We start from the raw sequence: 263,234 nt of genomic DNA, 5'->3' as shown, positions 1-263,234 counted from the left end.
GGCCAAGGCTCCTAGACACGAGCAAGGGGGATTTTGTTGTGAACAGGAGGACACTCCCTATTTTCGCATGATATCTGACTTCAATTTAGACCAACAGACTATCTGGGCAACTACATTTTTGGGCACCCAAAAGTAAGTGCCATCCTCTGGACTATTTTGGGACAGCAGTCCTACTGCATTTTGTTACTACCGTGTTTCCCCGATAGTAAGACACCCCCGATAGTAAGACGTAGTGGGGGTTTTAGCGGGGTCGGCTAATGTAAGACGCACCCCGAAAGTAAGACATAGTAAACTGTACGTTGGAAAAATATAAGCCATAGTACCGGTACCTTTTGCTGCATTACTATTTTTCCGCTGCCCGGAATCAGAGCTGGGAAACCATGTGGTCCCGATGATTAAGTGCAGTGAATATTCATTAGCGGCTCCCAACCCACCGACCAGCTGAGCGGGAGCAGCAAATGAATGCTGCACTTAAGCAGGGACACGCATGGCTTCCTCAGCTGCTGATTCCTGCAGCAGCTGGGGAGATTTGTGTGTCCGGGGGAGGAGGCAGCAGCAGGGGCCAGGAGATCGCTGCATACCTACCTGCCATGCTCCGACGCCGAGTGTTGTGCACACACAGGACCTGTGATGATGTAAGAAGTGGGCGGGCTGGAGCGTCACATGGCAGCTCAGAGCCCTCCCTCTTCTTGACATCATCACAGGTCCTTCAGGCTCCCCACTAGAATCTGCAGCTTCCTCAACCTGTGCTGTGGAAAGGCAACAAGAGGGAGGTCCAGGGGCCGCCGGAGGGGTGAGTATACCCATATTTTTTATTTTAATTCTTTATTTTTTACATGAATATGGATCCCAGGGCCTGAAGGAGAGTTTCCTCTCCTTCAGACCCTGGGAACCATCCAGGATACCTTCCGATACTTGTGTCCCATTGACTTGCATTGGTATCGGGTATCGGCGATATCCGATACTTTTTGGATATCGGCCGATACCATCCGATACCTTTGAGTATCGGAAGGTATCGCTCAACACTACTTACGGCGCAATCGCAATATACGGCGCAATTTTCCAATATAAGACATACCCCGAAAGTAAGACATAGTGGGACTTTTGAGTGGTAAAAGAATGTAGGACACTGTCTTACTTTCGGGGAAACACGGTAGCGCAATAGCCTAATTTATTATTTATATGATTACGTAACTCATTTCTTAACATTACTGTATACAATCCTTGCATAGGGCAGCACTTAAAGCTTACATATCAACTATAAGAGAGACTTCCATTAACCAATATAGATCACCCCACTAAAACAGTAAAATTAAGTGGATGTGACACTCAAGAAAATGCTTTAAACTCTTTGCTTACACAGGCATGGTGCCATCCATACAGTTTGGGTTGTATACAGCACTGCTGCCAAAGCCCATTGATTTGGCCAGTAATCAAAGCAGGACCACTGAGGCCAATGATTGGCTGTATTCTGTAAATGTGATGTCACCACAGCAGCGTCAATAAAGAATTTCCAGGGAGCACAGGACAGATGATGCTAGAGAGGCATGGGCTGCTGCAGGTATGTTTTTTTTTTTTTTTTTTTTTTTTAAAGTATTACTTACCAGAACTCAAGTAATGCTTCTAATAAAAAAAAAAAAAAATTGTAAATGTTTGCATACGGTTTATCTGCAGACTGCACTTTCCTAGGGGGTCACATACATACATGTCTCTGCTCCCATAGGGGTGGAGCGCATATTCACCACCTTAATGAGCGGTACCATGTGACTGATGAGCACAGGAAGAACTACAGGCAGGCACCCGGAACGAGATGCAGTGCCAGCACCCAGGGCGTGCAGGTAGGAGTATCATGTTTTGCTTTTCTTTTTTTACAATGACGGGAGCAGGGGGAGGCATGCATACAGGGATGAAACGGGGGGAGGCATACATACAGGGCCGGGGGGGGGGGGGGGGGCATACATACAATGATAGGAACCAGGATCTTTTCAGATCCGACCCAAGGAATTTTTTACGTGCAGGTCACGGAATATTGTATACGCAATTTTCTGTGGTTGCCCCAAAATTTACGTCGGCCAGACCACCCAGGAACTTCGCAGGAGGATGCAACAGCATCTTTCCAATATCACCACAGCATGTAAAGATCGTGAGAAAAATAAAATACTCTCTTCAGTGGCATCGCATTTTCTGGATGTACATGGTGGAAAAGTGGACTCTTTCAAGGTGATGGGCCTGGAATCTGTCTACACAAACATAAGGGGCGGAAACACGGTACAAGCCCTCCTCCGTTGTGAATCCAAATGGATTTTTGATCTCCAAAGCCAGTTTCCTCGTGGTTTGAACGAGGACCTATTATTTACAGGCTTCTATAAACAACTTTAGTCGCTTGTTGATGTACAGTTAATAATATGTGCTTTATTCATGCTATTATATAGGATTCTAGTGCATGATCTGGTTTTGTGCTGTGATGGCTTGGTATGCTCTTTTTTTTTTTTTTTCTTTCTTATATTACTCATGAGTAATGCCCTCTACATGTATATATTTCTAATACACCACATGTTAGCAAACCGTGAATTACTGGTTTTCGAGCATAAGGGTGTTGGGCCATTTACGCCTGGATGTGATGTACTTTTGTATTTGCCATGGTTGTTATATTTTCCACATGGGATATCTTGGATGGATGTACTTTGTGTGTGGGGGGGTTGGGTTATTATTGTTATTATTATTTTGCCTGTTCTCCTTTTTCCATCTGGATCTATAAATATATTATGTGAGTTCTTTTACGTGGCCTCTACGTGGTGGCACCCGGATCAGCCCCAGTTTCATGTCTATTGATATCTGCCCACCGCTTATACGGTGTTTTTTTCACTGACACTTCTATATTATATTAGTGTACATCTATAGTGCCTGGTACATTTTTTGATGTTGGATTCCTATCATGTACATTTATACATCTTTGAGTGCTTTCCTTGGGGTGTCTATATACAGGACAATCATCCTCTCTATGTTTGACCTCTATATTATGTGGTCCTCCTTTAGCGCATAAGCACTGATTTTCTCTAGGTTTGGCATTTGCGCACTGTGTCCTATTTTGCGTCTGCGCGTTCTGACAAGTCCTTTTGTCAGCTCCATGATCTTCCAACTGACTGTTTCTGCGCAGTCGCTTATTTCTCATTGCACCAGCCTTCTTAACGTGAGCGCGGTGGTGCCGACCGTTCCAGCATTTGGCATCTGCGCACTACATCTTCATGATGTGCACTTCACTTTCATGACGCGCTTGGCGCCTGCTACTTCCGGTTGTCTCCGTTCCTGCACAGCTGATGCGTCCGCAGCTGACTTAGGTTTGTAATTAGATTTATGTATATGTAGATGTTCTTAGTGCTCTTCAGACGTACCTACTCTGCTCCTGACGAAGCCACCTTTGTGTGGCGACACGCGTTGGGCTTCTTGCCCCCCCCCGACCTTACCTGTGTCATCTATTGCATGTTCCAGCCATGACTTTCGGGACCACGTGACCATCTGCAACTTTCGGCCGCACAGAGTAATGTATTTCCACATTGTCTTTTTTTCCAACTATCTGGTTGTGTTTTGGTCATGTTCAATGTTTACTCGCGGTAGCTGGACCAATTTGCTTGAATGCTTTACATACTTATGCAGAAATAGATTTCTCTTTATCCAGCTAGTGTGACACCCTTTATTGTATAGGTGCCATTTGTATTGGTTGCACTCGTGGTACGGGCATGTTACCTCCTTATCTGGAATTTATGTTCACTCCACAGCCAATATTTATTACCTGACATTTTGGGTAAGGGGGGAGGGGCTATTTACATCTCACAGAGTATATTGTGTAATTCTGCTTTTAAATGTTTTTATAAAATTTTGTAGGTCTGTGTGCACTTTATAATAAAGTTTATTGGTTTTTATATATATATATATATATATATATATTGGGGTGGTCTCCCTTTTCTTTAGCGTACGCTTTTTTCTTTAGTTTATTTATTACTGTGTTTTTGTACGCTTTGGGATTGATCCCCTTACATGGGACTGTTAGTCCATTAGATGGTGCCCTCCATTTGTTGTTTATTCCTGAACCAGGGGGGAGGCACGCATACCAGGACAGGGAATAGGGAGGCATTCATACTAGGACAGGGTAGGCATTCATACCAGGACAGGAATGGGGGAATTGGGAAGCTCAGGAAAAAAACGCGAAAAATCTGCACAAAAAACGAGTGCGGATTTTATGCGGAAAATGTCCGGTTTTGCTCAGGAAATTTCAACATAAAATCCTGACGTGTGCACATAGCCTTACAAAAAACTATTTGATACATACATGCATACATACATACATATAACGGTGTTTATGTGGCAGGTGAGCCAATTGTGGAAGTTTCACAAGTACATGTGTACAAAGAAAGCAAAATCGTAGATGATCAAAAATATATTTTTACCTACTACTATCGGATTAGTGCCTATAGCATGTACATGAAATGTTTAATAGAATTATTTAGCTAATAAAGTTAAATCTACAAATATCCCAAAGGTATGTAGTAGTAGAGTAATATTTACATATAACCAAGTGAAAAAAGGTAGTACTGCATGACAGTGATCAGCTCACCTATCAAGACCAGACATGTATTTCACTGATGAAAAAAAGGTGACTGAATAGACGCCGTCCCCGTGACAAACCGAAACACTGCAAGGAGAAAGTTCATATCTGCTGGTTTATAGCGTTTTTCTGGCGACAGGTCCCCTTTTTAAGTGAGCTGGATTTTGGGCTTCAGCCAGCTTTAGATCAGTGCTTACAACCTCTATTAACACAGTGGTGGAAGGCAACCTAAAAAGGAGCTGTAAACAAAATTAATAATCCCTTTAATAAGATTAAAGAAGTTGCAGCACTTACAATTTTAGCCATTGCTGATGTTAAGACAATTGCTGAACAGCATGTCACACCCAGTTTAGAATGATTTCTCAAATTATATATACAATACCGTATATTTCCCAATGTAAAAAATGCACTAATTCGCAACAGAGGCTTAAGGCCCCGTCTCACTAAGCGATTTACAAACGATCACGACCAGCGATACGACCTGGCCGTGATCGTTGGTAAGTCGTTGTGTGGTCGCTGGGGAGCTGTCACACAGACAGCTCTCTCCAGCGACCAACGATCAGGGGAACGACTTCGGCATCGTTGAAACTGTCTTCAACGATGCCGAAGTCCCCCTGCAGCACCCGGGTAACCAGGGTAAACATCGGGTTACTAAGCGCAGGGCCGCGCTTAGTAACCCGATATTTACCCTGGTTACCAAAAAAACAAACAGTACATACTCACTATCTGATGTCCGTCAGGTCCCTTGCCATCTGCTTCCCGCTCTGACTGAGCCGCCGTACAGCGAGAGCAGAGCGCAGCGGTGACGTCACTGCTGTGCTCTCACTTCTCACTGTACGGCCGACAGTCAGTGAGAGCAGGAAGCAGACGGCAAGGGACCTGACGGACATCAGATAGTGAGTATGTAGTGTTTTTTTTTTTTTTTACATTTACGCTGGTAACCAGGGTAAACATCGGGTTACTAAGCGCGGCCCTGCGCTTAGTAACCCGATGTTTACCCTGGTTACCAGTGAAGACATCGCTGGATCGGTGTCACACACACCGATTCAGCGATGTCAGCGGGACCTCAACGACCGAAAAAAGGTCCAGGCCATTCCGACACGACCAGCGATCTCGCAGCAGGGGTCTGATCGCTGGTACGTGTCACACATAGCGAGATCGCTATGGAGGTCGCTGTTGCGTCACAAAACTTGTGACTCAGCAGCGATCTCGCTATGTGAGACGGGGCCTTAAGACACTGTTGGGTAAATGGAGCCATACAGCTAAAGTTGTTACGATACACCAATAACCCTTCATACAAATATGCCAAACATAGGCTTGAAATGTTATGAGAACAGAGTCTAAACTAGCATAAAGAAAAAAAAAATGAACAATTTGTTAAGAAAATATTTTATTTTTATTTGTAGATAGTGATACCAAGTGCTGTTTTTGCCAAATTCTAGTCAGTAGAAGAAAATATTGTATGATGGGGATAGCTGCCAGTGCATTGTACATAATGTGCCACACAGCAAAGTGCTGTGTAGATGCCCATCATATCCTATAAGCAATTCAGGAAGGCAGATCAGTGCACGTCACCAGCTAAATGGCTATAAAGAACTGGAGAAAACACAAGACTGTCTCGAATGACGGAACACATGAGAAGCCCTCGGCTATTGTCTCCACCTGCGGCTCATCCCCAGCACTGGCAAGGCAGTAGCTTGCGCAGTTATCTCCACAGCGGGCAGTGTCACAACCCGACCAACAGCACAAACTACTACCTCAGCCAGGACTGGAGCACATGACAACCATACACCCGGGCTCTCCATAGACAACTAATGTGTGACTCTTCAGGAGGATGTGCTGCTGCCCCTCCTTCCCATTGTGTGACCTGCACTTGGCATCCTGCACACATCATGTCTGCGGCTGTTACATTACCTTCAGCCAGGAGATCAGAGCATTGCACAGAATCGGTAACTTCAAGTTGTCAGGAACTGCTGCAGCATCTCCTACTGGAAGACCATGACAACACCATGCAACCCCTAGAAGAACAACTCTGCTCAGGTGGTATCCAAGTATCTTTGGCCTGCTCGAGTAATGTTAGACTCCCCATGGCTGCAGGATTTGTCACAGCGGCAATTTCCGCATGTGTTGCAACTGTATAACAGCAAAACATACAGCTGCCGGTACTAGAACATATTATCCGAGCACGCCACAGATACTAGAACAACAGCTGAGCATGCTCGCATAACACACCAATATATTTTGTAGCACTGTACAGAGAATACATCTCCACTAGTCACTGTCCCCAGTGGGGCTCACAATGTAATATACTGTACACACAAACTGGGACCAATTTTATAGGAAGCTAAACTATACCATGAATGGATGAGATATGATCTGTGCTGTACAGAGACTTGCTGTCTGACCCCATCAGCTTTCTCCTTACTATACCACTAGTGCCCCCAGCCTCCCCCTCACCGCCTATACCACCACTAGTGCCCCCAGCCTCCCCCTCACCGCCTATACCAGCACTAGTGCCCCCAGCCTCCCCCTCACCGCCTATACCAGCACTAGTGCCCCCAGCCTCCCCCTCACCGCCTATACCACCACTAGTGCCCCCAGCCTCCCCCTCACCGCCTATACCAGCACTAGTGCCCCCAGCCTCCCCCTCACCGCCTATACCACCACTAGTGCCCCGAGCCTCCCCCTCACCGCCTATACCACCACTGGTGCCCCCAGCCTCCCCCTCACCACCTATACCACCACTAGTGCCCTCAGCCTCCCCCTCACCGCCTATACCACCACTAGTGTCCCCAGCCTCCCCCTCACCGCCTATACCACCACTAGTGTCCCCAGCCTCCCCCTCACCGCCTATACCACCACTAGTGCCCCCAGCCTCCCCCTCACCGCCTATACCACCACTAGTGCCCTCAGCCTCCCCCTCACCGCCTATACCACCACTAGTGTCCCCAGCCTCCCCCTCACCGCCTATACCACCACTAGTGCCCCCAGCCTCCCCCTCACCACCTATACCACCACTAGTGCCCCCAGCCTCCCCCTCACCACCTATACCACCACTAGTGCCCTCAGCCTCCCCCTCACCGCCTATACCACCACTAGTGTCCCCAGCCTCCCCCTCACCGCCTATACCACCACTGGTGCCCCCAGCCTCCCCCTCACCACCTATACCACCACTAGTGCCCTCAGCCTCCCCCTCACCGCCTATACCACCACTAGTGTCCCCAGCCTCCCCCTCACCGCCTATACCACCACTGGTGCCCCCAGCCTCCCCCTCACCACCTATACCACCACTAGTGCCCTCAGCCTCCCCCCTCACCGCCTATACCACCACTAGTGCCCTCAGCCTCCCCCCTCACCGCCTATACCACCACTGGTGCCCCCAGCCTCCCCCTCACCGCCTATACCAGCACTAGTGCCCCGAGCCTCCCCCTCACCGCCTATACCACCACTGGTGCCCCGAGCCACCGCCTATACCACCACTGGTGCCCCCAGCCTCCCCGCCTATACCACCACTAGTGCCCCCAGCCTCCCCCTCACCGCCTATACCACCACTGGTGCCCCCAGCCTCCCCCTCACCGCCTATACCACCACTAGTGCCCCCAGCCTCCCCCTCACCGCCTATACCACCACTAGTGCCCCCAGCCTCCACACCACTAATGCTCCCAGCCTTATAGGGTATACCCCATCACTCCACTAATTACTTATGGCATTAGTGCACCCTGCCTTAGCTGTACACCACTGGTGCCCAGTCTCCTATCACCCTCCATTTTCATTTCTAGCAGATTTCCCAATAGACCCATCAAGTTGCCCACTGCCTTCTTGCTCCAGTGGGTAGGTTTAGGTGAATGTTGGTAAGACAGCCGCTACTAAGTCTATATCACTAGAGCAGTCTTCCTTCATCTAACCGGGCCCTGTGCCCCCATCACTCACCTAATCCCCCAACACAGAAGGCCGTGCACCTCCGCTGTATACACTATACCCCTGCCCACCTCTAGATGCCCTGCACCCCTCATTCTGACTGCTGCTTATTCCTTCAGCCGTAGTAACACCCCCTGGCAGGATACGTGCCCCTTCTATCCCCCACCATCCTCCACATAGGGGCCACGTGCAGCAGATCGGAGCGTCCTCCACAGAAACGTATGCAGCGGTGCTGGCGCCCTCCGTCGGTGAGGTCAGGTACTGCTCCTACTTCTCAGAGCCCCGGATGGTAACTTACAATGAGAGCGCTGCCTGCAGATACCGCCCTCAGAGCCGTGAAGGAAGCGGCGTGCAGTCCATCTCCTCCGACAAGGCGAGCTGTCCGCTCTGGTCCCTGTGCTGGCGGCCTCCTCCCAGCACAGACGTGACAGACACCGCGCGCCTCCTCCGCAGCAATGTCCTCTCTCTCCTTCCCGCCGTCTGTGCACACGCGTGTTCCGTCCCAGGCACAGCCGCGCTCCCCACGTCTCTGCCTCCTATGGCTCTTGCAGTTTGCATGAAATTCGCGGGAAGCGTCAGTCTGGTGAGTCTGGGCGGGAACTGCTAGCCCTGCGCTGAAGGCTGTCGGGAAGTGTAGTCCAGTGCAGTCAGATGTCACTCACCGGTGCTGCGCAGCCTCCCCCTCCTTCCCTACACGTGGAGCTGGGCCGCTGAACAGAGGAAGGGAAGCTACTGTTCTCTGTTATCAGCAGCTCGCACTGCAGCGTGCTATTAGGAGCACAAGGCCAATAACAGCCATAGTTCTCCAAGGAATAAAAGGAGACACATCCTGGAAAGAGGGGGCGAGGTCTCTAATTTCAGAATCCCCCCCACTCGTGACCCAGTAGGGGCAGCTCCTGTGGTGGCTGTCATCACTCGCACCAGGAGCTGCTGTATTCTCCTTGTTTAGTTTACGTTCACATTTGCGGTCTGCGCCGCAGCGTCGCCGCATGCGTCATGCGCCCCTATATTTAACATGGGGGCGCATGGACATGCGTCGCACTTGCGTTTTGCGCCGCATGCGTCACAGGCGCACGCGTCCGGGCGCAGAGGACGCAGCAAGTTGCATTTTTGCTGCGTCCAAAATCAATCAAAAAAGGACGCATGCGGCGCAAAATGCAGCGTTGTGCATGCGTTTTGCTGCGTTTTTGTTTGCGTTGTGGCGCCGACGCTGCGGCGCACAACGCAAATGTGAACGGACACCTGGCAGCATGCTGGGAGCTGGTGTAAATGACATGTTCACTTTATGAGGCTTCAGCAATGCCAAAAGCTCCATGTATTTTACTCTGATACAACACTGCCCTACTACTGTTTAGGCCACGTTCACACATTCAGTATTTGGTCAGTGTATTACCTCAGTCAGAGGCGTAGCTAGGGTTTCAACTTAGGGGGGGCGAAACATCTGAGTGGGCCCCTAACCAGCTAACCCTGATTACAGCTACGGTTGCGCACTTATTGTGAATATAGGGGAACCTCAGAATATGACCCTACTGTTATTGAAAATAAATCTATATACAAAAACGAACATTGACTTTACCGCCATATTGGACCATATGCACAATAATAATGTCCCCTAAGTTCCCCCATGTACTGCTCCATTATACACAGTATCGTGAACTTAAAGCTTCCCTATACACAGTCTAAGGCTCCCACAGCTCCCTTATACACAGTATGATGGTTCTATAACTCCCCTGTACACCGTATGATGTTCCCACTGCTCCCCTCTACACAGTATGATGCTCCCACTGCTCCCCTATAGATAGTATGAGCCCAATGCTCCCCTATACACAGTATAATGCTGACAGAACTCCACTATAGAAAGTATAATGCCCCCCAGAGCTCCCCTATATACAGTGTAATGGGCCAACAGCTCCCATATGCACAATATGCATTCACAGTTCCCTATACACAGTATGAGCCTGCAGCTCCAGTCAAACAGTATGATGTCCCTCACAGTTCCCCTGTACACAGTATGATGGGCCCACAGCTTCCTTATACACAGTATGATGGGCCCACAGCTCCCTTATACACAGTATGATGGGCCCGCAGCTCCCTTATACACAGTATGATGGGCCCGCAGCTCCCTTACACAGTATAATGGGCCCGCAGCTCCCTTATACATAGTACTAGATGGTGGCCTGATTCTAACGCATCGGGTATTCTAGAATATGTATGCGTAGGTGTATAGCACAGCCCATGCAGTACATTGCACAGCCACGCAATACATTGAGCAGCCCACGCAGTACATTGCGCAGCCCACGCAGTACATTGCGCAGCCCACGCAGTACATTGCGCAGCCCACGTAGTACATTGCGCAGCCCACGTAGTACATTGCGCAGTCCACGTTGTACATTGCGCAGTCCACGCAGTAAATTGCGCAGCTCACGTTGTATGTTGCGCAGCCCACATTGTACATTGCGCAGCCCACGTTGTACATTGCGCAGTCCACGTTGTACATTGCGCAGTCCACGTAGTAAATTGCGCAGCTCACGTTTATTGCACAGCCCACGTTGTATATTGCGCAGCCCACGTTGTATACTGCGCAGCCCACGTTGTATATAGCAATGTGGGCATGATATCCCTGTTAAAAAAAAAAAGAATTAAAATAAAAATAGTTACATACTCACCTTCCGTTGGCGCCTGGATCCAGGAAGCGGTTGGGATCCACCGAAGCTCCGCCGAGCCGCTCGCGCCGGCCGCCATCTTCCATTCCCAGGATGCATTGCAAAATTACCCAGAGACCGCTAAGTCTTCTGGGTAATTTCGCAATGCATCGCCGGGAACGGAAGATGGCGGCCGGCGCGAGCGGCTTGGCGGACTACCGAGGGTGAGTATAGCAGGTTTTTTGTTTTTTTATTATTTTTAACATTACATTTTTTTACTATTGATGCCGCATAGGCAGCATGAATAGTAAAAAAATAGAATTATTCTTACCGTTAATTCGGTTTCTAGGAACCTTCCACGACGGCATATGGAGGTTGTCTCTTTGCCCTAATGGGGAACAGGAAACACAGGTTAAAAGGACCTCCCACCTCCCACTCGCCAGTGACTTACAACTGAGACCATAGCACTGGTTTACCTTCTGAATTCCAGAATTAATCGAGGAATATATAGAGGGTGGGAATTAGCGCCGTCGTGGAAGGTTCCTAGAAACCGAATTAACGGTAAGAATAATTCTATTTTCTCTAGTCACCTTTCACGACGGCATATGAAGGAATACCAACTAATTTGGCACTAGGGAGGGACAACGGCCTGAAGAACCCTTGCCGCCGAAGACTAAATCCTTATTGTATAATACATCCAATCTATAATGTTTGGAGAAGGTATGGAGTGAGGACCACGTAGCTGCCCTGCAGATCTGCTCCGGAGATGCGCCTGCTCTTTCTGCCCAGGAAACCGACGTAGATCTGGTTGAGTGGGCCTTGATCCCTATTGGAGGTAGTTTATTTTGAGCAAGGTAGGATTCTGTTATGGCTTTTTTAATCCATGTAGCAATGGTATTTTTGGCTACCTTCTTCCCCTTATTTTGCCCCAAGGAATGGACAAAAAGGTTATGATCAATTCTGAAATCTCGGGTTTGATCCAAGTAATGAAGCAGGATACGTCGAACATCCAGAGTGTTAAATTTCCTTTCCTCTGAGTTTGCAGGATTATTGCAAAAGGTAGGTAGAACGATTTCTTGAGAACGATGAAATTCAGAGACCACTTTTGGAAGGAAAGAAGGATCCAGACGGAGTACTATCGAGTCTTCTCTAACCAGTAAATAAGGTTCTCTTAGGCTACGTTCACATTTGCGTTGTGCGCCGCAGCGTCGGCGCCGCAACGCACAACGCAAACAAAAACGCAGCAAAATGCATGCACAACGCTGCGTTTTGCGCCGCATGCGTCCTTTTTTTAATTGACTTTGGACGCAGCAAAAATGCAACTTGCTGCGTCCTCTGCGCCCGGACGCGTGCGCCGCAGGGACGCATGCGGAGCAAAACGCAAGTGCGACGCATGTCCATGCGCCCCCATGTTAAATATAGGGGCGCATGACGCATGCGGCGACGCTGCGGCGCAGACCGCAAATGTGAACGTAGCCTTATTGATAAGGCCTGTAATTCACCCACTCTTCTGGCTGAAGTTATAGCTACCAAAAAAAACAGTTTTGTAAGCAAGATTTTGTGGGGAGCAGGAAGACAGAGGTTCAAAGGGTGGACCTGTAAAGGCCCCGTCTCACATAGCGAGATCGCTAGCGAGATCGCTGCTGAGTCACAAGTTTTGTGACGCAACAGCGACCTCCATAGCGATCTCGCTATGTGTGACACGTACCAGCGATCAGGCCCCTGCTGCGAGATCGCTGGTCGTGTCGGAATGGCCTGGACCTTTTTTTGGTCGTTGAGGCCCCGCTGACATCGCTGAATCGGTGTGTGTGACACCGATCCAGCGATGTCTTCACTGGTAACCAGGGTAAACATCGGGTTACTAAGCGCAGGGCCGCGCTTAGTAACCCGATGTTTACCCTGGTTACCAAAAAAAACAAACAGTACATACTCGCCTTTCGGTGTCCAGGTCCCTTGCCGTCCGCTTCCTGCTCTCACTGACTGCCGGCCGTACAGTGAGAAGTGAGAGCACAGCAGTGACGTCACCGCTGCGCTCTGCTCTCAGTGTACGGCCGGATCTCAGTCAGAGCAGGAAGCAGACGGCAAGGGACCTGGACACCGAAAGGCGAGTATGTACTGTTTGTTTTTTTTGGTAACCAGGGTAAACATCGGGTTACTAAGCGCGGCCCTGCGCTTAGTAACCCGATGTTTACCCTGGTTACCCGGGTGCTGCAGGGGGACTTCGGCATCGTTGAAGACAGTTTCAACGATGCCGAAGTCGTTCCCCTGATCGTTGGTCGCTGGAGAGAGCGGTCTGTGTGACAGCTCCCCAGCGACCACACAACGACAAAACAGCGACGCTGCAGCGATCAGCATCGTTGTCTGTATCGCTGCAGCGTCGCTGTGTGAGACGGGGCCTTAAGACCTTGAAGTACAATGTTAAGATCCCATGGAGGAACTATGATTTGTTGCCTAGGGTTTATTCTGATTGCTGAGGTCATGAACCTTTTGATCCAGCGATGGCCTGCTAGATCTTGATCGAAAATAGAACTGAGCGCAGAGACCTGGACCTTCAGAGTACTGGGTTTCAGACCAATCTCCAAGCCTTTCTGCAAGAAATCTAATATCCTAGGTATATCCGGCCTGAGAGGGTCTGGAAGGTTAGGTAGACAAAAGATGACAACTTTTTCCAGATTTTGTTGTAAATGGCGTTTGTTACTGTCTTCCTGGATTTTTGTAAGGTGGCTATGACAGGGATTGATAACCCTTTCGCTTTCAATACCTGGGCTTCAGAAACCACGCCGCTAAATTCCATTTCTGAGGGTCTGAGTGGAGAACTGACCCCTGAGAGAGGAGATTGTCTTTTATCGGTAACATTACCGGCCCGTCCACTTGTAGTTGGATGATCAAGTTGAACCAACTTCTTTTGGGCCAAAATGGAGCAACCAGAATAGTTGGGGTCCCTTCTATCCGTATCTTCCGTAGCACCTTTGCAAGGATCGGGATTGGTGGAAATGCGTAGGCCAGATGAAAATGTCAATCTTGCACTAGGGCATCCACTGCTCTGGGATTGTCTGTTGGATTCAGGGAGAAATATGTTTCGACTTTTGCATTTTGGTGAGAGGCAAAGAGGTCGACTTCCGGGAGACCCCACCTGTTTACTAGAAGATTGAATGTTTGATGATCCAGACTCCATTCGCCCGGGTGGATATCTCGCCGGCTCAGATAATCTGCCTGAATATTGGCCGTACCTTTCAGGTGAGTTGCCGTCAGGGACAGTAAGTGATTTTCGGCCCAAGCAAAAATTCGAGCAGAGACCTTCTTTAGGCTGGCGAATTTTGTACTGCCCTGGTGTTTGATATGAGCCACCGTGGTCATGTTGTCTGAGTCTATCAGAACATGTTGCCCAGAAATCTGACGATTTGCCACTAAGAGAGCTTCTTCCACCGCTTTCAGTTCCCGGAAATTCGATGATCTCCCTCTGATTGCCTGGTCCCAAAGACCCTGATAAGGAACATGATTTATCATGGCTCCCCAGCCTCTCTTGCTGGCATCCGTTTTGATTGTAGTTATTGGGAGCTGAACCCAACTCACACCCCTGAGAAGATTTTTGGATCTCATCCACCATGTTAAGGATGCTTTCACCCGACCTGGAGTGCAAACCTTTTTGGTTAGTGAGCTGGGACGACCATCCCAATTGTCTAAGACATGGGTTTGAAGAATTCTTGAGTGGGCTTGAGCCCAAGCCACCGACTGAATGCAGGCTGTCATAGAGCCTAATAGCGACATTCCCTCTCGGAGTGTAGGAGATCTCATCTCCTTGTATTTCCTGATCTTTACTACTAACGGTAGTCTGTGATCGTCTGGAAGAAAGGACATTTGTTTCGCCGAGTCCAGAACCACTCCTAAAAACTTCCTGGTTTTTGAGGGTTGAAGCTGAGATTTCTTCATATTCGGAATCCAACCCAGAGACTTCAATATCTCTAATGTAGCTGACACATGGGATATCAGGGTTGTCTCGGTGGGAGCTACTATCAGCAGATCGTCCAGATAGGGCACTATACAGACCCCTTGTCTCAGGATAAATGACACCGCCTCTGCCATTACTTTGGAGAACACCCTCGGAGCTGATGAAATGCCGAAGGGAAGGACTCCAAACTGATAGTGCTCCACTTGGTGACTTCCCTGTATCGCAAACCTGAGATATTTTCTGTGTCTCGGGTGGATAGGGATGTGAAAATATGCATCCTTTAGATCTATAGTTGCCATAAAGGAGTGTTGATTTATTAAAGGGATGGCTGATTTTACAGACTCCATCTTGAATCTTCGATATTTCACATGCTGATTCAGACCCTTTAAATTTATAATAATACGGACTTCCGCTGATGGTTTGGGTACCAGGAATAATCGGAAATAATGTCCCAGACCCTGTTCTGACTGTGGAACCGGGGAGATCACGTTTGACCTTAGGAGATCTCTGAGACCCAATGTTACCAAATTGTGATGTCTTGTTGGAAGGGTAGTAATTTTTAGACCCTGAGGGGGGGGGGGGGGAAATTAACTCAATCAAAAGGCCCTGTTTGATAACATTGAGGACCCGGTGGGAACTGGTGATGTTTTCCCACTGATCCACATATTTTGAGAGTCTTCCCCCCACCGGGTCGGAGTCATTGTTTATCTTGTTGGGATGACTGCTGCTGCTGCTGTTGTTGAGGGACAAAAATATTTTTCCCTCTCCCTTTTGCATAGCTCCACCTGCCGGTTTTGCCTTTACCTCTCGGTTGAGAGGGTTGCGACATTGGGGCACGAAAAAAAAACGTTTTTTCGGTTGTTTTTGCTCCGGGAGCGCTTTCTTCTTGTCAGTTGCTTTGTCAAGAATATCGTCTAAGGCTGGACCAAACACATAGTCTCATTTAAAGGGAATGGCGCACAATTTAGCCTTAGAGGTGATATCACCACTCCCAAGTTTGAGCCAGAGGGCCCTTCTGGCAGAGTTGGAGAGTACTAGAGATCTGGCAGCAATCCTAACGGATTCCAGGGAAGCGTCCGCCAGAAACCCAGTAGCTCTATGCAGTATAGGGAGTGAATCCAACATTTCACCTCTAGGGGTACCCTGGGATATGTGAGATTCTAATTTTTCTAGCCAGCAGGAGAGGGCCCTGGCTACACAGGTAGAGGCGATATTAGCCTTCAGGACGGACGTAGACGTTTCCCAAGACTTCTTTAAGAGACTCTCAATCTTCCTGTCCATAGGATCTTTCAATTGCAAAGAGTCCTCAAAGGGGAGAGCCGTTCTTTTGGCAACTCTGGCCACCTGCACATCAACTTTGGGAATGTCAAGTTTGACAAAATCACCTTCTAGAGGAAATCTATGCTTCATCTCTGAAGACATGCTAAGGCGTTTTTCAGGGAGTTCCCATTCCTGCTCAATCATGTTAACAACATTAGTGTTAACGGGAAACCCTGATTTTTTCTCCGATCTGAGCCCACCAAACATATGATCCTGTATGGACTGTGGTACAGGTTCCTCTTCAAGTCCCATCGTGTTACGTACAGCAGAGACTAGGTCCTCAATATACTCTGAGGAGAAGAGGTATTTCCTGATCTCAGCCTTAGGGGATGCTGGATCTTCCCAGCCAACAGATGAAGTTTGAGAGTGGTCTGAATCAGAATCAGATTCAACGACCTGGAACTTCCTTTTCTTAGCTGGGGAATGTGGTGGCGGAGGTGGGGGTGGAGGTGTGAAAGCTGCCAAGGAAGATTGTACCTCCTGTTTAACAAGAGAGCGTATTTCATCTAGCAGGGATGGTTGCTCAGCTTTTATTATCCTGTCAGTGCATGGCTGGCAGAGTTTTTTATCCCAGTTAGGAGGGAATTTAACAGCACAGACCAGGCACTTCTTCCTATAGGTAGCTTTAGGGGCAGACTTTTCTCCCTGAAATAGAAGGGAGAGAAGAGTGAGGAGCTAAACCCCCTAAGGGAACTACCTCCCGGATCCCGTCCCTGCATACTCACAGTAACAGGGGCAGCGCTGGGCTCTGCAGACGCAGGGCATAAGGAACCGTCCATACTGAAGATTTTTTAGTCTTACCTCAGTGGTGGTTCAGCAGGCTTTTATGGAGCAGCGCTCCCAGCACCTGCCTCCAGCAGCCGAATCTCCCCCTCCAGGATCCACATGTGGGACGCCATAGCTCCGACAACGCCGGCCGGCAAAACCCGGAAGTACCGGCTTCAGGGAGCATACGAAAACCGGAAGTGACGCGCGACCGCTGACGTCACTTCCGGAACGCCGAGCCGAGCCGCATGGAGGGGAAGAAGCCGGGAAGCTCAGAGAGGATCCCGGCTGGGGATCCAGGCCTGCTTTACCCTCGTGGGGGCGCAGGAAGGCCTGGAGGGGGTCCTGAGGTACCTGGAATACAGGACGACGGGAGCAGCATAAGGAGAGGCACGGAGCGACACCAGCTGCCCGGCTAAGCAGGTAAAACCTGCATAAAAACACTGCAGTTCACCGGCCACTACAGCATATGGAAAAAACCTCTCCTTGTCCCAAGGGGAACAGGAAAGACACTGGCGAGTGGGAGGTGGGAGGTCCTTTTAACTTCTCTGTGTTTCCTGTTCCCCATTAGGGCAAAGAGACAACCTCCATATGCCGTCGTGGAAGGTGACTAGAGAAATTGGGGACACGCAGGGTTAATAGCAGCGGTTACGGAGTGCGTTACCCGCGGCATAACGTGGTCCGTTACCGCCGGCATTAACCCTGTGTGAGCGCTGACCGGAGGGGAGTATGCGGGCGCCGGGCACTGAGTGCGGGGAGTAAGGAGCGGCCATTTTCTTCCGGACTGTGCGCGTCGCTGATTGGTCGTGGCAGTGGTCGTGGGCGTTTTGCCACAACCAATCAGCGACTTGGATTCCATGACAGACAGAGGCCGCGACCAATGAATATCCGTGACAGACAGACAGACAGAAAGACGGAAGTACCCCTTAGACAATTATATAGTAGATGATTGGCCCGCAGCTCCCTTACACAGTATGATGGGCCCGCAGCTCCCTTACACAGCATGATGGGCCCGCAGCTCCCTTATACACAGTATGATGGGCCCGCAGCTCCCTTATACACAGTATGATGGGCCCGCAGCTCCCTTATTCACAGTATGATGGGCTTGCAGCTCCCTTATACACAGTATGATGTGTGCACAGCTTACTTATACACAGTATGATGGGCTCGCAGCTCCCTTATACACAGTGTGCTGGGCCCGCAGCTCTCTTATACACTGTCTGATGGGCCTGCAGCTCCCTTATACACACTATGATGTGTGCACAGCTCCCTTACACACAGTATGATGGCCTCACAGCTCCCTTATATGCAGTATGATGGGCTAGCAGCTCCATTATACATAGTATGATGGGCCCGCAGCTCCCATATACACAGTATGATGGGCCCTCAGCTCCCTTATACACAGTATGATGTGTGCACAGCTCCCTTATACACAGTATGATGTGTGCACAGCTTCCTTATACACAGTATGATGGACTCCCAGCTCCCTTATACACAGTATGATGGGCCCACAGCTCCCTTATACACAGTGTGATGGGCCCGCAGCTCCCTTATACACAGTATGATTGGCCCGCAGCTTCCTTATACACAGTATGATTGGCCCGCAGCTTCCTTATACACAGTATGATTGGCCCGCAGCTCCTTTATACACAGTATGATTGGCCCGCAGCTTCCTTATACACAGTATGATTGGCCTGCAGCTCCCGTATACACAGTTTGATGGACCCGCAGCTCCCTTATACACAGTATGATTGGCCCACAGCTCCCATATACACATTATGATGTGTGCACAGCTTCCTTATACATAGTATGTTGGACTCACAGCTCCCTTATACACAGTATGATTGGCCTGCAGCTCCCTTATACACAGTATGATTGGCCTGCAGCTCCCTTATACACAGTATGATTGGCCTGCAGCTCCCTTATACACAGCATGATGGACCCGCAGCTCCCGTATACACAGTATGCTGGACCCGCAGCTCCCTTATACACAGCATGATTGGCCTGCAGCTCCCGTATACACAGTATGATGGGCCCACAGCTCCCGAATACACAGTATGATGGACTCACAGCTCCCTTATACACAGTATGATGGGCTCGCAGCTCCCTTATACACAGTATGATGGGCCCGCAGCTCCCATATACACAGTATGATGTGTGTACAGCTTCCTTATACACATTATGATGGACTCCCAGCTCCCTTATACACAGTATCATGGGCCCGCAGCTCCCTTATACACAGTATGAAGGGCCCGCAGCTCCCATATACACAGTACGATGGACCCGCAGCTCCCTTACCTTATACACAGTATGATGGGCCCGCAGCTCCCTTATACACAGTATGATGGGCCCGCAGCTCCCTTATACACAGTATGATGGGCCCGCAGCTCCCTTATACACAGTATGATGGGCCCACAGCTCCCTTACACAGTATGATTGGCCCGCAGCTCCCTTATACACAGTATGATGGGCCCACAGCTCCCTTATACACAGTGTGATGGGCCTGTAGATCCCTTATACACAGTGTGATGGGCCTGCAGATCCCTTATACACTGTCTGATGCGCCTGCAGCTCCCGTACAAACAGTATGATTGGCCCGCAGCTCCCTTATACACAGTATGATTGGCCCGCAGCTTCCTTATACACAGTATGATTGGCCCGCAGCTCCTTTATACACAGTATGATTGGCCCGCAGCTTCCTTATACACAGTATGATTGGCCCGCAGCTCCTTTATACACAGTATGATTGGCCCGCAGCTTCCTTATAGATAGTATGATTGGCCTGCAGCTCCCGTATACACAGTATGATGGACCCGCAGCTCCCTTATATACAGTATGATGGACCCGCAGCTCCCGTATACACAGTTTGATGGACCCGCAGCTCCCTTATACACAGTATGATTGGCCCACAGCTCCCATATACACAGTATGATGTGTGCACAGCTTCCTTATACATAGTATGTTGGACTCACAGCTCCCTTATACACAGTATGATTGGCCTGCGCTCCCTTATACACAGTATGATTGGCCTGCAGCTCCCTTATACACAGCATGATGGACCCGCAGCTCCCGTATACACAGTATGCTGGACCCGCAGCTCCCTTATACACAGTATGATTGGCCCGCAGCTCCTGTACACACAGTATGATGGGCCCACAGCTCTCTTATACACAGTATGATGGGCTCACAGCTCCCTTATACACAGTATGATTGGCCTGCAGCTCCCGTATACACAGTATGATGGGCCCACAGCTCCCTTATACACAGTATGATGGGCTCGCAGCTCCCTTATACACAGTATGATGGGCCCGCAGCTCCCATATACACAGTATGATGTGTGCACAGCTTCCTTATACACAGTATGATGGACTCCCAGCTCCCTCATACACAGTATGGTGGACCCGCAGCTCCCTTATACACAGTATGATTGGCCTGCAGCTCCCTTATACACAGTATGATGGGCCCGCAGCTCCCGTATACACAGTATGATGGGCCCGCAGCTCCCTTATGCACAGTATGATCGGCCCGCAGCTCCCTTATACACAGTATGACGCAGCGGCTAATCCGCACCGTGTGCACATAGCCTGAGAGTGAGAAAAAAGGCCAGAACAAGGCTCCCACAGACTCACAGTGATTAGTGACCTCTGCGCTGCTCCATGAAACACTGGAGCCTCGGACAGGTCACAAACAGACGAAAAACAGATGAAAACGCCGGAAGGTGAGTATCAGACAGGGGGCAGGGGATGTGGATTGTCAGCACCGCTCCAGCAATGAAATAAAAAATAATTGTGGAGTGGTGCTGTAAATGTGATGCACCTCTTGGTTACTGTATGCGGGCTCCTTATACTAATACTCATAAAAGACCCAGGTAGTACGCATCAAAAGCCCCCTACCCCCCCCATCTCCAGCCTCCCCAGACAGCAAATATTACCTGTGATGGAGTACATATAATATCATAACAAAACATTATAATATTCAGCCCCCAGTGCCCTGTCTCCCCTCCCCCACTTCAGCCCCAATACCCCCATCATCTCACATCCACCCCAGTGCCCTGTCCCACCTCACCCACCTTCTGCCCTCACAACACGCCCATGGTCTTACTTTCACCCCCCAGTGTCCTGTCTCCCCTCCCCCACAATACCCCCATGGTCTCACATTCACCCACCAGTACCCTGTCCCCCCTCACTCACTTTCAGCCCCCACAATACCCCAACGGTCTCACAGTGACATACCTGAATTTAATAAACCTGATAAGTCCCATCCCCACTTACTGATATAGCGTGCACTGCAGGCAGGACCAGGAAGTGTCTAGGTGAAATGCAAGGTGGGCACTAGGACCCAGCGTGCCTGAGCCAATCCCAGCGTGCACATGCACAGAGTGAAGAAAAACTGCAGCCAGGAAAAGCTTCATGAAGAGGTCAGACGGGCGAAACCATTCACTGCAGGAGGGAGACTGCAGCCGGCCATTGTGCTCGCAGCGTGCAGAGTCTCCGTCAGATGGGAGCAGACATTATACTGCTCTGCTCCTATGCGGTGTTCTGCCTCTTCACAGAAGTGGCCCTGGCTCCCGGTGGGCCCCTTCATGTGACAGGGCCCAGGGCGATGGCCCCCTCTGCCCCCCCAGTAGCTACGCTACTGACCTCAGTATGTGTAAGCCAGAACAGGAGAGGGTGAGAAAGGCAGAAGTGGTGACGTGTTCCTGTAGCGCCACGTTCACACATTCAGTATTTGGTCAGTATTTTATCTCAGTATTTATAAGTCAAAACCAGGAGTAGGTGAGAAATACAAATGATGACATGTTTATCTATGTTCCTACAAATAGTATTTCATGATGATGCTAATTTTCTGCACCTATTATGTCAACTAGGTTCAAAACTATGAATTAACACGTGGAATTATATACTTAACAAAAATCTGTGAAACAACTGACAATATGTCTTATATTGTAGGTTCTTCAAAGTAGCCACCTTTTACTTTGATGACTGCTTTGCACACTCTTGGCATTCTCTTGATGAGCTTCAAGAGGTAGTCACCGGGAATGGTTTTCACTTCACATGTGTGCCCTGTCAGGTTTAATAAGTGGGATTTCTTGCCTTATAAATGGGGTTGGGACCATCAGTTGTGTTGTGCAGAAGTCTGGTGGATACACAACTGATAGTCCTACTGAATAGACTGTTAGAATTTGTATTATGGCAAGAAAAAAGCAGCTACGTAAAGAAAAACGAGTGGCCATCATTATTTTAATAAATGAAGGTCAGTCAATCCGAAAAATTGGGAAAACTTTGAAAGTGTCCCCAAGTGCAGTGGCAAAAACCATCAAGCGCTACAAAGACACTGGCTCACATGAGGACAGCCCCAGGAAAGGAAGACCAAAAGTCACCTCTGCTTCTGATGATAAGTTTATCCGAGTCACCAGCCTCAGAAATCGCAGGTTAACAGCAGCTCAGATTAGAGGTCAATGCCACATAGAGTTCTAGCAGCAGACACATCTCTACAACAACTGTTAAGAGGAGACTTTGTGCAGCAGGCCTTCATGGTAAAATAGCTGCTTAGGAAACCACTGCTAAGGACAGGCAACCAGCAGAAGAAACTTGTTTGGGCTAAAGAACACAAAGAATGGACATTAGACCAGTGGAAATCTGTGCTTTGGTCTGATGAGTCCAAATTTGAGATCTTTGGTTCCAACCACTGTGCCTTTGTGCGACGCAGAAAAGGTGACAGATGGACTCTACATGCCTGGTTCCCACCGTGAAGCATGGAGGAGGAGGTGTGATGGTGTGGGGGTGCTTTGCTGGTGACAATGTTGGGGATTTCTTCAAAACTAAAGGCATACTGAACCAGCATGGCTACCACAGCATCTTGCAGCGGCATGCTATTCCATCCGGTTTGCGTTTAGTTGGACCATCATTTTTTTTTTAACAGGACAATGACCCCAAACACACCTCCAGGCTGTGTAAGGGCTATTTGACCAAGAAGGAGAGTGATGGGGTGCTACGCCAGGTGACCTGGCCTCCACAGTCACCAGACCTGAACCCAATCGAGATGGTTTGGGGTGAGCTGGACTGCAGAGTGAAGGCAAAAGAGCCAACAAGTGCTAAGCATCTCTGGGAACTCCTTCAAGATTGTTGGAAGACCATTCAAGGTGACTACCTCTTGAAGCTCATCAAGAGAATGCCAAGAGTGTGCAAAGCAGTCATCAAAGCAAAAGGTGGCTACTTTGAAGAACCTAGAATATAAGACATATTTTCAGTTGTTTCACACTTTTTTAAGTATATAATTCCCCATGTGTTAATTCATAGTTTTGATGCCTTCAGTGTGAATGTACAATTTTCATAGTCATGAAAATACAGAAAAATCTTTAAATGAGAAGGTGTGTCCAAACTTTTGGTCTGTACTGGATTCTGGATGGAGAGGAAGTGAGGGAGCATTCTGTCATAGGACAGAGAAGCAGACAGTTTGTCCCAGACAGCAGACAGTACAGTCTGTCAGGGGACCTAAAGAGAGCATTTGGGCAGTGAGTGCCAGAAAGTCTGAAGGGGCCGTGTAGTCCAAGGTACTACAGCTCCTGGAGGAAGAAGGAAACCGAAAGAAAGAACAGCTTGTAGAAAGAGTGCAGGAGGGAGAAAGCGCAGGAGAACAACACCAGTGGAGCAGAGCTGAGAAGTGGCTACCTCCCTGGCTAGTGCAGATTCCGGTAGCCGGAAGACCGTGGCCGTGCTGAACTCTATAGTGGCATAGCTGAAACCGGCAGGACAGCTGGATTGTACATCACCTGTCCGCATTGATACCCAGGAGACACAGTGATATCTATAGGGCCCGGGTCATGATAGGGACCCTGTAAAAAAGGTCTAGTTCACCTGTCATATGGGTTGTGTCTTAACCCTTATGGGGGACAGAGAGGAACTGTGAGGACCTTATTGGAAGCCTTAGGCAGTAAGGGACTACAACACCACCGCACTTGGAGGAAGGCTTTGATCTTCACCTGGTAAGGGGACTCTGGATTTGCTTCCAAGCCGGCCGGACCCTGCCTGTACCTGTTGTCTGTTGCCCTGGACTGCGGTTGCCTGAAGCCTAAAGTAAACCAGGTAAAGAGACTGCAAACCTGTGTCCTCCGTTTGTTACCGCACCATTCACCATCTTCACCTATACACCGGGAGCCCTGGGGACATACTTCACCTGTGGGAAGTTATACCATCTAGCTGCCATAACATCACCCCAGAGGACCCCTTTAAGCAGTGTCGGTCCCTACTGACCAAATACCACAGGTGGCGTCACAAACACGAACTTTATTCATAAAACCCCTAAAAGACTTTTCCTTTAATTGGGCGCCCAGGGCCACGGACCGGGTCGCAGCCACTGTGACATCCCCTTTAAGTACCGAGTACCCCACTGCTCAGGCGGGCGACTCAATTTCTCTGTACGAAAGGCAACGAGGAGAGCCTCCCAGAAAATGACGAAATAGAGGCCTTTTTAACCATTTTTGAAAGGGTCGCCAATAAAGAGGAACTCGCAAAAGGTCTACAATGATCTACCCTTACAGGACACCAGAGAATATGCAAAATTAAAAACAGAAATTTTGGCACGCTTGGGGGTGTCAGGGCACAACGGGTCCACCGAATATGGGAAAGGGGTGAAAAGATGGGAAAAGGATGTGTAATAAAACGTAACCTTTATTTTAATATTAAATAAAATTATTTTTTTAAAGAGAAATTAACGTACATCCATATAAAATGAATAATGGATCACAATTCTTATGTTGTAATATTGTAATCCACTAATACCCGATGAATTATAGTGCAGGATTAATATTTAAGGATTGATAATATTCCTTGACTAATGTCCCTTATTAAATTGTAAGTAAGGTTAGAAATAATTATTATCAGAGAGCCTAGAGATAATAAATTCTACTAATTACTCTATATTCCTCTAGATATTGAGGTCCTGTATGTGTAATATTTTTATTGTTAGGCCGGAGTCACACTACAGCGAGATACGGCCGAGTCTCGCAGGTTAAAAACAAGCTCTGGCACCGGCACTCCGGAGCGGAGCGTGCGGCTCCATGTATTGCTATGCGGTCGCACGCTCTGCTCTGGAGTGCTGGTGACAGAGCTTGGTTTTAACCTGTGAGACTCGGCCGTATCTCGCTGTGTGTGATCCCGGCCTTATAGGTAGATCGCTAGTGATGATTTAATCTAAGCTTATGCTGTTGCACTTGCTGCAAATAAGGTAAAACAGCCGTATTATCCTGACTGCAGACAGGGTGATTACTATTCCCATATCAGCCGATGCTCAGCCAGTGTGGATAGCGCAAATATTGTGTGGGCACAAGAGTGATCTATACAGGGCAGTCATGCTAGTACAGAATTAGTGTGCTTGTATAGAATCAGTGTGCTTGTATAAGGCCCCTTTCACACATCAGTTTTTTGCCATCAGTCACAATCTGTTGGCCCGATGGATCAACAGATCTGTCGCAGATTGTGAAAAACTGATGGGACGGATCCATTTTTTTGCCACAAAAGTCGTTACTATGTCCGTTGTCTCTGGCCAATGGACAAACAATTTCGACGGATCCGGCGAATGATGGATGAACAGTGAGAGCATCCGTCGCTAATACAAGTCTATGAAAAAAAAACCGGATCCGGCAGCATCAGTCGCCGGATCCGTTTTTTTCAAAATTCAACGGATTGTGACTGATGGCAAAAAACTGATGTGTGAAAGAGGCCCAAGTCAGGTCGTGCTGACTGATAATGCAACACACTAACACTAGCTGTCAGTCATAGCACCCCCACTTTGTGCCACGTGGCACTCTGCTGTAAGCTGCGTCTAGATATATGCAGCCCCCGCAGGTGGACACATATTACCACAGCTTGTACATGCACGGTCTCCCACTCTGATCCCATGTGTTGGTGGTGATAAGTGTGTCATGTGGGTCTGTGATCGTGCTAGGCTATCACTGTAACAGCGATCTTTTAAGTTATGGAGACAGCGATTGTCTCGACTCTGACATACCTGATGCATGTTTCTCTGGTATACCGGCTTTTTCTATTATCAATTCTTCAATATATATCCTGCACTACAATTCAGTGGGTGTTAGTGGATTAATTCCAGAATTCAATATAAACTCAGGCTCGGACTGGCCCACAGGATAACAGGGGAATCCCCCGGTGGGCCCCTGTGAAGACCTCGGCTCTCAACCTCACTATATGGGCAGTGTTTGGCATAATTCACTTGATTCACTCTGTACAGAAAAAAGCAGCATCTTCATTCATTAACCCAACTACCCAGTTTATTATTAAATAGAGAGAAGTACATTTGTGATGAGGGTAGTGTAATATTTGTATGCAGGTGAAAAGCGGGCCCCCCAAAGTCAATGTTACTGGTGGGCCCTTGGCACCTCTGTATAAACTAATCACTCTCACCCACAAATCACTCCACGGATCAGCACCACCCTACATCTCCTCCCTGGTCTCAGTCTACCACCCTACCCGTGCCCTCCATTTAGCTAGTGACCTGAGGTTAACATCCTCAATAACTAGAACCTCCCACTCCCGTCTCCAAGACTTCTCATGTGTTGCGCCAATTCTTTGGAATGCACTACCCAGGATAATTTGTTTAATCCCCAATACCCACAGTTTTAAGCGTTCCCTAAAAACTCATTTCTTCAGACTGGCCTACCGCCTCAACACATTTATTTAACCATCCCTGTGTTGCTCATTCCAAATTTGCATCATAATTAGGACTCTTGTATCATGTTCTCACACCCTTTATGCATTTAATAGCCCTCTGTGTCTGTACTTTTACATACTCTGACTAATAACCGGTTCATGCAGCATTATATGAACACCTGCTTTATTACATTATGGCTGATCAGAACAATGAAAGCCATTGTTACCATCCACCTTTCGTGTCTCCCCTATTTCCTCATAGAGTGTAAGCTTGCGAGCAGGGTCCTCATTCCTCTTGGTATCTGTTGTTTATATGATTATTGTTATTCTGTAGTGTCTTATATTGCCTGTAGAAGTCCCCTCTAAAATTATTATTTATTTATAAAGCACCATTAATTCCATGGTTCTGTATATTAGAAGGGGTTACATCAAAATACAAATATCACTTACAGTAAACAAACTAACAATGACAGAGGGAATAGGACCCTGCCCTTGCCAGCTTACATTCTACAGGATTATGGGGAAGGAGACAGCAGGTCGGGGGTTGCAGTAGCTCTGATGGTATTGAGTTGGCCACGCGGTCATTGCAGGTTGTAAGCTTTTTTGAAGAGATGGGTTTTCAGGTTCCGTCTGAAGGATCCAAATTGGTGGATAACTGGACGTGTTGGGGCACAGAATTCCAGAGGATGGGGGATATTCGGGAGAAATCTTGGAGGCGATTGGGTGAGGAGCGAATAAGTGTGGAGGAGAGAAGGAGGTCTTGGGAGGACCGGAGATTATGTGAGGGAAAATAGTGGGAAATTAGTTCGGAAATATACTGGGGAGAAAGGTTATAGATGGCTTTGCAAGTCAGTGTTAGTAGTTTAAACTGGATACGCTGGGAAATTGAGAGTCAGTGAAGGCAATTGCAAAGAGAAGCAGGAGTGTTTATGAGGAGATAGGTTACCGTATTTTTCGGACTATAAGACGCACTTTTCCCTAAAAAAATTGGGAGGAAAATGGGGGGTGCGTCTTATATTGTGAACGCAGGCTTACCAGGGGTTGCTGCAGTGGTGTAGCCGTGGAACTGGTGATGCTGCGGCACAGGCGTGGCGTTGCGGCGGTGCGGAGTACACCTGAGCAGGGTCCCTTCCTCAGGATGCTGGCGGCAGAAATGTGGTGATGCCGTGGCCCGGTGTCCACGGCGAGCAGAGCCGAGTGCATCACCTGTTTCCCTGTGGCCATCTTCCTTAAGCCGTGGGCCGCTGAAGGCTTCAGGAAAATGGCCGCCGGAGGCCGCGCATGCGCAGATAGAGATCTTGGCGGCCCACAGGTTCAGGAAGATGGCCGCAAGGAAACCAGTAATGCACTCGGTTCTGCTCGCCGTGGACACCGGGCCGAGGCATTGCAACATTTCTGCTACCGGCATCCTGAGGAAGGGGCCCTGATCCATGCTCTGCCTCACCGCTGAAACCGGACCCACAGCATCGCACCCCGGGACTGCAGCATTTCCCCACTTCTGCCGCCGTTGGCTTCCTGAGGAAGGGACCATGCCTTCTGTGACCCCGCTGTACCACCACCGATCCTCAGGTAAGATACCTTAAATTCGGACAATAAGACAGATCTTATAAAAATCTTTATTCTGCTATTTTGCACCCCAAAATTGGCGGTGCGTCTTATGGTCCGGTGCGTCTTATAGTCTGAAAAAGACGGTAATTAGTCATGCAGCAGAGTTAAGGACGGACTGCAGGGGTGGGAGAATGTTAGAAGGTAGGCCACAGAGGAGGATGTTGCAGTAGTTGAGGCAGGAGATGATTAGGGCGATTAGGGCATGCACAAGCATTTTAGTAGAGTGAGGGTTGAGGAAAGGACAGATCCTGGAAATATTTTTGAGCTGGAGGTGACAGGAGGTGGCGAGAGCTTGGATGTGTGGTTTGAAGGACAGGGCCGAGTCAAGAATTACTCCGAGGCAGCGGATTCTCGGGACAGGGGAAAGCGTGACTTCATTTATTGTGATAGATAGAATCTGGTAGGGAAGATATGCGAGATGGTGGAAAGATAATTAGTTCAGATTTGTCCACATTGAGCTTGAGGAAGCGAGAGGAGAAGAAGGAGAATATGGCTGATAGACACTCTGGGATTCTGGAGAGCAGAGAGGTGACATCTGGGCCAGAGAGGTAGATCTGAGTTTCATCAGCATATAAATGGTACTGGAAGCCATAGGAATTTAGGAGTTGTCCCAGGCCAAGGGTATAGATTGAGAAGAGAAGGGGTCCTAGGACAGAGCCTTGAGGGACACCAACAGAGAGAGAGGTCGAGATGAGGAAGTAGTGTGGGAGTAGGAAACGCTAAATGTGCAGTTGGTAAGGTATGAGGAGATCCAGGATAGGACAAGATCTTTGACACCAAAGGAAGAGAGGATCTGTAGTAGGAGGAAGTGGTCAACTGTGTCAAAGGCAGAGGAAAGGTCAAGAAGGAGTAGTATAGAGAATTGTCTGCTAGATTTAAATGTAAAGTGCTGCAGAATATGTTGGTGCTACAGAAATAAAATTATTATTGTTATTATTATTCCCAGAGAGAAGCAGGTGATATACTGAATTGAGAGGACTGAACACACCATTACAACTGCAACCAGTAGGGCCAAAAAAAAAATCCATGCATAAAACACAAGTCTAATATGGCAACATACCCATTATAACAGATGAAATAGCAAGGCACAGTAGGAGCTAACAACAGGCTAGGGTAAGCCTGATCGTGAGACAAAAGCTAGCATGGAGGGAAAGTGAGGATGTAAAGGCTATGCAACTTTGTCAGAACAAGTCGCGTCATTCTGGCAGTACAGGGACGGGACAGAGTTGGCCATGTGATGGATATCACCTGTCAAAGTTACACCGTGTCAGATTGTCCATGCGCAGTGACTGGAGGTGCAAGTAGTGGCAACAGGTCCCTGCCCTCAGCGCTGAGACCAGCTTCGGTCTCATAAGTGTGCCACGTCAGATGGCGCATGCGCTGGGGTACAATTGATGCCAGAGAATCTTTGCCCTCAGCGCAGAGACAGGCTTCAGGAGGTTAATGTAGTCAAGACCCTTGAAGAGAGGAAAATATACATTAAAAATGTATAATTAAGTACCCCAGTCATCCTAAGGGCAATGGGTACAGATGCAAGTACGCATGCGGAAAGATGCCAAGGATATAGGTGACACAAATGGATGGGGGGAGGCAAAGCTCCCAACAACATGTGAAACTGATGATAGTATATAGTTTTGTACAGAGGAATCACATAGGCAAGAACACCACCATTGAACAGTAAAAGTAAATAAAGTGCCTGTTGTACAGAGGAGGAAATAATTATTTGATCCCTTGCTGATTTTTTGAGTTTGCCCACTGACAAAGACATGAACAGTCTATAATTTTAAGGGTAGGTTAATTTTAACATTGAGCAATAGAATATCAAAAATAAAAACCAGAAAATCACATTGTATAAATTATATAAATTGATTTGCATTTTGCAGTGAGAAATCAGTATTTGATCCCTCTGGCAAACAAGACTTAATACTTGGTGGCAAAACCCTTGTTGGCAAGCACATCAGTCAGATTTTTTTGTAGTTGATGATGTTTGTTCACATGTCAGGAGGAATTTTGGTCCACTCCTCTTTGCACATCATCTCTAAATCTTTAATATTTTGAGGCTGTCACATGGCAATTCGGAGCATCAACTCCCTCAATAAGTTTTCTATGGGATTAAAGTCTGGAGACTGGTTAGGCCACTCCATGACCTTAATGTGCTTCTTTTTGAGCCACTCCTTTGTTGCCTTGGCTGTATGTTTTTGGTCATTGTCTTGCTGGAAGACCCAGCCACAACCCATTTTTAATGTCCTGGTGGTTGTCACTCAGGATTTTACAGTACATGGCTCCATCCATTCTCCCATTGATGCGGTGAAGTAGTCTTGTGCCCTTAGCAGAAAAACATCCCAAAACATAATGTTTCCACCTCCATGCTTGACAGTGGGGATGATGTTCTTTGGGTCATAGGCAGCATTTCTCTTCCTCCAAACATGGCGAGTTAAGTTAATGCCAAAGAGATACATTTTTGTCTCATCTGACCACATCACCTTCTCCCAATCACTCACATAATCATCCAGATGTTCATTGGCATATTTCAGATGGGCCTGCACATGTGCCTTCTTGAGCAGGAGAACCTTGCGGACACTGCAGGATTTTAAACCTTTACGGCGTAATGTGCTACCAATGGTTTTCTTGGTGACTGTGGTCCCAGCTGCCTTGAAATCATTAACAAGTTCCCCGTGTATTTTTAGGCTGATCTCTCACCTTCCTCATGATCAAGGATCCCCCACGATCAAGGATCCCCCACAAGGTGAAATTTAGCATGGTGTCCTAGATCGATGTCGATCGATAGTCATTTTGTATTTCTTCCACTTTCTTACTATTGCACCAACAGTTGTCTCCTTCTCACCCAGCATCTTACTTATGGTTTTGTAGCCCAATCCAGCTTTGTGCATGTCTATGATCTTGTCCCTGACATCCTTATAAAGCTCTTTGGTCTTGCCCATGTTGTAGAGGTTAGAGTCTGACTGATTAATTGAGTCTGTGTACAGGAGTCTTTTATAACGGTGACTATGTAAGACAGCTGTCTTTAATGCAGGTAACGAGTTGATTATGAGCGTCTAACTGGTCTGTAGGAGCCAGAACTCTTAATGGCTGGTAGGGGATCAAATACTTATTTCTCATTGCAAAATGCAAATACATTTATATAATTTATACAATATAATTTTCTGGATTTTATTTTTGATATTCTATCTCTCAATGTTAAAATTAACCTACTCTTAAAATTATCCTCTGTACAATAGTAACATCAGTTTCCCATGTTGTTAGGAGCTTTGCCTCCCCTCTTCCATATGTGTCACCCATATCCTTGTCATCTTTCCTCATGCGTACTTGCATCTGCATCCACTGCCCCTAAGGCTGGCTGGGATGCTTAACTATTTATTTTTAATGTATATGTTCCCTTCTTCTAGAGGTCCTGACTACATTAATCTCTGAAGCCTGTCTCTGAGCTGAGGAAAAGTCTTTCTGACATCAATTGTATCCCAGCACATGCACCATATGACGTGCAGTGACGTGACAGAAGCTGGCCTCCACGCTGAGGGCAGAGACTTGTTGTCACTGCTTGCACCTCCGGTCACTGCGCATGCGCCGTATGACGCGGTGCACCCATGTGACTTTGTCAATTGATATCACATGACCAACTCTGTCCTGCCCCCATACTGCCGGAATGTCACAACTTGCACACTAGTAATTGGTTTCTTCTAAATACTTATCATATAAGTATGTAAATTGATGCTCTGTGGCCTCACTTGCCCTGACAAAGCTGCATAGAAGCGATACTTATGGGCATGTCCCTGCACCCCTGTCCCTCCTAACTTTCCCTCCGTGCTAGCTTTTGTCTCACGATCAGGCTTACCCTAGCCTCATGTTAGCTCCTACTGTGCCTTGCTATTCTATCTGCTCTCACGGGTATGTTACCATATTAGACTTTGGTGTTTTATGGTTTTTACTTGGCCTTACAGGTTGCACCTTGTAATGGGGTTCCAATAAGAGAAAGCACGCAGGTGCCGCCATTTTTATTAAGTGACATGCTTTTTTTTCAAATATACACATTAGTATATTCATTATGCAAACTACGGGGCAGGTGTTATGATCTGGTGGCCCAGGAGTGGCATTGGACGTACTCTGGAGAAGGTGGTATCTATACTGACCACGGACCCTGAACTTAACACCGCAACTAGAAGTAGCCGTGGGATGTACCTACTGATCCTAGACACCTCGACACAGCCGGAGGACTAATTAACCCTATAGATAGAAAAGGGAAAACTATGTCGCCTCAGAGAAAATTCCCAAAGGATAGGCAGCCACCCACAAATATTGACTGTGAGAGGAGAGGAAAAAACATACACAGGCTGAAAACAGGATTTAGCAAAGGAGGCCAATCTAGCTAAATAGGAAAGATAGGACAGAGAACTATGCGGTCAGTATTAACATACTAGGAAATATCCACCACAGAAAATACAAAAAACTCCACATCTAACTAAAGATATGGAGGGTATATCTGCCTCTCCAGAGATTCCAGCTTTAAATCCTTACACAGATTAAGCTGGACAAGAAAAAACATGAAATGCACTGAACAATGAGGCCCACAACATGTGGGCTGCAAAACAAGCAGAACTTATCTTGGTGAAAAGATCAGGAAGCAGGAGAAACCATGAAGGAATGTGAATCCTCCAGAATACAATGGACAACTGGCACTGACTAAAGGGTGAGGCCAGACTAAATAGCCCAGTCCAGAGTGGACACACCTGATAACTGCTGTGAAGGACAGACAGCAGCGCTACCACTTATAACCACCGGAGGGAGCCCAAGAACAGAATTCACAACAGTACCCCCCCCCCCCTTGAGGAGGGGTCACCGAACCCTCACCAGAGCCCCCAGGCCGATCAGGACGAGCCAAATGGAAGGCACAAACCAAATCGTCAGCATGAACATCAGAGGCAACAACCCAAGAATTATCCTCCTGGCCATAACCCTTCCACTTGACAAGATACTGAAGCTTCCGCCTTGAAAAACGAGAATCCAAGATCTTCTCAACAACATACTCCAACTCCCCATCAATCAACACCGGGGCAGGAGGATCAACAGAGGGAACGACGGGTACCACATATTTCCGCAACAAAGATCTATGAAAAACATTGTGGATGGAAAAAGAGGCTGGAAGGGCCAAACGAAAAGACACTGGATTGATAATCTCAGAAATCCTATAAGGACCAATAAACCGAGGCTTGAACTTAGGGGAAGAAACCTTCATAGGAACATGACGGGAAGACAACCAGACCAAATCCCCAACCCGAAGCCGGGAACCCACACGCCGCCGACGGTTAGCAAAACGCTGAGCCTCCTTCTGAGACAAGACCAAATTGTCCACAACATGAGCCCAAATTTGCTGCAACCTGTCAACCACAGAGTCCACCCCAGGACAATCAGAAGGCTCAACCTGCCCCGAAGAAAAATGAGGATGAAACCCAGAATTACAAAAAAAAGGTGAAACCAAGGTAGCAGAACTAGCCCGATTATTAAGGGCAAAGGCAAGAAAGCCACCCAATCATCCTGATCGGCAGACACAAAGCATCTCAAATAAGTTTCCAAAGTCTGGTTAGTTTGCTCGGTTTGGCCATTTGTCTGAGGATGAAATGCGGAAGAAAAAGACAAATCAATGCCCAGGCTAGCACAAAAGGCCCGCCAAAACCTGGAAACAAACTGGGAACCTCTATCGGACACAATATTCTCCGGAATGCCATGCAAACGAACCACATGCTGAAAAAACAATGGAACCAACTCAGAAGAGGAAGGTAATTTAGGCAAAGGTACCAAATGAACCATCTTAGAAAACCGGTCACAAACCACCCAGATAACCGACATCCTCTGGGAAACCGGAAGATCTGAAATAAAATCCATAGAAATATGCGTCCAAGGCCTCTCAGGGACCGGCAAAAGCAACCCACTGGCTCGTGAGCAGCAAGGTTTGGCCCGCGCACAAGTCCCACAGGACTGCACAAAGGAGCGCACATCCTGTGACAAAGAAGGCCACCAAAATGACCTACTAACCAAATCTCTGGTACCAAAAATCCCAGGATGGCCAGCCAACACAGAACAGTGAACCTCAGAAATCACTTTGCTAGTCCATCTATCAGGAACAAACAGTTTCCCCACTGGACAGCGGTCAGGTTTATCAGCCTGAAATTCCTGAAGAACCCGTCGTAAATCAGGGGAGATGGCAGAAAGAATCACCCCCTCCTTCAGAATGCCGACCGGCTCAAGGACCCCAGGGGAATCAGGCAAAAAACTCCTAGAGAGGGCATCAGCCTTAACATTCTTAGAACCCGGAAGATACGAGACAACAAAATCAAAACGGGAGAAAAACAGGGACCATCGGGCCTGTCTAGGATTCAGCCGTTTAGCAGACTCGAGGTAAATCAAATTATTATGATCGGTCAAGACCACAATAAGATGTTTAGCCCCCTCAAGCCAATGTCGCCACTCCTCAAATGCCCACTTCATAGCACTTCATGCTTCACTCACGATCACCGACATCATAATTGCGTTCCGCAGGCGAAAATTTTCGAGAGAGGAAGGCACACGGTTTCATCAAGGAACCATCAGAATTCCTCTGAGACAAAATGGCCCCTGCCCCAATCTCAGAAGCGTCAACCTCAACCTGAAAAGGAAGAGAAACATCCGGCTGACGCAACACAGGGGCAGAAGTAAATTGGCGTTTAAGCTCCTGAAAGGCAGAAACGGCCGCAGAGGACCAATTCGTCACATCAACGCCTTTCTTCGTCAAATCGGTCAGGGGTTTGACCACACTGGAGAAGTTGGCAATGAAACGGCGATAAAAATTAGCAAAGCCCAAAAATTTCTGAAGGCTCTTCATGGATGTGGGCTGGATCCAATCATGAATGGCCTGAACCTTAACCGGATCCATTTCTATAGATGAGGGAGAAAAAATGAAGCCCAAAAAAAAAACCTTCTGTACTCCAAAGAGGCACTTAGACCCCTTCACAAACAAGGCATTATCACGAAGGATCTGAAATACCATCCTGACTTGTTTCACATGAGACTCCCAATCATCTGAAAAAATCAAAATATCATCCAAATATACAATCATGAATTTATCAAGATAATTCCGAAATATATCATGCATGAAGGACTGAAACACAGATGGAGCATTAGAGAGTCCGAATGGCATCACAAGATATTCAAAATGGCCCTCGGGCGTATTGAACGCAGTTTTCCATTCGTTGCCCTGCTTAATACGAACAAGATTATATGCCCCTCGAAGGTCAATCTTAGTAAACCAACTAGCACCCTTAATCCTGGCAAACAAATCAGAGAGCAAAGGCAAAGGGTATTGGAATTTGACCGTGATCTTATTCAAGAGGCGATAATCAATACAGGGTCTCAAGGAGCCATCCTTCTTGGCAACAAAAAAGAAACCTGCTCCCAATGGAGAAGAAGATGGCCGAATATGCCCCTTCTCCAAAGACTCCTTAACATAACTCCGCATGGCGGCATGTTCTGGCACAGACAGGTTGAAAAGTCGGCCCTTAGGGAACTTACAGCCTGGAATCAAGTCAATAGCACAATCACAGTCCCTATGCGGTGGAAGGGAACTGGACTTGGGCTCATCAAAAACATCCTGGAAATCTGACAAAAACTCAGGAACTTCAGAAGAGGGGGAGGAGGAAATTGACATCAAAGAAACGTCTTCATGAACCCCCTGACAACCCCAACTAATCACAGACATAGATTTCCAATCCAACACCGGATTATGCACCTGTAACCATGGAAACCCCAGCACAATAACATCATGCAGATTATGCAACACCAGAAAACGACAATCTTCCTGATGGGCTGGCGCCATGCACATGGTTAACTGTATCCAAAACTGAGGTTTATTTTTAGCCAATGGTGTAGCATCAATGCCACTCAAAGGGATAGGACTCTGCAAAGGTTGTAAGGGAAACCCACAACGTCTGGCAAATTCTAAGTCCATTAAATTTAAAGCGGCGCCTGAATCCACAAATGCCATGACCGAAAATGACGATAATGAGCAGATCAGGGTCACAGATAACAGAAATTTAGGTTGTACAGTACTGATGGTAACAGAACTAGCAATTCTCTTGACACGCTTAGGGCAATCAGAAATAACATGAGCAGAATCGCCGCAGTAAAAACACAACCCATTCTGATGTCTGAATCCTTGTCGTTCAGCTCTAGACACAATCCTATCACATTGCATAGGCTCAGGACTCCGCTCGGAAGACAACGCCATAGTGTGCACAACTCTGCGCTCACGCAAGCGCCGATCAATTTGAATGGCCAGAGACATAGAATCACTCAAACCAGCAGGCGTGGGGAACCCCACCATAACATCTTTAAAGGATTCGGAAAGACCCTTTCTGAAAATTGCCGCCAAAGCATCCTCATTCCATTTAGTCAACACAGACCATTTTCTAAATTTTTGGCAATATGATTCTGCCGCTTCTTGACCCTGACACAGGGCCGGCAAGGTTTTCTCAGCATGCTCTACAGAGTTAGGTTCATCATACAATAACCCAAGTGCCTGAAAAAAGGTGTCTACATTAAACAACGCTGGATTCCCAGGTTCCAGGGCAAATGCCCAATCCTGGGGGTCGCCACGCAACAGAGATATGACAATTTTAACCTGCTGGATGGAATCACCAGAGGAACGGGGCTTCAGAGCAAAAAACAGTTTACAGTTATTTTTAAAGTTTAGAAATTTAGACCTGTCCCCAAAAAACAGATCAGGAGTTGGAATTCTAGGCTCCAAAGCTGGAGTCTGAACGATATAATCAGAAATACCCTGTACTCTTGCAGCAAGTTGATCCACACGAGAAGCAAGTCCCTGAACATCCATGTCAGCGCCAAACTCCTGAACCACCCAGAGGTAAAGAGGGAAAAAAAACACAACAGAGTACAGAAAAAAAATGGCTCAGCACTTTCTTTCCCTTCTTCTGAGATGCGGTTAACTCATTGTTGGCCAGTTGTACTGTTATGATCTGGTGGCCCAGGAGTAGCATTGGACGTACTCTGGAGAAGGTGGTATCTATACTGACCGCGGACCCTGAACTTAACACCGCAACTAGAAGTAGCCGTGGGATGTACCTACTGATCCTAGACACCTCGACACAGCCGGAGGACTAATTAACCCTATAGATAGAAAAGGGAAAACTATGTCGCCTCAGAGAAAATTCCCAAAGGATAGGCAGCCACCCACAAATATTGACTGTGAGAGGAGAGGAAAAAACATACACAGGCTGAAAACAGGATTTAGCAAAGGAGGCCAATCTAGATAAATAGGAAAGATAGGACAGAGAACTATGCGGTCAGTATTAAAATACTAGGAAATATCCACCACAGAAAATACAAAAAACTCCACATCTAACTAAAGATATGGAGGGTATATCTGCCTCTCCAGAGATTCCAGCTTGACTGCATAAATCCTTACACAGATTAAGCTGGACAAGAAAAAACATGAAAAGCACTGAACAATGAGGCCCACAACATGTGGGCTGCAAAACAAGCAGAACTTATCTTGGTGAAAAGACCAGGAAGCAGGAGAAACCATGTAGGAATGTGAATCCTCCAGAATACAATGGACAACTGGCACTGACTAAAGGGTGAGGCCAGACTAAATAGCCCAGTCCAGAGTGGACACACCTGATAACTGCTGTGAAGGACAGACAGCAGCGCTACCACTTATAACCACCGGAGGGAGCCCAAGAACAGAATTCACAACAGGCAGGGTAGTGAGGGATCAGTGACCTGTCAGCAGTCTGCATTATGAATATCTTATCAGAGCACCACATACCCCAGCCCCGCCTTAGGGCACGAGAATCTCATTAACACAAAACTGAAAATAAAGATTAAGAAATTACCACAAGACGGATTTCATCAACCAAGGTATCATTTTATTCAGTATAACGGCGACGACCTGACACTGTGTGTAGGTTACTCTGCACAATCCTGCTGACAGGTTCCCTTTAATGAGGCATGGCAATACGGGGACCCCGCTGAAACTCCATGTATGCTGCATGCTGCACAAGCCAGAAGGGTACATTGAAGGTGTCATGGTAACAGAGACGCTATCGAAGGTCCAAAAACAGCAGGGTCTGGAATTGCTGCAGCAGAACCAGGTTCTCAGGATTGCCGTTGTGTACAAATGTCATAGATCATGAGGTTCTGACAGAACCCCATGTGTGAGTGAACTTGAAGACCAACTGAATTTCTGAGGTCCACTGAGAACTGACTTCCGAGGAAGTAAAGCATATGCTGAATCTCGGAGTCATTGAGGAATCTAAGAGCGGGTGGTTTAGTCCTATTGTCCTTGTTCCAAAAAAAGATGGCGAATGGAAATTCTGTTATGATTATTGAAAGCTTAATGAAGTCTCCAAGTTCAACTAATATCCATTGCCGCATGTTGATGAGCTAATCGAGAAACTTGGGCCGGCAAGGTACATAACCACCTTGGATCTAACAAAGGGATATTGGAAAATCCCATGTCACAAGAAGCCAAAGAGAAGACAGCTTTCTCTACACCTGACGGATGCTTCCAGTACGTCCGGATGCCGTTTGGACTGCAGGGAGCTCCGGTCATCTTCCAGAGTGCCATGGACCGGATCCTCGCACCCCATAAAAACTACACTGCAGCATACCTGGACAATATTGTAATCTTCAGCCCAGATTGGTAAAGAAACCTGGAAAAGATCCAGGCAGTGTTTGATACTCTCAGGAAGGCAGGTTTTTTATAAATCCCCAAAAATGTCCAGTGAGGGAAGAAGAGGTCAAATACCTATGATATGTGGTAGGTAAATGTGGTGCCCCAGGGTCCTGGTCGTCACAGTGGCATTGCTTTCCTCCCAGGGAGGGTGATGCTACGTTCGGAGGCAAGAAAGGATAACTGTTGCCAGGTACCACAAGCATGCAACATATTCACACTCCAGGCCACCAGGGGAAGCTTTTGATCCTATTTACTAGGTGACTCCCCATATATATATAACTGGTAGTCTGTAGGGACAGTGAGAAAGTTCCAGACAGCCGTGTAAGGAGGATAGGGGTTTCACGGAGCTGTGCATGCCCTAAGAGCTGCAGCTCCCAGAAAGAGACACATAGAAGGCCGAATACATTGCAGTGAGCATGCAGGAAAGCAAAGCACAGGAGAGGATACCAAAAGGGGACCAGCCCCGAGCAGGCTGCCTCCTTCTGAGCCTCAGAACACAGGTAGCCGGAATACCGAGGTTGTAAGGACCTCCATGCCTTACATCAGAGACTGGCAGGACAGCTAATTTCACGTTACCTGTCCGCAACCACACCCAGGAGGCTTGGTGACACCCCGCAGAGCCGGATCATCTAAGAGATACTATAAACAGGCTCAAGTCAGCAGTCATACAGGTTTTGTCCTATCCTAGACGGGGGACAGAGAGAGAGAGGTAACATCTGTGAGGACCTTATGGGAGGCTTAGCAGTAAGGGACTACACCTCTACAGCGCAAGGGAAGGCTATTGATTTCCACCTGGACAAGGGGACTCTGGATTTGCCTCCGAACCAGCCGGACTCTACTTGCCCTGTGATCCAGTTCCCTGGACTGTGGCTGCTGAAACCAACAGTAAACAAGGTAAAGAGACTGCAATCCTGTGTCCTCGTTCTTCCCTGCACCTCTCACCATACCACCATCTATATACTTGGAATCCCTGGGGACATACTTCACCTGTGGGAAGGTATACCATCTAGCTGCCAAAACATCACCCCAGCTGACCCCTTAAAGCAGCGTCGGTCACCCTGACCGAATACCACAGGTGGTGTCACGAACAAACTCTATCCCTTTAAAGACCTTTCCCTTTTACATGGGCACCCAGGGCCACGGACCGGGTCACAGCCACCATGACATCCCCCTGTGAAACAGGACCCGGTACTGAGTAACCCCTAGCCCGCGGGGGTGACTCATAAACCCAAGATCAGTAAAGTGGATGCAATCCAGAACTGACCATAATCTCTCTCAAAGAAGCAAGTTAGGGCCTTTCTGAGAATCGTAGTGTACTACAGGTTCCTTCTAAACTTTGCCATTATGGCCATACCCCTGACCAACCTCCATAAGGGTGGAAAATCAATTATGGCCAAATGAACTTCAAAGGCAGAGACGGCCTTTCAAGACCTGAAAGTAGCTCTCTGTATGTCCCAACATTAAAAAGGATATTGTACTCCGTACGGATGCCTCAGAAGTCGTACTAGGAGCGGTTCTTTCTCAGGAGATACAGAGAGGAGCACCCTGTCTCTCCCGGAGTAGGAAACTGTAAGCATGTAAGAAAAATTATTCCATTGTAGAAAAGGAATGCTTAGTCATAAAGTGGTTAGCGGACACATTGCAATACTATCTGTAATGCCGGAGTTACATTTGCGTATCATATCCGATGCAAGAGCATCGGATGTGATATGCTAATGACGCTCGGCTCTAGCTCTGCTGCAAGTGAGAGCCAAGTGTCAGTGCTCTGTGCTCTGATCCACTCGCATGAGAGGATCGCAGCACAGCGGAGTGGATCCGCTGCAGGCATCAGCAGGAATCGCACTGCACTCCAAAATTAAATTTATGTTGCCTCTGCAAAATTGCAATAAAATGCAACTAGAAGTGATAAAAAAGTTATATCTACCACAAAATGGTATCAGTTAAAACGGGTGGGGAACCTCAGGCCCCAGGGCCATTTACTGCCCTCGATTACCTCTTTCAGGCCCCCGAGCAGATTCTCAGGGACCGCATTCTTGGCAGGGAGGTGTATTTTGATTACAATCAGCTCATTAATTTCTTCTTGCTCTGTTAGCACACACACGTAGTGTTCACTACTGAACATTGAAGGGCATGCAATGAAAGATTATATCCTGAAACCAGTGTCAGAGTCAGGATGCACTTTGTGGGCAGAGTTTGTGCGGCCCCCGAAGGATGGAATAAATATCCATATGGCCCTTGGCAGAAAAAAGATTCCCCACCCCTGAGTTAAAACATCAGCTTAGGGTGCAAAAAATAAGCCCATACCCAGCCCAATGTCCCGAAAATTGAAAGCATTACGGGTTTTGGTTAATAGTGACACAAGCAAAAGGTTGTTTTAACAAATTTTTTTGTACCACTTAAAAAATATCTGCATAATCGTACTGACCTGAAGAATCATACTAACAGGCAATATTATTATCGTTTAGTAAACATCATAAATAAAAACAAAAGCAATTGTGAGATTGTACTTTTTTTTTTTTTTTAATTCAACACACTTCAATTTTTTTTCCTGCTTTCCTGTGCATCATATGATAAAATGAATGATATCATTCAAAAGTAGAACTTGTTGCTCAAACAATAAGCCCTCATGTGGCTATATTGAAGGAAAAATAAAAAAAATTATGGCTTTGGAAGACGAGGAGGAAAAGCTGAAAGAGAGCAAAGGAAAATTGACAAGGGGTAAAGAGGTTAAAAGGAACCTGTCCTCTCCAAAAACACTATTTACCAACAGAAATAGTGGTAATGTGCAGGTAAATAGCATTTAAATCATGCCTGGCAGGCTCACTGGAACAGCACTACAAGGAGGCAAGGCATTATATTCTACCTACAGCCCCTGACTTCCTGTCATTGTGGCCATGCAGGGGGCTGAAAAAGTCATCACTCCCTCAAGGGAGTATACTGTTATCACTCCCTTGCATATTACAGTCACCTCAGGCCCCAAGGTAGACAAAACATACATTTAAGACAGGTCAAAGCATTAAATCAATACAAGATAACCGTGAGCTCTTTTACTCCTTTAGGCTAGGTTCACATCGCATTAGTGCATTCCGTTTAATGGATCCATTTCTATGCGACACTAACGCATGTCAAAATCGGCATGCATTAGCGATGGTCCGTTACTTTGTGATGCACCTTCGAACGCGGACTACCGTGTTTTTGGGTACGTTAATCATAGACCGGTGACAGGGACAAGGGGGCATCCTCTACGTCTGGAGGAAAAAAGGTTTAAGCATAATAACAGACGCGGATTCTTTACTGTAAGAGCAGTGAGACTATGGAACTCTCTGCCGTATGATGTTGTAATGAGTGACTCATTGCTTCAATTTAAGAGGGGACTGGATACCTTTCTGGAAAAGTATAATATTACAGGGTATATATATTAGATTCCCTGATAAGGCGTTGATCCAGGGAACTAGTCTGATTGCCGTATGTGGGGTCGGGAAGGAATTTTTTTCCCCATGATGGAGCTTACTCTTACCACATGGGTTTTTTTTGCCTTCCCCTGGATCAACATGTTAGGGCATGCTAGGCTATGGGTTGAACTAGATGGACTTAAAGTCTTCCTTCAACCTTAATAACTATGTAACTATGTAACTATGTTACGGAGAACGCACAGCGAACGGAAGCATTCGCTGTGCATTGAACTCTTGCTAAAGCATGCCGATGCAATGCAACAATGCGTTAACGCATGCGTTAGCATGATCGCAAAAAATAAGACAATTTGGGTCACATCGTTAGCCCATCCGTTTAACAGATCCATTAAACGGAATGCCCTAACACGATGTGAACCTAGCCTTACACTGTTGTCAATTCCTTGCACATTGACAGGCTCCTCTGCAGTGTACAGTGGAAAGTACTCATACCCCTTTACATTTATCATTCTTTGTTTCATTGCAGCCATTTGGTAAATTCAGAAAAGTTCATTATTTTCTCATTAACCCCTTTACCCCCAAGGGTGGTTTGCACGTTATGGACCGGGCCAATTTTTACAATTCTGACCACTGTCCCTTTATGAGGTTATAACTCTGGAACGCTTCAACGGATCCCAGTGATTCTGACACTGTTTTCTCGTGACATATTGTACTTCATGATAGTGGTAAAAGTTCTTTGATATTACCTGCGTTTATTTGTGAAAAAACGGAAATTTGGCGAAAATTTTGAAAATTTCGCAATTTTCCAACTTTGAATTTTTATGCAATTAAATCACAGAGATATGTCACACAAAATACTTAATAAGTAACATTTCCCACATGTCTACTTTACATCAGCACAATTTTGTAACCAAAATTTTTTTTTTTAAGGAGTTATAAGGGTTAAAAGTTGACCAGCAATTTCTCATTTTTTCAACACCATTTTTTTTTAGGGACCACATCTCATTTGAAGTCATTTTGAGAGGTCTATATGATAGAAAATACCCAAGTATGACACCATTCTAAAAACTGCACCCCTCAAGGTGCTCAAAACCACATTCAAGAAGTTTATTAACCCTTCAGGTGTTTCACAGGAATTTTTGGAATGTTTAAATAAAAATGAACATTTAACTTTTTTTCACAAAAAATTTACTTCAGCTCCAATTTGTTTTATTTTACCAAGGGTAACAGGAGAAAATAGACCCCAAACGTTGTTGTACAATTTGTCCTGAGTATGCTGATACCCCATATGTGGGGGTAAACCACTGTTTGGGCGCATGGCAGAGCTCGGAAGGGAAGGAGCGCCGTTTGACTTTTCAATGCAAAATTGACAGGAATTGAGATGGGACGCCATGTTGCGTTTGGAGAGCCACTGATGTGCCTAAACATTGAAACCCCCCACAAGTGACACCATTTTGGAAAGTAGACCCCCTAAGGAACTTATCTAGAGGTGTGGTGAGCACTTTGACCCACCAAGTGCTTCACAGAAGTTTATAATGCAGAACCGTAAAAATAAAAAATCATTTTTTTTCACAAAAAATATCTTTTCGCCCCCAATTTTTTATTTTCCCAAGGGTAAGAGAAGAAATTGGACCCCAAAAGTTGTTGTCCAATTTGTCCTGAGTACGCTGATACCCCAAATGTGGGGGTAAACCACTGTTTGGGCGCATGGGAGAGCTCGGAAGGGAAGGAGCGCCGTTTGACTTTTCAATGCAAAATTGACAGGAATTGAGATGGGACGCCATGTTGCGTTTGGAGAGCCACTGATGTGCCTAAACATTGAAACCCCCCACAAGTGACACAATGTTGGAAAGTAGACCCCCTAAGGAACTTATCTAGATGTGTGGTGAGCACTTTGACCCACCAAGGGCTTCACAGAAGTTTATAATGCAGAGCCATAAAAATAAAACAAAAATTTTTTCCCACAAAAATTATTTTTTAGCCCCCAGTTTTGTATTTTTCCGAGGGTAACAGGAGAAATTGGACCCCCAAGGTTGTTGTCCAATTTGTCCTGAGTGCGCTGATACCCCATATGTGGGGGGAACCACCGTTTGGGCGCATGGGAGGGCTCGGAAGGGAAGGAGCGCCATTTGGAATGCAGACTTAAGGCCCCGTCACACTTAGCGACGCTGCAGCGATACAGACAACGATGCCGATCGCTGCAGCGTAGCTGTTTAGTCGCTGTGTGGTCACTGGGGAGCTGTCACACAGACAGCTCTCCAGCGACCAACGATGCCGAGGTCCCCGGGTAACCAGGGTAAACATCGGGTTGCTAAGCGCAGGGCCGTGCTTAGTAACCCGATGTTTACCCTGGTTACCAGTGTAAAATGTAAAAAAACAAACAGTACATACTCACCTTCGCGTCCCCCGGCGTCCGCTTCCTGCACTGACTGAGCGCCGGCCCTAACAGCAGAGTGGTGACGTCACCGCTGTGCTGTGCTTTCACTTTACGGCCGGCAGTCAGTCAGTGCGGGAAGCAGACGGCAAGGGACCTGACGGACACCGGAATGTGAGTATGTAGTGTTTGTTTTTTTTTACATTTACGATGGTAACCAGGGTAAACATCGGGTTACTAAGCGCGACCCTGCGCTTAGTAACCCAATGTTTACCCTGGTTACCAGTGAAGACATCGCTGAATCCGTGTCACACACCGATTCAGCGATGTCAGCGGGACCTCAACGATCAAAAAAAGGTCCAGGCCATTCCGACACGACCAGCGATCTCACAGCAGGGGCCTGGTCGCTGCTACGTGTCAAACATAGCGAGATCGCTACTGAGGTCGCTGTTGCGTCACAAAACTTGTGACTCAGCAGCGATCTCGCTAGCGACCTCGCTTAGTGTAACGGGGGCTTTAGATGGAATGGTCTGCAGGCGTCACATTGCATTTGCAGAGCCCCTAATGTACCTAAACAGTAGAAACCCCCCACAAGTGACACCATTTTGGAAAGTAGACCCCCTAAGGAACTCATCTAGATGTGTTGTGAGAGCTTTAAACCCCCAAGTGTTTCACTACAGTTTATAACGCAGAGCCGTGCAAATAAAAAAAAAAAAAATTTCCACAAAAATTATTTTTTAGCCCTCAGTTTTGTATTTTTCCAAGGGTAACAGGAGAAATTGGACCCTAAATATTGTTGTCCAATTTGTCCTGAGTACGCTGATACCTGACATGTGGGGGGGAACCACCGTTTGAGCGCATGGCAGAGCTCGGAAGGGAAAGAGCATCATTTGAAATGCAGACTTAGATGGATTGGTCTGCAGGCGTCACATTGCATTTGTAGAGCCCCTGATGTACCCAAACAGTAGAATCCCCCCACAAATGACCCCATATTGGAAACTAGACCTCCCAAGGAACTTATCTAGATATGTTGTGAGAACTTTGAACCCCCAAGTGTTTCACTACAGTTTATAACGCAGAGCCGTGAAAATAAAAAATCCTTTTTTTTTCCCACAAAAATGATTTTTAGCCCCCCAAATTTTTATTTTCCCAAGGATAACAAGAGAACTTGGACCCCAAAAGTTGTTGTCCAATTTGTCCCGAGTACGCTGATACCCCATATGTTGGGGTAAACCCCTGTTTGGGTGCACGGGAGAGCTCGGAAGGGAAGGAGCACTGTTTTACTTTTTCAACGCAGAATTGGTTGGAATTGAGATCGGATGCCATGTCGCATTTGGAGAGCCCCTGATGTGCCTGAACAGTGGAAACTCCCCAATTCTACCTGAAACCCTAATCCAAACACACCCCTAACCCTAATCCCAACGGTAACCCTAACCACACCCCTAACCCTGACACACCCCTAACCCTAATCCCAACCGTAAATGTAATCCAAACCCTAACCCTAACTTTAGCCCCAACCCTAACCCTAACTTTAGCTGCAACCCTAACCCTAACCTTAGCCCCAACCCTAACCCTAACTTTAGCTCCAACCCAAGTCCCAACCCTAACCCTAGCCCTAACCTTAGCCCTAACCCTAACCGTAGCCCTAACCCTAGCCCTAACCCTAGCCCTAATCCTAATGGGAAAATGGAAATAAATACAATTTTTTAATTTTATTATTTTTCTCTAACTAAGGGGGTGATGAAGGGGGGTTTGATTTACTTTTATAGCGTTTTTTTATATCGGATTTTTATGATTGGCAGCTGTCACACACTAAAAGACGCTTTTTATAGCAAAAAAGTTTTTGCGTATCCACATTTTGAGACCTATAATTTTTCCATAGTTTGGTCCACAGTGTCATGTGAGGTCTTGTTTTTTGCGGGACGAGTTGACGTTTTTATTGGTAACATTTTCGGGCACATATTTTTTGATCGCTTTTTATTCCGATTTTTGTGAGGCAGAATGACCAAAAACCAGCTATTCATGAATTTCTTTTGGGGGAGGCGTTTATACCGTTCCACGTTTGATAATATTGATAAAGCAATTTTATTCGCCGGGTCAGTACGATTACAGCGATATCTCATTTATATCATTTTTTTATGTTTTGGCGCTTTTATACGATAAAAGCTATTTTATAGAAAAAATAATTATTTTGGCATCGCTTTATTCTGAGGACTATAAGGGTATGGCTCCACGGTCCGGAGGGGCGGCGGTATCGCCGCAGCGGCGAAGCCGCTCGGCGCTAAGCCCCGCCCCCTTTCTGGGACGCGATGGTGCCGGATGTGTACTGTACACATCCGGGATCATCGCACCCCTCGCCATAGGGCCCTGTGATATGCCTTGCGGCGACGCTGCGTCCCCGCAAGGTGTACGGACATGCTGCGATCTGAAAAGACGCGCAGCATGTCCGGAGTCGCAGGGCCGCCGCGTGCGGGTTTCCACGCATAGTGGAGACGGGATTTCATAAAATCCCCTCCACTATGCTGGAACATCTGGACGCTGCTTTTTTGACGCTGCAGCTCTGCGCAGCGTCAAAAAAGCAGCGTTTCCTGACCGTGGAAACATACCCTAACTTTTTTATTTTTTTGCTTATGATGCTGTATGGCGGCTTGTTTTTTTGCGGGACAAGATGAAGTTTTCAGCGGTACCATGGTTATTTATATCCATCTTTTTGATCGCGTGTTATTCCACTTTTTGTTCAGTGGTATGATAATAAAGCGTTGTTTTTTGGCTCGTTTTTTTTTTTTTTCTTACGGTGTTCACTGAAGGGGTTAACTAGTGGGACAGTTTTATAGGTTGGGTCGTTACGGACGCGGCGATACTAAATATGTGTACTTTTATTGTTTGTTTTTTTTATTTAGATAAAGAAATGTATTTATGGGAATAATATATACCGTATTTTCCGGCGTATAAGACGACTTTTTAACCCCTCAAAATCTTCTTAAAAGTCGGGGGTCGTCTTATACGCCGGGTACAGACAAATGTGCATATGGTGGGTGGGGGGGGGAGTGGTCCCGATGACGAAGAGAGGGGGCACCTCACAGGAAAGTGTGAGTGGAGTAGCCCCGTTACCTCATTGCGGCAGCGTGGGGGTCTCTGTGCTGGGGAGCGGCGGCTCCTCATTGCGGTAGCATAGGGTTTCTGTGATGGGAGCGGCAGCTCCTCTTCGTGCCGTGGGGGCTCTGTGCTGTGGGGCGGTGCATCTTCTTGCAGCGTCGGGGCTCCTCCGGCATCTCCTCAAGGCCCGGAGGCACCGGCAGCTCCATTGCTGCGATGCGGTGGCCACCGGGAAAATGGCCGCTGGGGGCGGCACATGCTCAGATTCAGATCTCGTCCCGAGATCACGGGAGACGAGATCTGAATCTGAGCATGCGCCGCCCCCAGCGGCCATTTTCCCGGAGGCCACCGCATCACAGCAATGGAGCTGCCGGTGCCTCTGGGCCTTGAGGAGATGCCGGAGGAGTCCCGACGCTGCAAGAAGATGCACCGCCCCACGGCACGAAGAGGAGCTGCCGCTCCCAGCACAGAAACCCTATGCTACCGCAACGAGGAGCCGCCGCTCCCCAGCACAGAGACCCCCACGCTGCCGCAATGAGGTAATAGGGGGCTACTCCACTCACACTTTCCTGTGAGACGCCCCCTCTTCATCATCGGGACCACTCCCCACCCCAAAAGGCACATTAGTCACCGGCCCAATAAGACGACATACGGCATATAAGAAGACCCCCGACTTTTAAGAAGATTTCATATTTTAACTGGAAAAGTTGGGGGGTCGTCTTATACGCCCAGTCGTCTTATATGCCGGAAAATATGGTATATATTTTTTTCTTTATTTAGGAATTTATTTTTTTTTATTTTTTTTTTTACACATGTGGATTTTTTTTTTTTTACTTTTTTACTTTGTCCCAGGGGGGGGACATCACAGATCGCTGATCTGACAGTTTGCACAGCACTCTGTCAGATCAGCGATCTGACTGACAGCGCTGCAGGCTTACCAGCGCCTGCACTGGACCCGGAAGTAATCCCTGCAGGACCCGGATGCAGCCCCGCGGCCATTTTGGATCCGGGCCTGGAGGGATAGGAGGTAAAAGACACTCGGAGCAACGCGATCACATCGCGTTGCTCTGGGGGTATCCGGGAAGCCCGCAGGGAGCCCCCTCCCTGCGCGATGCTTCCCTATACCGCCGGAACACTGCGATCATGTTTGATCGCAATGTGCCGGGGGGCGGTCCGGGGGCTGCGATAGTCAGCTGATACCTGGCAGCGATCGGCCGCGCTCCCCCCGTGAGCGCGACCGATCGCATATGACTTACTATCCCGTCGGTGGGAATTAAGGCCCACCCCACCTCGTCGGGATAGTACGTCATATGGGATTAAGGGGTTAAGTTTTTCTTTTTTATTACATTTGCAAAAATTAATACACTTCTGTTGTTTTCAGTCAAGATGGGGTGCAGAGTGTACATTAATGAGAAAAAAAATGAACTTTTTTGAATTTACCAAATGGCTCCAATGAAACAAAGAGTGAAACATTTAAAGGGGTCTGAATACTTTCCGTACCCACTGTATGTGTGCAGCCTGTGTGCATGCAGATCAGGCTGTGAATCAATGTGCAGGAGTGCGCTATGTAGTGAGTGGTGACCTTCACAGCCCCTTACACTGCCTCCATGACTGGAAACAATCAGCTGCAGGGGCCATATTCATTGTCTCCCTGTACCCACTGCTCTAGTGAGCCTGCCAGGCACTGTTTAAATGCTATTTACCTACAATTTACCACTATATCTATAGGTATTTAGCATTTTGAAGGTGCCAGGTTAATCTTTAAAGGGAACCTGTTACCAGGAACGCTGTTAACCTGTAGATATGGGATTAATCTGCAGGTTAACAGCTCTATGATGCTGACTGGTGATTGCACACAGCCGAATGCTAGCTGGGAGAAAATTATCTTTATTCTCCCCACCAGCATTCGATATTCAGTCATGGGGGGGTGACGCCAGCACAGTCACCGCTCTGAGTATACAGAGCGGCCGCTGTAACTATGACCCCGGCCCCGACTGAAAGCCGCCTGCAGTGTAGAGTGAGTGTCAGTCAGGACCGGAGGCACGATTACAGCGGCCACTCTGTATTCTCAGAGAGGTGACTGAACCGGCGCTGCCCTTATGACTGAATACCGAATGCTGCCATGGAGAATAAAGATAATTTTCTCCCCGCTGCATTTGGCTATGTGCAGGCACCGGACAGCATCATAACACTGTTAACCTTCATTATTTCTGGTGACAAGTTCCCTTTAAGTGCATTATTCAAGCATTTTGAGGATAAAAAAATGCATTAATAAATATACTGCTTAAAATTGGTATCGCCTTTTTAAGCTAGGAACCATTAGTGCTCAGGTAGACGCAGTATAAATTAAAAAAATAATAATTGCATTGTTCAATGGTATTTTTTATGTATGTAAAAAACTTTTAAAAAAAAAGAAAGCTGCATTGGTCACAGAAAAAAAAAACCACTGCAAAAATCATGTCAGTTGTCCAAAACTGAAATAAATTACATCTAAACTAAGATGCGCTAAATACGACCAAAATGTCAATAGTCCTCATGGGTCAAGATACCCCTGACATTCAGTTTTTATTATTGTATATTTACCGGACGGTTGGTCTGAAAAATATAAAACTCTGGTTGCAAACAGAGAAGAATAACCTTGGTGTTGCAGCAACACATTGAATAAATGATTACAACCGAGAAACAATATTGTCAGTACTGGTAAATACAATAAATATAAATAATATATTCACATTAGTCTTTACTATAACTCTGAAATGTAAATACCACCGACACAATGTTTTTTATGAATCTACAATCAGCTGAAATTGTCAGTATTACATTTTATGGGAAACAGATGTGTCTATCAGTTTATACAAGATAATAGCCACATTATGTGATATCAATTAATGTATTGTAATAAAAGCTATAAGATACAGTGGGGCAAAAAAGTATTTAGTCATTCAGCAATAGTGCAAGTTCCACCACTTAAAAAGATGAGAGGCGTCTGTAATTTACATCATAGGTAGACCTCAACTATGGGAGACAAACTGAGAAAAAAAAATCCAGAAAATCACATTGTCTGTTTTTTTATCATTTTATTTGCATATTATGGTGGAAAATAAGTATTTGGTCAGAAACAAAATTTCATCTCAATACTTTGTAATATATCCTTTGTTGGCAATGACAGAGGTCAAACGTTTTCTGTAAGTCTTCACAAGGTTGCCACACACTGTTGTTGGTATGTTGGCCCATTCCTCCATGCAGATCTCCTCTAGAGCAGTGATGTTTTTGGCTTTTCGCTTGGCAACACGGACTTTCAACTCCCTCCAAAGGTTTTCTATAGGGTTGAGATCTGGAGACTGGCTAGGCCACTCCAGGACCTTGAAATGCTTCTTACAAAGCCACTCCTTCGTTGCCCTGGCGGTGTGCTTTGGATCATTGTCATGTTGAAAGACCCAGCCATGTTTCATCTTCAATGCCCTTGCTGATGGAAGGAGGTTTGCACTCAAAATCTCACGATACATGGCCCCATTCATTCTTTCATGTACCCGGATCAGTCGTCCTGGCCCCTTTGCAGAGAAACAGCCCCAAAGCATGATGTTTCCACCACCATGCTTTACAGTAGGTATGGTGTTTGATGGATGCAACTCAGTATTCTTTTTCCTCCAAACATGACAAGTTGTGTTTCTACCAAACAGTTCCAGTTTGGTTTCATCAGACCATAGGACATTCTCCCAAAACTCCTCTGGATCATCCAAATGCTCTCTAGCAAACTTCAGACGGGCCCGGACATGTACTGGCTTAAGCAGTGGGACACGTCTGGCACTGCAGGATCTGAGTCCATGGTGGCATAGTGTGTTACTTATGGTAGGCCTTGTTACATTGGTCCCAGCTCTCTGCAGTTCATTCACTAAGTCCCCCCGTGTGGTTCTGGGATTTTTGCTCACCGTTCTTGTGATCATTCTGACCCCACGGGGTGGGATTTTGCGTGGAGCCCCAGATCGAGGGAGATTATCAGTGGTCTTGAATGTCTTCCATTTTCTAATTATTGCTCCCACTGTTGATTTCTTCACTCCAAGCTGGTTGGCTATTGCAGATTCAGTCTTCCCAGCCTGGTGCAGGGCTACAATTTTGTTTCTGGTGTCCTTTGACAGCGCTTTGGTCTTCACCATAGTGGAGTTTGGTGTCAGACTGTTTGAGGGTGTGCACAGGTGTCTTTTTATACTGATAACAAGTTTAAACAGGTGCCATTACTACAGGTAATGAGTGGAGGAAAGAGGAGACTCTTAAAGAAGAAGTTACAGGTCTGTGAGAGCCAGAAATCTTGATTGTTTGTTTCTGACCAAATACTTATTTTCCACCATAATATGCAAATAAAATGATAAAAAAACAGACAATGTGATTTTCTGGATTTTTATTTCTCAGTTTGTCTCCCATAGTTGAGGTCTACCTATGATGTAAATTACAGACGCCTCTCATCTTTTTAAGTGGTGGAACTTGCACTATTGCTGACTGACTAAATACTTTTTTGCCCCACTGTATCTGTTGTGATTCACATGATTAAAGATTAGATTAATGGTGCTATGACGGGCACGTGCACAATGTGGCAGGCTAATATACTTTATACTTGGGGGTTATGTGGGGGGCCATTATGCTGTATGCGAGCAATTACGGTATATATGAAGTGACCAGGAACCCATTATCCGACATTGCTATCATATTTCAGAGCTGCAACATCCCCAAAATGCACAAATGTACAAAGTGTTCAGTCGTCAGAGACATGGCCAAGGTAAGGATGGCTGAAACCCAACCACCACTGAACAAGACACAGAAGTTGAAATTTCAAGCATCGGCATAAAAATATCTGAAGAGATTTTTTTTAAAGGTTTTATAGACTGATGAGATGAGACAAGAGTGACTCTTGATCAGGGCCAGCATCAGCACCTGGTGCACCCAACAAATATGGTGCCCATCATAAATAATATTTGGTGCCCATTATATATGGAGCATCATATATGGGGCCCATTATACAGTATATAGAGCATCATATGAGGCCCATTATATATGGAGCATTATATGGGGCCTATTAAATATGGAGCATTATATGGGGCCCATTATGTATGGAGCAGTATATGGAGCCCATCATATACTGTATGGAACATTACATGGGACCCATTATGTATGGAGCAATATATGGGGCTCATTATTCATTATGGAGCATTATATGGGGCCCATTATACAGTAGGGAGCAATATATGGGGCCTATTATATACTGTGTGGAGCAATATATGGTTCTCATTATACTGTATGGAGCCTTATATAGGGTTCATTCTGTGTGGAGCAATATATGGGTCTCATTATACTGTATGGAGCCTTATATAGGGTTCATTATTCTGTATGGAGCAATATATGGGGCTCATTATTCTGTATGGAGCACTCTGTGGTGCCCATAATACCGTATGGAGGACTATACTGTCTGGTTTCTGACCTGTTGTACAGGAAAGATAAATATCTTGGTACCGTGTTATCCAGTAGATAGAAAAATATTTAGAATTGAGAGTCCTCAGTGGTTGATACCTTTTAATGGCTAACTGAAAATATGGCAACAAATTGCAAGCTTTCGAGACTATTCAGGTCTCTTCATCAGGCACAGACTAAAGCAAATTCTGAAGAATCACATATTTATACACAACACAGCACAGAACTGTCACTATGGGAGAGTGATAAGTGATAAACAGTTGTGTCCATAAATATTGGAAAGTTCCTAGATTAGGAGTGAATGTTTTGTTGTCCTCTGATTGGTGTCTGGTTCTGATGACCCCACATGGTCTGAAGTGCAAATTCCTTAATTAATGTAAAAAGACATAAATCCATGTGACACATTCATTCCTGCACTAAGTGTGTCAAAGGTCGTCATAAGTTTATACTCCCAGATTCTCCTATCTCTCTGAGATTTGAAGCTACCTTTCAATACAAGTAATTTCAGGTCCATGGTGTTATGATCAGGCATATAAAAATATTTGGCCACAGGTAGATCCATTCTTTTTTCTTTTATTGTATGGCGGTGAGAATTTATCCTTGTTCTCAGTTTTTGCCCTGTCTCCCAACATACAGACCCCCAGTTGGACATTTAGTACAAATAATTAAGTAGACCACATTAGATGTGATGCAGCTGAAGGTACCTGGGATCTTGTAGTCCTGATATGAATTGGGGATCTTTATCTTGTCCGTGATCATTATAAATGGACAGGTTTTACATTTTTTCTGGTTGCAAGGAAAGGTTCCTGCAGCTGTTGGGAGAGGACAGGGAGCTTATGACAATGATGCTTCTTAGATTTGGGGGCTGCCTAAAACACAGTAGTGGGGGGTCTGGAAAAATGGATTGTAAGCGGGCATCTTTTTGTTGTAAAGGTTGTAATTTCCGTGCAGCTCCCCTTAGCACTAGCCCCTCAGGGCTACCATCCAAGAACAATTGAAAACCAGATCACAAGAGCCACCAGAATATCAAGGAATCACCTGCTACATTACAAAGCTAAAGAAGAAAATAACTGGGTACCTCTAGTAGTTACCTACAATCCAAATCTGGAGGTGCTAAGGGGAGCTGTGTTGAGAACAATAAAACCTAAAAATTATCAACGTAAATCACAATGAATATCCCACGGAGGTCTGGAGTTGGAATGATGCTCAAAATCAAAGTGGAGAATGAAGTTACAGGCTGATCCAACTTCAGTGGAAAAGCCTCAAGACAAGGAAATAATGCTCAGTAGTGTGTGTGGCCTCCACGTGCCTGTATGATCTCCCTACAATGCCTGGACATGCTCCTGGTGAGGCGGCGGATGGTCTCCTGAGGGATCTCCTCCCAGACCTGGACTGCCAACTCCTGGACAGTCTGTGATGCAACGTGACCTTGGTGGATGGTGTGAGACATGATGTCCCAGATGTGTTCAATCAATCGGATTCAGGTCTGGGGAACGGGCAGCCAGTCCATAGCTTCAATGCCTTCATCTTGCAGGAACTGCTGACACACTCCAACCACATGAGGTCTGGCATGGTCCTGCATTAGGAGGAAACCAGGGCAAACCACACCAGCATATGGTCTCACAAGGGGTCTGAGAATGTCATCTTGGTACCTAATGGCAGACAGGCTACCTCTGGCGAGCACATGGAGGGCTGTGCGGCCCTCCAAAGAAATGCCACCCCACACCATTACTGACCCACTGCCAAAACCGGTCATGTAGAAGGATGTTGCAGGCAGCAGATCGCTCTCCACGGTGTCTCCAGACTTTGTCACGTCTGTCACATGTGCTCAGTGTGAACCTGCTTTCATCTGTGAAGAGCACAGGGCACCAGTGGTGAATTTGCCAATCCTGGTGTCCTGTGGCGAATGCCAAGCGTCCTGCACGGTGTTGGGTGTTGTGCTCACCGCCCATCTGTGGACGTCAGGCACTCAGACCATCATCATGGAGTCGGTTTCTAACCGTTTGTGCAGACATGCACATTTGTGGCCTGCTGGAGGTCATTTTGCAGGGTTCTGGCAGTGCTCCTCCTGTTCCTCCTTGCACAAAGGCTGAGGTAGCGATCCTGCTGCTGGGTTGTTGCCCTCCTACGGCCCCCTCCACATCTCCTGGTGTAGTCGCCTGTCTCCTGGTAGTGCCTCCAGTCTGGACACTACGCTGACAGACACAGCAAACCTTCTTGCCACAGCCCGCATTGATGTGCCATCCTGGATGAGCTGCACTACCTGAGCCACTTGTGTGGGTTGTAGAGTCCGTCTCATGCTACCACGAGTGTGAAATCACAACCAACATTCAAAAGTGACCAAATCATCAGCCAGAAAGCATTGGTACTGAGATGTGGTCTGTGGTCCCCACCTGCAGAACCACTCCTTTATTGAGTGCTTCTTGATAATTGCCACTAATTTCCATCTGTTGTCTATTCCATTTGCACAACAGCGTGTGAAATTGAATGTCAAACAGTGTTGCTTCCTAAGTGGACAGTTTGATTTCACAGAAGTTTGATTTACTTGGAGTTATATTCTGTTGTTTAAGTGTTCCCTTTATTTTTTTGAGCAGTATATATGGAGGACATTATATAGAAGTACTGAGACGTAAAGAATGTAGAAGTATGTGAATTCTTGTATGTACAGACGTGGTAAAAATTGTTGGTACCCCTCATTTAATGACAGAAAAACCCACAATGGTAACAGAAATAACTTGAATCTGACAAAAGTAATAATACGAGTATATAAAAAATCTATGAAAATGAACAAATGAAAGTCAGACATTGCTTTTCTACCATGTTTCCACAGAATAAAAAAGAATAAATAAAAATCATGAAATAGGCCTAGACAGAAATGATGGTACCCTTAACTTAATATTTTGTTGCACAACCTTTTGAAGCAATCACTGCAATCAAATTATTCCTGTAACTGTCAATGAGACTTCTGCACCTCTTGACATGTATTTTGCCCTACTCCTCAAGAGCAATCTGCTCCAGTTGTCTCGTGTTAGGTTGCCTTTTCCAGACGGCATGTTTTAGCTCTTTCCAAAGATGATCAATAGGATTTAGGTCAGGGCTCATAAAAGGCCACTTCAGTATAACCCAATGTTTTCCTCTTAGCCATTCTTGGGTCTTTTTAGCTGTGTTTTGGGTCATTATCCTGTTACAAGACCCATGACCTGCGACTGAGACCAAGCTTTCTGACACTAAGCAGCACATTTCTCTATAGAATCCCTTTATAGTCTTGAGATTTAATTGTACCTTGCATAGATTCTAGACACCCTGTGCCTGATGCAGCAAAGCAGCCCTGGAACATAACAGAGCCTCCCTCCATGTTTCACAGTAGGGACAGTGTTCTTTTCTTGATATGCTTCATTTTTCCGTCTGTGAACATAGAGCTGATGTGCCTTGCCAAAAAGTTCAATTTTTGTGTCATCTGTCCATAGGACATTCTCCCAGAAGCTTTGTGGCTTGTCATCATGTAGTTTGGCAAATTCCATTCTGGCTTTTTTATGATTTTTTTTCCATGATGGTGTCCTCCTTGGTCGTCTCCCATGAAGTCCACTTTGGCTCATACAACAATGGATGGTGCGATCTGACACTGATGTTCCTTGAGCTTGAAGTTCACCTTAAGGCTGCGTGTCCACGTTCAGGATGGCCGGCGGTATCGCCGGAGCGGCAAAGCCGCTCGGCGCTAAGCCCCGCCCCCTTTTTGGACGCGATGATGCCGGATGTGTTAACTGTACACATCCGGGATCATCGCCCCCCTCCCATAGGGCCCTGTGTTATGCCTTGCGGGGACGCTGCGTCCCCGCAAGGTGTACGGACATGCTGCGATCTGAAAAGACGCGCAGCATGTCCGGAGTCGCAGGCCCGCCGTGTGCGGGTTTCCACGCTTAGTGGACACGGGATTTCAAAAAATCCCCTCCACTATGCTGGAACATCTGGACGCTGCGTGTTTGACGCTGCAGCTCTGCGCAGCGTCAAACAAGCAGCGTTTACTGACCGTGGACACACACCCTTAGGGTATGTGCACACGTCAGGATTTCTTGCAGAAATTTTCCTGACAAAAACCGGACATTTCTGCCAGAAATCCGCATGCGTTTTTTTCATGTTTTTCATGCGTTTTTGATGCGTTTTTCCCAATGCATAGAATAGCGGGAAAAACGCGGAAAATCCGCAAAATTAATGAACATGCTGCTTTTTTTACCGCGATGCATTTTTTTCGCGGAAAAAAAAACGCATCATGTGCACAAAAATTGCAGAATGCATTCTAAATGATAGGATGCATAATGTATGCGTTTTAATGAGTCTTTATAGCATTTTTATAGCTAAAAAATGCGAAAAAAACCACGAAAAAAACTGAACGCGTGCACATACCCTTAATCTGTTCAGAAGTTTTTCTGGGCTCTTTTGTTACCATTCGTATTATCTGTCTCTTTGATTTGTCATCAATTTTCCTCCTGCGGCCACGTCCAGGGAGGTTGGCTACAGTCCCATGGATCTTCAATTTCTGAATATGTGCAACTGTAGTCACAGGAACATCAAGCTGCTTGGAGATGGTCTTTTAAATTTTACCTTTAACGTGCTTGTCTATAATTTTCCTTCTAATCTCCTCAGACAACTCTTTCCTTTGCTTCCTCTGGTCCATGTTGAGTGTGATACACACCATGTCACTAAACAGCACAGTGAGTATCTGTAGCCTTAGGGTACGTTTCCACATTCAGGAAACGCTGCGTGTTTGACGCTGCGTAGAGCCACAGCGTCAAACACGCAACATCCAGATGTTACAGTATAGTGGAGGGGATTTCATGAAATCCCGTCTCCACTATGCGGTAAAACACGGAGGCGGCAAACGGGCGTAAATGGACATGTGGTGCGTCTTTTCAGAACGCAGCATATTTGTTTACAAAGCGGCGACGCTCCATCGCCGCGCCGTATATTTACCATAGACTATCCTTAGATACGATAAAATCGCATCTAATGATTAGTCACATGCGTAGAAACTGCGTACAAGCAGCTTACTACGCATGTCTGCCGGCTCACCTGTCCCGCCGCCGGAAGTCCCTTGTCCACTGCAGTTCTCGCAATAACTTATGTTATCGCGAGAACTGCCATGCACGTGACCGGGACTTATCTCCGGTCACTAGTCTGGTTCTCGCAAACAGCTGAACAGCGGCTGGCGGCGGCTGTGGGCTGGTATTTGTAGTCGGGGGGGGGGGGCAATATCCATGGCCCCTCTCTAGGCTATGAATATCAGCCCGCAGCTGTCTGCATAGCCTTTCTGGCTATAAATTATAGGGGGACCCCACGTCAATTTTTTTTTGGGGGTCCCCCTATTTTAATAGCCGGTAAAGGCTACGAAGACAGCTGCGAGCTGATATTCATAGCCTGGGGGGGGCCATGGGTATTACCCCCTTCCCAGGCTACAAATATTGGCCGTCGGCTTTCCCCCTCTGGCGCAGAGAATTGCGCGGGAGCCCACGCCATTTTTTTTTTTTAAATTAAACGTTCATTCATAAACATCGGCCTTGCTATTATATATCTAGTAGATGGTGGCCCGATTCTAACACATCGGGTATTCTAGAATATGTATGTACTTTATTTACGAAGTGGTGTTTAAATCCCGCTGCAATATCGCTGATTGATAGCGCCCGGCCGGCCGCGACCAATCAGCGAAGCGTGGTTTAAATCCCGCACCAATTCACGGCCTGACTGCACCTGTCGCTGATTGGTAGCGCCAGCCGCCCGCGACCAATCAGCGACGCGGAATTTCTGTTACAGACAAACAGACCCTTAGACGATTATATATATATACTAGATGGTGTCTCGATTCTAACGCATTGGGTATTCTAGAATATGGTTGTATGTATGTACGTCGCGCTGTGAGTGGGGGTTAAATTTCGCGCCAATATCGCTGATTGGTCGCGGCCGGCCACGTAGTATATAACACAGCCACGTAGTATATAGCACAGCGAGGTAGTATATAACAGCCCACGTAGTATATAGCACAGCCCACGCAGTAGATAGCACAGCCACGTAGTATATAGCAGCCACATAGTATATAACACAGCCACGTAGTATATAGCTGTCATGTCGGACGCTATTCACACTAGGGCGTCAGACAGACAGCGGTAATTCCACATTCGTCCACTATGCGCTCAGTGGCGTTGGCTAGACTTTATCCAGGTTGTCCAGGGTTAATCTAGCTGGTAATCGGGTTGGAGGCTGGGTCACGCCCATGGCCTTTAAATAGTGATTCTGGACTTTGGGCGTCGCCGATTATAGCTTGTGTCTTGTGCCTGGTGATCTCGGTCTGGAGTGGTGATCTAGGAGAAGAAATATCGTATCTGGTGGTGTATTATCCTTTGTCATATTTCTCCTTCTTATATTTGTATTTGTTTTGCCCTGTGCACATTATAGTGTTTTCCTGTGTGTCTGCGGCGTGGTGCGTTTTTAGTTTTCCCTGTCTGTGCTTTCTGCAGGGGTTGGTGTGTGGTCTTATCACTGGGTGGCGGGAAGAGGTTTCAGCATAGGACTGAAACAGGAGTCAGGGTCAGGCCTGGCGGCCCAGACAAGCACACCATCAGTGTAAATTCTGGGAGAGGGACAGACAGGGTTTTCCCTAGTCTGAGGGATATCGAAGGGGCCCGGGTAATCAGCTGTAGTCTACCCAGTACCCCCGTGACATTATAATCGGCCTAAATAAATTTTGGATGCCATGGATCCCATGACTTCCATAACCAGCCAGTTGGAGGCGCTGTCCTTACAGGTCACTGAGTTGAAGGGGGCAGTTCAGCAACAGGGTCTTGTAGTATCTAATGTGCAAGCTGAAACTGCAGGTAGAGTTGCAGAGCCAAAGATTCCTTTACCTGAGAGGTTTGCTGGGGAACGCAGTAAATTTGTTGTTTTTCGTGAAGCTTGCAAATTATATTTTCGTATGTGCCCGGTTTCCTCAGGTAATAAGGCTCAGCGTGTGGGCCTGGTATTGTCATTACTTAACGGAGACCCCCAAGCATGGGCATTTTCATTACCATCTGATTCAGCTGCATTTAACTCAGTGGAGATTTTTTTTTTTCTGCTCTTGGGCTCATATATGATGATCCTGACAGATTGGCTCTAGCAGAATCTAAAATACGCACTCTCCGCCAGGGGGAGCGAATGGCGGAGGATTACTGTTCTGAATTTTGCCGCTGGGCGGTGGACACACAATGGAATGACCCGGCGCTGCGGAGTCAGTTTGTACATGGGGTTTCGAGAAGGGTTAAACAAGCCCTCCTGATGTATGAGACTCCTACTTCTCTAGAGTCTGCCATGAGTCTTGTTGTCAGCATTGATCGCCGTTTGCGTCAGGGGGTGCAAGAGACACCGCTTATGGGGGAGGGCATAGGTGCACGTGAGGTTGCTGCAGGTGAGCCCACAGAGCCTATGCAAATCGTAAGGGTGTCACATCATCGAGCCCCCTCACTCAGGAGGCAGGGAAGCCTGTTTTTGCTGTGGTAAAAAAGGGCATTATGTTAATGCTTGTCCTCTGTTTTCTAAGAAAACTACTAAGCTCAGAGGGTGTGGAGGAGGCCAATCTGAGCTTATGCATATCCTTCATGGTGGTCTCTCAATGTATGCTTCCTGCCAGAGTTATGGTCGCTGGCAGAGAGCTGCCAATCACTGTTTTCGTGGCTAGTGGGTCGGCCACTAATCTCATTGATGGGGAGTTTGCGCTCACGGCCGGGTTCACGGTCGAAAAACTGCCTCATCCTATCCGGGTGGTCACCATCAATGCTACTCCACTCCCACACGGGGAGATTACTGAGTTTGTGGCTGAGGTTAAACTCCACATTGGGGTCCTACATTCTTAGCAAGTTACATGTAGGGTGCTCAGTAATCTTCCTGCACAAATGGTTCTGGGTTTTCCATGGTTGTCTATGCACAACCCGGTGATTGACTGGAAAACTCAGGACATAATTCAGTGGAGCGGATTCTGCCTGGAAAATTGCCTGGCCACATGTGTTTCTGCTGTGACTCCTAGCATTCCTGAGTCACTGCTGGATTTCGCAGATGTGTTCTCTGAGAAGGGTTGCTCAGAATTGCCACCACATCGATCCTATGACTGAACTATTAGGTTTAAACCAGGGGCCAAATTGCCGAAAGCTAGGATGTTTAACATTTCTGGTCCTGAGAGGCAAGCTTTAAAAGACTACATTGCTGAGAGTTTGAGCAAAGGGCACATCAGGCCTTCATCCTCGCCGGTGGCAGCGGGGTTCTTCGTTAAGAAGAAAGATGGCGGACTACGCCCGTGTCTGGATTTCAGGGAGTTAAACCAGATTACGGTCCGAGATCCATGCCCTGTGCCACTGATACCTGATTTGTTCAACCAGGTGGCTGGTGCTAAGTGGTTTTCCAAGCTTGACCTCAGGGGGGCGTACAACCTCATAAGAGTCCGTCAAGGTGATGAGTGGAAGACGGCTTTTAATACTCCTGAGGGTCATTTTGAAAATTTGGTGTTGCCATTTGGGTTGACAAACGCGCCTGCTGTATTTCAACATTTCATAAATGATGTGTTCTCGCATGTACTGGGGAAATTCATTATTGTGTACCTAGATTACATTCTCATTTATTCATGCGACCGTGATACTCATTTAGAGCATGTGAGGCAGGTGTTACAGCTACTCAGAGAAAATAAGCTCTATGCAAAACTGGAGAAATGTGTTTTTTTCGGTTCAGGAGTTGCCTTTCTTGGGTTATATTGTGTCTGCTTCAGGGTTTAAAATGGACGCCGCTAAGGTGCAAGCGGTGCTGCATTGGGAACGGCCTGATAACCTAAAAGCACTCCAGCGGTTTCTTGGATTTTCTAATTATTATAGAAAATTTATCAAAGATTTTTCTACCATTGCTAAACCGCTTACTGACATGACGAAAAAGGGTACCAATTTCTCTGCCTGGCCTGAGGCTGCTGTGCGCGCGTTCAAATTTCTGAAGAATAGTTTTGCTTCGGCTCCCATTCTGGTGCAACCGGACGTATCAAAACCATTTACCGTGGAAGTCGAAGCGTCTGAGGTTGGAGTGGGGGCGGTGCTGTCTCAAGGCTCATCCTTGGGCGAGTTGCGACCATGCGCCTACTTTTCCAAGAAGCTGTTGCCCGCCGAACGTAACTACGATATCGGCAACAGGGAGTTGTTGGCTAGCAAGTTGGCTTTTGAGGAATGGCGACACTTCTTGGAGGGGTCGGTCCACCAGGTTACCGTTATCACCGACCATAAAAATCTGCTTTATTTAGAGTCAGCCAAGCGTCTGTCCCCCAGGCAGGCTCGCTGGGCATTGTTTTTCACGCAATTCAACTTTTTTGTTACGTACCGACCGGGGTCTAAGAACACTAAGGCAGATGCTTTATCTAGGTGTTTTCCGGGGAAAGAACCTTGGGAAGATCAGGTACCCATCCTCCAAAAGGGTGTAGTGGTCTCGGCTCTCACGACAGAGGTTGAGGCTGAGATTGCCGAGGCTCAGGAGGAAGTACCACCAGAGCTTCCCATTAACAAATCATTTGTACCGCTTCATCTTCACCTAAAGGTGTTGAGTGAGCATCATGATGCTGTTCTGGCTGGCCATCCAGGGGTTAGGGGTACCTTGGAATTGGTGTCGCGTCGGTTTTGGTGGCCCAAAATCCGACAGGACGTGGTCTCGTATGTATCAGCATGTACCACGTGTGCTAGGGCTAAGATGCCTCGCTCCCGTCCTGCTGGCACATTACATCCTCTAGGGGTACCCAGTAGGCCATGGACAGAGATCTCCATGGATTTTATTACAGACCTGCCCTCCTCAGCTGGGAACACGGTCATCTTGGTGGTTGTTGATCGGTTCTCAAAGATGTCGCACTTTGTGTCCTTGCCTTCGTTGCCTAAGGCGAAGACTTTGGCTCAGGTTTTTGTGCAGGAGGTGGTCAGACTTCACGGGGTCCCGTCTGACATAGTGTCGGATAGGGGTACTCAGTTTGTGGCAAAGTTTTGGAAAGCTTTTTGCTCACGGCTGGGGATCAAGTTGTCGCATTCTTCGGCGTTGTAGACACCTGTGATGCTATTTAGTGGACACCCCTTGATTTGTCTCTTTTGTCACATCAGGTGTACCATCATTTCTGTCCAGGCCTATTTCATGAGTTTTATTTTTTTTTTTAATTCTGAGGAAGCATGGTTGAAAAGCAATGTCTGACTTTCATTAGTTCATTTTCATTGATCTTTTATTTATTACTACTTTTGTCAGATTCAAGTTATTTCTGTGACCATTGTAGGTTTTTCTGTCATTAAACAAGGGATACCAACAATTTTGACCATATGTGTATGTGAGCTCTGGGGTAAGATCTATTGAAAACTTGCTTAAATTTGCTTCCATTATTGATTCATGCAAAATATGTTGCCACCCCAGTAATCATTTTTGCATTGGTGCCTCTGTCATTAATGTATAGATGATGTCTGGCACAAGAACAGATTGGCTCAATGTGATGAGACTTAGGGCACATTCACATGTTGGTCTTTTCAACAGAGAGAACATAGACACAAATATGTTATATGGTATGTTTGAATGTCTATTTTATGGAACACCATAGATCAGCAAAAAGAGACTGTCATGTCCTATTCTGAGCCCATACACAACACAAAGTTGCCCATTCAAGTGTATGATTGTGAGAAAATATAATTAGTTGAAACTTTTTTAACAAGACAAATGTTTGATATTCGAATTGTAAAAGCTGACAGATGGAGCAAAACTGGATCATGTATGAAGGAAAAAAAACGAACCTGTTAATGAGGCCGTATGAAAATTTTCTTAATTCGGAATTGGCTTTGTGTTTTATAATGTATCATAACAGCTGTTTAACCCCTTCATGACCTTGGGATTTTCCGTGTTCGTTTTTCGCTCCCCTCTTTCCCAGAGCCATAACTTTTTTATTTTTCCGTCAATTTGGCCATGTGAGGGCTTATTTTTTGCGGGACGAGTTGTACTTTTGAACCAAATCATTGCTTTTACCATGTCGTGTACTAGAAAACGGGAAAAAAATTCCAAGTGCAGTGAAATTGCAAAAAAAAGTGCAGTCCCACACTTGTTTTTTGGTTGGCTTTTTTGCTAGGTTCACTAAATGCTAAAACTGACTTGCCATTATGATTCTCCAGGTCAGTACGAGTTCATAGACACCTAGCATGTCTAGGTTATTTTTCATCTAAGTGGTGAAAAAAATTTCCAAACTTTGCTAAAAACAAAATAAAAAAAAAAAAAATTGCGCCATTTTCCGATACCCGTAGCGTTTCCATTTTTCATGATCTGGGGTTGGTTGAGGGCTTATTTTTTGTGTGCTGAGCCGGCGTTTTTAATGATACCATTTCGGTGCAGATACGTTCTTTTGATTGCCCATTATTGCATTTTCATACAATGTCGCAGCGACCAAAAAAACGTAATTCTGGCGTTTCAAATTTTTTTCTCATTACGCCGTTTAGCGATCAGGTTAATGCTTTTTTTATTGATAGATCGGGCGATTCTGAACGCGGCGATACCAAATATGTGTAGGTTTGATTATTTTTTTATTGATTTATTTTGATTGGGGCGAAAAGGGGGGTGATTTAAACTTTTATATTTTTTTTATTTTTTTCACATTTTTTTTTTAACTTTTGCCATGCTTCAATAGCCTCCATGGGAGGCTAGAAGCTGGCACAACACGATCGTCTCTGCTACATAGCAGCGATCTGATGTTCGCTGCTATGTAGCAGAAATGCAGGTGTGCTGTGAGCGTTGACCACAGGGTGGCGCTCACAGCTGCCGAGGATCAGTAACCATAGAGGTCTCAAGGACCTCTATGGTTACTATTCTGAAGCATCGCCGACCTCCGATCATGTGACGGGGGTCGGCGATGCGCTTATTTCCGGCCGCCCGGCTGGAAGCGCCGGTTAAATGCCGCTGTCTGCGTTTGACAGCGGCATTTAACTAGTTAATAGCGGCGGGTGAATCGCGATTTCAATCGCCGCTATTGCGGGCACATGTCAGCTGTTCAAAACAGCTGACATGTCCCGGCTTTGATGCGGGCTCACCGCGGAGCCCGCATCAAAGCGCGGTATCTGACCTCAGACGTACTATCCCGTCCGAGGTCAGAAAGGGGTTAAAGAGGGTATATGGTAGTGTTTATCTATAAGGTGCCCTCCCTATGGGCTGGCTCAGAGAAGAATCATACTTCAAACTAAACCCAATGCAGGAGTATACGCAAAACAGATCATGGCTCCTTCACATTATGGTGACACAAATTAGGAACCAAGCCATCTTAATTTGTGTACAATTTCTGCCCGTATTCCTAGACAAATGGCTTTGTTGCCGGCTAACACAGTTTGATCAAAATGGACGAAGTACCTTAGTTTTATATTATAATTACAGTCTATATAGCAATAATGAAAAATTAACATATTTAATGTTCACATATGCCTATTGCGCAAAGCGTTTGGCTGCTCTTGTTTATGTTAGTAGTATGCAGGAAAAGCAACCTGGACCTGTACATTTATTTCATTTTGCTAGCACATACTTAATTTAGTTTAACAATTACTTTTGGGTGTTAGTGACTGCCTCCATATTAGTTTAGCGCTCCTCGCAGCAGTCTAAGGGCTGTCCCACACGTCCAGATAATTCCGGTACCGGAATAAATCGGTACCGGAGTTATCCGTGTCCGTGTGCCTGGGAACTCACGGAGGCCATACCTGCGGCACACGTGTGCCGCCCGTATGGCGAGTGGGTACCACACGGAGCGTGTGGTACCCACTCTGCATGGTGCTGAAGCTGCGATTCATATCCTCTCTGCAGTAACGTTTGCTGCAGAGAAAATATGAAGAATAGTGTTAAAAATAAAGATTTAGGTGTCCGCCGCCCCCCCACCCCCTGTGCGCCCCCCCGCTGGTCAGAAAATACTTACCCGCCTCCCTCGCTGCTTCCTGGTCTGGCCGCGGCTTCTCCTGCATGCGGTCACGTGTGCCCGATCATTTACAGTCATGAATATGTGGCTCCACCTCCCATAGGGGCGGAGCCGACTATTCATGATTGTAATTGATCGGCCCCACGTGACCGCATACAGTAGGAGGCGCGGCCAGACCAGGAAGGAGGGAGCGGGTAAGTATTTTCTGACCAGCGGGGGGGCGCACAGGGGGTGGGGGGGCGGCGGACACCTAAATCTTTATTTTTAACACTATTCTTCATATTTTCTCTATAGCAAACGCTGCTACAGGGAAGATATGAATACCGGCTTCAGCACCATGTGGGGGGGACAGCGCTTACTGTAGCGCTGTCTCCGGCACGCCACACGGACCCCAGACGGAGAATGTCCGTGTGAGGTGCGTCACTGGCGTAGCTAGAGCTTTTGCCGCCCGGGGCTGTTTCCGAGTTTGGCGCCCCCCCCCCCATTGCCATCACTCAACGCCGAGCACCGCCCCCTCAGCACTGTTTACCCATGAAATCCGGTGCCTGCGCTGTGTATCGCTGTTTGGTGCAGGCGCAGAGAGCTCTGGCCGTCTGATGTCACAGCCAGGCTTGCAGACTGCGCCTGTGCGGCCACCCACCTTGGTAATCCCAGCCCCGCAGTGTGTTATGCATTATGCAGAGTTCGGGGCTGGGATTCACAAGTAGGGCGGCCGCACAGGCGCAGTGTCCAGCATTGCCCCAGTGTGACCAGCAATCTGCCCCAGTGTCCAGCATTGCCCCCAGTGTGTCCAGCAATCTGCCCCAGTGTCCAGCATTGCCCCCAGTGTGTCCAGCAATCTGCCCCAGTGTCCAGCATTGCCCCCAGTGTGTCCAGCAATCTGCCCCAGTGTCCAGCATTGCCCCCAGTGTGTCCAGCAATCTGCCCCAGTGTCCAGCATTGCCCCCAGTGTCCAGCAATCTGCCCCCAGTCTGTCTCCAGCAATCTGCCCCCAGTCTGCCTCCAGCATATTGCCCCCAGTCTGCCTCCAGCATATTGCCCCTAGTCTGTCTCCAGCATATTGCCCCTAGTCTGTCTCCAGCATATTGCCCCCAGTGTGTCTGCAGCATATTGCCCCCAGTCTGTCTCCAGCATATTGCCCCCAGTCTGTCTCCAGCATATTGCCCCTAGTCTGTCTCCAGCATATTGCCCCCCAGTCTGTCTCCAGCATATTGCCCCTAGTCTGTCTCCAGCATATTGCCCCTAGTCTGTCTCCAGCGTATTGCCCCTAGTCTGTCTCCAGCGTATTGCCCCCAGTCTGTCTCCAGCGTATTGCCCCCAGTCTGTCTCCAGCGTATTGCCCCTAGTCTGTCTCCAGCGTATTGCCCCCAGTCTGTCTCCAGCGTATTGCCCCCAGTCTGTCTCCAGCGTATTGCCCCCAGTCTGTCTCCAGCGTATTGCCCCAGTCTGTCTCCAGCGTATTGCCCCTAGTCTGTCTCCAGCGTATTGCCCCCAGTGTGTCTGCAGCATATTGCCCCCAGTCTGTCTCCAGCATATTGCCCCCAGTGTGTCTGCAGCATATTGCCCCCAGTGTGTCTGCAGCATATTGCCCCGTCTGTCTCCGGCATATTGCCCCTAGTCTGTCTCCAGCATATTGCCCCCCAGTCTGTCTCCAGCATATTGCCCCTAGTCTGTCTCCAGCGTATTGCCCCTAGTCTGTCTCCAGCGTATTGCCCCTAGTCTGTCTCCAGCGTATTGCCCCTAGTCTGTCTCCAGCGTATTGCCCCCAGTCTGTCTCCAGCGTATTGCCCCCAGTCTGTCTCCAGCGTATTGCCCCTAGTCTGTCTCCAGCGTATTGCCCCTAGTCTGTCTCCAGCGTATTGCCCCCCAGTCTGTCTCCAGCGTATTGCCCCCAGTCTGTCTCCAGCGTATTGCCCCCAGTCTGTCTCCAGCATATTGCCCCCAGTGTGTCTGCAGCATATTGCCCCCAGTCTGTCTCCAGCATATTGCCCCAGTCTGTCTCCAGCATATTGCCCCCAGTGTGTCTGCAGCATATTGCCCCCCAGTCTGTCTCCAGCATATTGCCCCCCAGTCTGTCTCCAGCATATTGCCCCCAGTCTGTCTGAGTCAGACATAAAGGAAAAAAAAAAAAAAAAAGTAAAATCCTCACCTCTCCCGTTCCCAGCGCAGGTCCCGTGCACTCAGCGTCTCTCCGGCTCTGCAACGCTCAGGACAGAGAGGCTGAGCGCGCAGTGATGACGTCATCGCACCCTCTGCCCTGAGACGTCGCAGAGTCAGAGGGCGCCGAAGACGCTGCAGCTGCCGCAGGAACCAGGAGAGGTGAGGATTAGAGCGGGGGGGCCCAATGCCAGCGCTGGTATCGGGGGCGGGGGGGGCGGCAGTGGTCAAGATTTAAAGGGCCCGCGTCTCAATTTTTTTTTTTTTTTCTTCCTCCTCCTCCTCTCTGGGTCGGAGCCGCCCCCGGCATTGTGCCGCCCGGGGCGGCCCGCCCCCCCCGCACCCCCCTTCCTACGCCACTGAGGTGCGTGTTTTACGCGGACCCATTGACTCTATTGGGTCCGTGTAAAACGTGCGCTCCCACGAACACTGACATGTCTCCGTGTTTGGCACACGGAGACACGGTCCGCACACGGTCCGCAAAAAATCAATGACATCTGAACAGATGCATTGATTTTTATGGGTCTACGTGTGTCAGTGTCTCCGGTACGTGAGGAAACTGTCACCTCACGTACCGGAGCCACTGACGTGTGAAACCGGCCTAAGGCAATTTTTAATTAGTACTGGATCTTACCTTCCCGTTAATTTTATAGACATAAAACCAAGCATTTGTGAATCTTTTAGTGGTTTCAGGTACGAACTGGGGCTGAAATTCAGCCCTGGCATTTGAAATCACACCGGCCAATGCTGTCCCCAATCCCAAGCACCAGATGGGATCTATTACTACGAATATTACCCTGGATGGAGGAAAGCAAGATGTCCTGATGGAATCAACGACTTTGTACTCCGTCACAACTCTTAACAGTATGGGAGTCTTGAGAACACCAATTCTGCTAAAAATATAGCAGACAGTACAACCCACAACTGGACAGGCCCTTCTGGCATTTGCCAGAATTGCCAGATGGTCAGTCCGGCCCCGGTAGGTTTCATCTGAAGAAGTTGCTTTGTCACTGGCAGATGGGCTCATATAATTTGCTTAAACCATGTGTTAAGTATCTTAATTTTAGAAGTCATCTATTTATCAGTAATGCAATTCAAACTTCACATTCAGTATGCAGATTGCATATATTTGCTTGTACACTATAGCAATGCAACCACAGCATTCTCCACCTGTACATTTATTTCATTTTGTGAGGTCTTGATTGTCAATTTTATTAAAAGACGTCCACACTCAATTATCACTTACGAATCAGATGAGTTTATCATCAAGCAGTCCAAAAATATAACATGATGTTTTGGCAATTTCACATCACCTTCATCAAACAGCGGATTACATACGTATATATACAGTATATATTAGTGATGATGAGCGAATATACTCATTATTCGAGATTTCCCGAGCACGCTCGGGTGTCCTCCGAGTATTTTTTAGTGCTCGTAAATGTAGTTTTTATTGCCACAGCTGAATGATTTACATCTGTTAGCCAGCATAAGTATATGTGGGGGTTGCCTGCTTGCTAGGGAATCCCCACATGTACTTATGCTGGCTAACAGATGTAAATCATTCAGCTGCGGTAATAAAATATATATTTATTAGTGTCACGGCTGAAACTGTTGGCACCTTTGAAGTTGCTCCAGAAAATGAAGTATTTGTCACCAAAAATTATTGCAATTACACGTTTTGTTATACACGTTTATTTCCCTTGTGTGTATTGGAACAACACAAAAAAGAGAAAAAAACGCAAATTGGAGACTTCAAACAAAACCTCAAAAATGACCAGGACAAAATTATTAGCACCCTCAACTTAATATTTGGTTGCACTCCCTTTGGAATAAATAGCTGCAGTCACTTCCTATAACCATCAACAAGCTTCTTCTTACACCTCTCAACTGGAATTTTGGACCACTCTTCTTTTTGAAACTGCTCCAGGTCTCTCATAATTGAATGGTGCCTTCTCGCAACAGCAATTTTAAGATGTTTCCACAGGTGTTCAATAGGAGTTAGATACGGACTCATTGTTCGCAAATTCAGAACTCTCCAGCAATTTGTTTCCTTCCATTTCTGGGTGCTTCTTAAAGTAAGACTCATGGCCTAGGACGTAAACACAATTTTCTGACATTGGGCATTACATTGCGACCACAATCCTTTTGGTAATCTTCATATTTCATGATGCCTTGCACATAGTCAAGGCACCCAGTGCCAGAGGCAGCAAAGCAACCCCAACACATCTTTAAACATCCACTATATTTGACTATAGGTACTGTGTTCTTTTCTTTGTAGGCCTCATTCTGTTTTCGGTTAACAGTAGAATGATGTTCTTTACCACAAAGTTCTATCCTGGTCTCATCTGTCCACAAGACGCCTTCCCAGAAGGATTTTGGCTTACTCATGTATATTTTGTCAAACTGCTGTCTAGCTTTTTGATGTCTCTGTGTCAGCAGAGGTCTCCTGCCAGAATTTCATTTCATTCAAATATTGACAGATAGTTTCCACTGACACTGACGCACCCTGTGTCTGCAGGACAGCTTGAATTTTCTTGGAACTTTGGAGATTAGCTACAGCGCTATGGGTTATAAATTTTTTGATTATGTTGCATGCCATAGATAAAGGAACATCAAGATCTCTGGAGATGGACTTGTGACCTTGAGATTTTTTTTTTTATAATTTTCACCAATTTTGGTTTTCAAGTTCTCAGACAGTTCTCTCCTCTTTCTGTTCTCAATGCTTGGGCTATGTTTCCACGTGGCGTATTGGCAGCACTTTGAACGCAGCGGATCCCCACTCCGTCCAAAGCGCTGCTGGCTTTTGTACACACGGTGATTCCGCATGTGTTCATTGAACCATGCGGAATCACTGCATCCTATACATAAAACAGTGCTATTTATCTTGCGGAGACTGAGTCTCCGCAAGATAAATAGACATGCTGCGGTCTATAAAGACGCGCCGCATGTGTGTAAACGCAGGTTTGCCACCTGCGTTTTTGTATGCAAAGTGAATATGGGATTTCATAAAATCCCATCCACTATGCTGTAATATCTGTACGCTGCAGATTAAACGCTGCGGCTGTACGCAGCGTCCAGTCCGCAGCAAATACACCCTTAGTGTGGCACACACAGCCACATAGAGCGAAGATTGAGTCAACATCTCCCCTTTTTATCTGGTTTAAATCTGTGATTTTCATATTGTCCACACCTGTTATTTGCCACAGGTGAGTTTGAGGATAATCACATGCTTGAAACAAAGTTGTTTACCCACAGTTTAGGAAAAGTGCCAAGAATTTTGTCCAACCCATTTTGGGGGTTTTGTGTGACATTATGTCCAATTTGTCCTATTTTCTCTTGCTTTTTCGTTGTGGTTCCAATACACAGGAAGGAAATAAACATGTGTATTACAAAACATGTGTAATTGCAATAATTTTCTGGGAGAAATATATTTTCTTCAACAATTTCAAGGGTGCAACACTTTCAGCCATGACTGTATATATACATATACACTGCTCAAAAAAATAAAGGGAACATTTAAACAACAGAATATAACTCCAAGTGAATCAAACTTCTGTGAAATCAAACAGTCCACTTAGGAAGCAACACTGTGACAAACAATTTCAGATGCTGTTGTGCAAATGGAATAGACAACAGATGGAAATTATTGGCAATTATCAAGACACTATAAAGGAGTGGTTCTGCAGGTGGGGACCACAGACCACATCTCAGTACCCATGCTTTCTGGCTGATGTGTTATGCACTTTTGAATGTTGGTAGTGCTTTCACACTCGTGGTAGCATGAGACGGACTCTGCAACCCACACAAGTGGCTCAGGTAGTGCAGCTCATCCAGAATGGCACATCAATGCGAGCTGTGGCAAGAACATTTGCTGTGTGTCAGCATAGTTTCCAGAGGCTGGAGGCGCTACCAGGAGACAGGCCAGTACACCAGGAGACAACCCAGCAGCAGGACCGCTACCTCAGCCTTTGTGCAAGAAGGAACACAAGGAGCACTGCAAAATGACCTCCAGCAGGCTACAAATGTGCATGTGTCTGTGCAAACGGTTAGAAACCAACTCCATGAGGATGGTCTGAGTGCCCGATATCCACAGATGGGGGTTGTGCTTACAGTCCAACACCACACCGTGCAGGACGCTTGGCATTTCCCACAGAACACCAGGATTGGCAAATTCACCACTGGTGCCCTGTGCTCTTCACAGATGAAAGCAGGTTCACACTGAGCACGTGACAGAGTCTGGAGATGCTGTGTAGAGTGATCTGCTGCCTTGCTGCCTGCAACATCCTTCAGCATGAGCGATTTGGCAGTGGGTCAGTAATGGTGTGGGGTGGCATTTCTTTGGAGGGCCGCACAGCCCTCCATGTGCTCGCCAGAGGTAGCGTGACTGCCATTAGGTACCGAGATGAGTTCCTCAGACCCCTTGTGAGACCATATGCTGGTGCAGTTGGCCCTGGGTTCCTCCTAGTGCAGGACAATGCCAGACCTCATGTGGCTGGAGTGTGTCAGCAGCTCCTGCAAGATGAAGGCATTAAAGCTATGGACGGGCCTGCCCATTCCCCAGACCTGAATCCGATTGAACACATCTGAGACATCATGTCTCACACCATCCACTAACGTCACGTTGCACCAGACTGTCTAGGAGTTGGATGCTTTAGTCCAGGTCTGGGAGGAGATGCCTCAGGAGCCGTGTCATCAGGAGCATGCCCAGGCGTTGTTGGGAGGTCATACAGGCATGTGGAGGCCACACACACTACTGAGCATCATTTCCTTGTCTTGAGGCATTTCCACTGAAGTTGGATCAGCCTGTAACTTCATTTTCCACTTTGATTTTGAGCATCATTCCAACTCCAGACCTCCGTGGGATATTAATTGTGATTTACGTTGATAATTTTTAGGTTTTATGGTTCTCAACACATTCCACTATGTAATGAATAAAGATTTACAACTGGAATATTTCATTCAGTGATATCTAGGATGTGGGATTTTAGTGTTCCCTTTATTTTTTTGAGCAGTGTAGATATACACTGTGTTCCAAATTATTATGCAAATAATATTTCCTCATATTTTCTCTAAATTACCTATCTGAATTGCAGTCATTGTTATTTTCCAGTCATCTACTATTCTAGTATAATTGCAATGTTTTGGAACAAACTGCCTATGAAAACCGTATCTTTAAAAAAAAAAAAAAAAAAAACTCAAAATGCATGTTCCAAATTATTATGCACAGCAGAGTTTTTAACCATTTTTTATTTTGAACAAAAAAATGGTCAATTGTGAAGTTATAAGCATTATCAGCTTATTACAAAATGAAATCAAACAGTTTTCAAGTGAAAACTTTATTTTAGGTGATGTTATATTTGCACATAGGACCCCTTGTTCGAAAGAAGCTTCTGAACTCTCTCGTCCATTGAATTTGTCAGTTTTTGGATTGTTTCTGCTTCAATTGTTTTGCATGTGGACAGAATACCCTCCCAGAGCTGTTGCTTAGATGTGAACTGCCTCCCGCCATCATAGACACTCCTTTTGATGATGCTCCAGAGGTTCTCAATGGGGTTGAGGTCAGGGGAAGATGGTGGCCACACCATATGTTTGTCCTCTTTTATGCCCATAGCAGCCAGAGATGCAGATGTGTTTTTTGAAGCATGAGATGGTGCATTATCATGCATGAAAATGATCTTGCTGCGGAAAGCACGGTTCTTCCTCTTGAACCATGGCAGAAAGTGTTGTTTTAGAAACTCCACATAGATTATGGAGTTCATCTTTACCCCTTCAGGGATCATAAAGGTGCCGACAATCTCTCTCGCCATGATTCCAGCCCAAAACATTACTCCACCTCCTCCTTGTTGGCGCCTTAGCCGTGTTTTCATGGGGTGTCCATCAACCAGCCATCCTCCACTCCATCCATCTGGACCATCGAGCGTTGCATGGCTCTCAACGGTGAACAAAACAGTTTGGAAGTCAGTCTTTATGTATCGTTTGGCCCACTGGAGACGTTTCTGCTTGTGTGCAGTGGATAGAGGTGGTCGACAGGATGGCTTACGCACAGCTGCGAACCTCTGAAGGACCCTGCATCTTGTTGTTCTGGGGACGTTGGAGGCACCAGCAGCTTCAAACACTTGTCTGCTGCTATGACAAGGCATTTTTGCAGCTGCTCTTTTAACCTTACACAATTGCCTGTTGGAAAGAGTCCTCAATTTTTCCTTATCAGCATGCACACGTGTGTGCTGGGAATCAGCTACATACTTCTTGATTGTGCGATGATCACGATGAAGTGTCTTGGCAATGTTGATTGTAGTCATGCCTTGACCTAAATACTCCACAATTTGTTGCTTCTCAGCAGCCGACACATCCTTTTTCTTTCCCATTTTGGCCAAAAATGTAGGCTGCTTAATAATGTGGAACAGCCTTCTTAAGTAGTCTTGCCTTTATTTGGACACACCTGCCAAACTAATTTGCACAGGTATCTGCAATTGCTTTCAGTGATATAAAGAGCCCTGACACACATCACCATCAATGAGTTTAAATGACAAACAAAAAAATTCTAACCTTATCACTCCTAAACTCTTTGTGCATAATAATTTGGAACACAGTGTATACACACACCTGCCATCCCACTTGCACCAACTCGAACATACCACTACTCCATCTGTAATATGATGCTTGACGAAGTTAGCGTGAGATGTCTGAAATGTTACATTATATCCTTGGAATATATAAGAATAAATTAATCTAGAGATAGTACCAATGGCTTTTGATTGTACTTGAAAAGATTGGGAACCTATTCAAGCACCAGAACGTTTTTGCCAGAGTGCCGTGCTCTATCCTCCAACATGCTTGCATATTCAGTTTTTTTTTACGTATTTCTGGAAACAAAGAACTTTATCACAACGAATTGCTTGGCATTGGACTTTTGTTATTTTTTTCTCCTGCTACTGTACATCTTATGTCCTTTTTTCTTTATTTTTGTAACTACTAAACACAGTGTATTTTGCATAATAAAGGGTTACTATCATCATTAAAAGGTATCGCTTATCGATAGAAGAGAACTTGGAGATTGATGGTAGCCCAACTGCTGGAAGCCCCAAGTGATTAGTGGGAATTTCAGTGGTCCGACCCTTATTGATCCTGTGGATAGGAGATAGCTTTTAATGATGGGAATAATGCTTGAAAGCCTAAAATTATTAGTGGAGTCTTGTTACCCAAATGAACCCAAGCTTCATAGTAGAGTATAAATTGTAGTTTGCATAGATTAGCTGTGTATTACTGGTTTGCAGCAAGTACATTTTCTGTTTGGCATCAGGACTTACTGCTTAATTTACATACTACACTTAATTGTGGTCGCAGTAGCATTCTTGGGTGTTTGGGCTGTGACCCAAGGAGATGAAATACAGAACTTAATGCAATCCTCGAGGTTTTTAATATCCATATTACAAATCACTGTATACTAAAGTCAAGCAAGATAGATTTAAGTGACTTTGTATTCACAGATACAATCAGATACCATAATGCAAGTTAAATGCAGAACCCTTCATTTTTAGAAATAGACCAGTACATCATCTCAACTAACTGTGCAGTGAGTATTGCCAGTACCAATATGGTTTTAAATAATGTGACAATGTATTACAGAACTGTGCCATTTATTTTACACACAAATATGACAGTTCTCTTGGTTTACAAAGGCTAACAAAAATATGGAATGTTATAGTATTGTTTGCATAAAATTAAGTACATGTTGTACTTTCCAAGAGTTTCATTCACCAGTCTAATGTGTTGGATCAAATGGGTTTTTGTTTTTTTTAATTAGAATTTAACACAGTCAGATCAATTCTCACCCATTCAGTCTGTGAAACAAATGATCATTACTGCACTTAATATTCAGAAGGCCCACAACTACTCACACAGGGACATTTATTGAGGTGTAAGTTTGTTTTCATGAATGGTTGAGCTCATTAGTATAGTAGTTAAAAGGTAGCCACAGGCAAGGTGGCCGCCCAGTTTAGTTCATCAAATGTGTCCTTCAGAAAAAAAATAATTTCACTTAGGAGAAAACATTCATCTGCATTACACTCTGGGTCATGTCCTTAAGAACAATCATTTCAGTCACGACTCTCCATTCTGCACTTTAGTGGCTGGTGGTTGCATGAAGTCCTTAAATGGAACCAGAGCTTCTTTCAGAGCTGAACACACTTCAGAGGAGGAACATGTGATGCATTCCACTAATGTGGGGTAAAGAGAAATGACCTGAGCCCAGGTGTTATCATCAACTGTAATAAAGAATATATATATCACATTAGAAAGCACAGCCATGTCTACATATTTAGAGTTTTTCCCATCTTTATACATGGGTATTGTCAGATTGTGCTTGTAAATGCAAATATTTTTGCCATTTACTGTTTATTTAAATTTTCAGCCATTCTTGAGATATTAACACTTTTGTGTTGACAACTCATTGTCTTGAATATGGACCGCCATTGCTAGACAGCTTGCAAGCACTGCACATGTTCGCTCTTTTCTATTGAGCACGGTTTTTAAGCTGGCCAGGATTGCTGGAGTGTACCATTGGTTTCTATTCTGTGCCGGCTTCAGCGTAGGACTTGCAAACTGGATAGCATTGGTGGTCGGTCTTCAAGGCAATGAGTTGTAAACAGAACAAACAGTTATCTCGAGAGCGACTGATGCCAATTTTAATAAGCAATAAATTGTTTTTACAAGCACTGTATGACCATAGCCATTTATTAAGATGGGAGTAATCTTGTAACATACAGGTGCTTCTCACAAAATTAGAATATCAAAAAGTTAATTTATTTCAGTTCAGTTCTACAATACAAAAAGTGAAACTCATTATTTACAGCCATTACAAACAGAGTTATCTATGTCAAGTGTTTATTTCTGTTAATGTTGATGATTATGGCTTACAGCCAATGAAAACCCAAAAGTTATCTCCATAAATTAGAATAATTAACAAAAACACCAGCAAAGGCTTCCTAAGCATTTAAAAATGTCCTTTAGTCTTGTTCAGTAGGCTCCACAATCAGGGAGAGACTGCTGACTTGACAGATGTCCAGAAGGCAGTCATAGATACACTCCACAAGGAGGGTAAGCCACAAAAGGTCATTGCTAAAGAAGCTGGCTGTTCACAGAGTGCTGTATCCAAGCATACTAATGGAAAGTGGAGTGGAAGGAAAAAGTGTGATAGAAAAAGGTGCACAAGCAACCGGGTTAACCGTAGCCTTGAAAGGATAGTTAAGAAAATGCCATTCAAAAATTTTGGGGAGATTCACAAGGAGTGGACTGCTGCTGGAGTCATTGCTTCAAGAGTCACCACACACAGACGTATCCAGAACATGGGCTACAAGTGTTGTATTCCTTGTGTCAAGCCACTCATGACCAATAGACAACGCCAGAAGCGTCTTAGGCTACTTTCACACTAGCGTCGGGAACAACCCGTCGCTGTGCGTCGGGCCGACGTTCCCGACGCTAGCGTGGTCTCCGCCGCACAACGGGGGCAGCGGATGCATTTTTCCCACGCATCCGCTGCCCCATTGTGAGGTGCGGGGAAGTGCGGGGAGGTGGGGGCGGAGTTCCGGCCGCGCATGCGCGGTCGGAAAAAGCGGACCGTCGGGAGCAAAAAACGTTACATGTAACGTTTTTTTCTCCCGACGGTCCGCTACCACACGCCCAAGCGTCGCAAAACGGACGCAACGTTTGGCAATGCGTCGCAAATGCGTCGCTAATGTTAGTCTATGACGAAAAAACGTATCCAGCAATAACTTTTGCTTGATGCGTATTTTCGGCAAAACGACGCATTTGCGACGTATTGCAGTTAACGCTAGTGTGAAAGTAGCCTTACCTAGGCCAAGGAGAAAAAGAACTGGACTGTCGCTTAGGCCAGGTTCACATTAGCGTTTCTGTGCGCAGCGTATGATCCGCACAGACCATCATGCGTACATATTAACATAGTGTACACAGGGACATGCGTTTGCATGCGGATACGTTTCACGGTGTGTGGCGGTGTCCGGCGAATGCAATGTTTTTTGAGACGTCAAATATTGCACAATCATGCGCATGTGGATGAGTGCATAAAAGAAACGCATTAGTGTCTATGGGAACGTATTGGTACGTTCGATACGTATGCGTACTTCAGACTGAACATGTCCAGGAACTGGTTTCAGACACTCCTAAAACAAAGGGGTATAAAAAGGGGTGAGGACACACAAATTTCATTACTCTCAAGACTCTGGATGCAAGCACAAGACTTTGGATGTAAGTATAGAAGCTTTGAAAATGTCTGTTTGTCTTTGCAGTCTGTACTAATTTTTTTCTGTTCCTTGTAGACTGTTTGCTGCTGTGGTCCTTGTGCTGCCTGATTGCTGTGCTGTTTGACTACTGCCTGTAATGTAAGTATTGGTGTTCATTGTTCTTTTTTGGGGGTGGGGGGCCACATTGTGTTTAAATGTAAATGTAGTTACATTTTTCTTCGCCATTCTTTTCTCTAGTGTTTCACTTGACTGCTGCCTGCTATTCCAACATATCCTCCACTGAAGCTTCCGAAAGTGGACATGACACTGATTTTGTAATCACATTTAATTTACTGATTGCTATGTATTGACTGTCAATACTAGACATGTGTTAAATCATGTATTTTCTTTACAGGTACCTTCCAGTGCGGAGGAGAAGGAGCAGTCTAGTGGAACTCATTCTTCCCAGGGTCCTCAGCCTCAAGTTGCTGAGGTGGAAAGACGGGGTGTAAGTAGCCTTTATCAGAGTAGTAACTGAATTTGCTTTCAGTTTTACTTACAAATTCTTTTTTTGTATTTCATCTATAGTTTCCACAGCGTGAGGAAGGACAACCTGACATAAACAACGCCCTACTTATTCAAGCTGTGCAAGAGCGAGCAGTGTTGTGGGACCCCCGTGATCTTAATCATTTTCGACTCAGCCTTGATCTGACGACTCGGGAAGAAGTGGCGACATTGCTGCTGGCTGATTGTGACCGTGCCACGCCACATGCCAGAAAGGATTTTCGCAAGTATTGCAATGTTGTCTGACACGGCAGTGAACCTGTTAATGTAGGTGCATTGTTTTACAATTCATTTTTTCCCCCTTCACAGTGAAGAGAATAAAAGTCTGTTGGCATTCGATGAAGGATCGCTTCAATAAGGACATGAGAGAGGAGATTAGAGTTCGAAGTGGTGCTGCTCGAAAACTCAGAAAATATAAGTACCATCATCAGCTTTCTTTTTTGAGGCCTGCGGTTGCTCAGCGAACGTATCTTTTGTGTTGTCTTACTATTATTTAAACTTTATTTTTTTTTACTAATGTTTTTCATTTATTTTCCACACAGAATCTGGAGCAGCACCTCACATGAATCGTCCTCTGTTGGAGCGGCCCCTCATCGACCAGCCAATGAATAGGCTCAATCTCGATCATCCACCAGCGATGGAGCAACCAGGCAGGCTTCACAGCCTGGGGAACAGGAAATTAGTCCATCTGGTTTTCCCCTCTCCCTCTACTTTACTTGGGTCTGCTCGCCAGCGGCAGAGGGTCTGGGTGAGGTCAGTCATGCCCGAGTTTATTCACTTAAGCTTGGTCTTCCAGGCTGGGATGAAAGCGGTTGTAGAAAGACTGGATAGTGGGTTTACTCAGGTGATCACACTTTTCCAGGTAGTCCACAGACGTCTTGACCGCCTGGAAGCCGACCTTAATAGACCAGGGCGACATTATTTTTCCGCTATAAAACGGGGCGTGACAGAAAACCTTAGTCCTGATCTCCAGCTGTATGTGATGAAGGCCTGTCGGGTTACTTACACCGAGGCCATGCAGTGGTCCCGATATCAGCAGCAGGCACAAACTTAATTCCCTACAGGGCAACAAGCTCCAGCACAGCATCAGTGGCAGAATCCGCAAGCACCATTCCCAACATCACATGGACTTAGATACCAGTCTGTTCACCAAGTGACCTATCCACCACCACCACCGCTGGACATTAGGCCTCTTTCAACAGTATCCAGCTACACCATGAAGCCGAGTGCAGCAGCCCAGCCTTCCCCTTCAACCACGCAGCTGAGTGCAGCAGCCCAGCCTTCCTCTTCAACCATGCAGCCGAGTGCAGCAGACCAGACTTCCACTCCCACCATGCAGCAACAGGAACCAAAAGGCCAAGGAAGCAGCAAAACAAAGGCCAGGAAGCGAAAAGGAAAGACATTAACGACCCCCTCCACCCTCACCTCCGAATGTGTCTTTTTTTTCAAGTCTGTCCACACCTTCCCTTGGTTCTTTCCCATCCAATGTGTCAATCCCTTCCAACATGTTTTCCACTCTTAATGTGTCCTTTGCCAATGTTTCTGACCCAATCCTCCAATTGACTGCCACTTCCCCTATAAAAACTGGACCCCAACCACTCCTAGCCTACCATCACAGCCCGACACCCCCCCAGGTCCACCATGTAACTCCTTCCCGCAGACCCCGAAAGTAAATCACATTATTTTCCTTTTTTATTTATTTGTTACATTTCAAATTGTTTTTATTTTTGTTAGTAAAAATAATTTTGTTTTGCAATACCTGTCTCCCTATGTTTTCTTCATCTCTTTATTTAACCCCTTCATGACCCAGCCTATTTTGGCCTTAATGACCTTGCCGTTTTTTGCAATTCTGACCAGTGTCCCTTTATGAGGTAATAACTCAGGAACGCTTCAACGGATCCTAGCGATTCTGAGATTGTTTTTTCGTGACATATTGGGCTTCATGTTAGTGGTAAATTTAGGTCGATAATTTCTGAGTTTATTTGTGAAAAAAACGGAAATTTGGCGAAAATTTTGAAAATTTCGCAATTTTCACATTTTGATTTTTTATTCTGTTAAACCAGAGAGTTATGTGACACAAAATAGTTAATAAATAACGTTTCCCACATGTCTACTTTACATCAGCACAATTTTGGAAACAAATTTTTTTTTTTGCTAGGAAGTTATAAGGGTTAAAATTTGACCAGTGATTTCTCATTTTTACAACAAAATTTACAAAACCATTTTTTTTTAGGGACCACCTCACATTTGAAGTCATTTTGAGGGTTCTATATGGCTGAAAAAACCCAAAAGTGACACCATTCTAAAAACTGCACCCCTCAAGGTGCTCAAAACCACATTCAAGAAGTTTATTAACCCTTCAGGTGTTTCACAGCAGCAGAAGCAACATGGAAGTTAAAAATGAACATTTAACTTTTTAGTCACAAAAATGATCTTTTAGCAACAATTTTTTTATTTTCCCAAGGGTAAAAGGAGAAACTGGACCAGGGACGTTGTTGTCCAATTTGTGCTGAGTACGCTGATACCTCATATGTGGGGGTAAGCCACTGTTTGGGCGCACGGCAGGGCTCGGAAGGGAAGGAGCGCCATTTGACTTTTTGAATGAAAAATTGGCGCCAATCTTTAGCGGACACCATGTCGCGTTTGGAGAGCCCCCGTGTGCCTAAACATTGGAGCTCCCCCACAAGTGACCACATTGTGGAAACTAGACCCCCCAAGGAACTTACCTAGAAGCATAGTGAGCACTTTAAACCCCCAGGTGCTTCACAAATTGATCCGTAAAAATGAAAAAGTACTTTTTTTTCACAAAAAAATTATTTTAGCCTCAATTTTTTCATTTTCACATGGGCAACAGGATAAAATGGATCCTAAATTTTGTTGGGCAATTTCTCCTGAGTACACCAATACCTCACATGTGGGGGTAAACCACTGTTTGGGCACATGGTAAGGCTCGGAAGGGAAGGAGCGCCATTTGACTTTTTGAATAAAAAATTATCTCCATCGTTAGCGGACACCATGTCGCGTTTGGAAAGCCCCTGTGTGCCTAAACATTGGAGCTCCTCCACAAGTGACCCCATTTTGGAAACTAGACACCCCAAGGAACTCATCTAGAGGCATAGTGAGCACTTTAAACCCCCAGGTGCTTCACAAATTGATCCGCAAAAATGAAAAAGTACTTTTTTTTCACACAAAATTTCTTTTAGCCTCAATTCTTTCATTTTCACATGGGCAACAGGATAAAATGGATCCTAAAATTTGTTGGGCAATTTCTCCTGAGTATGCCGATACCTCATATGTGGGGGTGAACCACTGTTTGGGTGCACGGCAAGGCTCGGAAGGGGAGGCGTGCCATTTGACTTTTTGAATGGAAAATTAGCTCCAATCGTTAGCGGACACCATGTCGCGTTTGGAGAACCCCTCATGTGCCTAAACATTGGAGCTCCCCTACAAGTGACCCCATTTTGGAAACTAGACCCCCCCAAGGAACTTATCTAGATGCATAGTGAGCACTTATAACCCCCAGGTGCTTCACAGAAGTTTATAACGCAGAGCCGTGAAAATAAAAAAATAATTTTTCTTTCCTCAAAAATGATTTTTAGCCCAGAATTTTTTATTTTCCCAAGGGTAATAGGAGAAATTGGACCCCAAATGTGGTTGTCCAGTTTGTCCTGAGTACGATGATACCCCATATGTGGGGGTAAACCACTGTTTGGGCGCACGGCAGGGCTCGGAAGGGAAGGCACGCCATTTGGCTTTTTGAATGGAAAATTAGCTCCAATCATTAGCGGACACCATGTCGCGTTTGGAGAGCCCCTGTGTGCCTAAACATTGGAGCTCCCGCAAAAGTGACCCCATTTTGGAAACTAGACCTCCCATGGAACTAATCTAGATGTGTGGTGAGCACTTTGAACCCCCAAGTGCTTCACAGAAGTTTATAACGCAGAGCCATGAAAATAAAAAATAATTTTTCTTTTCTCAAAAATGATTTTTTAGCCCACAATTTTTAATTTTCCCAAGGGTAACAGGAGAAATTGGACCCCAAAAGTTGTTGTCCAGTTTCTCCTGAGTACGCTGATACCCCATATGTGGGGGTAAACCACTGTTTTGGCACACGTCGGGGTTCGTAAGGGAAGTAGTGACGTTTTGAAATGCAGACTTTGATGGAATGCTCTGCGGGCGTCAGGTTGCGTTTGCAGAGCCCCTGATGTGCCTAAACAGTAGGAACTCCCCACAATTGACTCCATTTTGGAAACTAGACCCCCAAGGGAACTTATCTAGATGTGTAGTGAGCACTTTGAACCCCCAAGTGCTTCACAGAAGTTTATAACGCAGAGTCGTGAAAATAAAAAATGTGTTTCCTTTCCTCAAAAATATTTTTTTAGCCCAGAATTTTTTTATTTTTGCAAGAGTAACAGGAGAAATTAAACCCCAAAAGTTATTGTCCAGTTTCTCCTGAGTACGCTGATACCCCATATGTGGGGGGGTAAACCACTGTTTGGGCACATGCCGGGGCTCGGAAGGGAAGTAGTGACGTTTTGGAATGCAGACTTTGATGGAATGGTCTGCGGGCATCAGGTTGCGTTTGCAGAGCCCCTGATGTGCCTAAACAGTAGGAACTCCCCACAAGTGACTCCATTTTGGAAACTAGACCCCCAAGGGAACTTATCTAGATGTGTGGTGAGCACGTTCAACCCCCAAATGCTTCACAGAAGTTTACAACGCAGAGCCGTGAAAATAAAAAATCATTTTTCTTTCCTCAAAAAAGATGTTTTAGCAAGCAATTTTTTATTTTCACAAGGGTAACAGGAGAATTTGGACCCCAATATTTGTTGCCCAGTTTGTTGTGAGTACGCTGATACCCCATATGTGGGGGTAAACCACTGTTTGGGCACACGTCAGGGCTCGGAAGGGAAGTAGTGACATTTGAAATGCAGACTTTGATGGAATGGTCTGCGGGCGTCACATTGCATTTGCAGAGCCCCTGATGTGCCTAAACAGTAGAAACACCCCACAAGTGACCCCATTTTGGAAACTAGACCCCCGAAGGAACTTATCTAGATGTGTGGTGAGCACTTTCAACCCCCAAGTGCTTCACAGAAGTTTATAATGCAGAGCCGTGAAAATAAAAAATAATTGTTCTTTCCTCAAAAATTATGTTTTAGCAAGTAATTTTTTATTTTTGCAAGGGTAACAGGAGAAATTGGACCCCAACAGTTGTTGCCCAGTTTGTCCTGAGTACGCTGGTACCCCAAATGTGGGGGTAAACCACTGTTTGGGCGCACGTCGGGGCTTGGAAGGGCGGGAGCACCATTTGACTTTTTGAACGCAAGATTGGCTGGAATCAATGGTGGCGCCATGTTGCGTTTGGAGACCCCTGATGTGCCCAAACAGTGGAATCCCCTCAATTCTAACTTCAACACTAACCCCAACACACCCCTAATCCTAATCCCAACTGTAGCCATAACCCTAATCACAACCCTAACCCCAACACACCCCTAACCACAACCCTAACCGCAACACACCCGTAACCATAATTCCAACCCTAACCCTAATCCTAACCCTAATCCCAACCGTAACCCTAATCCCAACCCTAACCACAACTGTAACCCCAGCACACCCCTAACCCTATCCGTAACCCTAACCACAAGCCTAATCTTAACCCTATTTCAAACCCTAGCCCTAATTCCAACCCTAACTCTAATTCCAACCCTAACCCTAAGGCTATGTGCCCACGTTGCGGATTCGTGTGAGATTTTTCCGCACAATTTTTGAAAAATCTGCAGGTAAAAGGCACTGCGTTTTACCTGCGGATTTACAGCAGATTTCCAGTGTTTTTTTGTGCGGATTTCACCTGCGGATTCCTATTGAGGAACAGGTGTAAAACGCTGCGGAATCCGCACAAAGAATTGACATGCTGCGGAAAATACAACGCAGCGTTTCTGCACGGAATTTTCCGCACCATGGGCACAGCGGATTTGGTTTTCCTTAGGTGTACATGGTACTGTAAACCTGATGGAAAACTGCTTCGAATTCGCAACGGCCAATCCGCTGCGGATCCGCGGCCAATCCGCGACCGATCCGCTACGGATCCGCGGCCAATCCGCTGCCGATCCGCTGCGGATCCGCGGCCGATCCGCTGCGGATCCGCGACCGATCCGCTGCGGATCCGCCGCCGATCCGCGGCCGATCCGCTGCGGATCCGCGGCCGATCCGCTGCGGATCCGCGGCTGATCCGCTGCGGATCCGCGGCCGATCTGCTCTGTGTGCACATGCCATAACCCTACCCCTAACCGTAACCCTAGCCCTACCCCTAACCCTACCCCTAGTTCTAACCCTAGTTCTAACCCTAACCCTAGTGGAAAAAGAAAAAAAAATATTTTCTTTATTTTATTATTGTCCCTACCTATGGGGGTGATAAAGGGGGGGGGGGGGTGTTATTTATTATTTTTTTATTTTGATCGCTGTGATAGAACCTACCACAGCGATCAAAATGTACTTGTAATGAATCTGCCGGCTGGCAGATTCGGCGGGCGCACTGCGCATGCGCCCGCCATTTTCCAAGATGGCGGCGCCCATGGAGAAGACGGCCGGACACCGGGAGGGACATGGAAGCTAGGTAAGTATGGGGGGGTGGGATCGGAACACGGGGGGGGGGGATCGGAGGACCGGGGGAGCGGACAAGAGGACCGGGGGAGCGGACAGGAGGGAGGAGGGGAGCGGACAGGAGATCGGGGCAGAAAGGACGACTGGGGGGGGCGATCGGTGGGGTGGGGGGGGCAGATCGGGGTCTCCAGCCATGGCAGATGCTATTGCAGCATCGGCCATGGCTGGATTGTAATATTTCACCATTTTCACAGGTGAAATATTACAAATCGCTCTGATTGGCTGTTTCACTTTCAACAGCCAATCAGAGCGATCGTAGCCACGGGGGGGGGGGGTGAAGCCACCCCCCCTGGGCTGAAGTACAACTCCCCCTCTCCCTGCAGATCGGGTAAAATAGGAGTTAACCCTTTCACCCGATCTGCAGGGATGCGATCTTTCCATGACGCCACATAGGCGTCATAGGTCGGATTGGCACGGGTTTTCATGACGCCTACGTGGCGTCAAAGGTCGGGAAGGGGTTAAACGTGTGTATTGTTGAGTGAAGTATTAACGGGTGTTACAGTCAAGGTGTTTATTATTCAAGTTACAGTCAAGGTGTTAGTATTACTGTCAGAAAACAGTACAGGTACATTTGACTTACAGCTTAAACCATTTCATCTTGTCATGACACACGTTCAATATCAGAAACAAAGTAGGCAGCCAATTTATCCCTCGTTTGGGCAACTTCCACGTAGTCCTCAGAGGGTGAGCATGGTAATCCTGCAATGTGGTATTAACAGGTTCCTCAAGTTCGAAGTGGGGTCGCTCTTTTGACAGGATGTAATTATGCAGAACACCACACTCTTTCACAACCTCATCAATTGTCTCAATTTTAAGATTGATGGCTGTGCCCAAAATGCACCATTTTGCTTCCAGCAAACGAAAGGCACACTCACTCCACAATTCTTCGTGCCCTTGTCAGTCGGTAGTTGAAAATCCTTTTTGTGTGAATCAAGTCCCGACTCGAGTATGGTTTTATAAGGTTGGCACACATTTGAAATGCCTCATCTCCAACAACAAATGGCATTGGCGGTTCTTCAGTGTTCGGAAGAGGTTGTGGCGGTGGAAAATTAATAATACCATACAAACGTTGGCCCATGTCAGTTTTTGAAAGTCAGACATTTCCTCGTCCAAATGAGCCAATGTCAAGGGAGACAAATCGACACTCAGCATCTGCAATCGCCATGAGAACAATGGAAAAGTATTTTTTATAAATGAAGTACTCGGATCCACTTCCAGCAGGTTTCAGTATCCGAATGTGTTTGCCATCCACAGCCCCCAGTTTGGAAAATTACAAATTTCCTTGAATTTTTTGGCATTTTTCAGACACGAGTTCAGTTGTGGGTTGGAGTAGGAATTCTGCACGCAGAATATCACACAATGCACGGTAGGTGTCTCCAATCCCAAAAAGGGTGGACACTCCAATCCGAAATTGAAAATGTAGAGATCTTAAGGTCTCTCCGGTAGCCAGGAATCTATGGAAAAGAAAATAGGAAAAAAAAAAAAATCAGTACATGGCTTTCAGAACAATAATATTAATGACAGGTGTTTCTTTTTCAAAATTACGTGCCTTAGGGTCACCAACAGACGTTCCTCAGCAGGAATAGCTCTATGTAGCTGTGTGTCCTGCCTGGTGATGGATCCTCCGACACGTAGCAGCAATTCTTGGAAGCTCTGTTCAGACATTCTTGTGTACTCTAAAAACTTTTGCTGGTTTTCACAAAGCTCGGTGTACAACAAGTGGTAGGCTCCACAGCTCTCGGACTTCAATAATTGGGTGTTGCCAATAGCGACGACGACATCTTCTCCGTGTCTCTTCCTCACAAGCCACAGCAAAAGCAAAAGCCAATTTCAATGATAAATTCAGATTCAGATTGAAGCTCTCCACGCTAAGATCTATCTTGCAGCAGGATACAGCATCAAAAGAAGAGGATTTCATCTGTGCAGTGTGTCTATATATAGAAATTCCATAAGCCACGCCCATTGGGAAATACCGTACGCATACACATAAACAACGCAAATGCATGCAAAAACTCATACAAATGCAGCGTTTTTTTGCCGTCATGCGTAAGATCATGCGGATAAAAAATGCTGGGCAAACATGCGTTTGCATGCATTTTGGCATGTGTTTGTGAATGCAGATGATACGCTGCGCACAGAAACGCTAATGTGAACCAGCCTTAGTGGTCCAAAGTGTTGTTTTCAGATGAAAGTAAATTTTGCATTTCATTTGGAAATCAAGGTCCCAGAGTCTGGAAGAAGAGTGGAGAGACACACAATCCAAGCTGCTTGACGTCTAGTGTGAAGTTTCCACAATCGGTGATGGTTTGGGGAGCCAAGTCATCTGCTGGTGTAGGTCCACTCTGTTTTACCAAGACCAAAGTCAGTGCAGCTGTCTACCAGGAAATTTTAGAGCACTTCATGCTTCCCCCTGCCGACATGTTTTTTGGAGATGGAAATTTCATTCTCCAGCAGGACTTGGCACCTGTCCACACTGCCAAAAGTACCAATACCTGGTTTAAAAACAACAGTATCATTGTGCTTGATTGGCCAGAAAACTTGCCTGACCTTAACCCCATAGAGAATCTATATGGTATTGTCAAGAGGAAGATGAAAGACACCAGACCCAGCAATGCAGACAAGCTGAAGGCTGCTATCAAAGCAACCTGGGCTTCCATAACACCTCAGCAGTGCCACAGGCTGATCGCCTCCATGCCACGCTGCATTGATGCAGAAATTACTGCAAAAGGAGCCCTGACCAAGTACTGAGTGCATTTACTGAACATACATATCAGTAGGCCAACCTTTCAGACTTTAAAATCATTTTTCAAGCTGGTGTTATAAGGTATTCTAAGTTACTGAGATAATGACTTCTGGGTTTTAATTGGCTGTAAGCCACAATCATCAACATTAACAGAAATAAACACTTGAAATTATCACTTTGTTTGTAATGACTATATAATATACGAGTTTCACTTTTTGTATTGAAGAACTGAAATTAACTTTTTGATATTCTGATTTTGTGAGAAGCACTTGTATGAGGTATTGTAAAAAGCTGCATCACACCTTTCAATGTGAATGCCTTAGGAATAAATTAACAGTCCTTTTTACTTTAATTAGGTCTCATACTCAAAACAGTGATGAAAACAATCCAGATGCATAAATTGTTATTTATATTTAAGAAAAAAAAAAAGATGTCTAATGAGACTACCTTCAAGAAACAATATCTTATGAGACTAGCATTACAGACAACTAGTGATGAGCGAATGTGCTTGGATAAGGTGTCATCCAAGCATGCTCGGGTGCTAGCAGAGTGACTTTGGCGTTTGAGTCCCCGCTGCTGCATGTCTCGGGACTGTTTGCCAGCAGTAACACATGCAGGGATTCCCTAACACTCAATCCCTGCAAGTGTTCAGGTTGTCGAACAGCTGTGAGACATGCAGCCACGGGGACTCATTTTTGAGCACCCCGAAGTCACTCTGTTAGCAGCTGAGCATGCTTGGATGACACCTTGTCTGATAGTCCATGAGCCGGGCCAGATATCGGTACCACCCGGAGTGACTAATTTTCTTTGGTATTTTTAGGTAGATGCATGTCTGTAGTTTATTTTTTGATATGATAGCCCTTACATATACGTAGCTTATTAACCCCTTCAGCCCTAGGCCTATTTGTACCCAAGTGCCTAAGCCAATCTGACCTGTGCCACTTCATGGGCTAATAACTTTGGAACGCTTTCACCTATCCAAGCCATTCTGAGATTGTTTTCTCGTGACATATTGTACTTCACGTCAGTGCTAAATGGGAGTCAATATATTTTACCTTTCTATATAAAAAAATGCTAAATATTCGGAAATTTTGGAAAAATCGGCAATTTTTTAACTTTGAAATTCTCTGCTTTTTACAAAAATACTGATACCCCCCATAATAGTTATTAATTTACACTCCCCACATGTTTACTTCATATTGGCATCATTTTGAAAATGAAACCTTATTGTTTTACGACGTAATAGGGCTTATAGTTTTATGCGCAATTTTTCACATTTACAGCAAAACCCACTTTTCAAAGGACCAAGTCACTTCTGAAGTCACTTTAAGGGGCTTACATAACAGAAACCACCCATAAATTACCCCATTTTGCAAACTACACCCCTCAAGCTGTTCAAAACTCATTTTTAAAAACTGTTAACCCTTTAGGTGTTCCACAGGAATTTTAGCAGAATGAAGGCGAAATTTCAAAATTTCATTTTTTTTCCAGATATTACATTGTAATCCAATTTTACCTGCAACCTAGCAAGGGTTAACGGCAAACCCAAACTTGGTTACCCTAATTCTGCAGTTTATAGAAACACCCCACATGTACTCGTAAACTAAAGTATGGGCACACAGCACAGCTCAACACGGAAGGAGCGCTATGTGGTTTTTGGGTGGCGGATTCACTGGAAGAAATCTAGGGGGCCATGTCACATTTGAAGGCTGCCTGAGGTACCCCCACAGTGGAAACCCCAAAAAGTGACCCTATTTTGGAAACTACACCCCCAAGGAATCTTTTAGGGGGTATAGTGACCACTTTGACCCAACCAGTGTTTCACAGTAGTTGGAAACACTTGGTTGAGAAAATGGAAAAAGTGCATTTTTTACATGAAGGTGTCATTTTAGGCTTCCACACAATCTGTAATCTCCTCTCTATCATAGGGAACAGATTTCAGGATGCAGGCCTTAGAGATCTGTGTGTTGAATCCGGTGTAATCGCTGAAGGATCAGTGTCTGGAGTGATGGACGGCCGGAGGTACAACAGAGCAGTGAGACTACACAAGCTGGTCTATGAAGCACTTATGAGGCTTGCATGGAAAAACTTCCTTCCATGGCTAGAAGAAAACCATGCAAGGGACCTTCACCATCTGGATGAAACACTGAAGAACATCACAAACTTTCGCATCAGTGTGTCGCAGGGATCCTTCGAAAAGCTCTTGGATAATGAATCTTGCACACTTACCCTGAAGCTCTTTCAAGTTTATCTTGAGACCCTCAGAAATGAACAACTCTCAGCATTCTGGATGTCATACTTGGACATGGTCGAGACCATGCTGGCCCTGGTTCGAGCTTCAAGAGAAGGCAACTGGATGCTTCACCTAGGAGCAATCCGACAGATGATACCATGGTGTTTTGCCTATGACAAGGTCAACTATGCCCGATACCTAACCTATTACTATGCCACAATGTCTCGGCTGCCCATAGAACACCCAGAGGTCCATGAATACTTCATGCAAGGTGGCTTTTCGGTCCAGATCGGTAGCAAGAATCCTTTTGGACGAATTCCTGTGGACCAGACCATTGAAGAGACAATCAACAAAGACACCCAGACACCAGGGGGCACAAAAGGCTTCAGCCTCAAAGTTGGAGCTGTTTCCAGGTTCTACCTGACATCAGAGTACCGCAGTATGTACTTGAGGCAGCTGAGGGCCCTGGTAGGCCAACAATATACTGACTTCAGCCATTCAGACCTACAGGTGTCTAGGATTAGAAGAGATGAAGCCGATGTCCAATCTTTCGTTCAACTGCTGGAGACAGGTTGGGTGAACCCCTTCAACAAAGAGCATAATGGTGAACTTATCAGTTTGTCAACAGCGACTGTAGCACCACCAGATGTAGCCAAAGACCTTCAAGGGGCATACAGTATAGGAGAGGATGCATATCAAACATTCAAGGATGAGCGTTTGGGTACCGATAAGCCAACTACATTGTTTCATGACAAGATGACGAAGAACAAACTTAAAACGTTCTCTAACATCCAAATGAAGACACGCAGACAAGGTCTTGGCAAGGAGGTAATTTTGAAGGCTGACAGAAACCTATTTGGCCAGATGATACTTGTAGCTGAGAACAGAAAGCTACAAATGAGTGATGTCTTGACTCATCCCCTGGGTCCATTGCCATGGGCACTTGCCAATGGTGATGGGTCTATCCGCAAGACCAACAAGGCTGCCCTCGCAAGGGAGTTGGAGAGGAATGCTCGTCCTGCAGAAGTGATCCCCGAGCCCTCTGCAACCATCATTGATGGGATGAGCCTGGTTCAGAAACTGAAGGGAAACAATGCAACATTTGGCCAGCTAGCAGGCACAGCAATGAGTCGCGCTATCCATGAGGGTGCTAAGAGCAAGCGCATTGATATTGTCTTTGACGTCTACAAGGAGACATCCATCAAAGATACAGAAAGAGTCAACAGATATGAAGGCACAGGGATCCATTTCAAGAACATTCAACATGGGCACAACATCCAGCAGTGGAAAAAGCTTCTAAGTAGTTCCTCCAACAAGGCAAGTCTCATAAAGTTTCTGGTAGAAGAATGGAAGGCGAAACACCACAGGGAGAAGCTTGAGGAGAAGGAGCTGTATGTCACATGTGAGCAGCTCTGCTTTAAGATCACCAAAGAACAGTGGGAAGAGGCTGCTGACCTTAAGTCAAATCAAGAAGAAGCAGACACACGCCTCCTTCTCCATGCTCTTCATGCAGCAGAATCTGGTTACAAGTCGGTCATCATCACTTCGGAGGATACTGATGTCATGGTCCTGTGTCTGGGCATGTGCCACAAAATCCCATCCCACCTGTTCCAGAAATGCGGTACACAGAACCGGACAAGATTCCTGGATATCACCACTCTGAGCCGAACATTGGGAGGCAGCGTATGTGATTCATTGATTGGTATGCATGCATTTACAGGCTGTGACACCGTCAGTGCATTCGCTGGCCGTGGGAAGATGACGACACTCAAGCAGTTGAAGATGAACAAGACATACCAGGATGCCTTTCAGGAAGTTGGTCGTTCATGGGAAGTGTCTACCGAACTTTTTGAGAAGTTACAGGAAATCACCTGCCACATGTACCTGCCAACTACCCAAACAACTGAGGTAAACAGGCTCCGTTATCAGCTGTTCTGTGCCAGACGTGGAGTGGTAGAGTCAAGTCAACTCCCTCCTTGCCAGGACTGCCTTTTCATGCATGCACTGCGTGCAAACTACCAGGCTGCGATCTGGAGGAGAAGTCTGCAGAGCCAGCCATGGGTTGCAAACCCAACAGACTGCGGTTGGATGATAGATAACGACGGAAAGCTTGTTGTCAAGTGGATGCAAGGGGCACCAGCACCAGAAGCTATTATACAGCTACTGTCCTGCAAGTGTGTGCGGTCATGTGAACTTCCTCAGTGTACTTGCCTCAGCAATGGCCTGAAGTGCACAGACATGTGCAGATTACAGACATGCCAGAACAAGGGTACTGAAGACGAGCCAGTAGAACAACAGTCAGATTCAGAGTCCGATGTTGAAGATATTATGGAGTAACATATATATATATATATATATATATATATATATATATATATATATATATATATATATATATATATATATATATATATATGCACATGACATGTTCAGTGTGTATTTACATAACTTGGATTAAATTTTGTTACAAATACTACATCTAGTCACTCCGGGTGGTACCGATATCGTCATATTTGGTTCTTGGCTCATGCTAAAATTCCTGTGGAACACCTAAAGGGTTAACAGTTTTTAAAAATGAGTTTTGAACAGCTTGAGGGGTGTAGTTTGCAAAATGGGGTAATTTATGGGTGGTTTCTGTTATGTAAGCCCCTTAAAGTGACTTCAGAAGTGACTTGGTCCTTTGAAAAGTGGGTTTTGCTGTAAATGTGAAAAATTGCGCATAAAACTATAAGCCCTATTACGTCGTAAAACAATAAGGTTTCATTTTCAAAATGATGCCAATATGAAGTAAACATGTGGGGAGTGTAAATTAATAACTATTATGGGGGGTATCAGTATTTTTGTAAAAAGCAGAGAATTTCAAAGTTAAAAAATTGCCGATTTTTCCAAAATTTCCGAATATTTAGCATTTTTTTATATAGAAAGGTAAAATATATTGACTCCCATTTAGCACTGACGTGAAGTACAATATGTCACGAGAAAACAATCTCAGAATGGCTTGGATAGGTGAAAGCGTTCCAAAGTTATTAGCCCATGAAGTGGCACAGGTCAGATTGGCTTAGGCACTTGGGTACAAATAGGCCTAGGGCTGAAGGGGTTAATAAGCTACGTATATGTAAGGGCTATCATATCAAAAAATAAACTACAGACATGCATCTACCTAAAAATACCAAAGAGAATTAGTCACTCCGCTTGGTACCGATATCGTCAAATTTGGTTCTTGGCTCATGGACTATGAGCACGTTTGCTCATCACTACAGATAACATGTAGCAGTCCCTCTCATTGAATTCCCCTTCCTCTATGCAGCACAGCAGAGTGTTAATCTTTCCAAACAAATCTGGTTCCAGTGGACAGAAACATTCCTTATTTTACATGGATGGCCAATCATCTGACTGTCCGCTAAGTAATACTGCAGGAAAAAGGTTTGGATGGCTACAGCAATGGCAAAGTTAGCTGTTTGGCTTTGTTGCACCGTGTAAGCCATACAGCCACAGTCAGAAAGGGGTTACCTCTGACTCAATCCCTTTAGGGCTTAAAGTGGATCCTATCAGTTTTTGTTTATAAATATAAGGGAAATAGGAAAGAAAAAGAAACAAGTAAAGTATGAAGTAAAAAAAAAATCTCTTATTAGAATAGTAATCAAACACATACAAATTCTTTCTATCAAATTCAACAGATGGATAATAAAGTGATTTTCAACCTTGGTGGCAGAAAGTGACATCAATAGGTGGCAATGTTATATGCACATAGGAAAACTAAAAGAAGATGCAGGGACAAATTGAAGATTTAAACGAAAAAAAAATCTGACACCAAAAGGATTTGATGATTTAGTGGAATAATAAATGGCATGGTGGGGACATATTTGAAATTCTTTAATTGCAAAACTTTATTTAGGTACCTTTCTGCGATCTGCTGAACTTCCCCTAAACCGTTTATACAGGCTTATAAGGCTAAATTCTCACAATTAATTTTTGGAGACTCGGCCGTGCACTTTTTTAGGGAGTGTAAGCCTGCAGTCAACTACGTCCGCGTGTCTGCCTCCTGTGTACACTCCCCAAAAAAGTGCAAGGCAGAGTGCAAGTTTGCTCTGCCGTCACCATTAGTCTATGACCTCGTAGTCCCATGCGTCCAGACCCCATTTTGCGGGAAATTTCGGACGTATGCCCCTAAGGGGACATAGCACACAATGTGAAAGCACCCTTAAGCCAGTGGCCTTTAGCAAGGCACCTTGGTGTGCAGCACTGTGTGGGTATAGAGATGGTTACTAGTGATGAGCGAATATACTCGTTACTTGAGATTTCCCGAGCACGCTCAGGTGTCATCCAAGTATTTTTTAGTGCTCGGAGATTTAGTTTTCATCGCCGCAGCTGAATGATTTACCGTATTTTTCGGACTATTAGACGCACTTTTTCCCCCCCAAAAAAGGGGGGGAAATGGGGGGTGCGTCTAATAGTCGAAATGCAGGCTTACCCGTTCCGGCAGAGGTGCGGTGGCAGAGGTGCGGTGGCAGAGGTGCGGCGGCAGGCGTGCGGAGATGAGGAGGCGCAGTGAGAGGGGTCCCTTTCCCCGGTAAGGTGATGCAGCAGCCCGGTAATGCAGCAGAGCCGGGTGAATCCTGTTATTACCGGTGGTGGCGGCCATCTTGCGGAGGCCGCGCGTGCGCAGATGGAGCCTCTGCAGCCCGGGGCTTCAGGAAAATGGCCGCGGGATGCCGCGCGTGCGCAGATGGGGATCACGGCGGCCATTTTCCTGAAGCCCCGGGCAGCAGAGGCTCCATCTGCGCACTCGCGGCCTCCGCAAGATGGCCGCCACCACCGGTGATAACAGGATTCAGATACTCAGAATGAACACCGGCGCTAAAGTGAGACTGTGCTATCCTAAGGTGAGTTACCTTGTGGCCGTCACTGATGTGTCCCCGTAAGGCAGTGGGCTACTGTGATAACTGTGCCGGCACTATCAGCAGCGTGCGCGCAGGGGTTTCTACAGACTGGGAGGACGCTCCCTTGTCTGTGTTGTCTGAGGAACGTTGCTCTCATCAGCACGGAGAACACAGTTATTACAATAGCCCACTGCCTTACGGGGACACATCAGTGACGGCCACAAGGTAACTCACCTTAGGATTTGTTTATTGCATTATTTGTGTTGCTCTACGAAGTAGTAGCATCCCCTTGTAGCGCGGCATCTAAGTTTGATGTTATTAATAACAGGATTCACCCGGCTCTGCTGCATTACTGGGCTGCTGCATCACCTCACCGGGGAAAGGGACCCCTCTTACACTATACCTCCTCATTCCAGCGCCTCCTCATCCCAGCGCCTCCTCATCCCAGCGCCTCCTCATCCCAGGACCTCCTCATCCCAGGACCTCCTCATCCCAGCGCCTCCTCATCCCAGCACATCAGGCCATGGCGTCAGGACGGGACCCTGCTCAGGTGCACGCCGTACCGCATCACCCCACCTCTGCCGACACCATGCCTCCTGTGACCCTGCTCTGCCACCGCCAGCCCTCAGGTAAGATACTGTAAATTCGGACAATAAGACGGACCCCCATCTTATAAAAAAATCTTTTTTTCTGCAATTTTCACCCCAAATTTGGGGTGCGTCTTATGGTCCGGTGCGTCTTATAGTCCGCGAAATACGGTACATCTATTAGCCAGCATAAGTACATGTGGGGGTTGCCTGGCTGCTAGGGAATCCCCACATGTAATCAAGCTGGCTATCAGATGTAAATCATTCAGCTGCGGTGAGGAAAACTAAATCTCCGAGCACTAAAAAATACTCGGAGGTCACCCGAGCGTGCTCGGGAAATCTCGAGTAACGAGTATATTCGCTCATCACTAATGGTTACCTATTTATTGTTCAACTTTGATCTATTAAAGGGGGCTTGTTAAGCAAAAGAAACAAACAAAACATTTACCTGCATCCATAGTGGTAATCTGCAAATAAATACAATTTTATACATGTGATTTGATACATGTACTCATGTGGAATTGGAAGTGCAGTTGCAGGGAGAAAAGATCATTATATTCTCCTTACAGCTGGTCACTTCCAGCCATCAGGGTGGCACAGACTGTAACAGACAGCAGTGTGCACAGACCAGGATGTCAGTCAAGTAGCAGGGCATGACTGCAGCGCTTACTGGATTGGTGACTGGCATAGCCCTGTGCACTGCCAACTGAGAATACCATTTCATTCTCTCCCTCCAGCTGCACTTACAATGAGACACCAGCACAGATTACCACTATGGCTGCAGATAAAGCCCGATAACTAACAGGTTCCCTTTACTGCACTTTCCATGGAATTAGCTTTCCACACTAAATCTACTTTATCAAGGCTATTACCTCAAACGTAACAGATATATGAAAACTAAAGATGTTGACAAAAGTGAATTTTCATATGTTCAGTATCAGCCATGATGATAGTTGAAGATGTGAGGACTACAGAAAAAAATATGTACCCGTATTTTTTGGCATATAAGACGCACTTTTTCCCCCCCAAAAAAGGGGGGAAAATGGGGGGTGCGTCTTATATTCGCAATGCAGGCTTTCCGTGGACCGTGGCGGCAGAGGTGCGGCGGCAGAGGTGTGGCGGCAGAGGTGTGGAGATGAGGAGGCGCAGTGAGCGGGGTCCCTTTCCCCGGTGAGGTGATGCAGCAGCCCCGGTAATGCAGCAGGGCCGGGTGAATCCTGTTGTTATCGGTGCGCGCGGCCATCTTCCTGAGGCCACGCGTTCGCAGATGGAGTTCTGCTGCCCGGGGCTTCAGGAAAATGGCCGCGGGATGCCGCGCGTGCGCAGATGGGGATCACGGCGGCCATTTTCCTGAAGCCCCGGGCAGCAGAGCTCCATCTGTGAACGCGCGGCCTCAGGAAGATGGCCGCGCGCACCGATAACAACAGGATTCACCCGGCCCTGCTGCATTACCGGGGCTGCTGCATCACCTCACCGGGGAAAGGGACCCCGCTCACTGCGCCTCCTCATCTCCACACCTCTGCCACCACGGTAACAACAGGATTCACCCGGCTCTGCTGCATTACCGGGGCTGCTGCATCACCTCACCGGGGAAAGGGACCCCGCTCACTGCGCCTCCTCGTCTCCACACCTCTGCCACCGCGGTAACAACAGGATTCACCCGGCTCTGCTGCATTACCGGGCTGCTGCATCACCTCACCGGGGAAAGGGACCCCTCTAACGCCATACCTCTCACTGCCTCCTCATCCCAACACCTCTGCCGGTAACCACTGCTGCCACCCTCCCATGGACACCAGGCCGTGGCGTCGCCCACCTAAGCAGGAAGGGACCCTGCTCAGGTGCACGCCGTACCGCCTCACCCCACCTCTGCCGACACCATGCCTCCTGTGACCCTGCTCTGCCACCACCAGCCCACAGGTAAGATACTGTAAATTCGGACAATAAGACGGACCCCCATCTTATAAAAAATCTTTTTTTCTGCAATTTTCACCCCAAATTTGGGGTGCGTCTTATGGTCCGGTGCGTCTTATAGTCCGCGAAATACGGTACATGCCCAAAAAGACCTGCTTACTGCCTTTCTGGAGATCCCTCACTGGCTCCTTTTAGACCTTAGTTGAAGTCTGTACTGGAACAGAACTTTAAAAAGGTGGGTGTTTATATAGGAAATACTCCCTGTCCTCACCAGCAAGTAAACAAAATTCCCATGCACCCAAAGTGAAGATGCACAGATACATATACAACACACTAAGATTGGAAAACAACATACAATGTAGCACTAAATAAAAAGGCTCATATCTCTGGGTCTGTATGGCAGACAAACTAAAATTGGAATACTTAGGCAGGCAGTGGAAATACAGTTTGAGCAAAAACTGCCCACTTTTAACCTAGTGACAGGTTTTTAAGAGTTACCCCACTTGGAAATGTATATCATATCCACAGAATATGCGGTGTCTAAAATCTATAGTACATGTATGACTTTTATAGGGGCCAAGTCCCTTATATGAGCATATAAATAGTTCACTTTCAGTTTTGGGGTTGACAAACTTCCTTTAAATTCACTACAGTATAACTTAATTTGCTGGCCAAAACATGATCTTGGTGTCTTACAAGTTGCCTAGTGCATGTTACCTTTGGGTTTTTAGGTGGTTATTACTAGTGATGAGCGATGTTGCTCGGGTTTTCCCTAGCACGCTAGGGTGGTCTCCGGGTATTTATGACTGCTCGGAGATTAAGTTTTCATCGCCTCAGCAGCATGATTTACAGCTATTAGCCAACTTGATTACATGTGGGGATTCCCTAGCAACCAGGCAACCCCCACAAGTACTCAGCCTGGCTAATAGCTGTAAATCATTCAGCTGCCGTGATGAAAACTAAATCTCCCGAACACTAACAAATACTCGGAGGTCACCCGAGCGTGCTCGGGAAAACCCAAGCAACAAGTACACTCGCTCATCACTAGTTATTACTCATTTTCCTGAGAGAACTCCACCCCTACATATGGTCTGCTGTATAGACACTACAAAGAAGATAAAATCCTGGCCTTACTGTTTAAATTAAAGGGAGTCTGTCACCCCCTTTTAGGCCTATAAACTAAGGCCACTGCCATCAGGGGCTTATCTACAGCATTCTATAATGCTGTAGATAAGCTCCCGATGTAACCTGAAAGAAAAGAAAAACAAGTTAGATTATACTCACCCAGGGGCGGTCCCGATACGGTCTGTTCCGATGGGCTTCGCGGTCCAGCACCTCCCATGTTCATACGATGACGTCCTCTTTGTTGCTTCCTGTTGCGGCTCCTGCGCAGGCATACTTTGTCTGCCCTGTTGAGGGCAGACTAAAGTACTTCAGTGTGCAGGCGCTGGGCCTCTCTGACCTTTCCTGGCACCTGCACACTGCAGTACTTTGCTCTGACCTCATCAGGGCAGACAAAGTACGCCTACGCAGGAGCCGCGACAGGGAGCAAAGAAGAGGACGTCATCGCATGAAGATTGGAGGCGCGGGACCTGGACCGCGACGCCCATAGGACCGGATCGCACCGGGACCGCCCTTGGGTGAGTATAATCTAACTTGTTTTTCTTATCTTTCAGGTTACATCGGGGCTTATCTCCAGCATTATAGAATGCTGTAGATAAGCCTCTGATGGCGGTGGCCTTAGTTTATAGGCCTAAAAGGGGGTGACAGATTCTCTTTAAACATGCAAGTAGCCTCTTCAGCAAGGAAGACTACTACCCTGGCGCCACCTATTAGATGTAGTAATTCTAAAAGTCAATATTGACCCTTTAACGAGCTTTGCTACATGACAAGCCAAACCAGAATCTTTATTTGTAGACACATGTTTTGAAGTGTTACCTCTCCTCAGTGCAAAGCAGGAGAGCCGATTTGGCTAGGTGAGAAGCCTCTGGCTGGGGGGCAAATACATAATTTAACAAAAATCAATATAAAAACTATTGACCTAGTTGGGAAATTATTAATATGTTAATCATTATGCTATGAAAAGCACATTTTTACAATTCAGAAAGTTATATGCTTATTGGGCAAGTTTTAAATTAAAAGCAAATGGTGATGAATCCTCCGTCCATGAAATAAACATTCTGAGTCCACAGTTTGTGTGGCATTGAATACTTGAAGGAGGGTAAGAAAATAGCATAATGTAAGTCATGCACTTTGGTGACCCTGTCATCTACCTCCGGAGAAGAGGCTTGATGAATAAGATGCCTGAGGATATGTGAGTCACCAGCCCTGAAGGTCACACAGCCTCAAGATTGCTTTGGCCAATTCTTCCAATTAATTCAAGCATCTCCATTGCTATCCCATTTATTTAAGTTTTCATGGTTTTTACTTTAATAAGCAGATGCAGAAGGAGATAAACATTTTTCATAACAGGGAAAATAGGTCATTTATATTAATTCAGATGTCTGGCGGAGTGAATGCAAAGAATTACCATCATATCCCACAGCTATATGTTGTTTAAGAGAGTTTTCCAGCTTCGGTGAACAAATCCCCCAAGCTCATAACATCCCTTCGGTAAATCCAGACGAAGACTATTTACACAGTATTTTACTGGGATGGCTGCCAAATTCCAAGAGAAACCTGACACAGCTACTCTATGGCCTCCAATGTCTAGGTCTGCAGCTGTAGATATGGTCTACACGACACTTTATCCAATAAAGAAATACACAAAAGATGGATGAGAATTTGATGTTTAAGTTAGGCTAATATTAAATGGTATCCACTCAAAAAGTTGAAGAACTGCAGGGATCGGTGTCAGGTTCTGCTTTATCTAATAATTTAGTAGGAAGATCCCCTATGGTCAGCAAAATAAATACTAGATGGAGGCCCGATGCTATCGCATCTAGAGGGTGGTAATGTCATGATGGGGGCAGGCTTTGCAGCGTTGAGAATCTCTCTCCCCCATGTGCTCACCCACCTATCCACTCTCTCTTTCCCCATGTGCTGACTTCTCCCATCTGTGCTCTCTTCTTTGACCTGTCTACCCCATGTGCTATCCCCCTTGTCTGCTGTCTCTCTCCTTCCTGTGCCGTGTTCTCCCCTCATGTGCGGTCCCATTTGAGCTGTCTCCCCCATATGCTCTGTCTCTCTCAACCCTGTGCGTTTTCTCTCTCCCCCATCTGCTGTCTTCTCTTCTCATATCATCTTATATGCATTGTTTATATCCCAGCGATGCTGTTGCTCTTCAAGAGTCTCATTTGCCCGTTGTTGTGTTTGACGTTGTGCCTTTGCTGCTTTCCTTTCATTGGCGTACTTTTTAGGAGGAGCTATGTTGGCGTTGATATTTGGTCTTTAAAGGGGTTTTCTCACGAACGGAAGTTCATTTTAAAAATGGTTTGTATCTGACCGTTGTGGTGCAGTAAAAGGTGTAGTGCTGGACGGAAGATATATTTCTCCCAGCAGGATAAGTTTTGGCCTGTTATTTTCCTACGGTTGAGGACCTGCAGTGATGTCACGGTCACGTGATCAGCCCATGTGTTGGGTACCTCACCTGTGGGTGTGGCTATAGACTATGTAATGGAGTTTCTTTTGTTTGGCACATGTTATTCTGGGTGTGGAGCTAGGCTGGAATGAGCCTGAACTGTTTTCCTCTGCCACATATGCCGCATAGGACGGTGACATGACTGTTAGCAACCCTGGGAATGGCACCTGGCGGAAGCCGCTGACCTGGCAGCCGCTTAGTTAAGCCTGTCCCGTGTAAGGGTGAGTCTGAGACCAGTGGTTCTCCAAGCTGGAGTATGTTTGTTTTTTTCCTCTTACTTTCTGTCATGGACTGTTTAAAGTGACAATAAACCACTGAAGTTTGGACTCGAAGCCTGTGTGTTTCCTCATTACTGCGGCCCTACCACTGCTCACCCAAGCCAATCCCTACAGTTTGGTGGAGAATGCGAGCAATCGCAGTGAGGCCAGGCTATTTTTGCTTATTTTTACTCTGAACTCCGGCTTATGTCCTGGGTGAAAGGAGTGGCGCAGACCCAGTTGGGGAACTCTGCAGAAATGGAGGCCACAATAAAAGTGCTTGTGGATGCTATGCGACAACAGCAGCAGGCTACGCAGCAGCAGCAGGAAACCAACCAGCTGTTGATACAGCATATCACGGCATAGCAGACAAGAGGAGCTTCACGGGGAATCCATGATGTCCGGAAAGCGGTTCGTACAGCGATCCCCAAAATGGAGAAATCTGATAACGTCGAGACATACCTGGAGATGTTTGAGGGAGTGGCTGAGCGGGAGAGACTACCCCGGGACCAGTGGGCAGAAGTCATTGCTCCGTTTCTGGCTTCAGGACCTATGAAAGCCTACCAAGACCTACCCCCTGAGCAGAGGGAGGACTACGCAGTCGTCAAGGGTGAGATACTGGCACGTATTGGGGTAAATGTGTTGGTCCGGGCCCAGTGGGTACATCAGTGGGAGTTTAACCCCTCCAAGCCAGCTCACTCTCAGTACTATGGCCTGTTGCACTTATTTCAGAAATGGTTGCAGCCTGAGGTACTGTCGCCCGTGGCCATGCTGGACCGCAGAGTGACTGATAAATTTTGGAGGGGTTTGCCCCACTACCTCCAATCATGGGTCGGGCAAGCATCCCCTACTAATGCACTCCAGATGATGGACCTGATAGAGCGATATGGGGCAACCAAAGAGCTCCAGGGAGGGACTCCCCGGAAGGTGTCCAGAAGGTTCCCTCAATCTCCACCCCTGACTCGGCGAGCAGAGCCCAGGAAGGCCACTCAAGACTTTTCTGGAGGAGAAAGAGGCCCCATAGTCTGCTGGCGGTGCCAGGAGCCTGGTCATATGAGAGCTGATTGCCCCCACCTGGCTGAGCCCATGGAGACAAACTTTGGGTGTCGCCAATCCCATTATGCTGAACTGATTTGCGCTACAGGCATCCAGGAGGGATCCAATATGGGGCATTTGTGTAAGGTGGATATAGAGGGTACCCCAGCCATGGCCCTACTGGACTCAGGGAGTCTCGTGACCCTGGTACGAATCAGTCTGGTTCAGTCCAGTGAGTACACTGGTCGGAAAATTGGGGTGTTATGTATACATGGGGACTTAAAAGACTATCCTACCGCACTATTGGTGATAAACACGCCAGCGGGGAGGCGGTGCCACGAGGTGGGGGTTGTAGTTAACTTACATTATGAATTGATACTTGGTAGAGATTTTCCTTTATTTTCTGTACTTTGGCCAACAGTTGTCTCACCCAGTGGACAACTGCCGACACCGCTGACAACCAGGTTACATTCTTCAGAAGTGGGGCCTGAACCTGGTAGCCCAGAGGAAGAAGTGTTGGCGGTAGGGGTGGCCTCCCCTTCAGTGGAGGAGGGGGAAAATTCTCCCATAGAAGTGTTGGCCGGGGATGTGGAAGACTTGCCGCCAGGACCTGAATTGTTAGACTTAAATGTATTGTGCGATAATTTTGGCACAGCGCAACTCCGAGACCCTACTTTGACTCGGGCCAGGGAAAATGTACTGTTTATTAACGGGGAACCCCAACAACCTGGGGCAGCCACCGAGTTGCCTCACTTTGAGCTAAACCGAGACCTGTTGTATCGAGTTGAGAAAGTACGTGGGGAAATGGTAGAGCAATTATTGGTACCTCAGGCCTATCGTAGGCTGGTAATGGACCTAGCACATGCGCATGTACTCGGTGGGCATTTGGGCCAAAAGAAAATCCTAGACCGAATTTTGCAGCGGTTTTACTGGCTAGGGGTCCATGAAGAAGTTAAACGGTATTGTAATTCCTGTCCTGTGTGCCAGGTAACCAGTCCCCAGCCACACTTTCGGAGTCCTTCAGTTCCTTTACCTATTATAGAGGTGCCTTTCGACAGAGTGGCAATGGATCTGGTCGGACCTGTCAATAAGTCAGCAAGGGGGCACCAACACATCCTAGTAGTTCTAGATTACACCCGATATCCTGAGGCTGTTCCGCTGCGCCACACGTCAGCTAAGCTCATAGCAAAAGAACTCATGGGTATGTTTTCTAGGGTGGGGATTCCGCAAGAGATTTTAACAGACCAAGGAACCCCCTTTATGTCAAAAATTATGAAAGAGCTCTGCCGCTTGTTAAATGTCAAACAGTTGCGCACCTCAGTTTATCATCCCCAAACAGATGGGCTGGTAGAAAGATTCAATAAGATGCTAAAGAGCATGCAAAAAAAAAACGTTTCTAAAGATGGGAAGGATTAGGATCTTTTACTCCCATATTTGTTGTTTGCAGTACGGGAGGTGCCGCAGGCATCTATGGGGTTCTCGCCCTTTGAATTATTGTATGGCCGACATCCCCGGGGCTTACTTGATATAGCCAAAGAGGCTTGGGAGAACCAACCAACCCCCCACAAGAGTGTAATAGAGCATGTTGCAAAAATGTAGGAAAGGATGGAGACAGTCCTACCATTGGTCCGGGAACATATGGAAGCAGCACAACGGTCTCAGAGTCGGGTCTATAACCGGGAGGCTCGGGTAAGAACCTTTAGTCCTGGGGATCGGGTGTTGGTACTTGTGCCCACAGTGGATAGCAAATTTTTGGCAAGGTGGCAGGCGCCCTATGAGATTATGGAGAAGGTGGGACCGGTAGACTATAAGGTACACCAACCAGGTCGGAGGAAGCCAGAGCAGGTTTATCATATTAATTTGCTTAAACTGTGGAAAAACAGAGACCACCTTGGCGGGGATAGTCCGCTGCCTGCATTTCCTGTAGGGAAGGCTCCATTACCGCTGAGTGAGTAAGGAGAAGCCTTGTCTGTAGTCAAAATACCAGATACTTTGTCTCCTAAACAGGTTCAGGAGGTCTGGGAGTTTGTTAGCTGAAATATGGACGTTTTCTCTGAGCTCCCTGGATGTACCTCCATAGTCCAACATGACATTGTTACGGAGCCACAGGCCAGTCAGATTAAAGCCATATCGGGTGCCTGAGGCCCAGCGACAAGCCATATCACGGGAGGTGGAAAATATGTTACAATTAGGGGTCATAGGAGAGTCGCAAAGTGACTGGGACAGTCCAATAGTCCTAATACCTAAGCCTGATGGGACGCTAAGGTTCTGTAATGACTTCAGAAAACTTAATGAAGTTTCAAAATTTGATGCTTACCCCATGCCCCGGGTGGATGAGTTGATAGAGCGGTTTGGGCAGGCACGTTATTTTTCAACCCTTGACCTTACAAAAGGGTATTGGCAGGTGCCCCTAACAGAGGCAGCTAAGGAAAAAACGGCCTTTGTAACGCCCGAAGGGCTGTTTCAGTATAAGGTATTACCCTTTGGTTTGCATGGCGCGCCGGCGACGTTCCAACGGCTAATGGATATTGTTCTCCGTCCCCATCGCCGTTATGCCTCAGCCTATCTGGATGATATTGTTGTGTACAGTGCAGACTGGGAAAGTCACATACCCAAGGTACAGGCGGTGATAGATTCCCTCCGACAAGCAGGGCTAACAGCCAATCCAAAGAAGTGTTCCATAGGGTTGGAGGAAGCTCGGTACTTGCGTAATGTCATCGGGAGAGGGGTCCTTAAGCCCCAAATAAACAAAGTGGAGGCAATTCAGAACTGGCCCCATTCCCCTCACAACAAAGCATGTAAAAGCCTTTTTAGGCTTAGTGGGATATTACAGGCGATTTGTTCCCAACTTTGCAACGTTGTCCGCGCCTTTAACAGACTGCTTGAAAGGGAGGAAGTCTGTGATGGTTCAATGGAATGATCAGTTAGAAGAGGCCTTTGTAAAGTTAAAATCAGTAATGTGTGGTACACCCGTTCTGATTACACCCGATTTCAAAAGAGTTCATCGTGCAAACCGATGCCTCTGAGATAGGTCTTGGTGCCGTGTTGTCTCAAGAAATTAACGGAGAAGAGCATCCCGTTAGTTTCCTGTGCCGGAAGCTTACCCCAGCCGAAAGCAGGTACAGTATTGTGGAGAGAGAGTGCCTGGCCATTAAATGGGCACTTGAGTCTCTTCGCTATTATTTGCTGGGGAGAAAACTTCGCTTGGTGACAGACCACTCCCTTCTTACATGGATGAGTCAAGCTAAGGAGAGAAATGCACGAGTCACCAGGTGGTTTCTGTCCTTGCAAAATTTTAAATTTTCAGTAGAACATCGGGCAGGCAGGCTACAGGGGAATGCAGATGCCCTGTCCAGAGTCCACTGTATGTCATGTGTCCACCCCCCCATAGGGTTGAACAAAGGGGGAGGTATGTGGTGCAGTAAAAAGTGTAGTGCTGGACGGAAGATATATTTCTCCCAGCAGGATAAGTTTTGGCATGTTATTTCCCTAAGGTTGAGGACCTGCAGTGATGTCACGGTCACGTGATCAGCCCATGTGTTGGGTACCATACCTGTGGGTGTGGCTATAGACAATGTAATGGAGTTTCTTTTGTTTGGCACATGTTATTCTGGGTGTGGAGCTAGGCTGGAATGAGCCTGAACTGTTTTCCTCTGCCACATATGCCGCATAGGATGGTGACATGACTATTAGCAACCCTGGGAATGGCACCTGGCGGAAGCCGCTGACCTGGCAGCCGCTTAGTTAAGCCTGTCCCGTGTAAGGGTGAGTCTGAGACCAGTGGTTCTCCAAGCTGGAGTATGTTTGGTTTTTAACTCTTACTTTCTATCATGGACTGTTTAAAGTGACAATAAACCACTGAAGTTTGGACTGGAAGCCTGTGTGTTGTCTCATTACTGCGGCCCTACCACTGCTCACCCGAGCCAATCCCTACACCGTGTACACATATCACAGCTCCTGGGCAGGGGAGGAAGCAAAAGACAATACTGACATTACAGCAGGAGATCGCAGAGGATACATTTTGTGAGGTAAAATATTGTTTAAAAACAGTCTGTGAAATATTTTACCTGACAAAATGAATCCTCTGTGATCCCCTGCTGTAATGTCAGTATTGTCTTTTGCTTCCTCCCCTGCCAAGGAGATGTGGTATGCTCCGTACACGGTCAGACAGACAATTTTTAAAATGAACTTTCGTTCGTGGGAAAACCCTTTTAGGCTAAGTGCACACGTTGCAGAATTTCCGCGGAAATTTTGGCGGCAATTCCGCAACTCCTGCCGCGGGTATATCGCATGCAGAGTTGGCATGCGTATTCCCGCTAAACACTAGCGTTTTGCAAGCGTTTTTAGCTTGCAGAATGCTAGCGTTTTCCAAGCGATCTGTAGCATCGCTTGGAAAACTGATTGACAGGTTGGTCACACACAGTGTTTGACAAGTGTGACCAACCTTTTACTATTGATGCTGCCTATGCAGCACCAATAGTAAAAAGATCTAATGTTAAAAATAATTAAAAAAATAAAAAATCATGATATTCTCACCTTCTGGCATCCCCGGCAGTCTTCCCGCTCCTCGTGATGCTCTGGTCCCAATAATGCATTGCGCCAATGACCTCAGATGATGTAGCGGTCTACTAAGCAGTGGAGAAATCTAGAATTCTATGCTCAGTCTCGAGTAGATAACGTTATTGCTGCCTAGGTAGTAGACATATGGACCTAGAATCATTATTTGAAAGCTTTTCTAGTCATTTTTTTGTCTCCTTTGTTTGCCCTGATAGTGTGTCATCTTGATGAAAATCCATGTGTGAAGAGTTTTGTGCAAACGGAAAGTTTTTATTTTGCTCTTTTGTGCCTTTAGTGAACGCACATAATCCTTTAAAACGTTGCAAGAAAATACAACTATGCCAGGGAAGTAGTGGAGTACATCTGTGCAAAAACTGTGCCACTTTTAAAAAGTAGGGAATGATTAATTTGGGATAAACATCTGAATTGGCTAAATAAACCCACATTGATGAACAAAAAAAAGAGGAATGGCAAAGTGCTTAATAAAGGCACAAAACAGGTTTTTAATCAGGTAAAAAAAAAAAAAACAGCAAAGAAGGAGAAAATCAATAATAAAAAAGGGCAAATCTGATAAGGAATCGCCATGTGCTTCTTCCTAAATGTCTAAGTACTGTACAGCTATGTAGAAAAGTTAGGACGCCAGAAGAGTTGTATTTTCAACATACAGTATATCTTGATGCAATCGCAATCATTTTGCATGTATATAGCCAACTTGCATTAGAAGTTTGATATGTCCTCTTGAAGTTCTGCAGCCAAACTTGAAAACTCATTTATGGGACATCTGGGTCATGCAGTAAACTATGTGATGATTCTCAGTAGTAAATCTAAAGTCTATACTAGTAGTTTGGAAAAATGATTGAGCATTTACCACTGCATTTATAAAAAATAAAACAGTGTTATCTACTTTACTTACCATTTTCGGGGTGAGTTTTCTTAAGTGAATCTATGAGAGTGCTTACAGCTTTTAACACAAATATGATTTCCGTTACACGCTGCCTGAAATATGTAAGCAGAATCCTCCATTACTTGGAATAAACAACGTTAACAATGCAGTAAAATACAAGTTTGACATCTATAGATGTTTGAAGGTATACAAATTTATTAAAAGGGGGTCACTTTATTTTTAGACAAATTGGGGAATATGATTTTGGGACATTTACTATTAGTTTCTTCTCCTGTACTAGTTAGTGCTGCGTTCCTCAAAGACTACACAGATCTCAACCCCACAAAATAACTGCTGACAGATGAGCAGGAGACCAGAACTGTCCATCAGCCTCCGCCAATTATAAAACGTTTTTTTGAAGTACAGTAGATGACAAGACTAGGTGACCACTCAATGTCCTAGTCTTGCTAGAAAAGAGTCCAGTCCAGTTTATGTTTCAATCGATCAGACTTGCTGGCGATTGTAGAGGAGCTTCTACAGCCATATCCAGTGCTATGTTTTGTGTTGGTCTCACCTTCTTCTTGACCACCAGGAAACATCTTAACCCAGAACAGAACAAGTGGGTAGGGCAAAGGAGAAGCATAGCTGGAATTGGGGTGCAGTAAGGATGTGTCAGGAATGGATTATCTGGGGGGGACTGTTACATCTGAGTAAAAGTTTGCAAAATAATTTATTTCTAATTGCTTCTGCTTGAAACACGAAACCTACCAATACTTTTTTGTTTCTGGGAAGTCATCGACCACAGGTCTATGTAGAAAGGGCGATTTTGGCCTGTTGCACATTTAATGGCCTGTATACACACAACTGCTTCGAACAGAATGATTGTATTAAAAGCCTCATCGGCTGTTTACAACGGGTGTTGCGTTGCCCATAACAATTAACACAACATAACGCAAATGAGCCAATCAACCCTTGTAGGGTTATCGCTGGTACGCTTACATGGGCAGTTAATCGAGAAGTATTCATTGATTCTCGGACCACTGGATTAGCAATTGCAATTCCTTGCTTTAGAAATCTCTCAGTCATACTGTATTAGCTCACTGGTCTGAAGCCGTGAAAACTTTTTTTTTCTTGGACATGTAAGATTTTGCCGTTCAATGTTCGCACAAGGGAATACATCAAGATGAAAATTTCTGCTGCATAATTTATTTCCAGGATACATCCTGAGTACCAATAGCAGGAATGCATATTAAAACCCATACATACCTTGGCAGAGGACATTTCCCGCTCAGCCTTTCATCATCTATGTAGCGATGAAGGACATCTTGGGATCTCTTCAATAGCACAGAAAGTGCCATTCTGGAAATATAGCCTTCCTGTGGTGTTGTTACTTTATTGCTAAATGAGAATTGAAGCAATGTCTCAAAGCACACTTTTGAAAACTCTTCTCGCATCCTAATGTCTATTTCAGCTTCTGAAAAACAGACGCAAAGGATTTAGAGGCAATCAGAAAATAAAACCAACTTACGACCTACAATTATAACCAAAAATCAATTACTTTTGCACTAGGGGCTCAGAGTACTAGAAAGGAATTGCAATAGTGTTATACTGTGAGAAGAATTCAGACATGCCAGCCCTTGGCAAACAGCGACCGTGGCTGGAAATCACACAATTCCTGATCAACATTTATAAAAAGGTTTGCTGGGAAGTATCAAGAAAATACATTAATTCTTTGTACTGAGAATTGTAAAGGTAATCTACCACCAGGTTTCTGCTCTCCCATGTGAAAGCAGCATAATGCAGGGCAGAGAATGATTCCAGCGATGTATCACTTGTTTTAGTTTTTATAAAATCACCCTTACTACGAGCACCATGTATCAGTCGCTGGCTGTATGATTTCGGTTATGTGTGTGTGACTATGGCATTCCAGAGAAAAACCCAATTTAAAAGCCGCCAGGGACCAAGCGGCATGGGAAACTAGTCGGAAAGGCTGGTCCCTGGTGGCTTCTCCCTATAGAGAGAGATCGGTCAGTTATTGACAGCGAGCGGGAAGAAGCTACTGGAAACCACCCTCCCGAATAATCACCAGTGCGGCTTGGTCCACGGCGGCTTTTAAGTACGTTTTTCTCTGACACGCCGCAGTGAAACATACTTGGCTGAAATCTTACAGCCAGTGAGTGGTATGTATCAGCTGTCAGCTTTCCTTTAAAGGGACTGTCAGCACAGAATGATTGTTCAAGCAAAGTACGGGCGCTCGGTGCTTCACGCCATGGCCAATCAGTTATATACACCTTCCCAACTGCATGGTTTCCATCTATGTGTGCTCTTCTGTGGCTCTATGAAGCCAGGGCTGTCAATCAAAGCAGGTGGGGTGGAGAAAGATGGACTACAAGCAGGTGGGAAGGTGTATAGAAATAATTGGCCTCGCCATGAAGCACCGAGCCAAGGGACTTTGTCAGCACAGAATGACTGTTCAAACTAAGTCTCTTTAATGAGGACTTGTCATCAGGTCAAAAGAGGCCAGTTCTCCCCCCCAAAAAAAAATATTTAATTCTCGCCGTGTTCCCGACCATTTAGTTTTTTTCTTTTATGCCATACAATTCCAGAGATTTGGGCCTTTGGTTTAGGTTTACCAAAGCTGCTCAGAGTAATAATGGCCGAGAATTCCTTGCAATGACCTTAAAAATTATCACTAAATAAAAAGACCCATATTTCTGACACCGTATGGTGGATTTAAAAACAAAGACAGGATTACTCAGGGGAGCAGAAGGAAAAATAAAATAAAAAAAGCTAAATTTTGACCAGGCGACGGGTCCTCTTAAATTATGTGTTTGTGATTTAGTTAATATTAACAGAAGGGAAATTGCTGTCTCCATCATTCCCTCATATTTTATGTAAAGAACCTAAAAAAAGAAAACTACAAGAGAAAGAAAACAAACTATAAACAGAATCTTTACATGGAATAGGTCATCCTTATTAAATCTAGATTTTGACATTTTCCATCTTTAATAATTTGCTGAAATATGCCATGTGTCAGCACAGTTTCCATAATGCGGAACATACTAAACAAAATACCCTCAGAATTAAACTATCGTTTATGTGGCATAGAACCTTAACTCTTGAGCTGCCTCCCTTCACTGGAATAATTTTACTTAACCTTCCGTCCGGGCGATTTTTCATCTTTGCACTTTGGTTTTTTCCTCCAAGAGCCTTACGGTAACTTTACTATTTTGACCGCCATATGAAGACTTTTTTTGCTGGATAAGATGTAGTTTGGAATGATAATTCACTATACTATTTATACATAAAACCAAGAAAAAAACAACATCCAAGTGGGATGAAATGGTGATAATTCAATCAATTCCATAATTTTTTTTTTATGTTATTGGGAAAAGGAAGGATGATTTTTTAAAAACTTTTCTTTTCTTCTCCTTAAGAGACTTGAACCTGCAATCCTTTGATTGCTTGTTGTATATACTGACTATATTTGTATTGTAGTATATAGTGTAAATGATTATCTCCAACGAAGCAAAGCCTATGGCTGGGCTTCACAGGGGTACCAAGATGGCAGCCATAGGGACGTTCAGCAGACCCCCAGCTACTATGGTAACTCTGTTTCCCCACAATCTTGCCTGCTGTTAGTTACTAATGCGACTACACCATTTTTTTTACATTGTTGTATTGTATCATTATATGATAGAAATGACTCAGGAACATTATTCTCCAGGTCACTATGTTTACAGAGATATCAAATTTGCACAGATTTCTCGTTTTTTGTTTTCTAAGTGATGAAAAAAATTAGGACATTTGTAAAAAAAAAAAAAAACATTTTGGCTTGTGTCACCATTTTTTGAGACCTATAAAGTTTTTTCTATTTTTTAACTTGTAGATGGAGCTATGGAAGGGCTTATTTTTTTGCATGACCAGCTTTAATTTTTAACGATACCAATTTGGGAATTTTCCCCTCGCTTTTTGGTGTTTACCATATATGCCAATTAATGTTATACTTTGATGGACCAGACTTTTAGGGGTACAGGGGATACCAAATGTGTATTTTTTATCATATTTAATTTCTGCATTTAAGTACTATATTTTTTAATGATGGAAAAGAGGGTTATTAGAATTTTTATATTTTGGTAATTTATTGCTTTATTTTTTACGTTATTTTTTTCGTCCCCTTATGGATATTCATGGTATCTTTAAGCAACTCAGCCTGTGGCTGAGGTTCACAGGAATAACAAGAAGGAGGTAACTGGAGCCTTCATCAGGTCCCCAGCTGCTATGATTATCCATGGGTGCACCTCTATTGCTTCACAGGAGCTGAGGAAAGCTGGTTCGCAACTGCTTCATTTAAAAACCTTGATAGCAACATATAAATGATTAACAGCAGCTACCAGAATTCTGATCTGGATGCTAGTGTTAGAAACAGATGCTGGCCATGTATAATAGCAGGCCTCTGCATCCTGGGAACTGCAGGATTTTTTTTCTATTGGTTTCTGATTTTTGATCTCTGTGACAGACTCCATCAGAGTGATCAACAGCCTAATAATTAGTAAATATGGTAACACTTGGGCTGTGAATCTGCTTGGTCGTCCCCCTAGTCAGATTAAACATTTTTTATTTTATAATTTTTCTTTCATTCTTTCCTGCTTGGGTTAGGCTTAGAGTTTTTCAAAAGTGAAAAAAAAAAAAAAAAAAAGATTGATGAAACAACGACAAATTCAAAATGATGACTAGTGATGAGCGAACATGCTTGGATAAGGTGTTATCTGAGCATGCTGAGGTGCTGTTCGAGTGTCTTGGGCGTGCCAAACAATATCTTCAAGACCCTGCAGCCACTTGTTTCGCAGCAGTCAGACAGGCAATCCCGGCATGTGTTGAAGCTGTCTAACAGCCACGAGACATGCAGCTGCTGGGACTCGAACATATTATTTGAGCATGGAGAAGACACTCTGTTAGCACCCGAGCATGGTCGCATAAAACCTTTTCTCTTGGTGCATCACTAATGACGACCTAATGTTATCAAATTCTGTGTAGTACCTGTGGGTTCAAAATGCTCACTATACCCCTGGATAAAATCCTTGAGGTGCGTAGTTTCCAAAATGGGGTCAGTTGTGGGGGATTTCTGCTGTTTAGGAACCTTAGGGGCCCTGCAAATGCAACAAAGTGACCGCAATCTCTTTGCTCCAAATTCAAATATTGCTCCTTCCATTCCGAGCCCTACAGCTTGTCCAAGCAGAACCTTTTGACTACGGATGCGCTTGTAAGAAAGTGGGTAACAAACTATGGGGTCCACTTTTTGGGGTTGGCTCTTGCAAAAGTGAAAAAAATGTGGCTAAAGCAACATTTTAGAGGTAAAATTTTAATTTATATCATTCCATTAATTCCTGAGTAGCACTTGAAGGATTAAAAAGTTTCCGGACAACAGTTTTTAAGTGTTTGAAGGGTATGTTTTTAAAATGGTATGAATTTTAGGTAGTTTTCAATATATAGGCCCCTTAAAGTCCATTAAAATCTGGATAGGTCCCTAAAGAAACAGGTTTTGCAAATTTGCTGAAAAAAATTATATATTGCTGCTAAACTTTTAACCCATCTAAATGCCTAACAAAATAAAATGACGTTAGAAAAATTATGTGGATGTAAAGCAGACATACAGGAAATGTTATTTATTAATTTTGTACAGCATGACTAACTGGTTTAAGGATATAATGACTGAAAGTTTGAAAATTGCAATTTTGTTTCAAAATTTTCGCCAAAATTGAGATATTTTTACAAATAAACAAAAGTCATATTGAACAAATTTTACCACTATCATGAAGAACAATATGTCATGAAAAAAACAACTTCAGTATGAGTGGGATCAAACAGTTCAAACAGATAGATATAAATCCCAGTGGTGGAACCGCATCTATTGGATATTTAAGACATTTTATCAATGTCATAAATGTCCCATATGTGAACACCCATGTCATACTGACTGCTGACCTCAGTCTACAAAAAAAAAACAAACAAAAAAAAAAAAACAGCAGAGCGGACCCGAACCCCATTCACTTTAATGAGGGGCCCGGCAGTACAGTGATTGACACACTGTCATATGCATGACAGTGCGGCAAACACCACTTCTGATCAACGGTGAAACCATCCCCGCCGGTCAGAGAGCTGTGGTTCCCATGCTGTCAAAAGACAGCGTGAGCGCTTAGCTGTGATCGGAGGTATAAAGTTTACCTCCGGTCACTGGTGTCAGCTGATGGGACAACCACTCCCATCATTCAACACCTGTTCCTGCTAATAACAGTGAGAGCAGGAGCGGATGATGGGAATACTGATCAGCCCTTCTTGCGTTGTAAATAATTAAAAAAAAATCTGTGTGGGCTCACCCCAATTTTTGATAACCAGCCAGGCAAAACTCACAGCTGGGAGCTGCAACCCTCAACTGTCAGTGTTAGCAAGGTTGATTATCAAGAATAGAGGGGTCCCCACACTTTTTTTTTTTTTTAAGTATTTAAATAAATAATTAAAAAAAAATCGGTATGGGGTCCCCCCTTGTTTTTGACAACCAGCCTAGCTAAAGCTGACAGCTGGGACAGAATGACAGACAGGTATGGTATATTGTTGTTTTATTATTTTTGGTTTATTGCAGGAGAATGAGGGTTTCATTGGAATTAGGCGAGGAAGTAAGGTTTAATTAAGATTATTAAAGGAGTCTGTGTCTTTCTTTCAATTAAAGGACTTTTTTCTGGGTGTCTGTGTTTTCTTACAATGTGACCGAGGTTAGTAATGGGGGCATCTTATTGACACCTCTCCATTAATATCCTAGGGGCTTGATATCACCTGACCATACAAAGGTGACATCAACCCCCCCCCCCCCCAACTATCACCCACTTGCCACCAATACAGGGCAAGTGGGAAGAGAGGCCAAGTGCCAGAATTGGGGCATCTTAGAGATGCGCTTTTTCCTGTGTTAGAAGTTTACTCTTATTTTCTTCTTCCTAGCATTTTTAGAACATGTGAAGCTATTCGATATGATAAATAAGCAATAAAGATGAATCTTTGGAAGGGGCAGATTTCTTTTTACATCTGAACAAGAAAAGCATAAACAATCCAATTGTTTCAGAAAGAAAGATGTAAAATCAATATACACATTTACATAAGATGTGCCCCATAAAAAAACTGATACTACACCATATAAAGACAACTTCTGCAACTCTCACCATCACAGTACACTATTTGTCACAGAACCACCAATGGAAAAACAGACATACATTTTGTTTAATTAGCCTTTAATTAAGACCATGTTGCACATTCATCAGGAGGTATAAAAATTCAATGCTGGGAGACAATTTTATCTCATTGAATGGAATGCAGGAATGGAAGGTTTCTCTGGAGACATATGTGAATTCTCACCATTCAGACAGTTTATACCACTGCACACACAGATACATAACTCACAATAAGCACATGACACAAACATCCTCTGTGCATTCTTGGCTGGGTAACTGGAGTTGCACGAACGCAGCAGAAAGCTCAACCAAAGTAAAGCATCAACCACTTTGCAAATCTCGTGTCAATTTTAGCAATGGTTTGTTGTGCACCATTTTAAGTGAGTTGTTACAATTTTATGCAGGACTTATTTCATCCAAAGCCAAAAATGCTCCTGACCTTAGGACTGAGCAATTCTTTATATATCAACATACTCCAAAACCTATATATTTATTTTCAAGTCCATGAAGATGTTTTTTTTTTGGTTTTTTTTGGTGATAAGCGATGTTGCTAAAAGCATGCAAAAAAGCAACCTGAATTGGTCATGAAATAATGTTACAAATATCTCACTGATAATAAAGGTATAACTGTTCAATGAAATCTGTCAGCAGGTTTTTGCTACCTCATCTAAGAGCAGCCTGATGTAAGCAAAGAGAAGAGAGATGGGTGAACCCGAACAGTAAAGTTTGGCGTATGTACCGAACACCTACTGTTCGGGAATGGACACCGAACACGAACTTCACCAGGAAGTCTGTATTATTGTTCGGGTTCAGCTGCCCAAACACCTGGTGTTTGTGCATGACAGTACAGAAAACACCGCTTCTGACCGGCGATGAAATCCCTACCGGTCAGAGAGCTGCAGTTCCCAAGCTCAGCTGTGATCGGAGGTATAAAGTTTACCTCTGGTCACTAGCGTCAGCTGATGGGACTACAGCTCCCATCATCCGACGCCTGTTACCGCTAATAACAGTGAGAGCAGGAGCGGCTGATGGAAGTATTCATTAGCCGCCTCCTGTGCTATAAATAAATAATTAAAAAAAAAAATGGTGTGGGTTTCCCTGTATTTTTGATAACCAGCCAGGCAAAACTCACAGCTGAGGGCTGCAACCCTCAGCTGTCAGCTTCAACAAAGCTGGTTATCAAGAATAGAGGGGTCCCCACGCCGTATTTTTAATTATTTAAATAAATAATTTAAAAAACGGCGTGCCCCCTCCCCTATATTTTTCACAGCCAGCTTGGGGGTTGGTATTCTCAGACTGGTCAGGGGCCATGGATATTGCCACCCCCTCAGCCTAAAAATAGCAGCCCACAGCTGCCCAGAAAAGGCACATCTATTAGATGCGCCAATTCTGGCACTTTGCTCTGCTCTTTCCATTTGCCCTGTACCGGTGGCAAATGGGGTTCATATTTGTGGGGTTGATGTCACCTTTGCATTGTCAGGTGACATCAAACCCACGGCTTAGTAATGGAAAAGGGCGTCTACAAGACAACTCTCCATTATTAATCCTACAGTGATGTGGTAAATAAAGACATAGCCAGTTCTCTTGCATCTTGGCACAGTCCAGGTTGAAAACTTTTTATTCCCCAGACATGGATTACGGCATGGGACAGGATGACAGATAGATGAGAGATAGTTTTTTATTTTCTTACCGAAAACGAGGGATTCAGTGGAATTAGGAGTTAAGAGAGTATAACCGTGTTTGTCATTTTTAAATAAAAAAGTAAAACGGTGTTTTGTTTTATTTCTAATAAAAGACTTTATTCTGGTATTCTGGCTGTGTCTTTATTTACCATATAACTATAGGATTAGTAATGGATAGCTAACCCCACCCACACCAGGCTCTGCAAGTACATTGCGATAAGCAGCTCACTGCCTATAGACAGGAGGTGGAGTCCTCGGACTTACATGCACGCACTGCTGTAGCTCAGAAATGATAATCACCTGGTGATAATGTCTTCAGTATAAGTAAACAACAGCACACAGACTGACAAGTGACGCACAATTAAATTCCGTGTTTTAACGCCTACTTCCAGCTGTCCTAACATTACATAGCAAAAACTGCTGACAGATTGCCTTTAATTGAAGGCATACTAAACACAGATAACCGTATTTGGTCTTTAAGGTCCAAAATCCCTTGAGCCTGATATATACAGCAAAGGGCCAGTGGCATGCTTAGGGGGACAGGGGTCCTCCTGACCCCCAGATTGAAAAAAAAATCATGGCCAAACTTTCAAATACACATGACTGGACTATTTAATTCACAGAGAAATCGAGTGATCGCTCATTTCCTTTCTGCTTCATCCTGCAGTTTATTTATAATAGAGAGGGAATTCTAACAACCTTACACATAGGCGGTAATATCAGAAATCTCATAGTGACTCGTATAAGTCACACCTTTGCCTGGAAAGCCGCTCTTGTGAAATCTGCTTGTCCAATTCCCTTAGCAGCTTGTTATTTTTTTTCATTGAGGGAACCACATCAAGCTCACTTTATTAAAACAGGACCTGCCATAAAGTCTAAAGCAATATTCGATGTTTTACTCTATCACTTTATTAGCATGTTGGCAAGCCTCCTTACTTGGAAGTTCAAGGTAAGAATGCTAGTATCAACCCTGGCGAGCACAGAGTAAATTAAAAACAAATATATACAGTATATATGTATATATAGATATAGAACTATCAATACGGGACGTTCCAACCACATCTGCGAGCCCGTCTAAATGTCCTCCATCTCTCCCTTACATACACAACCTACAGATTTTTGTCTACATTGGGTTGTGATGTAGAAAAAGGAAAAAAACTCAGTTAATGAAAAAATATTACAAAAAGTGCTCATTTTTTAATCTAGTGACGGTGTAGTTGAAGGTGGTTAATGAGCCACAACCACCGGTGTGACTGCTATATACACTCCCGCCCCGATTCATCCTTGACGATTTGCTGAAGACACTACTTTTTTGTGTTTTGGTAATCTTCAGAATGGTGAATGCGGTTCATGAATTTGGTGAAAAGGTGAAAATGCGCTTTTTCTTACTTAAACTTTTATAGGCTTTTCAGCACTAAAAGTTGAAAATCCTTTAAAAAGGTTAAACATTTGTCTTAAAAAAAATATATATATTGGCGTAAAACATATAGACAATATTAACGGAAAAACAGCAATAATGAATCAGGGGCCAGAGGGCTTTTCTAGAGGTTTATAAGACTTACATGTTAGCTCCAAACCCTCTGGGAAGTACCCAGAACTAGGACCTATCATTCCCTAAAACTCAGCCCAGTTATGTGCGGCAGTCTGCTATACCTGCAGTAAACGGGCCACATACCCTGCAAAGAGAATACGCAAAACAGGATTTTGGAAAAAAAAACAACAACACTGTGTAAAGGAGCTGGTGTATTAAAGAGGTTATCCAAGACCATTTTATTTTTTTACTATGGGTCTAAGAACTAACATGCAGGTAGTTGCTAACTGCTTACGTGTTGTGTCAAGCTCTGATCTCTACAGGTTCAAAGCGGTCCGAAACTGCTCTAGCTGGGGATTCTGCGGCTTTCATCTATGTCACGTTGACAGCAGCAGCTTCTCTTCTGCTTTGCTCTGTTGACGGGGTGTGACTGCTGATGTCATGCTGATTGACAGCAGGATCTCCACTGCCTAACTATCAGCATGACATCAGCAGACATGCCCAGTCAACAGAGTAGCCCAGAAGAGAAAAGGCTGCTCTGTAGATGTGAAGCAGCAGAATCGCCGGCAGAAATGGTTGGTGCCCGCTCTGAGCTGGCAACGGGTAGTTCTTAGAACCATAGTAAAACAAAAAATCTCGGAAACCCCCATAAGTGTCATTTCAACAAACAAAATAGGTCCGTTCAGTTGGCACTGCTGGAAAACATTGCAGTAGTTGAGTAGGTGAACACAGCGGTAGTTCCACATGTGCATCACAATTCCATTCACACAGAAGTCAAGAAACCCCCCCTTCTCAAGATCAGTAGGGGTCTCAAGGGTTGGTCTCTGCTCTGATCATACATTTATCACATATCCCGTGAATAGGTAAGAAATGTTGTTTGTGCGATGGCAGCTATTTCCCCCTCAGGTTTTAGAAATATCATAAAGAGCAGGTTCCCAGGATTGCCACAGACATGAAAGCTGTATATTTTTAGTAAACTTACCAGTAAATGAAGACGACTGGGAGTGTATAGAACCTTTATTAAGCATGGCCATGATTTTACCAACAAAGTCCTTAGGAATGAAGTTGGCATATGGCAAGATCTCAGAACTGATCAACTGGACAACCTAAAACAAAGAGAAAAAAGCTGAAGATTAAAGTGGATGTCAAGAAAACTCAATGGCCCCGAATCATCACAGCAAATTGCCCGAATTGTATCGAAAATGACTTCGAAAAGTTGCAACATGTTTGCACAATTTGGGTTTGTTTAAAAATGTTGCATCTTTTAGCATTCTTAGTTCAGTTTCTCCAAGCTCTGCCAAAATGGAGGCAAAATCACTGGTTTTAATTAATGGGATCCAATGTTAGATACTTAAAGGGAACCTGGCACATTGTAAATGCACTTCAATCTGCAAGCAGCAGGTTATGAAGCAGAAAGAGTTGAACAGATTAATACATAGTTTTGTGATAAAAGATTCAACATGGCTTGCATTTTATTCATTTAAAGGGAACCTGTCACCCCCAAAATGACTGGTGAGGTAAGCTCACCGGCATCAGGGGCTTATCTACAGCATTCTGTAATGCTGTAGATAAGCCCCCGATGTTACCTGAAAGAGGAGAAAAAGACGTTAGATTATACTCACCCAGGGGCGGTCCCGGTGCGGTCCGGTCGGATGGGTGTCTCTGGTCTGCTCCGGCACCTCCCATCTTCATTCCATGATGTCCTCTTCGGGTCTTTACGCCGCGGCTCCAGCGCAGACGTATTTTGTCTGCCCTGTTGAGGGCAGAGCAAAGTACTGCAGTGCGCAGGCGCCGGAAAGGTCATTGAGGCCCGGCGCCTGCACACTGCAGTACTTTGCTCTGCCCTCCACAGGACAGGCAAAGTACGCCTGTGCCGGAGCCGCGGCGTAAAGACAAGAAGAGGACATCATGGAACGAAGATGGGAGGTGCCGGAGTGGACCAGAGACTCCCATCCGACCGGACCGCAGCGGGACCGCCCCTGGGTGAGTATAATCTAACGTCTTTTTCTCCTCTTTCAGGTAACATCGGGGGCTTATCTACAGCATTACAGAATGCTGTAGATAAGCCCCTGATGCCGGTGAGCTTACCTCACCAGCCATTTTGGGGGTGACAGGTTCCCTTTAAGGTTCTGCTTATTTTAGGCTTAGTAAGGGAGTTTTTATATGCAAACGCGCATACAGAAATAGCCGTCAGTCACTGATTAGGACGCCCACTGGACTGCTTGTCGGGCAAGGAGTAGAGATTTCAATGAATAAAATACAAATCCTACTAAATCTTTGCCACAAACCTATATATCAATCTGCTCAGTTCGTCCTTCTCTATAACAAGATGCCCGCAGCAATTTTAATGTAAAAGGATGAATGTAAACATTTCTGCGCAGCACAGACCCCATAAAGATAATCCCAAAATGTAAATGTAGCAGTGTTAATAACACTAATAAATAATAAAAGGCAGTTCTACAAAAACATGCTCTTCATGTCTTTAAAAGGACTTCTCCAGGAGCAAGGGGTCATGTAGGTTTTCAGCTCTTAAAAACTTAGAGGACGAGCTGTCCATTGCTACGACAACCCCGTCCCCATCTGGATGTTTGCCCCTTGTGAAAATAAAAACACTTATACTCATCTACCATGCCAGCGCTGTTCCTGTGGTGTCGGCGCTCACGGGCGGATATGACATGTGAGCCATGCGCCCAGTCAGAGCTGGCATTACTGTCCCCGCCGAAACCAAGAGAAAAGTCATGGCATGGTGTATATATATATATATATATATAGAAGGAGGAGATGAGCAGATTGATATATAGGTCTCTGAGAAAAGATTCAGTAGAACCTGTATTTTAATCATCTAAATCTCTGCTCTTTCTGGGATCTTGTGTCCCATTAGTGACTAACAGCTTTATTTGCATACAGAGGCAGCTGTCAGTGACTGATAACACCGCCCACTGGACCCAAAATCCCAGAAAGAGCAGAGGGTTAAATGATGAAAACACAAATTAGGCCGTAGTCACACTACCATAGAATACGGACAAGTGCTATGCGCTCGGGTACATTCAGCATGCTGCGATTTTACGCGTATAACGGCTGAGTCTTGTCAATGCAAATGTATGGGTGAGCGAAACTCGCACACCACACGGACCATCATTGTGACTTGCAAGAAATACGCACACATTTTCCTCACTTCAGCCCATTTAGCCATTAAATTCAATGAGGAAAAGCAGTGAGAAATGTAAAGCCATGCACATGTCATACGGATGTCACACGGATCCTTAGATGCAAGAATATTGCATCCTCGCATTGAAAACTGATTACATACGGATCACCATACGGAGAACATCTGTGCCATTCTCAGCAGACAAAATAGGACATATTTTTTATACGCTGTGTCTGACTCCGGCCTTATACTGAATCTTTACCCACAAAACCTACAATCTACTCGGCTTACCCTGCTCTATAATGGTGCCTGCAGATTGGACTTGGTTTTCATGGTTCCCTTTAAACTCTAGGTGTCACAGACAGTTTTGGCCATTATGCGAAGCTTTTTTCTTAATTTTTCTAATGCTGGGTTCTAGAAGCCATAACTTGTTGCTTATTTTTGCAGGACAAGCTGTAGATTTTATTGGTGCGATTTTGTGCTACAAGTGACTTTGATCACTAACTGTTAACCTTTATAATGGTTATGTTATCTTTATTCTGTGGGTTGACAAGATTACCCTAATACCAAAGGTTTACATTTTTTTTTTCATAATTTGATTTGCTACTTTTGCACAGGAACTTAAGTTTTGTTTGTTTTTTTCCTTTAACAGAAACCATTTTTTATTGTTAAAACTGCGATTTTACCTTTTTTTTTCAGAACCCGTAGCACCATTCTTTTTGTTTTTTCGCAGTTGTTTCTAATCCCACAAGAGGATCAAAGGTCCAAGTCCTTTTATTGCAGTGATGCACTGCAGTACCTGTGCAGTACAGTGCATTACCTTCATTGTCAGTCTTTGGCTGTCAGTTAGCTGATTAGTCCCAGCTCTGACAGGATCAGATTGGCTGAGGGATGACAGGGAGGCCACTGGCAGGCCTCTGATGCCATGGCAATCATTGACATCCAGTGAGTGAACTGCAAAGGGTGCCGATGGGCCTGCAGAGGGAGCGCCCTCCCTGCCACCACTGACAGCGGCATGTAAGGGGTTGAAGTGCAGATCGGCACTATAAGGCTATGTCTCCACGTTCAGGATGGCCGGCGGTATCGCTGCAGCGGCGAAGCCGCTCGGCGCTAAGCCCCGCCCCCTTTCTGGGACGCGATCATGCCGGATGTGTTAACTCTTCACATCCGGGATGATCACTCTGTCCCATAGGGCCCTGTGATATGCCTTGCGGGGACGCTGCGTCCCCGCAAGGTGTACGGACATGCTGCGATCTGAAAAGACGCGCAGCATGTCCGGAGTCGCAGGGCCGCCGCGTGCGGGTTTCCACGCATAGTGGAGACGGGATTTCATAAAATCCCCTCCACTATGCTGGAACATCTGGACGCTGCTTGTTTGACGCTGCAGCTCTGCGCAGCGTCAAACAAGCAGCGTTTCCTGACCGTGGAAACATACCCTAACTGGTCTTGGTACTTGCTGCAAGAGCCGGGCTGTGACAGCCGGCTCCTGCTTGTGGATAACAAGGGAACAGGAGTGCCCCTGCCATCCATCAGACTGGAAAAACTGAGCAGAGGAATTCAACAGACCACTGATAAGCAAAATGTGCTCCTGCCATCCATCAGACTGAAAAAACTGAGCAAAGAAATTCAACAGAACCCTGGTAAGCAAAATGTGCCCTTGTCATCCACAAGCAGGAGCCGGATGTTGAATTTTCTATTTCAGTCGTGCTTGGTGACAATTTTCTTAGGCTACGTTCACATTTGCGTTGTGCGCTGCAGCGTCGGCGACGCAACGCACAACGCAAACAAAAACGCAACAAAACGCACGCTAAAACGCTGCGTTTTGCGACGCATGCGTCCTTTTTTGCCGAAAGTTGGACACAAAAAAAATGCAACTTGCTGCGTTTGCTGCGCCCAACGCTTGCGGCCAAAAAAACGCATGCGTCGCAAAACGCAGCACAACGCATGTCCATGCGCCCCCATGTTAAATATAGGGGCGCATGACGCATGCGGCGACGCTGCGGCGCCCGACGCTGCGGCGCCGAACGCTAATGTGAACGTAGACTTAAAGAAATAAAATACTTTTCGTGCTCAATTTCTTAACCAAATAGAGAAAAGTATTCCATATCTTTAAGAAAATTGTCACCAAGCACGACTGAAATAGAAAATGTCCAGCGTACCTTGCAATGTCTTCAGGCAACCTCTGGTAGAACATGGCCTGCTTTTCACATACTCAGTGATCAGGTGAATAAGAATCGGCTACTGAGTTATGTAATGCAAATCATAATACAGTATGTATATGGTTATTACAGGCAGCAGCTTCACTTATTTGTCTACGACATGCTGGATGAGTTTGCTGGAGTTCCCGGCAGGAGAATATTGGCATTTTTCTCTCCCCTCCTCACACAGGTGGGATTACAAAGAGAGCTCTCTCTTCCTGCTCCACTCACCTCTACATCAATACTCTCGTTTCTTTGAAACTCTTCAATTGAAAGATTATCTGGAGGTGAGCTAGAAAAAGAAAACGAGGAAAACAGTATTACTCCAGCGGCAGTTCCAGGAAGGAAAGTGATGCTTTGTGAGGAATAACATTTCAAAGTAATGCATACATAGGAGATTCCAATCCAACCCTTTGTGTGGACATCATTTCACATGCCCTGCTTTACCGCTCATACCAGAAACCATATTAAGATACTTCTCAGCCCCCCCCCTCAAAAAAATGTTCTAAAATAACACAGCCCACCGTGCTGTAGGTTGCTGGGTACGGAAAGTATTCAGACCCCTTTAAATTCAAAAAAGTTCATTTTTTTCTCATTAATGTACACTCTGCACCCTATCTTGACTGAAAAAAAACAGAAATGTAGACATTTTTGCATATTTATTAAAAAAGAAAACCTTAAATATCACATGGTCATAAGTATTCAGACCCTTTACTCAGACACTCATATTTTAGTCACATGCTGTCCATTTCCTTGTGATCCTCCTTGAGATGGTTCTACTCCTTCATTGGAGTCCAGCTGTGTTTAATTAAACTGATAGGACTTGATTTGGAAAGGCGCACACCTGTCTATATAAGACCTCACAGCTCACAGTGCATGTCAGACCAAATGAGGATCATGAGGTCAAAGGAACTGGCCAAGTTGCTCAGAGACAGAACTGTGGCAAGGCACAGATCTGGCCAAGGTTACAAAAGAATTTCTGCAGTGCTCAAGGTTCCTAAGAGCACAGTGGCCTCCATAATCCTTAAATAGAAGAAGTTTGGGACCACCAGAGGTCTTCCTAGACCTGGCTGTCCAGTCAAACTGAGCAATCGTGGGAGAAGAGCTTTGGTGAGAGAGGTAAAGACGAACCCCCAGATCACTGTGGCTGAGCTCCAGAGATGCAATAGGGAGATGGGAGAAAGTTCCACAAAGTCAAGTATCACTGCAGCCCTCCACCAGTCAGGCCTTTATGGCAGAGTGGCCCGACGGAAGCCTCTACTCAGTGCAAGACATATGAAAGCCCGCATAGAGTTTGCTAAAGAACACAAGAAGGACTCCTAAACTATGAGAAATAAGATTCTCTGGTCTGATGAGACGAAGATAGACCTTTTTGGTGATAATTCTAAGTGGTATGTGTGGAGAAAACCAGGCACTGCTCATCACCTGCCCAATACAATCCCAACAGTGAAAAGGGGTGGTGGCAGCATCATGCTATGGGAGTGTTTTTCAGTTGTAGGGACACGGCTGATTGCCATTGAAGGAAACACGAATGCGGCCAAGTACAGAGATATCCTGGATGAAAACCTCTTCCAGAGTGCTCTGCAGGACCTCAGACTTGGCCAGAGGGTCACCTTGCAACAATGACCCTAAGCACACAGCTAAAATAACAAAGGAGTGGCTTCAGAACAACTCTGTGACCATTCTTGACTGGCCCAGCAGGAGCCCTGACCTAAACCCAATTGAGCATCTCTGGAGAAGCCTGGAAATGGCTGTCCACCAATGTTCACCATCTAACCTGATGGAACTGGAGAGGAACTGCAAGGAAGAATGGCAGAGGATCCCCAAATCCAGGTGTGAAAAACGTGTTACATCATTCCCAAGAAGACTCATGGCTGTACTAGCTCAAAAGGGTGCTTCTACTCAATACCGAGCAAAGGATCTGAATACTTATGACCATGTGATATTTCAGTTTTTCTTTTTTTAATAAATTTGCAAAAATGTCTACATTCCTGTTTTTTTTCCCCAGTCAAGATGGGGTGCAGAGTGTACATTAATAAGAAAAAAATGAACTTTTATTAACTTACCAAATGGCTGCAATGAAACAAAGAGTGAAAAATTTAAAGGGGTCTGAATACTTTCCGCAACCACTGTAACTTACATTTACCAGGTACACTTTTTTTTATTCTTTTCTAGACCGGATTAAGTAGTATAGAAAAGTTGTAATAGATAGGGAAAATGCAAAATGTAGGGTGATAAAAACATCTGCAAGCACAAAACACTGAAGAATTGCACAGATGTAGTATATGGACTATGCTGACTACTATGCATCGTCTGTTATTCTTCACGAGCTGTATACAAAATGCTGACAACTCCGAAATTACAAAAGCGATTGATTACCATTAACTGTTAAAAGGATTTTGTCAAATGTAAAAGTGACAAATATTGCAAGATTTGCCAAGACGACCTTGGGGACCAGCACAAATATGACCGACAGTTAGATGGCAAGACATCTTCATTCAGGTCAAGGGTGTAAAAAAAACCCACAAAAACATCACTAAAAAGCAACATATAGATCTGCTTGCAAAAAAATAATTTTCCCAATAATAATCACACACAAAAATCATTCTTATAGTAAAAAAAATGTGATGCAATAATGAAAAACCACATCAGAGGCATTTACCAAACCTAAATGTGCTGATAAAACCCTTGGGGCTCATGTAGTTGTCCGTGGATGGCGGCCGGTCTCGGCTGGCAATGCACGGACTGGCCGTGGGTCTCCCGACCTGGCCGCGGGTCTCCCGACCTGAGCGTCATATTTCTAGGTCACACTCGGGTCAGGAGAGCAGTGGTCGGTCTGGGTATTGCGTGACCGTGTCCTACAATCAGATGGTGGCACTCGCAGGACAAACACCTAGAACCGACTTTACCTTTTTGTAAATAAAAAGTCTTCAAAAGTATTAGCCAGTTCTGGCCACATGCTCTCAAACTTTCCAGAAGACGCATGTTGTCGTGCAACCGGTAACCCAACAGACAGCACCTTCAGTAGGGAGGACACGGCCAGCTTCCAGGTGCTTTCTGATGGGCACGCGTATTTTAGGCTCAGTGGAACCCTTAGAGTCTGGAAAAAAGGAGAAAGTAATGTAATTAGTTCATAGGTAGAATACGGAGCAATGTAACCAACAGCATTCCTTTTCCACTTCTCCTAATATTACACAGCCTGTGCTCGGGTGGGGTTTGTCTGCTGCTCTAGCACAGAGATAAGGCAGCCGTGTTTACTGACACCTAGTGGTTAAAAGAGTCCTCACATCTACTGAATTCCCGTTTATCTTAAAGGGAACCAGTCACGTTGTAGAAGCCGTCCGATCTGTGGACACCAGGATATACCTGCATTTTATTTTATTTTATTTTTTTAAATCCCTGGTAGTTGTATGCATACGAGTCCAGTGGGTGGTCTTAACAGTGATTGACAGTCTTCCCTGTATGACTGTGCATGCAGATATAGCTGTCAATCACTGATTAGGACCGCCCACTTCATATCCATATAAACAAAGGGATTTCAATAAAGAATATACAAGTTTTACAGATACTTTTCCTACAAAAATGTATATCGATTAGTGATGAGCGAATATACGCATTACTCGAGATTTCTCGAGCACGCTCGGGGGTCCGGAGCAGTGCTCGGAGTTTGTTTTCCTCACCTCAGCTGAATGATTTACATCTGATAGCCAGCATAAGTACATGTGGGGGTTGCCTGGTTGCTAGGGAATCCCCACATGTAGCTAAGCTGGCTAACAGATGTAAATCATTCAGCTGCGGCAAGAAAAACAATCTCCGAGCACTAAAAAATACTCGGAGGACACCCGAGCGTGCTCGAGAAATCTCGAGCAACGAGTATATTCGCTCATCACTAATATCGATCTGATCAGCCCCTGCTCTATAACATCCTGCCTGCACACCTGATACCCTTAAAGGGAAGGTACCGCATTTGTACAGTAGATCATTAATAAATCAATGTAATGTAGCATAACGTGCTGTTATAACCAAGTTTTGATTGCATTTGAAACATATTTCGTGTGACATCTTGTTTTCACAGCAGCATGACACTATCAGTATCATAATACCGCACCCATGGTCATAGGAGATAGCAGACAGAAGCAGACCCTAGCTATTGTAATAGAACTGTCACTGCTGTGTACTGGGCACGCTCTATGGGCTGCACAATTCATAGTAGTGGGAGTGTTCTGCTGCCATATTCATGGAGCCCTCAGATCTGCTAACATAACGAGTACTGCTTCTAGCACAACAGATCCTAGATTGACGGCTGATGGGAGTAAAATGCAGGAGAAAAGCATGTCAGAATAGCAGAGACATCAAGGAGGAACAGTGTACCATTAGCATTATAGGAGGCAGGAGTTGTGATCCATCTCTTCCTAAGATAAGATAAGGAGCTGCAGTGAATAGCCAGACATGGTGGAGGGGGGTGAGAGAATCATGTAATCTGGGTGAGAGAGACTGATGGGAGAGAGACACAGTAACTGCTGGTGATAGCAGGTCACAGGGCAGTCACTTACAAAATAGCACTGCCCTGTGATGCTACTCTTCATTCTGCCCCAGGGATACTAGACCACATAGCAAACGATCACGGTCTGTGCTTTGTTATATGCACCCAGCATGTGTCAGGAGGCAGACATACTGATTGGTACAATACACTATAGTCGGAGCCCTAATGGTGGGCTCCAGTAGGGCCCCCTCTTCACTGATGTTACGCTGCTGGCTTGTCATACAAACCGTATACTAATGAGGTAGGTGGATATAGGCTATATTCTCATTCCTGTAATAACAAGAGAATATCACATGTACTTGCTGGCTAGTGGGTATCCGACCACTGGGATTCCCGTCTATTGCTAAAATAAAGGGGCTATCCATGCATAGAAATATGATGACCTAACCACAGATCTGTGGGGATCCAACACCCGGCTCCCCCACCGATCACCTGTTTCTTGCTCCGATGCAGATGCGCATAAACACTTGATCAGAGCTGCTGAGAGCAGGTCCATTTGGAGAGTAGCAGCCGCTGCCGCACAGCTGTCCTCTTCAGGTGACAAAGTACTGCAGTACCCAGCAGCGGCTGCTACACTCTGAATGGAGCTACACTCAGCAGCTCTGGTCACATGTCTACATTGAGCCCCCGAATGGAGCTGATCGGTGGGAGTCCGGTGTCTACCACCCATCTGCTACTGAGAAACTATCATGTTCGTAGGTCAATTACTTATGCCTGAACAGCCACATTAAAGGGCCATTCCCCCCCTGCCCCAAAACACAATCGTACGTACCCGAATAATATTTTGGAGAACCTTTTCATTCACTACAGCTTTATGACATGCTGTTTTCTGGTACAGGTCAACCATGACTTCCAAGGATTTTTCAGCAAACGGTACATAATTTAAGGCGACCCACTCTGCCTGGAATAAAAGCATCATACATGAGATTTCAAGACTGTTGACAGGAAAACTATTTGCAGAGATCGGAACTGGTTATTTTCTGCATGCGTGCTGATCTGGTGATCCGAAACATTAAAAAAAAAGCAGAAACAAGCACTTTGCATGCGCAAAGAAAGTAAGAAATCTTCATACAAGGATTCAGTGTACAGTAGGAGGAATTTATGATTGTTACAAGTCTTAGTTATTTTTTTGGGTTTTGTCAGGACAGGGCAATTTTTAAGGAAATGTCACTCACCGGTGCAAAAAGTTGGATCTATTGTGATTCCATTTTGTTGCAGAATAAACAGAACGAGAGAAGTTAATTCAGATAGATTTAGACACATACATGTTAATTTTAGATGAGAGAACGATGCAATCTTATTGATGGTGCTTCATTAACATAGTGTCAATTAATTCAATTATTTTTTATTAGCTATGGAATTAACTGCAGCGACTTGAATTAACCAAATGAAGAAGCAGAATTGGCCATTTTACCTAGCCACAAATACTAAAAGGACTTTGTCAGGGGATCTAGGGTCACCAAACTAATTACATTGCTGGCTATGGCAGGAAAAGAGAAGTTGAAACCTTTCGGGACACTAAGGGGTTTTACATCCCTGAAAGAGTTAATTAAGTACATGAGTATGGGACAATTCCCAGCTAGTGCATGGATCTTCGGGAGGATTCCTGGCCTAGTACAACCCCCACGCCCTTCTCGGTTTTGGGCAACAGAGGACAGAGGAGACATCAGTCACCCATATGGAAAGACGCCAGCACTAGCCGGGAATCAGCCCATCCTAAATGCAGTTCCTGCCTCAATGACAAGAAGAATCAAAGTTGACTTTCTCAGTAAAGGAATAACGATTTGCAGACACAAGTAAGTTTGAAATTGTTCTTCACCATCCTACTCACCAATGTAATAGGTCTGCTGGCCCTAAAGCTTCATGTATTCCCTTCAATGAGCTTTGTCCAATAAAATCCCTTTCAACTCAATGTTCGACTTTTAGAGCCAACCATACAAGTCAAGAGGTCTCATCAGAATTCACAAACCAACTGCACCCTCTGACAAGCCAAACAATGGTACACTGGATTGTATGCAATGTGTAACTAGTCCAATACAGCCGCTATGACGCCAACATCTGCCGCTGGGAAAATGCAGGAGGCCATGGACTAAAATCACGTATATGGCTTTCACATGAGGTTTGCTATACCAACAAATCTGGATCTGCAAAACGCATGGGCTCGCATAGCTGAAAGTAAGATGTATTAAAATGGTGATGTATCTAGGAATACGTCTGTCAGCCGCAAACGACTGTTCAAACCAAGTGCAGGAGCTTGGTGCACCCTTGGTGTGGCCAAACATTTAAGTGCACCTTTCCACCTACTTGTCATTCCTTTATCATCCCTTCCCCCTCTTCTTGATTGACAGCTCTGGTGTACAGAGCCAGAGAAGGGCACAGATAGAAGGGAAACAAGTAGCTGGGAAGGTGTATATAACTGTTTCGCCACACCAAGGGTGCACCGAACGCCTGTACTTGATTGGATCAGCCATTCTGCGCTGACAGAGTCCCTCTAACATAGCCATTTTACCAGTAGGATAAAACTCAGTCCAAACACCCCGTTATGTTTCATACATGTGAGGGGGAACCCTTTGTAGAATAAGATAGGAAAGCCGCAAACAAGTGGCAGCTTTCCCTCTGTACTACATGTTAACATTTTTACAAATGAAAGAAGCAGAAGGCTCCATCTTGCTTCAATGACATCAGACATCACGGATACTGGATGTCTCGGGAGCAACTCTCCAATTCAAGTGGCTCTCTGCAGTGAAAAAAAAATGTAAGGCACCTGTCGACAGCATTGCAGCCAATAACTGAGATCACTGGCTGTGAGCGAGTTGAAGGCATGAGCCACTGAACACAATGATTGGCCACAGACAATAACAGACACTAGGTGCAAAGGCGGAGACTCAGCGATGGACCTGGCCAGGGTGAATAAAGCTCAGTTTATTTGTTTTTTATATAAACTGCGGCAGTAGACGATGGGTTGTACAAAACCAGAAAAGCAGTAAATGTTATAATATGTGATGGTAGTGCGGTGTAATGGAAAATACTCACTACTGCACAAGCAGGTAACAATGTCATTAGTATCAGACTGTAATCCACACAAGGGTGGCGCGATAATACACACCTGATTGTATTTGGCATTAGCAATGTGCTTGGTTTCTAGTTTGCCATACTGAGGAGGTTTACAAGAAAACTGTACAAATGCAGACAGCTGGTCAAAAATTGCTGGATACATTATCTGCATATTTTCCGGGCCTACACAGATGGCCTAAAAGGAAGGAAAGACACAAATTAGGGACAACCTCTCTGATCACATAACACAGGCTCTTATACATGTGGGTGTATTCGGATTATGGAGATCAACTGTCCTTCATGTCTGCTGGGCTATTAACGGGATCTTGTCATGGGAATAATATGGATACATGGGTGAACTTTTTTTTTTTTTTTTAATTGGACATTTTGTCACCAGGTTACTACATGCTCTTTAATATAAAAAAATAAAAATAAAACTAATTACAGTTAACCATTATATTCTACTATGTATTAGGTTAACAATGTGATTAAGAAAAAGAACACAACATCCTGTGAGAGGAAAAGTCTGACTGAGAAAATAGAAAACAGGCGTACGAGGGCGTGTTTTTTTTATGCAAGGAGTTGTGCTTTTGAATGACACCATTCATTTTGTCCTATGATCACAAGTTGGCATTCACAGGAGTACAGTCATGACAGGCAAGGGAGTCTAAAGCAGACCCCCCCAGTCATAGCAACTTGTGATGCCATCATTGGGGGAATGGGCAATTTGCACATAATATGCCCCGAGCAGTAAATGCCACAGTCAGAGATTGTCAGTGGCATTTAACAGGTTAACAGCAGCGGGTGTAGTTTCGCGTCACCAGAGGCTGAATATCACAGCCATTATCTGATAGGAAAGACGCAGGCTCAGTTCCTGAACCCGCATCAAAGTCAAGGAGCAGGTATATGATGCAACTGTACGTAATAAGTTGATAAGGGATCAAATAAGAACATAATATATTATATAGAACATGTAATGTTTCTAATTAGGTGTTTAGTTTATTAAAGATTTGATTTTATACTTGTTTTAATGTTTGCTTTCAGCATTGGATGCCATGTAAGAAAGAAAAAGCCAAAAAATGTGAAAGTGAAAATGAGACGGACAGTCACCTTTTGTAGGACATCTAACGCTGTGAGCACAGATTCCTGCAGGCTTGTCAACACTGCTTCAGTATAAGAGGGGAGGATGAAAGGAGAGGCGTCCGAGCTTATAGGCACTGACACAGCCCCATGTAATATAAGCCCAAGCTTTTGGAGGTCATCCATGTTAAAAGCAGTTTTGATGTGCTGATAAAGAGCTGGGAAAATCTGAATTAAAGCTGTGAGGAACGGCTGACTTGGGATAAAAGTCAGCTTGTCGCATGTAGTTGGAGGCTTTGTACTTTCTGAACCAATCCTATACCAGGTGTTCCAGGCGGCCCACCACAGAGCGGAGTCTTCAATCTCATCCATGGCGATGGGCTGCTCGGTGCTATTGTACCTGATAAGTCTCTCTCCAGCAGAGTCCGCTCTTATAAGTGGTCTACCTGGACCAGCAGCCGAGACCGGTCCAATGAGAGCCGGTACAGTAACTGAGATACCAGGCAGGGCCTCTGGCCTATCAATTTCTCTGGTTGGGCTAACAATCTGCAAAATTTCCTGTAAACTTTTGAGTGCGGCTAAAGAAACTTCATTGTTCTTGCTAAGTGCTGCAGACTGAATGTGATCCAGGAGAACATCCCAGGCCTTCGAAAAGTCACCTATGTTAAAAACAATGGAGATTAATGTAATCAAAATGTAAATTCCATAAACACAGATACAAAGCATTTTACTTCAATCTAATATATAAAGCTGAATGTGTGTATGTATGTCCGGGATGGCATCTGAACCGTCGCAGCTACAGCCACAAAATTTTGCACAGTCACACGTCTGGACCCTGAGAGCGTCATTGGCTATGTTGTGAGGTGAAATTTTAACCCCGCGCTTTCCAATTCACCAAACAATTTTGCCCCTATCTACATAATGGGGAAAAAATGAAAGGAAAAGTGTTGGAGGCAAATTAACAGCTGCCAGATGTGAACAAGGGGGACTTAAAGAATGAGAGCGATGGCGCCAAAGAGTATATACTGTACAACAGTTGCTAAGGTGGAGCGCCGACATGGGATAATCACCACACCGCCACGGGGATATGAACACACACACAAAATGTGCCACACACTACCACGTGCTCGAACACATATACCACCCTCAGCGCACATTTCACCACACATACACCAACCTCGCCACATAAAAGTCGAAACACAAAAGTCGCCGCTCAAAACGCGCCACGCGCAAAACTCTCCACATGCAAAACTCGCCAGACGTGCAAAACTCACCTCATGGAAAACTCGCCACACGCAAAACTTGCACACGCGGAAAAATTGCCACATGCACAAAAGTTGCAACACATGCAAAAGTTGCCTCACACAAAACTTGCACATACCGTACTCAAAAGGCACCACACATAAAACTCGCCACGCGCAAAACTCACCATGCGCAAAACTTGCTGCACACAACTTGCTACACTAACCTGTCACATGCAACTCGACACACAAAAAGTTGCTACACACGTCGCCACACAAAACTCATCTCACAAAAGTCGCTACATGCATGTCGCCACACGCAACTCAACACACACAACTTGACACACGAAACTCGCCCTAAAACACACACAAGTCTGGTATTATCCTTCAAAAATAAAAATCTGATTAATAAGCTGACAAACTACAAGAGCAACAAATGTACCATATAGGAATCTGGCAGCTGTCAGTCACATGACCAGTCTATTATGTGTATGTGTGAGCGAATATATACTGCCAGGGGGTGGGCTTACTGTTGGCTGGGGATTTATCAGGCTGCCAATTTAGCTTACAAATACGGAGGTAAAAATACTGACCAAATAACGTGTGAACGAGGTCTAATACAGGAGGAGATGACATACAGATATATACCGTATTTTCCGGCGTATAAGACGACTGGGCGTATAAGACGACCCCCCAACTTTACCAGTTAAAAAATAAAATCTTCTTAAAAGTTGGGGGTCTTCTTATACACCGTATGTCGTCTTATAGGGCCGGTGAATATGTGCCTTTTGGGGGGGGGGGGGGGGGGGGGGGGGGGGAGTGATCCTGATGAGGACGAGGGGGCGTCTCACAGGAAAGTGAGTATCCCCCATTACCTTATCATAGCGCTGCAGCGTGGGGTCTCTGTGCTGGGAGCGGCGGCTGCTGTGCTGTGGCGGCTCCTCTTCTGCAGTGTGGGGCCTCTGGTGCTGTGGGGCAGTGGCGGCGGCGTATCTTCATGCAGTCGGGGCTCCTCCGGCATCTCAGCCTGGAAGCCCCGCCGGCAACTCCATCGGTACAATGCGGTCAGGTGGCCTCCGGGAAAATGGCCGCTGCTCAGATTCAGATCTCGTCCCGAGATCTCGGGAGACGAGATCTGAATCTGAGCAGCGGCCATTTTCCCGGAGGCAGCTCAATAGGTGCGATGCGGTGGCCCGGCCGCTGGGGGCTGTGCATGCTCAGATTCAGATCTCGTCCCGAAATCTCGGGACACGAGATCTGAATCTAAGCAGCGGCCATTTTCCCGGAGGCCAGCGCATTACACCGATGGAGTTGCCGGCGGGGCTTCTAGGCTTTGAGATGCCGGAGGAGCCCCGACTGCATGAAGATACGCCACCGCCGCCACCGCCCCACAGCACCAGAGGCCCCACACTGCAGAAGAGGAGCCGCCACAGCACAGCACAGCAGCCGCCGCTCCCAGCACAGAGACCCCACGCTGCAGCGCTATGATAAGGTAATGGGGGATACTCACTTTCCTGTGAGACGCCCCCTCGTCGTCATCAGGATCACTCCCCCCCCCCACCCACCATATACACCCGGCGTACAAGGCGATTCCCGGCGTACAAGACGACCCCCGACTTTTAAGAAGATTTTCAGGGGTTAAAAAGTCGTCTTGTACGCCGGAAAATACGGTACTATATACAGGAGGAGATGACACACAGGTATATACTATTTACAGGGGAGATGACACACAGGTATATTCTATATGCAGGAGGAGATGACACACAGATATATACTCTATACAGGAGAGATGACACACAGGTATATACTATATAGAGGAGGAGATGACATACAGGTACATACTACATACAGCAGGAGATGACATACAGGTATATACTATATACAGAATAAGATGACACACAGGTATATACTATATACAGGAGCAGATTACCTACAGGTATATAGTATATACATGAGGAGATGACATACAGGTATATGCTATGTATAGGAGGAGATGACATACAGGTATATACTATATACAGGAGGAGATGACACACAGATATATACTATATATAGGTGAGATGACACACAGGTATATACTATATACAGGAGGAGATTACATACAGGTATATACTATATATAGGAGGAGATGACATACAGGTATATACTATGTACAGGGGAGATGACACACAGCAGGTATATACTATATACAGGGGAGATGACATACAGGTATATACTATATACAGGAGATGACATACAGGTGTATACTATATATAAGGGAGATGACAAACATGTATATACTGAGGTGAAAATGAGAGGTGTGAGGTGAAAATGAAAAGGTGTGAGTGCAAAATGAGAGGAGTGAGGGAAAATAGTGGAGTGATCGGAAAATGACAGATGTGAGGTCGAAATGACAAGTGTTAGGGGGGAATGAGAGGAGTGAGGGGAAAATAAGAGGAGTGATGGGGAAAATAAAAGGTGTGAGGGAGAAAATGAGAGATGTGAGGGGGAAAATGAAAGATGTGATGGGGAAAATGAGAGGCGTGATGGGAAAATAAGAGAAGTGAGGTGCTATAACTAACCACAGATATTTACTATGCCCAGGCAACGCCGGGCTCTTCAGCTAGCTTAGATTTACAATCTCCATGCTTTTCTCATGGTCAACTTTATGTGGCCTGTTCAATAGTTGGAACAGCCAAAAATCTGTTTGTCTTTGCACCTGAAGGAAAAACTAAGAATGTCGTTTATCAAAAGGCTCTCGAATAAGTAGTAGAAGATTACTTCACATTACTTGGCCAATTTAGTTAAATCTGTGTGGAATATCTCTGGTGTTGAAATATATGTTGTAAAATGCTTCTATTAGCTTAGTTTTTGCCTTTTAATAATTACATTTCTATCTATTTGTTTTGTGTTTTTTTTGTGCAGGATAAATTTTTGTTAACACATTCTATTTTGCTAACAGCAGTTATTACCCCGGGCGAAGCCGGGTAGTACAGCTAGTTCTTTATAAAAGAGAATTTTTAAAAAATACAACATGAACAAATTACTCACCAAAGTGAAATCAATCAATTTCTGCCAAGTTCTGCAATGTCACTGCATTAAGGACATGCCATCCGCAACTTGGAAACTTCCCCTTTCTCAAGCACAAATATGACAAGCGTCACCACACTGACAATGCCTCTCGTCCACCACTTCCTGTCAGTAAAGCCCTGGGAGAGGAGGCTCTCGTGTCACCACACTGACAATGCCTCCCGTCCACCACTTCCTGTCAGTAAAGCCCTGGGAGAGGAGGCTCTCGTGTCACCACACTGACAATGCCTCCCGTCCACCACTTCCTGTTAGTAAAGCCCTGGGAGAGGAGGCTCTCGTGTCATCACAACTGACAATGCCTCCCACCCAGAACTTCCTGTTAGTAAAGCGCTGGGAGAGGAGGCTCTCATGTCACCACACTGACAATGCTTCCCGCCCAGCACTTCTGGTTAGTAAAACGGTGGGAGAGGAGGCTCTCGTGTTACCACACTGACAATGCCTCCCGCCCAGCACTTCCTGTTAGTAAATCTCTGGGTGAGGAGGCTCTCGCGTCACCACACTGACAATGCTTCCCGCCCAGCACTTCCGGTTAGTAAAACGGTGGGAGAGGAGGCTCTCGTGTTACCACACTGACAATGCCTCCCGCCCAGCACTTCCTGTTAGTAAAGCCCTGGGAGAGGAGGCTCTCGTGTCACCACACTGACAATGCCTCCTGCCCAGCACTTCCTGTTAGTAAATCTCTGGGTGAGGAGGCTCTCGCGTCACCACACTGACAATGCTTCCCGCCCAGCACTTCCGGTTAGTAAAACGGTGGGAGAGGAGGCTCTCGTGTTACCACACTGACAATGCCTCCCGCCCAGCACTTCCTGTTAGTAAATCTCTGGGTGAGGAGGCTCTCGCGTCACCACACTGACAATGCTTCCCGCCCAGCACTTCCGGTTAGTAAAACGGTGGGAGAGGAGGCTCTCGTGTTACCACACTGACAATGCCTCCCGCCCAGCACTTCCTGTTAGTAAAGCCCTGGGAGAGGAGGCTCTCGTGTCACCACACTGACAATGCCTCCTGCCCAGCACTTCCTGTTAGTAAATCTCTGGGTGAGGAGGCTCTCGCGTCACCACACTGACAATGCTTCCCGCCCAGCACTTCCGGTTAGTAAAACGGTGGGAGAGGAGGCTCTCGTGTTACCACACTGACAATGCCTCCCGCCCAGCACTTCCTGTTAGCAAAGCCCTGGGAGAGGAGGCTCTCGTGTCACCACACTGACAATGCCTCCTGCCCAGCACTTCCTGTTAGTAAATCTCTGGGTGAGGAGGCTCTCGCGTCACCACACTGACAATGCTTCCCGCCCAGCACTTCCGGTTAGTAAAACGGTGGGAGAGGAGGCTCTCGCGTCACCACACTGACAATGCTTCCCGCCTAGCACTTCCGGTTAGTAAAACGGTGGGAGAGGAGGCTCTCGTGTTACCACACTGGCAATGCCTCCTGCCCAGCACTTCCGGTTAGTAAATCTCTGGGTGAGGAGGCTCTCGTGTCACCACACTGACAATGCCTCCTGCCCAGCACTTCCGGTTAGTAAATCTCTGGGTGAGGAGGCTCTCGCGTCACCACACTGACAATGCTTCCCGCCTAGCACTTCCGGTTAGTAAAACGGTGGGAGAGGAGGCTCTCGTGTTACCACACTGGCAATGCCTCCCGCCCAGCACTTCCTGTTAGTTAAGCTCTGGCAGTGGTGCTAGTCCCTGCCAGCTTTCACCCACTGAGGCTAATATTTAATTCCCACACAATGACAAAACAAAGAAAATTAAATTTTAGAATCCTCAATTAAATCATGCCAGATTCTCCAAAGGCAGGCATTCTTCGTAACCTGAGTCACTATTAGCTAATTGGTGACGACACCTAACAAGAGATTACCCCCTCTATTAACTCAAAATGGCCAGTGTGATCTCACCTAATGGCTGTAAGAGGTATCGTCTGGTGTTGAATATTCGGGCTACACCCGCTAGGGTTAATACCCAGGTTTCGGCCCACTGTTTCTCTGCTGTGTCCCTGGAGTGGTGTATGAGGATGTTCCCACCTCCTGATTCAATCTTCTCCTTATCAGCAGTGGTAGAAGATTCTCGAACTTGATCTAAAAGGTGGAACAGAACCTACAGCAGAGAAGCAGTTTTTAACTCGTTATGAAGGCACAATGGTATAATCCACACTACAAGAAATAAAATAACGTATGCAATGTAATACATTCTCTTAATATTCACCATTTTGGGCTAGCAATCTCTATAATTTTACGGAGTTGGAGGCTGATGGGAAACCCCTGCCACTGCTCAAGGTGTGCATTAGCAACGAGCACCTATGGCACTAAGAATCAAACTATCAGCAGAAAAACTGCCAACACACATGGACGGGACCCAAAAAAAACCATGGCGAAGCACTGCCCGTACCTTCCAAATCAATAGGTTAGAAGGGGTTTGTGGATAGTCTCCGTGCTGCCGACAGAATTTAAAACCTATATCCTAGTGTAGTAAAAGGATTGGTTTACTTTGACGCGTTCAAAGCACAAGTCTACTTCTTCAGGAAACCCACATGGTAGACCTGAACTTTGAAACGCGTTGAAATAAACCAATCCTTTTACTACTCTGGGATATAGGTTTTAAATCCTGTCGGCAGCGCGGAGACTATCCACAAACCCTTTCTAACCTGTTGATGTCTGATGGGCACTGGCTGACCCGTGGATCTGCTGCAGCCGATTTTGCACTATATGCTGTTGTTTCGGATTAAACAGGTGAGTTTGATCTGAGCGTAAAGCTCACTATATTGCTCGGATAAGACCCTATTTTGCGCTGATCTCTCCTACAGTTTTATTCGGATATTTTACGTACCTTCCAAATGACAGTGTGCCATGTTTGATGCTGCAGTAGAGTTCCATGAGCCCCGACGGTAGAGAATAACGTCTGGCCAGCACTCTTTCTGACAGCAGGGCGCGTGTCAACACAAAGTTCTCCCAATTTGGCATAAAGACACAGCCATAGGCAATCGAATGGGGGAGCAGGGTGGAAGGGGCGATTTAAAGCTACTCCTTTCTCTTTTGCTTGCATCTGAAGCAATTCTTCCTCTCGGTTTAGTTCCTTTTCTATAGTTTCTCCTCGTTGAAAGAAGTAATCAGAGATATTCCACTGAAAACCAAAATCATAGCATGAAGTTAACATTGTACACTAAGAGGGCACATGTTTTCCACAGACAAATATATATATTTTTTACAATCTCGAGCCCCGTGTAAGAAGTTCACATCAGTGGGTGTTCATGAGTTGTGTCCACTGCTGTAGAGAATGGGTGGATGCAGAATGGCCATAAGGTGTAATAATGCTACGTCATCCCGTCTCCGAAGGTAAGTTGATAAGAGAAGACAAACGGCCCCTTTATACTATTCCGGGAGTAAGAGCTCAATGTAAAAAGTTCTTTAACCCCTCCACGAACCCCTTGTTAAAAGGGCAATTTTTCAGTTTTTGAGCTTCTGTTTTTCCTCTTCCTCCATGAGTCATAACGTTTCTATTTCTCCATCTATACAGAAGTATAAGGGCTTTGTTTTGCTTTTGTTTTTTTTGGGGGGATGAGTTTTAGTTTTGAATGACCCCATTCATTTTACCATATAATGTACTGGAAAGCAAGAAAAATACTCCAAGTGTGGTGAAATGTTCCCTTAGTACATACTGTGTTTTATTCAATTTTCATTGCTATTTTTGGCATTTTCATGGCAATCGAAAACCATCCATTGTGAGGTTTTGAGTTTTTCCACTTTACCGCATCACTGGGAGGGGTGTTGGGGTGAAATAATGTGTGGGCCGGATCGTGGTGCTTAAATGCCGCGGTCAGTGATTGACAGCGGTATTGGAAAGCTTACCTGCAGCAATCGGCAGGTACGTGACGGCACGTGAAGTCTTCAAGGGATGGTTGGGGCAAACACCTAGCTATTACCTATGCAAGGATAAGTGGTAACTTGTTGATTGGTGGGGTCCAACCACGAAGACCCGCACTGATCATCAGAACGTGGAACTTTTATCCACAGAAGATTGGAGCAATAATGCACATGCGCAACCGCCGACCCATTCATTCCCACTGGAGAATGTAGAGGTAAGGCATCCGACCTGCTGTGGCTTCTTGTAATGGAGCTACAAACTCCCCGGCCTGCCAAATGATACAGGTCCCAGTGGTGGGGCACCAACCGATCAGCTAGTTATCACCTATCCCGTGGATAGGTGATTATTTGTTTCAACTGGACAATCCCAATAAATCCTTTGTACTCCTTCATATTCCTGGAAAAGAAGTGTGACTCACAAGTTCCACAGTACGACTGCTTTACTTAAAAGTTTCACCCCTTGTGTATAAAAGTGAGGGGTAACCTAGTAGTGTTCAGTACTATGTGCCGTAAGCCTCAAAAGGCCGTGTTAGGTGTTATGGGTGCACTCATAATCGTACAAGGCATACCATGGAGAGTCACACCAGTGTTAATAAACCCCCCAAACTAAAGGTACCGTCACATTAAGCGACGCTGCAGCGATATAGACAACGATGCCGATCGCTGCAGCGTCGCTGTGTGGTCGCTGGTGAGCTGTTACACAGACAGCTCTCCAGCGACCAACGATGCCGAAGTCCCCGGGTAACCAGGGTAAACATCGGGTTACTAAGCGCAGGGCCGCGCTTAGTAACCCGATGTTTACCCTGGTTACCAGTGTAAATGTAAAAAAACAAACACTACATACTTACATTCCGGTGTCCGCTTCCCTGCACTGTGTAAGCGCCGGTCCTAAAGCAGAGCGGTGACGTCACCGCTGTGCTCTGCTTTACAGCCGGCCGGCGCTGACACAGTGCAGGGAAGCGGACGCCGGGGGACGCGACAGACATCAGAAGGTGAGTATGTAGTGTTTGGTTTTTTTTACATTTACAATGGTAACCAGGGTAAATATCGGGTTACTAAGCGCGGCCCTGCGCTTAGTAACCCGATGTTTACCCTGGTTACCAGTGAAGACATCGCTGGATCGGTGTCACACACACACCGATCCAGCGATGTCAGCGGGTGAGCCAGCGACGAAATAAGGTGCTGGCCTTCTAGCTCCGACCAACGATATCACAGCAGGATCCAGATCGCTGCTGCATGTCAAACACAACGATATCGCTATCCAGGACACTGCAACGTCACAGATCGCTATCGTTGTTAAGTTGTTCAGTGTGAAGGTACCTTAAGTAAATGTTTGGGGGCCACCAACAACAATCATCTGGGCAAACTTACCAGCAAGCCAATAGATGTTAAACTAATATTCAACTCTTGATTCTGAAGTCCGAAGCTTCCAGCCACCTCTACAACTATTTGCAGGCACGTGCAAGGCATTGTGGGAAGGAAGTCCGTCACAACCAACTGAAGGCACTGGAAAGCAGTCCGGATTAAAGACTCCCTAAAAGGAAAAGGGTTGTATAAGAAACAGGTGGTGTGAGGTGGAAAATGCAGGATACTCCTCTATATGCTCACCCCTGATCATTTCTTATTGCTCCAATGACTCCTAAAACCAGTGGCCATCCAGGTCCGAGACTGTCTCCTTGGTTCTGCAAAATCTGTAATACACATTCCAACTGCTTGTGGCGAATATCATGGTGATTTATAGAAGAAAGCTCCTTCAAGGGGTTCAGGAGAAGCAACTGGAGCCTCTAAGGGAGAAAACAAGGCTTCAATAACACAGAGTGGACCTGTCACCAAGTTTTCACCGTACAGACTATTAAATATGTTTTAGACCAGATGAGGCTGGCATACTTACTTTGAAAATTTATGTCAGAGTGGCTGTCCAATCATTTTTTTAAGTTTTCATTCCTGATAATAAAATTAGCATTTTTAATCCAGATCTATCTGAACTCATTAAGTTCCCTTTTTGGTGTCAAGGCTATACTGACATTCTTATGTAGATTTCCACAATAAGTAAAGCAGCCTCATCAGGTCTGAGTAATCTCTTTTATAATGTATGCTGTTTAGATTGTAAATAAGGTTTAAATATATATTACTTACTATACAAAAAAAACAGATCAGACAGCAAATACATACCTGGTTTTGGAAGAGTTCAGGCTCATGCTTAAAAGCCAGCCCTGATTTTATTAGAGAGGTTAATGCTTCTGCTCCCCATTCTCTCATTCGCGAGTTTGGATGCTGGCAAACCTGTGAAAGACATACAATTAAAAATGTTTTATCAACTGGAGAAAAAAAAAAAAATATGCGTTCACTCGAATACCCCTAACAGTCAGCCCCTGGTCCTGCAGAATATTACACATTACCATGTTCTGTTATGAAGCTTCTGGACGGCAACGGGTAATGGTCATCTTGTCAAATTGTTGCAATCCAACAACTAAAATTGTGCGTACACAAACGTGCATCATTGCATTGTACCAGCTCATTTCTTCAGCATGCCATAAAATGGAGGGTCTTGACCCTGACCCCTGTGGTAGAGGACATGGCCAAGGGTCTGTGCACCAATTTGGTCTTAATTTTTACAGAAGCAAACACTAGGACATTTAAGCAACCCACATAAAAAAAACCATGCATGCAGCTTTTGCCGAACGGCCACTAGCTGATATTACCATTCTCGTGTGTGAAGCCTACACAGCCTCTATGGCGTCTGCACTGCCTGTGCACATCCCCAGTCACTAACAGCTTGCTGAGGATCACAGGCCATGCCCCAGATGACATCATTCAGTACACACAGATGTGAGCTGTGCTTAGCGGCAGGCTATACGATCTGTTCAAAGCACAGAGAGGAAATATCTCTGTACTCTGTGCTTTGAAAGTATTGTAGCAGGAGGCAAAAAGCTTCACCAGACACCTGTCATAGGAATAGAGAGAGCAGCATCACAAGATTAATTGGAACATATGCCAATTAGGCAGACCATACCTTCGCACCCTTTATATTAAAAAAAAAAAAAACACACTAGGGGGTTTTATTGATGAACGCTGACCTACAAAGTCCACCTACTTCTGCTGTCACTTATAGGAGGGAGCGATCTATCAAGGACCGCTTAGTACACAGCCATTACCAAAAAACGGTCAATTCGGGTAAGTGGTTAGAGAGAAAGGTATGCGATTTCTTGAGAAGCGGGGACTGCTGCATTTGTGAGTGAGCAAACCCTTGCAAGACGTTCCGCAGCTCCTCTTCTGGTAAAACATGTTCCAATTGTAAGACATCTGGGGTAATATATGAGGCTACCTATACCTGCCCCATGGATTACATTGGAAAAACCACTAGAGAGCCTAGAAGGCGGGTGGGGTAGCATGTGGGCGACATGTACAACGGTCAGGATATGGATATTGCACGTCATATTAACTCTGTCCACATGGAAAGAATAAGGATTTTTTTTCTGTACTATCAAAGTGGTAAAAGCAAAACCTAGAAGGGATAATTTTGATAGACAAGTTTTACAGAGAGCTGGTGAGTGGATTTTTAGGATGAATTCAGTGGTTCCGAAAGGATTAAATGAGTTACTATCCTAAGCCTGCTGTCTGTAGGGATTTTTATGGTTTTCCTCCATTTCAGCAATTTATGACTGGACCAAATTAGTTTAGACTCCATGCTTGCCATGTTGGTTCCCTGGTTTTGTATGGGACCAGTAATTCTGTCCTCCCCCACTAATTTGTGAATTTTTATCCCCCTTTTATTTTCTATATACTGTACACAGATTATTTTTCCTTATTCTAGTATTGTCTAGACAGGAGAATCTATAAGAGATGGGGCACAATTACATGTATCTGAGCTCCAATTTGCAACGCAGTGCATTCAATGCGCAGGTGAAGAAATGTCCTCGGACACGCACACTTGTGATCTGCGCTCCAACATGAGACGCATCCGGTCTCTGGAGCGCAGCCAGCGATCTCACTCTTATGGCAGCAACGGGACCAGAAGATGTAGTACATACGCCATCTGGGACACACTATGCCGGACATCTCATCTGTTCCCCTATTAAGCATTCAGCCTCCTGATGAAGCTTCATGGGGAAACACGTCGAGGCATGACAGTGAACGTTGAGTAACCATGATTTATCTAGTTCTTTTTGATTGAGGAGTATTTAGACTATATTTTGAGCCTTGATGTATCCACTATTCACCTATGTTTCCAATTGTTGGATTTCATGACTGGATCCATACCAGGGTTATTTGTAATGCAGTGGATTTTGGGGGCGATTTAGAGACAGCCATCATTGAGCGGGGGCGCCATTTCTCGTTTATCTTTTAGGGTGCAAACCTCCACAGTATGGTAGTGTCAATACATAGGATATCATTGTAGGAATATTCAGAAGTTGTGGGGAGATAGCGGAGAGGGGGGTAAGGTTGCCTGCTGATATATGGTAACAATACCACAAAAAAAGAAGCAATCAAAAGGTAATATTTATCCCAAAATGATATCAATAAAAACCATTGTCTTGCCTTGCAATAAATAAGCCCTCACACAGCTCTATCGAATGAGTCTCGGAAAATGGCGACACAAACAAAAAAGTTTGTTACATTGTTTTATTTTTTTTCACAACTTAAAAAATAAAAAATAAAAACCTGAACAAGTTTGGTATCACCATAATCATGCCGAAGAGAAGAGTTTATGGTAAAATTATTTTTACCATAAAATGTACACGGTAAAAACAATTCCCACCCCCCACCCCCCCCCAAAAAAAAAAAAAAAGTTAAAATTGTTTTTTTTTTTCCACTACACATGTTTTTTTTTTCCAGTATACTATGTGGTAATATGAATGGTGTCATTCAAAAGTATAACTCGTCCCACAAAAAAGAAGCCCCCGTACATCTATGTGGATAGAAAGAAGAATGGCTCTTGAAAGAAGGGAAAAAAAAGACAAAAAAAAGGCAATTTCAGGAAGGGGTTAATCGATACACAAAATTTAGACACTTCTAAGCATCCTTCAGTCTGTGAATCACATAGTAAGATTATCCAGAAAATACTCCAAAATGTATTACAAAAAGCCTAAAATGCAATGTTGCGTTCTGTCAAAGTTTCTTACATAAATGTCTAAGGTTGTTAATATCATTAAAGTAAATCTGTCAGCAGGTTATGCCATGTAATCCGAGAGCAATGCATTTTAGGAACAGAGACTGATTAGGGCGATGTGTCACTTACTGGGCTGTGTTTTGCTGCTTCAATACAATCAGTGTTTTATCAGCAGGAGAATAGCAGTACAGTCCAACCACTGATTACCAACTCTCTCTCACTATACAACGCACACAAAGATGTGGTGTGGGCAGAGTTATACACAGCTTAATAACTGAGCTCTGCTACATCTGCAGCAGTATTACAGTATTATTATTCATTTTGAGTGCACCATGGACTCCATGGTGCTATATGGGAGAATAGGTTGCATACAAAACACAAATATAAAATATGGTGAACTAACACACTGGTACCGAAAGGAGAGGGCTTATATTCTTATATTCAACAGGAAAATGGGAAAGAAAACAGTAGGTTAGGGGGATGTGGCAGCTTTGGTAGTGCTGAGGTGGAGGTCATTGCTGGCTGTAAGGTTTCCTGTCTGCAGCAGAGAAAACAGACTTGATCATAGGTGTAGCACCCAGTAAACTAAGTGATACATAGCTGGAATCAGGGTCTCTGTCCCTACTTCATGCTGCTGTCAGATTACATAGAAAAACCTGTTGTCGGATTCCCTTTAAAGGATTATTTCCAATTTAGTAAATTATGCAATAGGGATCATTTCAACCACCTACAGCAATCCAAGAATGTCGCTCTAGAACCTGCAAATAGGGCTCTGCATCTGCCCACCTGAAAGGAGTGGAGGTTAGCATGCTTAGCCTCTGCCATTCATGGTCTATAGGACTGCCGGAGACAGTGGAGCACAGTAACATACAGTAACGTAGCAGATTGTGCACATAAGATGCATGCAGAGCAAACGTACCTTCTGAGCAGGACAAGAGCAAGCAAAGGAAAAAGACAGATACAACATGAATACAGTGCACACTATAGCAACCCGAAAGTCTGAAATCACCGCCCCATACTCAAATAAAACAGGTGACGTTTAAAGAGTGAGCGGTGCTGCCGCTCTCAGCTCCGACCTACCGCACAATGGCAATACTTAGCTGCGCAAACTAAAAAATAATACTCCAGAAATATAGATCTCACACTGTACATCTGCATTTCTCCAGCTTCGGACAGATGATCTACCACGTGTGGCAAACGGTCACACTAACGGCATAATGTAACACTACATGGCGGCACCATATGTCACATATGTCAGCACAGAGTCCATGCAGATCAGCAGCAGAGAACAGTAGCTACTTCATGCGAGTGACGCCTTAGGGTATAGTCATCCTAGGGATGTGATGGACAATTGCTTTCCAAATATTTAAAGGGAGCGAGTCATCTAGATTTTTTTTAACTACTTAAAACATCATCATAAACAAAAAAGTTACGAAACATTTATTAAAAATCTAAAATTAATTTAAACAACATGTAATTTAACAAAAACACATCCCCTTTAAGAACAATGGCGTGAGAAATCTGTATAAAGCTCTAGGCCAGAATTTACCTCTATTAAATGTCCTGTCAATGGCCTCCACAAGATCTCAATTCTGTGCATATTCACTAATCCAGTTTCCAGTAACTTGGCAACAGCAAAGAGCGAGGGCTCCTATTAGAGAGAAATTAGAATAGATGAAATAAATGGGAGCACTGGCAATTCATCGTTAGATATAACGGCAACCACCCTCCAAGCAATACCGGCTCACGATGGCATTTACATTCCACTCTGGAATCTAAAGAAAATGGCATTTATTCACAGGCCAGCACCAATCACAACCACAGAGCGATACAGCCGAATAACCCACTGACCCCGGTCCTATGAAATACCATTCAGAAAAGAGAAATAATTGGCACTAGCAGGATGAATATTCCCCCTATAGTCTCAGAAATCATGACCATACTAAGCTATCATTTCATTTTTACCCTGCAGATCCTCGTAAGCCTCAAGGTGATCAGTTTTAGAATCTGACAGCCAAACCCCAAGAAAGTGTCAGGATTTGTCAGCAGCAAAGACAACACATCAGTTTGAATCACAAAGAAACGGAGCTTCTTTAATATCTATGACATGAAACCCTGGACTCTGGAGCAGGGAGCACTGTGTATCTCTCTGGGCTTCCTCAGGGGTTCTCAGGAGGCCATCTGAGCGCTCAGCAGATCAGTGCTGTCAGGGCCATGTATTACTCCTTGTTCCGAAGGCAAATACGCCCAATCTCTATACAAGACCAATATCCCAGCAATTGTAGGGCTGAGGATTCCAAGCCTCACTATATGCTTCAGCTTACTGCGGCCACCGCAAGGCAAATGCTGGGTTATTGCCGGCCCACAGAGCTCAGCTGATTGCCAGGCTGACTTCAATTAAGAAAGGGATCATCTTAATGAGACCACCCATTAAACACAAGGAAACAGGATGGAAACATTACAGGATCATAAGACTATGTTCCCACGATGAGCTTTTGGTATGTTTTTGACATTGTGCATTTTTGCTGCACCAAAAACGCAGCGTCTTACAGATCCAACAAAGTTGATGGGAATTATAAAAATCTCATGCCCACTGTGCTTTTTTTTTTTACTCGGAGTAAACTGGCCCTTTAGTTTCAAATCCTCAGAGAATCACTTTATCTTGCGGGTACACTGAGTTTGCTGTGCAGAATTTCCCCATAGACTTGCATTTGCAGAAAAAATGAAGTTAAAAAAACGGACATGCATTTTTAGTGAGTTTTTGCAGTGGAAATGTATCAGAAAGGTATGTAATCTGCACCTAAGAATAGCAATAAAGTTGTCAAAGAAATACCAGGAAGTATCAAAAACAAAGAATGACACACCAACAAGAGACGAAAAAAAGCAGCGTCAAAAATTCGATAAAAGTGCATATTAATAAAATGCACACAAAAGGGGCAATGAAAAAACGCAAGTGGCCTAATTTACATAATAGGTACTGAAATTCTGCAGTGTCAAAAACTCACCAAAAGCTCATCATGGGAACGTAACCTAAATCCTTAGCTGGATTATAAAACCATTCCACCCAATAGAGCAGTGTTCCCCAACTCCAGTCCTCAAGAGCCTCCAACAGGTCGTGTTTTTAGGATTTCCTTAGTATGGCCCAGGTGATGGAATTGTTGCCTGTCTAGATTATGGAGTTCTCACCTGGGCAATACTAAGGGAATCCTGAAAACATGACCCGTTGGTGGCTCTTGAGGACCGAACTTGGGGAACACTGCAATAGAGCAATGTTCCCCAACTCCGGTCCTCAAGAGCCACCAACAGGTTTTGTTTTCAGGATTTCCTTAGTATTGCCCAAGTAATAATTGCATCACCTGCACAGGCAATAATTCCATCACCTGGGCAATACTAAGGAAATCCTGAAAACATGATCTGTTGGGGACCACTGCAATAGAGAAAGCCCTTAAAGGGAACCTGTCACCTGAATTTGGCGGGACCAGTTTTGGGTCATAGGGGCGGGGTTTTCGGGTGTTTGATTCACCCTTTCCTTACCCGCTGGCTGCAATATTGGATTGAAGTTAATTCTCTGTCCTCCATAGTACACGCCTGCGTAAGGCAAGATTGCCTTGTGCAGGCATGTACTACGGAGGACAGAGAATGAACTTCAATCCAATATTGCAGCCAGCATGCAGCCAGCGGGTAAGGAAAGGGTGAATCAAACACCCGAAAACCCCGCCCCTATGGCTGAAAATTGTTCCCTCCAAATTCAGGTGACAGAGTCCCTTTAATTAATGTCTCATCGGTGAGGGAACAACTCCCACAGCCCCACCGATCAGCAATTGTGACTGCCAGCTGGAACTGCTCAGTTTTACATCTTGGCACCCCAGCCCAATCAGCTGCATAGTAGGAGCAGCTGGGTACTGATTATCCGCCTCCTATGTGAATCAATAGGTGGCGGCTGTGCGGTACCTGGCTGCAGCTGATCCCCATGGGTGCTGTGTGCTGCACCCCCACCGATCTGATATTGATGACCAATAGTGATGAGCGAATGTGCTCGGATAAGTAGTTATCTGAGCATGCTCGTGTGCTAACCGAGTGTCTTTCGCGTGCTCGAAAAATATGTTTTGAGTCCCTGTGCCGGCATGTCACAGGGATGGTCTAAGGCCCCTTTCACACATCAGTTATTTTGCTATCAGTCACAATCCATCGAATTTTGATAAAAAATAAATCTGGTGACTGACGCTGCCGGATCCGTTTTTTTTCTCACACACTTTTATTAGCGACGGATTGCCTCAAGTTTCATCCGTCGTTCGCCAGATCCGTCGTAAATAGCTGGTACGGCTGACGTAGACAACGGACAATGTAATGTTTTTTGTGTACATCGAAAAATCGAACAGTGATGGATCCGTCACCGTTCGTCATTTGCTCGAATGGAAGTCTATGGGCGCCGGATCCATCAAATGAGGGAATCTGGCGACGGATTCTGTTTTTTTAAATTATTATTATTATTTATTGTTATAGCACCATTTATTCCATGGCGTTTTACATGTGAGGAGGGGATACATAATAAAAACAAGTACAATAATCTTAAACAATACAAGTCATAACTGGTACAGGAGGCGTGAGGAGCATCATGCTCCAATTTATTTTGGAACCAATTAGCCAGATCTGTCAAAAAAATGAATCCGTCGCATCAGTTTTTCACAATCTGCGATGGATCCGTTGAGCCAACTGATTGTGACTGACAGCAAAAAACTGATGTGTGAAAGGGACTAACAAACAGGAAATCCCCGCATGTGTTGCGGCTGTCAAACAGCGCGAGAGGTGAAGGGACTATAAGGGTATGTTTCCACCTTCAGGATGGCCGGTGGTATGGATGGAGCGGCAAACCCGCTCCGCCCTAAGCCCCGCCCCCTTCTGGGACGCGATGATGCCCGATGTGTTCATTGCACACATCCAACATCATCGCACCCCACACATAGGGCCCTGTGATATACCTTGCGGCGGCGCAGCAAGGTACACAGACATGCTGCGTTCTTAAAAGACGCGCAGCATGTCCGGAATCGCAGGGCCGCCGGGTGCGTGTTACCACGCATAGTGGAGACGGGATTTGATAAAATCCCCTCCACTATGGTGTAACATCTGGACGCTGCGTGTTTGACGCTGCAGCTCTGCGCAGCGTCAAACACGCAGCGTTTCCTGCACGTGGACACATACCCTAACAGATTTTTGGAGCACACTGAAGACATTTGGTTAGTACACGAGCATGTTTGCTCATCACAAATGACCAATCCTAAGGACAGACCATCAACTTTAGAGTCCAATCAAAGAAAAATCATTTGACAGCATGTCAGTCCTAGTTTGCATGTTCAAAGTCCAATGACCCAATCGGACATCAAGTGATACAAACAATAGAAAGGAACAGCATCCAGTCCAGGTGATGAAAAAGAAAAAAAAAAGCCTTTAGGCTGTGTGCACACGTTGCAGATTTTTCGCGTTTTTTTCGCTATAAAAACGCTAAAAAAAGCATGCATTATGAATCTCATCATTTAGAATGCATTCCACAATTTTTGTGCACATGATGCGCTTTTTTCCATGAAAAAGATGCATCGCGGTAAAAAACGCAGCATGCTCATTAATTTTGCGGATTTTTTATGGATTTCCCATTATATTATTGCATTGGGAACCTCTGGAAAAATCCCCAAAAAAACACACCAAAAACGCGGTAAAAACGCATGTGGATTTCTTGCAGAAAATGTCCTGTTTTGCTCAGGAAATTTCTGCAAGAAATCCTGAATGTGTGCACATAGCCTTATTCTGCCATGATTCATGGTATCATGGCGGAATAAAGGCTTTTTTCTTTTTCATCACCTGGACTGGATGCTGTTCCTTTGTATTGTTTAGACCAGTGTTTCCCAAACTCCAGTCCTCATGGACCCCACGGGTCATGTTTTCAGGATTTCCATAGTGTTGCACAGGTGAGACAATTCCTGATGCCTTGATGATACTTCCACTACCTGCGCAATACTAAGGAAATCCTGAAAACATGACCCGTGGGGTCCGTGAGCACTGGAGTTTGGGAAACACTGGTTTAGACCATCAATGTTAGAGTCACAGACAACTACTTTAAGCTGCATTTAAAGGGAATCTGTCAGCAGGTTTTTGCTACCTCATCTGAGAGCAGTGTAATGTACAACATATACTCGAGTATAAGCCGACATGAGTATAAGCCGAGGCACCTAATTTTGCCTAAAAAACTGGGAAAACTTATTGACTCGAGTATAAGCCAGGTATGCATGGTCCCCTAATCCCTATCCTGGTATGCATGGCTCTTCATCCCTATCCTGGTATACATGGCTCCCTTATCACTATCCTGGTATGCATGGCTCTTCATCCCTATCCTGGTATACATGGCTCCCTTATCACTATCCTGGTATGCATGGCTCCTTATCCCTATCCTGGTATGCATGGCTCCTTATCCCATATCCTTGTATGCATGATTCCTATTAAAAAACAAAGAAAAAAAATACACATCCTACTTACCTTCCCTGCGTGCCCTCTCTGCATCTCGTTCCGGCGCAAGCAGCTCTTCTGGCCAAGCGATCACGTGTCTCCGCTCAATAAAGTAATGAATATTCACTCCACACCTATGGCAGTGGAGAAGGGTGAATATTCATTACCTTTATGAGCGGGGGACACGTGATCACTTAGCCAGAAGACTGGCACCGGAAGGAGATGCAGCGATGGCACGCAGGGAAGATATGTAAGCTGCGGCTGTAACTGTGCACGCTATAATAGCAATGAATATTCACTGCCAGCACAGTGTGCACAGTTACAGCCGCAGGTTCCTGCCTCTGTGACCCGCTGCTCTCCCTCCGTCTTTCTGGGACAATGACCTCGTGTATAAGCCGAGGGGGCGTTTTCAGCAGGAAAAAAAATGTGCTGTAAAACTCTGCTTATACACGAGTATATACGGTAGGTAAAAAGAAGCTGAATTCAATGATGTATCACTTAGATTATTAGGTGCAGCTGTTATGACACAATCAGAGTTTTACATTTAGAATGAAGCCGAGCTGAGAAAGCTAGCCCCGCCCACAGCAGGCTCTCCATGTACAAAGTCCATACACAGTGAGGTGCTTATCACAAGAGGAGGTGGAGTCAGACTAGACCAGCCGTGTTAATTAGTGATGAGCGAGTGAACTCATAGCTCGGGCATTCCAGAGCACGCTCGGGTGGTCTCCGAGTATTTGTTAGTGCTCGGAGATTTAGTTTTCGTCGTCGCTGCTGCATGATTTACGGCTGCTATACAGGCTGAATACACGTGAGGATTTCCTGTGTGTTAGGGAATTCCCACATGTATTCAGGCTGTCCAGTAGCCGTAAATCATGCAGCTGCGGAGATGAAAACGAAATCTCTGGGCACTAACAAATACTTGGAGGTCACCCGAGCGAGGTAGGGAGAACTCGAGCAACAAGTATACTCACTCATCACTAGTGTTAATCTCTCAATAATAAATCCTTCACAGTTAGTAAACAGCAGCCCTGTGACAAATGACCCATCCATGAATTTTGTGTTTCAGCTGCTATCTCCTGCTGTCTTCAGATTACATAGCAAAAAGCTGCTGACAGATTCCATTTAAACAGCGTGATGCTTGACACTTAATAGCCTTCATGCACAGCTCAGCCCTGCTTCAGATGCTCACTGACAGATTCTAGATCATTCCGAGCGCTTATACAGCCTCTGTTCTCAGAAGCACAGGTCCTGCTCACACAAAACAAAGCGCTGCCGAGAAGGAGAATCTTTTGAGCTGCATAAAAGGTAATTTTACCTGCCGAATGTGCTGTTTAGACAGCGTAATTATCATGAAACGAGAACTCCTAAGAACGCTTGTTCGTGATAATCGTGCAATGTAAATGGACCTTTAGACAAAGGGGTGAAATAGGCTACAAAACTGGAATCTGCCATTTCCAAGTTACAAAATTGCTGTGTAGCACACATTTTGTGCAGCTGTCCTTTCTCCAGATTTGAGCAGTAGTTAGGATAGGAGGCAATGTAGTCATTTAATTGTACCGGCTGAGACCCTCCAAGGTCACTGTACTGGGGGCATAATATGCCATAAGAATACACTAGTGTAATGTATTACCATCACATATACATGTGCGTATCTTCTGCTACACTAGATCTCCCCATCAGCTGCCCTGTATATCAGCCACCACACATCTACTCTAATATGGACTGTCGCTGTTCCCCTCACATGTACTCCATTACCTGCACCATAAGAGCTAGGACTCTCAGCCTAGTCAGTACACATCTGCACCACTTATCTATACAGCCACGCTGTCTTACCTTGCTATTCCCATATGCCATGTCCATAGCCTCCAGCGATAATGAGCACAGGGCATTTATGAGATGGTGCAAAGACACATCATCCAGGTACCTGGAACAATAAGAAAGTCTCAGACGTTTTCCCCATATTACCTTGACATAGACTCTTGCTTTACAGGCCATGTTACAGGCTACTGCAGAACTATGTCATAACGGTAAAACCACACTCATTGTGCAGAAAGTACTCGGAAATGTATGCATAGATGGACCAGAAAGGCACTAATCATGTGCAAGCTTATGAAATAATTACAGCCAGGGGATCCAATCCAAGTGCTGTACGTTCCATGGTGCTACAATGCGGAAATGTCCGGACCACCTATCAATGACCTTACAACATTATCTATGACAATTTAAGAAAGAGATGGAAGCAGACTATATAAAGGCTTCCATTAAAACAGACAATTCAACTAAATTGTACTTAACATTTTATTTTTATTTTTTACAATCCGGTTCTCTACATGTCTTAACAATTGGTGGGTTTCATGGGTCCGGAGACCTCCACCAGTTGTGTAAAAAAAAAACCCATGCTCTGCAGCGTACAGGTGAGCAGGCGGAAACGCTGAGGTCCCGCGAGAGCGGTGTATGGCCCACTTGTAAATCTATGGAGCTGTACATGGGGTGGTACAGGATAGCAGACCTTCTACTGAGCCCACACGCCACCCTATGCAAGCGCTTATACAGGAGCTCAAGGTTCAGCAGATTATATTAAGAGATCAATGGAGGTCTCCAGACCCGGACCCTCAATGATCAGCAGGACATAGCAGGGAGGGAAGACTTGAGTGACGATACATGCATTTAGACTCATAATTGGCATGTCTGAACTCCGCACACCTTAAACAGGTATTTTAGGAGAGGTTTTCCAGCTGAAGCGTTTTAGCCACAAATGTGGAACATTTTTTACATCATACATAGATACGATCTTCTATAAAGGACCCCATTGGTGTAAAGGGCTAGGTGAAAGTTCCACAACATGACGGGGGTCTTTTTCCAGACAATACATAGGCATTGGGGTAGAAAAGGACTATTTTATACTTATTTTTTTCTGTTACAGTGTGAAAAGGAAAAGTGTCCCTAAACTCCTGGCAGCTAAAGGATTAACCATCAGATCTTGATTTGGTAATAATTAAATTCTCTTACTGTGAGCTTTCAAACAGTCGTGAAAGTATTGTGGAGATAACAGGCAAGTCCGTCATAACTGCGGTGGTCAAAACCTAGAAGAACAGAATGCAGATTATACAGCTATGCCGGCAAGAATACTGTATGTAGGCAGGATTTCTATATAGGTTATGCTCACAGTGCTGGGGCCCTCAACAGCTCGCCCAGGCTTCAGTGCTCCCCCACTGCTGGGCTTTAAGCCAAGGATCCACACCAAGTGCTAAGTAAAGAGATTTCGGTTAATACACACAGGAACACATTGCAAAGTAATATGCAATTAGAGAACCAACTAGAATAATGCTAGCAAAATAGACATTACTATTACTATAAAATAGTCAAAAGGATATATCATGTGACTAGATACTGATCAATGCCCCAAAATTCATCAAAGCAATTTTGCAGAATTCTGGCATAAATTGCAAAATTTTGGAGCAACTCAGGGTTGAGCGACTTTTGGCATTTTCATGCCAGTGGGAGCTGGGGCAGGACAGGGAGGGACTCCTCTAATTCACGCTGAGCTGTGGCGCCTCCTACACCAGAGATCTCACTCCAGTCCTTACTCCACTAGAGGACGCTAGAATCCGGAGTGTCGGACTCCATCAGAACCCTCATCAAATCCAGTCCTGAGGAATCAGGGCATAAGCATTCACCACTAAAGAGAGACCCCCAGCCCTTATATAAAGCACAATTCTTTCTCGCAGGCTGGAGGCATCTAAATTACTTAGATAATGGTACAGGAAGGCAGATAAAATTACCATTATTACACCCGTTTCCTATGGGAGATTAATATGCACTATAATAAAAATGATTCATTTCATAGTGATATCCAAAAAATGTTTGCACTTACAGAAGGCTTAATTACTGTAATGTAAAGAAGTGTATGCACTTATCTTTAAGAATAAGACAACCCAAATAGTACTTGTATATTGTTTGTCAATTAAAAAAATGGATGGATAGCTCTTACTGTTTATACAGTACTACGTACCTGAAGAGTTGCAAGGACAAGTTGCCAAGAAGTCCCCAAATACCCACCATGACAGTGTGCCAAATTAAGAAGAGTCCGCATACACTGTATATTCTTAGCAGTAAGCTGGGAGAAAAAGAAAAAGGAGTACATGAGGCTAGGCTAGGTTTTTAGGTTCCCACAAAAAAAAGGGACATCGGCAAACTATGGCTTGTGTGCTACTTCCGGCCCTCTGGCTGTTCCAGTCCGGCCCGTGGGCTAAAACATTGGCCCACGGGCAGCACCATGCCATCCATCGCCCCATCCTGAGGATGAAGACAACGGTGAATACACTGGCGGAGGACAGGGCCTTCTGCTCCATCTGCCACCAATCAGGGTGAGACAGCAGACGCAATGACGTCATTTAATCGTGCTGCTATCAGGAGTCAGGATCAAAGCACCGGGGGAACGGAAGCGAGACAAGTATGTGTTGTTGTTTTTTTCCATGTGTATGGGATATTTGTATCCACATAGGGGGCTCACACTGTATATATGGAGGCTATGTGGGGGCTCACACTATATATGGAGGTGATGTGGGGGCTCATATTGCATATATATGGAGGCTATGTTGGGTCTCACGCTGTATGTAGGGAAGCTATGTGGGGCTCATGATGCTTAGAGAAGGATATGTGGGGCTCACGCTGCATACAGGAGGCTATGTGGGGGTTCAAACTATATATAGGAGGCCATGTGGGGGCTCAATACTATATGTAGGAGGCCCTTTTTGGGCTCAATACTATATGTAGGAGGCCCTTTTTGGGCTCAGTACTGTATGTAGGAGGCTATATGGGGGTTCAATACTGTATATAGGAGGCATTGTGGGGGTCACGCTGTACTGTATATAGGGGCTGTGTGTGTTCTGTATATAGGGGCAGTGTGCGAGCTCATACGGTATATAGGGGGAAGACAGCATACTTATTTCTGCTTAACATTATAGTAATTGCATCACTTAATATTTATCAATAAGTTAATATTAATATTGATCAAAATTAATTTTGGCCTATTGGATCGGCCCTCAACAACAGTCACGGTCTCGCATGTGGCCCCTCTGGAAAATTGCCTACTGCTGCTCTATCTTATGATGAACAAAACAGCGCTGATTGACCCCATTAACTATTGTAAGGTCAGTTCAGGTGGCTGTCATTTTACAGGAAAGAAATGGCACATCATGTTGCACTTTTTTTTTCTGTAAGACAGGCTGAACATGCAGCGCAGGCCCCTAATGGAGGCGCTGGCATGAGTGTGAACCTAAAATCAAATATTTTATCAAAATAAATCACAATTCAAACAAAACTGATTAATTTACAGTACCATTACTGTTCCTTGTGGCTGCAGAGCAAGAGGCTGTCCAACCGCCACTACTTGCTGGTGAGAGTCACTTGACGGGCTGATCATCTGCACATTTTGCCCCTGGATTGAATAAGCTGGAGAGAAATAATATCTTAATGCTGGAAGTTAGGCAGACTGGGGTTCTTGGTAACAGTGCTTACTTTTGGTGCTCAGAGCCGCAGAGGAACTGCTCAGCACAGTGAGGGCATAGTGTGGCGGTAAGGAGCCTTTACAAATGGCAGTAATGAAGGCGTCTCTTGGAGTGACAAGCCCCAGTCTGCCACACAGAGCTGCCATAGTCATTTCAGCTTTCAAGATATTTTCTGTTGCCGTTTCATCAGTGCTGGAAGTAAAATGACAAAAACAAATGACACTGCATTACCAGCTTTGAAACCTAGAAACTGTAACAAACTCTTCTACACGCAGTTTGAAAGGGTTTTAAAACTGAGCATGACAGCGCAATACTTGCACATTCTTACCTATAGCAGGTGCAGACAGCTGTAGATGATTGTCTCATATGACCCAATTATGAAACTCTGATCAGAATGTAATCATAGTGTGCTCGGATTCTCTGAGATGAGGAGAAGATGGCCTCCATTCTGTTAGGCAACGGAAATCAGACTGCACTCAGATGTCATCCGAGTGCAGTCCAATGTTTCCCATGAACTCAAGGACTTAGACTGCTGAGTGCGATTCTGAATATTTGATCAAATTCAGGCATGCAGAGATTAAGAAAAAAAACATCGGACATGTGCTAACATCCATAGGCTAACATTAGTCCAGGTGTGAGCTGGTGTTTAGTCGAATCACACTTGGAATCATCTGCCCAAGCTCTTAGGGTAAGAAAACTGGATGAAGAAAAAATTTAAAGGTAGCCTGTCAGCAGGATTGTGCACAGTAACCTACAGACAGCGTCAGGTTGGCGCCATTATACTGAATAAAATAATACCTGGTGATGAAATCTGTCTTGTGGTTGTTGTTTAATCTTTATTTTCAGTTTGCAGTTAAGGATATGCTCGTGCTCCGGGGTGGGTCTGGTGGCAGGGTCTTCATGTGATGCTCTGATTATATTCATAATGCAGACTGCTGACGTGGGTCAGCGACGGCTCGGCATGACAACCAGAGGTCTCCAGCAGACCTCTATGATTGTCACTGCCAGATTGCTATGCTAGCTAGTGAGCATTTCTGCTACATACAGGCAATCTGATCATCGCCTGCATGTAGCAGAGCCAATTGGGTTATGAGAGCTTCTATTCTCCTATGGAAACTATTGAAGCATGCAAAAAGTTAAAAAAAAAAAAAAAAGTTTTTTAAAAATATTTAAACAAAATTAAAAAAATAAAACTTCTAATGACCCCCATTTCTCCCCATTCAAAATAAAACAATAAAAAAAAATCAAATATGCACATATTTGGTATTGCCAAGTTCAGAATTGCCCGATCTATCAAGCTATAAAAATAATCCGATCGGTAAACAGTGTAGCAAAAAAAGTCACAACCCCAGATTTATGTTTTTTTGGTCGCTGCAACATTGCATTAAAATGCAATAACGGGCAATCAAAAGATCGTATATACACCAAAACAGTATCATTAAAAACGACAGTTCTGCATGCAAAAAATAAGCCCTCGCCCAGCCCCAGATCCTGAAAAATGGACACGTTACCAGTCTCGGAAAATGACACAATTTTTTTTCTTTTTAACAAACTTTGGATTTTTTTTCACCACTTAGATAAAAAAAAGAACCTATACATGTTTGGTGTCTATGAACTCGTAATGACCCGGAGAATCATAATGGTAGGTTAGTTTTAGCATTTAGTGAACTTGGTAAACAAAATCCAAAAAACAGTTGTGGAATTGCACTTTTTTTGCAATTTCACCCCACTTGGAAATTTTTCCCGTTTTCGAGTACACGATATCGTAAATCTAATGGAGTTGTTCAAAAGTACAACTCATTCCGAAAAATAACAAGCCTTCACATGGCCATATGGACGGAAAGATAAAAAAGTTATGGCTCTGGGAAGAACACATCCAATTGTGGAAATTATTATTATTCCAAGATGAATTGATTAAAATGTAGGTTATTGTTGGAAACCCCCTTTACGACAGTAAAGGTGGATAGAGTTGCTATATGTGAAAATACACTAATTATATGTCTTGATTTATTTATTCAGTGCCACTATTCAGAAACTACATAGGGTTAAGGTGAAAAAGTGCTTTTGCAGGTGCAAGTTATGGAATTAATTTGAGACTATATATGATTGTGCTATTATGTTTTTAATAAGCATTTGTAATAACACTAAGTATTTTTACGTGAACTTCAGTGGTTATTTACTCCATCTAGTTTGTAATATACAGTACTTATGACAAGGAATTCGTACTACATAATTATTGGAGGTCAATAGTATTTGGCAATATGTACGATGAGACATCACCTGCCCCTCTCACCTTGGCTAACCCTTTAGACCAGATTGGACAGCTACAGTAATTATGGTACCCGATGTAAGGGAAGCATATGAGACCTATAGGTCTGTAATCGCAGTGACCAAAACAATACACTTAACCAGTTAGCTATCAGGCACGCTGAAAAAACAATTGACAGCCTGATGTATTTATGGGGCGCACCGCCTCCCACCACTCTTCAGGATGGTGATTGACAGGCTGCTGTGTAATGCATGCGGTCCATCAGTTACTGTAGAGTGGGGTTCGATCATGAAAACAGTGGACTTATAACCACGAGTCTGCTGTAGTCTTCCAGTGGGCTGTTACGGACCTTCCATAGGAAGCATATGCAGCTGACATAGCCACTTTACATATTCTTCTCTGAAGAGGAGTTCAAGAACAGGGACCCCTCAACAGGTTCCCTTTCGGACACCACTGAAGATCAGTGGCCCCGACATATTACACTATGTAACAATTTTTTATTTTTTTTCATGGGTACAAAGTGTGTTTTCCTAACCCGTTATGCCTAAAACAAATAGAAAATAGTAGTTGTTCCACAAAAACTTTGCTTCTGTGATCAGGACAATTAAATTTTGAAATTTGGCTGTTTTCGGAAAAATTCTCAATTCGTATTCAATACGGAGTAGTCTTCTAATAAAAAATAATAAAATGGTACATAAAGAGATAGGCCGGGATCACACATGCGAGAAACTAGAGGGAGTCTCTCGCAACTCAATACCCGGCACTGCCGCCGGCACTCAGAACCGGCGTGTGCGGCTGCATGTATTTCTATGCAGCTGAACGCTCCGGTCTGAGTGCTGGCGGCAGTGCCAGGTACTGAGGTGCAAGACTTATGTGAGTTTCTTGCAAGTGTGATCCCGGCCTTAAATGCAATATCTGTTTAATTTAAAAAAAAATGGCGTGGGCTCCCGTGCAATTTTCTGCACCAGACAGGGAAAGCCCGCGACTGTGGGCCGATGTTTATAGCCTGGGAAGCGGGGAATACCCATGGATCTTCCCAGGCTATAAATCTCAGCCCACAGGTGTATAATTAGCCTTTACTGGCTACTAAAATAGGGTGCCCCCCCAAAAAAAAAATGACATGGGGTCCCCCTATAATTAATAGCCAGAAAAGGCTATGCAGCCAGCTGCGGGCTGATATTCATAGCCTAGGAAGGGGCCATGGATATTGGCAGCCCCCCGGCTACAAACACCAGCATGCAGCCGCCCCAGAAATGGTGCATCTCTAAGATGCGCCAATTCCAGCGCTTAGCCTCTCTCTTCCCACTGCCCTATAGCGGTGGCATATGGGGTAATCAGGGGTTAAGGTGACATTAAGCCAGCTTAGTAATGGAGAGGTGTCAATAAGATACCTATCCATTACTAATCCTCTAGTTTGTAAAGGGTTAAATAAACACACACATGCGGAATAAAGTATTTTAATGAAATTTAATGAAACACTACACATTTTTCCCATTTTATTATACTGGTAATCCATGCGACGCCCTCGATCTCCTGAAAATAATGAGAAATAATAAACAAACACAAATACTTCCTGTTCCAACGCAGTCCTTAATAACGAGTGTCCCACGACAAGTACAGCTCTGCTACATCTGGATTCCTGACATCCAAACATAGCAGAGCTTGTAGATCACCAGCGGAGATAACTCTCCGGCGATCACCTACACTCTAGCTTTCGCGGTCAGCTGTACGTGAGAACCAGCCTAGGGTGACCGGAGATAACCCCCGGTCACTTGCATGGCAGTTCTCACGGTAAGCTAAGTTATTGCGAGAACTGCAGTGGACGCGGACTTCTAGCGGTGTGACAAGGTACGACCTTATGTAACTTAGTAGACATGCGCAGTGAGCTGCATTTACACAGTTATTACGCATGTGACTAACCATTAGATGCGATTTTACTGCATCTAATGATAGTCAATGGGAAATTTACGCTGTGGGGACGGAGCGTCTCCGCATTGTAAATAGACATGCTGCGGTCTATAAAGATGCGCCGCATGTCCGTATACGCAGGTCTGCTGCCTGCGTCTCTGAACGCATAGCGGAGATGGGATTTCATGAAATCCCCTCCACTATGCTGAAACATCTGGATGCTGCGGGTTTGACGCCGCGGATGTACGCAGCGTCAAACCCGCAGCGTTTATGGACCGTGGAAACACAGCCTTAGAACTTTCTAGAATGTTCTCGGACTGTTCAATAATAGTCATACAAGTATAAAACCACAGGAGACACGAACCAACATTACGGTTTATGTTAATGCTGAGTAAGAGAATAATGTTTCGTAGTTAAAGAGCAATTATTTGTTTTAGATGGCATCAAGAGAATGTTTGCACCCAGCAGATGCATTTTGCTATGTGTGTGGACAATTTATAAAGACAAGAGCGAGAAAGTATTCCGTGAAAGTATGTCGTATGATGTGCGAGGCCTTCAAGGCGGTTTCACAAAATGTCCTTGTTTCCTTTGCCTCTGGGATAGCCGTGACACTATGGCGCACTATCACAGAAAGGACTGGCCACAGCGGACCGAGTTCTCTGTGGGGAAGAGCAACGTCAAGTGGGAGCCCCTGATAGAACCTCTGAAGGTGCTGATGCCACCACTGCACATCAAGTTAGGTCTCATCAAGCAATTTGTCACGGCTCTTGACAAGGAGTCCGCAGCTTTCAAGTACCTCCAAGATCTCTTTCCAAAGCTGTCCGAGGCAAAGGTCACGGCTGGTATCTTAGTCAGACCGCAGATCAAGAAGATCCTAGAATGTGATGAGTTCGCCAAACTGCAGAGCAGGACGGGGAAAGCGGCTTGGAACAGTTTTGTTGCAGTGGTTCATGGCTTCCTGGGTAATCACAAGGCTGAAAACTATGTGCAGTTGGTTCAGACTCTCATAAAGAATTACCCCATAATTGGATACAGAATGTCTCTCAAAGTCCATAATCCTTGAAGCTCATCTTGACAAGTTCAAGGAGAACATGGGAGCTTACTCAGAGGAGCAAGGCGAGTGCTTTCATCAAGGTATATTGGACTTTGAACATCTTTACCAAGGACATTAACTCACAAATCTAGAAAAACTACTCATTTCTGAACCTTTTTAAGTGATTTTTGACTGTCTTTGTCTATTTACCATGCAAGTGTTGTTTTTTATCACACCGCATGAACGAAAATATAATTTCCTTTTTTATGTCACAATAAATATGACATTTTTCTGGCCTGTGGTCATAAAATCAAAGTTTGTGCTGAATGTAGTCACTTTTCCATAGTCTTTAAACAAAGCAGTTGAAATATTACACTTGGAAGCCAGGAACAAAAATTGTGTTACATAGTGTTATAGGAACAGTTGAGCCAAGAAATTGTGGATAAAATGTCACTCCACAATTCCTATGGAAAAGCCCACGCAAACGCCAACAATTACTTTGCAACCTATCTTAAGAGATGGGAATACTGGAATATGTACTAAGATGTCTCTCCTTAATCTGCAGCTATTTGTAAAATGTTTCAATTCTCTTCAAAGAACAACTATGATTACTGACCGCATTCTAAGGTTTATAAACATTCCCCTTTACTTCCCATTGTATTGTTTCCCTTCCCTACCCCATCTATCCTATTTTATTGATATCATTTTCAAGAAAGTTATTTGAAAAAGGAACAGTTGCGCCCAGACAAAGGACGTATGGACTTTTACTTGGCTGCCAAGTTAGGTTCATATTACAGTTATTTGCGCCTACAGTGATTATTATCTATATAGCGCCATCAAACCAAGTAGCACTGTACATTACATGGCAGTAAGGTGCGCTAATTTAGATTCCAACACAGATCACACAGAAAAACGCAAAACACATAAAAGATGCCCAAGAAATCAAGTGAAAACCAATGGACTGAAAACATCTGAAATGTCATGTAAGAACCATTGAGGACTGTGACAACAAGCACAGACAGTCTTTCTTCTTACCTCGCATCCAAAAGCAAGGAGAGGGCCGCGAGCAGTCCACACCAACAGGCATTGATCATCTCCTCCCAAACCGTCCTACCAACTTTAAAAGGAGAAAGATTATTAAAGGGTTTGTCACTCAGTGTGACTGCAGACTTCCAAATGCCCTCAGTGCACACGCTATGTGCTGCGAGGACTCAGGACCGGAGGGTCTGTATGCATTATACATACTCCCGGCTAAAGCCCGACTAGTGGGCATGGCCTTGCTCCATACACTTGTATTGAGGGAGGCAGCACCCGGTCTAGTGATGCAGTCCAGTGGGCGTGGTCAACTAGAGGGTGTGGCCTAGCTCCATACAAGTGTATGGAAGCAAGGCTTTACCCACTGGCCGGGAGTATGTATAACTCAGACATACCCACGGATCGCAGGTCAGAAACCGGCAAATCCCCAAAGTGCGTGCGCTCGGGGGATTCATTAGTCTGCAGTCACACAGCGTGACTGCAGACTTATTGATCTGGACTGGACAATCCCTTTAAAGAAAAGTTTATTCTGAATAACGTTGGCCCAATCACTTTTATAGGAGTCCAGCACCTTAGTATATGGAGGAATCAAACATGTAGCCAAGTTTATTGCAGAAGACGCAAACATTTGAAAACCAACCAACCATAAGTCATGGTTTATGAGTCCTCTGCACAAAGTGACATTTTTATCCATATGAAAATGAGTAAAACCTGGCTCTTCCTCAGGTGGATCAGACGCAGCGCTGCCATCTTTCTGCTCAATGGTGGGTGATGGAGGTTCTTCTGCAGATATCTGGGAGTCCGTTTCAGCCTGACCAATCTCCCCTTCAATCATGGTAGTGATACCTCGCACCAGATCTAGCAAGCAGTGAAATGCCACAGACATGGCATAGCCCTCTGGGATAGTCGGAGGCTCCACTTTGTCCAGCATTTCAAGACTGCAACAGAAAGGGATTAGTCCAACTCAAGTGACTAAGAGAATGGTTCTAGAAAAAGCAAGAGTATGAGCACATGGTAATATACAATGTAAGCAATAACTGCACCACGGAGATCACACTGTGGCTCCTCTCCAAACAGTCACCACTACAAAAACACAAAAAGTGTAATGTTTCACTATGGGGCTAGAAAGTGACTGCTGATATTATTATTTAGCTTACTTGAAACCCTCAGTTTCCGTAAATGAATGACGTGCGATTATTGGAATCATTATGGGGGAATCTCAGCTCCCATTAAGTTTTTATCCTCTTGATATATTGCACTCATCATATTATATGGCTCTGTGAATCGTGATTTCGGACACTCTTTTCCCCCTGCGGTGGCAGTGGAGTCACAGGAGGAAGAAGCACAGCTCCTCCTCCAGGGGTCTCCATCAAAATAACGCTGATGGCAGTGTATGCGCAGACCTAAATCTTGGCTCATCCTAATCTGAGCATGCGCAGCACCCCGTGCCATGTTGCTAGAGACTGCCGGACATGAATGTGAGCTAGCGCTGCCCACGCAGAGCTAAAGACCCTGCCCACAGTTCCGCCCCAACAAACAAAGAGGCTATTTCACCAAAACTTCTAAAGTGAATTAAACAAGAACCAGGCTATGGATTTTTTCACTACAGGTACGCATTAAATCAGTATATCAGGGCCAGTATGGCCATACCTTTACTTTAATAGATTAAATCGTGATGACAGGTTCTCTGTAACATAGGCAAATTCCACTGCAATGCAAAACTACAACTCCCATCATGCGTGGCCAGGTAGGGATGATAGGAGCTGTAGTTTGGCAACAGCTGCAGAGTCACAGGTTGTGCGACATTGCTGTCCCCATACAACAGTGTTGCACAATCTGTTACCCTTCAGCAGCAGATTTCCACCATCACCGTGTCAGTGGACATGCTATTAAATATTTTACCATATTTTTTGCTCCAATTTTTTTCCCTATTTTCTTCCTCTAAAACCTAGTTGCATTTTATGGTCCGCTGCATCTTACAGTCCTAAAAATCCGGTTCTTACAATTGCTCATTTTGCCTTTCTACCCAGTTAATTCTTCTCTTCTCTGCTCTATGTAGTAACAGGAAGTCTCCATTCCCTGAATTTATCATTCCCCTCTTCACCTCCTGACCCAGCAGCTCCCTCCTCCCCCTGCCAGGGACATTTGCAGAGACTCATGAGTCATGCAGGGAAAACTGACTTCCTGTTTCTACATAGAGCCTAGAAGGATTCAGCTAGTCAGTTATTAATCAAGTGATGTCATAGATCTAATGGAAAGGATAAGAATTATCTGGGTAGAAAGGAAAAATGAGCAATTGTAAGTACACAGAGCTATAAAATATGATGACTGCAATATATTAAGTGGATACAAAATTTGATCATTTAGCTGCCGGGATGAAAACTAAATCTCCAAACACTAAAAAATACTCGGAGGACCCCCGAGTGTGCTCGAGAAATCTCGAGTAACGAGTATATTCACTCATCACTAATGCAGACATGTGACCTCTCGCACATTGAACACCTCGGAAGTGGCATACGCTGGATACACAGAGGTACTGGGAGGTGAGTTTGCATCAGTTTATTATTTTTAATCAATCAATGCCTTAAAAAAATGATTTTACTGCTGGACAACCTATTCAATAACAATGAATTTCTTGTGTACTTACTAGGTTGCTTTAGCGCTGCCTTGAACAGAGATGGTTAAGATTGGAATCCAGGTGCCTCGATATTCAAAAGCAGGGAGAACAGTTGTATTACCAGCTGCTGCGGCCATCCCTGGGGTAGCTGGGTTTACGGCAGGGGCACTGGAGCTCGAGCCAGCTGTAAATAAAGCAAAAGCTTTAACACACCCCAAGAACAGTCATAAAACTTTGATATGGGCAGAATGGTGGCTCAGTGGTTAGCACTGCAGCCTCGGAGCACTGGGGTCCTGGGTTCTGATCCCACCAAGGACAACATCTACGAGAAGTTTGTATGTTCTCCCCATGTTTCCGTGGGTTTCCTCCAGTTTCCTCCCACATTCCAAAGACATACTAGTAGGGAATATAGATTGTGAGCCCCAATGGGGACGGTATCCAGAATGTCAAAATGCAAAGCGGAGGTGACAAATACCAAGAGTGACAGAGTGAAAGAGAAGGTGAGACTGATAGACACAGAAAGCGAGAGTAAAAGAAATTACCAATGGGGATGGGTGCAGTGGAGGCATTTCCAGTACTCGGTATAAGGAACAGGGACTGAATAAAGGATCCCAACGCATTGACAATGTCTCGGAAAACTTTTGTGGAGTGTTGTTTCATGTCATAGGACTGGCAGAAAGATCTGAGTAGTTAAACAAGTTACGGTTAGTTAAAAAGGAAAAAACACATATGGAACGATAATGCTGTAATAATCAGCTAAAAGCCCACACAGAAATAAATAGCAATCATGGAGATGCTCATCATTCATTGAATAAGAAATCGAGACATATGTAAGAGCCATGACCTCCATTTCCAATAATAAAAAAAGGAGATTTTGGGTAATTACCATAAAATCTCTCTCGGAGCCTTCATTGGGGACACAGGTAACCATGGAGTTATACTGCTGCCGCTAGGAGGCTGACACTAGGCAGGAAACGGTTAGCTCCTCCTCAGCGGGGTACACCCACCGACTGGATCCTAGCTGATCAGTTAGCAGTTAGACATGGAACCGAGAAAAAACACAACCCTGGACTAAAACCTGGCGGGTGCTGTGTCCCCTAACCAAGGCTCAGAGAAAGATTGTACAGGGATTATGCAAAAAATCTGCTTTTCTCTATCACTTCATTGGAGAAACCATACGATGTCCCAAAACAGTCCCAAGGATGGGAGATAAAACCGTAGAAGGAAACGGAAAAAAAACAGAGGTGAAAAACTAATCTTTTGCAGACTGGAAGACGGTCATCAGGAGCCCCAGGTAGGAGAGTCGCTGAAATCGGGTCAGTCTTCCCTGCAGACACCGTTTCACTATGAAGGATGAGATGGCCGAAAATAGGTGGCAAAGACCAGCCAACCCGCCACCTAACCGCCTGGCCACCCCGCCACCTAACCGCCTGGCCACCCCGCCACCTAACCGCCTGGCCACCCCGCCACCTAACCGCCTGGCCACCCAGCCACCTAACCGCCTGGCCACCCCGCCACCTAACCGCCTGGCCACCCCGCCACCTAACCGCCTGCCCACCCCGCCTCCTAACCGCCTGCCCACCCCGCCTCCTAACCGCCTGCCCACCCCGCCACCTAACCGCCTGGCCACCCAGCCACCTAACCGCCTGGCCACCCCGCCACCTAACCGCCTGGCCACCCCGCCACCTAACCGCCTGGCCACCCAGCCACCTAACCGCCTGGCCAGCCCGCCACCTAACCGCCTGACCACCCCGCCACCTAACCGCCTGGCCACCCCGCCACCTAACCGCCTGGCCACCCAGCCACCTAACCGCCTGGCCAGCCCGCCACCTAACCGCCTGACCACCCCGCCACCTAACCGCCTGGCCACCCTAGACACGCTTCATGTGTTATAGGGTTATGGTCCTGCTGTGTAGACACGAGAGGGCACGATGTGGATCAGAGCACATTGCTTTCTCAGTCTCTAGTGTGAGCTGTAACACACAACAAGGCCCTAAGGTAACAACAGGTCTGGGAGCAAACCGGTGTCTGCCTCCTACGGACACTGAGCAAAACCTGATCTGCCTAGTGTCAGCCTCCTAGTGGAGCAGCATATCCCCATGGTGTCCTGCATCCCCCAATGAAGCGATAGAGAAACTATAGTATAAGCTTTATATGAACTGTTCATTAAAGCGAAAACCAAGAAGTGTAACCCAAAGTACCTGAGCAGCTGGGGCTGAACGCACAGCCTGTGTATAGACTCCACAGCCACAGCTCGGAGCCACTGTGGCTTATCGGCATCCAGAAATTTCACTAATAGTGATAGAAAGATCTCACACTCAGTCACCTACAAAAGAAACTGGGCTTATTCACTGCTTTCTGGACACTGCAGTGCCCCCAACTCATATGAAGCATGGATTGTGTCAGTTCACATACGTGGAATAAAGAGACTTCACACTGGATGAACAGGTCATGAAAGCGATAACGCAAATTGCACAGTGCAGATAGAGGGGTCACTAAATGTATGATGACAACAGAACTCCTCACAAAGAAAGTCACAGTCACATCAAATCTGCTTAAAGGGGAATCTGGCAGCAGGTTTTTGCTACCTCATTTGAGAGCACAACGCACAGGGCAGAGACCCTGATTCCAGGGATGTGTCACTTACTGGGCTGCATTTTATATTTTTCTTTAAATCGCTGATTTATCTGCTGTAGATCTTCCAATTCTCTGAACGCTGAGCTCTGTATAAACCACATACACCACTGATTGACAACATTCTGTTTACACTGTGCATAGGCAGAAAGCTGCCAATCATTGATGGGGTGGGGTTATACAGAGCTCATGATTATAGAGGACTACATGACAGCAGATTTACTAGTCCTCTAGTGATACAATCAATGCTTAATCAGCAGACCAGTAAGGGGTCCATTTACACAGAACGACCAGCGGCACAATACGACCATAAATCCGTAAACTTTACTGATCGGAGGTTATTTGTATGCCTGTTTACACAGGCAGACCATAGTAAACGATGCACCCTGAGCGATCTATTGTAGATGGCGCCGTTCACATAGGCTACCATAGTCCTCGGCTGTGTGAGTCCTGTTTATGCAGGACAACGCACCGCCAAGAACAATGATCTTTTATGCCATTTAAAAGATCATTTCACCTATTCAACAACTGTGTTGATCGCTCATCGGGTGATGGTCAGCCAGTTTACACGGCAAGATAATCGTGAAATGACAATTTTTTTACAACGCTCGTTCATGATTATCCTTTAGTGTAAAGGCCACTTAAGTGACACATAACTGGAATCAGGGTCTCTGTCTCTACATTATGCTGCCGCCAGATTGAATAGCAAAAATCTGGTGACAGATAGTCTTACAATGATAGAATAACTGTTGTCATAGATGTTTATCCGATTTGTGTGCCTACTGTCAGTTTTCACAGCTGTCAGTAGTGTACAACTATCTGTAACGTTTAATGTAAGTTTACTTCCAATAGGTGGCACTAGAGTTCAAGTCCTTTTCCTCTCTAAAGAGGTCATTTGCATATTTACTTTCCCAGGGCTGGCTTGTATAAGCCAGGGCTGGCACATCCCTTTCCATAAGGAGAAACCTTACCCCTTAGATCCCAGTCTCAAGCCTCCCACCCTAGCCAAATCAGATCTCATACTTTGCACTGATGAGGGGCAACACCCCAAAGCAATGTGTCTGCATATTGAGATTCTGGTTTGGCTTTTATCCTAAGCCATGTGACAAGACTCGTGTTAGGATCAATATTGACTTCTAGGATTGCTACTTCCAATAGGTGGCGCTAGAGTCCATGTCTCTGAAGAGGCAAGTGTGGTAAGCACTGAAACACCATGCAGACTGAGGGGGTCTGCTCGTCTCCATAGATTGTAGACCTTCTACGGAGCCTCGTGGGCACCGTCATACAGGAGCTGATCTGCCTCCTGAGCTCAGCACTCCTCACAATGGCACAGACTTTATACTGGCTCACTTTTTCTTAATCTACCAGAAAATTCTTCCTCTATGCTGAAACTCATATATTGAAAAAGTGATATATCCTTTGAAGAAGAAAAACTAATTCTAAGACATGCACCAAACTCCCCAGAAAATGTGAAATAAATGTATTGCCTTACCAACAGGCCATAAAATTGCTTAATAAGTACGGATACAACTCGGAGCAGTCTCATACATATAGGAAAATAGGGTTTCTCCACCGGAGCAGGAGAAGAGTTACTACTGGAGCCTTGGCGGAATTTAATATTTGGCGAAAACAGCTTAATCACAAGAGGACACACACGTTCTTTCAATAGGAAACTAAATTCTTGATGCTGTAAAATAAAAAAGAAGAGAAATTAACTAAAGCAAACATGATATGAGACTTTTCTCTAGAAACTTATCACCTACCTCTCAGTTCCAGACATGAAGCAATAGCTGTAATTACCTGCAAGAAAACTTGTGGAAAGTCATTCAGGACCGATTCCAGAAGTTCCAAGCCAAACGTCCTTGTCATTTCTGTCATTCCTACCAGCCAATAGGGAGCATCGGCATTAACCAGCTGACACAAATCCTAAGGAAGTCAGGGGAAGGCATTCATCAGATTATTAAGTATTAATAATGCAGAACCCTAGTAAACACCATTGAAAGCTGCATTCGGCATCTTTAGGGCTCGTGCAGACGACCGTATGATCGGTCAAATATTGGACTGCACTCGGACCAGTGTTAGTCTAAGGGACTGCGCACATGTCCGATTTTTTCCTTGGATAGAGCTGGACCAAGGGACAAAAATCACAGTATGCTGAGTTTTATTCAATATTGGATCGCACTCAGCCATGCAAGTCAATGAGTGTGTAGAAAACTTCAGACTGCACTCGGATGACACCAATTTTCACAGACTGAGAGAATGGGGAAGATGGAGAAATTTGTATTCCATCTTCTCCTCATCTGAGAGGCCCTCATCACACCATAGCTTACATTTACATGACTAGATGACTACATGAGACCCTGATCACCCCCTCATCACACCCTGATCACCCCCTCATCACACCATAGCCTTACATCTACATGAGTAGATGACTACATGAGACTCTGATCACACCCTGATCACCTCCTCATCACACCATAGCCTTACATCTACATGACTAGATGAATACATAAGACCCTGATCACCCCCTCATCACACCATGGCCTTACATCTACATGACTAGATGACTACATGAGACTCTGATCACACCCTGATCACCTCCTCATCACACCATAGCCTTACATCTACATGACTAGATGAATACATAAGACCCTGATCACCCCCTCATCACACCATGGCCTTACATCTACATGACTAGATGACTACATGAGACTCTGATCACACCCTGATCACCTCCTCATCACACCATAGCCTTACATCTACATGACTAGATGAATACATAAGACCCTGATCACCCCCTCATCACACCATAGCCTTACATCTACATGACTAGATGACTACATGAGACTCTGATCACACCCTGATCACCTCCTCATCACACCATAGCCTTACATCTACATGACTAGATGAAAACATGAGACCCTGATCACCCCCTCATCACACCATAGCCTTACATCTACATGACTACATGAGACCCTGATCACCCCCCTCATCACACCATAGCCTTACATCTACATGACTAGATGACTACATGAGACCCTGATCACCCCCTCATCACACCCTGATCACCCCCTGATTACACTCTCATCACCCCCTCATCACACCATAGCCTTACATCTACATGACTAAATGAGACCCTGATCACCCCCTCATCTCACCCTCGCCTTACATTTACATGACTAGAAGCATTACCTGAAAGAGCATATAGGCATCTTTAGCACATGGCTTCAAGGTGCTGACAGATCTCCGATTACTGTTTCCTGTGACAGGCACGGGCGGCTCCACAACATCTGCATATCATAATGATAGATTTTAATGTTCCAAGATACCTATTAAGCATTGGGGTTCTCCTGTAATGACCCCATTTTTAAAAAAATATTAACAGGCAAAGTAGCATCTGCATAGTATTACAGCAAACCAACTAATACATCACATGGCATATAAGAATGAACAGCCGTACAACCCTCAAATAAACTGCCATATTTTTGTAGATTAATTACTAGATAATTAACCTCGGCTTGCCCCTCAGTGAGGAAACATTCATGTATTGACTCACGTACACAGCAAGGGCTTTTCACTTCTCCTTCCTATAATTTGATTTTCATTAGGTTTCTAAATATTGAAGGGGACCTCTGATTAATCAGACAAAACATGCCAACTTTGCAATCAGAATTATATATAAAAAAAAAAAAATACCCCGTGTCTAGAAACTGCCAAGCAAATAGCTTCTTCAGAGAAGTAGAGGACTTTAACTCTAGCCCCACCTATTGGAAGTAGCAATCCTAAAAGTCAAAAAAGGCTGGCCTATAGCAAAAATTAACATGCCTTCTGTATACAAGACGATCCAATCCAAAGGGACTGATCGAGTGGCAAAATGTGTTGATGAATAATGGATACATTAGGTAGATGTTCTGACAGGGAATCAAAAGAGATCCAAGAGCACCATAACAAATATGTAACATTAATATCTAGAGATGGGCTCTTTAAAAAATAATTCTAAGCAAAAGAATTGTTGTGTACGATCTAGCAAAGAAATGTGACATGTACTTGAGGTATAATCCCTTTGAGAAAACTTTCATTGTATTGATTTACAATTTGACTACAGTATGTTAAAGAGACTCTGTCTCCAGGTTTTTGCAACATGATGAAGGGACATAAACCCTGATTCCAGTGATGTGTCACATACTGGGCTGCTTGCTGCAGTTTGATTAAATCACTGATTAATCTGCTGCTGAGCTACCAGCTCTCTGAATACTAAGCTCTGTATAACCCCGCACACCAATTGACAGGTTACTGTGTATACTTTCATAGCCAGAAAACTGCCAATCAGTACTAGAGGTCAAGGTTATACAGAGCTCACGAATATGGAGAACTATCTGGTAGCTGGTTTACTAGTCCTTTATCCTCCAACTAAGAAAACAGGAAGTTTAAAAAAAAAAAAACTACATCAAGCAGCCCAGTAAGTGCCACATCACTGGAATTCAGGTCTCTGTCTCCACATTTTGATCAGATGGCAAAAACTTGATGACACATTCTCTTTAGGTGCCACAATTTCCAGATAGGGAGGAAGAGAAATCCATTTGGGCAAGCACCAATCCAGCCCCCACCCAAAAAAAAAAATAATGGCCAATATGGTTATGAACCATTAAAGCATTTGTCCAAATCAAAAACTTTACCTTTAGATGCATTTTAAACACTAGATGGTGGCCCGATTCTAACGTATCGGGTATTCTAGAATATGTAGGTAGTATATAGCACAGGCTACGTACTATATTGCACAGTGACGTAGTATATAACAGAACCGACGTAGTATATAACATAACTACGTAGTATATAACAGAGCTACGTAGTATGTAACACAGCGTACGTAGTATATAGCAGAGCTACGTAGTATATAACACAGCCACGTAGTATATAACATAGCCACGTAGTGTATTGCACAGGTATGTAGTATATTGGTCAGCCACGTAGAATATAGCAGAGCCACGTAGTATATTGCACAGCCACGTAGTATACTGGACAGTCACGTTGTATATTGCACAGTCACGTTGTATATTGCCCAGCTACATAGTACATAGCACAGAGATGTAGTATATAACAGAGCCCAAGCAGTATGTAACACAGCCCACGTAGTATATAGCAATGTGGGCACTATATGCGTGGTTAAAAAAAAGACTTAAAATAAAAAATAAACATATACTCACCTTCCGAAGGCCCCTTGAAGTCCTGGCCCTGTGTGCGGTGCACGCGGCAGCTTCCGGTCCCAGGGTTGGTATGAGCGCAGGACCTGTGATGACGTCGTGGTCACATGATCGTGACGTCATGGCAGGTCCTTCTCGCATAGCATCCTTGACACCGGAATCTGCCGCTTGCACTGCCGAGGACAGCAGCCGACGTCGGAAGGTGAGAATAATCTTTTTTATTATTATTATTATTATTTGTAACATTAGATCTTTTTACTATTGCATACGCAGCATCAATAGTAAAAAGTTGGTCACACAGGGTTAATAGCTGCGTTAACGGAGTGCGTTACACCGCGGTCCATTAACGCTGGCATTAACCCTGTGTGAGCGCTCAGCGCTGACTGCAGGGCAGTAAAGCAGCGGCTTTTTCGTTGCCAGACTATGGCCGTCACTGATTGGTTGTGGCAATGGTCGTGGGCGTTTTGCCACGACCAATCAGCGACTTGGATTTCCATGACAGACAGAGGCCGCGACCAATGAATATCCGAGACAGACAGAAAGAAAGAAAGACGGAAGTAGACCTTAGACAATTATATAGTTGATTAATATAAGGAACTTTCTCATACAGTATTAGCTCTAAGATGTTCCAGTAGCAAAACTTTTGGTTTGTTCTGGACACAAGAAAGAGTTTTTTGTGTCAGCATATCATCAGTGCTGCGTGGGAAGGAGGATGGCTACCTGGCTCATTTAATAGCCAAGCCAGGCCCTTTCTTTATCTATGCAGCAGCTGTGAACAACAATGGGGTTGGCTTCCCTGGTATAATGAGCCAGTCAGCCAGCCCCCTTCACATACCGCATTAATGAGCTGACAAAGTAAATTCTCTTCTGTGAGATACCAGGACCCAAAAACTGACTGAAAACTAAAGATCAGGACACCATTAAAAAGAAAAATACATCTGTATGTACTATAAATTTAGAGCATAGTAATCTATGGAGCATGTACCGAATTAATATGTGTAGTCCATGTTACCTTTGTGCCTTTCATCTTCAGCTACCATCCTCTCAAACACCACGGTGACTACCTGCCGCACCGTTGCTGCAGCCGTGTTATTCGTTATGTTGTCTTTAGTGAAGTGCAGTCTGAAGCAGAGAACGATTGCCTGCAAAATATAGCAGTGAAGAAATCACATTAATTGCAAGAAAGAAGGGGGAAGTACTGAATTTAAGTACCCAAAAGAGGGATTTTTGGTACTCCCTGTAAAATCTCTTTCTTGGAGCCTTCATTGGGGTACACAGGTAACCATGGCTGTATACTGCTGTCGCTAGGAGGCCGACATTAGGCAAAAAAAAAAAAAAAAGGAAAATAGCTTCTCCTCAGCAGTATACACCCACCGACTGGCACAAAGCACATCAGTTTGTGTTAAAGTAGTAGGAGAAGCAACCAAAACTCAACATATGTACCAACCCAACAAACAAAGGCACGTAGGTCCAAAGAGGTACAAACAGTTAGGGAGGGTGCTGTGTGCCCCTCAATGAAGGCTCCAAGAAAGAGATTTTACGGCGAGTACCAAAAATCCCTCTTTCTTTGTCGCTTCATTGGGGGACACAGGTAACCATGGGATGTCCCAAAGCAGCCCCAAGGCTGGGAAACAGAAAAAATGCAAAGAAAGCAGAGTCAGGTTGGGCGGTGGGCAACCGCCGCCTTCAGCACCTTCCTTCCCAGGCCTGCATCAGACGAGGAATGGGTATGAACCCTGTAAAACCTCACAAAGATGACCAGGTCACAGCCTTACAAATCGGTAAAGAAGAGGCCCGGTGACGAACTGCCCAGGAAGCCCCCACCGCCCAGGTGGAGTGAGCCTTTACCCCTGGAGGAGGCTGTATGCCCTTAATGCGATATGCCTCCAACGACGACCTTCAGAGATGATGAATAGGGCATCACAGTGACTAAAGGAAGAAGTCCTTGAAAGGTAGACTCAGATAGCTCTGACCAGATCCAGCTTGTGGAGAGACGTCTCCAGGGAATGGACCGGAGAGGGAGGGACAGAGAGAAGGAAAGACAATTTCCTCATTAATATGAAATGAAGAGACCACCTTAGGCAAGAAGGAAGGAACGGGTCTGAGAACCACCTTGACCTGATGTAGAATCAGGAATGGAGAACGGCAGGATAGTGCCGCTAACTCAGAGACTCTCCTGATGGACGTACTGGCAACTAAAAAGGCAAACTTCCATGACAGGAGAGAAAATGTAACATCCTAAATGGTTTCAAAAGGAGGGCGCTAGAGGACACCAAGAACAAGGTTAAGATCCCATGGATCTATCGGAGGACGATAAGGAGGTGCCAGGTGGGTAACTCTTTGAAGGAAAGTCTTTACCTGGGGATGAGAAGCCAGATTTCGTTGGAAAAGAATCGACAGTGCGGAAAATTGACCCTTAAGGGTACTGAGTGATAGACTAGAGTCAAGACCTGATTGGAAAAAACCCAGGAAAGAAGGAAGGGAAAAGGACATAGGGACCAAATTGTTGTTCTCACTCCACCGAAAAAAGGCCTTCCAGTATCTGTGATAGATACGTGAGGATGCCGGTTTTCTCGCCCTAATCATGTCCTGAATCACCTGATGGGAAAAACTGGCCTTCTTCAGGACTGCGGCCCCAATGGCCATGCCGTTTTAATCAAAGACTGTGATCTCTTGAGGAAGAGGGGCCCTTGTGAGAGACAATCTGGACGGTCTGGAAGCCTCCAAGGGGCGTCCCATGAGCATGTTCACTAGCACCGAGTACCAGGCCCTTCTGGGCCAGTCTGGAGCTACCAGGATTGTGGGAATCCTTTCCGCCTTTATCTATTTCACGACTCTTGGAATAATGGTGAGAGGCAGAAAAAGATAAGGCAGCTGGAATTGGGACCACGGGATTACTAGGGCATCGCAACCGATGGCTAGTGGATCTTGGGACCTGGCTACGAACGTAGGCACCTTGTGGTTCATCCGAGACACCATGAGGTCGACGTCAGGGGTGCGCCATCTTTGGAACATCTGCTCGAAGGGGTTGAGAGACCACTCGCCCGACGAGAGGCCCTGACGAATCAGAGAATCGGCAGCCCAATTGACCACCCCCAGTATATGCACGGCTGATATGTTAGGAATATGACATGCTGCCCAAATTAGAATCCTTGCTACTTTTCCCATGACCTGTTTGCTGCGTGTCCCGCCCTGATGGTTTATATAAGCCATGGCAGTGGCATTGTCCAACTGGATGCTGACCGGATAGCAAAGAAAATTGCCCTGATCTCAAGGAGATTGAATGGGAGAGCGGCTTCTTGGGAGTTCCAGTGACCCTGTGCTGTGTGATGAAGAAAAAAAGCTCCCCATCAGAGGAGACTAGCATTGGTAGTGATGACCGGCCATCGGAGAGGAAGGAAGGATTTCCGACGTAGAATAGAGGCGGAGAGCGTCCACCATGAGCCAGGATTCTTGGCGGACGATACTGAAAGAAACGTCTTTCTAGGGGGGAATAAAAGTCGATTTTGTAGCCTGAAGTCACAATTAGTGATGAGCGAATATACTCGTTAATCGAGATTTCCTGAGCACGCTCGGGTGTCCTCCGAGTATTTTTTTAGTGCTCGGAGATTTAGTTTTCATCGCCGCAGCTGAATAATTTACATCTGTTAGCCAGCATAAGTACATGTGGGGGTTGCCTGGTTGCTAGGGAATCCCCACATGTAATCAAGCTGGCTAAGAGATGTAAATCATTCAGCTGAGGTGAGGAAAACAATCTCCGAGCACTAACAAATACTCGGAGGACACCCGAGCATGCTCGGAAAATCTTGAGTAATGAGTATATTCGCTCATCACTAATCACAATCTCTTTGACCCAGGCATCATCGACCACCAACAACCAGGAATCCCGGAAGAGAAAAAGCCGGCCTTCCACCCTGGTGAGATTCCCGGGTGGGATCATGCCAAAGAGAACCTGTTTGAACGGGACCCTGAGGGCTTGAAGGAGCGACCCTTTGGACGCCAGTGAGGAGTTGGTTTGAAGGATGGCTTATTTCTTTCCCTTTGGGTGGAAGAGTGGTCCTGCTGAGAGGAAGCATCTGAAGGGGAGAAGGGCTGAAAGGAACGAAATTGGAGCAATCTTTTTCTATTGCAAGGATGTTTAGGTTTAGACTGGGGAAGAGAAATGTTCTTCCCATCGGTAGCATCTGAAATTATTTGATCCAGCTTGGGCCCAAACATTCTAGAGCAATGGAAGGAGACGTTAGTGAGAGACTTTTAAAACTGTGGATCTGCATTCCAAGGCTTTCAACCAGAGAATGCGACATATGGCAACAATGTTGCTGGTAGTCTGGGCGGGACAACTGGCCGCATCCAAGAAAACTGTCACGAGATATTTGCCAGCATGGGCAATCTGGTCTGCCATGTTGGCCAGCTCATCCGGAGAGGCTGCCGCTAGGATACCCTGACAAATTATTCTTGCCCAGGCAGACATGGACTTTGCCACCCAGGTGTGGCAAAAATGGGACAGAGGGAGGAGCCGGCTACTTCAAAGGCTGACTAAGCCAAGGATTCAATCTGCCTATCCATAGAGTCCTAAAGAGATGTTCCGTCCGGCAGAGACAAGACTGTCTTGGAGGACAGACGAGAAACCATCAGAACAACATTAGGGGACTCTGTCTATCTACTAACAAGGTCTGGGCTAAAGGGATAAAGAATGTTTAGCTGCTTCCTTCCCGGGAAGTGCTTTTCAGGGTGTTCCTAGTGTTTAGACATGATTGCTTCAAATTCCCTGTGATTGGAAAAGGTCCGGGAAAGACGTTTCACTCGTTTGAAGGAAACGGGAGTGATCCTGGGCAGAGACCTCATCCTCCTTCAAATTAAGAGTTTGAATAATAGCGAAGATAAAGCTATTGACCATATCCTGCAATTTTGAGACCTGGTCTGTATCAGACTCCGACTGAGAATCCACATCCGACCCAAAAGCTGCCTCCAAGGAGGGGTCATGGGATAAGGAAGGCATCCTTGAGGATGCTGAAAAGCCTGGGAAACTGGAGGAGGAACTGGAAAGAGCCCGCTTCCTTGACTTTGTACCTGATCTGTCCCATTGAAGGTCGTGATCAGGTGCATGCGAACCACCGTGAGAGGCATTTGGAGCATTGGTGGCGGTGAACAAGTGTGGTAGTTGCTCTAGGACCTGGACCAGAGACTGCGATACCTTTGTCAGGTCAGAGAACAATTGGGACATAGCAATAGCCCACTCCGGATGAAGGGGTGTGCTCCCATCCAAGGGTGGTAGGGGGCTCCTGTGGGGCAGACATGGTAGAAGGGCTGCAAGACTGACAGAAAGGAGAAGGCTGACCTGAAGACCACTTCCTTTTGCAGAGTGCACAGGTGTAATGAATAATAGTAGGCTTAGAGGGGAAAAAGAAGCCTCTCTAGGGTTGGGCATAAGTCGAGCCTTGCTAATACTGCTGTGAAGGGCTACAAAGGAGAGCAGAAAAAAGAGAGGGCAGAGCCTACCCGATGTCAGTGATGACCAGCAGATGACTGTGGGGCTGGCTGTGTCCCCGTGTGCAGGTGTCTGCAGGTCAGATGCAGAGAGTGCAGGGTATGGCAGTGTATCAGACAGGTACTTAAATCTGCTGAGGCACAAGCCCTGATTGAGCATTGGCTGTGCTGTGTTACAATGTACTGCAGAGGGCGTGGCGGATCTGCTAGTGAAAACTGAAAGTACCCCTCGGATTGGCTGATATGCCAGAGGAAGCCGGGAAGAGGCGCAGCCAGAAAAAAGAAGGGGGTGTAGCCCACAAAGACTGAGACTAGCCAGGAAGAAATGGCCGCGGCTGTGCGGGATCACCCTATGCACTAACTCCACCCTGTCCCGTGCGGTGGCAGATGGAGGAACAGTAATCCTTCCCAGACCTTCCACGTGCAGCTACGGAGGGAAGGAGGGGAACATACCTGCAAGGTGACTCCCGATAGCTCTTCGCCGATGAGGATGCCTTCAGAAGCCCTCGGGTGGATGAGGGTCACTGGGATGAGAGATCCTTTTTCCCGCACCATCTCCAGATGGTGCAGAAGACGGCGCCAACCTCTTACAAGAAGGGGGAAGGCCACCACTGGTGACCACCATCTTCCTCCCAGCCGAGAAGAGGGGTGGGGTGGGGAAAAGGCTAGGACCGGCCACTGGGAATCACCCTGAAGCACCTGTGAAGGTGACAGGGGATTAGGTCCTGCCTTGTGGGTGGAGAGTTGGTGATGTGGGTGACACCACTCTGCTCTCTCGGTCGCACCGGTACGGAAAACAAGGTGAGAAAATATACCCTGTTACCCTAAGGAATAATAACCTGAAAAACAAAGGGAAAAAGATTAATAAAAATACAACAGGTGACTTGAAAAAGAAAATGCGGATCTGGGATCAGACCCAGGTCCGCCTCCTACTGTGCTTTGTGCCAGTCGGTGGGTGTATATGGCTGAAGAAGAGCTATTTTCCTTTATTTTGCCTAGTGTCAGGCTCCTAGGGACAGCAGCATACACCCATGGTTCCCCTGTATCCCCCAATGAAGTGATAAAGAAATATAAAAATCAAATGCTTTCTAAAATACTTAGTTTTTCTATTCCGGTCACTGCCACATGCTTTCAGATTTACCATATGTAATGTTGGCGCCGCGCTTAACTATCAGAATCTCTTCTACTCATAAAAGTGAACAGGGCTCATATTAAATCTCTTCTGCAACTAAATTTCCTTAATTTACTGGCATTAATAAAAACACAGAAACCTCAAAAAATTCATAGAAGGGTACAAATATATAATGAATATTCTCTTTATTAATGAATAAACCACAGATGATCCTTAATGAAGCGGTAGCGAAACAGTGAGGGGGGTTGTGGTAGGTCTTTGTTTATTGCATTGTTATAATCGCTATATATATTATCCATTATTCTCTCATAGGATTTATTAATAAATACAAAACTGAAAAAAATACATAAAACAAATGTATAAAATAGAATAAATCAATTTGTTCAGCATGGTTACCTTTGATAATGCGTCATCGTGAACCACCGTGTTAGTTGTTAAAAGCACCAAAACGGTCTGTAGAAGCTTTAATTCTTCCAGTCCATTTTCCATCAGCTGCCATAGCATATTGATTATATTACCAGCAGCAGCCTTTGAAGATAAAAGAACATAACTTTAAAAGAGCTATGTATTAAAATGCTGTCCGGAATATTAAGGGTGTGCTCAGGAGAGGAAGGTGAACCTGCACATCACTACAGCTGGATGGCACCTGCACAGTTCCCACCACTGCAGGTCCACAAGCAGGACACCACTAACGACAGGAGCTAAAGGACTGTGCTAAAGTACGTAAGTATACGGTTTGTGTGCAGTAGAGTTGTGTGTATATACTGTGTATGCAGCAGTGTTAGTTGTCACAGGAGCATTGTGTGTAGAATGTGAAGGCTGCATAGAAACACTAACAAGAGCTGACCTAAAGCGGATCTGTCACCAGGTTTGGATGATATAAGATACAGCATCACCTTTCAGGGCTGATATACAACATTCTATAATGCTACCCGACCTGTAAGAGAAGAAAAAGAACTTATTATACTCACCTGCAGGGCGGTTTGGTCAGAGGCGTGTCGAAGGTCTTGGTCTGGCAACTCCCATCTTCTTATGATCGCTGTTCTCCTTCTTACTTTGTGCGGATGACGTGTCCCCACAAAGTAAAAAAAGAGGACAGCAAAAAGATGGGAGGCGCCGGACCAAGAACATTGACACCCTGGGACCGGAACGCCCCACAGGTTGGGGGCTTTGTATACAGCATTATACAGGGTGGGCCATTTATATGGATACACCTAAATAAAATGGGAATGGTTGGTGATATCAACTTCCTGTTTGTGGCACATTAGTATATGGGAGGGGGAAACTTTTCAAGATAGGTGGTAAACATGGCTGCCATTTTGAAGTCAGCCATTTTGGAACCAACTTTATTTTTTCCAATGGGAAGAGGGTCATGTGACACATCAAACTTATTGAGTTTCACAATAAAAACAATGATGTGCTTGGTTTTAACATATCTTTATTCTTTCATGGGTTATTTACAAGTTTCTCTTTGCTTACAGCCATTGACATGTCGCAGAGTTTAACACGTGAGGAGCGGATAGAAATTGTGTTGATGTCTGGTGAATGCAGTACCCGGGTCATTGCAGCAGATTTCAGTGCAAGACACCCTACGCACGAAAACTGTCACCATTCCCATGTTATTTACGTGTATCATATAAATGGCCCACCCAAAAAAGTTTGCCTCATCACTGAATATAATGTTCTGTGTAAAGTGAGGGTCTGTTCCAATTTTTGTTTCGCCTATTCTGCAAATTCAGTGAGCCAATCTGGGTCGCCAACCATTCCCATTTCATTTAGGTGTACCCATATAAATGGCCCACTCTGTAGAATGCTGTATATCAGCCCTAGAAGGTGGTGGCCGTATCTCATATCGGTCAAACCTAGTGACAGGTTCCCTTTAACCCATTAATTCCCTATTCAGTGCCTCTGTGTAGTGCTCCTGGAGCACTTTAATGATGCTAATGATATTGGCATTACATATATAGTGTTAACACCAATGTAATTATATATCAGCCTTTTCACAAAAAGTAAAACTAAAAAGTATGAGACACACCAATAAATAGAAAAACCAACATGCTGACCAGTTCCTATACTGTATGAAAGGCGTAGACTTAGGCTATGTGCCCACGTTGCGTTTTTTAAGCTTTTTGCCGTGTCTTTCCGCTGCGGAAACGCTTAATAAAACGCTTAAAAAACGCATCCCATTATTTAATGGCATTCTGCCAATTGTTGTGCCCATGCTGCGTTTTTTTCCGCAGCGGAAACGCATCGCGGAAAAAAACGCAGCACGTTCATTAATTTTGCGGAATCGTGGCGATTTCGCCGCTATAGAATTGTATTGGGACATGCTAGAAAAACACGAGTGGATTTCCTAGCAAGGGTGCCCGGGTTTGATGAGGAAAATTCTGCTTAGATTCTGCAACGTGGGCGTAGTCTAATCCCCATACCTCTGACACCACTTCATGCGACATGAGCCTCTGGATGGCAGCAAGACAAAGCTGGGTGATTTTCGGTTCCTTTGTTCCACAGCCCATTAGGAAAGGTTGGACTACTTCTGAACTGTTCTCTTTCAATGCTTCAGGAATAATGAAAAAAAAAATAATATTGACATTTTTTGTAGCCAATGGACAAGTGATAATAGTACTAACAAAACAGTCTTTTCTCATCCTATTCAGTATTTATAATATGTTCTGTTTTTTTACCGCCTTTAAGTTAGGCTTGGCTCACAATGAGTCCCTAGCAGCAGAAATAAGAGCAAGATTTTTTTGCCCCGTGGCCCAAGACATATAATAAACACTATCCAAGGCACAAAATACAGTTTTTGGTGAAATTTACAGCTTATTGGTCATCAGATTTCTCAATACAAACTGCACAGATTACTACATATACCTCAGATATAACAAGGATGATATATTCACATTGAGAATCAATGTCAGAATGGCTTTTATAATTCTGTCTGAAAGTATTACTAATTCTTTGCCCACCTAGCCTGAATGACAGCTCCTCAGAGTCCCTCCTACTGCTGAGGTCTCACAATGCTCAGTACAAGCTGCAGCTGTCTGGCTGGGCAGGTGGAGACTGAATACACTAGGACTAATGAGAGCTCACCATTTCAGCTGACCTCATAAAATGCTCATTTCAGCATCATGATTATACAGCCATTAGGACATGGATTTTCAAACCAAATATACCAGTCTCCTCAGGTCTAATAGATCCATATACTAATGTATTCAGTTTGTAATGTGAAATCTAGGACAGAGCCACTTTAGTTCCTCAGAAGTCTAGCCATTTAGCCTACTAATCTTCCCCATTGTTACGGAATATATAGGCAGCAGGTGAAATAAGTATTAAACAAGTCACCAATTTTCTAAGTAAATACATTTCTAAAGGTGCCATTGACATTAAATTCTCCCCAGATATCGGTAACAACCCATGCAATCCTCACAGGCAAAGAAATCAAACCATAGATGTCCATAACATAAGTTATGTGTAATAATGAGAAATTACTTCGGGAAAAAATATTGATCATGCGAAGAAAGAGGTGAAAAAAGCAATAGAAAGTCATGACACCAGCTAAAATCTATCAGTAATTAGAAAACAATCCTGCCACTTAGTGACAGATAATATCAGCTTGTTCCAGTGATAGTCTATGAAAAGGTGTCTCATTACCAAGGAGCAACATAAGAAACATCTCATGATGAGTAAAACCAGTGAGCTGTATTAAGACCTTAGCAACCTTATTGTTGCAAAACATACTGATAACATTAGCTACATAACAATTTCTAAACTACGGAAGGTTCCAGTGAGCACTGCTGGGGCCATAATACAAAAGTGGAAACTGGAAAAAACATAATTTCACCATAAAATGGCCACGACCAGGTGCACCCAGCAAGAATTCAGACAAAAAAGTGAGAATTATCAGAAGAGTTGTCCAAGAGGTAGGACCCACCTGTGGAGAGCTACAGAAAGACATGGAATATGCAGGTACAATTGTTTCAGAGAGACCTATAAGAAATGCACTCGACGTCCATGGCCAGTATGCACATTCACCATGCAAGACTCCATTACTGAACAAAAGCAAGTTCAAGCAGGTTTGCTTAAAAACCTTTAGACAAGCCTGTAAAACACTAGGGGAGTATAGTCTGGTCAGATGACACCAAAATTGAACTCTGTGGATGCCATAATGCACATCATGTTTGAAAGCCAAAATGCACTGCATATCACCCAGAAACACCATACCAACAGTGAAGTTTGGAGGTGGGAACAGCATGGTGTGGGGCTGTTTTTCAGCATAAGGCACTGGCAAACTGCATATGATTGAAGGAAGAATGAATGAACAAATTATTCTTGATAAAACTCCCTGCCATCTATTAGGATGAAGAAGATGAAACAAAGGTGGACATTTCAGCAATACAATGATCCCAAACACACAGCCAAGGAATCTCTCGAATGGTTTCAGAGAAAGAAAATAAAGCTGCTAGAATGGCCCAGCCAATCACCTGACGTGAATTCATTAGAAAATTTAGAGAAGGAACTAAAGCTCATAGAAGGAACCACGAAACCTTCAGGATTTGAAGAGTTTTTGTGTGGAAGAATGGGCCAGAATCACACCTGAGCAATGCATGCGACTAGTTTCTCCATACCGAAGGTATCATCACCAACAAAGGCTTTTGTGGGAAGTATTAAAGAAGTTTTCCCACTAACAAAGCACATATTAATTAATAGATCTTGGAATAAATATAAGCTCTAATAGAATATACAGACATTACAGCGTGGGATCGCAGCTGATTCCTTTTGTGAGGGAAAACATTTCCCTGCCCAGGATAGCTCCAACGAAGTATAAATCCGATACTGCAGGCATATATACAGCAGTAAGTGCTCCGTGAGCCGGGGTGCCACTCCAAAGAATTTAAAGTATTGGAATAAAGAAGAATTTTTTTAACCGGTGAGTGCCATCCGTTTCTTTCAATTTTTATTACTCTGCCCAGGAGCTGTGGTGTGATCAGACCATGTTCCTGTACGTAAACATATAGCCCAGGCCCATTTCCTTACACTGAGGATGGGCAACACTCCAATATATATATGAACATACTGACTACAGAGCTAGTTATTAAACTACACTGAATCAAGAAGTTTCATTTTTAATAAAAAATTATGACTTTATTAACATATATACAATACACAGTTAAAATAGTGCCTCAAAACCAGAACAATTCATTAATAGAAGGTAAGCCATGGTGTAACGGGGTCTACCGTGCTGGAGTACCTCTTTAGTACCACGCCGTGTTTCAGGAGGTCCACTCTGCTTTAGCTGGAGTCTGAATGAAGGACGCTGGCTGGAATTCCTTGATTACATGGGCGCATATAAAATATCACTGCTTCTCCACGTATTTCCAGTATGACAACCCTTAACTCACAGGACACAGAATATATATCACACAGGTACAGAGGGCAGGCCTATTGAAAAGCGGCAGGCCAGACATACATTACAATAGCCGCAGGGGGCCGGAGCCTGCCGATATTTACTGTGGGAATTACAAAGGTGGGAGGAGAGGTCAGAAGGGGGATATCTTGTCCCCTCTGCCCAGGGGCGCAGCCTGTGGGCTGATGCATTAGGGACATGCCTCTCACATGGAAACTATTATACATACATATAACTGCACAACATAATCTGGGTGCTGAGGGGTTCCGTAACAGATGGCACATACAGGTATCCAGAAAAGATCAATCTAATATGTTCCCTTTCATACAGTATAGCTTGTAAACATTCCTGAGGATTTGATCACAAAATTCCCTTAAAATAATTCTCTCAAGAGTACCAAAGTGACAGTGCATGACAATAGCTAACAAAGCTTACTACACAAAGTGCAAATGCATATTAATTGCGAATAATTACCACTTAAGTCGCTTGGATACCCATCGCCATAGTGTTCAGCTCAACCAAACAGAACAGATACCCACTGTAAAATTACACATGGTGGGACCACAACGTGCTACAAACTTGTCCGCCTCATAAATACCGCATATTTATCATGAAAAAAAACTTAGAGCCCCTAGTAGGTACATATTACCTGGATCCGTAGTGCTCCAAATAACCCGCCTCGTGGCACGCTACACCTCTAATACCCCTTCTATTAATGAATTGTTCTGGTTTTGAGGCACTATTTTAACTGTGTATTGTATATATATTAATAAAGTCATAATTTTTAATTAAAAATGACACTTCTTGATTCAGTGTAGTTTAATAACTAGCTCTGTAGTCAGTATGTTCATGTCCCTGTATGGTCAGACACGGCCATTACACGGTACACAGCAGGGGCACATGTATAAGATTATCTCAGCACAGGAACATTTAACACATTCAATTGTGCAACCTATTATTATTCAAAGATCTATTGATTGACATGTTGATTAAAATTTATTTTGTTCGTGTGAAAACCTCTTTAAATAAATTTCAGCAATACCATGCATGCATGTTCAATACCATTTCCCTATACCATTTCTTATTATTTCACATAACTTATGGACATCTTTGGTCTGATTTCTTTGCCTGTGTCGATGGATGGGTTGTTCCCGACATCTCGTGAGAACTTCATGTCAATATCAGCTTTAGAAATATATTTACTTAAGTACTGACCACGTCACCAATTTTCTATTTCACCCAATGTATTTTCACATTAATAAATGAATGAGTGAAATAATGCAGTGTGTGTCTGTGTGTGTACACACACACATATACTCAGACACAGTCTTACTGTTGTAAATGTACAGATCTAGCCATTAAAGGGGTTGTCCACTACTAGGACAACCCCTTCTCATACCTCATGCTTGAACCCGATAAATTAAAAAAGCCTATACTCACCTCCCGTGCCAGCACTGTTCCTGCGGTGTCAGGTCCCGGGGCTCTCGTGCGGTTGCATGACAAGTGGTGCCCGGCACCCAATCAGCGATGGCATCACTGTCCCTGACTTAGGACAAATAGAACATGAAGAGGAGGTCAGGGCTGCAGCCTCATGTTCAGTGTGTATGAAGGCGTAGACAATGACTGGGCGCCGGGCACCGCATCTCATGCAACCGAACGAGAGCCCCGAAAACCGCAAGTGCCGACACAACGGGAACTGCGCCAGCACAGGAGGTGAGCATAGGCTTGTTTATTTTATTGGGACCAAGTGTGGGGCATGACAAAGAGCTATCCAAGTAATGGACAACTTCTTTAAGGACTAGGACGAAAAATACATTTAGATGCAGGGAAGGAGGGGGTTACAATGGTTTTCAGTTTTTTTTGTGAATAAAGATTATTCAATGCATGCAATGTTCTAACATATCAATTTCCAATAGCTATTGTTGTCAGTGAATGGTAACATTCATTCTCACACATCTGTTCATTGCACAAAGTACTAACTAGATATACAAGCCATATTTGTTAGGATCACCATACGATCCATCAGCAGCATCTCCATTGCCTGTCCAAGTAAAAGATCATTGAAAAACAATGAAAAGTGATATAGATATATTACAGGGACTGTCAGCCTATACATTTGCTCACAATACAGCGATTGTTTGTCAAAGGTGGAGTGTCCCTCTCACCGGACTATAGAGGCAAACATCACCCCAATTACCTGGCAGTACGTCACTGTTCCGGGCCGCGATGTTTTTTACCTTCACTATCCCGGATTCTGCAGCCTGGAATATAGAAAGCACAAGATCAGCGCTTAAGTTGGGGAATTACTGGCTGTCATCTACACATGCACATTGTGAACTTGAGATGAATTAGTGATGCACTATGTAACACTGCAGGGGGTTTCAAAATTAAATTACCGTATATACTAGAGTACAAGCCAACCCGAGTACAAGCCGAGACCCCTAACTTTGCCTAAAAAATCTGGAAAAACTTAATGACTCGAGAATAAGCCTAGGGTGGAAAATGCAGCAGCTACCGGTAAATTTCAAAAATAAAAAAAAGTAAAATTAATTGAGACATCAGTAGGTTGTTGTTTGAATATCCATATTGAATCAGGAGCCCCATATAATGCTCCATACAGTTTGATGGGCCCCATAAGATGCTCAATATTAAAATATCCCTCATATAATGCTGCACAAAGGTTAATAATGGCTCCATAGACACATTTTCCCCATACAGTTCTGCATAAAAGTTAAGAAGGGCCCCATAAGATGCTCCATAGAGATATTTGCCCCATATAATGCTGCACAAATGTTGATTATGGCATTATGGCCCCATAAGATGCTCCATAGAGATATTTGCCCCATATGCTGTTGCTGCGATTAAAAGAAAAAAAAATTGCATACTCACCTCTCGTCGCTCAGGCCCCCAGCACTTGCGATATTCACTTGTCCTCGTTCCACCGTCGGGCGCCGCTGTGTCTTGCGGGTCTCTGCACTGACGTTAAGGCAGAGGGCGCACACAAACCACATCATCGCACCCTCTGACCTTACGCGGAAGACGGAGCAGCGCCCGGCGGTGGAACGAGGGCAGGTGAATATAGCACAATGCTGCTCACCCTCCCCAGTTATTCTCACCTGCTCCCGGTGCGGTCCCTGGCAGCTTCCCTGATGGTCTTCTCCAGGCGCTGACAGCTTCTTCCAGCGTTGAGCGGTCACCGGTACAGCTCATTACAGTAATGAATATGCAGCTCCACCCCTATGGGAGTGGAGTCGCGTCCATATTCATTACTGTAATGAGCGGTACCATGTGACCGCTTAACGCTGGAAGAAGCTGTCAGTGCCGGAGACCATCGAAGATGCAGGGACCGCGCCAGGAGCAGGTGAGTATGTCACAGCCGCCGCTCCCCCTCCTCTGCCGACAATGACTCGAGTATAAGCCGAGAGGGGCACTTTCAGCCTAAAAAAAAATGGGCTGAAAATCTCGGCTTATACTCGAGTATATATGGCAAATACAATAAGAGCACCTGCTCTGCAGCCAAATCACTTTCGGCTATCTCCAAGATGCTACTGCGCAGGCGGCGCCATCTTGGAGGAGGAATTTTTCTTCTCCAGTAAGATGGAACCGCCGGCGCATGCGCAGTAGCATCTATCCGATCACCTATATACACCGATAGCAGCTACTGGGCAAGTTGATTTTTTTTTTTCCCCTCTAGCTCAATAACCTGAAAAAAATGTATTATTGGCACACAAAACATGCGATTTTGCTGCAGAGCAGGTGTAACGGCCAACACCTGCCTGCAGAAAGGTTTTTTTTTTAAGTATATACAGATATTCATTATGTAAACTAGGGGGCGGGGCAGTGAGGGATCAGTGACCTGTCAGCAGGCTGCATTATGAATATATAATCAGAGCACCACATACAGTACAGACTAAAAGTTTGGACACTTTCTCATTTAAAGATTTTTCTGTATTTTCATGACTATGAAAATTGTACATTCACACTGAAGGCATCAAAACTATGAATTAACACATGTAGAATTACACTATGTTCCAAATTATTATGCAAATTACATTTTTCGCAGATTTTCCTAAATGGTCGGTGCAAATAAGTCAGTCTAATAAAAGTCATCACCCATTAGATTATACATCGAATTTTATTGAAGAAACCTCCCATTGATAACAGTATAATCTCCAAAATGAATAAAAACTCAAAATGCACTGTTCCAAATTATTATGCACAGTAGAATTTCTAAACATTTGATTTGTTTTAAAGAACTGAAAATGCTCATTTGTGGAATTTGCAGCATTAGGAGGTCACATTCACTGAACAAAAAAGCTATTTAACTCCAAAACATCCCAACAGGCCAAGTTACATGTTAACATGGGACCCTTCACAATTCTTGCATCCATTGAACTTGTGAGTTTTTGGAGAGTTTCTGCTTGTATTTCTTTGCATGAAGTTGAAATAGCCTCCCAGAGCTGCTGTTTGGATGTGAACTGCCTCCCACCCTCATAGATCTTTTGCTTGATGATCCTCTAAAGGTTCTCTATAGGGTTGAGGTCAGGGGAAGATGGTGGCCACACCATGAGTTTATCTCCTTTTATGCCCATAGCAGCCAATGACTCAGAGGTATTCTTTGCAGCATGAGATGGGGCATTGTCAGCATGAAGATGATTTTGCTCCTGAAGGCACGTTTCTGCTTTTTAGACCATAGAAGAAAGTTGCCAGTCAGAAACTCTATATACTTTGCAGAGGTCATTTTCACACATTCAGGAACCTTAAAGGGCCTTACCAGCTGTTTCTCATGATTCTGGCCCAAAACATGACTCCTCCACCTCCTTGCTGACGTTGCAACCTTGTTGGGACATGGTGGCCATCCACCAACCATCCACTACTCCATCCATCTGGACAATCCAGGGTTGCTCAACACTTATCAGTAAACAAGACTGTTTGGAAATTAGTATTCATGTATGTGTGGGCCCAATACAACCATTTCTGCTTGTGAACACTGTTTAAGGGTGGCCGAATAGTAGGTTTATGCACCACAGCAAGCCTTTGAAGGAGCCTACACCTTGAGGTTCGAGGGACTCCAGAGGCACCAGCAGCTTCAAATATCTGTTTGCTGCTTTGTAATGGCTTTTTAGCAGCTGCTCTCTTAATCCGATGAACTTGCCTGGCAGAAATCTTCCTCATTATGCCTTTATCAGCACAAACACATTTGTGCTCAGATACAGCCACAAATCTCTTAACAGTACGATGATCACGCTTATGTTTTTGGAAAATTTCTAATGTTTTCATCCCTTCACCAATGCATTGCACTATTTGATGCTTTTCAGCAGCAGAGAGATCCTTTTTCTTTCCCATGTTACTTGAAAACTTTGACCTGCTTAATAATGTGGAACATCATTTTTAAGTAGTTTTCCTTTAATTAGAATCACCTGGAAAACCAATTATCACATGTGTTCAAGATTGATTTCAGTGATCCATTGAGCCCTTGAGACACAATACCATCCACGAGTTTATTTGAAAAACAAAACAATTAAATCTTTATGACACTTAAATCCAATTTGAATAATAATTTGGAATACAGTATATATACGTAACAAAAAAGTGTGAAATAACTGAAAATATGTCTTATATTCTAGGTTCTTCAAAGTAGCCACCTTTTGCTTTGATGACTGCTTTGCACACTCTTGGCATTCTCTTGATGAGCTTCAAGAGGTAGTCACTGGGAATGGTTTTCACTTCACAGGTGTGCCCTGTCAGCTTTAATAAGTGGGATTTCTTGCCTTATAAATGGGGTTGGGACTATCAGTTGTGTTGTGCAGAAGTCTGGTGGATACACAGCTGATAGTCCTACTGAATAGACTGTTAGAATTTGTATTATGGCAAGAAAAAAGCAGCTAAGTAAAGAAAAACTAGTGGCCATCATTACTTTAAGGCTGGGTTCACATTGCGTTAGACGGACTACATTACACCGCGGCATAACGCACAATGGGCGTGCGCTAGCCATGTGCCGTCATTGAGTGACGGACCCCGAGACGCGGGCTGCAGCGTTTCCGGGTCCGTCACCGCTAGCGCAGATAGAGCCAGCAGATGCTCTATCTGCGCTAGCGCGCTGCCATGTCGGCCCTTGTTAACGTATGTGTTGAACGGGCTGCTGTTAACGCAATGTGAACCCGGCCTAAGAAATGAAGGTCAGTCAGTCCGAAAAATTGTGAAAACTTTGAAAGTGTCCAAAAGTGCAGTTGCAAAAACCATCAAGCGCTACAAAGAAACTGGCTCACATGAGGACCGCCCCAGGAAAGGAAGACCAAGAGTCACCTCTGCTTCTGAGGATAAGTTTATCCGAGTCAACGGCCTCAGAAATCGCAGGTTAACAGCAGCTCAGATTACAGACCAGGTCAATGCCACACAGAGTTCTAGCAGCAGACACATCTCTACAACAACTGTTAAGAGGAGACTTTGTGCAGCAGGCCTTCATGGTAAAATAGCTGCTAGGAAACCACTGCTAAGGACAGGCAACAAGCAGAAGAGACTTGTTTGGGCTAAAGAACACAAGGAATGGACATTAGACCAGTGGAAATCTGTGCTTTGGTCTGATGAGTCCAAATTTGAGATCTTTGGTTCCAACCACCGTGTCTTTGTGCGACACAGAAAAGGAGAACGGATGGACTCTACATGCCTGATTCCCACCGTGAAGCATGGAGGAGGAGGTGTGATGGTGTGGGGGTGCTTTGCTGGTGACACTGTTGGGGATTTATTCAAAATTAAAGGCATACTGAACCAGCATGGCTACCACAGCATCTTGAAGCGGCATGCTATTCCATCCGGTTTGCGTTTAATTGGACCATCATTTATTTTTCAACAGGACAATGACCCCAAACACACCTTCAGGCTGTGTAAGGGCTATTTGACCAAGAAGGAGAGTGATGGGGTGCTACGCCAGGTGACCTGGCCTCCACAGTCACCAGACCTGAACCCAATCGAGATGGTTTGGGGTGAGCTGGATCGCAGAGTGAAGGCAAAAGAGCCAACAAGTGCTAAGCATCTCTGGGAACTCCTTCAAGATTGTTGGAAGACCATTCAAGGTGACTACCTCTTGAAGCTCATCAAGAGAATGCCAAGAGTGTGCAAAGCAGTCATCAAAGCAAAAGGTGGCTACTTTGAAGAACCTAGAATATAAGACATAACAAAAAAGTGTGAAACAACTGAAATTAAGTATATAATTCCACATGTGTTAATTCATAGTTTTGATGCCTTCAGTGTAAATTTACAATTAAATGAGAAGGTGTGTCCAAACTTTTGGTCTGTACTGTACACCAACCCCGCCTTAGGACATGAGCATATCATTAACACAAAACTGAAAATAAAGATTAAAGAATAACCATTAAGATGGATTTCATCACCAGGTATCATTTTAATCAGTATAGCGGCGCCGACCTGACACTGTCTGTAGTTTACTGTGCACAATCCTGCTGACAGGTTCCCTTTAAGTGTGGCAAACATGCAAAAGAATAGGAAATCAGGGAGGGGGCAAACACTTTTTCACACAACCGTGTGTGTATATATGTGTGTGTGTGTGTGTGTGTGTGTGTGTGTGTGTGTGTGTGTGTGTGTGTGTGTGTGTGTGTGTGTGTGTGTATGTGTGTGTGTGTGTGTATATAGTATATATATATATATATATATATATATATATATATATATATATATATATATATATATATATATATTTATTTTAGCAAAGCCAGGTAGGACTGGGTAAAATCCTAGCACTGCAGGTCGCAATTAGATGCACCTGCCTTGCTTTTTACAAGAACCAGGACCTGGCCTGTTTTCACTAGGTGTGTGTCAATGTGCTAGATGATGCAGAGTGGAGTGTGCTGAAGCTGGTGAGTGACCAGACAAAATGTGAGCTATAGCTGGGAGAGAGGCATGCCAGGGTCTCATTTAGAATGGAGACTGCACTGACGGCTAGGAAAGCTGAGCAGTATGTTTGTTGGTGCTCCTGCCGCTTGTTCAGTGTGAACTGTGCCTGGAGTTGAAGACTTCTCTTTGGCAATGGAAGCTGCTGGAGATCGGGTTAAAAGGGATGCTGAGAGTGATAGGACCGCACCTCTTCTGTGTATGTAGGTTACTCTGGGAGAAAGGACTGTAATCTGTTCAGGTGAGCCCGCACTGACATATATGTGCCTGCTGAATGACCTGTTTATTTGACGTCCTATCAGAACAGGTGATCACAAATAATTAGTTCTTTGAGGTAAATCTTTTTTTTTTTTTTTAAACCAGACAGGGAAATGCTTTATCTCACAAAGAATCAGCCGTGATCCCATACTGTCCTGTCTGTATACTCTTTACCTTCCTCCCCTGCCCAGGAGCTGTGGTGTGATCAGACCATGTCCCTGTACGGTCAGACACGGCCATTACACAGTACACAGCAGGGGCACATGTATAAGATTATCTCAGCACAGGAACATTTTTCTTTAACACATCCAATTGTGGAACTTCTTAGTATTCCAAGATCTACTGATTAAAATCAACTTTAAAATAAACTTTGTTAATCTGAGTCTCTACACTTTGAGCTTACATTAATTATATAATCAATATAACTGCATATGTGACTGCGTTTTAATAGAGAAAATACCAAACCCTGTGCCACTGTCCAAATATTTCTTGACCTACAGTAACTGTGCATGTATTTTTCAAAATTCGATTCCAATTACAATCGGCGGTGAATATCGTTTTTGCAATATTCGCCGAACCTGGCCAAACGTCATTGGAGTCAATGGGAGTAGAATTTACCGAATATGTTCGGAACAGATCATCAAACATAAATTCGGCACAAGTAGGGTACCAATATGGCAAATTCAGATTGGGCGACCGATTCCGAACTTATTTGCTCCACTCTAGTCGAGACCTGCGAGCGTTGCTGTGCTGCCTGGGAAATTGCTTTCTTTGGTTGATCAGCTTTTGGAATCTGCATGATTTTCCTGTAGATAATGTCAGAAAATCAGAGGCAGACTTTCCACTACACAATCTGCCTGACAACCCCACAGACACAGAATATCATGCCTGACAACGGTGCCCTATGATGCAAATGTCTGGGGCTTCTAGACAACGGAGTATAAAGATAGCTAAAGATTCAATCGCATATTAAAATGCGTTTTATTACTCTTAGCCATATCATCTGAATTCCACGTTGGCATGTTTTTCCCATAAATGCTATTTACATATTTGCTGTACTTTAGTGTACAAACAATGAGAAACTAATGGATCGTATCAGAAAGGCAGATAAGGCGGCACTCAGAAACCTGTGCTTGTGCATTCGTTTTCACCAGTTCTTTTACCAATCGCTTCCCAGTGTGAATTTCTGTACCTTCTGAAATCTCAAATTCGGCTAACGATTAGCCAGGCTGGCGAGACATCACCTACGCACCACACAGATGATGCCACGCCTGGCTGGCGAATCAAACACTGCGCTGGGAAACTCGGAAATATGGGAAACTGGCGCCGCTCCTGAGCACTCACCTGGACCATGGGAGCATGAAGCGATCCACTCATTTATATATTCAATAGTGATGAGGGAAGGTGTTATCCGAGCATGTTGTGTCCTGTGCAGACACATGGTCCGAAAAATGGAAGGACGTGTAAACAGCCCCAAAAAGTGTAATGGGTACTTGTTGGATACGTGAATAACACAGATCGCACATGTGTGTGTAAAATGTACGTTCAAATGAGGTCTTTGTGAGAAACGTACAGAGCTGACCCTTTCATTGCCATCATCTGTACTCCAAATGAGTGCATTCTAACAAGGCAGGTAAATAAACAGTGGGGGAATAAGCAGATTTTTATTTTTTTACGGGAGTGAAAAAAATTCCCTAATAAAACACAAAACTCCATATTGCTCCATGCTGGGCAAAATTAAAAAAAAAAAAAAAAACTTAGTTGGGAATTATAATTAATCATTATCCTCTCAAATAAAATCAAGGCATGCCTGATAAGAAAAGTTTATTGTTGGTAAAAATTGTGAAAACGTACTGCTCACACTGCCGTATACACTGTACTAAAGTCCAGTCCTAGGTGGCTGGTCTGTTGGAGCGGCATAGTTTATGTACATAAGAAGAACCATTGATCTAGAGGAGACATTTATATGCATCTCTGTACAGTGCTCTAGTTAGGTAGACGACCAGACTTTATGAAGATAAAGTTTGTGTACAGGGCAAACTGTCAACAGCTTACAACATAGCAAGAGTGGGCATTCCTTCACCTACCGCTTTAGGATCATTGGCAGCGCATCTGTGTATACACTGGGGGAGAATGTGCTGCCAACAAACCAGGGCTCTGATGTAAAGAATCTGATCAGACAGCATACACTGCCCAATCATCATCCCGTATAAAAGGTCCTTAACTCACAGAAGCCCTAACTAGGTAGGTAGGTAACAACAGCAAATAGTAACAGTACAACCGTATCAGTGCTATAGGACTTGGCCTTACTTTTAAGTTGGGCTTTACTCCTTTTTCACAAGAGCATAAGATAGCAAGGTGTCGTATTATAGCACAGATATTCCAATACTATATGCATTTTTCTTACCATAATATAAAGAAAGGAATATGTGCTGGAGGATATTATTTATGCTGTGTTAATAGGGGGCAGCCGAGATCTGGAACTACTGCAGGATACAGGGCAAAGTACAGAGTCATTTGACTGATGGCTCCTTTCCCTGAAGTCACAAAGCATAGAGGCAGAAGGAGGCATCTCTGCGCTGAGAATAGAGCTGGAGTGACAGAGGCGTCAGATCTACAGCCTCATTTGCATACTCAAATACTGATTTCTCCGTAATGGAGGAACGGACTGGCCATGTAAAGGAATGGCTGGACTTGTCTGTGGAAAAGCAACATGTGAATATAAATAGTTTTCAGGGAGAAATCCTGCTGACAGATTCCCTTCAATACAACAAGAAATTTTCCATTAAATGTTAAAATTTAACAATCTTAAAGCCGAAAAGAGATTTGGACTGTCTTCTCAAGGATCTTAATTAAGAAGTCATTGCAAGTAAGACCAATTCCTAGCTTTCCCTGACTGGCTTGTATGCTCGGGAATGACATGTCTTCTACAAGCAGAAGAACTGGGATGCTTGTTCTCTATTCAAACATACAGGCCCTAGGCCAAAAATCACAGAAATCCTGTACCAGCCTCCACAAGTACCCACACGGAGTGTCCCAAATGTTCCACAGCTGCTCATAGGGGTGATATAAAGTAACAGCATTGTTCAGCATTTCATCACTAGGATGCAAACCGCACCTCAGCCCCATAGACCCTGGTTACCATAAGTTCCGGAGGTTCTTCCATCACATAGCACAAGGTGACAGTGTTGAAGTCGGTCAGTGATATATGGGTCTGTGCACACGCTGCGGATTTTCTGCGGATCCGCAGCGTTTTTTGCAGTGCAGAAACGCTGTAGATCCGCAATTGATTTACAGTACAATGTAAATCAATGAGAAAAAAAAAAATGCTGTGCACACTTTGCGGAAAATCTGCTGCGGAAACGCTGCGGTTTAAAAGAAGTATCATGTCACTTCTTTTTTGTGAATCTGCAGCGTTTTTGTACCCATTCCATTATAGAAAACCGCAGGGGTAAAAACAGCAGCAAATCCGCAAGAAAACCGCAGCAAAAACGCACAAAAAAACGCTGCGGAACCGCACAAAAAAACGCAGGTGCGTTTTCTGCCAGGAGAGGCAGAATCTGCACCAGAAATTCCTAAGCCTAATCCGCAACGTGTGCACATAGCCTATCAGTGACAGGGAGCAGTTAAAACAAACCGATGTGCCTGAGCATACAGCCAAATCCAAGTTTTACTAGCCTTCAGGGCTCGCTCACACCAGTGTACACATCGGACGAGTGACAGACGATTTCTTATTGGATAATACTTGGACCAACAGTATTCAGTGCTGTGTGATTTTTCACTTTAAAGTCAGATGTTACTCACCCAATCACTTACCGGTAAGTCTATGGGTGCATTGAAAACATCAGATTGCACTCGGATGACATCTGACTGCAGTCAAATTTCCACAAAGTCACAGAATGTAGAAGATGGAGACATTTTGGAGGGATGGAGGGATTAAATGGGTTTCCACCATTCAAGGCAATTGTTTTTTTTCACTTAAAGGGATTAACCCCTTGCATAATTGTTTTTTCTATAGTCTCCCAACTCTTCTTCCCTTTTCACCCACCAAACACACATACTTTATTAAATGTCCCCGGGTCCAACGCTTAATCTCCACTGTTCTGTTACTGTTGGCAGCGCTGACATCACATTGACAGCAAGGCAGACAATCAGTGAGCTCAGCAGGAAACTGAGCGGGGCGTTCTGGCCACACAGGCTGAGCTGCTGAGCTCTTTACCGGCTGCAGAGCTGGCGACATGACATGAGCACTGCCAACAATAACAGACTCTGGGAAGAGAAGCAGAGCCGTAGCAGTGGACCTGGGGAGGGAGACTAACGTGTGTTTTAGTCTCTCTTTTTCTTTTATAGCCGTTAGTCAGCCCGCTATGATGGTCTGTCAGGAAAGTTTGGAACTCTTTATCAGTCTTTTTCTGCGCTCCTCTCAGCTGGTTTATTGCCCCAGACTACATTAAAGTTAAATGTGCAGGCAAGCTAAAATAATTTTTAACCCCCAATAAATGCATTTAAGTAAAAACATAAAAATGTCCCCAAAGCTTGGCAACATGGATTCCATGTTCATGCAAACTCCATGACAATTCTGTGGGGTATGCTTTAGCTGCTCTTCCACCTACACAGGTTTCAGCTGTTCTGAGGGTTAGGAATTCCTGACATACTCCCTTTAAAAAGTCTACTTTCACTGGGACACCATAAATCCCACACAATTTCCTCAAGCGATGTCCCTAGACAATGGTGCTTGAGCGATTCAACTAACTAAAAGGAAACCAATATCATATAGCACAAGGACCAGTATCACATACAGTACAGGGGAGGTTGGAACCAGTATCACATACAGTACAGGGAAGGTTGGGACCAGTATCACATACAGTAAGGGGAAGGTGGGGACCAGTATCACATACAGTACGGGGAAGGTGGGGACCAGTATCACATACAGTACGGGGAAGGTGGGGACCAGTATCACATACAGTACGGGGAAGGTTGGGACCAGTATCACATACAGTACAGGGGAGGTTGGGACCAGTATCACATACAGTACAGGGAAGGTGGGGACCAGTATCACATACAGTACGGGGAAGGTGGGGACCAGTATCACATACAGTACGGGGAAGGTGGGGACCAGTATCACATACAGTACGGGGAAGGTTGGGACAAGTATCACATACAGTACAGGGAAGGTTGGGACCAGTATCACATACAGTACAGGGAAGGTTGGGACCAGTATCACATACAGTACGGGGAAGGTGGGGACCAGTATCACATACAGTACGGGGAAGGTTGGGACCAGTATCACATACAGTACAGGGAAGGTTGGGACAAGTATCACATACAGTACGGGGAAGGTTGGGACCAGTATCACATACAGTACGGGGAAGGTTGGGACCAGTATCACATACAGTACGGGGAAGGTTGGGACCAGTATCACATACAGTACGGGGAAGGTTGGGACCAGTATCACATACAGTACGGGGAAAGTTGGGACCAGTATCACATACAGTACAGGGAAGGTTGGGACCAGTATTACATACAGTACGGGGAAGGTTGGGACCAGTATCACATACAGTACGGGGAAGGTTGGGACCAGTATCACATACAGTACAGGGAAGGTTGGGACAAGTATCACATACAGTACGGGGAAGGTTGGGTGTACGGTTACAGATTCTGCAATAGGGCCCAGTAGCTTCAGGTCACGCTTCTGGGGAAAATCGCTCTTATTGCTGTCCATATGGCCTAGCAAGACATATATAAAGGTGCTGACATAATGAGACAACCCCTTTATCTATAATAACAGTAATTAAGCCACTTTGCCCAGAGTAAGCAGGATCCCATTAAGTGTGAAAGTGATGTAGTCTCTGGAAAGAGGTACTAGCGGTGGTGGCCACAAATATGTTAGCCACCAACACTTGATGCAATGAGCAGATGACTGCAGTGTAAAGGATGGCAAAGGTCATCTTAGGAGGCGTAGTCTGTTGATAAATTCTCCCGCCCCCCCCCCTCCCCCATACAGATTAAATAAAAGTCTGCCGCACCCACCAATTTTGTCAGGATAGGCCAACCATCTAATGTGTATGAGGCCACCAGTCTCTTCTCCCGACAGATGATGCTAGGAGAAGGGAATAAGGCCTGTTGGGAAGAAACAGATACTGTCGTTCGTTGGAAACATAGGCTGTTGCCAAAGGAGTCAGACAGCAGCTGTCTCAAAAGTTGGAAGATAGCTACTGGATAAATGATGGTGCTGCCGACAGCTACCTAATGTGAATGGGGCCTCTAACTGCAAAGCTGAGATATAACAGCCAATCCTGATCTGATCCAGAGCTGTCTACCAACCCAGAGTCAGAGCAGAAACCCAATAAAGGCTATTCTTCCTATGATTACATCAGCATCATGTTTATAGAAATATACAATTTCGTAGAAGCAGCACCTAGTGTGGTGTCCAAGAGTAAATGGATACCTTCTCTTTAGGTCTCTTGGTGCTAACAAGGGTCCGCTCACTGCTGCCATTCCAGATAGAATATCAGTGCCAGGTCTCCCAGAGCTCTTGTGACATTTTTATGCCATGTGATCACTGCAGCCAATCAGTGGTTTCTATTAGGCCGCTTTCCATATACTTCCCTCAGATGAAACTCGAACATCTGAAGGAAGTATGAGGCAACGTGATAGGTGATCCACGGCAGCACGTATCAGACAATGACTGTATGATCTCAGCCGTGCGTTTCAGAGAATAAGCTGCCGAGGAGACCGAGGCGTATAGGAGACTAGTCAGACAAGCCGGTCCCTGGTAGCTTCTGCCCATCTGCTGCCCTGGATTGACAGGTCATGTACGGACAGACCTGTCACTCAACGGGAACAGGCGGTGAGAAGCCAGCCTAACTAGTCTCACATGTGGCTCGGTCCCCAGCTCATTTTAGCATTTGTGGCTGAGAACATACAGCCAATGCCTGATACATGCTGTCTGTAGATCGGGCAACATGTATCACGTATCAGGTTCAAGGCAAGCATGATGCATCAGTATGTGGAAGCCAAAACCAGAAGATGTGCAGACGTTCCATACAAATACTAATGCCAAATACTGACCATAACACTGTATTGTGAAAGTGGCCTCAAGTTGTCTAAGGCTGGTTTCACACTTGCGTTTTGATCTGCAGCGTTTTTTAAAAAAAAACGCATGCGTTTTTTTTCCTATGTTTAACATTAAAAATGCATGCGGTTTTTTTTGTACGTATTTTGCCGCGTTTAACAACGCATGCGTTTTTTTGCTGCATGCGTTCGGTCGCAGAAATGCAACATGTAGTAATTTCTAGAGGCGTTTTTTTGCGGCAAAAAAACGTATTGCTGTCTATGTAAACGCATGTGTTTTTAAGCACATGCGTTTGCTTGCGTTAAAAACGCATGCGTTTTTATAGAAAAAAACAAGAATATACACTGACAAGCCACCCCCCACCATCAAGGTGATAAAGGGATCCAAACCCTAACCCTAACCCTGACAAGCCACCCCCCACCATCAAGGTGATAAAGGGATCCAAGCCTTAACCCTACCCCTAACCCTGACAAGCCACCCCCCACCATCAAGGTGATAAAGGGATCCTAACCCTAACCCTAACCCTAAGGGTATGTGCACACGTTGCGGATTTCTTGCAGAAATTTCCTGAAGAAAACCGGAAATTTTCTGCAAGAAATCCGCATTTTTTTTTTTGCGTTTTGTTTCCGTTTTTTTCGCGTTTTTTTAGCATTCTGCAAGCGTAATTAGCTTGCAGAATGCTAAAGTTTTCCAAGCGATCTGTAGCATCGCTTGGAAAACTGACTGACAGGTTGGTCACACTTGTCAAACATAGCGTTTGACAAGTGTGACCAACTTTTTACTATAGATGCAGCTTATGCAGCATCTATAGTAAAAGATAGAATGTTTAAAAATAATAAAAAAAATAAAAAAATGCTTATACTCACCCAGACATCTCCTCAGCGGCGTCCGTTCATCTTCCTATAGCTGGCGTGTGCGCACAGGACCTTCCGTGACGTCACGGTCACGTGAGCGGTCACATGACCGCTCACGACCAATCACAGGACAGTGACGTCATCGGCAGGTCCTTCACCGCACATCAGCTACAGGAACCGAAGCGACAGCATGCAGTGGAGGCGGGAAGACATCGAGGGTGAGTATAGGACTATTTTTTATTTAAATTCTTATTTTTTGACCACTTATATGGTGCCCAGTCCGTGGAGGAGAGTCTCCTCTCCTCCACCCTGGGTACCAACCGCACATAATCTGCTTACTTCCCGCATCGTGGGCACAGCCCCGTGCGGGAAGTAAGCAGATCAATGGACCCCTAGGTGTGCGGAATCCCCTGCAATTCCGCATTTTAATGAACATGTTGCTTTTTTTTCCGCGATGCGATTTTTTTGCGGAAAAAAAGGCTACATTTGCACAAAAAATGCGGAATACACTTAAAATAATAGGAGGCATATGTAAGCGTTTTTTTCGCGTTTTTATAGCGAAAAAAACGCGGAAAAAAACGCGAAAAATACTTAATGTGTGCACATGGCCTAAGGCTATGTGCACACGTCAGGATTTCTGGCAGAAATTTTCCTGACAAAAACCGGACATTTCTGCCAGAAATCCGCATGCGTTTTTACCGCGATTTTACCGCGTTTTTACCGCGTTTTTGATGCGGTTTTTGTGCGTTTTTTCCCCAATGCATAGAATAGCAGGAAAAACGCGAAAAAAACGCAAAATTAATGAACATGCTGCTTTTTTTACCGCGATGCGTTTTTTTCGCGGAAAAAAAACGCACCATGTGCACAAAACATGCAGAATGCATTCTAAATGATAGGATGCATAATGTATGCGTTTTTAATGAGTTTTTATAGCGTTTTTATTGCGAAAAAACGCGAAAAAAACGCGAAAAAACCTGAACGTGTGCACATACCCTAACACTATGACAGTCAATACTCTACGAGTTTATATTTTTAGTACTCTATAGCAATACCGTATATCTTGGGGTGTCCACATTGAACAAAGCTTTTTATTAGAAGAATGTCCTGGTCACCAGATCAACATAATAGCCAATTCCTATGGATCCCTAGGGTTAGGGGTAGGGTTAGGGTTTGGATCCCTTTATCACCTTGATGGTGGGGGGTGGCTTGTCAGGGTTAGGGGTAGGGTTAGGATCCCTTTATCACCTTGATGGTGGGGGGTGGCTTGTCAGGGTTAGGGGTAGGGTTTGTATCCCTTTATCACCTTGATGGTGGGGGGTGGCTTGTCAGGGTTAGGGTTAGGGGTAGGGTTTGGATCCCTTTATCACCTTGATGGTGGGGGGTGGCTTATCGGTGACCAGGACATTCTTCTAATAAAAAGCTACCCCTAACCCTAACCCTAGGGATCCAAACCCTAACCCTACCCCTAACACTAACCCTAACCCTAGGGATCCTAACCCTAACCCTATCCCTAACCCTAACCCTAGCTATTTCTATTTATAGTGGGTTTTCTAGTTGATTTTGATGATTGGCAGCTGTCACACACTTCTCAGCATGCGTTTCAAAAACGCAAACGCATGAAAAAACGCATGTAAACGCGTCAAAACGCCGCTTTTTTTTACCCAATGCAAAAACGCATGCGTCAAAAAAACGCAGCGTTTAAACGTGTTTACATGCGTTTTTTCACCACCTGCGGTTTTTTTTAAAACGCTGCAGATCAAAACGCAAGTGTGAAACCAGCCTAAATACCTCATTTTTTTACCCTAGTCAGGTCCACGGACTGTCATTTTTACATTGAAGTCACCATAGAAGCTAAGTTGTCAGCCCCTAGTTACTGACATCAGTGTAGGGAGCGGTCAAAGGTGAATCAGTAGCAGGATGGCAAGAATTTGTGTCATAACTACCAGTCACTTGGTGCTAAAATATGGAACAGTGGAAAATAACAGGGACAAAGCCTTTACAGGACAAACACTACTGAGGTGATATCTTAGTGGGGTATTCTGGGCAGCGAGGGGCACACTGTTCACATGCTGGGCTTGTGATGGGACAACACCTCCAACATTAACCAAAAAGGCATAAAAATATATTATTATATATATTTGGCTTGTAGCAGAGATCAGAGAATACAGCCGACATATAGTTTATGATTACGGTGTATTTATGAGGCGAACGCTCCTCCAGGCACATCCACATCCTCCACTCCACACTCCTCATCCACAGGACAGTGACTGCGCTTTCATTAGACACCCAGAGGGCAAGGAAACCCATCAGCACCCCTCAGATGATAAGAAACACAGCATTCCCCCCTATCTAGCCTCTTAGATGGATGCTCACTACTGCCCACATCTCTGATTCCATGTGATGCAGCTGTGCCCACAACATATAGGTGCCATATATCAGATAATGGTACAGCACACACGCAGTATAGAAATGGATGATAACGCCTGTCAATTTCCAGAATATAGCCAGTGATCAACCGTACGGTATGGCAGTCTTCAGAAATCCCTGTTCTTCCACCACAATGCGCCTCCATTCACTGCTGTATTATGGTGTTTGATGAAACATGGCATGGTCAGATTCATAAAGAAAGTAGCAGATAAAGAAAAAAAAAACTATCAGTGCTGATGTCTGAAACTGGAGAAGTATCCAAACATGAAACTCGAGCCCTCGCCGAAACAGAATAGGTAGGGGCAGTAAAGCAACATGCAAAGAAATGGAGTAAAGGACACTGACAGAAAAGCCACCATTACTGCTGACATACAGACTAGTCAGGAGAATGGAGACAATGAAGGAAAATTCCATGTCTAACGGGACATTAGGGTCTAAAGATGCAGCTGGAAGAACCCAACAGTTCTGGGAGAGTGACAGGAGTGTCCTAACAGCAGCACAGCACTGCATGGAGAGAGGGATGTTGGCAGGGAAAATAAAAGGATTGTACGCTCACATTCATTGGAAATTAGGTTACAGATTTTCACAGCAGATTTCCGTTGAGATCCAAGTCCAGGAAAAAAAAAATTGCTGGTATAGATACAGCTATAACCTCCATAGTAAAACCAGCATCTGTCTGTATGTGGTGCTGTAAGGTGTCTGACATTCCGGGGTCTCCTGGCTGGGATAGGGGCCGCACCTGATCCAGCCCTGAATGGCTCCGCTTGTCCCGGGTTTAGAGCATTATTCACTTCTACTCAGATCAGTAATATTATAACGAAAGCTGCACTCTGTATAGGAGACACAGTGCATGGACATAAAGATCACATCACACATACGGACCGCATCACATCACACATACGGACTGCATCACATCACACATATGGACCACATCACATCGCACAAATGGACCACATCACATCACACATATGGACCACATCACATCCCACATACGGACCACATCACATCCCACATACGGAAAACATCACATCCCACATACGGACCACATCACATCGCACATACGGACCGCATCACATCAAACATACGGACCGCATCACATCAAACATACGGACCGCATCACATAACACATACGGACTGCATCACATCACACCGCACATACGGACCACATCACACATACAGACCACATCACATCGCACAAATGGACCACATCACATCCCACATACGGACCACATCACATCCCACATACGGACCGCATCACATCGCACATACGGACCGCATCACATCCCACATACGGAAAGCATCACATCGCACATACGGACCGCATCACATCAAACATACGGACCGCATCACATCAAACATACGGACCGCATCACATCAAACATACGGACCTCATCACATTAAACATACGGACCGCATCACATCACACATACGGACCGCATCACATCACACATACGGACTGCATCACATCACACATACGGACCACATCACATCACACATACGGACCGCATCACATCGCACATACGAACCGCATCACATCGCACATACAGACCGCATCACATCGCACATATGGATCACATCACATCACACATACGGACCGCATCACATCCCACATACGGAAAGCATCACATCGCACATACGGACCGCATCACATCAAACATACGGACCGCATCACATCAAACATACGGACCTCATCACATTAAACATACGGACCGCATCACATCACACATACGGACCGCATCACATCAAACATACGGACCGCATCACATCACACATACGGACTGCATCACATCAAACATACGGACCGCATCACATCACACATACGGACTGCATCACATCAAACATACGGACCGCATCACATCACACATACGGACCGCATCACATCAAACATACGGACCGCATCACATCACACATACGGACTGCATCACATCACACATACGGACCACATCACATCACACATACGGACCGCATCACATCGCACATACGAACCGCATCACATCGCACATACAGACCGCATCACATCGCACATATGGATCACATCACATCACACATACGGACCGCATCACATCGCACATATGGACCACATCACACATACGGACCACATCACATCACACATATGGACCACATCACATCCCACATACGGACCACATCACACATACGGACCACATCACACAAACGGACCACATCACACAAACGGACCACATCACATCGCACATACTGACCGCATCACATCGCACATACTGACCGCATCACATCGCACATACTGACCGCATCACATCGCACATACGGACCGCATCACATCGCACATACGGACCGCATCACATCGCACATACGGACCGCATCACATCGCACATACGGACCGCATCACATCGCACATACGGACCGCATCACATCGCACATACGGACCGCATCACATCGCACATACGGACTGCATCACATCGCACATACGGACCGCATCACATCGCACATACGGACTGCATCACATCGCACATACGGACCGCATCACATCGCACATACGGACCGCATCACAACACAAATACGGACTGCATCACATCACACATATGGAACACATCACACATACGGACCACATCACATTGCACAAACGGACCACATCAGATCGCACATACGGACCACATCACATCGCACATACGGACCACATCACATCACATCACACATACGGACCACATCACATCACACATACGGACCACATCACATCGCACATACAGACCGCATCACATTACACATATGAACCGCAGCATATACGTAGATCACATCTATAGATCACATCACATATACTGACCGCATTATATATGTAGATCACATCACATCACACATACGGACCGCATCATATATGTAGACCACATCCATAGATCACATTACACATACTGACCGCATCATATAAGTGGATCACATCGCAGATACGGACCACATCATATACGTAGATCACATCACACATACGAACCACATCACATCGCACATATGGATCACATCACATCGCACATACGGACCACATCACATCACACATACGGACCACATCACACATACGGATCACATCACAACGCACATACGGACCACATCACATCACATCACACATACGGACCACATCACATCGCACATATGGACCACATCACATCGCACATATGGACCACATCACATCACACATACGGACCACATCACATCACACATACGGACCACAACACACATACGGACCACAACACACATACGGATCACATCACACATACGGACCACAACACACATACGGACCACAACACACATACGGATCACATCACATCACACATACGGATCACATCGCACATACAGACCACATCACATCACACATACGGACCACATCACATCACACATACGGACCACATCACATCACACATACGGACCAAATCACATCACACATACAGACCGCATCACATCGCACATACGGACCGCATCACATCGCATATACGGACCGCATCACAACACACATACGGACTGCATCACATCACACAAATGGACCACATCACACATACGGACCACATCACATCGCACATACGGACCACATCACATCGCACATACGGACCACATCACGCATACGGACCATATCATATACGTAGATCACATCACACAAACGGACCGCATCACATCATACATACGGACCACATCACATCGCACATACGGACCACATCACATCACACATACGGACCACATCACATCCCACATACGGACCACATCACATCACACATACGGACCACATCACATCCCACATACGGACCACATCACATCCCACATACGGACCACATCACATCCCACATACGGACCACATCACATCCCACATACGGACCACATCACATCCCACATACGGACCGCATCACATCCCACATACGGACCGCATCACATCCCACATACGGACCGCATCACATCCCACATACGGACCGCATCACATCCCACATACGGACCGCATCACATCCCACATACGGACCGCATCACATCCCACATACGGACCGCATCACATCGCACATACGGACCGCATCACATCGCACATACGGACCGCATCACATCGCACATACGGACCGCATCACATCGCACATACGGACCGCATCACATCGCACATACGGACCGCATCACATCGCACATACGGACCGCATCACATCGCACATACGGACCGCATCACATCGCATATACGGACCACATCACAACACACATACGGACTGCATCACATCACACATATGGACCACATCACACATACGGACCACATCACATTGCACATAAGGACCACATCACATCACACACACGGACCACATCACACATACGGACCACATCACATCGCACATACGGACCACATCACATCGCACATACGGACTGCATCACATCACACATACGGACGGCATCATATACGTAGATCACATCACGCATACGGACCACATCATATACGTAGATCACATCACACAAACGGACCGCATCACATCATAAATACGGACCACATCACATCGCACATACGGACCGCATCACATCGCACATACGGACCGCATCACATCACACATATGAACCGCATCATATACGTAGATCACATCTATAGATCACATCACATATACTGACCGCATCATATACGTAGATCACATCACATCACACATACGGACCGCATCATATATGTAGACCACATCTATAGATCACATTACACATACTGACCGCATCATATAAGTGGATCACATCGCAGATACGGACCACATCATATACGTAGATCACATCACACATACGGACCACATCACATAGCACATATGGATCACATCACATCGCACACACGGACCACATCACATCACACATACGGACCACATCACACATACGGATCACATCACAACGCACATACGGACCACATCACATCACATCACACATACGGACCACATCACATCGCACATATGGACCACATCACATCGCACATATGGACCACATCACATCACACATACGGACCACATCACATCACACATACGGACCACAACACACATACGGACCACAACACACATACGGATCACATCACACATACGGACCACAACACACATACGGACCACAACACACATACGGATCACATCACATCACACATACGGATCACATCGCACATACAGACCACATCACATCACACATACGGACCACATCACATCACACATACGGACCACATCACATCACACATACGGACCAAATCACATCACACATACAGACCGCATCACATCGCACATACGGACCGCATCACATCGCATATACGGACCGCATCACAACACACAAATGGACCACATCACACATACGGACCACATCACATCGCACATACGGACCACATCACATCGCACATACGGACCACATCACGCATACGGACCATATCATATACGTAGATCACATCACACAAACGGACCGCATCACATCATACATACGGACCACATCACATCGCACATACGGACCACATCACATCACACATACGGACCACAACACACATACGGATCACATCACACATACGGACCACAACACACATACGGACCACAACACACATACGGATCACATCACATCACACATACGGATCACATCGCACATACAGACCACATCACATCACACATACGGACCACATCACATCACACATACGGACCACATCACATCACACATACGGACCAAATCACATCACACATACAGACCGCATCACATCGCACATACGGACCGCATCACATCGCATATACGGACCGCATCACAACACACAAATGGACCACATCACACATACGGACCACATCACATCGCACATACGGACCACATCACATCGCACATACGGACCACATCACGCATACGGACCATATCATATACGTAGATCACATCACACAAACGGACCGCATCACATCATACATACGGACCACATCACATCGCACATACGGACCACATCACATCACACATACGGACCACATCACATCCCACATACGGATCACATCCCACATACGGACCACATCACATCCCACATACGGACCACATCACATCCCACATACGGACCACATCACATCCCACATACGGACCACATCACATCCCACATACGGACCACATCACATCCCACATACGGACCGCATCACATCCCACATACGGACCGCATCACATCCCACATACGGACCGCATCACATCCCACATACGGACCGCATCACATCCCACATACGGACCGCATCACATCCCACATACGGACCGCATCACATCGCACATACGGACCGCATCACATCGCATATACGGACCACATCACAACACACATACGGACTGCATCACATCACACATATGGACCACATCACACATACGGACCACATCACATTGCACATAAGGACCACATCACATCACACACACGGACCACATCACACATACGGACCACATCACATCGCACATACGGACCACATCACATCGCACATACGGACTGCATCACATCACACATACGGACGGCATCATATACGTAGATCACATCACGCATACGGACCACATCATATACGTAGATCACATCACACAAACGGACCGCATCACATCATAAATACGGACCACATCACATCGCACATACGGACCGCATCACATCGCACATACGGACCGCATCACATCACACATATGAACCGCATCATATACGTAGATCACATCTATAGATCACATCACATATACTGACCGCATCATATACGTAGATCACATCACATCACACATACGGACCGCATCATATATGTAGACCACATCTATAGATCACATTACACATACTGACCGCATCATATAAGTGGATCACATCGCAGATACGGACCACATCATATACGTAGATCACATCACACATACGGACCACATCACATAGCACATATGGATCACATCACATCGCACACACGGACCACATCACACATACGGACCACATCACATCGCACATATACGTAGATCACATCACGCAAACAGACCACATCATACATGTACTGTATCACATCATACACATGGACCGCACTGAATACATAGAGCACACTGCACATACAACACACACAGATCTCATCACACATCACAGGACGCGGCTTTCACGCTGGCACCACAGATTCTGACTGCACAGAAACTTCTGACCAGAGGCGATGGGGGGCTTGATCAGTGGTTACCTCTTTGACAGGAGGGAACTTCTTCTTGCACTCCATGGACAGACCCCGCAGGTCGCTCTGCATGTTCTCCAGGAGCTTCTTGATGGCCTCGGGGCTGCTGGTGGAGGAGGACATGGTTCCAGCTTATGACCCGGCAGAGCAGAGGAGAAGCGGCACCAGGTGCGGAGCAGGCAGCCACCGTTCCGTTCAGGCTCCTAGAACATGTCCCCGGCCGGGCACGGAGCTGTCAGCCCTTCGGCTCGGCCATCAGCCGGACTCCCAGAATCCCTTGCTCCCCGCACTGACACGTAACAGCCGCTTCCGTAAACACAAGCTGGCAGCGCAGGCGCAGTGTGGCATTCCTACAGCCCTGTCAGCCTCTCTCGTTCCCTTCCCTCAGTTCCCCTGTGCAGTGTGTCCGTGAGTGAGTGTGGTCGTGGCCAGGAAACATGGCGGCTGCCTCCCAGCCTTCCTTCCTGCTACTCACCCTGCTATGGCCATTGTAGCATTCCTAGCCAATTCATAAAGGAAGGGATCTACAGTGCTAGATACTATATATATTTATATCTCTCAATCATCCAACGGAGTCTTTTTCACTAATTCTGTGTAATAATTGTCACAATGGTGATGAGTGTATGATCTGCGTATATTGTATGTGTGGCACTAAGCTCCACCATGATTAATGACGCATGCAGCGCTATACGCCCACCGATAGTGATAGAACCTGACAGACCCCATTTTAGTTTATGTTGGAAGGCAATGGTAGTGTGAACAGAGCCTTAAAGGGGTTACAGGCTTGTGAAAATTCACATTACGCTCTGGCCAGCGCTGTGACCTCAAGTGTGTGATTTACATGCATGCAGTCACATGCCAACTAGACGTGCACGGCTTTGCTCAATGAAAGAACACTGAGGTCGGACATGTCTAGTTGGAATGTTGCCGAAGAATGCAAATCACATACATGTGGTCACATGACCGCCCGACACTGAAAAACCTCACCACTCACATAAATAAAGGTGTGTTCAGGTAGAAGACACTATTGCCTACCCAAAAGATGGGTGCTAATTTCTAGATTGATGGTGGTCCGACCACTGAGGCTCCTGCAGATCGCACCAAGTTTGACCGTTGCTCCATTCATTGTGTAAATGATGCAGATAAATAAACGCTGCTCTCAGCTAGCTCTGGTCTCCAGTAGCCCCAATGAAGGGGGCAGCAGTTATGCTCCACCAGTTGTGCCAATCGCTGGGAGTCCCGGCAGCAAGACCCCCCACTAATCAGTCACTCTGATACGTGATGACATTTCCCGACCAGAATACCCCATAAGCGTTTTTCATATTACCATTGTGATTTTCATCTGTCGCACCATTTAGAAGCCTCCCATTGTTTCGATCTATGGGAGTCTCAGTAGTTGGACCTCCACTCATCTATAAGACTGACAGAGCGTGCTCCGCTTTCATGTAGATCCCACTTCATGGAGTCACTGGGGGTCATGGCAATCAGCAAGTTATCCCTTTTCTGAAGGACATGGAAAGAGGGAATAACTTACTATTTTGGTCATTACTCTTTAACACTTGTAAAACCCGAAAAGATTATACTAATATACTGGAAAAAAAAGGAATCCTAATGTTCAGATATTAGCTTGGGTCCTGAAGCTTCAATTACAGTGCTGTGTATGAAGGGGGCTGGCTGACCTACTCATTTTAACACATGAGACTGACCTCCTCTTTCTCATGACAATGCATAGACACTAGACAGAAATAACTTGCTCAGCTACGGAAATAAGTAGTCAGCCAGCCCCCTTCATACCCAGCACTGATGACGCAGTAAACTCTTGTGCTGAGCAGAACATGGTGAGGGTGTTGAGCATTTTTAACCCACAGGTGCTTCACAGACTTTAGATGTTGAACACAAAAAAATATTTTTTTTCCAGTAAAATGGTGTTTTAGTACCAAATTTTTAATTTCCCAGAGGGAAATGGAGAAAATAGTCCCCATAATTTGTTAAAAAATTTCTCCCAAACTCAGTAATACATTTGGGCACCTGCAAGATTCGGAAAGGGAAAAGTGCTCATTGACTTTTGGTGCACAAATTAGACGCTGTGTTGCATTTGCAGAGCCCCTGAGGAGCGCTTTTTAACGGCACTGATAAATAAGGGTATACCATCCCCAAGCGTCAAAAAATCTCCATGGTCTCAGCTACCGGGGTTAGCTGAGACCCTGAAGAACATGATCACAGCCGTTTTTTTAGGGTCCCCTGTCACATGATCACCGTTATTCACCAAATAACGGTGATCACAAAAAAAAGTTGGATTTTAAATTCATTTGTCTCTTGTCTGATATGACGTAGCGTATCAGAGGAGAAAGAAATGTGGTCCCCCTGAGCCCACCCCAGTACCTTCACCATCCCCCGACCCTCCTGCTCCATCCCCCGGCCATCCACGTCTTCTTCCAGGAAGAAAATGGCGGGTGCATGTGTAGTGCACCCACCGAGATCTGCCGGCTGGAACCCGGCAAAAATAGGACATTTTTTTTATTTGTTCATTTTGATCACTTTAATAGACCCTATCACAGTGATCAAAATAGAAAAAATACACTGTGTTCCAAATTATTATGCAAATTGGATTTAAGTGTCATAAAGATTTAATTGTTTTGTTTTTCAAATAAACTCATGGATGGTAATGTGTCTTAGGGTTCAATGGATCACTGAAATCAATCTTAAGCACATGTGATAATTAGTTTTCCAGGTGATTCTAATTAAAGGAAAACTACTTAAAAATGATGTTCCACATTATTAAGCAGGCCACATGTTTCAAGCAATATGGGAAATAAAAAGGATCTCTCTGCTGCTGAAAAGCATTAAATAGTGCAATGCCTTGGACAAGGAATTAAAAAATTAGATATTTCACGAAAACTTAAGAGTGATCATCATACTGTGAAGAGATTTGTGACTGAAACAGAGCACAGACAGAGTTCATGCAGATAAAGGCATATAATGAGGAAGGTTTCTGCCAGACAAATTAAATAGATTAAGAGAGCAGCTGCCAAAATACCATTACAAAGCAGCAAACAGTTATTTGAAGCTGCTGGTGCGTCTGGAGTCCCTTGAACCTCAAGGTGTAGGATCCTTCAAAGGCTTGCTGTGGTGTATAAACCTACTATTCGGCCACCCCTAAACAGTGTCCACAAGCAGAAATGGTTGCAGTGGGCCCAGACATACATGAAGACTAATTTTCAGTCTTGTTTACTGATGAGTGTCGAGCAACCCTGGATGGTCCAGATGGATGGAGTAGTGGATGGTTGGTGGATGGCCAGCATGTCCCAACAAGGTTGCGACATCAGCAAGGAGGTGGAGGAGTCATGTTTTGGGCCGGAATCATGGGGAAACAGCTGATAGGGCCCTTTAAGGTTCCTGAAGGTGTGAAAATGACCTCTGCAAAGTAAATAGAGTTTTTGACTGACAACTTTCTTCCATGGTCTAAAAAGCAGAAACGTGCCTTCAGGAACAAAATCATCTTCATGCTGACAATGAATACCTCTGAGTCATTGGCTGCTATGGGCATAAAAGGAGATAAACTCATCTTCCCCTGACCTCAACCCTATAGAGAACCTTTGGAGTATCATCAAGCAAAAGATCTATGACGGTGGGAGGCAGTTCACATCAAGACAGCAGCTCTGGGAGGCTATTCTGACTTCATGCAAAGAAATACAAGCAGAAACTCTCCAAAAACTCACAAGTTCAATGGATGCAAGAATTGTGAAGGTGATATCAAAGAGGGATTCCTATGTTAACATGTAACTTGGCCTGTTAGGATGTTTTGGAGTTAAATAGCTTTTTTGTTCAGTGAATGTGACCTCCTAATGCTGCAAATTCCACAAATGAGCATTGTCAGTTCTTTAAAACATATCAAAGGTTTAGAAATTCTACTGTGCCTAATAATTTGGAACAGTGCATTTTGAGTTTTTATTCATTTTGGAGATTATACTGTTATCATTGGGAGGTTTCTTCAATAAAATTCGATGTATCCTCTAACGGGGGATGACTTTTATTAGACTGACTGTCATTTGCACCCACCATTTAGGAAAATCCGAGAAAAATGTCATTTGCAAAATAATTTGGAACATGGTGCAGTAAATCAAACCCCCTTCATCACCCCCTTAGTTAGATAAAAATAATAAAATTGTAATTTTTTTTCTATTCTTTGCAGCTAGGGTTAGAGTTGGGGTAAGGGTAGGCTTAGGGTTGGGTTAGGGTTGGGATTAGGGCTGTGGTTAGGGTTGTGTTAGGGTTAAGGTTGGGGTTATGTCATGATCTCTGCAGGCAGAGATCATAGCAAGCCTATAGAGGAACAAGCTCTCGGAAGATGGAACTATACTGACCATGAACTAAGCCTGCCGCGCAACTAGAAATAGCCAGGTAGCATTTCCTATTTATCGCTAGATGCCCAGCTCTGGCCTAAGACCTAAATAGCTAGCAGAGGGAAATATAAGACCTGGCTCACCTCTAGAGAAATATTCCAAAGAAGACAGTAGCCCCCCACATATAATGACGGTGAGTTCAGATGAAACAACAAACGCAGCAGGAAAATAGTCTTAGCAAATTTGAGGTCCGCTTACTAGATAGCAGAAGACAGATAGTATACTTTCATGGTCAGCAGAAAAATACTAACAAAACACCATCCAGAGATTACCTTAAACTCTGGCATTAACTCATAACGCCAGAGTAGCAATCCCTGATCGACGAGAGCTTTCCAGACACAGTAACAAAACTTCAGCTGCGAACTGGAACAAATAGGCAAACAAAACATGGACAAAAGTCCAACTTATCAGTAGTTGTCTAGAAGCAGGAACAAGCACTGAGAGGCATCAGATAACATTGTTGACCGGCAAGAAACCACCAGAGAAATGAGCTTAAATAGCGACACCCACTACTGATGGAATCAGGTGAAACAGGAAAGAGGATGACAAGTCCAATTCCACAAGCGGCCACCGGGGGAGCCCAGAATCCAAATTCACAACAGTACCCCCCCCTCAAGGAGGGGGCACCGAACCCTCACCAGATCCACCAGGGCGACCAGGATGAGCCCTATGGAAGGCACGAACAAGATCAGAAGCATGAACATCAGATGCATTGACCCAAGAATTATCCTCCTGGCCGTAACCCTTCCAGTTGACCAGATACTGGAGTTTCCGTCTGGAAACACGAGAGTCCAAAATTTTCTCCACAACGTACTCCAACTCACCCTCAACCAACACCGGAGCAGGAGGCTCAACAGAAGGTACAACAGGTACCTCATACCTGCGCAATAACGACCGATGAAAAACGTTATGAATGGAAAAGGACGCAGGGAGGTCCAAACGGAAAGAAACAGGATTAAGAATCTCCAATATTCTATAAGGGCCGATGAACCGAGGTTTAAACTTAGGAGAAGAGACCCTCATAGGGACAAAACGAGAAGACAACCACACTAAATCTCCAACACAAAGCCGAGAACCAACACGACGATGACGGTTGGCAAAACGCTGAGTCTTCTCCTGGGACAACTTCAAACTGTCCATAACCTGCCCCCAGATGTGATGCAATCTCTCCACCACCGCATCCACTCCAGGACAATCCGAGGATTCCACCTGACCGGAGGAAAATCGAGGGTGAAACCCCGAATTACAGAAAAACGGGGACACCAAGGTGGAAGAACTGGCCCGATTATTGAGGGCGAACTCTGCCAATGGCAAAAAAGCAACCCAATCATCCTGGTCAGCAGAGACAAAACACCTCAGATATGTCTCAAGGGTCTGATTAGTCCGCTCGGTCTGGCCATTAGTCTGAGGGTGAAAAGCAGATGAAAAAGACAAATCTATGCCCATCCTAGCACAGAATGCCCGCCAAAATCTAGACACAAATTGGGTACCTCTGTCAGAAACAATATTCTCAGGAATACCGTGCAATCGGACAACATTCTGAAAAAACAGAGGAACCAACTCAGAAGAAGAAGGCAACTTGGGCAGAGGAACCAAATGGACCATTTTAGAGAAACGGTCACAGACCACCCAGATGACAGACATCTTCTGGGAAACAGGCAGATCCGAAATAAAATCCATCGAGATGTGTGTCCAAGGCCTCTTAGGAATAGGCAAGGGCAACAGCAGTCCGCTAGCCCGAGAACTACAAGACTTGGCCCGAGCACAAACGTCACATGACTGCACAAAGACTCGCACATCTCGTGACAGAGAAGGCCACCAGAAGGATCTTGCCACCAAATCCCTGGTACCAAAAATTCCGGGATGACCTGCCAATGCAGAAGAATGTACCTCAGAGATGACTCTGCTGGTCCAATCATCCGGAACAAACAGTCTATCAGGCGGACAACGATCCGGTCTATCCGCCTGAAACTCTTGCAAGGACCGCCGCAGATCAGGAGAAACGGCCGACAAAATTACTCCCTCCCTAAGGATACCTGTGGGTTCAGAATTACCAGGAGAGTCCGGGTCAAAACTCCTAGAAAGGGCATCTGCCTTAACATTCTTAGAACCCGGTAGGTATGACACCACAAAATTAAAGCGAGAAAAAAAATAAAGACCAGCGCGCCTGTCTAGGGTTCAGGCGTCTGGCAGTCTCAAGATAAATCAAATTTTTGTGGTCAGTCAATACCACCACCTGATGCCTAGCCCCCTCGAGCCAATGGCGCCACTCCTCAAACGCCCACTTCATGGCCAAAAGCTCCCGATTCCCAACATCATAATTCCGCTCTGCGGGCGAAAATTTGCGAGAAAAGAAGGCACAAGGCCTAATGACGGAGCAGTCGGAACCTTTCTGCGACAACACTGCCCCAGCTCCGATCTCCGAAGCGTCAACCCCAACCTGAAAAGGCAGATTCACATCAGGCTGACGCAACACAGGGGCAGAGGCAAAACGGCGCTTAATCTCCTGAAAGGCCTCTACAGCATGAGGGGACCAATTAGCAACATCAGCGCCTTGTCTGGTCAAATCAGTCAGTGGTTTAACGACATCCGAAAAACCAGCAATAAATCGGCGGTAAAAGTTGGCAAAGCCCAAAAATCTCTGAAGACCCTTAAGAGAGGAGGGCTGAGTCCAGTCACCAATAGCTTGCACCTTGACGGGATCCATCTCAATGGAAGAGGGAGAAAAAATATACCCCAAAAAGGAAATTTTCTGGACCCCAAAAACGCACTTAGACCCCTTCACACATAAAGAATTAGACCGCAGAACCTGAAAAACTCTCCTGACCTGCTGGACATGAGAGTCCCAGTCATCAGAAAAAATCAGAATATCATCCAGATATATTATCATAAATTTATCCAGAAAATCGCGGAAAATATCATGCATAAAAGACTGGAAAACTGAAGGGGCATTAGAAAGACCAAAAGGCATGACCAAATACTCAAAGTGGCCCTCGGGCGTATTAAATGCGGTCTTCCACTCATCCCCCTGCCTGATCCGCACCAAATTATACGCCCCACGAAGATCAATTTTAGAGAACCAAAGGTACGTCCCCATGAATACCCTTACATCCCCAGCTCAACACAGACATAGCTCTCCAGTCCAAGACTGGGTTGTGAGACTGCAACCATGGCAATCCCAGTACCAATTCGTCATGTAAATTATACAGCACCAGGAAACGAATAATCTCCTGGTGATCCGGATTGATACGCATGGTTACTTGTGTCCAGTATTGTGGTTTATTATTGTCAGGTGCACACAGAGCATACAGAGATTAGGAGGAGAGAGAGAAAAAAGACTGCAGCAAGGCAGACTGGAGGAAAAAAAAAAAAAAAAAAAAATTCCAGCAGACTTCTTATAACTCTCCTTTCTCAACCTGGGTCTTTAACACTTTATAGGCCGGTCAAACTGTCATGATCTCTGCAGGCAGAGATCATAGCAAGCCTATAGAGGAACAAGCTCTCGGAAGATGGAACTATACTGACCATGAACTAAGCCTGCCGCGCAACTAGAAATAGCCAGGTAGCATTTCCTATTTATCGCTAGATGCCCAGCTCTGGCCTAAGACCTAAATAGCTAGCAGAGGGAAATATAAGACCTGGCTCACCTCTAGAGAAATATTCCAAAGAAGACAGTAGCCCCCCACATATAATGACGGTGAGTTCAGATGAAACAACAAACGCAGCAGGAAAATAGTCTTAGCAAATTTGAGGTCCGCTTACTAGATAGCAGAAGACAGATAGTATACTTTCATGGTCAGCAGAAAAATACTAACAAAACACCATCCAGAGATTACCTTAAACTCTGGCATTAACTCATAACGCCAGAGTAGCAATCCCTGATCGACGAGAGCTTTCCAGACACAGTAACAAAACTTCAGCTGCGAACTGGAACAAATAGGCAAACAAAACATGGACAAAAGTCCAACTTATCAGTAGTTGTCTAGAAGCAGGAACAAGCACTGAGAGGCATCAGATAACATTGTTGACCGGCAAGAAACCACCAGAGAAATGAGCTTAAATAGCGACACCCACTACTGATGGAATCAGGTGAAACAGGAAAGAGGATGACAAGTCCAATTCCACAAGCGGCCACCGGGGGAGCCCAGAATCCAAATTCACAACAGGGTTAGGGTTGTGTTGAGGTTACGATTGTGGCTGTGTAAGCGGACTGCAAAATATGTCCTATGAGGAACGTTTAAAGGATCTGGGAATGTTTAGCTTGCAAAAGAGAAGGCTAAGAGGAGACTTAATAGCTGTCTACAAATATCTGAAGGGCTGTCACAGTGTAGAGGGATCATCCTTATTCTCATTTGCACATGGAAACACGAGACACAATGGAATGAATCTGAAAGGGAGAAGATACACATTAGATATTAGAAAAAACTTGTTGACAGTGAGGGCGACCAATGACCAATATTTTGTCTATTTAGATGTACCGTACTTACCTGTTCCACTTGGTCTCCCTTTGATTTTGGTTGCCTGGAGATCACTTTGCCTTGTTCTACACCCAATTTTCTAATACTCTGTATAATTATTTTGTCGCTTTTAAAATTTTCTTGCTTTTATTGCATATACTAATAAAAAAAAAATTCTATTTTACCTTGGGTTGTATGCTTCCCCTTTTTGGGTATATAATTTATTTTGGAAGTTTCCCTCTATATAATTCTATATGGTCTTTTTTGTTTGGGTTTTTATCTGTCTGAGATGGCTTAGTGAATCCTGCATTGAGCAGGGGGTTGGACATGATGACTCAGGAGGTTTCTGATTCTTTGATTCTGTGATACAACCTTCAACTTTTGTCTCGTCAATCCACAGAGTATTCTCCCAAAAATCTTAGAGATCACCAAGATGTTTTCTGGCAAAACTGACACAAGCCTTTTTGTTCTTATTGCTCAGCAGTGGTTTTCATCTTGGAACTCTGGCATGCAGGCTATTTTTGCCCAGTTGTGGATGTTGTTGTGGGGTCGTTTGTGACCTTTTCGATGAGTCGTCCCTGCGCTCTTGGGGTAGTTTTGGTCAGCCGGCCACTTCTGTGAAGATTCACCATTGTTTAATGTTTTCGCCATTTGTGGATGATGACTCTCACTGTGGTTTGCTGGAGTCCCAAAGCTTTAGAAATGGCTTCATAACCTTTTTCCAGAATGATAGATCTCAATTACTTTGTTACTCATTTGTTCCAGAATTTCTTTGTATCGCAGCTTGATGTCTAGCTTTTGAGGAGCTTTTGGTCTACTTCACTTTGTCAGGCAGGTCCTATTTAAATGACTTTTTGATTGAAAATAGATATGACAGTAATCAGGCCTGGGTGTGGCTAGGGAATTTGAATTCAACTTCCCAAAGATTTGGTAAACCAGTTACTTTATATTTTAATATTTTAAGGGTGGGGGGCAATCACATTTTAAACAGGGCCCTGTAGGTTTGGATTTTTTTCTCCCCTAATAAAGACCTTCATTTAAAAACTGTATTTTGTGATTACTTGTGGTTTCTTTGTCTAATATTTAAATTTGTTTGGTGATCTGAAACATTTAAGTGTGACTAACATGCAAAAGAATAGGAAATCAGGAAGGGGGCAAACAATTTTTCGCACAACAGTAAATCACAGAATTTTAGAACATTGGGCTGTGGAAAAGTAATATTTCAGTGGTAAAACTGTATTTTTTTTATTATCGGCAAATTTTTCACTTACATAAAGGTAGGTGAAAAAGGACCCCACTATTTACTGTGCAATTTTTCAGAAACATGCAGTGATATGTATGCCATCGCAAACTACAGTTTGGCCACATGGCAGGGCTAAATAGGTGAGAATGCTATTTGGCTCAATGCTTTTTTTTCTGGAAAATTGCAACTAAGAAAGTGTAGTGCCTATACATTGTGCCCAACTTGTGCTGCCAGAGGCATTTACACTATAAAGGACTGGTCCACAACCTTTCTTACTATGAAAGCCACATTAAAGGGAACCTGACATCTTCCATACTGGAAGTTGTAGGGTCATTTGATACAAATGGCTGACCTGACATTAAAATTGATTGCTGTACTAAGCTTGGTTCTTGTCAAGTAATTATAGTGGTTTTGGTGATGCATTGATGTACTGATGGTGGGTCTGGTATGATGTATTCATGTGCTGATGATGGTACTGTTGTATTCATGTACTGATGGTGGGTCTGGTGATGCATTTATTATGCAAATTGGGAAAAAAATCTTGATGTCATATTTACACAAAACAAAGGTTGAAAGCTTTAAATTTAACATATACAAATATTACTTGTTATTCTCTGCAATAAATGCATTATAAGGTTAGATAACAGTGGTATTTTACTTCTATGAAACTTCACAGAGTATTCCATTCGCAATCCTCATTGTGAGACCCTGGCGGACAATCAGCCCTGTCTTCACTGTCCCCGTCTTAGGACAAATCGAACATCAAGAGGAAGTCATGGCTGCGGCTGCTCTCACTTCCTCTTGATGTTCAATTTGTCTGAAGGCGGAGATAGTGACGCTAGCGCTGATTGGGCGCCAGGCTAACGTGTCATAACCATATGAGAGCCCCGGGAATGTGAGTGCCGAGTTCTGAAACGGCACCGTCACGAAAGGTGCGTATAAGCTTTTTTATGGACAACCCCTTTAATATTTTATTACAGGGAATCTGTCAGCAGGTTTTTTCTATTTAATCTGGAGTAGAATAATATAGGGCACAAGACCCTGATCACAGGGATGTCTCACTTACTAGGCTGTGTGTTGTAGTTTCAATACAATCAGTATTTTATCAGCAGGAAATTAAGACTACAGGACTACAGCTCACGTGACCAGCAGTCAGGCTCATCTGTGTAACCCCACCACTAATTGGCAGCTTTCTGACAATGCACATTGTACACAGGAAGCTGCCAGTTAGGGGTGTGGACAATGATATACACAGCCCTGAAGTTTTAGCTTTACTACATCTACTGTACATGAAAAAACAGCTATTCAATGAATCCTACAATGACACAAGGTAATAAACCTAGAAAAACAATATATAAAAATAGTACACTGCTCAAAAAAATAAAGGGAACACTAAAATCCCACATCCTAGATACCACTGAATGAAATATTCCAGTTGTAAATCTTTATTCATTACATAGTGGAATGTGTTGAGAACAATAAAACCTAAAAATTATCAACGTAAATCACAACTAATATCCCATGGAGGTCTGGATTTGGAATGATGCTTAAAATCAAAGTGGAAAATGAAGTTACAGGCTGATCCAACTTCAGTGGAAATGCCTCAAGACAAGGAAATGATGCTCAGTAGTGCGTGCCTGTATGACCTCCCTACCACGCCTGGGCATGCGTCTGATGAGGCAGTGGATGGTCTCCTGAGGGATCTCCTCCCAGACCTGGACTAAAGCATCCGCCAACTCCTGGACAGTCTGTGGTACAGCGTGACATTGGTGGATGGTGCGAGACATGATGTCCCAGGTGTGTTCAATCTGATTCAGGTCTGGGGAATGGGCGGGCCAGTCCATAGCTTTAATGCCTTCATCTTGCAGGAACTGCTGACACACTCCAGCCACATGAGGTCTGTCACTGTCCTTCATTAGGAGGAACCCAGGGCCAACCGCACCAGCATATGGTCTCACAAGGGGTCTGAGGATCTCATCTCGGTACCTAATGGCAGTAACGCTACCTCTGGCAAGCACATGGAGGGCTGTGCGGCCCTCCAAAGAAATGCCACCCTACACCATTACTGACTCACTGCCAAACCGGTCATGCTGAAGGATGTTGCAGGCAGCAGATCGCTCACCACGGCGTCTCCAGACTCTGCCACGTCTGTCACATGTGCTCAGTGTGAACCTGCATTCATCTGTGAAGAGCACAGGGTGCCAGCGGTGAATTTGCCAATCCTGGTGTTCTGTGGCAAATGCCAAGCGTCCTGCACGGTGTTGAGCTGTGAGCACAACCCCCATCTGTGGACGTCGGGCACTCGGACCATCCTCATGGAGTCGGTTTCTAACCATTTGTGCAGACACATGCACATTTGTGGCCTGCTGGAGGTCATTTTGCAGGGCTCTGGCAGTGCTCCTGTTCCTCCTTGCATAAAGGCTGAGGTAGCGGTCCTGCTGCTGGGTTGTTGCCCTCCTACAGCCCCCTCCATGTCTCCTAGTGTACTGGCCTGTCTCCTGGTAGCGCCTCCAGCCTCTAGACACTACGCTGACAGACACAGCAAACCTTCTTGCCACAGCTCCCATTGATGTGCCATCCTGGATGAGCTGCACTACCTGAGCCACTTGTGTGGGTTGCAGAGTTCGTCTCATGCTACCACGAGTGTGAAAGCACAACCAACATTCAAAAGTGACCAAAACATCAGCCAAAAAGACTGGGTACTGAGATGTGGTCTGTGGTCCCCATCTGCAGAACCACTCCTTTATTGAGTGTGCCTTGATAATTGCCAATAGTTTCCATCTGTTGTCTATTCCATTTGCACAACAGCATGTGAAATTGATTGTCAAACGGTGTTGCTTCCTAAGTGGACAGTTTGATTTCACAGAAGTTTGATTTACTTTGAGTTATATTCTGTTGTTTAAGTGTTTCCTTTATTTTTTTGAGCAGTGTATATCAAATTTCAATGTGTATCTTAAAAAATAACAACAACATAATAGTAAACTTTTAGACATGACATATGAAACAAAGGTAAATATAATGAAGTGATGATGCACAAAATACATACCGTATATGGATATTTAATGTTGCACAATTAAATATAACAATGTGCAAAAATATAAAAGGAGCACAGATATAATATGGGTGACAAAGGCAGGCATTCTATGAAAACTACACCAAGCATCCCAGTAAGTGATACATCCTTGAAATCAGGCTTTCTTGCCCTTTATTTCGGTCTCAGATTATACAGTAAAAACCTCCTGACAGATTCCCTTTAACACCCCTAATTAATACTCCTTTTATAAGTTTAGACAAATCCCATTTACTGTATTTCTTATATATTTTTTGTATTAAAACATTTCATTGCAAGTGGAAACAGACAAAACTATCAATGTCAGAAATAAATGAAAGAATGTCAACAAATAATATGTACAAATATAATTATGCCATAAGAAAGAAACCTTTTAAAGGATACTCTTAGATGATTGCAATTATATAAATCGTTTCTAACCAGGATACATCTCTATTTTTTCAAAATACACAATTTGATTTAAAAAATTCCAGATATACCTACATAACCTAATTTTTCTTCTTTGAAATATACATTTTATGTTTTTGAAACAATACATTTCTTTTATAAAATCTTTGTTCAAAGTTAAGCCTTTAGAAAATGGAAACTTGCCTTGACATTTCCCTTTCCCTTCCCCTTTCTCTTTATTTTTCCACTGTTTTCCCCAAACATCCCTCTGTTTTACTACCCTGTTAATATATCTTTTTCTATGTTATAAGGAAAGTTTTCAATAAAAATGGTTGGAACATAAAAGATCTTTACTTTTTAGACTGTTCAGATTGCAATATAAGTAATAAAACACCTTTATTATTTGGGTCACTTAGAAAACAGCAATACTAGATTTATTTATTTTTTATGTTTTGCTTTTTTTACACACTAAAAATATTTTTTTAAATTAAAAAAATATATTTTTCTTCACCATATTCTGAGAGCTATGACATTTTTATTATTAGCCAACAAAGCTATATAATGGCTTATTATTTGCAGAACGAGTTGAAGATTTTATTGAAACTGTTAGGGCACATAACATTTTTTGAAAGCTTTTTATTCAGATTTTTAAAATACAGAATGAACAAAAGACAGAAATTCAGTTACTGTTATGAGATTTTACCATGCAGTAAAAGTGCTAAGACATATTTATTCTTCGGGACAGTATGATTACTGCAATACCAGAATGATATAGGTTTTTTTTTTTGTTACTTTTGCACAAAAAACTATAATTTTTTTCAGCAATATGAAGGCTGATATATTGAAGGACACGTTGAGGTTTTCATTAATACCATTTTTATTTACCATACATATGATTTTTTTATCACTTTTTATTCTGTCTTTTGTGTGTCAATATGATGAGATAAAGCTACATTTTCGGCATCTAAGAGATACCAATTGTGTGTTTTTTTATTTATTTTTCTTCCAAAAACGTTGCATTTTTACTGGTGCAACAGCTTTCCTTGATTTTTTTGTTTGTTTTGTTTTATACATTCTGCACATGAAATGGAACCAATTTGATTGGGAATTAAAAATAAAACAAATAATGTGAGTGCACAAGTGTGAACACCTTTTTACAATTGGGGGTGTGGTTATGTTCAGAATAAGTCGATCACATTTAAACTTATGGTAAATAGTAGTCAGTACACAGCTGCCATCTTTGTCCTTTTTTAGGACGATTTTCCTGACATTTTCTTACTTGCATAGTACATCAAAAGCCATTTTCCACAAACAGCTTCCTACACATCAAAGGGATCTCAATGTTGAAAGTTCGTCAGGAGAAGGGTACAAAAGAATTTCAAGCCATTAAATATACCATGGAACACTGAAGACGGTCATCAAGAAGTACAGGAAAATAGAAGACAGTGTCCAGCAAGTGATGGAGTTCAAAACATCTTTATTCTGCCATACACAGGATGCAACATTTCGACCTGTCACCAGTCTTTTTCAAGCATACAGAACAATGCAGCACTGAATAATTAAATAGTATTCCCAATTAGATGGAACACCAAATAAAACTCATGGCACCACCTCCAAAAATAGCCACCCCTCGATTACAGACATTAGTCCATTAAAAAAGTACAAAACATAATTTACATAAGAGCACATATCTAGAATCCACATATGAATTCATGTAATAACACACATATCAAAAACACCACATGCTACACACAAAAGATTGCAGTAGTTCTAGCATCAAAAGAGTTAAAGGGACGATCAAAGAGGTGATGCTCCAATCATGAGGAAGCATCATCATTAAAGATTGGTTCAAACTAACTTGAGCACCCCAAGGACGGGTAATTTCCCAGGCTTGGCTTGTGCATGTTTTGGTAAGGCTACTTTCACATTAGCGTTTGAATCTGCAGCGTTTAATCCGCAAACGCAAGGACACGAAAAACGCATGAAAACGCGTGTAAACGCAGCGTTTTTAAAACACTTACGGTTACCGCATGCGTCATTAAAACGCAGCGTTTACATGCTTTTGCTTGCGTTTTCTATGCGTTTGAGTTTTTTGTGCGCATGTCGCAAAATTTTACCAGAGAAAAATTCTAGATGCAAGAACCAGCCAATGGGACTACAGAGGGCGTGTATTATGTGAAATCTATATATAGACCCTAGGACAGCTGAAATCTTCAGATTTTGCTCCTGTGTCCTGTGAGAAGATGGATCTTCACATGGATAGCTATTACTTTAAACTAGATCTGAGCATCAAGATTTTTCTGGCATGTGCGTTTGCTTGGGAGCAACACCGAAACCGGGAAAGACAGAGAAGGACAAGGCGTAGGCGGTTTTGGCAACACCCCATTGTAGAACTGCGGGAGAGCCGTGGTACATATCACACCCTGTATGGCGAGCTCAATGAGAACCCAGAAAAATTCCCAGAATATACCAGGATGTCACAAGACTCTTTCCGGGATTTGCTTGATCGTGTCCAAGGAGCCATCCGGAGACAGGACACACAGCTCCGTAGAGCCATTCCACCAGCGGAACGTCTCCTGGTTACCTTAAGGTACGTAATAATTCTAAACAAAAGCTAACCAAAATTTTTTGCAGGTCTGATGTTTTTTTGCCTATTTTGTAAATTATTTATTCTTACTACAGATTTCTTGCAACTGGAGAGAGCTTGTCATCCCTTCATTTCCAGTACCGCCTTGGGATTTCCACGCTGTCCGGAATTGTTTTTGAAACCTGCCGGGCTTTATGGACCATTCTCCGTGAGGAATTTATACCCATACCCACGGAGGACATGTGGAAAGAAATTGCTGACAAATTTTGGACTGTTTGTGATTTTCCCAACTGTTTGGGTGCGGTGGATGGGAAGCACATCCGGATTACCAAACCAGCCAGAACGGGATCACAGTTCTTCAACTACAAAAAATATTTTTCAGTAGTTCTTATGGCAATAGCCGATGCGGACTGTCGCTTCATTGCTGTGGACATTGGTGCTTTTGGCCGTGGCAACGATTCACAGACTTTTAAAACCTCTGATATGGGCCGACGTGTTTATGGCAAAAATTTTAATTTCCCACAGCCACGACCACTCCCCTACACTCAAGGCCCACCGCTGCCATTTGTAATGGTTGGGGATGAGGCCTTTCAGATGAGTGAAAATCTCCTGAAGCCCTATTCAAGTCGGGACTTGAACCGCACAAAACGGATCTACAACTACAGACTAACCAGGGCACGCAGAACAGTAGAGTGTGCCTTTGGGATTATGGTGTCCAAATGGCGCATTCTAGCAACTGCAATAAATCTAAAAATGGAGACAGTGGATGAGGTAGTTAAAGCCTGTGTGGTTCTCCACAATTTCATTCTGGCTAAGGAGCGACCCACCATAGAACTTGATGAACCTGTTGCCAACCCTTTGCCTGATTACCGTCATCACCCGCTGCGGTCAACAGTTGAAGTAGGCCACATGCGGGACCAATTTGCAGCGTTTTTTGATTCTGACATTGGACGTGTGCCATGGCAGGACAATATGGTGTAAAATGTACTGCTGGTTTCGGGTCTGCAAATTTATGTTTGGAATGTTAATGTTTTTTCAAATAAAATAATTGTGATTTACTTTCTTCACCATGTCTCCTATCTATTTCCTTAACAAACCACTTTGGGTTTTTGGGCTTAGGTTGTTGACGTGAGTCCTGTCTTGGTTCACCATTAGCTTTTTGCCGCAGACTGTATAGACGATGTCCGTTATTGTCGCAGTATTTGTCCAGTACTTAACATCAGTATTTGTAAGCCTAAACCAGGAGCGGTAGTTAAATTCTTTTAGTGGTGCATATCTGTTTAATGTACTTTTCCTCACATAGTTCCACTCCAGGTTTAGGCTTACAAATAGTGCTGTAAAATACAGAGCGAATACTGACAGTGTGATGGCAGCCTACACCAGAGATCTATAGTCATCAAGTCAGGTGTCTGAACTAATGAATTCATGATGCTATTTGCTCTTGAATTCATTTTTCCTGACACTTGTCCGGGTGAGTATAGATATGCCATGTACATTGTTCCTTCACTTTGTGTGAAATATATGTATATGTACCAATAAGATAAAATGGAGGTAATACAATGCATTTCTAAAATCAGCAGGTCAGGGGTCATAAATAATGTTTCGGATAAGAAAGGACCTGTTGAGTATAGTTGTGCTGTGTATTACCACCATTTTGTCTTCTGTGTGCGACCAAAAGTCACGGAGTAAACAGAAAGAACTGTTTTTGGAGAAAATACAAGTGTTATTTTTGGGGGCAACCTCATATCTCTCAACCAAACACACCAAGCTTCAGTGTTCTGCTAAGTAGGTACTGGAGGTTGGAGGTGGCCCCCAAAAATGTGTTTGACGCATAATTTGTTATTGGCGCATGCTGTGTGGTGACGGTGGCGAAATACACAATTAACCAAACCTTATTGGGGCAAAAAACACAGGTTTATTAAACACACACAAACCAAAAAATTAACTGCGCCTGCTTGGGGTTGAGTGCCGATATTGTGGGGTGTTGAGTAGTGAGGTCTGGCTTACTGTAGCCGACATAGGGGTGGCAGGAGAAGGCGCTATGAAACTACTGGGGTCAGGATATTCAGGGATAGGGCTAGACACATGAGAGGGTTGAGACACACTGGAAGGGTGAGACAAACCAGACATTACAGACACATTGGGAGGTGAGGGGGGAGGGATAGCTATGGTTTTTTGTTTTTTTTTGCCTTTCCCCTTCCTTGTTTTGCGCGGGCACGTTGTCGTGGTGGCAGGGAACGCCAGGGCAGGGTCCGGCAACGGCAGTCTGGTAGTGGTGGTGCCAGAGAACGCCAGGGCAGGGTCCGGCAACGGCAGTCTGGTAGTGGTGGTGCCAGAGAACGCCAGGGCAGGGTCCGGCAACGGCAGTCTGGTAGTGGTGGTGCCAGAGAACGCCAGGGCAGGGTCCGGCAACGGCAGTCTGGTAGTGGTGGTGCCAGAGAACGCCAGGGCAGGGTCCGGCAACGGCAGTCTGGTAGTGGTGGTGCCAGAGAACGCCAGGGCAGGGTCCGGCAATGGCAGTCTGGTAGTGGTGGTGCCAGAGAACGCCAGGGCAGGGTCCGGCAACGGCAGTCTGGTAGTGGTGGTGCCAGAGAACGCCAGGGCAGGGTCCGGCGGCGGCAGTCTGGTAGTGGTGGTGCCAGGAAACACCAGGGCAGGGTCCGGCGGCGGCAGCATGCTGGTGGCAGTGGAGGAGGCCCAAGCAGGAGCAGCAGTTGTCATGGTGGTGGCGGTGGGCTGACCCACTGCACTGGGCATGGTGGTGGTGCTATAATACGGTCCGGAAGTGTTTGGAATGGAGGTGGCCGTGCAGTGGTATGCAGCAGATGTCGGCATTGATGTAAAGCGTGACAGTGTGGGCACTGTTGGAAATGTCCCCACTGTCTGCTGAAAATACCGACTCTGCTGCATAGCCTGCACGTAAGCAGCATTGCAGGCCTGCATAACAGTAATCTGGAGCTCAGGACTAAGGTGTTCCGACATGCCCTGTTCTATCTGATTAAAAAAATGATGTGCTGGCCTCTGGAGGTCGGCTTTCACTTGGGCAAGGGCTGTGGTTACCTCCTGGATACGTGTGCTCATATGACTAATGGCAGTATCCAGTCGGTCACCCATCGCCTTGAGTCCCTCATGGAAGACCGAGCTCAAGTGCAAAAACTCGGGCATGAGTGACCTGTCCGCGGCCCTCTGCCGCTGCCGGGAGGAGCCCATAAAAAATTGGCTAGAGGCAGAGGACTGGGGAAGGGGAACACCTAATGGACCAGCTTCCTGGTCTCCAGGTTGTGTGGCAGGCCCACTTGCTGCAGCGCTGGAGGATGGCTGGGACGGGTCCGTGGCTGACTGATGAAGGACCGCTCCAGAACCTGGGCCAACAGTGGAGCTCCAAGTGCTGCGGAAAAAAAAAAATATTACAAAACATTTACAAAAAGATAACTGAACAGTTAGATACACATTCAGATAGGGAAAGGTCACACTACTATTTGTAGTGAATTTTACATCAGAATTTGCAAGCCAGGAGTTCAACAGTAGGAATAAAAGTTTCATAAAACAACATGCTATACTTCTGCATGCATCGACCAGTCCTTGGGGATTAAAAAAACTGATGTAAACTATGAAGAGATGATGGAGACAATACAAGCCATATCTCTATACAAGGTATTGGTATGCCAAAACCTGGAGAGGAACTATGTGAGGGAAAGTATTCAAAGAACACGTACCCCACTGCTGCATCTATCAATCAATCAAGGTTTCGGATTACAAATACTGATGGGAAATACGAATTGACGACAGAGGACATACAAGCCTCCTGTATACTCACCAGGACAAGTGTCAGGAAAAATGAATTGAGGAGCCATTGGCATCCTGAATTCATTATTTCTGACACCTAACTTGCTGAGTATAGATCTGTTGTGCAGGCTGCCGTCACACTCTCAGTATTTGATCAGTATTTCAAATCAGTATTGGTATGCCAAAACCTGGAGAGGAACTATGTGAGGGAAAGTATTCAAAGAACACGTACCCCACTGCTGCATCTATCAATCAATCAAGGTTTCGGATTACAAATACTGATGGGAAATATGAATTGACGACAGAGGACATACAAGCCTCCTGTATACTCACCAGGACAAGTGTCAGGAAAAATGAATTGAGGAGCCATTGGCATCCTGAATTCATTATTTCTGACACCTAACTTGCTGAGTATAGATCTGTTGTGCAGGCTGCCGTCACACTCTCAGTATTTGATCAGTATTTCAAATCAGTATTGGTATGCCAAAACCTGGAGAGGAACTATGTGAGGGAAAGTATTCAAAGAACACGTACCCCACTGCTGCATCTATCAATCAATCAAGGTTTCGGATTACAAATACTGATGGGAAATAATGACCAGCAACAAATTGCATTATACACCATTTTTTTTTTCTTTTTTAACCAATATACTTACGTTCTTCGTGCAAGGACTGGTCTCAAAAACGCAAGGATGCGGTGGTACTTGTATTTGCGTATCCTTGCTGCAGAACCACTTGGAAGCCGGCTCTCTTGGCGCAGGTCCTTGTTGAAGCGGTCCTTCATCGATCTCCAACGTGTTTTCACTTTTGACACTGTTGGCAAAACAAAACATAATAGTTAGGACAATGGTCTTTTGACCATGGTCACACAACTGTATGTGCTGTGAAAAAGTAATGACTTTCTCACATCATACACAGTTGTGTGAGCATGGCCAAGGTATTGACTACATTACACTGCATTGCGATACTTACCAAATGCAGAACGGACCCGAGCCGGGGCATTGGCCCAGCCATCCCACAACGCTGCGGCCACCTCATTCCAAAGCCTCCGGATCGTCACATTGTTGGCGTGCAGTGGATCCCGGGTGTCCCACAATGCGACTCGCTCGTGAACCAGGGAGATGAGGTGTTCATTCTCAATTAGGTCCTCATCCTCCTCTGGAACCTAACAACAAAAAGTACATTAATATAGGAGGCGTTCACATACGGAAGACAGAAAACAGAATCAGAGGAATGGCATGAATATTGAAGTAAAAAAAAACACTGGTGCTGAAGCAAAAGGGAAAGAAAGAGAGAAGTAGAAAGAAATGAAGATTCAAGAATTATAAAGTGAGGATACAATACACATTCAGCCAGCTATACTTACACGATGCCGCCGTCTTGCCCGGCCATGACTACGCTGCTCCTGCCCAGTCTCCTGCCCAGTCTCTTCCGCTGTAGAAGAAGTGGTCTGAAAAAGGGAAAATATACATTGTCATATGTGTAGATGTGACAGTGAATACAATCTGAGGAGGTGAATACTCACTTCGCTGACATGTTCCCCTTGTGCAGGCCCAGGCGTTTCCTCATCAGAAGAAGAAGACATTCTGATGTGTGCAGAAAGAAAGGAATGACAGAAATTAGGGCACATAGACACAGATTATAGAAAAGAAATGCATTGGATAGGATATACTCACATAGTTCTGAGGCTTGTTTGCTGATCCAAGGGGCTGTGGGGCGTCTCGTCTGCAAGGCAGTCTGCTGACTAGTGACCTGCAAATGTCCACTACCTCCCTTTATCACCTTGTATGTGGGGGGTGGCTTATCAGTGTCTAGACATGTTTTTCTCAATTGAGACGCATGCGTCGGTAAACGCAAGCAAACGCATGTACTGAAAAACGCATGCGTTTACATAGACTACAATGCGTTTTTTGGGCGCAAACCTTGCGCAATCAGCCGCATATGTTTCCAGGCGGCAAATTGACGCCTCTAAAAATTACTACATGTTGCATTTCCGCGCCAAGACGCAGACGGCTAGACGACGCATGCGTCGTCAAACGCGGCAAAACGCGAACATAGAAAAACGCATGCGTCGTTAATGTTAAAGATAGGAATACACAACGCATGCAGATATTTGCGGAAGAAACGCTGCGGACACAACCGCAAATGTGAAAGCGGCCTAATATATTGAAAAGCAATGTCTTCTCTCATTCTCGACCTGGCATTATATTATTGGTTTTACGATAAGAAAAAATAGGTTGTAATAAATCTATTTTTTGTAAGGCCCTATCCATACTTAAAACATGCCATTTTTCTAATGGCTGAGTGTATAATTTTATCCATAGGACTATGTTTTGAAATTGAAGATGATGTGTGTTTTTTTTCCCAGTTGAATTTATTTCAGTTATATCCTCTTCTGTATTCTTAGTTTTCTTTAGTAATTGAGCATGTGATATTGCACTGACCCGTTTATGTGCTTCATCCAGAATAGATGATGGGTAGCCCCTCTTAGAAAAACGACATTTAAGTTTGTCAATTTGTTGCTCAAATATGTTATCATTATTGTTAATTGTGCATAATCGTAACATTTGACTATAAGATAATCCTTTTTTAGTGTGCATCTGTCGAGCACAACTATAATGGAGTAACATATTTGTGGAAGTAGGATTCCTGTAAGATTCTGTGATAATTTTACCTTCTTTTATGTTTATTCTAATGTCTAATAATTCTGTGCTATTACCAACAAATTTGGATGTGAACCACATACAGTTAGGTCCATATATATTTGGACAGAGACAACATTTTTCTAATTTTGGTTATAGACATTACCACAATGAATTTTAAACAAAACAATTCAGATGCAGTTGAAGTTCAGACTTTCAGCTTTCATTTGAGAGTATCCACATTAAAATTGGATGAAGGGTTTAGGAGTTTCAACTCCTTAACAGGTGCCACCCTGTTTTTAAAGGGACCAAAAGTAATTGGACAGATTCAATAATTTTTAATGAAATGTTCATTTTTAGTACTTGGTTGAAAACCCTTTGTTGGCAATGACTGCCTGAAGTCTTGAACTCATGGACATCACCAGATGATGTGTTTCCTCCTTTTTCATGGTCTGCCAGGCCTTCACTGCGGTGGTTTTCAGTTGCTGTTTGTTTGTGGGCCTTTCTGTCTGAAGTTTAGTCTTTAACAAGGGAAATGCATGCTCAATTGGGTTGAGATCAAGTGACTGACTTGGCCATTCAAGAATATTCCACTTCTTTGCTTTAATAAACTCCTGGGTTGCTTTGGCTTTATGCTTTGGGTCATTGTCCATCTGTAGTATGAAACGACGACCAATCAGTTTGGCTGCATTTGGCTGGCTCTGAGCACACAGTATGGCTCTGAAGACCTCAGAATTCATTCGGCTGCTTCTGTCCTGTGTCACATCATCAATAAACACTAAGGACCCAGTGCCACTGGCAGCCATGCATGCCCAAGCCATCACACTGCCTCCGCCGTGTTTTATAGATGATGTGGTATGCTTTGGACCGTGAGCTGTACCACGCCTTCGCCATACTTTTCTCTTTCCATCATTCTGGTAGAGGTTGATCTTGGTTTCATCTGTCCAAAAAATGTTCTACCAGAACTGTGCTGGCTTTTTTAGATGTTTTTTAGCAAAGTCCAGTCTAACCTTTTTATTCTTGATGCTTATGAGTGGCTTGCACCGTGCAGTGAACCCTCTGTATTTACTTTCATGCAGTCTTCTCTTTATGGTAGATTTGGATATTGATACACCTACCTCCTGGAGAGTGTTGTTCACTTGGTTGGCTGTTGTGAAGGGGTTTCTCTTCACCATGGAGATTATTCTGAGATCATCCACCACTGTTGTCTTCTGTGGGTGCCCAGGTCTTTTTGCATTGATGAGTTCACCAGTGCTTTCTTTCTTTCTCAGGATGTACCAAACTGTAGATTTTGCCACTCCTAATAATGTAGCAATTTCTCGGATGGGTTTTCTCTGTTTTCGCAGCTTAAGGATGGCTTTTTTTCACCTGCATGGAGAGCTCCTTTGACCACATGTTTACTTAACAGCAAAACCTTTCAAATGCAAGCACCACACCTCAAATCAACTCCAGGCCTTTTATATGCTTAATTGAGAATTACATATTGAAGGGATTGCCCACACCTGTCCATGAAATAGCCTTGGAGTCAATTGTCCAATTACTTTTGGTCCCTTTAAAAACAGGGTGGCACAGGTTAAGGAGCTGAAACTCCTAAACCCTTCATCCAATTTTAATGTGGATACCCTCAAATGAAAGCTGAAAGTCTGAACTTCAACTGCATCTGAATTGTTTTGTTTAAAATTCATTGTGGTAATGCCTATTACCAAAAGTAGAAAAATGTTGTCTTTGTCCAAATATATATGGACCTAACTGTATTTTCCAAATTATTTGTGCTTCAATATGTTGTAAAATCAAAAAAAATCTTATTTTATACCCGTCCATATCATAAATACATCATCCACATATCTAATGTATGTACGGATGTATTTAAGGTAGGGGTTGGACTGATTACAGATGTATTTATTTTCAAAAAATGCCAAACGAGGGTTAGCGAAAACAAATGCCACTGGTGTACCCATAGTGGTACGACCTGCTGTAGATACCTGTTATGATCCTAGTGGCAAGGATCGCAGGTCGGACTAGCTAAGTAACTGAACAGACTACTAGCTCTGGGGAAGTGGTAACTAGATTGACCGCAACCTGATCCTATCCGCAAACAACTATAGGCAGCCGTGGAACGTTACCTAAAAATCCTATTCAAAATATCCACGCAGAGATTGCTCGAGCCCCCGCACCAACTAACGGTGCGGGGGAAGCAACTCCGCACCCCAGAGCTTACCAGCAAAAAGAAATCACATATTAGCAAGCTGGACTAGACTCATCATACACAGAAATCATATTGCAGGCAGATGAGCAAAAAATATTCAAACAGAACTTAGCTTATCCTGAAGAGGCAGAAAACGAGATAATCAGGAGTAATCAGAATAGCACTGAATACATTGACAGCCGGCAACAAGTGGAAGTGAAGCAGAGCTAAATAGGAGCCTCCCTGGTGAATAACGAGGCAGCTGATCCAGCCAGACCCGCAGGATAATAAACCAAACCACCAGGGGGAGCCAAAAAACCAAAGTCACACAATACCATCTGTGACCACAAGAGGGAGCCTGAAAACGGAGTTCACAACAGATACCATTTATCCATGAATTTACATGCATTGTGGCTTAGTATGAACGCTAGTGCTTCTTGAATTAAGGTGATATATTCTGGACTTTTTTTCAGTGTTGGCAAGTATTTTTTCTGTTGCTTCCGTGCCAATTTTTTGTGGAATTCTAGTATAGAGATTTTCAACGTCCATAGTTACTAACAAAAAATCATCTTTCCAGTCTATGTTGCTTATGGCTTGTAAGAAGGATCCAGAATCTTTTAGAAATGAAGGAACGATTTTAAGGAGTGGTTTTAATAGCCAATCTCAGTATTGGGATAAAGGTTCTGATAAAGAGCCAATACGTGAAATGATTGGGCAGCTGGGGGGGGTGATGTTAGCGATCTGTGTATTTTTGGAATGCTATACCAATATGGTTTTAACAGATATTCTGGAAGTAATTTTTCTGCTGTTTTCTTAGATAACATACCATTCTACACATTTTTTCTAAAAAATGTTTGATTTATGAGTGGGATCTTCATTTAAGGGAATATATTACATTATCATTTAGTTGTTTTAATGCATCCGTAATATATCATAATTTTCAGACTATAAGACGCACTTTTTTCCTCCAAAAATGTGGAGGAAAATGGGGGGTGCATCTTATAGTTCAGATGTACCGTCTCTGGCTGAGGTGGGAGAGCGGCATCGGCAGAGCAGCTGGTAGAGCAGCGGGTCACAGAGGCAGGAGCCAGCTGCTATGGCTTACTCCTGTGCCCACTGCTCAAGAGAAATAAATATTCACTGCATTTCATGCCAATGGAATGAATTGCCCCACCCTTATCCTTACCCAGTCCTGGTATGCATGGCCCCATCCATATTCTGGTTTGATTGGCCCCCACCCCCATCCTGGTATGCATGGCCCCATCAGAAAACATTGAAAAAAACAAACCATTACACTTACCTTCCCAGCGCTCCCTCGCAGCATCTTATTCCGGTGCCAGCAGCTGCTTTATGCTGGTGAGCAGCGCATGGCAGAGATATCATGCTCTGCTTGCAAGCCGAAGGGCAGCTGCTGGAATACTCACTGCCCTGCACGCAGGGACTGTGTGCGCGCAGAGCATTGAGTATTCATTGCACAGTGTCAGCCGTCAGCCTCCTACTGCTGCCGGCGGTCATGTGTGCTGCTACTTAAGAGAAATGAATATTCACCACATTCCACTTCCATGGAGGGGACAATATTTACCAGGATAGGGGATATTAAGTACAGAATTGACCACATTTTTTGCTTCAATTTTTTTTCCCTAATTTCCTCCTCTAAAACCTAGGTGCGTCTTATAGTCCCATGTGTCTTATAGTCTGAAAAATACGGTAGCACTCTTTTGTTATTAAGACTATATTGCCTCCCTTGTCCGCCCTTCAAAAAATAACATCATTATATTTTTTTCATTTCTTGTAATGCACTAAATTTAAATAAACAAAATAAAACAGATTTGTTACAACCTATTTTTTCTTATCGTAGAACCAATAGTATAGCAGATATTTCGGCTCATAATAGATTATTATTAAACAAAGATAATTGGTTGGAAAATCACTCTTTAAAGGGAGTCTGTCACCCCAAAATCGAAGGCGAGCTAAGCCCACCGGCATCAGGGGCTTTTCTACAGCATTCTGTAATGCTGTAGATAAGCCCCCGATGTATCCTGAAAGATGAGAAAAAAAGGTTAGATTATACTCACCCAGGGGTGGTCTCGATTCTGTTCTGGTCCGATGGGCGTCGCGGTCTGGTTTGGGGCCTCCCATCTTCTTACGATGACATACTCTTCTTGTCTTCAGGCTCCGGCGCAGGCGTACTTTGTCTGCCCTGTTGAGGGCAGAGCAAAGTACTGCAGTGCGCAGATGCCGGGCCTCTCTGACCTTTCCCGGCACCTGCGCACTGCAATGCTTTGCTCTGCCCTCAACTCTACATATGGGATGTCTATCCGTCCTTCTAGGGAATTTTTTTTGTGTAAATCAAGTTTATTAAGTTGCATATACAGTAAAAGTCAAAGTAGTAATATGCATTTATAGACACAGACAAAAATGTAGGAATATTACACTATTTGAATAACTTTGTGTAATGGTAGTATTTTGTTTCTCTTACAATAATAGAATACAGTAATAAATGACTCCTGAAAAGAGTCTGAAAATTGTCAACGGATTGTTATGATTCCAACCTTGGAAGCGTACTACTTTTAACTAAGTTAATGATCCATTAATTTTAATGATAAATGTTTACAAGTGTTATAAATCAAATGCTCCCATTGTTCAACTTTCATATAATTGAAATAAAGTTCAAATGTCGATTGGAAGTAAGGGTGTCTAAGCTCACTATAGCACTTAGTAACTAAAAGAGAATCTGAACGTAACCTAGACCATGAGAAGAGAAGAGAGAAAGTAAGAGAGAGAAAGAGAGAGAGAGGAAGAGAAAGAAAAAAAGATATAGGGGGGGGGGGAGGAGGGAGGGGGAAAAGGAAAGGGGGGAAGGATCGGGTCTCTTGTCCGGACTGACTTGAGTCTGTAATTCTTTTATAATAGTATATTGGTTGTTCTACTTTCCATAGTAATGGTAGGTATGGGTTTAAAATATTCTGGTTAGGCCATTTAGCGTAACCAAATATTTAGCTCCTCGGTCTCTCTGAAAGCAATCCAAGAAGACCAAACATTAAACACTTTACCTGAAGTTCCGGTATCTTGACCGATCAATTGCTCCATTCTATAGATATGATTAAGTTCCATAATAAAATCAGCGTGCAAAGGAGATTTTGATTGCTTCCAAAAACGGGGAATTAGGTTACACGCAGCCGTCAGGAAGTGTCGTAGTAGGATTTTCTTGAATTTGACGATGGAGAGGTCACATATAGATAGTAAGGCCAATTCTATTGTCGGCTGGATTTTATAGAAGGATAACTTGTTGTAAAGTGCAAAGATGTTCACCCAAAAATTGTGTATAGGTGGGCAGGACCACCAGATGTGCGAGTACGTACCTTTATCTTTCCAGCACCTCCAGCAGGTATCTGGGGTAGTGGGAAATATAATATGAATACTGGATGGACATCTCTACCATCTAGTCAGAAGTTTATAACTTCTTTATTGATAATCTGAACATAATGAAGATCTGAAGGTGAAGAGGAGACTTTTAAGGCTATCCTCCGGTGTTAATGATTTGTTCAGTTCATTCTCCCATTTAAAAAAAAAATAGGAGAATCAAGGGAGGTTATTTAGTGTTCTTGAAACATTTTGTATAACAGTGAAACCGTATGGGTCACAGGACCCCCACCCAGGCACACGGACTCGAAGGGAGTAAGTTGTCTAAAGATGTCGGCCCGTCCAGACAACTTTATAAGGTAACTTTTAATTTGTTCATGGAAAAACCACGAACCTGGCGGAGGTTCAGTTCCAGCGAAGATCGTCCGCAGGGGCTTTATTCAGGCCTGATCTATATAATCATAGACTATTGGTTAACATAGTAACATAGTAACATAGCTATTAAGGTTGAAGGAAGACTTTAAGTCCATCTAGTTCAACCCATAGCCTAACCTAACATGTTGATCCACAGGAAGGCAAAAAAAAAACCATGTGGCAAATAGTAAGCTCCACTTTGTGGAAAAAAATTCCTCCACATACGGCAATCAGACTAGTTCCCTGGATCAACGCCCTATCAAGGAATCTAGTATATATACCCTGTAACATTATACTTTTCCAGAAAGGTATCCAGTCCCCTCTTAAACTTAAGTAATGAATCACTCATTACAACATCATACGGCAGAGAGTTCTATAGTCTCACTGCTCTTAAAGTAAAGAACCCGCGTCTGTTATTATGCTTAAACCTGCTTTCCTCCAGACGTAGAGGATGCCCCCTTGTCACTGTCTCAGGTCTATAATTAAAAAGATCATCAGAAAGGTCTTTGTACTCTCCCCTCATATATTTATACATTAAAATAAGATCACCCCTTAGTCTTCGTTTTTCCAAACTAAATAGCCCCAAGTGTAATAACCTATCTTGGTATTGCAGACCCCCCAGTCCTCTAATAACCTTGGTCGCTCTTCTCTGCACCCACTCTAGTTCAGCTATGCCTTTCTTATACACCGGAGACCAGAACTGTGCACAGTATTCTAAGTGTGGTCGAACTAGTGACTTGTATAGAGGCAAAATTATGATCTCCTCATGTGCATCTATGCCTCTTTTAATGCATCCCAGCTTTCTTTGTTTGTGCAAGAAGATAACTTTATCCTGGCCTGCTGGAAAGTTTGGGTTATCGGAGTTTGGAGTCAAGGGGCCTGGTATGGAAGAAAAATTAAGCTTTTGGTTACCATATTTAATGAATAGAGTTAGGTTTCTTGTAATAAAGGGTAGGTCATCTCTCTGAACTTTCGCATTTCCTTCCCTCCAGATGTGTGCTATAGGGTTATGCCTTGAGAGCTTCATCTCTAAATCAACCCATTTTTTACTGAGTTTGTGATGGAATAGGTCTAAAATACAAGTTCCAAGAGATGCGTAGTTGTAAAGTGAGAAGTCTGGAAGGCTCAGCCCCCCGGATTGTTTAGTTCTGCTCAGGAGATGGTATGCCAAACGTGGGCGTCCCCCAGACCACACAAATCTCGTTATCGCTGTCTTGAGTCTAGAGAAAAAGGAGGCTGGAAGAAACAAGGGAATGGTCTCGAAGAAGTAAAGAAGACGTGGTAATAGGTCCATTTTGACTGCATTAATTCTTCCAAGCCAAGATAGATGTAATTTGTTCCATTTCTCCAGATCAAGCTCCGCTCTGTTTAGAGCTATTCTATAGTTGGCATCATATAATTGTGATGACTTGGCAGTTAATTTTATACCTAAGTAAGCAAGGGAGTTTGATCGCCATCTAAATGGGAAAGAGGAGCACAGCTGAGAGACCAAAGAGGGTGGTAATGAAATATTTAGTATTTCAGATTTATGTGAATTAATTTTAAACTTACTTAATGCTCCAAATCTATTCAGTTCCGATAAGATATTGGGTAAGCTGGTAACAGGGGAAGTAATATACATGAGTACGTCATCAGCAAACAGTGCCAATTTATGTTCTTCCTATTGGATCTTTAGTCCTGCTATAGATGGGTTGTTGTGAATTGCAACTACCAAGTGTTCCATAGTCAAAACATATAGTAAGGGGGACAATGGACACCCCTGTCTCATGCCGTTTTGTATATAGAAAGGATCCGAAAGCGAGCCATTCACTTTAACCTGAGCAGAAGGAAACTCATAAAGGGCCCTGATACTCCACAGCGCCTTCCTTTGTAATCCAATGCCTTCAAGCGTTTGACACATAAATTCCCATCCTACTCTATTGAATGCTTTTTCCGCATCTATTGACAGAATAAACATAGGGTCACCTCTTCTATTGGCTCCGTCGATCAAGGAAATGGATCTAATGGTGTTATCCCTTGCTTCCCTTTCAGGTATAAAACCTACTTGGTCCTGGTTAATGAAGTGGGGCAAGAGGCAACTAAGTCTCTTTGAGATCATTTTGGCGTAAATTTTTACATCTATATTTATAAGTGAGATAGGGCGATAATTGCTACACAGTGAGCTTTGGAATAACTGTAATACAGGCAATTAGGGCTTGAGGAGGGAAGGAACCTCCTGAGGAAATGAAGTTGCACGTTGATAAGAAAGGAGGGCATAGCAGATCCGAGAATTGCTTATAAAAGCCTGCTGTGTAATCGTCGGGGCCTGGGCTTTTGCCTAATTTCAAGTCCCGAACCACAGAGGTGACCTCATCTAAAGAAAAGTCATTCTCAAGATCAGCCAAGATCTCCTCAGAGACTGTAGGTAATTTGTTCAGTTGGATATAGGATTTAATTTTTTCTTGAAGTGAGTGGGCGGGAAGGTCTTTGAAATGGCCATTTATATTATAGAGAGATCTATAGTAGTCATAGAAGCTAGATAAAATGTCCTTGGGGCTATAAACTTTCTTGCCGTTGGCATTTTTGATGTGTGAGAGAAATGTATGTGGGCCCCGTGGGTGTAAGGCTCTCGCTAGGAGTTTGCCATTTTTGTTCCCTAGATGATAGAAACGGCTTCTGACTCTCTAAAACAACGGGATTTCTGATCTAACATTGTAAGTAGTTTCTGTCTAGCAGTGGACAAACTTGACAGAGTGGGGAAAGGTCCTGTTTGTGTTGTGTCTCAAGTTTGTGAATCTGTGAGGATAGATCAGCTATGTTTGCCAAGCGTTATTTCTTAAGACGGGCTCCCTGTGAGATAAATACACCCTGTAAGACACTCTTCAGGGCTTCCCATTGCATTGAGGGGGACGTTGGGTCAGCATGGTCCGCCACAAAGCCCTCAATAGAACGATTCACCTCTGATACACAAATTGGATCCTGTAATAGGCTGTTGTTTAGCCACCAGGAAAAACTAGATCTCACAGAAGAATCTAGGTGTATGGAAAAGTAAATGGGTGCATGGTCGGACCATAACACAGACCCCATATCCGCCCTCACCTCAAAATCTAGTAAACAATGGGAGACAAAAAATAATCGATTCTACTGTAAGTAGAATATATTTGAGAATAAAAACTATAATCTTTCGTGCCTGGATGGAGAATCCTCAACACATCCACCAGTCGTAAGTCATGCATCTGTTTCTTCACTTTTTTGATGGAGGATGATGAATAAGAGGTCCTGCCTGATGAAACATCAACCAGAGGATTCATTGGGAGGTTAAAGTCACCTCCGAGAACTATCAGTAATGCACCTGCAAATTTCTCTAGGAGTCGCTTACATATGTAGCCGAATTTCTGCTGGACCTGATTGGGAAAGTATACATTTGCCAGGATAAGTATACGTGATCCCCATGCCACCTTCAAGAAAATATATCTTCCTTCCGTGTTGATTAAAGAATCAAGGACCTCCGGTAGGAAGGATTTATGGAAGCCTATAGACACTCCTTTAGATTTAGAATGAGGATTTGTACTATGGAACCATTTTGGGTAAAGATGGGATGTACAATTAGGTGTCACTCCAATCTTAAAGTGAGTCTCCGGGAACATTAAAATTGAGATGTGTTGTTTATGGTTAGAGTACAGGATCTGTCTCCCTTAACCCTTTAACATTATGGGAGCAAAGTTTAATTCCAGTCATGTCTAGAGTAAATTTCAAAGAATTGATAATATGGACATTGGGACCAGATCCTGGATAAGTTTTTGTGTGGTTTTTGGGTTGGGGATAGGTCAGGTAGTTGGAGGAAGGTGGGTGAGGGAAAGAAAAGAAAAAAACAAGAAAGTTGAAAATAGTAGAGAAAAGCTAGGTGTGTGGTGAATGGACACCTAGAGTAAGAAATCATGATGTGGTTGTTTGGCGGAAGACCACCAATTACAACAATCGGGGTTGGAAGAAGCCGAAGGCGAGAACTAGCCTCTGTTTGTCACCCCCACAACCTAAGCAACAAAATATTATAACAAACTTTGTTAACTGATATCCGGTCCTGTCCGGACTAAATTCAAGTTCAAGCTTAACAGTATAAACAAGAAAAGAAAAAAAAAATAGGTAAACGTTCTATTCTTCAATGTTATCCCGATAACAGGTAACCGGGTTCAAAGGCCAATAGAAAATGATCCACATGACGGAACACAGGTAATTCAAAACCAAACCGTCGCAAGAGTCAGTGTAGCTCATGAAGATTTGTATGGATAGAGTATTTCACACTGAGAGACAGGAGGAGGCAGAGAGAGAATAAGGTTCTCCTCATGTTGGGGCTGGAGGGGGGGCCATTTTTCTTGTGTTGCTTGGTGTGTTGTGCTTTCAGCCATCTTGGAGGAATATCTGGGAGTTGGGGAGAGTGTGGCCAATCAGGAAGGTCAGTCACCGGCAACTCAAAAGTACCCAGAAAGTTGGTCAGGTCTCCCAGGTTACGGAAAGTGGCTGTTTTCCCTCCTTTAAAGGCTATCAGCTGGAATGGAAATCCCCACTTGTATGTAATGTCTCTTTCTTTAAGGAGAGATAATAAGGGTCGTAATGCCCTCCTGAGCTGTAGTGTACGTCTAGATAAGTCTGAGAGTAATAAAATTTGCGTTCTACAGTAATTGATAGTACCCCTCTGTCTGGCGTCTAACATGATGGCCTCCTTGACTTTATAATAATGTACTCTGCAGATAACATCTCTGGGTCTTGATTCTGATGGCGGTTTAGGTCCAAGAGATCTGTGTATGCGGTCAAACTCTATCGAACCCCCCTCCTCGTCGTTTAATAAGTCAAGGAACAGTTTTTGTACTGTGGGATCTAGGTCAGATGAGCTTACAGATTCAGGAAGGCCACGTATTCTGATGTTGTTTCGTCTATTACGATTTTCTAAGTCCTCCATTCCTGTTGCAATCTCCTCCAATCTCAGTGCGTGGCTAGTAATGACCTCTCTGTGTGTTTGTAGTTCTTGTAGAATGATTTCCTGGGACTTCTCCACGTCCTCTACTCGGGATGTGAATTCTGATTTTAGGGTATGAAGCTCTTTTTTGTAAGAATTTTCAATGCGACAAGCAAAGACTTCCAAATCTTTTTTAGTGGGAAGTGTTCTAATAAATTTGCTAAAATCAGTTACAGTCACGTCATCTGAGAGTTCATTATTATCATCCCCCTCATCAGTCGTTCTATCGGGAGAACCCTGGGAAGCTGACAAATCATGTAGATAGGAACTGTCACTTGAGATCTTAGTGGAAGATTTGGATCTTGTGCTCCTATGCTGACTATTTGTATTTAGGAAACGATCCATGTCGCCAGAGTGAGTATCAGAATCCGGAGGTAGTCCAGTATGTTTTTTGGTTTTGCCCATGTACACCAGTGGGTCTTAATGACTAATATATGGTTGTGGGGGGACTTGGTAGACTAAGGCTGGTTACCCGGGCCCCTGCGATATCCCTCAGGCTAGGGATAACCCTGTCTGTCCCTCTCCCAGAATTTACACTAATGGTGTGCTTGTTTGGGCCTCCAGGCCTGACCCTGACTCCTGTTTCAGCCCTATGCTGAAACCTCCACCTGCCACCCAGTGATAAGACCACACACCAACCCCCACAGAAAGCACAGACAGGGAAAACTAAAAACGCACCACGCCTGTTGTGAATTTACTTTTTGCTCCCTCTAGTGGTTACTAGTTTTTTGACTCTGGTTTTTCTGTCATTCCTTTTATCCGCACCTGGGTCGTTAGTTAAGGGTGTTGCTATTTAAGCTCCCTGGACCTTCAGTTCAATGCCTGGCAACGTAGTTATCAGAGCTAGTCTGCTGTGCTCTTGTCTACTGATCCTGGTTCCAGTTATATCAGCTAAGTCCGCTTTTTGCTTTTTGCTATTTTGTTTTGGTTTTGTATTTTTGTCCAGCTTGTTCCAAATATATATCCTGACCTTTGCTGGAAGCTCTAGGGGGCTGGTGTTCTCCCCCCGGACCGTTAGACGGTTCGGGGGTTTTTGAATTTCCAGTGTGGATTTTGATAGGGTTTTTGTTGACCATATAAGTTACCTTTCTTTATTCTGCTATCAGTTAGCGGGCCTCTCTGTGCTAAACCTGGTTCATTTCTGTGTTTGTCATTTCCTCTTACCTCACCGTTATTATTTGTGGGGGGCTTCTATCCAGCTTTGGGGTCCCCTTCTCTGGAGGCAAGAAAGGTCTTTTGTTTTCCTCTACTAGGGGTAGCTAGATTCTCCGGCTGGAGCGTGTCATCTAGAATCAACGTAGGAATGATCCCCGGCTACTTCTAGTGTTGGCGTTAGGAGTAGATATATGGTCAACCCAGCTACCACTGCCCTATGAGCTGGATTTTTGTATTCTGCAGACTTCCACGTTCCTCTGAGACCCTCGCCATTGGGGTCATAACAGTAGGTCTTTTGTTTTCCTCTACTAGGGGTAGCTAGATTCTCCGGCTGGAGCGTGTCATCTAGAATCAACGTAGGAATGATCCCCGGCTACTTCTAGTGTTGGCGTTAGGAGTAGATATATGGTCAACCCAGCTACCACTGCCCTATGAGCTGGATTTTTGTATTCTGCAGACTTCCACGTTCCTCTGAGACCCTCGCCATTGGGGTCATAACAGTTTGCCAGGCCAGTATTAAATGTTTAATGCATTGCAGAAGAGGGATTATAAGAAAGAAGATTCTGAGTTTTTTTTTTTTTTTTTCTTCTTCCCCTTTACCTCAGAGTGGCTATGCTTGCTGCAGACATGAATGTCCAGACCTTGATTACAAGTGTGGACCAGCTGGCTACTCGTGTGCAGGGCATACAAGACTATGTTATCAGTAATCCTAGGTCAGAACCTAAAATACCGATTCCTGAACTGTTTTCCGGAGACAGGTTTAAGTTTAGGAATTTTGTGAATAATTGTAAATTGTTTTTGTCCCTGAGACCCTGTTCATCTGGAGACTCTGCTCAGCAAGTAAAAATTGTTATTTCGTTCTTACGGGGCGACCCTCAGGATTGGGCTTTTTCGCTGGCGCCAGGAGATCCGGCATTGGCTGATATTAATGCGTTTTTTCTGGCGCTCGGTTTACTTTATGAGGAACCCAATCTTGAGATTCAGGCAGAAAAGGCCTTGCTGGCTATGTCTCAGGGGCAGGACGAGGCTGAAGTGTACTGCCAAAAATTTCGGAAATGGTCCGTGCTGACACATTGGAACGAGTGTGCACTGGCCGCTAATTTTAGAAATGGCCTTTCTGAAGCCATTAAGAATGTTATGGTGGGTTTTCCCATTCCCACAGGTCTGAATGATACTATGGCACTGGCTATTCAAATTGACCGGCGGTTGCGGGAGCGCAAAACCGCAAATTCCCTCATGGTGTTGTCTGAACAGACACCTAATTCGGTGCAATGTGATAGAAAAATCGCAAATTCCCTCATGGTGTTGTCTGAACAGACACCTGATTTAATGCAATGTGATAGAATCCTGACTAGAAATGAGCGGAAAATTCATAGACGCCGGAATGGCTTGTGCTACTACTGTGGTGATTCTACACATATTATCTCAGCATGCTCTAAACGTATAGCTAAGGTTGTTAGTCCTGTCACCGTTGGTAATTTGCAACCTAAATTTATTCTGTCTGTAACTTTGATTTGCTCACTGTCGTCTTTTCCTGTCATGGCGTTTGTAGATTCAGGTGCTGCCCTGAGTCTTATGGATCTGTCATTTGCTAAGCACTGTGGTTTTACTCTTGAACCATTAGAAAATCCTATTCCTCTTAGGGGTATTGATGCTACGCCATTGGCAGCAAATAAACCGCAGTATTGGACACAGGTTACCATGTGCATGACTCCTGAACACCGCGAGGTGATACGTTTCCTGGTTTTACATAAAATGCATGATTTGGTTGTTTTAGGGCTGCCATGGTTACAGACCCATAATCCAGTCCTGGACTGGAAGGCTATGTCAGTCTCAAGTTGGGGCTGTCGTGGTATTCATGGGGATTCCCTGCCTGTGTCTATTGCTTCTTCTACGCCTTCGGAAGTTCTGGAGTATTTGTCTGATTATCAGGATGTCTTCAGTGAGTCTGAGTCCAGTGCACTGCCTCCTCATAGGGACTGTGACTGTGCTATAGATTTGATCCCAGGCAGTAAATTTCCTAAGGGAAGACTGTTTAATCTGTCGGTACCTGAACATACCGCTATGCGTTCATATATCAAGGAGTCTCTAGAGAAAGGACATATTCGTCCGTCTTCTTCCCCTCTTGGTGCGGGATTCTTTTTTGTGGCAAAAAAGGACGGATCTTTGAGACCTTGTATTGATTATCGGCTTTTAAATAAGATCACTGTCAAATTTCAGTATCCTTTACCGCTGTTGTCTGACTTGTTTGCCCGGATTAAAGGTGCCAAGTGGTTCACCAAGATAGATCTTCGTGGTGCGTACAACCTTGTGCGCATTAAGCAAGGTGATGAATGGAAAACCGCATTCAATACGCCCGAAGGTCATTTTGAGTACTTGGTGATGCCTTTTGGGCTCTCCAATGCGCCTTCAGTTTTTCAGTCCTTTATGCATGACATTTTCCGGAAGTATCTGGATAAATTTTTGATTGTTTATCTGGATGATATTTTGTTTTTTTCTGATAATTGGGATTCGCATGTGGAGCAGGTCAGGTTGGTCTTTAAAATTTTGCGTGAAAATTCTTTGTTTGTCAAGGGCTCAAAGTGTCTCTTTGGTGTACAGAAGGTTCCCTTTTTGGGGTTCATTTTTTCCCCTTCTGCTGTGGAGATGGACCCAGTCAAGGTCCGAGCTATTCTTGATTGGACTCAGCCCTCGTCAGTTAAGAGTCTTCAGAAGTTCTTGGGTTTCGCTAACTTCTACCGTCGTTTTATCGCTAATTTTTCTAGCATTGTGAAACCTTTGACGGATATGACCAAGAAGGGCTCCGATGTAGCTAACTGGGCTCCTGCTGCCGTGGAGGCTTTCCAGGAGTTGAAACGCCGGTTTACTTCGGCGCCTGTTTTGTGCCAGCCCGATGTCTCACTTCCCTTTCAGGTTGAGGTGGATGCTTCAGAGATTGGAGCAGGGGCCGTTTTGTCGCAGAGAGGCCCTGGTTGCTCTGTTATGAAACCTTGTGCCTTTTTCTCTAGGAAGTTTTCGCCTGCCGAGCGAAATTATGATGTGGGCAATCGGGAGTTGTTGGCCATGAAATGGGCATTTGAGGAGTGGCGTCATTGGCTCGAGGGTGCTAAGCATCGTGTGGTGGTCTTGACTGATCACAAAAATCTGATGTATCTCGAGTCTGCTAAACGCCTTAATCCGAGACAGGCCCGCTGGTCATTGTTTTTCTCCCGCTTTGATTTTGTTGTCTCGTATTTACCAGGTTCAAAGAATGTGAAGGCCGATGCTCTTTCTAGGAGCTTTGTGCCTGATGCTCCTGGAGTCGCTGATCCTGTTGGTATTCTTAAAGATGGAGTTATCTTGTCAGCTATTTCTCCGGATCTGCGACGTGTGTTGCAGAGATTTCAGGCTGATAGGCCTGAGTCTTGTCCACCTGACAGACTGTTTGTCCCGGATAAGTGGACCAGCAGAGTCATTTCCGAGGTTCATTCCTCGGTGTTGGCAGGTCACCCGGGAATTTTTGGCACCAGAGATCTGGTGGCCAGGTCCTTTTGGTGGCCTTCCTTGTCAAGGGATGTGCGGTCATTTGTGCAGTCCTGTGGGACGTGCTCGAGCTAAGCCTTGCTGTTCTCGTGCCAGCGGTTTGCTCTTGCCCTTGCCTGTCCCGAAGAGACCTTGGACACATATCTCCATGGATTTCATTTCTGATCTTCCGCTATCCCAGGGCATGTCCGTTATCTGGGTGATATGTGATCGCTTCTCAAAGATGGTCCATTTGGTTCCTTTGCCTAAGCTGCCTTCCTCTTCCGATCTGGTTCCTGTGTTTTTCCAGAACGTGGTTCGTTTGCACGGCATCCCTGAGAATATTGTGTCAGACAGAGGATCCCAGTTCGTTTCCAGATTCTGGCGATCCTTTTGTAGTAGGATGGGCATTGATTTGTCGTTTTCGTCTGCTTTCCATCCTCAGACTAATGGACAGACGGAGCGAACCAATCAGACTTTGGAGGCTTATTTGAGGTGTTTTGTCTCTGCTGATCAGGACGATTGGGTGACATTCTTGCCGTTGGCTGAGTTTGCCCTTAATAATCGGGCTAGTTCCGCCACCTTGGTTTCGCCTTTTTTCTGCAACTCTGGTTTCCATCCTCGCTTTTCTTCGGGTCATGTGGAGCCTTCTGACTGTCCTGGGGTGGATTCTGTGGTGGATAGGTTGCAGCGGATCTGGAATCATGTGGTGGACAACTTGAAGTTGTCACAGGAGAGGGCTCAGCGCTTTGCCAACCGCCGCCGCGGTGTGGGTCCCCGACTACGCGTTGGGGATTTGGTATGGCTTTCTTCCCGCTTTGTTCCTATGAAGGTCTCCTCTCCCAAATTTAAACCTCGTTTTATTGGGCCTTACAAGATATTGGAAATCCTTAATCCTGTATCTTTTCGTCTGGATCTTCCTGTGTCGTTTGCTATTCACAATGTATTTCATAGGTCCTTGTTGCGGCGGTACATTGTGCCTATAGTTCCTTCTGCTGAGCCTCCTGCTCCGGTGTTGGTTGAGGGCGAGTTGGAGTACGTGGTGGAGAAGATCTTGGATTCTCGCCTCTCCAGGCGGAGGCTTCAGTACCTGGTCAAGTGGAAGGGCTATGGTCAGGAGGATAATTCCTGGGTGGTCGCCTCTGATGTTCATGCGGCCGATTTAGTTCGTGCCTTTCATGCCGCTCATCCTGATCGCCCTGGTGGTCGTGGTGAGGGTTCGGTGACCCCTCACTAAGGGGGGGGTACTGTTGTGAATTTACTTTTTGCTCCCTCTAGTGGTTACTAGTTTTTTGACTCTGGTTTTTCTGTCATTCCTTTTATCCGCACCTGGGTCGTTAGTTAAGGGTGTTGCTATTTAAGCTCCCTGGACCTTCAGTTCAATGCCTGGCAACGTAGTTATCAGAGCTAGTCTGCTGTGCTCTTGTCTACTGATCCTGGTTCCAGTTATATCAGCTAAGTCCGCTTTTTGCTTTTTGCTATTTTGTTTTGGTTTTGTATTTTTGTCCAGCTTGTTCCAAATATATATCCTGACCTTTGCTGGAAGCTCTAGGGGGCTGGTGTTCTCCCCCCGGACCGTTAGACGGTTCGGGGGTTCTTGAATTTCCAGTGTGGATTTTGATAGGGTTTTTGTTGACCATATAAGTTACCTTTCTTTATTCTGCTATCAGTTAGCGGGCCTCTCTGTGCTAAACCTGGTTCATTTCTGTGTTTGTCATTTCCTCTTACCTCACCGTTATTATTTGTGGGGGGCTTCTATCCAGCTTTGGGGTCCCCTTCTCTGGAGGCAAGAAAGGTCTTTTGTTTTCCTCTACTAGGGGTAGCTAGATTCTCCGGCTGGAGCGTGTCATCTAGAATCAACGTAGGAATGATCCCCGGCTACTTCTAGTGTTGGCGTTAGGAGTAGATATATGGTCAACCCAGCTACCACTGCCCTATGAGCTGGATTTTTGTATTCTGCAGACTTCCACGTTCCTCTGAGACCCTCGCCATTGGGGTCATAACACACGCCGCAGACACACAGGAGAACACTATAATGTGCACAGGGCAAAACAAATACAAATATAGGAAGGAGAAATATGACAAAGGATAATACACCATCAGATAAGATATTTCTTCTCCAAGACCACCACTCCAGACCGGAATCACTAGGCATGAGGCACAAGCTATAATCGGCGACGCCCAAAGTCCAGCAGAACTATTTAAAGGCAGTGGGCGTGACCCAGCCTCCAACCCGAGTACCGGCTAAATTAACCCCGGACAACCTAGATAAAATCTAGTCGGCGCCACTGAGCGTATAGTGGACGAATGCGGAATTACCTCTGTCTGTCGGACGCCCTAGAGTGAATAGTGTCCGACATGACACTCTCCCCTGGGGTGCTTCAAACGCTGTCCAGCTTGCCCCTGTGACAGGGTCTCTCAGACTTCAGCTGAGACGAGGTGGAAAGCCTTATGTTCTCCAGTCCCGGGGGTATTTTCAGGAGATTAGGTGCGGGTTTGGGGTCCCAAGTTGGAAAAGTCCGGGGAGCTCGTGTTAGACAGGTCTGCTCAGCTCCCTTCTAGGGAATTTTTATATGTTGACTGGTGCCTGTATTTTTTTTTTTGAACATGTCATAATATAATATACATGATTGCCTTTTTAATATATGATTAACTTCCTGTGAATTGATTGCATTATTGGTCATTGGTCTATATTTAATGTTGTTTTCATTTCCTTTTTTACAGATTATCGATTTTCTGAGTGAAGGGACAGGCACAGTTCTTGGATTAATTTGATATGAATGTATGATTTTCAACCTTAGCCGACTGTCTTTGTCTCACCTTTTTTCCCCCTCTCTACACTTATTGTTTTTGTTTTTCTATTATATTTTATATATTTGATGAAAGTCTTGTGATCCTCTTATAAAAATCACATACTGCTGGACTGTGGTCATGTGATAGTGGTAACTATGATGCCATATTAGTGCCATTAGTGCACTTTGGTCACATGACCAGGTGCAAATTATTCTGCGGTCATGCGTCTCCTGTTGTTGTGGCCCCCGGTCGCTCTGACCTGGATTAATCTGTACTTGTGATATCCCGGGTTTGCGGACATGCAATTGCAGCCGTGTGACAGCACCATTACCAAACACTATGATCGGATAGCTTCTGTGCATGCTCAGTGTGGCATCTTCTGTTACCGTGATGTCCTGTGATGCTTCCTCATGATTGCAGCATCACCACTTTGATCCTCTCTGTAACTCTTTTGACACTGGGACTAGTGCAATCATTTGTATTTACATGTATTTTTTTATATGTGTGTGATTAAATGTATTCATATGTGGTTTCAGGATAAATGCTCTTATGTAAATTGTGTTTTGTACTTTAATAGGCTAAGCGCTGCGGAATATGTTGGCGCTATATAAATAAAAATTATTATTATTATTAATGTTTGTAATTGACAGGTGTATATTTCTTGGGGTGGTGATGTGAATTTTGATTGGTGTTCTGTCTAATTGGGTATACTGTTTAAGCCTGCTGTGTTGTACTGTTTTGTAAGCTTGAAAAAGACCGGTGATAGGTTGAAACATCGCATTCTGTGTATGGCAGAATAAAGATGTTTTGAACTTCATCATGGATGCTGTCTACTATTTTCCTGAGCATGCTGTATACAAATGAGTTCCCTTGATTTTGGACCTTGCATCTCTACACAGGAGAACGCCCTGATCTGCTCTTTGGGCATTTGAAGAGTGCTGCGAGAAGTCTTGTGACATTTCTCTTCCTAGTGGTGCTATTGGTGACAGCATGAAATGAGAAGGGGGTTCCTTATTTTAGTAACACCATTTTATAGTCAGCTGTATGGTGGACATCTGTTTAATGAATAATTAGACTTACCTGTTAATTAATAATTAGACTTACCTGTGGTTAAGTTCTTGTTAATTAAAATTATATATTTAAATTTGTTAGGAATATTGCTTTGTTGTGTATGCTAAATAACAAATGTTCTTTGCAATCAATGACCCACATTTGTGGTAGCATTTTGTAGTATGGTATCCCACAAAAATATTGATTCTGAAAGGAAACTAAAGGATTTTTGACAAATCTGTTGGTGTGTAATCATTTATGCTGAGCAATGTGTATGTGGGGCTATATGACCACTTCAAGGACTCTTTGTCATTAAGATCTACCTTCAGTGAAAACAAGAACAAGGAGTCCTGGAAGTGGTGATTTGGCCCCCACGGATCTCTGATGTCAACATCATCAGGTCTGCATGGGATTGCATAAAGAGACATAATGATTTGTATGAGCCTACATCCACAGAATGTCTCAAGATGTTTGGAACAATGTCCCTACTGAGTTTCTTCAAAAACTCTGTGCATGTGTAACTAGAAGAATTGATGCTTTGATGCTGTACTGACGGCAAAGGATGATTTAAATTTCTCTTTTGTTCATTTGCTTTGCATTGTTTTAATTCATAGAAATAGCCTATTAAAACTTCAATTTTTTAAAGCATTCGTAATATTTCTACACTTGCCAAAAACGTTTACACAATAATGTATAATAAATTGCTGTGTAACCAATAGAGATGAGTGAACCTTTCAAGGTTCGGTTCGGCGAACATCCCGATTCTGGTGCTGAATTAATGGCAAAGTATGGTCACACTAATTTTGATTTGATTTACATTTCTCTTTTGTACATTAACTTTGCATTTTTTCAATTCATAGAAATAACCTATTAGAACTTCTACTTTTGAAAGCATTCGTACTTTGCAGCATTAGTTTTACACTTTCCTAAAACTTTTACACAGTACTGTATAATAAATTACTGTGTAATAAATAGCAAATTTTAAATCATACAGTTAACAAATAATGTGTTCTGACTTGTGCTCTGAAATTCCGTTTGTCTGTTCCATTTTTAGAAAAATCAAACTAATTTCAGAGCCCAAAACTATCAGATAACTTATCCAAACTTACGGGTCGCCATCTTCTCCAGTTTCCAGCTCCGATCTGATCCTCTTTTGGCCCACATAACCTCTGCATTTTGCCGGACCACTGAGCCATTGCTTTCCCAGTGTAAAACTATGAAGCTAAGAGCAAGGCTCCTTAGACTTTCATTGAGTAAGTGATTTCCCGTCCACACATAAATCTGTTTGTGAGCTGCCTTGTCTGAATTCAGGTCACATGAGAGAAAAAAGGAGACCAGAGCGGTGCTGGAAACTAGGGAAGATGGCGATTAGTAAGTATTTTGATTTATTCAGTTTGGATAAGTTCTGAAATGGATACTTTTCTGCTTATGAATAACATTTGTTTTTTCTAAAAACAAAACAGACAAGCGGAATGTCAGAATGAAAGTCACATTGCATTATTTGTATCTGTATGACACACCAGTTATACACCACTAGGATGGATTGATGGATTATGGAATACAAATTTCAATGAAACTTCTTCTTTTACATATATAGTATATGGCCTCATGCAGCTGATTATGATGACCAGGTCCATGACTGCATTTGTGGTGGTTCATCCTTTGTGAATACCTATTGTGAAGAAATAAAGAAGCAATTGATTAATCTCAGGTTAGTGCCATGTAATTGTCTCGTAAAGTATATCCCTTTGTCATTATCCAACTACAATTTGTAAGGACCTGTGCGGAATTATTTGTATATATTACTTAGCACCAGACTTTACATCATACAATAAACATACAGTTACAAGAATACCCATAAAGCATTGTACCCTGGCTCCTATACCATTATCAGCAATTTGGGCATAGCATCCTATTTGAAAATCAACAGAATTGTTTTTTGTTTTCTTTCTTTGGTCCATACTGTTACTGCACTGTTGCAAGATATCCCGGGGCTAGGGGCTCCTTCATTATCACTCAAGCTACGGGTACCCTAGTCTATCCTTACTCCCCCGATTACTTCTGATGGTGAAGACGCCAGGGCCATGTGCCTAGCTAAGCTTCTAAATCATCCCTTATATGTCCCCTCCCCCATCCAGGGAAGTGGGGAGTAGCAGTGTATGAAAATATACAAACTAGACTAACAGGGGATAATTGAGAATACCAGTCATACAAAAATGCACTCAAAACAACAGAGTTGAACATCGGGAAATAAAGGATGGAAAAACCAAATAAGAGAGAATAAGGATATGTAGACAGACAAATCACCAAGCAACAGTCTTCTGAACAACACTACAAATGCCTCCTCAAACTACCAATACCTCCAACTCCGGAATCAGGCAGTAAGAACTAACACTGGCAATCTCTAAGTGCCAGAGGCAAATGTGGCACCCCAGGAGTTCGGGTACCACAGTAGTACTGTCTTCCTCACGGGGAAGATAGTGGTATGTCTGGAGACAAGTGAGGTTTCCTTTGGTAGGTTTACACACACACAACACCTTCCACTTACAGGCCAGGAGGGGGAGCTCCAAGCCTTGTTTTAGAGCAGCTTCCCTCAATAAAGATCCTGGTTTGGAGGCGGAGACAGCTCAGTTTGTAGCAGAAGTCTGTGTGCGAGGACAGACAGGAGTGGAGCACAGAGGAAAGAGAGAGCTCGAGGAGGCCATGAGCAGGCCTCTGAAGACTATCAGCACAAGAATCCGGGTACCGGGAGCCCGAGGCTTTTGTGGATTATAAAACACAGAAAAGAACCGGAGGGTATTGTTCTACAAGGACTTTGCCCATAATTACCTGTGGCACAGCAGCACCTAGGAGCCTGGAGTCACCGAGAACAGACCCCAGTTCACACGGCCCGAACTGCCTGCCATACAGGTACCTGTCCTAGTACAGCAGAACGATTAAAGACCTTGTTGAGACACTTAGTGGCAGCAGGGACTTAGAGACAGAAAGCGCAGAGTGGTAGGCTCCCACCCGACTTACCCAGGGGAACTTGCTTGTATCTGGACTGCCCGGACTTCTCTGCCTGCCCTGTGGTCTGGTGCCCTGGACTGTGGATGCTGAGGTCTTCAGTAAAGGTAAAGAGACTGCAACCTTGTGTCCTCGTTCTTCTCTGCACCTCTCACTATACCACCATCTACACTCTGGGAGCCCTGGGGATATACTTCACCTGTGGGAAGATATACTATCTAGCTGCCATAACATCACCTCAGCGGACCCCTTAAAGCAGCGTCAGTCCCCACTGACCAAATACCACAGGTGGCATCACGAACATAAACTTTATCCCTGTAAAGACCTTTCCCCTTTTATATGGGCGCCTAGGGCCACGGACCTTGTCACAGCCACTGTGACATCCCCCTGTGAACACTGGACCCGGTACCGAGTACCCCTAGCCCACGGGGCGACATAACTATATACTGCAAATGGGAGTGGCCAACATTGAACACTGAGACCAACAAAGTAGGAAAGCTTCAAGAGCTCGTAACTGAACAGATTAACTCCTGCACTATCAGGAAGTAGAAACCCTGCACTGTTTAACCCCTGTCCGACTTCAGGCGTAATAGTACGCTGATGTCGGACTTCCTCCCTTGGATGTGGGCTCGGGCGGAGAGCCCACATCTTTCCTGGGACATGTCAGCTGTTTTGAACAGGTGACATGTGCCCGTAATAGCCGCTGGTAGCATCGCGATCCACCCTCTGCTATTAACCAGTTAAATGCCACTGACAGCGGCATTTAACTCTCGCTTCCGGCCATCGGGCCGGAAATCCGCCCACAGGTGACACATGATCGTGGGTCACTGATTCATTGGTATGATAACCAGAGGTCTTCTGGAGACCTCTATGATTGTCAGTGCCGGCTTGCTTTGAGCGCCACCCAGTGCTCTGCGCTCATAGCAAGTGAGTATTTCAGCTTCATATAGGTGAACTGATCATTGCCTATATGTAGTTGAGCCGATCGGGTTGTGGCAGCTTATAGTCTCCCATGGAGATTATCGAAGTATGCCAAAAGGAAAAAAAAAGTTTCTAAAATTTTTTTAAAAAAAGTTAAAATCACCCGCCTTTCGCCTCATTCAAAATAAAACAATAAAAAAAATTTTTTGTATTACCGCTTTCGGAATCGCCCGATCTATCAATAAAAAAGTATTAACCTGATCGCTAAACGCGTAGCGAGAAAAAAAGTCAAAATGCCAGAATTATGCTTTTTGGGTTGCTGCGACATTGCATTAAATGCAATAACGGGCGATGAAAAGGTGGCATCTGCACCAAAATGGTATCATTAAAAATGTCAGCTCTGCGTGCAAGAAATAAGCCCTCACCCAACCCGAGATCACGAAAAATGGAGACGCTATGGGTATCGGAAAATGGCGCAATTTTTTATTTTTTTTTAACAAAGTTTGGAATTTTTTTCACCACTTAGATAAAAAAGAACCTAGACATATTTGATGTCTATGAATGCATAATGACCTGGAGAATCATAATGGCAGGTCAATTTTAGCATTTAGTGAACCTAGTAAAAAAGCCAAACTTGAAAATGTTTTCCTGTTTTCTAGTACAAGACATGGTAAAACCAATAATGTCGTTCAAAAGTACAACTCGTCCCCCACAAAACAAGCCCTCACATGGCCAGATTTATGGAAAAATAAAAAAGTTATGGCTCTGGGAAGGAGGGGAGCGAAAAACGAAACCGCAAAGCTGAAAATACCTCCGGTCATGAAGTGGTTAATATGATGGTGAAATGATTCTAACCAGTCCAGAAGTACATGAAACCAGACACCTCGGTTTTCAAGCCCCTCTCTGTCATAGTATACACGTGACACATACATAACCTAATACCTGAATGGTTCTCTAAATAGCAACAAATCCATCTAACCCTGCCAGTTTTGCTATCACGTCACTGTATCCTTAACCCCTTAGTGACAGAGCCAATTTTCTGCTTAATAACCAAGCCAATTTTTACAATTCTGACCACTGTCACTTTATGTGGTTATGATTCTGGAACGCTTCAATGGATCCCACTGATGTGTTTTTTGTGACATATTGTACGTCATGTTAGTGGTAAAATTTCTTTGATAAGACTTGCTTTTATTTATGAAAAAAACTAAAATATGGCGAAACTTTAGCAATTTTCAAACTTTGAATTTTTATGCCCTTAAATCAGAGAGATATGTCACACAAAATACTTAATAAATAACATTTCCCACATGTCTACTTTACATCAGCACAATTTTGGAAACAATTTTTTTCTGTTAGGAAGTTATAAGGGTTAAAGGTTGACCAGCGATTTCTAATTTTTCCAACAAACTTTACAAAACCATTTTTTTAAGGGACCACCTCACATTTGAAGTGAGTTTGGGGGGTCAATATAACAGAAAATACCCAAAAGTGACACCATTCTAAAAACTGCACCCCTCAAGGTGCGCAAAACCACATTCAAGAAGTTTATTAACCCTTCAGGTGCTTCACAGGAATTAATGGAACGTGGAAGGAGAAAATGAACATTTTACTTTTTTTACAATAAATTTACTTTGGAACCATTTTTTTTTATTTTCACAAGGGTATCAGGAGAAAATGTACCACAAAATGTGTTGTGCAATTTCTCCTGAGTACGCCGAAACCCCATATGTTGGGAAAAGCCACTGTTTGGGAGCATGGCAGGGCTCAGAAAGAAGGAACCACCATTTGACTTTTTGAACGGAAAATTGTCTGGAATCAATGGTGGTGCCATGTCGCTTTTGGAGACCACCTGATTTACCTAAACAGTGGAAAGCCACTAATTCTAGCTTCGACCCTAACCCCAACACACCCCTAACACTAATCCCAACCCTAACCATAAGCCTAACCACAGCCCTAACCCCAACACACCCCTAACCCTAATCCCAACCCTAACCATAATTTTTGTCTATACATGTAACATTTTTGGATTCATTAAATATTGAGAAGTTTTTTGCATAAACATCTATCACTGTTCCTTCTACGCTCGCTGGATACACTCCCTTTTTTGCTAGGATACAGCTGTGCTTATTCTGGACTGACCTACTTCCGTGCTGGAGCACCTGAAACGGCTGCCATAGTGAGCTGAAATTATTTATATTTTTTCCTTAACCATAACCCTAACCACAAAGATAACCCCAACACACCCCTAAACCTAATCCCAACCCTCACCGTAATCCCAACCCTAACCCTAGCATATTGGCGATCATTAAGGGGTTAAAATAAGGTTCAGTGGAAAATAGAACAATGTCTGTTCTTCTCCATGTGCACGAGATACTTATGTGTGTACCCCTGTAAACCTACCTGTGTTCAGGATTCCCAGTGTCCCATCCCCTGATGACGCCGCAAATGCGGTGAAACATGTTGGAGGGACTAGTGCTATAAATCTATATGTCCTATTCTGCCACATAGATGTTAGCACCCCAGGGTGTTACCCAATAAATATAAAATAGAGTGCTGTTAATAATAATAAGTTGAGGCAGATTAGGGACAAACTTTTTTTTTTACCCTAACGCATTTTATATTTAAATATTAATAAAAGTTATATTTAAGGCTTGATAGTTGAAGTTTTTTTGGGTTCTCCCCATTTTGGTAATAACTGATGTATCCCTCCATAGCCTTTATCTTGTCCTCAAATTTGTAGCTTGTTACGCTTTATCAAACATGCACTGTGACAAATAATACACTGGTACACAGGGATTATGGAGCCAATGATGTCAGAGCGGATTTATATTAAGTTTATGGGACTGATTCAGAATATGACTTCAGGTTTGCCAGATTGGCTCTAGTTTCTGACATATTTAGTAGTTTATGAAGTAATTATAGAAGAATTCTGGCTGCAAAAATTTGCTTTTATAGCATTGTAAACCTATAAATTGAAATATAAAATAATTATTTGGGGTATTTCATGACCTAAGACACTTTTAAAGAGTCAAAAGACCAAAAGCTATTGCATGTGTTATCACATACAAGTCACATTGGGGGAATGCATTATTTTCATGGGTGAATTATCCCAAAAACTAGAACCAATTCATCAAAAGGACATTTTTTAATTCAGCGCCCTCAAAATACCCAAAGCCATTCAATAAACCTTGGCACTTGAAATATTTATTTTTATAGACCTGTGTAATGTGACATTTAAAAATCTAATATACAGTACATACACAACAAAAAATTATTCTCTAGATTATATTGAATAAGCGAGTACCATGGACAAGCGAATATCATCAAATATAAGCAAATAATCCCTACTATTGTTTAGTAGAAAATTAAAAGAAAATACAAAAAAAAATTATAATATGTGTAGTGCAGCGTGGTTGGTGCAGTGACAGACAGGTAGTGACCCAGGAAAGTTCAAACGTGTTTTAATGTCCAGAACGGTATGCTCCAGATCACAGCCGGGAATGAAAACAGTCTGTATCCGAGACCAGTTGCCATGGGCGAACTGCACCACTGTGCTATGCTAAGGGGTGGCAGGTCTTTTGGCTTTGCTTGGCTCCATGTTACTTCACACAGGCTGAGCTGTGCAGAGCCACTGTTAGAATCTGTTTTGTTTTTGACCATCCGCCATCTTGTTGTTGTTTCTGGCTGCTGGTCTTTTCCCCCTGGTGCTGGGTTGTCTTAGGTCAGGTGATTGTATCATCCTTTATTACCCAGCACCTGCCTCCCAGTCCTTGCTGGACAACAGTGTTAATCCGCTAGAGTTCTGGCTAGGTGCTTTACAGTTATGCCTGTGACTGCAATGCACTCCAGCACGTTTAATACTCTTCTGTGCACATCCTGGGGGACACATAGCGACCCCCGCATATAACACATGTCACTGTCTCACATACCCCCCTCTGTTCAAACTTGTGGGGATGACTATTTGTCACCATACAGGGGGCTTGTGACAGGGCATCAAGATTTCCCTGCGACTTCCCTGCGCGATGTTCCACCGCAAAATTAAAATTCTGCAGAGATAGAAACCATCTGGTGACCCGAGCAATCCTTTCCTTGGCATTCCTCATCCATACCAAGGATGAATGATCTTTCACCAAGCGAAATAGTCGACCGAGTAAATAATAGCATAGGGACTCCAAGGCCCACTTAATGGCGAGGCGCTCCTTCTCCACTACGCTATAATTTTTCTCAGCCTGGGTGAGTTTCCTACATAGGTAGATGACCAGATGTTCCTCCCCGTTCACTTCCTGTGACAGGACCACTTCTAGGCCCACATTAAAGGCATTCGTCTGTATGATGAAGCGTTTCTGGAAGTTGGAGCTAATGAGGATGGGCTGTCCAAATAGCGCCACCTTCATGGATTGGTACGCTTCCTCTGC

General features: G+C 44.7%; 1 protein-coding gene across 2 annotated transcripts; it reads right to left on the bottom strand.

The window, feature by feature from the left end:
- Window positions 1-76,286: 76,286 nt before the first annotated feature.
- On the bottom strand, window positions 76,287-213,334 carry MON2 (MON2 regulator of endosome-to-Golgi trafficking). Of its 2 annotated transcripts, XM_077265500.1 has the most exons (35): window positions 212,871-213,152; window positions 189,446-189,509; window positions 184,274-184,401; window positions 182,241-182,372; window positions 176,238-176,367; window positions 173,217-173,314; window positions 171,825-171,950; window positions 171,517-171,711; window positions 169,592-169,716; window positions 167,933-168,072; window positions 167,421-167,574; window positions 165,485-165,711; window positions 164,774-164,855; window positions 158,539-158,720; window positions 158,360-158,472; window positions 157,031-157,135; window positions 156,185-156,265; window positions 156,028-156,101; window positions 154,852-154,942; window positions 148,073-148,174; window positions 143,586-143,696; window positions 143,022-143,197; window positions 142,785-142,947; window positions 140,380-140,673; window positions 139,452-139,650; window positions 133,284-133,912; window positions 132,226-132,369; window positions 130,295-130,312; window positions 129,892-130,020; window positions 127,486-127,676; window positions 124,808-124,868; window positions 120,213-120,336; window positions 110,064-110,271; window positions 108,828-108,910; window positions 76,287-76,930 (listed from the first exon to the last, which is right to left on the bottom strand). In XM_077265500.1, exons 1-35 carry the CDS (start codon window positions 212,982-212,984, stop codon window positions 76,767-76,769), a joined length of 5,157 nt encoding a protein of 1,718 aa, XP_077121615.1. In that variant the 5' UTR covers window positions 212,985-213,152; the 3' UTR covers window positions 76,287-76,766. The 2 variants fall into 2 exon arrangements, with proteins under 2 accessions (XP_077121615.1, XP_077121616.1); XM_077265501.1 differs by lacking the exon at window positions 130,295-130,312 and having other exon boundaries at window positions 212,871-213,334.
- Window positions 213,335-263,234: the final 49,900 nt, after the last annotated feature.

This window comes from Ranitomeya variabilis, chromosome 5 (genome assembly GCF_051348905.1).
Source record: "Ranitomeya variabilis isolate aRanVar5 chromosome 5, aRanVar5.hap1, whole genome shotgun sequence".
In the NCBI taxonomy this organism is placed as follows: Eukaryota; Metazoa; Chordata; class Amphibia; order Anura; family Dendrobatidae; genus Ranitomeya; species Ranitomeya variabilis.
This window is presented reverse-complemented; position numbering and strand designations above follow the sequence as displayed.

Bases quoted from the DNA above. Each gene is read 5' to 3' on its own strand.
- MON2 (XM_077265500.1), bottom strand. From the start codon at position 212,984: ATGTCCTCCTCCACCAGCAGCCCCGAGGCCATCAAGAAGCTCCTGGAG. The intron at 182,373-184,273 runs GTATGGGGATTA...TTATCTTCAAAG, and splicing joins CGCATGAAGTGGTGTCAGAG to GCTGCTGCTGGTAATATAAT. The intron at 157,136-158,359 runs GTACTGTAAATT...TTTTTCTCCCAG, and splicing joins AGCCACAAGGAACAGTAATG to CTTACTGCTAAGAATATACA.